Source organism: Falco peregrinus, chromosome 6 (assembly GCF_023634155.1).
Source record: "Falco peregrinus isolate bFalPer1 chromosome 6, bFalPer1.pri, whole genome shotgun sequence".
Lineage (NCBI taxonomy): Eukaryota > Metazoa > Chordata > Aves > Falconiformes > Falconidae > Falco > Falco peregrinus.
Window position 1 is genome coordinate 35,871,545 of NC_073726.1, and position 239,701 is coordinate 36,111,245.

Below are 239,701 nucleotides of genomic sequence, written 5' to 3' on the forward strand. Positions count from 1 at the left end.
CAGTCCTCATTTGCCATTTGGCTTAGCTGGTTGCCAAAAAAACTATGATTTCTCCCCTCCAAGCTGATATGACCTCCTCCAGAAAAACTGGTAACTTCTTTCTTCTTTGTGTTTCATGGGTCAAGCTCCATAGCTAGACTGTTTCCCAAGAACCACTGCAGGAAAAAAACACCTCTTATGCATGGCCTTATCTAAATACAAGAAGACAATGAGGCCTTAATGGCCCTGCAACTGCAGTTCTCACAAATTCAGTGCTTTCAGGGTTGTTTTTTTCTGAAATGTATTTAATGAGATGTCTGAATCGGTGTTTTGTTTAAAGCTCTGCGGTAACAACCTCTCAGCTTTCTGAACCGCACCTTATACGACAAGTTGAAAACAAGCAAGAACCCTTTGGCTGCCAAAGAGTTACTTACTCACACAGCATCTAAGTTCTCAGCTTTTCTAGGAAAAAAAAATAATAATGTTTTTGAAACAACAAGGCTTACAAGGAGCTGAAATATTGTAACCAAAGCATAATGGCAATCTAAGAATAGATGGGAAGCTGTGGCACAGAACATAATTGCAATACTCACGCTATTTATGTATTTTATTAAGTTGGACTAAAGAGGAAAGGAAAAACCCCATCAGATATTCTGTTTGCACATGAGGGCCTGGGGAGGTGCACCCATGAAATGTGTAGTGCTTTCACAAAAAGAACCTATTTCAGCAAAAGAGATGGAAGATACCTAGTACACTTGGCCAGGGCACTGTCTGGTGAAGTAGAAGGATTTGGATCAAATCCCTGATGAAGCTGCAAACCAGAGGGATTTTGACCATGACCCTCACATCCTGCCCAACATTCCAAGACTATCCTGTTTTCTGTCCTAATTTCCTTGTGTTTTTCTGCTCCAGACCCATGAACCTTGGTAAATCTGGACCTGAATTTGTATTTCCATCAATTTCCTGCACCCTCCACAGCCCTGGAAGCCCTCTGAATATGAGAAATCGTCAAGCTCTCCAAGAACAAATAAAAGTAGGATAACAGAGCAGAATTATCCCTTTCCTTGCAATGTGATCCACAGTCAGAAAATGCATTGTCTCCCACTCCCCCTTATGCCTGTTTATTGAATCCCTTCCACTTTACTAGATAGTTTTATATAGATAAAATTATACCTGAGTAGGGAAACCACAAATGGCTTCCTTGGAAAAAAAACCCCAGTGTTTATTTGATTTTTAGCCTTCTTAACTGCAGGTGAGGATAAATACCTGCATCACAAACCACAGAGTTTTGTAAGTCTCTGGTGAATGCTTTCTGGCCTTCAAAATCTCCGAATTTAGCATTCGTTTCTCAGCAATGAAGTGTAACCAAGGAGACACACATTCCCAGACAGAATATCTTTAACTAGCATAGGCTCCCAGACATGGATAAGAAGAATACAGAATTGCTTGCTTGTAACCTATGAATTAATGTTACTGTGAATATGTGTTCTTAGAAACAAACATACTGCAGACAAAACCTAGATGTGGCTGGCAAAGGCACCCATCCGTCCGAATCTGAAAACTATCTGGTCATATATTTAAAGACAGTCGTCTTAGCTTCATCCTAAAGAAGCTCAATGAAATCTTTGATTTTCTTTGAGAAACTGCATGACAGGAATTTCAATTCACTTAAGAGACTTGATGCTACAGGCTAGTTAAAAGGCTTTGATTTTTGTCTTTCTCCTAGTTGCTCCTAGCAAAATGAAGAATCAATCTCCCATAGTACTTGGCACTTTGTAGTGTAAAAGACCATCCATGAAATGTTCTGATACAGTGTCAAGAATGATGTGAAGTTTCTGAACAAAATAAGAACAGATGACAAGCTGAGGTAAGTAGTAATGACTCCTGAGTTTAGCTGATATATACACTTGGCAGTCACATACGGGTTTTAAGTTTTTGTGCCTTTTTTTGGTTTTGTTGTGTTTTTTTTTTACTTCAGTCATCTAACAGGAAAACAGCTTGATCTTTTGAAACTAAATTAGACAAGCTGTTAATGAAGACTAATTGCTTTGCATAATTTAAAATATGTAGCAAGAGCTCCCTTGATCTGTGCAAGCTGTACTTGGGTTAGCACTGGGGCTGGAGACAAAAGATATCTCCAAGCTATTCGCCATCCTCCTAATCTGTAACCAGACTGAGAGCCAAGATGCCCCTAAGAAAGTTACAGGAACCCAGAAATATGCATTACTGCTCTTTTATTGTGCCCTGTCATATAGCTTAGCTGTGCTTTCATGTTTTAGTCAGGAGGGAATGTGAAGGTCCTTCTCACCCAGCACAAGGTTCTCACTTCATTGACAGAGACCCTTTCCATGCTGTGCTGGAGAAAAATCTTGTTACCTCATGAGAGCCAGGAGCCTGAATCTGCCCTTGGAAGTTTTACACTTCAGGAGATGTGTTTGGGGGATGGGGGCAGAGATTGCAGGAAGACGAGCACGGGTGGAACTCGCACTGCCCAGCGCAGGCGATGTAAGGCACCTACTTAGAGAAGTGGGTCCCCCAGAGGCATGAGAAAACCCATCAGGGTGACTGGGGTCTTGCCTGTTATCATCCTGGTGGCACGTTCCCACGTTTCCCCCTGCACCAACCCTGTGGCTGAATATCAGATCTCTTCAGGGAGCTTATCCAAAATTAAAACCTGATCTGATTTTTTTCCTCTGGATTAGATTTTTGGCTGAGCCAGCTCACCACCTACCAGACACATGGGAGAAAGAGCAGGAACGTACAGCTGGAGGTGGAGGTGGGGTTTGCCACACCACTGACTTAGATCAACTTAAAATGCTGTTGAATTGCACTCTTGAGGGCGATTCACAGCCTAGTTTCTCTGTATAAAAGTAAAAGAGTCACTGGAGAGCAGTAGACTCTGCATAAGGCGAGTCAGAGCACCTAAGCTAACTGCCTCGAGTCAGCAGTGTGGCCTCCCATGTTGACCATGCTGTTATGCATTAATGATGCTCTGGACACACTTGGGTGACTGGTAGGTTGGATTTCCCCTCCACCCCCACCCTGAATGTTTATTGATTTAGCAAACACAAAGAAAGGAGCGCCAAATCTGGCAGTTATTAGTTGACCCCATGCTGTAGCCTGCTTGTGAACATACGATGTTCTGAAATATTTTCTAAAGAGCCTAGTTTAACACAGCCTGATTTAACTCAGTTATCCTCTTCACAGATTATTATCTTTTAGGAACTCCTCTGCCTCTTCTTCCAGTCTGTTTTCTTGCTAGTAGCATAATTGCCAAGTTAAAATACATGGATACAACACTGTCCGGTATGTCTATGAGCACTCACACTGCCAAATTTTAATGATGTAATTTTAGGTGCTCAGGTAAGGAAAGCCACCTCTCCATGAGCTGCTGAGGTACTCACTGGAAAAAGGGAAGCTCTTCCAGAAGCATGTGATGTGTGCTTTTTTTCTGAACCACTGCTGGAGACTCAGTTGCTCTGTAGTGATCATTTCTTGGGCTTAGGGAGCCTAAGAAAACTAACTTACAATTTAGATAAATGAAGTGCCCAAGATGAAGTGTCCAAGTGCACTTGGACAAAAGTGTCATCAAAATATTTTCAATTTTCTTTACCTGCAAAGCGAAAAAATGTTAAGTACACATGCAGCCAGACAATGTGAGATCCACCCATTTCTAAAGGACGTATCTGAGAAAGTATGGTTAGGTAAAAGATTGAAAAATGGCAGAATTCTTCCATGGCCATGAACCAGGACCACTATTCAGCTTGGAGAGAAGTTATTGTGGGTTTACATTGAGATAAGTGAGAGGAAAATCAGACAGTACAAGTGAAGTAAGGCATTTAGAGGAAAATTTTTCCTGAACTATGGAAGTTTTGTAGACGAGCTCAGTTTCTGAAATTACGAGTTGCTGCACTACTTGGTTAAAGACCCGCTATATTTACAGCCAGAAAAAAGTGCTCACACATTTCTTTCTGGAGAACAGTGACATCTAGTGAGCGTCCCGGCCGACACTGAGCATCCCCTGGGGTCGCCTTTAAGACTGAGCCTGCTACTTGGGCTTAGTTTGTTTTTTCTGCTGTTTGAACTCTACAGTTCCTTGAATCTCAGCTGCAGGTGCTGCTCATCTCTGACAGGGTCTAATGAATATAAATGGCAAAGTAGCTCTGAGCCGGAATGGCGAGGGCGTGGAGTGACTTCACAGAGGGGACTTCAGCATGATAAAGAAGTGTAGCTACGTGCCCTGGGACAGATTTGCTGTAGCAGAGGAATTATGGTGGTAGCAGAGCTGCTAGAAGACAAGCATCAAGCTGTCAAACGGTCAGGAGCTGCATCAGCCAGGAAACCACAAAGTCTAAGTGTTTCTTTAGTTCAGCACTTTTCTAGTAGATTTTCTGTTTCTGGGCCCCTGGGAAGCTCCTGGCAGAATTCACAGCTGCCTTCTCCTGCTGGACATCCCAGGGCATGTAGCCATACTCACTTCCACTTACAGCCAGGGGGACTTCCCCAGATACTGAAGTCCCAGTCTGAATTCCTCCATCAGGTGCAGCCTGCACTTTTCTTCCCTATTGGGGTTCAGCCCAGGACTGTGAGAGTGTGTGGATACATCCCTCTAAGAGTATAGATGTTCGAGCTTCAAGATAAAATGCTTTTGGAACAAAAAATACTATTCGTTTTACATTGCAGGTCTGTGAATAAGCAATGACTGAGATGATCCTCCTAGGACCCCTGGGCAGCAGAAGGGTTGAAAGAAAGAACTGGAAATATCTCTGTGAAGGAACAATTCTGAAAGATCGCAGTGAATGATGCAATGGACTTGGGGATTACAAATGGTTCTGAGGTACACACACACCAAACTGCAAGTCTTCAGCACTCCATCAGCATCCACAGCTGGACACCTCATTAGTGCTTGGTCTTTAAAAAACTGAAGAGGTGATCTTTCAGCTGGGTCATAAATGACCATTATATCCAATCCCATCTGTCCAGGCTGTAATCATGCATTTTATTATATAAATGACATATATATTTTGTTAGTATTCAGAGAGATACAGGGCCAGATTCAGCAGTGTTTTGTAAAGCAATTTAAGTCTAAGGAAACAGTTTTTCTACATCTGTGCCACTTTAAAAAGTCACAATCCAATCCTTTTACACCTAGACTATCGTACACCACTTTCATCTGCCAGCATTTGAAGAAACTCAAAAATTGTGATGAGAAGGCCTAGACTGGTGGAAAACCAAAGGTAATTAAATCTTTATGTTATGTGCTATGTAGTTCCTAAAACTGGAGGATGTTTACATAAATGCCTTATCATAAGCTACTTGAATGGACGAAATCCTCACTGTAATGTGAGGTTTTGATCGTTTCCAGTGTCGTGGCATTTACACTGTTGGGTTTTTTTTGTTTTCTCTCGTTTTTCTTCTTCCCACTGCAAATGCTGGAAGTGTGCACACATTTGAGGAAAATTTGTGCAAATACCTCAAATGTCAGGAACAGAATCTGAAAACTATCCCACTGTATTAAACCTCTTCTTGGTTTATTACAAAAAGAAAAAAAAGTGGGAAAGCGTAGTATGTGGCTATCTATCTTAATGGATATGCACAACAGGACCAAAGTAAACTTTTCTAGGCAAACAACCTTAATGTTTCCCATCTTCTGCATATTTGACTTTGCTACCGTAACATTTCTGTAACACTGTGATAGAGTCAAACGACCCTCCAGAATCTTTTATCATATTTACAAGGCAGATACATAGAATTTTATGGAAGGTAGTCGTTGAGTCTAGAAAAAGAGCTTGACTTGTTCTTAGGAAAGTACTGCTGACTGTCATAACCATGCTGCCACCAACACAGACACTGTGTCTCAAGTCTTTACTGATCCCTCTTGGAACAAGGGCTTTTCTGCGGAGATCTACTGAAGAGTTTGCTATAATGAAGGAAAGAGCTGCAACTTATCAGTGGAAACATGACAGAGGAGCTAGACTGTGTGGCAACCAGACTCTGGGGGCCAGCCATAGCCAGGTGATAGAAAGTGTTTCTAGGAGAGAGGGAGCAGAATTGATTTTCCACTTTACACCACCAACAATCTGACAATGGCACTGCAGAAGGACTTAGATTAGGTGTGGAGAAAATTTATCTTATGTTGAGGTCTTTGAAAATCTGACTGCTTTAAGAGTAAAGCTTCAGCAGTTAAGACATTTTGTCAGTAGGCATGTGCTTTGCTGTTTCCTTCCTTGCTCCTTAGACATCTAATTTAGCTCCTCAGAGACTACATTTTATACAAAGAAATGGATGGGAAATGTTTAATGTTAATGTTAAAAGTTCAAGAGAGTGCTCTTCAACACAAATTTGGGAATCCAGTGCAGCTTCCTGTCAGATTACAAAGTCAGATTAGAGGTCTGACCTAGGATCGCATCCAAAAAAGACAGAGCCAGAACAGTGAGACTGTTATTTAGCCATTCTCAGCTGATTTAAAAGTATGTAAGACTTAGTAACAGAGTCTAAACAATGAGGTATTTGGCTTGGCTGTGCAAGCGTAAACAATGTTTCAATTGAAACCTTCCATATCAGATTATTTTCTCTCCAATTTGCATTTTAGAAATAACTTGGAATTGTACAGATTCCCAAGAATCAACAGCAAGTTGAAATCATTACACAGACAATGTCCTCTACAACCTGAGCCACTTCAAGCATTAGAGGCTATTTTTGCTCTCAGGGTACCAGCTGCTGGAGGATGAGTGATGCGCTTTGCCTGTGGCTTAGTTACTGTTTTCTGGTATCAAAATGTACAGAAAAATTACAGTATTGATTCACAGTTGGTTATTAGTAAATTTGTAATGTTAAATCATTCCTATCTTGTCAGGGTATTTTTCTCAGTTTGGAAAGGTATTTGTAATTATTTTCCTACCAGTGATGACTGGAGAACATAAAAATATGTATTTATGGGTTAGGTTTTAGGGGAATTACTTTCTGCTAGGAAGTGCTCTGGATAAATAAAGGAATTCCTCATCCTTTGTTAGTTAAGGATCAGTTTTAAAGTGTTAAAAGATAAAATACATTATCTGTAAACCGCTAAACATACTTTTTAAAGACTCAAGACCAAAATTTACAATTCTTCAGTTTTTAACACTGTTTCCTTTTATGCTGCAAGTTGGAAAGTGTACAAAAATCTTTGTGCTTTGTAGAAATTTGATTATAATTTGGAAGTGGTTTACATACTAATAAAGTATAAAATCAACTGTAAGTGGAAAAGTAACTGAGGCAGAGTTAGATCACCATTGTATGTGACTGGAAAGAACAAGACCTGTCTTGGAAGGCTGAAATAACTTTATTTTCAAGAAAATAAACCTTATGACATAGTTGAGTATCAGAAAGGTTCTAGACTAAAAAAAAAATTATTCTCTTTAGAAACAAAAGTAGTGACATATTAGAAGCAAAGGTGGACATAGCTTTGATTTGATGCCCCATGATGCAAACATGTCAAGAGTGGATTAGGGGTGGATGAAGACAATGAGTCTGTAGACAGTAAGAAGCCCATACTTCTGATCCGATGGGCTCCTCCTTTTCTGAAGTTATAGAAAAATGAGATTATAAAGCAAGTAGCAAAAGAAAGCATTTATCCTATTCTCAAGTTCACTGCAATTTTTGTAGTTTGTCCATTGGCTTATATAAATGAAGAAATAGCCAGATAAATGAAAATGAACGGTGAAACAAAAATGCTGCAATACACTGCTTGGCAATAGTGATTTTTCTTTTCATGAACGTTTCTGTAATATGATGACAAGACTGCATTGTCCTGTGAAAGAAAAAGTGGTAAAACATTGCCAAGAAATTAGATTGATATATCTATTTTGAAGTTCTTACCAGGACATTGATTGAAATCTATTTAAATTAAAATATTAGTCGGAATAGAGAATGTTAGAAAGACTTTTTATTTTTTATAAATAAGACTACTGAGATATATTTATATGGTTACTATTTTTTACAGCTCTCCAAATGAATTATTTTTATAAAACCACTTTTCAGACTTTGTAAGATTAAAAATTTTTATCCATTGCTCCTCTATAACCCTACAGGTTAGGTTGTCTGTGATAAACTATGTGGGCCTGCTCAGTCCTTAGCTGGAATGGCTGATCCACCTATAGACTAACTTTGTTATTTACAGTATGTTATGGTAAGACTTGCTGCTACTTGGAAGAAGTAGATATTCTGAACTCCATATGGCTAGACCACACTCAGTGATGCAGTCTTTGTTAAAGCCTTTCCACAAAAAGGATAAATAAAAAGAATTAAAATGAAATAGTTATTCCTTTTGTTTGTGCTCTCTTTTTAATTTTTGTTTTCCTTTTTTATCAATTAAAAAGTCGTGGTTAATAAGCACAATTATTTTCCTTGTCTTTAATTATTGTGTCCCCTAGGTGTTGGTGAGGGCATCCATGTGACTAGTAGAGCAGGACTGCAATCCCTAAATTGGCATTAAGAGAAACAATGACTAAATGCTGGCCTCTCATTTTTATTTCTCCAGATTATAAATTGCAGCGGGAAGTTTTGTTTATTTCTTTGTTTGGATAAAATTACTTGCTGCTCAGCAAATTAAAATGTTTTTTTCAACCCACAAAAAAATCTGGCATTCTTTTCCAAACTATAGTGTTTACTTAACTATCCACAGGCCTTCATGCTTCTATTGCCATCTCCTGTTTCCCTGACCACTTTTTGTATTGTCTTTTATATTTTCCCCCATGCACTACTGTACTTCAGTTTTTCCTTTTGCAATCACATGGCATTAGAGTATTAATGCCTGTGCTGTCTCACGTTGCTAATATTTTCCTTTCCTGTTTCAATATTCCCCTCTGAGCATCTCCTTCACACTTGCAGAAGCAGGTACAGAAAGAAGTTCCCTATATTCCATTCTGCCACCCTATGACTTCCTGTGGCTAAGAATTGTAGTTACAAAAGTCCTCCTACCTTGGCAACGAAGCATGCACTTTTGTTCAGATGGAATGGCCCACAAGCATTCTACCCAGCAACCAGAACTGAAGCATATTCAGGGCAGATAGAATTTTGGGAGAATTTTGCTTCCAGCTGAAAACAGTCACCACCTCCAGAAACTCTCATGCACACACACTGAAAACGTTAGTTCTTATAGCTCTGTCAAATCTGGGACAAGATTTTATGGTAACAGCAATAGATACATCCTGATATCAGAATAGCTTTTAGTTTGGATCAAAAGCTTGGTTAGCGATATCTTTTTAATGAGCACCTCTTAAAATTTTCAAGTAGAGGTAAATTGGTTGGAAAAAAATTCAAGAAAGCTCTTTGAAAGAGATATGGAAAATTTCAGACCAAATCTTGAAGAAATTATAGGTCTTAGAAGCAACCAGAAAAGAAAAGCACCCTCCAGTAGAGGATGCCACGAAACCTTAGAGATTTAAAAACTGCAGATGTTCTGAAATTTTTATTTAACTGTTCTCTGACTCTCCCCTAAAGAATAAATTCTGGTTTATTTGTGAATCACAATAACACTTACAACTCTCAATACAACTATGTATACTTCAGTATCTAGGCTGGCTAGCAAATTGTCATACTATCTTCATAATTCCTAAAAATACTTCCAAGCCTGTAGAGGAATTATAGAGGAATGAAGGCAGGTTAGTTAACAGTAATAATATGCTGCTGTGGGCTGGCTTCAGGGGCGATGGGTTGGCTGATGTGGATGATGTGCAGCTGTGGCTGGTTCCTGCTAAAGTAGTTAAATAGCTCTGAGGGGTATGGAAGAGGAGCCCTGGATGAAGAGAGACCTGGAAGAAGTGGAGAGAGAGGGGGAGTTTATTTTTAAAATGTGTGCACTAGACTTTTTATCTTTTTGATAATTCCTTTATTGCCCTGTTTACAATTAGATCTAATGTTAAACATTATTTAAATGTTATATTATATATCTTTAATATATTTGTACATATATTGTTTAAGCAAGATATGAATTTATTATAGGCTGCTGCTTTCCAGTTTATATTCTAAAGCAAGCAAACAAAACATCTGAAAGGTAATATTTCTAATAAAATGTGTGACTTCAGATTTAAGAGTGTACTGCAAGCTCCTCAAACTGCACACAGGCCCATACTGTTCCAATTTATACCAATCTGTTGCTGTGAGACTGGTCTTCCTACCAAAATTGTATTAAGCAATATAACTATCATCTGCCTGATGTTGTTTATTCTTTTCTCCATCTTCTTCCCCAGAGGAAAACTGTTTGAGACAGATTTTAGAACAAATTATTATGTGTATTATGCTGTGGGTTTATGCTGCATAAAGGAAGGTTGATTTAACTTGGAATGAAAGTAAATAAGCTTTTGCTGTGGCTACCTGTGAAGTTTCATTCCATGGTCTTGACTGTTGGCTGAAGAAAAATTGTTTAGGCCATCCGTGAACTTCAGTAGGACTGTCTGTATGTATAATTAGCAGTGTGAGTAGAAAGGTGAAGATTTGATCCTTTAAAGCTGCCACTGAACTTAAAAAAAAAAAAAACCAAAAACAAAACCCACAAAAAACCCCATACCTCCCAAACCTAGAGATAGATAAACATAGGGTTTATCCAGAGATTTTATTGGGCCCAACCTGTGAAGTCTTGGGGTGACTGGGTACCTTCTCTCTCAGCAAATGCATGTTTAACTTCAGCCTGACACGAAGAGATAACAGAGTCCTACCAATTATCTAAACTTTCTGGCTAGGGCAAGTACATTAAGATCTTTATGTTTACAGTATATCATGTGTCTAATCAAAAATTAATCCAATGATGCCCTAAAGCAAAATAATTGATGAAAAAATTCTTCTACCCACTGAATCTCTGAATAGTGCCAGGCTGAATATTAATTATACAAGATGTTTACTTGTTATTTGTTGAGGACAACTGCTCTGACTCCCATCCCCTAATGTTCCATGAATGTCAAGTCAATATTGACAGATGACAGTTTCCAGTTCATGTTCTTGTCATCCCGCCTAAGGTGCTGCAGTTCTTGATGCACTGGCACCTCCTCCTAGTTGCAAGTACATTTCAGAAACATGGTTTGAAAAGCCAATGGGCAGCCAAGTCAGGCAAATTCAAATTAATGAAAATCAAGTTTAGCTCTTATACAAGAAAACAGTGAATGTTAAACTAATCTCAGAAAGATGACTGGCAATTTGGTCTTGTTTACTTGTGTCATGGTCTAACCCCGGCTGGTAATTAATTACCACACAGCTGCTGGCTCACTCCCCCCTCACCCAGAGGGATGGGGAGGAGAGTTGGACAAGAATGTAAAACTCGAGGGTTAAGATAAGAACAATTTAATAGTTGAAATAGAATAAAAATGAAAGAACAATAATAACAATTATAATGAAACGGGGAAGGGAAAGATTAAAATCCAGAAGGAAAGGAAGAAACGAACACATGGTGCACAGTGTAACTGCTCACCACCTGCCAACTGATGCCCAGCCAGTCCCTGAGCAGTGACCTGCCCACCCCAGCCAGCCCCCCAGGCTCTTTGACTAGTTCGGGTCAGCTGACCTGGCTGTGTCCCTTACCAATTCCTTGTGGCCCTCCAGCCTTTTTGCAAGCGAGGCCTGAGGAACTGAAAAGTCTCACCAAAAAGTCAAAGTCAAAGCACAGCACTTCACTAGCTCCTAAGAAGATAATTAACTCCATCCCAGCTGAAACCAGGACAACTTGGGCTAGGAGAAGAAAGTCAACTTTGCACAAAACTGCATATTCAATTAATAAGATTTTGACTGGTTTTTATTTTCTATTTCAAGGAGTGGCGAGCTTCTTGAAATATAACATCAAAGTAAACAGTCTGAGGCTAACACTGCAAATAGAGAAATGTCCAGATTCCCTCATCCTATCTGAACCTGAACTTACCCTAACGCTGTCATCTATGAATTAGATCAGAGTTTTGTATCAGAGATGCCTGAAGATTGATTCACTTGAGACAGAAGATTATTATTACTACTATTATTGTTATTATTATTATCATTTATTATTATCTCTACACAAATTTAGTTACTTCTGTGTTGAGAGGTTTGAATCTAGTGCATACGTTGTACTGTGCAACTTACTTTAAATCTCAAGCATAGCTGCAACATTTAGAGATGTGCTGTGTTGTTACTTGTAACCATGAGTAACTTGCCTTCCATATTTAAATGTATATTGGTATACACACACGTATTTGTGGGTTTTTTTACCAGTATTTAATAAGAGCATTTAATGAGTATTTAATATCATACTAAATTACTTTGACATAAAATAACTGACTATACAAATAAGTATAATTCAAGAGGTATATACCTAGCCTTGAGTAAAGGTCTTCTAAGGATAGTCTGAAACTTCTTTTTACATCTTTTTCTGTCTGTGTTGTAATTTAAAGTACCTGACTTTAGAAATCTTGACACTCCTGGTAGAACACTGGAGGGTGGTATCTTTACTACCCTCTGGTACGAATAGCATAAAAGAGACAAGAACTTGAAATCAGAGAAAATGTTGACATGGTACCTGGGCTGAATGAAATCAGAGTTGCCACTTGCTGTTGCAGATACTTGCTATGAATGGACCTGGACAGAGAGCCAAATCAGTGTGGCTAAATGCATTTGCAAGTACCCGTGTCTTGCCCTCAGTACTGATCAGGGCCACACCAGCCTTTTACAGGTCTCATTCAGTACTTTAGGTGCTCTCACTGGGGATTAACAGTTGTCTGTCTTGTCTCTTTTAAACAGGCAGCTTTTGGTCAGGTATCCCTTAATCCATTTGAACCCTTCCAAACAGCCTCACCAAATAGGAGTGAATTGTTTCCACTTGAGCTATAGTCAACTTCTTTAGAAAAAAAAAAATTAAAATTATATAAACATTATAACATGGTCTTGCCAAAATCTGCATAATAGTCTTGAAGTCTCAGATCTACACACATAGTCACAAATTACTTGGCTCAGAGAGTAAAATACCCTTGCATCTTCTTTCTCTTTTGCTATGAAAGTTTTTGCTGTGTCTCAGCTAAGTCAGTGACAGTTTTTCATGTCTGTATTGGAGATTCTGCCAAAAATACACTGGAAAGTCTCAGACCACTTTAGAAGGCTGTAATCCTATAATGACAATACTCATTGAGGAATATGATATATTTTCATTGGTACTATAATGATTTTGCCCACAGGCAATTTCTCAGGACACAAGCTCCTTCCTGACACTTCTCCTGTAGCAGTTACCTTTCCGCACTGTGTTAAAAGCACCCCTCTTCCCATCCTAGCAATATAATTTAGCGTGAGATCTAATCGTACATATCATGAGCTTTCCTCTGCTGAGATCACTTTATACACACACATGCACACACCAAAAAGTAGTTATTTTTCTGATTTGCATTCATCTTTCCAAAGAATCCTTTGATCTATGCATATAACCTCCTCTTCACCCCTCCTCCTCCTCCAACCTGCTTTCATTTATTACTACACAGTGCTTCAGTCTTCCCTTGTCAAGGGACAACAGATATGAGCATCCATATTATTAGTCTCAGACAAAAGTGTGATTCTCTCTTCTTCAGGTATATTCTGTGCTTACCAATCTATGCTAATTGCTGCCCTGTTAAACTGAAGACTGGTTTTCAATTTGGCTTTCATTGTTTTAGCTTCCTCTTAAAGCAATTTGTCAATGGAAGTAGAGTGCTAAATGATTCCCAGACAAGGAAGATGTCCTAGTCAGCATGACAGAGCAGGGAAACAGCAAGAACTCCCAACACTTGGACTAGTCTCTGTTAACTGTAACCGATATTGAGTGACTTCTCAGCAGCACACTCAGTCTGTCACATCGTAAGAGAAGAAGGTACTATGGAAAAAACATTGAAAAGAATTAGCAATATCCCATACTATTTACCTCACAAATATTGGTAACACTCAGCATTCAGCTGAACACTTAATTCAGCTCTCAACATAATACACTATATTAGAGTAAGTCACACACCAGTGATCTCCACTGTGTTAATATTATGTTCTATATTTGGAAATAAAAAAATAGATAAAAAATCAGTGATGCTAGAGAATTCAAGCTGATGCAACATGTGTTAGCTCGCTTTCTGTGTAACAGCTTCCCACTCCACAGTAATGCTTCCATTTTGCATTGACAAGACTGCCTTTGAAAAGGATGCATTGATATAAAATTCAGCGAATTATTTAGCCTTAGCTTCCCATTGAATTCATCTTAAGTATGAGTTGGAAGCCTAAAAGTTTTCTTGGATGTGGGCTCAAAACCGTATCTCAAGACATTTTCCGAGTGGAAAACAATTTTCTTACCAGAGTAGTGGTGAGTCATTTGGTCTTTGCGCCTTAGGGCTCTGCAAGTGAGGTGAGTAGCTATTGCTACAGTGCTCAATCATATGAAACCACAGCTGCCTCATCTGTAACCACATGGGCACAAATCAATACCATTAGCTTCAGTGGAGTTATCCTATTGACATATTTGACCCTAAATCCTTACCTAGAACACACAAAGGTGATGACTTGTTGACAGTAACAAAACATCAGAGGACTGTAAGTAAATTTTTCTTTTGTCTTTCTCCAGAAGTTGGCTAAATCGTAATTTGCACTGCACCACTCACTGAGGGAAGTAAGTACAGTGCCCTACTTGTTTTTCCTATATGTCCTGGGCACATTGGAACTGTAGTTGTGGGGACACAAGTGGGGTGCATCGCATGGATAGACTTCTTTTAGCTTTCATTTCTAGTAGTCAGAACTAATAAGATTAAACTGGAACAGGATGTGCTGCAATTTGTGTATACCCACAGCAAATTATCATCTCGGTAGAGGAAGCAGCAGAAATCTCACTACTTAGCAGGGCATCTGAGGCACAATACCTACAAGAGATATTACTGAGATGACAGGGCTCAAATACCACTCCTTGTTCAAAAATCCCCTTGATCATTTTAATTCCCCATATTGGGCAGAGCTCAAGATCAAGTGCTGTCTTCCAGCCTAAGCCTTTTTTCATTTATGCTGCTGTCAAGCGAACGACCTGGCTGTATGTATGTGAACAGCCGTGTGGGGGCTGGCAAAGGAAGCTCATTTGCATACATACAGTCACACATGCAGTTGCATCTAGATATCAGGCCCAGTGCAGCCCTTCCCATCTTTATGTGAAGATTTCCACAAAGGTTCATTCAAAGCCAGTTAGAAGCATGCAAGCTCTGTTAATCTCCTTTGTTATTTTCTACTTAGGATGCATCATTTCAGCTGCAGGCCTGATGGTGCGTGTACGCTGCTTGCCACATCCTGCAATAGGCTGTAGATGGATCACTTGCCGGGTGACCCATCTGCTGCTTCCCCTCAAGGTTAGCCTCCAGTGACCCTTTTGATCAATTAAGCTCAACTTTAGAAAACGATCTTGTTACAGTTCTGTTTCACATCTGGCCTCTTTATGTGGGTCGCTGATACCCATGCAATCCAATTGCTAAGTGTCTCCCGAGTACGTGTTGCATCAGCCTGGTCTGAACCACTTGCCAGAGTTCAGCAGGTCTCAAGCAAACGTTACTTTACTCCTGTATCAGCCATGACTTCCATCACACAATTTCCGCTAACTGCTTATTTTACAACACAAGGCGTTTCGCAGTATATCGAAGGGGAGGATCGGCTCCACTGCACACACAAAACCACACCTCGCCGTGGCCCTCCCAGACATGCCACATCTACCGGGACGAGCCTCACCAGCGCTGCGGTACCGGGGAACCGCAAACCCCACCGCTCCGCGGCCCGGCGAGCCCCGACCGCTGCTTCAGCAGGGCGCTGAGGGAGAAGCCGCCCCCCTCGCTGCCGCCTCCTGCCCGTAGTGCGGCTGGAACGGGAGGTCTCTCCCTTCCACAAACCCGTCTCCCGGCGGCGAGCGGGCGATCTTCCACCCACCCCCAGCCGTCGCCGCTTCCCGCCGCCCCGACTCGCCCCTCGCCTCAGGCGGCGCCGCGGCGGCAGGTCAGGGCAGCCGCCCGCCCGTGCGGCGCTGCGCATGCGCAGCCCGCTCCCAGGCATGCTCACTGGCGGGGGCGGGGGGAGCGGGACGCGGCGGCGCGGCGCTGCCCGGCTCGGCTCGGCTCGGCTCGGCTCGGCTCGGCTCGGCTCCCCTCAGCGCGGCTCGCACCATGCGGCGGGCGGCCGCGTGCCTCCGGGCGCTGTGCCTCCTGCTCCACCTCCGCGCCGCAGGTGAGGGGGGCGGCCGGGGCCGGGCGGCGGGGCGGGGCGGGCCGGGCGGCGGGCACCCGCCGGCGCACCTGTTGTGGCTGTGGCGGGGGGGCGGCCCCGCGGGGGCTCGGCGCGCGCCGGGGTGACGGCCGCCGGCCCCGGCCGGGCAGCGGCGGGCGGCGCGAGCGCCTTTCAGCACCGCGGACAGCGGGCGGCGGCGGGGCGGGCGGCGGGCGAGCCCCGCGCCCCGCGGAGCGGCCCCCCCACCCCGGCCCCGGATCGCGGCGACCCGGCCGGCGGCTGGGGCAGCGCGAGCAAATCCCGCCTCTCGGTCCCTCTTTCTCCTGCTTAACATTTGGTGGCTTTTTAAACCGCCGGGCGGGCGGAGGGCTCGCGGCAGCAGGGTTTCGCAGGGGGAATTGCGGCTGCGGCGGCGGGCGCTGGGCTGCGCGGTGCGGTGCGGCGGGGGGCACGCACCCGCTGCTTGGCTGGCAGCGCGCGTGCTGCCTCACAGGTGCGGGGGGCCGCCAGCGCCAAGTTCCGCCGCCGGTTGCATTCTGATAGTCGTGGCTTGTATTTCTGGCGTAAACCTTGGGCACGTCATGAAAAACGGGGTGTTTGTTCAGGGTCTCTCTCTCTCTCCCCTGTGTGGACTTAAGCATATATACTCTTGGGAAGGAAATAAATCTCGGGTGACCGTATAATCGAGTTAAGTTCTCAATCGGTAGAGCCGAAGAGTTTCTTTGTTTCATCATTTACGGCAAGCTGCTTCTGAAGTAGCAAATGGCTGTTGCACCCTGCTTGTAACTTCACTGAAGTTTAATTGAGAGCAACAACTAAATGCACAGGTAATAATTCTTCCGCTCCCGGGAATGTTGTTTTCAGGAGAGATTTTTAAGAGACAACTAATTTGCATCATCTTACTGCAGAATCATTGAAAGTAAGAATTGGACTTCGTGTTTCTCTTAATATGGAAGCAGCGCACAGACATGTATTCCATCCCCGCATCCCCCACCCCCCCAAATAAGCTGTGTTATGAAAATAGTTGTTTGTACATCAGGAAGTGGGCGCTGCATTCTGTTGTCAGGAGAAGTGGTTTGCCTCTGTTATATTTTATTGCCCTGGAATATTAAGCTACTCTTCATAAAATCTCAGGAGCCTCTTTCCTTTATAACTGTAGTTAGGAAGCTCACGCTGTTATGCCTTATACTTGTATGTGCAAGGGGTTATCGACTGAAAGCTAGGGAGCATTCCGTGATCCATTTTAACAAAAGCCTTAAGCTGCTTTTAGATAGTTCTTTTACAACATGTATTAAAACGATCACCTGTGCAAAATTAGTGTACATGCCTTCTAATCTCAATATATCATCTATTAATAGTGCACTTCACATTAGTTTCGATGCTTCGTCCTTCCACCCTACTAATGGGAACTGGGTCTATACCCTGCCAGTAAGCCATTTACTTTCCTTACCAAGTTTTTCATTAATGTGCTGGGAATGCTTGCAAACAAAGCTTGCCCTTTATTATGAAAGTGTCTCTAATAATGAGAAAAAGGGAGGAAAATATATGTTTATATGGTGTTACTTTGTTCCCTGGGCAATCTTGGAAAATAATTGTTTCAGTGAAGGCAGCACAGGATGGACAGGGGCTGAATTCACCCTTTGTGTATTGGGCACAGCTCCAGTTGGGTGCAACAACTGTGCTTCCTCTAAGGCAGGGCTGGACATAACTTGCTCTGTTGGAAGTCATTGAAGATGTCACAATAATGAAATAAAACAGCAAGCTTAAACTGTTAAGATTTCTGTATTTCATCTGATGCAAGTAGAGAATTTCATCTTACACAGGCTACCACTATGGACATCTTTTATGTATAGCCTAAACTTATGAATTATGTGAATTATTGACAGTGATTTTGCAGCCTTGGTTCATGTGGAATCACAAAATGCATTCCACTTGCCACTAGTGCTACGTCACAAATGATATCCCAAATGTAATTTTTTTTTGTAATGTGGTGGAAACTGCTTGGCTTTTTTGTTCTGAGGCTGAATTTATATGAGACATGTTTCTCGGGAATGCTACAGACACTGTCAGCAGACATTAACAAAATCTCCCTTGATATCAGTTGGTGATAATAGATTTTAGAGAAAACATAAGTCTGCATTGACTTGAGCTAATGCCACAGCAAAAAGGATTCATTCTCTAATGTATTTAAATAGTGCTTTGTAATGAAAAGGCAATGAATGTCATATAGGAAATCTGGTTTCCTATGGAAGGATGATTCTACTACTATTGTGTTACAATAGCCACATATGTATTCACACAAAAAATGGAAAATATTCTTGTCAAAAATATGATCAGAAATATTCCTGTGCTTAAAAAGGTACTGCCTACTAAGTTGATTCAGATACTGATTCCCATAAAGCACGACAGCTGTGTAAACAGAAAATTAAATCTAGTTGTGCTGTTGGTATACCCTTATATTGTTTTCTGAAATCGAAGACACTTGTGTGTGCATCTCTGAAAACAGAATTCGTCCCTTCTGCTGAGTGCAGCAGGTGAAGTAATCAACCTGTATAGAGCTTGCTGTTGGATGAAGACCTAAACCTCTAGTGACTGATTACAGGTCAACATGAACTTTCAACTTACGTTATGCATTGCATGAAAGAGTGCATGACAGCCAGTTTATACTCTTTTTTTTTAGTTAGTATGATCTAATACATGTTCTTGAATTAAAACCTAATGTCTCCCAAGATGACTAGGGAAGCATTGTTTCCTTGTAAAAGAATGGCAGGTGGTAGCAAAAACACAAAGTGATGCATTAGACTAACTTGTAATTAGAGAGCTATTTGAGTCATCCAGATTACTCAACTAATTAACTATTTCACCTCATTTTCTTCTTTACCACATTTCATGAACAGAATTAAAATATATGATTAATTAAATATCCAGTCACAGGAAAGAAGCTTGGAAAATCAACTAAGCTAGAAAAAACCTTAGTTAATAATCACCGTATCAACCCACCACCTGCCTTGTATTAAAAATCGCTAACAGAACATTTTTGTAGAATTTGCTTTTAAGATGAACAAAGCGTGGTCCTGGAAAAGCAAGAAGTTGACAACTGAAGGTTTGGTTAGGTCATTAAGCCATGGTTTCTTGAGCAAAGGCCTTACACTAGCTTGCTATGGGCTTCTATTACCTCATGTTATTATTTTCATCAGTAAAGAGGTACATCAACAACCTTAAGTCAGTATAGACCAATAGCTCCCTACTAGCCTTTTCAGAGAGGAAGCATGTAGATCCTTGTCTCACCCTCAACCCCCAAGCCCGTCAGCGGAATCAGGTAAATAGTAGGTAGGAAATAGCGGCACTTTATCTTCTTGGGGCAATGCTGGAGTAACATGAGGATTGCTTATATCAAGACGGAAATTCTTTGACCATGAACTAAAACTCCTTTGGGTAGAATTCACTAGGTGTAGAAACATATGTTATGAAAATATGTGTGTGTATATATATATATATGTATGTTGTGTGTACATATATGACATACATATTTATATGTTTATGTATTTATATTTATGACTGGTTCTCAGTTAATTGTTACCAAAGTCCCCAGGTGAATGTACTAAGTTCTGCTGAGCAGAGACTAGTACTTCAGCATTCCTGGTCAAACATACACTGTGTGGTATTCTCAAGGTTGGAAATTACTTGAGTGGACTGTGGTTTCTACTTAAGTGTTGGGGGGCCTGTTCCCTATAAAATGCACAAGCTCTGTCGCAAAAATAAGAAAATCTGGGGACTGTATTTCTGGGGTTGAGGTGAGATCTGCACAAAATGCATTTGCAATCAGATCCATTTCAGTAACCTCATACTAATGAGTGAATAATGCTACCTTCTAAATACATTTAGAGTGAATGTGAAGGAGATATTGATTTTAAAAATGTATTGGAATTCTGCTTCATTACACTAACATAACCTAAATGAAGCTGGTACTTATAATTGCCTTCTTTAGAAACATATTGCTGGCCATGAGTGGGTGTTTTTACTAGAATAGACATTTGTGCCTTTTATTAGTAGACTCATGGATAATCAGAGGGTAGTCATCTGCCTCTTTAAAGGTTCTGTTGGGGAGAAATAGTTTTATAATTCAGTATCTGACTTCATATTTTTAAGGAAGTATTTAGTTGGAATAGAGACTCTTGTCATGTTTTTACATGTGGAAATTCTTGCTATTCATAATTATGAAAGACATCGTCTTCTATGATAGGTTCATGTTCAGTGCATCCGTTAGGAAATTACTGAGATTTGTGATCTTGAAATCCCTCCCTAATTTCATTTGTTGTATTACGAGAAGACTGAAACATCTTAGACAGCAAAGGCTGGTTCCAGCATCTCTGGAGAGTGAAGCAGGAAACTTGTTGAAAAAATATGAATTGGGCTCTTGGAGGAGTGTGTCGCTCTAGAAGGAGGCTAATGAGATAGCAGTGGGTGGTCATGTTTGGTGGTGGTCCCCTGCCACAGGGATGTTGTGAGGCTTGATGTGGGGAACTAGAAGGAGGGGTAGGGCTCTTACTCCATGAAGCAGTCATTGTTCTGTGGGATTTTCGGCATGCCTTTGGGATAAGTACTTGGAGAAGCTTAATAAGATCTGTTCAGAAATCCTCAGTGTGATTTCCTAGAGCAGTGTTACTGCAAAAAAACACCCAGCCAAAAATTTGAGACTGAACTTGACTCCCCTTCATACCAGCTACTGATTCCCATGGAGATATTATGTATTTCATAGAGTTACTATATATTTACATCCGTGTTATGCATAGCAGAAATTAGCCTCAACCTTCACTTGGAAAATGACAGTAATCATAAAATTAGCAAATTGATGCAGCACTTTCTCACACCTTCTGAGAAAAAAAAGTCTGATGTGAGACTATACATTAGTATAGATGGATTTGGTACATTAGTGCCAGGGCATAAGTATGGCAGAATACTTAAGTGCCTTTGGGACCAATGTCTCATCTCTTAATTCCCATGAGTAGACCTAGTGAAATCAATGGTCTGTGGTATCCAGTTTCATTATTGACATATCTGGCAGCAGGCCCATAAAATGAGATGCAAAGCGTCTTTTTGAAGAAACATACCACTTGTGCTGAATTCAAATTCATGTAACTGTGGATATTTTTGGCCAGGGCATATTTTTTTTTCCCTACTGAAAAGGATAAATTCAGCAAAAATGAATTTGCAGTTGTCTCTATTTTCAGTGGATTGTTTATTAGAAAAGGAAAAAAATTCCTTGCAATCATCACTCCCCCACCCACCTTGTGTGTACTCCCTCCCTCTCTTGGGGGTGCTCTCACATGCTCACATGTGTGTGCATGTGCTTGTTGCTCTCACATGCACAAACACACATAGAAAAATGAACAGTATATACATGCAAACATTTTGTATTAATTGATTTTGTGTCAATTTTTTGTTTTGGTCAAAAGTTCTGAACATTTTGTTTAAGGGGAAATCAAACTATTTTTCCAGTTTTTTACAGTTGTCTTGTTCTATGCTTGCTTAGCTCTGGTGTAGGTTACTTGCTCTGAATTTTGACATGTCATGGGCACTGTGCTGCAAAAGGGCTGGCCTTTTGATGACTGGACCTAGCTAGGAAAGTGTAGAGCCTTTCCACTGGAACAGGCTGCCCAGAGAGGTTGAGTCTCCTTCTCTGGAGACATTCAAACCCTGCCTGGACACGACTGTGCAACCTGCTGTAGGTGAACCTGCTGTAGCAGGGGGTTGGACTAGATGATCTCCAGAGGTCCCTTCCAACCCTGACCATCTTGTGATTCTGTGTGTGATTCTATGAAGGACTGTGACCTTGTAGCCATGTAGTATGGCGCTGCCATTGCCAGTGACAAAGCCATAAGCTTTGTGCCGAGTTTGCAAGGCCTCATGACTGGGGCTTATCAGACCTGCTGTGCCCAGTCTTCCCTTGTCCTGCCTGTTTTACTCGGTTTAGCTCTATCAGCAGTTTCTCTAATTGACCAAGCATCTATAGCTGTTCAAATCTTTTTTATTTTTTCATGGTACAACTCTACTTTATACAGGTAGCAGTAATACAGGTTTGGTAGAACAGCAGAGGCACTGAGTGCAGAGGCATGGGATGCAGCATGGAGTGCAGGTGTGGGGTGTTAAGAGATGGGGCACAGGCTGGGCACTGAAGACCCCGTGCTATAAAAAGCTCAGTAATAGGTAAAAATGCAGACCTGGAGCTTGAGAAAACTGGTTTTAGGGGTTAACAAAGAGAGCAAAGAAATAGTATCTAGCATGCGTACTTCGCACCTTTTATAGTAAATTTAAATGTAACCTGGAGCTGCAGACCAATTGAAGAAAGAAAAAGGTGTAAATGCCTGTTAGCAAACAAATATATATACGTATGGCCCTAAGAGGAAGGAAGAAGAGAGGAGGAAGAAGAATCCACCAGCACAAACATCATATTCCTTCTGGCAAAGGACTCCAGGTGCTGAAAACTCCTAACATTGCCCCATTGCCAACACTAGTGTGAAAACGCTGACCTTAGGACCCAGAGAAGCAGAGTGTGGGTGTGGGTGTGTGAACCTTACATTCAGCGAAAGGGATAGATAATTTTAATTGCATTATTGCTATTATTGTGACTTTTCCTGTATTATTATTCTTTGTTTTCTATAAAAGTTAGATCTAGACTAACAGTGCTGCTTGAATTAGATTAAGATTGTAATTATGCTAACAATAAACTCTCAGCTTTGCTTACATGTGTAAGGTGAGCTTCATCTTTGTTCAAGAGCAAAGCTTTGAATGTAATAGAGCTGAGAAATTCTAGCTGAAGGAGGGTGTGAGAAGCTACGCAGGAGTATGCCTGATGAAAGTTCATTAGGTCTAGCAGCCTACTTTGGGTGAGGAATAGCTTCATTTGTATTGCTCTAACGGGTTTTGTCTGAAGAGGAAGCTGTGTTGTGAAGGAAGGATCTGATCAGGCTTTGTGTTTTGACATTATTCTTTGAATGATGGAAACAGTCACAAGCCTGCAAGTCCCTCTGCTACAAGGGCTGTGGTATGTATGAAAGTATTTTCTCAGATGAATTCTTTTGCCAGTTCCAAAACTTCCAACATGTTGCTTCATGTACGTGCTATCAAACCAGCAAGTGGATTAATATTTTTCACCTTTCGGGTTTGCCTGATTTGCCTCACAAAAGCACTTTTGAAAGTATGTTCTGTTATCCAGCTAATGTTGAAGTCATATTCTAGCCACTGTTTAACTGCATTTTATTGGTAGTGATTTTTGGTCCACCTTGCTAAAGATGAACAGTAGTTTGTGTTTAGCTAAAACTGCATAGCCTATCCTAATGAGATTTAGATTTGATTGATGTACTACTATGCTGACAGTAAGACATATTTTTAACTAGTCAGTACAGATGCAAGGCATATTGCCACCAGAGAGCTTTTCTTTTCATTTGTGCTTTCAACTTCCTGTAAAACATTTTTATTTCCCACCAGATATGTTGATTCCTCTGATGTGTTTTGGTTGGGTTTTTTTTTTTCTTCCAGTAAGACAGATGAAAAAGGTATAAAAGCAATACATTTTGTATCTTTTAAAGTCACAGCGAAAGGAAGATCCTGTTGCTTGCGTCAGAAGGCTGCCCTCACAGCCCAGAGAAGACAGAAATCTTTTACACCTATAGTAGTGTTTATCCTGTGTCTAGTAATTACCAGTAGTGAGCACTTCCCTTAGCATCTTTGTCATCAGGACTCCTGAGAGTTAGAGCCATGCTCAGGAATGGCTAGCATGACATTAAGCATTTTAGCATTCCCCTTTCTCTGGGCCAGCATTTATTTGGCCCTTCTATGGACAAGAGAGAACTTCGAATTCTGCTCTGCAGGGTGTGAGTCTGTTTCCATTTCAATGGACTAAAAAGAGGCAGGCAATGAATCTGTTAGAACATTGGCATTATTGGAGAGGATTGATCAATGGTCTGCATAAGTACATTGACCTGCCTCTCACAGTGACCCTGGGTGCCTGTTCAAGAAGAGGTGAACCACTGTGCAAGAGGTGATAAAGACCACGCCTGGCCAAAGTCTGAGGCTGGTTTACAGGGTGTGAAGAAAGGTTGTATAGGACAAAGAGCATCTTTCAGAATGGTGAGCTGAACAGAAAGGAAAAAAGCATGGGGGACCTGAGGGTATGAAATTTAATTACCAAAGTTTAGCAGGTCTTTTTAGTGAAAATGTGAAATTATTTGGCAACAGCATTAAGTATTGTAACTCAAATGAAATTTGAATTAAATGTATCTTTGAAACCAATCAGTCAAGTTTCAGCATGTTTTTCTCTTATGAAATGACTCTACATTTTCTGTTTTTTTTCCTCCAATTTCCAGCTTGTTAGCGTGAAAATCTCAAGCAGTGTAATATACTAAGATACCTGTAACTATAAACAGACTTCAGTGTTATTATAAAGCTAGTTACAGTATTGAGTTTTAAAGCATATGCACTATGTGTCTATATTCATTTGTGCATTTTACTTACTAATTGGGTCTAGCACAGCAGTTCTGTGGATGGATTTGGGGTGACTGCACTTCTTAGAAGCAGTAAATATACAGTATACCTCTCATTACAGATAATGGGAATGTTCAGGAACTTGCCTTGTTATGAATCTAATTTGTTCAGATTAAAACAAATAACAGACTTAAGACAATGACCTCAAATTGTTTTTCCAGACACACACTAAGACTTTAGACACCATTATCTTGGCCCTATCAGTTTTACAAAAGAATCTTATGTCCCACTGGGACTCTCCTTTTCCAGTCAAATAAGGCTCTGGTCTCTGACTCTAGAGAATGTGAGGTTAAAAAACCCCTGTAAAATGGTAATATTTTTATGTTTTAAAAAAAGAAAACCGTGCTATGTTACTTTCTAATGGATGTTGATTATCTTGAAGTTTTTTATCTATTTGGGAGAAAGTGAAGGTATTTGAGAATTGGGAGTCTTACCAATTTTCTGGCAGGCTGCTTTAAAATAAAATGTCAACTGTCTGAGACTACTCAGGGAGTCAAGACAGTCTAGAAGAACCTTAGGATTTCTCTGTTAAGCAGAGGCCAACTGGGGCAGTCAAAAGTGCCCACAACATCTTTCACATCAGATTTACCATTTATTGTAGACTTTCATTTCTGCATATATAATACAAATTTGTAGTGTAAGACAGGCTCAGTAGCGTGTGCTATCTAACATTCTTGTGATTTACCCATCTATTATCATGAGAAGATTTTGTGCTTCCCATATACTGGGACCATATGGGTATTTCGCATGGACTTCTACTGATCCATTCTCCATCATTCTTCTGTAGATTGGATTATCTTTTTTTTCTTTTTCATTTAGAACAGAAATTGTTTTATCTTGTATGTTTCTGTAGACATCTAAGAAAATCAAGTGAACACAGAAAGCAGAACAGCTGGAACCAGCAGAATGGAGTTTTATTGAAATATTTCCAATTTTCCTTTCAGGATAGATGATGAAGACAAATATGGCAACTGGTGGCAATGGTAGAAATACTGAAATCAGTACAAACAGTGAAGATGTTCAGATGTATAAAGCATGCATTCTACATCACCCTGAATCTTCTTGCTGCACTTTAACAGATGAGGTGTTTCAGTTGGTACAGTTTTTAGAAGCAAAGCTCCAGCGACTGGCTATGCAACTAAAGATAATCTGAAATTTGGAGGAAGGAGAATACTGTTGTATAGGAGAAGCCAAATTAGAGAGGGGGGTTACAGTGAAGGAACATGGAAGCAAGATCAAGACAGGCTTTTTTTGTTAAAAAAAAAAGTTATAAGGAAAAGTAGGAGCAGCGTGTGGAAGGAAGAAGGAAAAGTCAACCAGCAGATAAAGAACAGAGGAAGACCTCTAACAATATTCATCAGGAGCTAAAGCCTAATAAAAAGAGTGATGACCAATCACTACATTGTAAAGACAGAAGAACTGGAAGACAGAATCAACAAATCATACCAGTATAAAGTCACAGTGCAGCATCTGTTACTGAGGGGAACAGGAATGGTTATAAGGTGAGATGATCTACAAGGAGGAAGGGTAGGTGGACTTCCAGGAGCAAAGATACATACAAACCTGCTGCAAAGAGAAGGTCTGATGTGAGTTTGAAAGTAACCATGGATTATTGTTCATTTTGGAAAAAATAATGAAATAATATTTTCCACTGACATAAAAATTGCTATACTTAGCTACAGGTAAAGCTATAGGTGACTTAGAAATAGGTGAAGACTCAGAGTCTTTTTGATTAGAAGAAATAGCGTGGAATCACAGTCTGAACATCTAGTCTATTGTCCTCAATGCCAAGGCAGAATAAACTATAATTCTTTATAAATACATTTGAGGGGAGGGAATTTTAGGAGGTAGAATAAAATTATTTTAGTTAAAGGGTGATATCAGCACTGGGTGAATATTACAAGTCAGTCATGAATAACTACATTTGGCAGTAGAGTTCAGACAGAGTAGTGTGAGCAGAATATCAAAACTCACTTTAGGATCCGGTTTGCTAAGCTTATGGAAGAGATACCTCTAGGAATTCTATTTTTTTGAGCCTTGTCCTAAGCCTCATTTTCTGAATTTCTGCATGTGTTGGGATATCTGAAGCTTAACAGGCACCAAAATCACTTTTTTGCTGTCGTACTTCAGTTCTTCATAGCTTCTCATGGTTTCCCTGGTGACCACAAAGGAGCATTTGCTTTTTCTGTATAGATGTAGAACTTGATACAGGAATCCCAGTTTTCTCTCTCTTAAGGGTTGGAGACTGGCAGTATTTAGAGGTGAAGTGTAGCAGAAGTGCTGGTGTTTCTTAATGACTTGTTTCTCTGAGTGTCTCCTAGGTGCATACTGCTTGTGTTCAGAGCTGAAGTCTGGGGGTCAAGAGAGAATATTTTACCCCTTCATGAGCTTAAGAGAAAGCTTTACGTTCCCCTGTAGTATCAAAGGGGGCCCGCTTGTCAGGGTCACCGGAGGCATCCGTCACAGTCTGGGAGCCAAACTCTGATTGTGTTTGGGGCTTTATCCTATGAGGGCTACTTAGGTCTACTGAGGTCAATGAAGTTTTTCACATGGGGCACCCTAAATGCATGTAACCGACTTAAGCTACTGGGGCTACATGGACTTCTCCAAAACCCAAATTCAGCCTTCTAATTTTCTTGAAATGCATTTGAACCTCTGTGCTGTCAGCTGGTAAAAATAGATTTGTGAGAGTGCAAAAAGTATGTTGTGTAATTAGACTTATTAATTTCTTATTTCTACAGGATGGCTCTTTACCAAAACATATTTTGTTGTCCATCTTGAAAATCTGCTGCATCGGACCATGTATCGAATCCACTGCAGGGATCTGTGTTGCTGGTGTGATTTTTAGCATTCTAATGGAAGCAAGCTTGCTGGGATTTGGTGGGAAATGGTGATAATGCTGTTAAAAAGTAATGAGACTGATGAGCAGGCAAACCTTTCAGCCGCTTCCTTTATTGTTTTATCAAAAATAAGAAAACTATTCATGTTTTTCTGTGTTACTCTGGATTCAGCCAGGATTAACTCTGAGGTCATACTTGGGATTTACCTTAATACTATTCAGTGCACAATTTGGGCTAGTTCTTATTTATATTTTTTTTATGCTTCTTTCAGTAAAAAGAAATGAAATAAAAGGGGAATTTGGAATATTTAAGTGTGTAGGAAGTACAATATAAAGAATTCCAGGAGAATCACAGTGGAGAAACTCCTCAGAAACAAGGATGTAGGAATGAAGGAAGCAAAGAGGAACCACAGTCACCAAATGTGTCTGTAGTTACATTCCTGTATTTATCTATGATCAGAAGACATGAAAAAGAAGTGACTGTGGGAAGTAGGTGGCTATGGGAAGTGCTGATGTTTTCTTGTTTTTATTTTGCCATTCACAACTCTCTACATTGTTAGGTAAGACAAACCCTCAGGATTTTATCAATGAAGCCAACCTCCACGAAGCTTAATGAGATCCCAGCAAGCTGAACAAGCTTTGAAATTCAGCAACCTTTAAGACTATACTCTGCAGTTTCCTTTTTTTTTTTTTTTTCCCTCTTGCTCCCAGTCATCTTCCCAATCAAAACCTGACAACAGATGTACACATGTGACCTAAGTGGTTATCTAGGAAATTACCAGTGTGTGTTTTTACCGCGTAAAAGAGTAGCCTTAGGTTTAGCATTGTACTTTATAGGAGGATTTCTAAGTGTACTGCAAAATGCAGGATTCTGTGTTGTCTTCTTCATATTGCTTTTCTGCTCATGTATGTTACAAATTGCTTTACTGCCTACTGACATGGACCTGCTTATGGCAGAGAATGTGTTTCCCGATGATGCTTGGCAATACTGTAGCATGAATAAGGTATTGTCCTTGATTTTCCTAACTGAAATTTCTCGAGGAAATGAGGTCAACAGAATGTAATTACCTACACTGAAATCTCCTAAGGGCACTGGGTAGAGCTATGCAAATGACTGATTATTTTGATTTGCTTACAGAAGCAAAAAAATCAGAGGCAAAAATCAGTCTGAATAGAGCAAAATGATTTATTGTTCAACCTGAATTGAAACATGTTGTTGGTTCTTAACTGTTCTTCACAGCTCATTATGAGAATTAAAATAACATTTATTTTATATATTTTAAACTAAAAATCAGCACAGAAATTCAACATTGCCATTAACTCCAACAGCTTCTCAAGAGGAAATTCCAGGCTGATCAGAGCAAGCTCTCTGGGTTCACTTCTCTTAGAACACAAAGTCCCTTTTGTAGCACAGTGGGTTTCTCAGAGCGCTCTTCCAGTAGATGACTAATGCAGTTTCAGTTACTTTTTGTCTGTAAAGGAGCTGATCCTTGCCTATTTTACTGCTCAGAGGGACAGCCCGTCTTCCAGACTAGAAGCTGAACTGGGCTGTTATAGCTGCTCTGTTCTTCATAAAGGCATGGAAGATTCACTGTGTTTCAGCCATTAAAAAAAAAAAAAAAAAAAATTAGTTCTGGTTCCTTTTGTAAAGGCATAATTAGAAAGTATTTTGACTATCAAAAGAAAACTTATTTATTACTAATACATAGTTTATTAAAACCATGTAATCTAAGAGTTCTTTGTGCCCAACATCAGGGTATGCAAAGTATGGCTAAATGCACACACCTGTATCTCCTCTGTAGCGAGCCAGGTGCTCTGTTGGCTGGCTAGGCAATGCTTGATGAAGGCTGGGTCATAACAAGGGACTGTAAAGTTTCCTGATTTAAGCAGCTGAACAAGGAATGCAGAGTTATGATTATGGTCTCAGGCATCTGAACTTTACCTTTCTTCTTTTTCTTACGTGTTTAAGTCTGATTTTTGGATTTGGTTCTTGGCCTTTTCTCCTCAAATCCTCATATATAGAAGATGATCACAGCAATTCTCATATTTGCTATTACTGGGTGAATTGGAAAGTGGACTGCACGTGTTTTCCTATTGGAGTTGATACCAATACAAAAGTTGGACTTGGCTCAGCGTGTGCTCTGCTCTTGCACATCATTTTTGAAATGTTGCCCTGGCTGGAAGTATAAATAACATTTTAAAAGACTATGTAAAAAGAAGTTTAAGAATGTGATACACTTCACGTACTTAGTAGACTGTCTGTAGTGTTAAGCTATTGCTATAGAAATTGCATTGTGGGTTTTTAAGGGAATTCTTATATTACACAAATATTCTTTCCAAATCTCGCAGAACCCAAAGATCTCATCACATTTCCAGTGCCGTCTACAGAATATCCAAGAGAGACATTCTAAACTTATTCTTCTCTTTCTACAGGCTGCTTTTCTGGAGACAATGACCACTTTTTGGCAATTCATCAGCGAAAGAGTGGAAAGCCTGTGTTCATTTATCACCATGTGCAGAGTGTGGAGAAAAGTCTGGATACTGACAGCTATAAGAATTCCAAACAAAATTTCCATTCCTCTTCCCACACCAAAATAAGCAGGTTGCACCCTGCAATAATTGTTAAATCAACCTTCCCCAGACCTGCCTACGACCCATCCCTTAATCTGTTAGCTATGACTGGTCAAGATTTGGAAATAGAAAATCTTCCTATTCCTGCAACGAATGTGATTGTTGTGGTAAGTGCCTTTTTCCGGGTTCTGGAGGTGGTTTTTTGGGGTTTTTTTTTGTGAATAAATATGCCTGTAGGTAAATACAGACAGATTGTTATGTGGGGAATCGAAAGTTTGTGTTCCACTGTCTGGCTGGTCATTAAATCTAAATAATGACTGCACAACTCAAATCTCTTCACTTCAGTGGAATTTGCTTTCATATAGGCCCACAGTGATCAACAAGCAATCTGATGAACCCGTGGAAAATATAGCCTCTCTGTAGGTAAAGAACTTACCTTTACCTCAAGTGCATTTAGTCCTCTTGTCTTGATTGATGTTTGCACTGCTTTTGCTGCATGGTTTTTAAACTGATTCTGCATAGGGCACAAGAAAATGTACTTTATGGAACAATTCTACAGAGGCAGGGAGATTTTTAAAAGGCTGACACAAAGGTTTCATTCATTTCTATTTCCCCAGTAAATCCACCATAATGCTTACATAGCTGTTTGAAAATAAGCCTGTTTCTTGCAAAGAATAGGACCTGTGTTTTTGTTGGTGTAAGCCATATGTGCTCCTTCTGTGACCTGTGGGCTGGGACCGTCCTTGTTCAGTTAACTGTATGTGATCTTTCCCATTCTCAAAAAAAGTGATGGCAGTTCTCCCTCCTACAGTGGAGGGCACGTCAGTGGAACTGTATGTTGATGCCACCCTGCTGCATCCTCACGCTTCGTGCCAGTAGAGCCACATACTGTGAGTAGAGCTGTCCTCTGTGGAGTGCACAGCAGAGTCTGTATATGCTCTGCTCAGACACTGCTCTGCCTCACCCTGCTGCATAGGTAGCCCTGCTTGATTATGGAGAAGAGCACTGGGTTCATCCTTCTACTTCCTGGAGGGAAGAATAACCATTCATAATGGCTCACGTACTCATTAGAATGAACTAATAAAGATTAAACTGGAACAATGTGACTAATTACAATCAGCAGCTATTTGCCTAATTCTGTAAATTACTCTGTACAGAAGATGCTAGATTAAAAGAGAATGGCCTTTACAAACAAGGAAAGAAGATAGAGCATACAACATTAAGGCATGTTAGCACACTAAGTCTTTCAGGATCTTGTATGCGTTCCTCACACTGGTGGTACCTCTAGAGATCTGCCCTTGTGAACGCACCAAATACGACAAAGGCTAGTGACACAGAAAAGAATAATCGGGGGAAAAAAGGCTAGTAATTTTATTAGTCTTACATTAAAGTTTTAACAGTTAAAAATACTATCCGGGAATTAGGCTCAAAACCTGTGCTCTGGACTTGTTGCGTCCCACATGAACAAGACCTCCTACTTTGAGATTAGATGGCTAGCATAGTTAGTGGACTAGATTCAGTTGTATGTAAGTGTCCGTATCAGAGCAAAATAAGGTTCTGACGTTCTTACTTCACCGGGGACATGCCAACTGTACACAGAGTCCCCAGTCAGCACTGACTGGTACTGATCAGGAAGAGGAGATGCCAAGCAAGCTGGATACACCTATGCCCCAAGCTAGTGTAAACTAGCAGGGCCAGCCTCATAGTAAAGGTACCTGCTCTCTTTCCATAGCAAGTATTATTTCACCCTCTGTGAAAGTGAAACCTTTCTGTTAGTGCAAGGAACTCAGAATATGCATGGCCCCTCATTTTTTCGTTAAATGATGCTGTTATTTATGGCCTGTTATTTTAGTAGAGCTTTGCACACTTCTGGAGTCAGTTCTCAGTTTGCAATGGAAGAAACCTGCAAAATATGCTGGGGCTACCTTGATTTTAAGTTGACTGGCTCTGTGCCTGCATTAAAAGCTAAATGAGGCAGAGTTTCAATTGGTAGTCACATAAAGAAAAGACCTATTAAATCTACATTAAGTTCTCATTAAGTGACCTCGGTCTGAAGCTTTGCTACTACATTTCTAGGATGGAGCTGCTGCTCTGAAGCCTTCTGTTCTGGCTGAGAACCATATGTGCTTTAAAGGGGGGCATAACAGCATGAGCTAATCACGACATGAAAGCTGTTTGTAGCTTGGGATCTTCAGCTGCCTCTGGATGCGTTGAAGGACAGTGCTTTTGGTTTGCTTTTAATGTCGTCCTTTCCAAAAAAGCCATTGGGGAAGCATATGTTTTAAAGCTGAGGTGCTGAGAGTCAGACAGCTCCTTGGACTAATCCCACCCTAAGAAATTTTGAAGATGTCTTCCTCCAAAGGGCAGCTGTCCCACAGCAGGGTGGCTGCCATAATCCAAGCACAGTCCTGCTCCTTCCAGGTCTCTGCACTTCAACATTTTGTTTCTCGCTCTTGAATGTCACCTGAAGTACGTTGTAATGTTAATGTCATTGCCAGGGGAGTCTTGGTGTTTTGTTTGTTTTTTTTGTTTGTTTGGGGGGTTTTTTTGTTGTTTTGTTTTGTGGTGTTTTTTTTTTTTTTTAAACGCACATATATCACTCCCTCTTTGTTTCAAACTAGCATTTACTGCTTGTTGCTGCTTTTCAGTTTTTATCATACATGGCGAGCAGCAACATTTGTTGTTTTGCCCTGGCTGACCCTTTTTGTTCCAGCCTTTAGCAATGCTGTTGGTTGCTCAACTTGAAAGGGCAATTGCTAGTGTTAATGCTTCCAGTAATCCAGTTACATGACTAGAGCACATTGTGATTTAGTATGAAAGCCAGCAACGGGGGTTATTTTTTTGAAATAAATCAGTGCTGTTGTGTCTCTGCAGAGGGGAGGAAACTGAATTAAATCTAATTTCAGTGTCTTGAGGTCCATTTTCTTCATCATCGAGGTAGAAATGTAGGGTGAAAAGATGCTTAATGTAGAATTATTACAAGGTTACATTTTGTGCTAAGGACTGGACCATCTGATAAGCAAAATGTTGCCAATGCACAGCAGAGTGCTATGAAGCCAGGAATTCTGCAGGTATTGTGTCAAAAAGTGATGTTTTGTGACTATCAATAAAGAATGCATGCTAAGCAGTAATTTTACTGAACCTGGGGAAATTGTAGTGCTTGTTTGCCTAAGGAGCAAGGATTTATTTTCTGGGAGTGAGTTTTAAATAACTAACAGAAGCCTTTCCGTCACATTACCCAGTGTTAAGTTCCTGTTGGTTTGGGGTTTGGTTGTGTTTTTTTGTGTGTGTGTGTCCGTGTGTGTGTGTTCAGTGCACATTGTTTGCTGAGGGAAGTGAGGACAATCCAGAGCTCTTAGAAGCATTTTGACTGTTCTATAAATGCCTTAGCGCTTACCCATATGTTCTGTTTAGCTGTCTCTCTAAATGATGTGTGTCCAACTCGTATTAAAATTGCTTGGTTAACATATGGAATTATATACTTTTTTGTAATACTCAAGAGTTTTCTATTTGTATGGGTTTATTTTGGATCTCAGAAACTACACAATCATCCAAGATATTAGAGAGTTAGTAGTGAAATGATCAAGTTCTCCAAATGTCTATTTGTGTTTATTCCAAGTCTTTCCAATACTGAATGTGAGCACCACCAAGGTCAAGGCAGTACGTGGAAAGTAGAAGTAGTCTGTGGATCCAACTACTTATGATTAAAAATGTTACTGTCTAATGCACTTGTTAAAAAATGCACATACATATGTATATGTAGTTAGGGATGAACTTGAGAGAAAAGCAGAAGGACTTGTAGTGAAGGTTACAGCTCACACTAGGTCTTAATTATCTCCTCATGGAGGTGCTAAAGCATCGTCCCTTGTAGCCTGCCAGTATGGTATGTCCAGAGTCTCTGTTGGGCACACAAATGTGTTGTACTAGGACTGGGCCAAGCTCCTCAGATGCTTTTTTCACTTATATCCCGTGAAGTGTTTCAGAAATGTAAAGGTAATAAATTTGCTCAATATATCAAAATTTTTCCTTTCACACCTTGGTATTACTATATACCTTCTTATATAAATGTGAAAATCTGTCTCTTTTTCTGTTGCTTGGAAACTCTACAGTAGCATTAAATTCAGCACATCAGTTTTGTTTGGTTTACATGAGTTATTGAACTGAGTTGATTTAATTAGAGTTTCTCTCAGCTAATGTCAATAGGATGTAAGATTCACAGACAGCTACAGAGCTTATGTTGCCTTTTGCATAGCATTTTGCATAAGGCTGAATGGCTCAGAACTATACCTCTGCCATACCATTACATCTATTTTGTCACCAGTATTTGAACCGTCTGCCTTCAAGCACACTGAAGAGCACAGTGCTAGTGATACTAGTGCTTGGAGAGAGGGTTCAGTGGAAAAGTCCACAAATGTATGTTTCTATAAATAGATAGATAACCACATGTGAACTAGGTATTCAAGCTTCAGTATAGGCAGTGGAAATCTAGCCTATTGGTAGTCTATTAAGCTATCTAGCACATTTCTAAACAATTTCTGGGTTATCGGGAAATTAGTATAGATCAGGGACCATATCCAAAGTCAATGTGGTCATCCTGTTTTGGAGATGAGTACTGACATGGGCCATTTCCACATCAGTTTTCACACTGCCAGAGAAAAGTATCAGACACATTTCATCTGCTAGTAGAATGTAGCCTTGATGTCTGCTTCAGGGTGAACTATTTCCCTAATCCCAAAGGGTTGTAGTGACAAGATTTCTATTGATGATAGTGGGTGCTTAAGCAGCAACTGCACACTGACTACTTACCTATTTGTATATATTCATACACATACAGAGATATGTATGTTTAGTGCCGTCTTAATCTGGAGCTGATCCCAGCTTAAACAACACATTTTATATTTAAATAATGTGGAAATCCTTTCCAAATCTAGGCACAGTTCAAGTAAGTGTCTTCTGGGTGGCTTTGGGTAGCTGAAAACCATGAGACTGTGAAACCACAGCAGAACTGCTTTTACGCTTACGTCAAATTTATCCCATAAATAATGCTGTATCCTCTGTCTAGTTTTGCTCATACTACATACTCAGAGAAGATGCATCTTTTACTTGCTTACTGACATGGCCTTACACGTCTAAGTTCCCCATTTCCTGATGCAGCGGGTTTAATTACAAATGTCAAGGCCCAGAATTTTCTTTTCCCTATATCTTATTTCATTATTCCCACATCTTTTTTTTTTTCTGCTGGAAATGTCTGTTTTTCTAATTCTTTGTACTTTCTATGAAACCATGGTTTCCATGTGGAATGTCATCCCTAAGGCCCTGTAGTAACAGACAGCATGTCCTGATCTCTCTTCCTTTATGTATCCACTCAAGACTTTTGATGCAAGACTTGCTTCTTCCTTTTAAAGATCAGCCAAAGAAAGGGAACCAGACTACAAAATAACCCTACTTTCTGAACATTGAAATTGCCTCTACTGATGGGCGTTGTTGGAGTACCATAAGAACAACTGTATGAAGAGAGCTTGATAAAAAGGTGGGGGCATCCAATCCCTCCAATCATTTCCATTTTTTTTTTAAAAAATCTTATAGGTACATTTTTTTGGAGACACTTAATATAGTTTTCTACTCATAAAAATGGAACAACGTCTATGGAATTTGCTTTTTACTTTTCTTCAGATGAAAAAAGCATGTTTCTTCTCAGTGGTATTTTGGTAATATAAGATGCCCTCTTTTTCAAGGCTAAGTCACGAAGTTTTACTGAATGAGAGGAGTAGGACACAGAGGGCCCTCTGAGTCACAGCACCAAGCTGTGTGTGATCTTTCTGTGTACCAGAAGGTAAATGACCTGAGAATCCCAAGAAGAGAAGATGCTCTGATAGGTTATTAGTGAAAAAACATTATTTCAGATTTCCCCAGCTGTCCGCTCCACTGACTGTTTTTTCATAATCTCTTACTGTTTTTTTTTTCACTGATATTGGATACCTTGCCTTGAAATAAGATAAAGTATCTTCCTTTTTTTTCAGTTGTTCTTGTTAGGAGCTCTTCTCTCTTTCAAATACTGTGGCAGCCTTTGCTGGCACAGCATCCACCCAGTTAACTGGCCCAGTAAGGCCATGGCAAACAATCCGCAAAGTTACATTCAAATGATTCTGTCTCAGTCTGATAAAAACGCATATAAGCCTGTGAGAATCTTTGATAGCTGAGAGTGATCCATTAGACCAGAAATTTAGGACTGCTTTTAAGAGACCACAGACCAAAAGTCATTCTTTGTTTGGGAGGGAGAGGAGGGAAGAGGAATGGATAAGGCAGAGGATGTTCTTACAACAGTTCTGCAGCAAGTGGCTTGTTGTTGCTCATGAATTGTTTGCCTTCCATCATCTGTTGCGTGATACGTTGTACTACAGTTAGTTTGGAAGTTATTTGAAATGGTAATTTTATCTTCCTATTACACCCTGTACAGTAATGTCCTAATTTTCACTGGGATAGATGTAGATGTATGTATATATAGTTCTATCTGTGGCTAGATGTAGTTATACTATATTATAATAATAGAAGTGACTAAGGAGCTTCTTTCTGAATACTGGATGAACCTGGGGTCTCAGCCTTGAGTCTGCCAGATTCTGACTCCAAAGGCCATTTAGCTTCTGGTGTGCAGAAAGACCACACACAGCTTAGCGCTGGGACTCAGAGGGCTCTCTGTATCCTACTTCTCCCATTCGGTAAAACTACCCTAAGCTCACTCCCTCTGTAGACCCTGTGAGGAGGTGATCAAAATACTTTTGAAAGTATATTAAGCTACAAAATGAGGTGAGAATAAGGCAAAAAATTATGAGTGAGGAGAACAAGTAGTCCATAAAGTGGCAGGTCAACCAGTGCTGGGGCAGACAGCCAAGCTAGCTGTCTATGAAACATAACACAAAGTCAGATGTCACTTTTTGTGACTTTAATGTCTGTTACTGCCAGCCTGAGAGAGGGATTGGCACTGGACCAGGCAGAGGAGGCATAAAGAGAAAATCATGCCTCTGCAGTGACTTCTCAAAGGAGCCTCCTGAGGAGTAAGATCTCAACATCCAGTAAGGTATCAACTATGTCCCTCTCCATTTCCAGGTCATGTGTTTGTCTGATGCTTGGAACAACAGAGGATAAGCCCCATACTAATAGACAGTGAAGTTTTAAGACCTTATTATAAATACAGTGCTGAATGGCTACAAGCTCTAAATGTTAGTCACACATTACAACAGTGGGCAGTATCAATCAGTACCCATAGTGAGATTGTTATAATCACTATTGTGTTCCTTTGCACTTTATATCATGACCCCAAACATCAGGTCTTCCCAGTATTTGGCATCTAGACTCACATCCACCTTCTAATGAGAATGATGCTCACCGTTATCTCAGTCCTTTCTTAAGTAATTTTACTAGACATAACATATTTGCAGCAAGGCTTGCAAATAGACCTGGTAGCCTGCAGCTCTGTCATTCTGGATTTTGTTTGCACAATGAGATCTAGAGAGTCTGCATTAGTTGGCCTCATTTGCTTGCTGCTTCCTTCTGTGCACTTCAGCAGGGATAATTGCATGCTGAACCATTATCATGGTATTGTGTTTGCTGTCAGTCTTTGTGAAAAACAGGAAAGATTGCATTAGGTTGTAACATGCACTAAAATCTCCTTAAGGCACTTGTTATATGACTTGCAAAATGTTAAAAAAATGGTGGGATATTCAGCAACCCAGTGTTTTAATCGATTATCTTACTGCTAGCAACTTTGGGATTATTTTTCTGTAACATTCAGTGGGATGATAAACTTGCACAGAAGTTAGTCATATCTTTCACAAATTGTCCAGATCTTTATTGGTCACAAAGTTTTCTTTTCTCTGCATTTTTTAATTAAGGGAACATGTTTCTTGAAGTCATTTAATTTTTTTCATAAGCTGCACAGTTAAATGAAAAATGGATTTCAGGAGCAGGCATGTTACATGTTTTTAAGCTGAAGCCTAAAGTTTCATTGGCAGCATTGGCAGTTAGCATTGTGCAATTTATCTGTGAAAAAGCGTCAGCTGTTCCATACTTCTTCTTTCAGCTGCATATTCCTATCACTGGCCCATCCCAGCTATAAAGTAGACACTTACATGTAGCAGAACAGAATCTACCTATGTTTTTCCATTCTTCAAATTATTGGGTTTTGTCCTCCAGGAAATTCCTTATTGATTTTTTAATTTTTTTTTTGGGGGGGGTGTGTTTGATTATTTTTTTTTGGTGGCAAAACAAGAGATTTTCCATGAAATTGGATAGAATTCAGCCACAGTTGCAGCCAAATCAAAGACCTTCACTTTTGCTTAAGCGTTTTCAAGATACCTCAGTTGTTCAGAGGAACTCACATGTGGAGAAAGACTGTTTACCCAAATGTGGGAGTCCTGCCTCAAAGCGTTGCTCTAAAGGAGGTAGAGGCAAAACCTGAACCTGAGTCTTTCTCATTTCACTGAACTAAGGGGTACAGGGTACCACTTACCTCATATTCACAGGTGAAAGTATTTGTTTGAACCAAAACACATAGTTTCAGCAAACTGAATATTCAGAGAAGTGTTTATCTTGGGCTGATCCAGTACAAATTTCTTGTACGTGTTTTGAATTGGTTTCTGAAATAGGGAAAAACCCCACAAACAAGCCCCCCCTGCTGCCTCATTATTGCTTACATGACTGCATTTATTCCTCTGATTGAAGTAGGCTAATGTATCATTTCTGTGCCATGCTATACTGAATTCCACGAGAAAAGACCCAGAAATTTTGACATCAGTGGATTTTCCATCCTTGCTCTTTGTTTGACCTTTTTTATGACAGTGCCCAAACTGCATTTTGGGTGTTTCAGCATTCAGCTTTGGAGGTAGCCTTGCACTCCTCGCCAGTTGTAACCGCACTGACTCCATTACCCTGAACAGTACAGCAGAAATTCAGGAGATTTCTATACTGCTATCAATGTTCTGTGTTCCTTTTACAAGTGGGCTGAAACCTATTACTGCCTAAATATGACTAAGGAAAGGGGAGGTTTCCTGGCACACGGGTTCTCGGTGGAATCACACATGCTTGACATTCAAAACCATACGAACAAAATGGCTGTGCTGGGGTCATGACACATGACACATAAACAATTCAGTCACTACTTCCCGCAATAAATATATGCGTTGTGTTGATAATGTTCAGGAATAAAGACTGAAGAAGAACTTTTTCTTCTTTTTTTTTTTTTTTTAATCCCTTAGTGCCCTCAGAGAGCTATCTTTATGAAAACCGAAGTCCCCTACAGTGACATTTAAAAGGCAGATAAAGGGCACTCAGATAAAAAGACAGCATGTGTTTCCTTATCTGTCAATGTTTTGTTGGATCTGGCAGTTCAGCTTCTGGAATAATCCTTTTGGTTCTTCATTTCTGACATTGTTAGGAAAAGTGACAGCTTCTGTAAAGTTCCTCAATACATGGTTAATAATGTGTTCTTGTATGTAACCCTTTAAATATTAAACCTTATAAAAATTGCCTTTGAATAAGAAAAATAATAATTCTTTGTACCATCGCCACATTAATTTGTGATGTTTTTAAAACACAGTGAAACAGACAAACACTATTAGGCAGTAGAAGATGGTCTTTTGAACACACTTTTTATAATGCTTCATAGATCAAGAATTACTGCACTTCAGCATCTCTTTTGCAAAAAATAAATATTGAATTCTGAAATGAAATGCACAAGCTGGGAGGATATTGGAGTTTGAAAGGATTGCATAGCTGTCAACTGAATGATGTTTTTTCAGTCACCTCATTATTAAAACAGTTCATGGAAAGCGGAATAAGCCAGGGAGGTAAGCAGAGAGGTACAGAGCCTTTGTCTGTCTTTGTTGTGGTTGCTAAAAGCATTTAAGTAATGTTTTGCTGTCCTTCCTTTGAAGGTCAGTCATGACTGACAGTTTGTAATGGAGATAATTCGTATTTGGCTCTGCACAACAATAAACCAGCAGAAAATTCTTTTAGTGGATACAGTGCTCTGAATCGAGTATATAGTAGGAGCATCATGAAAAGTGTTGAGGGTATATAACCAGACTGCTAATACAATGGCGTTGAATAGTGTAGGAAAGTGGTTGACTGCATATGTTTTATCTGTGTTTATTTAAACATAAATTGAAACAGATTTACATTTCAGCATTTATTAGCTGTTGGAGAATAATAGTGGAATGTCTGCTTTGTACAGACTGGCTGAGGACACACATTCTCCTTGGGAATGGTCATTCTGTAATAAACTGTAGCACAGAAATCAATGACAATATAAATCAAGATTTTTAGATTTACGATATGCTAAAGTAAATTTTGCTTGATTTACACAATGCCATTGATTGAATTTAACTTCATGGGTTCTGCCCATTTTCCTGTTGGTGTTTTTAGAATAAGAGGTTATCTTTTTGCTGATACTAATTGTAGTAGTAATCTTGTTTTCTTTTTGAAAACATACTGAGAGAAATAAGGGTCATTTCTGTTACAGTCCTGTGGTGGTCTGGCAACACTTACAGCTTTCTGCACTGTTTAGCCAAATTGTTGCTGATATGCTTTCTTTGTGCAACGTGTAATGTATTGTCTAATTAAGAACACAGCTCTGGAGGCTAACCTTTACAAATAGAGATATTTCAATTTCATGTAATAAAAATTATTTCATGTTATAACATTTTAATTTCAGGTACTGTACCATGCAGCTCTATAGTAGTGCAGTCTTCTGAGTTTACAGGTCATTAAAACACAAATGTTTTAGGTTAGTGGAAGAATGACCTTAAAGACTGCACTGTTAGAGCTTTTGCATTCTTCAGGCAAAGTAAAGCTAAACCAGCATAGAAATTATATTCCTTGTCCTAAGGTGATGATGAAAAATAAGCATGAAGCAGATGCTGTTGCCAAAACCTTTCTCATAGGCTTTCTCTGGAATGGTGCTACAGGATGCTGTGGCTTTGCCTAATTAGCCACAGAGAAAGTGTATACAGGCAATAGACATTAACTTGAAAATTACAAATACTCGCTCCCTTTCTTCCACTATTTTCTGTTTAAACTATAGCTACACTATGTAAAGGCCTCTCCCCTTTGGCCATTGCCTACTATGACATAAACTTAGTTTTAAGCGTTTCTAGATTGACCATGGTAGAAAGACTCTGTTAAAGGATGGATGGGATGGGAGGAGGAAGGTGATTATTAGCTGTAGGAACACCTCTCTGGCATGCTGTATACATACTTTTATGGTTGGAACAAGAGACTATTGACTGGAGTTGGGAGAATAAGGAAACATAAACTGAAATTTTAAAAGACCACCCAGATAATGAGATAGCAAGAAAGCTATTGAATGTTGTTCAAGAAAACTGTAAAAAAAACCCCACAAACAAAAGAACAAGCAAACAAAAAAAAAACCCACCCAAACCCACTGACCCCTCTAGAAATAGGTAATAGGACAATAATTAAATAGATAATTTGAAATCCATACGCTAAATAAAAAAAATGATTGTAGCTTTAATTTCTAAATATGCTTCTTAAGAATCTGCCTGAAAATTGATATAACCTTTAATGAGATAACTGTAATGTGAGTCTTTCACTAATGAATGAATTAGAAACCATATGAAAGCATTAAGTAGAATAATAAATGTACCATACACAAAAGTAGGACATCCATAAATCATGTATGATGTCCCTTCTCATCAGTTCTTGGCTCTTTGAGTCTTATTGAGTCTAATTGAAAGCCAGGGTAGCTGGATATTAGAAAAACTAGATTTGTTAGTCAGATAATAGACAACTTTCATTAAAGCATTAATTAATTTTAGAAGGCTGAGGGCCTGATACATTAAAAATACTTGCAGAGCGGTGCTACTTTAGTCATATTTTTTTCTATTGTAATTACTGTCTTCCTCTGGTCAATGAAAGTTATTCGTGTTCTACTTTAACTTGCTCAGCAAGCATGGTAGGATAGTATTGTGTTTATCAGATTAAGACTTGTCTTGCCCAAACAATTCCAAAGGCTTCAAATGGCTTCATGATCCAGGAACAAAAGATGGCTGTTCTTACAGTAAATGTGAGTGAGCTTTCTTCCTCTTTCAAAGGCATAGATTTAGAGTACCTGTGTTAAGTAGTTCATTCTATGCACAGTCCTTCATGCCAGCAGAGACAAGGGAACACCATAGAAAATACCTTTTTTCCTCCCCCCTTCCCCCCTTCACTTGTATTTAAACATGTTAATTTAAACTCTCTTTTTATCACCTTTAATGGTTTCCTTCCTGGAATCAAATCTCATTAAGATGATGGCCAAAATAAACATTTTGCATCACTTATGAAATGAGAGTACAGCATACATGCTGAAATTAATGTGAGACTCAAACAACAAGCTTGCTCTGCCAAAGTAATACATGTCTATGCCAAAATGACCAGAGTTGCTTTAATAAAATACTTTAGGAATTTTTTTCACAGATAAATGGATTTACAATATTGGTTCTAAAAAGTTAAAAGATCCAGTCTGACAATAATATTATTCAGTACAAATAGCACATCTTTGTGGTGGTGAAAAATATGCTAAGAAAAAGTAAAGATAAGGAGCTTATTTACAAGGATCCTATTTATTTCTGTCCAGGTGTTGAGTAGGATATTTTTATAATTATTTTTTCATTATTCAAAGTGAGGGACTAAGGGATGTTGTAGATAATGAAATAAACCTTGGTAATGTAATGTAACAATATAACAATTTAACATAGTAAGATCATGATGTAGATGTACTGGGCACAGAGTTAGCTCACATCTATCAGGACCTAACATCAAGATGCTAGCCAAGGCCTAGCGTCAGTGCACAGAGCTGGCCATCTCTAACAAAAAGTCCCTTGGAGTCCCAGTGCCAGGGAATGTGTTGCAGAACATGAGAAGCATCAATATCAGCACTGAGTTATGGCATCCTCCTGACTGAGCTACCACTGCTTAATGGCAGCTTTGGTGTCTCTGCATTTGTGTGTCATTAAACTGAAATCCAAGGGCAACTCAGCACTGACTGTATCTTTAGGCCAGGGAATGTATTTCTAGGCCAGACTCAGATGTTTCCAGCTGTCCTACCCACAATCAAACCCTTTGTTTTGTTCTCATGTAACTGATCTTTCTTCTGTAACTCTACCAGTTTGGTTGGTTGGCCAACAAGGTGTGTTCAGTCCTTGGCAATGCTTCCTCTTCACCCACATCAAATTCACTTTTGCTTTCTACTGTTATCTTTCAGTGGACTGTAAATTTGGCTTGTCTTACAGCTGTAGGCTTTCCTGGGAGCTAGCCAAAATTTCCCTGGTGTGCCCTGTTTGACTCATGGGTTGCCAGTGCATCAGTCCTCATTTGTTACGAGCACAGTCCTATAAATTCTTTTCATTAAAGGTAAGAGACTTTAAAGGAAGAATCCAGTGCATCTGGCATGCTGCTTATTCATCTCTTGATCAATCACTGAAGAAACTAAATACTTCAGAAATACGTATCTGCTACTTGAAAGGACTGTTGAACCACTGTGGCCTCATTAATGTCTTGTGTGTTGCCGGTCCCAGTGGTCCCTGCCTTTGCCAAACGCAGTTGTGTAAGTTTGGCAGAGGCTGCTGGCTTTTCTTTGTCTTGATGTTTTTATAACCCTTTCCATCCATTGCTCTAGTGCTATTGATCTTTGCTCTCTTGGCCATGTTACTGCTATCATTGTTTCTCCAGTTGTAATAGAAAGGCCTTGACTATAACCTTTGACTCCAATACACAGTAATTTATTTTCTTGGCTGGTCTACTTTAACATATAAGCTACATCTTTGATTTCTTACATCTTATTCTGACTGGAGGCCGACTGACTGCCTCTAAGTTTGGCTTTCTTTTTCTTTCCCTTGTCTTTCATTGTGGACTTCTCTCAAAATTACTTTGAGGCCAATGCAATGCAAAATTGATATCACATCAGCTGCTCTCTAATTGCTTATTAGTTATGGTGTGGATCACCTATTCCTTGTAGCAATTGAGCTGTACATGAGGCTGATCAAGAACCACTGAAATGAAGTCTGAGTCAAAAACTCAAGGCAGAGATATCCCCAAAACAAAGTTCCATTTTTAAAGAATTTCGAGGTTTGATGTAAAAAGCCCCAACCAACCAAAAACAAACAAACAAAAAACCTGCAATAAAAAGGAATTATATAGACCTTTTGATTGGGAGGTAGGGAGGAAATGAAAGTAATGTATCACAAAATGGCCAAGATCCCAGAGCTCAAGGCATAGAGCTACAATGGGCACTCAGGTTCCAGCACCTCTTTTGCCACATCTGGGTGGGAGCCAAGAGGCACAAGGAGAGTTTTAGTTAAATCATCCAAATCAGGTTATTTAGTGTCTTTGTTTACGTTTTAGGATAGACCTGAGACAGGCTTATGCAGGGGGTGTTTTCAGTGTACTTGAGATTGGTCTTGCTTTCAATATATGGGAGTTACAGAAAGCCAAGTCTCTTTTACATACTGGAATGTTTTGCTCTACTTTCCAGATCAATTCTCATTTAATTATTTGGACTGAGTGTACTCTGTGGTGTTGGAGGAATAAGATTTGTCTGGAAGTCTAGTTATTCAATTAATCATGTGGCATATGGAGGACGAAGCAATAATTCTTTATCCTCAAGCATATACAGATTAGGGACTGGAGCTGAGGTCTCCCATAGGCAGTATAAAGCTCTAACCACAGATCTGTTGCTTGTTCCAAAGTAAATCAGTCTCCAGGTCTTCAGCAGGTTGGCCATTAGTGAGATTATCAGCAATATATTATTTTTCAGCAGTATAAGACTCACAATTTTGAGAAGAAATTCTGGGGACAGGAGCTGGAGAAGGAACCTATCCTTAATTGTTCTTTTGCTAACAGCCTGTGCAAAATCAGGAGGCAGTGTATTGGCATGAGACTCAACACAGATTATCCTGGTAAAGTTTCACTGAGTTCCTCATGCAACCTAGATAGCCAGGAGTTTTTGCATCCTTGCAAAAAAAAAAAATAAATAAAATTTAAAGGAAACAGTATAAAATAAAAACACAGGCAAGTATTTCTGAACAGGGAGACAAGACCACATGCAGTCCATGTGCTTTATCTGGTAAAGTGGGAAGGCAGAAGTTGGTTTTCACAGGCAATACCAGAAAGGTTACATAAAGAGAAAGGAATGAATAAAAACGCAGTGTGGTGCATCTAGCACACTCCATTATTCCCTGTTAGGAAAGATCGTTTATTATCCATGGAAGCCTTTTAAAAATTCTCTATGTATAATCAGGAGCCATTTAATTTTAAAATCATAATGTCAACTAGACAATTATTTCAGGTAAACTTGCACTGTATTACTTATGCATTGTTCATTCTTCCTTAAATTATATTTCCTTCTGGTACTTACAATTTAATACTACTGATGTGAATTGATGTGAAACTTATAAGAGTTCTAACTGATACATTTTATGTTGCCCAGTATAATTTCTCTCCATCTAATCAGGCATGTAATGTATTCAAAAATATTAATTCACAAGGACGTTGCTGCAGTTTTCCTATGTCCTTTTCCCCGCCCCCCCCCCCCCATCTTTTCCTGTTTTGGCTAACCATGTGCAGTATTCTGTACCCTTTTTTATTCTTATCTTTCATTCCTGTAATAAGTTTGCTGGAGTTCATGACTCCAAAATACCTAGTCTGTGATGCCTAGTTAAGACATTTGTCTCATCATCCATTCAAACAGTCCCTCTCATCTACTCCTTCTCTGACTCTGCTGTGTGCAAGTCATATAAATCCTTTAATCCTTTCCTCATCAAACCCTTGTCACATCTTGTTTTTAACATGTGTTTGGGTTTCAGACTATGATTGGGCAAATATCTAATCTTACATAATAAATTTGAAATTGGAAAAATACTTTAAATAGCGTATTCATCTTGCTTGATCATGCCCTCATATACCTGCTGGAAGTGAAGCTCGGCTTCCCTCCTTGGAGTGCCTCATTGTTCTTCTGCACACTTCTGCCCATGCACTCATCCCTTCTTCTCACATCTTCTCATTCTTCTCATGCTCTGCTTTTGCATCTCTTCAGTACTACCTTGGGCTCAGTAAGCCCCAGGCTACTACCAAGGTCTTGGTTTGCCTTTGTTTTTTAGTCACCTTCATCTTAGCCTTTCTTTTCCCTTTTGTCTTCTGCTCCTTGTAGCCTCAAACCATTTTACTGATCTCTATTTCCTCTCCATTTTTACATATTTTTTTAGCCCACACTTCTTTTTGGTTCCCTGGATAAGTCTTCCCCTCTGCTGTGCACATTTGTTTTTTGCCGAGGGCCCTTCTGTTACCAGCTCTCTGACAATGCTGTGAATATGCAGACATTTTCTTGAACCGTGATGTGCATCTTCTCAATATATATTGTGACAGTATGGCAGTTGTTCTCAACACTGCTTTTAGTGAGAAGGTTTTGTCTGTTTTTATTTTAATTATTATTATTATTTAATTTATCATGGCATTTAACTGCTGCGGTTCACTCTGAGTGAACCTATTTACTTATTTGCTTGTGATAAGCTAGGAAAAAAAAGCTGGAGAATATTCCTACTGTTGGTATAGGGTTGCCTTGCTTTTGCAGTCCTCCACGGTCTTCTGGATTGAAGGTGGGGATTATTGTGAAGCATGTACGTACACCCATATGCTTGCAGACCTGGAATTAAATGATGATATAAGTGATTTCTGAAAATCCCATTTAAACTCAGAACCAAAATATGCTTTGAAGTTCAAGATGCAGTTTTGCTATTTTTGATAAAGAGTTACAGAAAAGATATTTCTTAACTTTGAAAAGGTTCACATTTGCCACATGAGTGGTGACTAAAAGAAACCAAATTAGTGTCTGCTCAAACACAATAAAAATTATCTCAGCTGAAATAAACGCTCATTTAAGATTAATTTATTGTAAGCTGTACATGTCAAAGTCACTTAGCAATATAGAAATATGCATTATTTCTTAAGCGTAGGCCATTGAATAGATTGAATTTGTACTCTGTGGAGTTTTGGAGGAAAATATCTAATGAAATTAAGTAAAATAGTATCAAATCACAGTACCGTCCACCAGATGTCCCTGTACTCATAGGTGGTAATGAACAATATTCGTTCAGCTGTCTAATTGCTTTTATTAAAGGCATTTTACATACTGTGTATATATTTCCCAAGTCTCTGTTAACCACTGTGTATTAAGATCATGAAGAAATGGCAATTCATCAACAGTATTTGAGAGCTGTAGTTATGAAAATAAATTACAGGAGTTCACTGTGAAGTTTCCACTTGCCATCTCAGTTTTGTGTGCTTTTCCTTCTGTTGGGAAGCAACCTATCTTTATCAGGCATTGCACGGCAAAAGTGATAAGTATCGATCTCTTGTAATTTATATAGATTTATATATGTAAATTTGATTAGTCATATAAATGTTACCAATCAATATGTTCTCATCTACCTATCTATCTATAAAAGACTTTACGTTACTAGAACTGACAGAACTAATGAGTTGAAGGCATGTGGCTTTTGTGGAGATTTAACTTTGGTAGTTGTTGGAGCAGACTCTAGTCATGGTACCTGCATTCACACAGGGTGTTTTGGTTCAGTCAGCTGCTCCCTTAGCTCGCCATGCAGCATGCTGGGCCATCCATTGTCTGTGCAAGTTTGGGGGGCTACAGCAGGACTGTGAAATATCTCTTCTCGAGCGGGTACTTAGGTTACTGCCCTCAAATTTGTAGATAACCGTATACCTGCCCATACCCCCAGTGGGAACTGGGCATGTCTGCCAGCATGTGTGCCCTTAAGCATCATGGCCAATTTGAAGGCACAGCCTGACCTTTTAGTGATGCTATGACAGAGGAAGGGCACCTTGTCCTCCTCTGGCCTGAGATGACTAAGCTGCCAGAAGAGCACCTGAATCCCTGCTGGGAGCAAGGCTCTAGCCTGAATGAGAGATCCCACCCCAGGCATTCACTCTGGCAGGTCTACGTTGGTGGCTATCCTTGGACAGCAAGCTGGAAAACCGTGGTGGCAGGTCACTTGGCACAGGAGCCATGTGAAAGCCTTCCTTTCGTTTTCTGTGCCAGTGCCGCCATGGCATAGCCCAGGTTGGGGATGTGCAGTCCTGGCAAGCTCTGCGGACCTTCCCTACCTGTGTGCTGCTGTGTGTCTTGGCAGCTACTACACGTGGCCAGAGCCCAGCTAACCACAGGGGCTGCTTGGCCTCCTACCCCATCTCTGCAGAGGGGCTATCGCTGCCAACAGCTGGCGTGCTGAGGTAGGGCCACCCATAGGCAGGGAGCAGCGCCTGGGCTTGGAGTGACCTCCTTTAGGTACAAAGGAGGCACATCTCTTGGGAAAGGCCACGTGCCTAGAGTACTGATGGCTGCCGTGGGTCATTCTTTCCTCTCCTTTTTGCTATGAGGATCTGATGGATGATGACAGGAATCAAAGAGGGCTTCTTGGGTAGGACTATGTGGGAAGGGCACAGGTGTTTGTGTTAGCAGGATCTGGGACAGACGCTTGGTGACCCAAGCACTCCCTGCAGTGTTGACATACCTAAGCCGATCTAAGGTGCCTTGGGGGCTGTCGTGTAGACCTTGCTTTGGGCCTGAGGTAATCTTGCCAGTATCCAGACAAATGAACATGGACAAACTACAAGTTTACAGAGCGAAATCTCATGTAGCTGCTAAACAATACAGCTGTGGAAATCCCATCTCAAACAGGAGACATCTATTTATTCTCCAGAGTAGTCCCATTTTATGCAGTTATGCTGGTGCTGAGGCATATTTACAAGAATGCACCCTGTATTTAGTCCTGGTAAGTTAACATACAACTGTGGGCAGAATTATAATTTTATACTTGTAGTTGTGACTCTCCAGATGTTTCTATGTTTGGCAATGTATTACTTGATTAAAATGTTTGGTGTTAATAGCTGTTTTATAAACAATCTGCTGCTTTTTAATCATGATTACAAAGTTTTGCAAGGTGCATAGCCTTGAAGTTTTCTATGGAATGTTTATGAATTTATTGATGGGCGTTTCTGTTGTCTTCTGCCTTTTTAAAAAATTAAAGGGTATCTAAAGAATTCTTATTAAAACCAGATAAACATTTATTTTCCATTAATAGTGCTTTCTGGTAATGATGGTAGAGCAAATGAAACAGTTTTTGTTATTTTTCAATGTGTTTGTGACTTTTAGTATACACACGTGACTTCCCTGATTGGTGAAGCAGTTATGCAAGTTTTCATGCTAGATACATAGATTGATTCATCAGTAGGAATTCTGTCTTAATAACGATGACTGTCTTCTAGTGTCCAAGCACTGTAAGCTTGATTAAGTAAGGGGAAATCAGTGGGAGCCAAAGGAGGCAGGAAGGGAATCAGAAAGAACAAATGAATTTGGAGAAAATAAGCCACTTTTGAAAGCAGCAGACATCCTTATCTTGGTGGATGGGCTAAGGGTTTGCCTTTCCTAAATTATCAACGAACACTTTGTATTTATTACCTAAAAGTATATCTTGTATTTATGTATATTTGTGTGTATGTATTTCAAAATGGCATATTGCATGGAAAGTTAAGTGTTTTCTTTTGACTTTTTGGTTGCAAAGTTTTCCATTTCCACAAGGCATTATTGTCTCTCACGAACAGCTATCAAACAAAATCATAACAAAGAATGTTTACTGCCATAGCCCAGTAAACAAGGCATGAAAGATTATTCCAAGTCTAAGTATTAGAAAATGCTACTCAGATTTTCAAATCTATAAACCAATACAAAAGTAAATTATTTTCAGAATATTTGTTCCTCCTAAATATATTTATTTTTATTAAAGTATTTTCAGTTTGTTATATACCATGATATTGATGTAAAGAAGCTTTCAAGAAGAAGGTTTAGTGGAAATAAAAGGTTTTATGTGCATTTTAGCACAACAGAGTGAACTAAATTTATTTCACTCCACTGAGCTAACTATAAAACTTAATCCTGTTATGTTATTTGCAGTTTCCTGGATTATCTCTAGCTCTTTAATCTCATAAAGTACCATGTTTATTAAACTGCTTGCTTCTGTTGGGGAAAGGCATTGGCTGAAAAAGAAACAGAGACCACAAAATTTCTTGCACAACTTTCTTAATTTGAATGTAGGAACGTATACCAGCTACTGTAAAGGCAGTAATGAAGTCTGATTATGTAAGTACTTGGATTTTTTTAAAATAGATTTTGTACTTAAACCTAGAAATAATGGTATAAAATAGACAAAGGTATAATCAAGTTGTGACTTAGCTCTATTTTAGCAGTGTGTTGTTAATGCTACTGTAGTTACTTGAAAATGCTTGTTACAACTTGTGTTTTCAATGAGCTGAATTTTGGTTTACAGACCAATCTAGCACTGATTAGTTCTACAGCGATGGTAGTTATGAAATATCACAATGCTTGTGCTAATAGTCTATAAAGTGTATATCGTACAAACATGGATAAGTTTTGGTCAGCAGTGGCCTTTTTTTTTATAAAATTGCTTCCGTAACCCTCTTTTTAGAGGAGTTAAAATCCTCTTTCTGTGACTTCTTAGAATTGTCTTTACTGACAGGGAGTGTAACACCTGTCTGTAATCTGGCAGTGCTTTATGAGGAGAGTTGACAGTGCGTTTTTGAATGACAGAAAAATATAATCAGTAGAGGAATTGTTTTAAATAACTATTTAATCATATACATTTATTTAATAGTAATTTACATGCTATTTTAACATCAAAACATGGCTAGAAAAAATGTGGGACAGTTTAGCAGCTCTTGAGTATTATCTATATGATGCTGTACGATGGGAAACAGGTCTTCGATAATATATAATTTTTTAATTCCTTTCTTTCATGCTTAGTGTACCTCCATGCCTGTATGTTTTTCTATTGCCTTGGTGTGGATTACAATATGTAGGTGTATGGAAAATAGCTGTGCATACTTTGGGCAGGTAAGTGTTTCTGTCCCAAGTTCTAGCCACGTCTAGTCTGTGTCTCTGGGGATCCATTCAAACAGTGGATCATCTCTTTGCCTGTGTTCGCTGAGGGGAGGGAGCCAAAGGTCCCGTCCCATGGACACTTGCTCAGACTGAACGTGCCTTAGATAAATAGCTGCACAGGACATGGTACTGTGCTCATTTCTACTTTGTTGATAAAAGAAAAGGCTCTAGTTCACTGGTAGTTTCTGCCTAGACAGCACTGAGATCTCAATGCATAGGAAAATGAAAGCTAAGGACCAACAGCGAGTGTAATACTGCAGCACAGCAGATGAATGAGGAACGTAGAAGGGATGGAGCGAGCTCTGTCTCCTTATATGTTGTCATTTTGAGTCTTATGAATATGACCACGACTATGTCACCTTGAAGCTCTCGGATTTCGGTGAGCATGGACAGCTACATTTTTTTGTTTTGAATAGCTGTCAGGATTGTATCTGTAGGTACAAAATACCTTTTTGACAGCTACAGTGCTTCTACAGTACTTGCTGTTGGTCAGTGCGATGCTGAGCTCTTCCTGAGAGCTCCCTGCCAGAGTCTCCAGACCGCTAGAGCGGCCCAGAATGCAACTATCCTTCATTTCTTGTTTTGTCCTTTCTTTCTTCCCATAAGGGCTAATAGCACTCATGATGTGCTTTTTTGAGGACAAACCTAATGCCTGATGTTCAGTGAACTAATCTGTTTACATTTGGCTTGGCTCCATCAATGACAAACAATATTAAATCTATTAAATAGCATCCTGGTATTTTAGAGCATTTGTGCATGAGTTTTGCAAAACAGTGCTTGAAGGTTTACACAATGAAAAAGGCAATTCTCCTAACTTAGTGTATTAGTTATTTCTCATAACATTTGGATCGTGGTCCAGGATAGATGTGATATTCACAGAGGCAGAGATCCAGGAAAAGCTTTTCCTTCAGCACAGCAGCTGAAATGAACAAAATGTTCCTGGTTCTTTAATTGCTTTTCTTTCTATGACTTGTCATGTCACATAATAACATGAAATAAAACAAAAGTGCATCTGTCTAATCCTGTAGCACTCATTCAAGCTGAACTCCTACATACATCAATTTTAGCCTTTTCCTTTTAGTTGTGCTCCTTTTGTTACAACAATAGAGGTGAAATACCTGTGACAGAAGTGGTACCAGAAAGGGTGGCACATAGAAGAACAGTAGTTTACTTGGATATCCATGGCCTTGTCAAACAGCTTGCTTGATTCAGTTCTGGGAAGGAGGTTGGGAGAAGAATGATCTTCTGAGACAGTCAGAGCTCTGCCCTAGATCCTACTGCCTTTGGAGCAGGGTAGCTTCCCAACACCATTTCTTCTGACTACAACTGTAAATCTGTCAAGGTGTGCTCATGTTTAAGAAACTACTGCACTCACAGATATTTTAGCCAAGCACCTCCATGTTTTCAGCCTCTATAAAGATCATTTTCATGAGCACCTGCTTGCTGGCTTGATCACATAGCCCCCTTAAAAGCCGGAGTAGCTAATAAGGGCACAATTACGGTGTGTATTGCAAATAGCTAGCTGTAAATGAGACAGATGAGGTATTGGAAGCAGTGTGGCCATCGTCACATAGTAGCCATAGCTGTGGTTAACTTCTAAGTTTCAGGAAGCTGTTTGGGTTTTTATTCACTGCACCTCAAAATGCTGACTCAGCAGGTGGCACCTGCGGGTATTGGATGCACAGGAAGGGACCATGTGGCCATAAAACCTCTTTTCTTCTGGTCCTTCAGCACAAGTGTGAATGTTGCTACTGAATGTCCTCTGAGATGCAAGATCATAAAATAGTTAGCAACATAAGGCCTTTATCATAAACAGGATATCAAATTTCGTGCATATTATATATATATATATGCATAATAGTATATGTTTATTAATCATGAATAAGAAGAAAATTAATTCTTAATTCTCTGAAATGTATTAAACATTAAAAGATGGAATGGAATTAGTTTCAGGAACTTCTGCTTAAAATGAGATGAGGTACTCATTAGAAGATATTGCTTTATTGCTTGTAATTTAAAAATTATTACTATTTGTATGTGTTTGGTTATTATTTTCTAAGAAAGAATTGCTAATTGTTAGTAACTATGTAAAAAATACCAAATACTGGTATGATTAAATATTTACTGGATAAAAACCAGGGAACAGAGTCCAGGACTTGCCTCCTTCTGTGCCTAAAGCAGTCACTAAATTGCAGAGTTACAGTCACTTTTGTTCTCTATCTCTTCTCTCAAATATCTGGACTTCTTGTATATACTCTGAAATGGCTTCAAAGGGATGGATGGGGAATGCTGGAAATCCAAAAACTGAAGGCCTGTTACACAAGACTCATTCTTGGGGAAATGTGGTTTGAAGTCTCCTTGTAAAAGGGAGAGTATTAAAGCCGCATCTTTCTCACTTTGGATTGCATCCCTAATCCCTAAATTACTAGAAGGAGGGAATAAAGGGTACAATAACTCCCATACTGTATTGGGTGTAGAAACGGGCTAAGTGTAAACAAGCAAGCAAAGTCCTTCCCCAGCGCTCTGGGAGTAAGTCCTTCTGATGTGAAATGGGATTTAAACCATGTCACTGTCCACAGTGATCTCAGTTTGGTCACCATCACCAGCTCAGATTTTATGCATGACCTGGCTGTTTATGCCTCAGTTTCCCCCTCCACTGAGACATGATATTATTTAATTTTGCCACATACAGAGGCAGTTGCAAATATACATTAACTGTTTATGAATTTCTCAAATATAATAGTAATGACTTAAGAAAGGAAAAACCCTTCAAAAAACTAAAAACAGTATGCAAATATGTCTGAAAAGGTGCTTCCTAAGTGAATTTTCTCACACTAACAGCAAGAAAAATCTGTAGTCCCTGAGATTCGTGGAGAAAAGGTATTGATTATATTGCCTAGTTTTCTGGGTTCTTCTTATAGTTTCAGTTTACAGTGAGTTTATATGACATGGTTGAGTTCAATAGCAAGAAACTTGATCCAGAAATATGGTAGGCATTTTCCTAATTCTGTTATCTGAAATCAGAGAATTCTTAGTCCACAGCTAAAAGCATAGGCTGGTTTTCACTACAAACATTTAGAAATCAATTGTATGTTTAAATCTGAGCAAAATTGCACAGGGTTTGCATTAGAATCAAAGTTTTAGGAAACTCATTTCTTTTAATACTAGGTACTGTGAAAGATCCAAAGAATAGATATTTTATATTAAAGCTGTAACACTTAAAATGAAAATCACAATAACAGGCTTGTTGGCATTATGTCACAGATAACACATTCAGTAGGTTTGGTCTGACTTTACCTAATGAAGATGGATAATTTGTTATGAATCCATCTCTTACAAAAACATTGGCATTAAATATAACTCTAAAAAATCTGATGTGATAAGATATGCCTCTAGTAGAAACAAGTCTACATTTGCTTCTATGACAATTTAAGGAAAGCATTTTAGTGAAACTATTGGTAAAACTGTGAATCAGACTATAAATATGTTTATTATTTTTTTGAGTGAAAGGCTTAATTTGCAGAGGAGGTGCTGCATGCGTATGTTGCAGGTAGGGCAAAAGCAGGGCATGAAATTACAGGCTGCCATCTGTTTTAACAAATTAATTTTTCAGTTCTGCCAATCAAAATCTAAAATTCATAATTAATGCATGGTGCTCAGTTTGAAGGTGTTGGAATAACAGACTGTTCAGCACTGAATTCTACTACAGCTAACACGGCAGATCAGGGAGGTCAAAGCATATTTGTTTTAGGCTTACAGAGGCAAGGAAATCCTTCTCCTCATCCTTAGTATCTTTATATCAGAAAGCTCACAACATCTCCAATATGTTTTCTTGGAAAAGAGATGGCTATGTGAAAGAGCTGATTGGTAAGACTCTATTCATGTTATTACTTGTCTTTCAGTATTTTGCAGAGATTGGTGATTAACGCTGCACATAATCATCCTAAACCAGAGAAACTCTGTAAGCAGTAGTGATTATAAATTTTAACAGTTCTCTTGCAAAATATATTAATTATAAAGGTAATGGGACATGCTTTTAAACTCCTATGTATCTTTCTTTTTCTATTTTTTTTGGATTATTTTTTACGGAAAACCTTTGACATTTTTTTCTTCTATTTTTGTCCAGCATTGTGGATATTCTATAGAAAATTATATTTGTTAGATCAAAAGTTACTTTAACTTACTTTTAACACACACACGCACACAGACCCACACACCAATTTTACCATTCTTTTGAATTTCTCTTTTGCTGTTATGTCATTCAGTAGAATTAATTGTACCTGTGCTTTTTTCAGGATTGTGTTTTATTAATCTTTTTTGCCTTTTACATTCTGTAATTAATTACTTAAGTCTTAAGTCTTAAAAACTTGAAAAGATTTGGATAAGTTAAGCAATAACAAAAAAATGCAAAGCACAAATTAAAAAATAGGAAAACTGGAAAGGGAATGAAAATAAATAGCAAAGCTTGAAATAATTTCTTCTATTCCAGTTGATGGCAAAAAACTTGGACTGGAGATGAAGAATTAGAGGGGGAAAAAAGATGTACCACAGTTTTTGTTTTCCAAAACTAAATCAATGTACGAATTCCAGCTGGAGTAAGGTCAAGTTTGCCAATTTGAGGAGGGTTTTTTACTTATAAATTTCACATTAAAAACGTTCAAATGTTGTTTTCTTTAGTATAAAAGTAAGACTAGGTTATTTTTCAGGGAAAACTTTTAGAGAGATATTTCATCCAGCTCTTCTGGGGCTGATGGCTTTTTTGCTGTTGTGGATTACAATCATGATTTGGAAAAGTTTAGGAGCTGTTCCGCTTGCAGCGATCTCAAAAGCATCCCAAAGCTGCCAGGTACCAAGTTGCACTTCTGAGAGGTTACAAATGCCAGTGCCAACAGTCTATTGATCAGCAGCTCCATCACCTAAATCAGCTGAGCAAAAGGAAATTCCGCGTTTCATTTGTACTATTGTGCATTGTTGCTTATTTGTTGTAAGGATATTGTATGGAGATGATCCATAGTTAAGGAAGAAAAATTAAATCTCCATTAGGAAGAAATTATTGTCACTTTCAAATACTAGACATTGTGTGCTTTCTCAAATGAAAGCAAGCAAGCAAGCTACAAGAAAAAACACTTTAGGTTATAGCTCTTGCAGAGTCAGTTGTGGAGAAGCCAGTGAGGTTCTAGGTCTCCCAACTGCTCCTGGAGGTTTCTGCCTTTCCCAAGAACTGTTGATTGTATCTGCCATGCTGTCTTTACATTCTTAAAGTGGCAATACCAAGGTGAAGAAGGACAGTGCAAGCATGAGGTTTTACAGATGACAGGGCAGTGCTCTGCAGTCACAGTCAGAGACTACAGTGTGGCCTCTGAGCAATGTGCGCTGGCAGATCGTGTACTTGGGGAATTGTGCTGCAGGGTGGCTTCACATGAATGATTCAGGTCAATATCCCTTGAGCAAAAAGTTTACAGTGGAGAGACATTTGTGATTTAACATAAAAGTATACCTGTGTTTTTCAGATTAACAGGCCTTCTCATTATTATTTTTGGTTTTTTTCTTACTGGCCTCGTGATCCTGTTTCAAATTTTCTAACCACATAGTAAGAATTTAAAAATTGATTCAATTAAAAATACTTGTATCTTTCAGGGAGAAAAATACTGTTAGAAACAGCGGAAGTCACATTATCTTGTTTAACTCCTGGCCTGGCCTTGCTTACTGGATAAAAGAATTTGAATCAAAGCTAGTCTTCACACAATGTGCTCTCTACTTTAGAGTTTCTCTAGCTTACAAATTATACCAAATGTATTTAAGGCTTTCAAAGCATGCGGTTTCTTTCCAATTCTAACTGTACAAGTGTGTGTGTATCTGATTTACAGCAGTCACTTCAGGATGGAATAGAATAATTAGAAAAAGTCAGTATGTATGAGAAACATGTATCTACCTGCATGCTGGAATTATGAAACTACAATTTACAGCATTCTAGGGAAAAGAGGTGACAATTTAAAACAATACAGCCCATATTTAGTATGCTCTGTCTCTTGTATGCATGCATATGCCTGCGTGTGTGTATCACACATGGTATCATGCAGTGTTATCATCCATTTTGAAACTGTTCTCCAAAGAATTTTCCCATGTGTGTGGTTTGCCAGCACATTTTCCTCAAAGTAGCAGAAAGTCTTCTTGCCCAAAATAGGTGAGAACTGGCCCTGGGACAGCTATCGCAGGAAAGAAGCTATGTGGCAGTGCTGGTAGGAAGTTATGGTGGGGGAGAAAGCAAACCACCAAATTTATCACTTCAGGAACACAAATTTTCTTGTTTGGCTTCTTTACTGAAGATCTAATTAGTTGTTTTTGCATTACACATTGGTGACTGAAGGTCACTTCTTTGTGGTTCTTTTCTATCATTTCCTTCTGAGGTTAAATTTAATTGTTTTTTGTTGTTTGGTTTTGGTTTTTTTTATGCTGCCTCATCTCCCATCTCTTTTCTACTCATTTCATCCCTAGATGGGGAATGAAGGAGGAGGAAAGGGAATAGTGGCTATCTCAAGTAGTATTTCTTCTTGATTTATTCATATGACTCAACTATACTGCTTCCCTAATGATTAATACAAAATTTCTTGACCTTCTACTTCACCACACAGATTGACAACTGAGAGAGACCAGTAGGTGAATGGAGGCTCCCAATCCATCCACATCCTCCTTTTCCAAAGGTCACTCATTAAGTTCCCTCTGTCCTCTCTCCAGAGGACTTTTCTGAGGAAACTTGCTGCTTCCTTCTCTGACACCACAGCAGGCCATGCTAGAGAAATCCAGTCTTCCCCATTTACCCCTGTGAAAAAGCTGCTTAACTATAAAGATTTTAGTTTATATTTCCATTCAAAGACATTCTTCATTTTGGATCTCTTTCAGGCCTTACACTACCATGTTGTACCACCATGTACTGCCTTTCCATTTTTGCCATATATTCCATAGAAAATCACTAGAAGATCTTCCAATATTCTCCCAAGTCATGTCATGATGGCACCGCCTGTCCTTTTCCATCAAATGTTGTGTATCATCCTATCCAAAAGTGTTGTTCTGCACCCATCACTGTGTTATCAGCATCCCTTTTTCACAGCAATTTGGGAAGCAATTATTTCAGTGCTCCCGTGTAAGTATGTGTATATCCTAAAGCTATGTGAAAGCAGACAGTCAGGGAGATCCACATGAAGAATCACCTTGAAACAATTTCTGTGGTTTTCTCTATTCTTCTTCCCACTCAGTTCTCTAGTGAGCTGGAGAAAGTATTTCTGCAAAATGGTTTAATTTTTTATGAAGCTATAGAAAGATGCAAGAGTTATGTTACCTGGTGAGAAAAGAAAGCCCAAGTGGGCATATAATATTATTTGAATCTGTCTGCTTTAGCAGGAAAACATGTATTGCATACATTTAAAAATTTGTCTTAACCTCCCAGCGTGAGCTGAGCTGTTCTCACTTGTTACTAAATTTGGCACAACTGCACAGAAACAGTAAGAAAAAAAAGCAAATAAACCTTGAATCTTCACTTCCATTAATAGTTAATTGTTAACTGCATAATGTCTTATTTACGAGATTATATTAGACATACAGTCTTCTTTATTACAAGTGCTGCAGTATTATTAGAGACAGGGAAAAACAATGGAAAAAAATATCTGCAAATAAATGTGGTCCTCAGAGAAATAAAACCTTCTGAGATTTTTCTTCCTCTTATGAAACACTTAAGCTGGCCATCAGACTGTAACAAGGAGTAGATCTGGGAGAGTAAATCAATGGTAACGTTTCATAAAAAAAAACAAACAAGGAAACAACAAAAAAAAAACCCCAAAAAGGAACTCAGATGCTCTATAAAGGTTTTGTGGTTCCATATTGTTTGTGTTAATGAAGTTCATTCTCTGTAGATGATATAACTACACATGCTAATGCTTCCTGCATTAGTGAATAAATTCCCTTTTCTCTTATGGCAGAGCAAGTCTCTGGTGAGAAACTGAATTCATGATGAGATATAGGTCAATATCTCCCATCTGACTAGGGCAGTCCTCCCACCAGCCTGCAGAGAATGTGGGTGGTAAGGAGAAAGGTGCAGGTATTAGCAGAGATTAAAAGAAATGAAATGAACTCTGCTTGTTAACAAAACTATCAGTTCTAGTCTTGAAGACCTGATGTTTAAATGAGTAATGGGAACATCTCTGATGATACAGAATAAAATGAAAAGTGGAGAAGCAAAAGTCACCAGCTTTTCTGCTTTGGCATATAATACATGCTGTGCCCGAGAGTGTTAGACAGAAAGAAACCTTGCTTTAAGGGAGGATGCCCATGTCCTGGCTTGCTTGTGGCCTTCTGGCTCTCCCAGAACCAACAGCTTCAAAAAGCAGAAGAGAACGCAAAGGAACTAGTGACCATATGTTATGAGTTTGGTTACTGTCAGTAATGGGAAAGGTGATCCCGTGCAGAAGGAAACATCAGGCACTCACTGTAATTATACTATGTTTGAGATGATGGTGAGGAAAAGGTATGTAGATGAGAAACAAGTGGCTGTGACTACCCTTCACACCTTCCAGCTCTGAGAGAGTGGCCTTAAACTGCCACTCCTTCAACAAGCGATTTGAATTTTATTATAACAGTAGTTTCTAAACCCAATTCCTACTGAGAGTATAAAGGAAGGATTTAAGCCTTTCCAAGCACTCTCTAAATTTGCATGAGTCAAGAGCTGTGATAAAACATTTTGAAGGCAAGGAACTTTTAACAGTGATCCCTTCATAACAGTGACAGGATTATTCATATAAACCTGTGAATAGTTTATTTCCTAGGGCTCTTTAGTAAAATAAATAATATGGATAAATGCTCTAACACACATTTCCATTGCCAGCAAAAAACAGTTTCTTCACCAAGCTCTGGAGAGCTATGATGAGATGCTGCAGAGAGATATGTTTACTATTAGAGTGCCTGTCTGCGTGTTCAACAGCAGATAACCTGGATAAACCCATCGGTTAGTTACCTTGCATCCTCTTTAGGATGTGACTTGACTTGCCACAACCCAGCTGTCACTGTGTGTTGCAGTTAGGCTTGATTCCCTTACTTAAAAATGTCTGAGAAGCTAATTGGCACAGAGGTACTTTTGTCTCCCACTTGCAGGGAAAGGTACAGTTATGCAGCAGACAGAGGAGAGGGAATATACAGGGAAACGATGTTTCCCACTGTCATTAGAATACTAGGTAAGTCTGGAAGAGTAGGGATCATTGTAACGAGAGATAAAGAGAGGGAGTAGTTAAGTTTCTCCCTGACAGGGACAGGGTTTTATGTTTCATAAGACAATCCTAAAAATTAAAAATACCCTGTCTGAGTGCTATGATGTGGTATATCAGGTATTTTGGAGACTGTTACTGCCAGTAATATACTTATTTAATTTCACATTTAGGAGAATTGATCTATTATCCTTCTGAAAAAAAAATAATTGAAAGATGTATGGAGGATTCATGGAAAGATTTCACTTCTCATGCTTGTAAATAATTAATTAGTAGGGGAAATTTACTGCTTTATGTTAGAAAGGGTTTAAAAAAATCTACCATTCTATTATTTGCCAACAGAAAGTAAATGCTAGATGAGTGCCAATGTTCATTTTCCAGTCTTATAGCTTTCTATTCAGGACTATAGAGAGAACTATTTTTTCATGCACTGCCGCTACCATCTACTGTCATGAAAAACGCTAAACAGGATTTTTATTGTGTGTACTGAATTAATATCTCTGGGTACTTCAGCGTAGTTGCTATAACAGAAGACACAGCCATTCAGTTACAGTATTTGTTGTTATAGATTTCTGGGTTTGTGACAGAAGAGAGGGAAATAACCAAAAATAGTTTCAGAGCAGATCTTCTGGTTTGCAACTACACCATATGCTTACCACGCACAATATGTCTGATTATTCCAAAAATTGAAGTGTGGATGGTAAAACATGATGAATGAAATATATGGCTGGTATAGCACTACTGACTTCAGAGAAACTACACTAGCAACAAATCTAGCCAAATGACCTAACAGGTACATCTATTTTCAGGCACCTACTTGTAGCTGTATCATTTCAGTACAGTGCAGTGTCAGATCAGTGTAACTGAGAGGTTCTTTTTCACTTCTAGAGAGCTTCCAAACTGATTCTGAAACTAATTGAAAAATCACTCCTCTGTTTATTAAGAAATTGAGCCCATCTGGTATATGTCCCTTTCATAACAGTATCCTTTGTGGGGTTTTAATCAAATCTGCATTCTAGCAAGATGTTCTGAGTTTCTGCTTGCTCTCTTATAAGTAAATGTGTCCTTTTGTTCTCAGGGACACTGTTTTTATTAGCTTACTGTTAAGGGCATTAAAGAAAAGACTCTAGAAATAGTCTCTCACCATCCCTCTAAAAAGTTATATATGTGTTGTACACATTGTATATGAAACTGCTGCACACGTTCCACCCCATTAAGCTGTATGAGGACATGTAGCATAGTATCATCGAGCAGCAGGCTGTTACTTATTCTGTAGTTCATAAACTAATAGACTTCAGAAGACTTATGCAAAAGTGATTTAAATCATGACATTACAGCTGTCAATAAACAATCCCTCCTGACCAGAAGTAGCCCACAGAAGTGGCAGGTTGCAACAGGGGCTTGCATATGAAAAAGGAGGGCTGTCTAAAGCTATTGGGAACAGACCAGAGAGGAGATGCACAGTGAAGAGTTTTGACAGAAATAAATGACACCTTGTGAACAGGTTTTTAGCTTTTTCTCAAATAGAGAAATAGCAGCTTTCCTACTGTTAGGTTTTCTTACTTAGTACAACTCTACCCCAAATCCAGCAACGTAAAAAGAAAGATTGTGACTGAATGCAGGCAGCTTTGGTTCCAGATTTTTAACACGTTTGTTCTTTCTGCTAGCTTTATTTGCCCAATTCTCTTCATCGCTGCTGGAGGAACTCCACAGCTCCTTTGTCCTCCTCTCATAAGCTGAATACTTGACCATAGCAGAGTCTAGTTAGAAAAAAAGGAAGTCTATAGCTTGTGTCTGGTTGTCAGAAAGATTAGCGTGAAGATCAGTTATTCAAGGGCCCGTGTTTGAACTTACCATACTTGTCAGATCTTTCACCTGTTCCTTTAGAACTCTGCCTAGCCTTCTTTTTTTATGTCGTTTATTAAATCAGCACTAATAGATTTGATTACGAAGATGTCTAGAACAAAGAAAAACAAGTGCCTTCACTTACTGACCTTAAGCTAGGTTTTAGAGTCTGGAGGGAGAGAAGCAGCGTGGGGCACTGAGGTGGTCCGTGCTTCAGCACAACCAAAGTGTAATAGATCCCTCTGGAGTGTAAATCAGCAAACTCCACTCAATGGCTCCATGTCCACTTTCACCACCCAAAGATCTGGCAAAACGATATGAGCCAATTAAACAAATCTTGGAGGAAAGTGTCATCTTTGGGTTTGTTCTTTTTCATCTTTCAAACTCAGTATAGCTAAAGTGGTAGATAATGTGTGGCAAGCCAGTGGCAAGGCCAGATTCTGCGTTGCTTCACTATAACAGCAAGCAAACAACTCTGTGGTGGTTCCCCTGGATTTTTTAAGGTTCATTTTTCTTGAATAAAGGTGAAATTATTATCATGGTGCCACCTCTGTTGTTTTCAATGGACATTTCTGTCTAAGGCATTCTGATTTTTACATGGAGAAATTCAAGACTGTTAGAGACTTTTCTGGGAGGTTATGGGTCAGCTAGGGAGAAGAATGGGTTTTGTCATCTAAAATGCATGCAGGAACATGTTTTTATTGGCTTAAGTACATTAGCAAGAAAATTAAAATTTTAGCAGTGCTTAATGATATCGGCAATGACATTTTCAGCTAGTGTCCTAGAAAGATACATGCAGCAGTTCATGCTTCCCAAAGCAATAGTAAAGACTGTTTGCAAAGCTCAGGAAGACAACTCTGCGTGATTTGAAGTTCATTCATGTTTGAGGAAGACTATTCTTGACCTTGTAAGTCCAGAAAGCATATTTTTAAAAACAAAGTCAAAAGTGATGGAATAATTGCAGGAAGTGGTTTTAATGCACAGACAGCTAAGGAAATCTTGGGTTCTTAGCACAGTCACTGTTTTAAGAGATTCTTCTTTGACATTCCCAGAATTTCCCAAGCAAATAATTAAAGTGAGCCAGGCAATTAAAGATAATAGATAAAAGTAGCATGCAAATATAAAGGAACGTTCCTTGCTGAGATAACAACAGGAATAATAAACTGTGAAATCAAGTAACAGTGCAGAAAATATATTCCAGCTACAGGTTTTATTCAGAGACATATTACTTTCATCTTCTGGTTTCACCTGTGGGGAGCATGCAAGTTAGCAGCACTGTCTTGAACTGAAGTAAAGAGTTCATAGGAAAAGTTAGTTTTAAAATACAGATATTTTCTTTTTAATATAAAATTTACTTGTATTCTAGAACAGAGTATTTAAATTAGTGCTTGTTATTCTGGTTTATTTAAGGAAATACAGTCTTCTACCAGTTTCAGAAAGACTCCTCTGGCTGAGGAAGTGATGAGTGGAGAAACAATGATCTGTGCATTCCCAGTTTCTTCCGACCAACTCACTTCACAAGAAAAAATGGTAATGAGAGGATAAATTCTTAGCTACATCGGCATTGCTAAGGCTAGTTTAGATGTCTAGAAATCAGTTTTCTGTTGGACAGATTTGTTTTTAACCCACTTTAACATGAGCCAGAATCAGTAAAGCTGACTCAGATATTTTTGGTAGGTAATAAATTTGTCACAAAAAAGTCATCCCCAAGAGAGTTCACATTCAGGTCTAATTCAGGAAGTAGCTTTGACTGAAAAACTGGTGGGAAAGGCAAAGAAGAGGACACAGAAAATCCCCTGTGCAGCAGCTGAGTCTCTAGAATACACTTCCCAGGGTATGGAAACCTTTTCTCATCTTCAGTGGATTCTGAACTTAGTTTCTGGACTATCTGCTTTTCTGGGGCAGGTGCTTTCATTGTCTTGCCTTGACAAGTTCTTACCTAATGTGAGCTAATGGGAGATTTACTGGAACGGTAGCTGTTGCACTCAAGCACTGTTGGTGTCCTAACCACCAGGCTAGATTCTCTTTCTCTACCATTTGTGGATTGAATGTACTTTATATAAAATGGAGGAGTTTCTGAAAAGGAAATCAGGATTTCCTTCACCAAGAGTGCTAACTGACTCTGTGGGTGTCACTTTCTCCTGGGGGCCCAGAGATGACAATTCAGCTCTCCCAGCTATGATTGCACAGAGTGGTGGACCTTACATCTTGCGTTTCCCTTGGGAGACTTCTGACTGCTTTGTTGTTTCAATGTAGGTGGAAACACTGGCAAAACCTAACTTTTCATTGTCTTTTTTTTTTTTTTTTTCTCTAAGTGCCCAATAGTAGAATGCCAAATGGAAAATATCAGTTAGTAGGAAATGCTTTTTTTGGTTCCTCATTTCAGTGGGAAGTCAAAACATGTAGTTTTGCTTCATTTATGCAGTTTGTCAGATACATGAAAGCACTGAGTATTTCTGCAACCCTGCAGTCAGCGAGGGCTGGAACAGAAATATTGAGCTCCAAAATGCACGCCTCTCCACCTGAGCAGGAAGGATAACTGCTCTCACGGTATCAATAACAGCAGGCATCCATTATTTGGTGGCAGGCAAGCAAAGTGGGGAGATGTGGCAAACATTTTGTCATTTATTACATGTAACGTGTCAGAAAAGAGGGCAGCTCTCAGGCCTGCTGAGCTCTGTCTTGCAGAACTTAAACTGCCTGCCTTTATTGCAGGTCATTATTCACCCTGCCCTTTAGAAAAAGAGGAAGATTCACTGCAAAACATACAGCATGGATCTGTGGGGACAGGGGTGATAGAGCATGTACTCCTGCCCTCGTTACTTGCTCTGTTTCTCCCACTGACAGCTGAATTTCTGTGATAAATGGCAGCACTGTGTATAATTAATACTGTGTATAGTTTGTAAACCAATTTGTAATGTATGTAGACATCCTTTTACATGAAGGGCACTCACCGTTATTGCTGTGAATCAGAGGCTCTTGTCTGGTCAGCAGGCACAGTAAGGCATAAACTTTTTGCCACAGATCACTTTCCTCCCACACCTTGCAGTTATACAAAAACAAGGCATCTCAGGGGTTCCATGTTTCATTTTTATATCATTAAAACAAATCTTTACCTCTCACTCTTCTAATAATTTCCCTTGTCTTTCTTTTCCTCACCCTGCATCAGTCATGTTAATTTAAACAGTGGAAGGTCTGTCCAACTGCTAAAAAAAGAACAGCTCAACTGCTCTCCCTGTCCAATTCCCATTTTATGATTCAATCAACTGCTCAAGGTATTAATTGTTAAAATAAAATAATGGCACCAATGAACATCATATCTGGCTCTTTTAAAAAGTGTACTAAAGTGGTTCAGATATTCATTACATATAGAAAGCTACTAAAAAAAAAGTGATGATACGCCACTAAAGGACATGAATCTTTTAAAGCCTGCTTTGGGTGGGAGAAATATTGTAACACTTTGATTATATTTGGATTAATGTGGTTAATCTCTATGTGCAATTTACGATGTTTTTCCATATAGCAGTTTTGCACCGCATTGGTATGTCAGCCTCAGGGATGGTCAGGAAGCACACGTTTCTAGATTTGCCAGCTGCCTCCCTATTACACAGAGCTTTTGCAACAAGCTGCAGACCCCACTGTGGACATGCTTGGGGGCATCCAAATCCATCAGGTGTAGTCAGGTCTTTAATACGCTCTCCTGATGTGCTATTTGAACACACTTTGGTTATATGCCTGTGTTTGATTTATTCACTAATCATAAAGAATTTTGAATGGTGAATTTTGTCCAGGAGTTATTGATCACTGTTTTTTTTTCCAGGCTTTGCCAGATTTAAATGCTGAAAATAATTGATATGTTATCATGGCTGCCTGTATTTAACCCTCCTGATGGAGAGCAGTGAATAGGACAAACTCCTGTGTTTCAGCTACTGAATTAATTGTCCAGCATCCTACTGCAAACCTGCCTTCCTCCGTGGTTTCTCTTCATGAACCAGAAGTCCATCTTTGCATCATGTGTAACCTGGCTTTCTGCAGAAGAAAGACTGAGCAGACTCTGTGGAGTAGTAACATCATAACTGTACCACTCCACTCCAGCCCACAAATTCCCTGGACCCCATTTTCCAGAGCCCTTCAGTGTCATATGCCTTTTTTTTGAACCTTTTTTTTCCAGAGCCGCAATGTATCTGTTATTGCGGAGTCTTCCAGTGGAAACAACTATACTGTTCAGCTGGTGCTAGTCCAAGTTAGGAACATGGTTACATTTTTAGAACTTAAATTGCTATTTAGCATTGATTGCTTGGATGAGAGCTTTTGAATAATTAATAATGTTTAATTGTTGCCTCAGATTGGAAGCATGTTATTATTTTCTGATACCAGTTTCAGAAGCTTGTCTCTCTGAAACCTTTATTTTCTCCCACCAAGATACTGACAGATGGAAAACCCCACATTTTTTATGGAGAGGAATTGTTAGTTTGTGTTCTGCATACCTTATACAGAGAGTCAGCTGGGCAGTACAAGTTTAGTGATAATAAGTCCGTAACAAAGTTACCTGCTAAAAGTGGAGGGCTGTTATTGTACACAATCAAAACAAAGAGATTTTTATCGCTACTCTCCTCTGTGTGCAACAAGATACTATACATTTTAGCCAGCTTTTTTTGTGATTTTTGCAAAGCTTATGCTATAGCTATGAACAATTTTCTATGGGCTTAAAGCATGAGAGTGATATCCCACTGTAATGGAAGCATTGTTACCCTGATAAATTCCTGCTGAAAAGTCCCCATGTGTCACCATAGGCAAAGTACTCTGTAGGCCTCAGACCTAGTGAATGAAGTAATGTAATGGTCTTATATTTTATTTTATGTCATGTAATGTTTATTTATTCAATACTGAAAAACTGAAAAAACTTTTACCAGGCCCTGATACTGCAAAGACACCATGTTATTTTGGACATAGGGTTGTTGTCATCTTTAACTTTCTTGAAAGAGTTTGCAGTCACATGAAAATGTGGATAACTAAATTGTACATGAAAACTTTGTATCCTTTTCTAAGGGCTTTGTGCATTCAAAGTCAGTGCATAGGTAATCTTCAAATTATTCTGAATATACAGAAATGTACTTTTGAAAGATGTCTTTTTCTTATGCCACTAGAGGCCATGAAGGGTGTGGAGCAGAGGGATAGGCAATATCACAAGCTACAGCTCTGTTACTGTCTCTAGCTGAGATTTTCCGCTCCACTGTGCCATTTCTCAGTCTCTGCAATGGCTGCTAAGTAAATTCTAACAATGTGGTGTTTGACTTGATTAGTTGAATGACTAACGTGAGTGGTTTTCTGGATATCATGTTGTCATATGTTTGAATTGCTCTATTCTTAGCTTGATTTGGTGGCTGGGTTGTTTTTTTTGTATATGTGAAATGATTTGGATGCATTTCACATATAGAAAAATAACAGCTGGTGAGGGGGCAAGGAAGAGTAAGCTGTAGCTATCAAAAAAAAGGGGATAGTTTTTATCATATGCCATTATGTAGAGAGTTCTTGTCTTCAAACCACATCCAATGTGTCTCTTCATCCTTTGTGTAAAAGATCTGTGTGCCTAAATGTGTCCTTTCCAGAAGGCGCAAAAAAAAAAAAAAAAAAATAGTTAGTGTTCTGCCTTGCAATGATAGTAATTCTGCTGAAACAAAGTAAAGTTAATCCTAGTGTAATGATTGAATTAGAACAAGCACCAGCTTAAACAATTGTCTTTAGCATCCTGGGTCTAGGTTCGATCTCATATTCCATGAACTGTAGAGGGAAAGAAATGTGGTGGTCAGAAATGATCAAGCAGAAAGTCTCTTGGAAAACATGTATTTGCCTGGCACCTTTATGTCCCTTCATCAGAAACACTGGGCAGGTGAGAAGGCAGGGAACTTGGCTCAGAAGCTTATCCCAATCTGACAGCTTCTGCAGAGTGCTTTGATCTCTAGCAAGTTCAGAGGGGAAAATTTTTAATATTGATACCAAAAGGAGATAGCCTTCCTGCAGCTTCCCTGTGCTCTCCTGCTATGCTCCTAATGAATGAAGCAAAATCTAGGGTTGAAACCTGTATTACAGAAGCTACTGGGGGCACTGCTACTGAGTTCAGTAACTGCAAACTCACACTTACATAATTTATTTAATTATCACCACTTTCTAAAGAGAAAGAGAGTTTTAAGTGGCTTTCTTCAAGCTCTTTAGAACCTCTTACACCTGACAAAATCTCTGGTTTGAAATAAGCCAGAATTTTGCAACAGTTTATGACAATAGTTAATTCATCAACAAAATGCTTTTATTGTTGAGAAATAATCCTAAAAGAAAGCACAGAGAAAAGAAAATATGCAATATTGCAGTACTAATTAATTGTAAAAGTGTTTTTTTTTGAAACCAGATGAAGAAAACCTGATTGAAACATGACAAAGCATGTAGACCATACAATATCAGAGCATGTTGTGAGGCTTTTGAGGGGAAGTCAGCATTCTGTAGTGGTAAGCACAGGCCAGAGCAGCTCTGTAGCCTAACCTGTGCACTCAGTGCCCCAGCTCACATCATGGGAATGGCTGTGCTGTGAGGTTGCCTCCTCTTTGCATGACAGCTGCATCCATTTCAGAAGGAGTGAGGTTCAGATCAGATGAAGGCAGCGGTTCTCCAGACAGTGAGCAGTAGGTCTTACCTGGTGTTGCTGTGGGTGCAGGATGTTTTTTCAGGTTCACAGAAGGAACTTTGAAGAGCGATCTGCTGGAGGTTATTGTTATGGCAAATTACAGTATGCTCAGAAAATCCTCCAAGCCAGAAGTGGTTTGACACAGGGTTAGTAGCAGGGGAGAGATTTCATATGCTTGCCCTGTCCTTACTTTTCCCTTCAGGTCTACTTACAGCTGTGAATGAGACAGCATTGTGAAAGCTGGACATTTGGTCAGAACCAGTAGGGCTGTGTGCTTCTGTTGTAAAATGTAAGTGCTGGCACAGTATAAATAATGTTTTAATTTTATTTCATGATCTATTGTAAGATTTTATGCCAATTTATGCACAACTAAGCATGAAATAGAATACATATTTCAGAAAATTTCATGCTGTGAAGTGATATGAAGGAAGTGCCTTCCTCCTTGCAGTGTTATACACATAACAGATTAGTAAATAGTGATGGGAGCTGTCCTTGTGTACCATGCACTCACTGTCCACGATCCTATTATAAGTGTTCTATAAAATTCAAAGGCTAATAAGCAGCAAGGCAGAAACATGCTGAAGCATAATGTAGAATATGTGAATAATTTTGTGGAAGTTAATAGGAGCACTCATGTTCCTTGAACAATCATAAGAGCTGCTCTGGAAAATGATTGCAAAATGCCACTTTTGTTCTTGGCAGGTCTGTGCCATGCGTTTGTTCATAAACACAGCTGTTTAATATTAGATACAAAAGTAAGTTTCTCATGTTATTGTTGTCAACCCTGTAGCTTTGGGAAAGTGATCTTGATGAAACACTTAAACAGCAAGCCAGAGAGTTTCTTCCTGAAAGAAATAAACATTTTTTAAACTTTCTTACTTTACTGATTTTACTTTTTTCCCTTTAGAAAATGTCTGTGTCTTTTCCCCTTATAGAATTACTTCCAAATTTTTGTTCTAGGAGAGGAGTTGCTGTAAGTTGGCAATACGAGTACAATGCATAGAACAATACCACTGATTCTGGCTGAACTTTAATGTCATGTTTGATTTCTTATCATAGAATGGTTGAGACTGGAAGGGGCCTCTGGTGGTTGTATAGTCCAAACGCCCTGCCCAAAGCAGGGTCCCTTAGACCTGCAGGTTGCTCAGGACCTTCTCCATTTGGGTTTTGAATATCTTCAAGGATGGAGACTCCACAGCCTCTCTGGGCAATCCGTGTTTGACCACTTTTGTAGTAAAAAAAGTGTTTCCTTATAGATAAATGAAACCTCCTGTTTCTGTTTGTGCCTATTGCCTCCCTGTCACTGGGCAGCACCCAGAAGAGCCTAGCATCATCTTCTGTACTTTCTGCCGTCAGATATTTATACACATTGCCAAGCTTCCTTCCATAGCTTCCATCCTCCTGGCTAAGCGATTGCTTTTCAGGAGTTTGCATCAAGTTCCAGCAACTGCTTTGGAGTCGTTGTCTTCATGGAAGTGAAGTATCATTGACTTTGGTGCTTGTGTGAGCAGCAGTGGGTCCCAGATTGCAGCTGTCTGTGTATTTGGAGTTCATCAGAAATAATAATCCCTTTCATTCACAGCCATAGTCTTTCCAGTGCAGCAGAAGCCTAGAGCCATTGGCTGAATCTAACCTCTGCCACTGCCAGAAGCATCTGCACTTCTTCCCCAGCTTTGGCTTACTTCAGGCTCAACAGAAACCTGGAGCACTTGCTGATTTATAGTAAGGTGTAACACCAGGAACTAACCAGAGAAACTCAGTTTTCCTCATTTTAATGACACAGAAGGCAGTAGAGTCCTCTAGGCACAGACCTGGCTCCTAGGCTTTCTATGTTACATGACCATAGGATTGAAAGGAGAGCTTTTTCCAGCATAGATATTCACTTCAGTGTTCAGGATTATGCACTTACGGACTATTCCTGAAAGCTCTGGACCACGAACTGTGAAGCACTCAGTTGCAGGCAGGTGAAGCAGGATCCAAAGTAAAACAGGGATATTAAAGCCCTGCTTAACCACTGAACACCTTACCCTTTCCAGTGTACATCTGCGTAGATTAGCAAAAAGACTAAATGATGCTCCCAAGGCCTAACTCACTTCTAGTTCATTTCTTTATGCACACTCTGCATCTTTATATTGTTCTGTAGGAAAACACGTTCTGAGAATTCCACAGAGGAGAATGGTTGTTATTAGACTGTTATATCTGTCCGCTTACCCTAAACAGGAGTTATCATTTAATGTGAGGAACTGTTAAGCTTACGCAGCAGAGACACAGCTTAAAAAAAATGTTTCACTTCCATTATATTTGTACTTCAAAATCATCTATCCTTGGCATGTAATTTAGAAAATAGATTTGATGACTGTTGGTAATTGCCTGTATTTTTTGTGATCAGTGTGTGTAGTGTTCAAAATTGATGTTGCTAATTAAATAACAGAAATAGGAACTGAGAGTTAATTGCAGTCTATGCAGGTTGCCCCTCAGGTGTTTTGTGTCACCTGGTAAGTCTCAGCTCATCAGCAGAAGCAAAGTCAATAAGGGTTTACAGAACTGGAGGCAGCTGGAGGGTTACAAAATCACCATGTCCCATAGAAACTGTGTGCATGTGAAGGTGTGTGGTCATGGTCACGGTTGTGCTCCTGATCACCAGCATAAGTGAGATATTAATGAATTGAAAAGTGGTAGAAAATGATAGCCTGCATGTAGTTTTCTCTGTTGATTACCAAGATACAAGATGTAATAACTGAATTTTGCCACCACTCGGACGTTGCTGTACAGCTTCCAGCCAGTTCAGAGAGGGGTTGGGTAGGGATTGTATTCACGTAACCTTAGCCTGCATGTTGTCCTCAGAGTACCTGTTCACTCGGTTATCAGATATGAACTGACCCACTTTCTGAGCCACTCCTTTTAAAAATATATTTATTTGCAGGTGAATTACGTGTGCTTTTCCAAGATTTGTATTGTCTTGATTTTAGCCATGTTAAGTACATGACGTTCAGGTGAACTTCACCTGAACTACCCAGTGCTCTGACCTACCTTATTGTTTATCCTGTGTTCCTTGATTCTGAGTAACCTTCAATCTTTTGTGTTATCTTCAAGCTTCCGTATGACTTCGTGTGGCTCAACAGACTTCTAATAAGGATGTTGACTAGCACAGAGCTAGGAGAAACTTTCTGCAGTCAGTCATCTGTTCCAGCATGTTTGCAGGTTTACCCTTCTACTTGCTCTTTCAGCATCCAATGTGATTACTTTTGGATTGAAATATATACAATATACATCACATTACTATCACCCCTTGATTTCTTACCTCTCAAAAATATCTAGAAGTTGTTACTTCTTTATCATTAGGAAAATTTTGCTGTCTTGATGTGTATCGTGTATCCCTGTTGATATTTAAACAGAAAAGCTTAAGTAGACAAGTCCACAGCCCCTTGGTATCCATTGATAGTTTTTATTCCTTTAGCTATTGCCAGCAGTTCATGTAGGCTTTTTTTCCCCCCATTACAGTATTTACGTGGTTATCTAAAGGGATTAAAACTGGCCTTCTTCACAGAAACATAATTTCTGTTATTCTGTTTCTAGTCTTTTCACAAGCTTTGTATTTTTCTTCATGAGGAAGCACTTTGGATTTTCATAAGTGGGGAACGTCTAGATGTCAGCACTCTCTGGATTTGAAAGCAGTGCAGCAGGTGTTCCTAGAGGGCCAGAGCATATTTGCAACTCACGAAGTATTTTTCTATCTCTCCTGAAGGGGCTTTTTAATTGTGGCCAGCAGAACCATTTACAAGTTGGAGCTGTCATGAGCAGACTATCTTTTCCAGATCTGTGGGATACCTGAGACAAGAGCCTTAGGCCGGAGAGGCACTGCCACTGCCACCGTCACTATTTTCCGAATTCAAAGCAGTCTGCAACTGGGTTTGCTCTGCGGATAGGTGAGCAGTGCCAGCCTGAAGGTCATGTTCATTATGAGGCTCTTTAGGAAATTCTGATTTACAACCTTTTTCTAGAGAGGGAACTCATATCCAGAAGTGTAAATATCACTAACGGTGTGAAATTATCCCTTTCATCAAGTTTATTTAATGAAATTTGAACGTTGGAGGAAAAGATGAGGGGAAGCAAACTGGATTGATAACATTAAATCTGATTCTCTTTCGGCTTTTCTGAGCTTCTAAGCCAGTCTGTTCTTGCTTCCTAGGACCAGCTCTCATCATCTATCTACCTTCCCATTATTTCAGCTCTGAACCAAGAACAGCACTGCTGCTTCTCTTTGCATGCAGATGTAATACCTCTTCAGCCTAAACAACCACATGCCTTGTTAATAATTAAAGCTCTACATGTGTTCTATTGTACTTGAAGGTTGAATACACAGGTATACATAAATCTTATATCCAAATAGCCATCTTCCATAAAGATGTAAAGACTGTCAACTAGCAGCTTCTTTCTTGCACAAAAGTTTTACTAAAAATATCTTTAAATGACAAAAACTGTCAGCTTTCTTATTTAGCTGTATATTCTACTTCCTTTTACTAAATCCTCTCCAAAATATTAAAATTGAAATTAAAAAGGTTTGAGTCACTGAATGAAGATTTGGATTTTTTACTTACATAAATTGCAAAATTCTCATTGTTCAGGTAGAAGATTAAGCCTATTTGGACTCCTATTAAATGGAAATAATTTATTATCTATTCATTTCAGTTTGCAAAATATTTTGGTAAATGCATTTTTCTCATTTGTGAGCTGCTCTATGATCTGTCTAATCTATATACGAACTGTTAGCGAGCAAGACAGAAGGGAAGACACAGAATACAGAATTACAATGAAATTTAAGAAACTCACAGTTGCAAGCTTACAGCTTAGAATCTCTAATCACAGTCTAACTTTAAAAGATTGATGAGTCACGAATATGTTTTCAAATTATATTAGGTAAAAAAAGAAAAAAAGACATCATTTAGCTGCCATGACAAAGTTTCCTTCTTATTCAGGTTATGCAAATAATTTAAATGCTTGTCTTGTATTTTGCATATTAGTCATGTAATATATTATGATGTTGATTAACGGCAAAAATTGTTCATGATAAAACAGAAGAAAATTTAATGAGATATAATACAGGCTTCAAAGAGAAAAGAACATATAACATACACAAAAATAGTTCATGAAAAGAACTTAGATTCAGTGATCTTTGTAAATGATATGTGGGAAGTCCTCTGTTTCTGTACATTAAAATCTATGTAAATCTTAAAGTTTTGGATCTTTGTTAGGGGTAGAACGCTAACATTTTCTGACATTAAGTATAAAAAATAACCCCAAAACCTGGAAAATGAGATAGTGAGGGATGTTGGCCAGAATTCTGTGTTGGGTGACCAAATTGTCATTTTTACTTGTAGTGTTGGCATTGCGTACCTTCTTCATGTTTGTAAGATAAGTACTTTGCCGTGATGCACTGATTTTTCTTCAGACCTAATGAAGGTTCTTAGTCCCCATCGTTGCATCCTTTGGTGTGCACACATGAAAAGAACTACTAGTGTAAGCTGAGAATTATTATTAATTACTAAAGTGTTCTTTGTTCTTGCATCCTTGCTCGCCCTGTCACCCAGCATGATGTAAACCCTCACTATGTGTTTGAAATGGTTTAGGAGGAATACAAATAATTCTGCCTTAACAGAGGTGCCGGATCACATTATACCTGCCTGAGAAAACACACCCGACCCAGGAAACATGATGTATGCAATCATAAGCGAAGAAATGCAGTTACCATATGGATGACCAAAAGACGTTAATACTAACAAAGACAATACTGTCTATTACAAAATCATGCTGCTGGTTAGATTTGCAGCTTTCTAAAACACGTCTCAGGAAATGCATACCAAGTAATCCGGTAGGAGCTGCCTCAGTCTTCATGGGGCTAGCGAGCTCTTGTTGAACAGAGGTCCTGCTCTTTGCCTCATTGGTGTAACAGTTTTATGTACCTGTTCGCACAGGTCTGTCATGACAATGAAGCCATCCTCTTTGTACAGTCCTGTTGTAGTAGGACAGAAGAAGAGCCGCTGCCCACCTGTAGTGTTCTGCCAGGGGAACGCACCTCAGGAGGTCTGGGGCTGCTACCTACCTGCAGGAATAGCTGGCAGTGAATGAATGGGATTTCTTTCCTTTCAGCTGCCTTATAAACATCCCTGATTAAGGCAGATGAAAGTGAGTTGCCTCAAGTTGTGCACATGAATGTGACCCTTGCATCACAGGCTGATCAGCTCTCAGAAAAGGAAAATATACCAGAAAGTTATTGAGAGACAGACATTGCTCTGTTAAATATGGCAGGCTATGAGAGGGTAAAATGGCTTCTGTGTAGACAGACAGAAAAAAATTTTACTGATTAGGTTTTGTCTAACATGGCAAATATGAAGCATATATTTATGGAGTTGATCAAAGAATTCTCCCTCATATATTCCTGTATCCTGTGGCAAGAGGTAGATGAAAAATTGAGGGGTCTCAGCTATGACATTCAGCTTCACCGATCTTATTTCTGTCCTCTCTTGCAGTATCAATTTGGGGAAAAATCACAACTGAAAAAATCATATTTTGAAAACCTTTTTGCTACAACAAAGAATATTTATGAATGTTTACCTTCCTCTTGCTGTTTCCTTTGCTTAAAACACGGAGATTTCTTTAAAAAATGGTAATTTTGATTATTTTTTTAGTTTCTTCTTTTCCCTCCAGTCATTTAATTATGCAGTTTCTGGAAGGTTTTCTGGGAATTTTATATGTAATGGGGAAAAGATCATAGAAACAAGAAGCTGTAAAAGCAGTTTTGTTGATCTTAGGTTCCTTTGTTCATCCCAGCATGGGGTTGTTCCGTTTTATGGTCTATCATCTTTGTTCAGCTTTGTTTCAGCTAGTGAAATGAGCATTCCTCCACTACTATACACAAAATCTAATGATGAAGCTGGTAAGGGAAGTTTGTTGATTATAGTTCAAACTCAGAAAAAAGGCAAAGAAGAGATTAGCTGACAGACTGAGGATGCTCCCTGCCAACCCTAATGACCTTGGCAGTCAGCTACCACATTAGCAGTGACCTACCACATTTTTCATCAAGGTAACACGCTACCCTACTGCTTTAGTCAAGTAGTAATGATGGTATCTTGGTGTCCAGAAATACTCTGAAGTCATATACAGAGAAACTGTATTGCTCTTGTGCAACTGATCCAGCTTGTTCTGGTGAAGCTGAACTTGCTGGTACTGCGTACAGAGCCGTGATAGCAATGTCACGGTAGAAATGGGGCTGAGCCCTTTGCTGTACACCTCTGGTGCTGTGTCACGCCGTCCTGTTGGGTCACCTAGTGGGCCTACACCCTCATGCTGAGTTGTGTGATAGGGTCTCTGCTGTGCAGGGCTGGCAAGAGAGGAGGTGAATGGATATAACGCATACATTCAGACTGCTGCACAACACTGTGGCTTCTCTCTCTTTGGAGGAGTGAGAGATGGGACATGAGAGCAGCCCAAAATACATGATTTACCAGCACAGTGTGAAGGGAAAATACAGCAGGGAAGGGGAAAATGAGGATAATGCAGGAGATACAGCTCTTTCAAGCCCTCTGGTAAATTCACATCTGCATCTTAGAAATTATAGTGCATGTTTAGTCCGGCACTGATGGGATCCGTTGAGTTGCTCCTGTGCAGTGAGCAGTAGCCGTGCAGGCCTGGCACATCTGTGTTTAGCTGGGTGCCGAGCTGCCCCGGGGGCAGCCTGCAGGTCCCCAGGCAGTCATAGGTATTCCAGTGGGATAATGTCAGCAGATTTTCTTCCCAGAAGCATTTTCTGGTTAGGACCCTTTGCGGAATGGGTTGCTGTCTTATCGCAACTAAAAGGAACAAGAGCTTGTAAATGATAGATCATGGAGATATTTTCTCAAAATCAGCTAAAGTCAGTTGCTCCTTTTAGACATTGTGTATAAAAAATAGTCTCCAGTGATATGCCTGTTAAATCATGTTGCTCCACTTTTCCTGAGGCTTTGTAGCTTTTTGTTTTGCTTTTACACTTCTGAACTTTTTTGAGTAGACACACCTCTCCTGATAAACTTAAGCCTTAAGTTTTAGCTGTATACCAACAGCTATATATATATAAGGTAGAAGCCAGACAGCCTTTTGTTAACAGGCATAGATGCTACTGCTGTGTGTCTTTTTTGTGGAATAAGGTAAATGTCCTGGGTTTTTTTAGATGAAGTCTACAAGCCCTCTTGCCATCATTTGCAGGACTTGTGTTTTGATATGACAGGTATAACACAGATACTGCTCTGGATCAGAGCCATAAGCTCAGTTTCTGAGGAGCTGTGCATTTCTTCCCAGGCATCTCTTCCTGCCAGCACAGAGCAGCAGCCACAGAACCACCAGGAATCTCCTGGGTTTCCAGAGTGCAGGAAAGAGGCAGGAAGCGTGCATGGAGGTGCATGCGCTGCATTCGTACAGAGGAGCAGTACCTCTCAAACACAAATGGCTCTGTTTGTGGTCACTTGGGGAAATCTGGACAATTACTTCTTGTATTTTGAAGAATATTGTTAAAAAATAAGAAAGAAAGAAAAAAAAAAAAAAAGGAAAAGGAAGCCTCACCCACCAAATCTGCAATTGCTGTTTCTCACTGAAAGTATTATGAATTACTTTGCTTTTGTGTATGTGTGAGAATGAGAGAACTGCACGCAAACAGTTTTTAATATTCTATTTTAAGGGTGATCAATTCTGAGTATAAAAGGGGAAAAATGCATCTTTCTCATTCTAAACATCTGAAGTGGGCTTTGACAGCAGTGTTGTGTGTTTAAAAAAAAAAACCAACATTGAATGTTTTTCTCATGCTAAACATAAAAAACATAAATTGAAGATCCGTGAGTTGGGCTCTGTGTCCCAGTTATTTTAGAGCAGTAATATCTCATAATACATGGCAGCACAGTTTTTTCATCTTTGACCTCACAAGTGGATTCAACTCTAAAGAAAAGTCACCTAAATTAGCTTGAAAGCATTTTTCTAAAATGTTTTTTCCTTGTGGTTGAGTCAGAAAACTTGTCCTATGTTAGGACATTTGGGACGCAGTGTACATGTCACATTTCCAAAGTCAGAAACCCAAATCTTGAGCTGCTGGTCAAAAATACAAGATTGTTATTAGTATTAATAGGAATTGTTGAAGTAAAACTCTCATTAAATCTTTGAAGATTTGGTGTTAGTGTTTTCCCTTAAGCTGTGCCTTCTATGTTCAGTACTAGACATTAGAGGGAAATCCTTTGTCTGCCCAGATGTTCAGGAGAAGGGGAATTTGTGCCTCATATCCTCTGAAATACATTTGGTATTAGCAGCTCCAGGAGGTCAAAGATCCTGAGACAGTTGCCAAAATCATGAGATTGTCTTTTCTCTGCATTCTTGTTTCTGAGCTTGTAGGACTCACGTGCAATCATTAATAGTTTTCTAAAACTTTGAGACAAAGGGACATATCCAGTCACATGAACCCATGACAGGATAAAACTCAAAGTAATGCCAAACTTTTTCTAAATAAAAATGCAGGTCTCCAAGAGTTTAGCTCGATTTTGCTTAACTTTGTTTCAAGTTCATAATAGTAAAAGGAACGTAAGGCAGAAATTACAAGGGTGCCTTGTATTGTCTGCACTCGGCCTGGTTGGCAGATTTGGAGTGCTAAAGTAGGTAAGAGAAAGTCAGCAATACAAGTTTTATTCCAATAATTTGTGATTATGGTGACGTTAATGGCTATAAACAAACTTCATGGGCTAAATCAGATAAAGACCCAAAACATACTGGTGAATTGTGTCACACTAAAGAGCCCTTGTTGTTAGACATTGTTTCCTGAGAACAGGATCGTGATCTCTCAAGAGCTGAGGTGTAAGAATTGCTTCTTTCTTTAAAAGATTTGGCTGTGTTGGACGAATAATTCATACTATCCTGGGCCACGAGCCGTATTCAGGAATCACACAAGAACAGCCTTTCATGTCAATATCTCAATTCCAGTTGAGCCAAATGTATTTTTAAGACTTTGTTTTTCAGATTTATTTCAAATTTTCTTCTTCATACACCCAGAAACCGTAGAGCACTACAATTATGGGAAAAAAGGGAAAGTGTTTGCCTCTTTCTACAACATTCCCATTGTGCATGTTCAGGCAGATTTTGCTTATCTGAAACTACCAATAAAATTTGTCTCTGAAAATAAATACATGAGAAAGCTGAGATGTCAGCAGTACTGGAGTCTCGCCTTGATTTTCAAAGCAAAGAGAAAGGTTACTAAGGAAAGTAAGTGAAAGATGTGGTAGTTGCTGTATTGTCTTAGGTTTCTAGTTTTCTTCTTCATTGGTTTGTAAGGTCACATACATGTCTGCTACAAACTAGATTGAAAATTCTGAAGGTAAAATGAAAAGGATGAATTTGGGGTTGGTTTTTTGTCTTTCATTTTTCTGGAAGGCATTCTGATGTATTGAGGACCATTTTACAAAGTCCTAACAAGGATTTAAACTTCAGTAACTAAGAATTATTTGAAACATTAAACTAACTGAAATGAAGGTTTCACAAAAGGAGCATGGAGAAACAATACTGGTTTTCTGGCATTTGGAACTCTACCTAGGGATTTAATAATTGGGCAGAAAAACCCAAACGTATTATGAAGTGCTGTGCTGAACAGGCTCAAATGGGTCTGTTGGCTCTGAGGATTACAGCTGGCTTTGGGATGATGAAATAGGATGTGACTAGTACAATCATGCTGTGCATAAAAGTTGTACCGGACATAATAGCACCACGCGTTTCTTTTGTAATGGAGGGAATAACTTTTTTGCTAATATTGAATAAAGACAGATAGGACAGTTTTATGGAGCTCATTATACATGCCTCTCAAAGAACAAAAAGGTTAAAATAGTGTTTGGCTGAGCTCTTCCAGCTCTCCATGTGTTTCCACCTCTGTATTATCTTGTGCTTTTCCATCATCTTGTCCTTTTCAACTGTCTACCTGTAAGGGAGGAGGGCAGGGTGATGTGGATGGAGGAAAAAAAAAGCCTAGAAAACTCTCAGAGCTTTGAAATGAACTTCAGCTGCTATTTTAAGAAAACTTAAATACTTTGTGATGAGGTAAATCCCAATCCTTGAAGAAATGCAGCACCAAATTTAAAAAAAAAAAAAAAAAAAAAAAAAAAAGACAGGCAGTAACTTTTGGGGGCAATGTTAATATTATGTGTGAAAGAAGTTGAGAAGTTCCATCCTTTGTACCTGTCCCCCATCTTCTTACTAAAATATATAAAATCCCATTAAACAGTCAAATACTATTGTCCCCATTTTATATAGATAGGACTGAGGCAGACTTGCTAAAGCCAGAGGCACAGAAAACCTTTGGCCTCTCATCCCTACTGGTAATTAATTTGCACTAATTGTAAATGCTCCCAGCTTAGTACTCTTTCAAACAGATGTAGTTTTGTTGTGATCAGGTTTCGAAAAAAGAGCAATATACTTCCATGTGCAACAGAAAAATGTCTCCTTCTGCCACTAGCTACTTAAATCCCACATGGTGGTGAAGCAGAATGTTCCCTTTGCCCCAAAGAAGCTCTAGAAAATCATCCACAAAGTCCAACAGAACTACTGCAGCCTCCTGCGCCTCTCCTTCCCCCTTCCAAATGGCTCCCACGGTACAGAGACCTTCAGGGACTGCTAGTATTTAATAACAGGGCTGCATCAAACTTCTGTCCCATGGGTAGCAGATAACCTCTCCTTCCCCTCTTTTGTACCCCCTCAGCAACAACGAGGATGCATCCCATGGGCATTTAGGGTATGGGATTCTGCAAAAATCCTATGTACTGGGCTCTATACAAGGTTATCCCTCTACTGAGGTGGGGCTGTGGGATGCTAGTCTCACACAATCTATAGCACATTGGGTGTTTGGAGGCTGTACGTAATTTCAGACTTTGAAATACATAACACATGATTAATGCATTAATGATACCGTAGCAAAGAGTTAAAGGGAAATGAGTATGATGAGCATTGAGAGGACAGTCTAACCACATTCAGACTGTCACCTCACTAACTACATCACGTTGTGGTACGGGAATGACCCATGTGACTCAGAAGCCAGGAGAACAAAATAACCTACCTTTTGTGATTTCCTTCAGAAGAGAGATAGAAGACTATTCCGTGTCTTCTCATTAGATGTGATCAGTAAATTCATGTTAAATGACACTGAAAAGCTGACCCTTACCTTTGCTAGGAGGCCGCAAACCCAGAGGTTAATGCAAAACGTAGGACTGATAGAAATCAAAGTGTGCCTCTTGAAGACAGACATTAACAAACCTTATCCTTAATAGGCTGAATGCATTGTCATATACTTTAATCATCCATGAAGGTCACAGTCTTTCTATAGCTGACTGACTCACTGCCCAAGTGCATGTAAAAGCTCAGAGAGGGAATCCTGGACCAAAGCCAGACCTCACAGATGGAGCGTTTCTCACTCTTGTGTTGGTGCTTCCTACAGAAGTGGTCAAATCAGCCCCAGATAGCTGATCTCATTTGAGAAATTAGTTCTCCTCCCTGCAAAAATAAGTGTAAATCTGTCACATAGCTGAGATAAACCAGTTTAGTCATATCACCCACCTGCCTCCAGAGTAGCTTTGCCAGTCTGAACTGTGGATGCCAGTGGAGTGCACTGGCCTTACCTCAACACCTGGCAGAGCATCTTCAGCCTCTGCCATGCCACAGCCTCTAGGATCACCCTCAGTTGCTACATAGATGTGCAAACAGGACTTGTATGAAATCCAGTGTCTAGCCCAGGATGATGGCCAGCACTCAAATTTTTAAATAGCAGACTGAGAAACTTTTTTTCCAAAAAAAAAAATTTTTATTTCACTAGGGTTCATCTTCATTTCTGATAGTTAGACATTTGGCTTCAACTCTATGACAAGTTTTGTAGTATCTCTTCTGCACAGTTTTGAGGGACATCCGTGACATTCAGCATCCATCTAAGCATCCAGCCCTTTTTCTGCCTCTTGTTCAGTTTTTGGCCTCAGCAACTTCCTGTGGTAAAAAGGTCTGTGGATTAACTGCAGTGTGCGAAAGACTGCTTTCTTCGGTGAATTTTGATTTTGTCATATTTTAATGAACACTCGAAAATCAGTATGGGGGGAGACCATACAGCTGTCTTAACTAATTAGAGTAACCCTACATTTCCCGTTAGTGTTACTTCTGTCTTTGGTTTCTTTCAGAGAGCTCATAATATGCATACATATTTCAATGTATATGCTTTCCATGAAAAATTGATCAAAAGCCAAAATTGTTCTTTAATGTTACATGAGAAATGCATAAATCCATAAATGCTTACCTTAAACAAAGATTTTCCATATAAGATGTGGGGATTTTTTCTCTAGCAAAAATGTGAATGAATGTACAATGTCACACCTTGAAAAGCAGCATCCAAATATAAAAAACTTCCCTGGACTAACCAGGACTGAAGCAATCCAAGCATCCCATTCCTATTACTTTTTCTTTAATGTTTATACAGGACCAGTTTAGAGTTCTTTTTCTCATCACCCAAATACTCTTTGGAGAAGCACACTTAAATTTTCGCAGGCTACATGTGGAATTTGATACTGTTTGGCAGATTTGTGTATTCTGCAGCCTCAGTGTCTCATAAGAAAATTGGTGAATTAAATAGAAGCATGTTTCAGGTCCAGAGCATTTCTCAATACTTCTCACTAGTTCTTGTAAACTCAAACATATGCCTGTAATTTTTCTACTTTCAGGTGATTTTCACTGCACTGTTGTAGAATAGCCAAGACTCCCCCTCACAATTTTTCAGTAATTTCTTCCTGACCTTAGAAGTATTTAAATGTCACAAAAATTATATTTCTAGTCACATCGTCACATTGTGTTTTAGCAGAAATATATTAAGTATGAAAGTTTGAGTAGGTCACTGCAGGCAACTGCTAATACATAGCAACACAAAGCTTCTTTAATTAATCACTAAGAATAATGGATTTTATACTCAGGAGAATTCTATCTTAGTTTACAGACATAATTCAAAGTTTAATGTGAACTTCATAAAAGGGCAGGCTTCTCCTGTTGGAGAAAATAACGTTGCAGAGGGAGAGGTGGATGGGGGAGGAGGGAATGCTGCATCAGACACTGGTTTGGCTTAGGGCAAAGTGCCTTTGGAGTGGTACTTGGCTTGGCAAAATGCTTTGTTCTAGTTGCATAATGCTGGCTGAGGACATGCTGGCTCCCGTGCCATTTGTGGACTACATGAGACACTAAACTTGCTGTGACACATGACACTTCATATGATAAAAGCCAAAATCCTCTGTGGCTGTGTATTAGTCACCTGAGCCAGCCAAAGGGGCTAACCTGATGCCCAGTGCAGCTGCGGCCTCACATTGTTAAACTGCAACAGGAAGGCAAATCTAACGTGTTTAGGGGAAGAAAAGGGAAAATGCAGGTATTTTCACAATTTCTTGCCAGATTTTTTGTAGTCTTGTGCCCAAACATACAGCTGCAACACTTACACCTTCACTCCCAATAAATACATGCTTTTTTGGTTGTACAGCTGAGGCTGTCTGATGAGGGTGCTAAGATGAAACATGGTGACACTAATTAACTGTAGACACTGTCACTGTACAGGCAGCAGGGCAGGGTGCTCAGATGGAGGGACCTGTGGCCTGGCCACAGTCCAGTACCTGCTGTAGTGCAAAAAACCATTTTATAGCATTTTTGGTGACTTTCCTAAAACAGAAATAAATAGGTGGAGTGCAGGCAGATAAGACAACTCTTTTCTGAGTTTTCTCTTTTGTTTGGCCTAAGTAAATAGGGGTGTTAATTTTTATTTTCATTTTTAGAGTTGTCTTTCTTTGGTTTTAACACAAAATAGAACTTACTACCCAATGGCCCTTAAGTATGTAAAATTCCTAGTATCTGTAATTTGCTGATTTACTTGTACTCTTTTTTCATAAAAATATGTGAAGACTTATACTTTAACCTTCAACCTTCTTCATCCTTGATTATTTTTCTTCCTGTATGTTCAGGTTAGCTGATGTTTGAGAAGACACCTGTGGTGGTAGGGTCAAGAGGAGTTTAGAGTGGAGTAACCAGTGTATAGAAAAGGAATGGTATATCTGAGGCTTGTTGCAGAAAGGCTACCACTGATGACAAGGAAAAGATAAGAAAAGGAGATGTATGATTATTTTTTGAGAAGCAGAACTTGACTTGGGAAATTACAATTTATTGTAATATCCTAAAAAATATTATTTCAGAAATTGTGTTATACATTCATCCCTTTCATGCTGTTGGTTTTTGGTTTTGGTGTTGGGTTTTTTTTTGTTATTGTTGTTTGGGGGTTTTGTGTTTTGTTTTGTTTTGTTTTTTAACATGAAAATCTTTACCAAAAAGCCCTTGTAGGATCTAGGTTGTGAATGGTCTTTGATGTTTTTCTGTGCTGAGTTTCCTTTTCTGGAACTCTGTCTTCCCACATTTTCCACTACAAGCAGAAAAGTTCCTCCCTTCTAACTACCTGTTTTGCTTGGATCAGATAAACCTAGAAACTGTCGCTAGCCGGTTGGTAATTGCTCAGGGAAATGAGTCCTCCAGGGTGTTCGCCTCTAAGCTCAACAAGTCGCTATGACCAACAGTGGCTGTGGGTTCAAAACTGTAAACTCCTTGTGGAGTAGGCTGCAATCCATGATAAACACTGCAGATGAGCAAAGGGTAAATGATTCGTGCTGTCTAACTGGGATGCTTCAGCCCTTTCCTTTTGAAAGCAAAAGGAGCAACCAGAGGAACACAGTAAGACACTACTTGTGTATCTGTGCTAACACTTTATTTATTTCTATGGGTTTACTTTACAGGGGTTAATTTCACATTTTCTTGAGGTGGTGACAGAATACATAATGGTTTAATCTATGTAATTATAATCTGTAAATGGCTGGACAGGTTTCCATTCTAGGAGTGATTCTCTTAATGACAGTTTATATTGATCATCTAATGTACAGGTATTGTTGCATTTGTAGTGCATCCATTATCAGTTTTCTATCCTAATCTCTTACTGTTATAGTCAACACAACATCTAGGTATGTCATCAGACTAGCACAATAATATTAAAATATTAAATTTTAATAATGTTTTAGGAATTTTCTACTGATAGGAATAGTTAGGATATTATTTTTTTTCCATTCTCTATCTTCTTTCTCTTTTTCTTTCTCAGACTAACTTTCTTAACAAAAATTGTCATAGTTAAGAATTTGCAGAAAGGCAGTTTTGTACCAGACCCTCAGGTCAGACTGAAGTTTCAGTCACTTCTGGAAGGGCACATGCCAGAGCTGAGAATATAATGCCCCCAAGTGTTGCCTTCATCCCAGATCTTGATAGTGTCAGTATGGGTTATTGTAGGATAGCATTCATGTAATTGAGGAGACCCATTGCCTTTTAGTGCTGAGTAGGCATAAATTAGCCTGGATCTTTTCAGAAGGCACTTGGGAAAAGAGTATAATCTTGCCCTGTTCCTATCATTTTCCATAAGCATCCAGAGTTGGCCACAGGATGCTGAACTTGATGTGTCTCCAGTCTGATCCACTCCTGCTTTATGATTTTTTGAATCCAATACAAACAAGTGGGTAATAGAGAGCACTGACACGTTTGTGATGTGCTGCTCACTCTAAAGCAGGTGCTCTCAGGGTCCCATTGAGCATTTCTATACATTATCTTTCACTGATCGAGTTAGAGATCCCATTCCTAAAGTGTCACATTCTGGATTGCTAACTTTCCTCTTGACAGGAAGAGGCAAATGCACTCTCTTGTGCTGCCTGATAAAAGAAAAAGAGGCCTATGTTGCTCTTATTTAATTTTGACTATAATTACCGTGGAACTAAGCTCCACACTAATGCCAGCAATTAAGAAGCAGATCATTTCAATGAACAGTGAGGCAAGGTTCTTTTAAAAAATATGAGCTTTTTCTTCCTCAGATACTTTTTTGGGGGGGAGAGGGGGTTGGTTGGGTAGTCACAAAAAAAAATAAATATCCTTTCTGCTGCATAAGAAACACTGAGATGAGGCTTAAGAACAGATTTCTTCCCACCCACTTGGGAGGTTTTCTAAAAGGGTCCTGAAATCTGCAGCTGCCAGGCCAGGTGAGCTTTCTAAGCAGGCTGGTGCCAGCCTGACGCAGCGAGTGCTGTGGTCTTCGGGCTTCCCCCAGGACCAGCACAGACAGTGTAGCTGTTACAGTGACACACGCACGCTCTGCGGCCTTTTATGACTATTTGTTATAGGACGCAGTAGACCAAATTCAGACCTCGTAGGAAGAGATGTGACTGTCCTGAAGATAATGGAGGTTCACTACTTTTTATTGTCCCTGGATTTGATGAACCAAAATCCCAGCATAGTGAATCTATAAGAATTTGTTGTCTAACCTTGCAGGCTTTTTAAGATCTTCTATTTCATCTGAAGCCAGACATTTTTCTGGCTGTTTTATTTTGGTGTCTTTGTCAGTGAGCTGTTAACACACTTTAACAACATCTCTATTAATGTGATCTGATCCCTGGCTCAAGTGTGTTTAAGTGAATGTATTTTGATTTTATGTCTGCTAATTTTGCTCAGTAACAACAGCTAGCATTATCCCCATGACTCAAGGTCACTGACTTAGACAAGCGGTTTCGCACTCTTTATACCATCCTGATGGATCTCCAGGGACCCTCCTGACAACCTTCCTATTTCAGCAGCAACTCCCTTTCTCATTTAGCCAGGATCCTCAGACCAGGCTGTCGACTTTCAGCCTAGTGATGGTTTCACAGCTCCAAACCAATTCTCCTCTGCTGTATTGCTCAGGTGTGCCATGGCCAGAGCGAGCCAGTCTGGGGAACAAGAAATGGTGCTCAGATCTGTTAGCTCCCCACATGTCCCCTCTCGAGACATTCCTCTCTTCCAGTGACAAAGCTGGAGTAGTTTTGTAACCGCTCGGGATGTCTGTCTAATTCAAGAAGAAGCAAAGAGAAAAAGATCTTGCATTTTGAAAATGCCAGGGTAGAAAGGGTAATTTAAATCAAAGAATTATAATACTTCCACTTGAATTAAAGCTCAGCTGTGTAGTAAAAGCAGATCTCCTTGATCCATCAAGACCTAACAATCCCATTAGTGTAAAAAATGAGGAAAAGGGGGTGGGGAGAAATTAAAAACACTCAGTACTGATGGAAAAATCAAATTGACACTGGACAAGGAAAGCAAATATTCTGTGGTTTTAGATCATAACTTATAAATACTTACTGATAAATAAAGAACAAGAGTCAAAACGTGTGATGCTGTTTTTCTTCAAGAAAAAAGTTGCCTTTCTTTCTGGACCATAACCATATTCCCAGTGTGATGTCTGACCCATAAATATTTAATTCTCTTCATGCAACTCTGGTTAGAAAGGTAGAATATTTGCTTGGAGCAGGAAGCTGATCTGTTGCTCTGAATAGGATGTTTAAAATAAAAAGTCTTTTTCAACTCAAGTCAACTGGCTCAGTCAGAACTTACTAACTTCCTAAGTCAGAAGTTGCCAGAAACCCTGGAGGCCTTCTGGGACCGTGTGACATACTCTTCCTCCCTCTCTTCTCCACTACATATTGTCTGCAAAGGGGATATCGAAGTGAAAAAAGGGACCACAAAGTACCACATGGGATTATTGGCCACCAGGCATCACGTGAAGAACCCATATCTGGTTCATCTTGGAAACAGAGGATTTGAACCTAAACTATTTCCTGGGTAGAATTCCACTGACTTCACAGGAAAGATTTGAGCTTGAGAAAACATCTAAATTTCACTATGATTCTAAGACAAAGAAAGAAAATGCTTCAGTGATATTGCTGGTATCTGCTGAGAAATATAGTGTTCTCTGACTCACATGAGGAACTTTTAGGAAATGCAGGAATGTGGGATGTATCCAGAATGTTTCTTTTTTGATCTCAGAAACAGCTAATCAAAATTAAAATTGTATAATTTCACTATGTCTGACTCATTCTTCACTTGCAGGTAGAAACACTAAGATAATAAAGCAAACCTTCATTGAGTAAATCCGACATCTCATTCTTTAAAGGTGAATTGATGTTTAATGCTTGACTTTGATTTTTAATGTAGTAATTGTGTTATCTTGTAACTTGTCCAAGGAATTTAGCCAAAAAACCTCTGGAACCTACTTTGAATGTAGTTGAGGAAGGTAGTACTTTGCTAATGAGCAGCATTTAAGATGCTTGAATTTTCCTTTGGGCTTATTTTTGATTGCTATGTAACTAGATGGCACAGATTATTGTTCTGGGAAAAAAAACCCAAAACAACCAAACAACATTACCAAAGAGTCCCAGAGATCAGTCATCTTGAGAACTGAATGTGTTAAGCAAAGAGTTCATTTGAACTTGTTTTGTTTTTCAGACACTGCAAATGGATGTAAACAAGCTGAATATCACATTGCTTCGGATATTTCGACAGGGAGTGGCAGCAGCACTGGGACTGTTACCTCAGCAAATTCATATCAACAGACTTATTGTAAGTACCAAAGGGCTGTCTATAATAAAATGTACCTGGGCATTTTGAATTCTCTTAAACTTATTTTCCTGTCACTATGGAAAAGTACAATAAAATAGGACAGAAAAATACTTTTTTCCAATATTTTAACTGCACTACAGAAAAATAGATCTCCATTACAAAATGATTTAAATTTTCTTTTGAAAGGAAACCATTCTTGGTTATAGTCTAAAAAAAAAATAAGTCAGATAAATCTCTTTTGCGTCCTATTCATAAGCAGATTGCTTATCCCTTAGTTTTCATTCGAATACAGTTCTACATCACATTCATTAAGAAACACTTATTTGCGTTTTGTTTCTCAAAGGTTGAATATTGCTCAAAAAATACATGTGATTCTCCCTTTCAAAGGCATCTTCACAATCAGACTTTCCATTAGTAAATTAAATGCCTTCTCACAATATTAATATTCATGCCTTGCTATTCAGCTATTAACAATATATGCTCACAAATTATCTCATAGACTACAGTATCATATTTGCAAAAGATGACGACAAATTTGCTTCTAGCAACAAAGGCTTTTTAAAAGCAGTTGTCATTGTATGGTTTTCTGATATGGTTAAGGGCATGCATTCTTAATCCTGTTCTCTTTTTATGACAGATTTACCGTGAAGCAAAAATACCCAACATCATGTGTGTATTGCTAGCATTCGGTTCACGTTGCAGAGGGAAGATTTATTTCATTTCATTCTACATGCACATTGAATATTAGGGAAGAAAACTGACAGGTTCAGCACAAAAGTATTTCCTGCCTTGATAGCTTGATAGGATTGTATACATCAAAAAGGATTATAAAACTCCTTCAAATAATGTGTCTGTGAGAAAAGATCACACAAGAAATATAGCGGAAAAGATCAATAGGAGTGCAATGCAGCCCTTTTCATGTTCGCCAGGGATGTCACTCATTCGTGACAAGTGATGCTAAATCTCCTTTGTCCCCTGTATTAACCAGAACGAAAAGCTGAAAGACATATTTAGAGAAAAGCACAATTAAATGAGAAATGTTCCAGACTTTGGGATGTGTATTTCAACATACTAAGTCACTCAGTAGTTTTCTTACTGTGCTCTGTGGAAATTCTGTAACTAAGCAGAAGAAATATGCTGTTTGTTCTACTGACTCCATAGCTTTTCCCTTTCTCCTCTCATTTGTGGTCTAAATGAAGAAGTAATGTCATTTTGCACCTGCATATAGCTCAGAATACAGTAAGTACTGTTAATTAATTAGTCTTCTTGACATCTGTAACAGTCTGCTATGAGTTAATATTTTAGTGATATAAGAAAGACAGCAAACTTTTGCCCTGTTTGCTCTAAAAAATCACATACAGTCAACATTCACAGGGAAGAAAAATATATCTTAGGAGACATCCTCATTTCACATCCTTCTAACATGAGACAGTTCCTCTCATGCAGGGTACTGGCAAGCAAGTAGGGCACATAAAAATTAATCTCACCTTACTTCAGCCTGGTCTGTGCTACTCATTTAGGCTCCTTGTAAAAGCAATATAGAGAAGGATAACTGGAGGAGGAGAGGCACTGAGTTCCTGATTATTTTAGGATGGATTAAATCATTCTCTAGAGATGTCAGTCTCTCTCTGCTGACTTTGGAGGTAGTTTAGATGACTGAAATGAGGTAAGCTGGCTTCCTCCCAAGTGAGCAGCTCTCAGAAGTGATCAGGAGCCTTGCAGTCAGGATGTGGCTGGGTACAGGGAGAGCAGAGGGCCTGCTTGCCTCTTCTATATGACAACACATAGTGTGCCAGGAAATGTTAACTGGGCGTTTCCACTGTCTCCTTAACCTTCCCAGTAAATCCTTCTCCTATAAAAGCCTTTTAATGGGCAGAGGAACTCCTAAACAGAGGAGACATGAAACACTGGGAATGCTGCAACCCAACCAAGCCTTGCGTTGTGCCTGCCACCTGCACCCAAAACCAGCCAGCTACCCATGTCAGAGACTGAGTAGGACTGTGGCCTTGCATCAGTTTCTTCAGCTTGACAAAAGTCTCTGCCTTGAACTGATGGTTCAGACCTGTAGGTATGTTTTCACCCCTTATAACCTTGCTGACCTGAATAGTCCCAGTGAAAAACGCCCAGTCCCACCAGTAGCCAATATCCTTACCAATCTCACTGAGCAGATGGAACAGCGGTGCATGTGAGAGCACAGAGGGCGGATTTAGGGCAAACATGTTTGAAAGCATCCCTTTCTGTGCAGCTCTACTTCTGAATGAAAAACTAGATATTTTAAGAATAGCAAAAGATGTCTTTTTCTTCACTTCAGTGAAGATAATGATGCACATTCAAGGTGATGGGAAGGAGATGGGGGAAATCAGGATTATCCTGGTCCGAACTGTTCTCTCCCATCCCACAAAGACGAACAGCAATTAACCAGACCGGTGAGGTTTTTGCCTGCACCGGCAGCAATGCAGGTAGTAGTTCCATGCTTACCTTGCATGTGTAGGAACCTCCAAAGTCTGGACTCTACATCATGGCTTCAGCTAAGCTGGCCATAGCCCTGGTTCCCACACCCAGTTTGGACACCCGCATTGTTTGGAGTGCCAGTCTCAGGTGCTTTTCTAGTCTATCACAAGCAGAGGAACCCTCTGGCAGTCTCTCCTTTTGCTCCTTGTGACAGAGTGAGCATCGTTGACATCTCTAATACAGCACACCTTGGGCTATCAAGACTGCATCAAAGACACCAGGGCAGGAATTAATAAAGGGGAGAGCAGGCATTCTCAGCTTACCCATTAAATGTAAACAGAACTTTTCTGGTCCTTTCATTTTATTGTGCCATTTTAAGGAGCAGCACTGCAGTCAACCAAAAGGACTTTATACGTTGTTGTGGTATGTGTCTGCAATGTGTTGACATGGGATTAGAAGGCAGTACCAAAACACCACAGCATTATAGTAAGCATTCCCATTGAAGGACCATCTTTAAAACAGGGCTGCATTTCAGCTCAGATCAGATAACTATCTGCTAAAATCCCTGCTGGCACTTTGCCCTTGACTTCATCCCGTGGCTCCTCCCTTCACCATGTTACATCGACCTGTCTTGTTTAATGGTACTAGACTCAGGAAAGGGGTACCTTGTCAACAGTGAATGACACAAAGCACACTTGCCCACATATAGTATTTGCATTTTCGTGCACAGTCAGCTGGGATTTAAGGAGTCAGGGAATAGATATACTGTCCTCACAGAGCAGGTTGCAGTCTTTATACTTCATGCTTTTGTTTTTGTAATTATAGTTACAATCTATAAACAGCAGAGATTATCTCAAACCCTTCCTATGATTCTGCATTTTTTTATTTTCCTAGGGGAAGAAGAACTGTGTGGAACTGTTTGTGTCCCCACTGAACAGAAAGCCAGGAATTTCTGAGGCACTCCCATCTGAAGAAGTGCTACGTTCCCTTAATATCAACATTTTGCATCAGAGTTTATCCCAGTTTGGAATAACAGAGGTCTCCCCTGAGGTTGGTTATCAATTTTCTAACCTGTAGTTTGTTACACATTATGCAGCTGTTATATCCCTGTTAGTTTTCAGGCTGAGGTACTCAAGCGTGAGGCAGGAAATGTATAAGCTAAGATGGCATTACTGCTATAAGGCAGTTATACAGCTAGCCCTGTTAAATTGCTTTAATAGTGCTTCATTAGGCTATTTAAGCATTAATATCCAGGTCCTCTTCACACAGCTGGGCTACCATTGAAATCAGAATTTAGATCCTAAGTGTGCATCAATTGCCTTAAAGGAAGTGGGCCCAAGGACTTTTTGTCTCTTAATGTGGGTTGGCAGGTATAACAATTTCAGTAGAGAGATAAATGAAATGCAGATGTCAGGTGTGAGCATCACTAGCTGTGTAACTTGTGTCTAACATGATTTTGAAAAACTGAATTTGTGCATTGTACCCATGTTTCTTTCAATTCTCGGGAGAAGTGAGAGACTTATTTTGTTTACCTGCTCCAAAGAGAAGGCAAAAATAAAATTTGTAGCTATTATTTGTATGACTACATCCATAGGTTTTTTTGAGAAAATAAAGAATCTATGTCAAAGCAGAGACTGCACTTCTGTCTCCACAGTGTCCCAGACATACCAGTGAGAGGGACATCTAATTCTGGGCTGACCACTTGAGCTATGCACAACAAATGAAAAAGCGAAGGCCTTTAGGAAAGGAAATCACTAAGCTCATGGACATGGTCACATCGCTTTGCATGTTATTTAGTTTCTTAGAAGAACCTTACCTGCATGTAAAGACCCTCAGAATCCAGTGTGAGGTCTGAATAACCTCAAAAATGTTATCAAGAATCAGCATTTTCCTTTGAATCTCCCATTTTCACGGAAGAGATGTTTATATCCAAAAATGCAGGAAAAAAAAGGAGAGGTTCTGATGAGCTGTGTTTCCTCACTCCTATGGTAAAGAGTTCCTGTATTGTTTACATCCAAACCTATGTTGGAGCCATTGCTGAGTTAATACTGGGTGTTATGTTCATCTGTATTTCTACCGATTAGAAATGCTTCGCTTATTTTAAGTATTCTAACTCTGTTCAAGAATCTGGAAGACGTCTTTGGTACAAAAAATGAAATATAAAATCAAGGCCAGTTTAATGCAATTTTACCTGCTCTACTGCAGCAGCCTGCCACTATGAAAATGAAAGAATTCTCAGTTTTTAGCTGTTCTAATACAGAACACTTCAAGCAGTGCTGTCCAAACATCAGATCAGGTCTTTATATCGCCCATCAGTGACCTGAGCTAAGCTTCCTTTAGGTCAGAATTTCCTTTGTTACTGAAGCATATGAGTCTGACGGCTGTGATGGATGCAATTATCTGTTGCAAGTACTCCAGTTACAAATAATGCTTCAGGCAGACATGGGACAAGAACATATATGAATAATAGATGAATGGAGAAACGTCATCAAGCTATGAAGAAATGCTGGAAAAAACCACAGCACTGAACTCAAGATCTCGAGTTAGATACATTTCAATAATTTCAAGTGCTCAGATACTTGAATTTTCTCTCTGGAAAAAATGTAGACAAGCAGATGGAGTAATTTAGAAAAGATTAGAATGAAAGTTGCGCAGACTAACTCCTTTCATACTGTTGGAGGAGCAAGAGATTATTTTAATATTTTAGTTGTTAGCAGCATTTACAGCTGAGGACCTGATCCTGAAAAGATCATGGAACTTTACATTAATAGGCTTTTTTTTTTTAATCTTAATAAATTGTTTACATATGTAAGACTTCACAGAAAACAGCAGCTAAAAGACAACAACATATAATCTTTACTCAGCTACTAGTCAGTTGCTTACTCTTTTGTCAACTTGTTCTAAGAACAAATCATGCCAAAGTAACAGCAAAGAAAATAAAAACAGGCAGTTTAAGGCAGATACAGTTATACAAAGCTTTAAATAGCTTTGACATAATACTTCACCCCTTGTGTGTGCATATTCCTGAGCTATCAATCCTAATTAAATGATGAGCTATAAATTGTACACTCTTCCGCCATTAAGTCTGAATGCTTCACAACCAGTATTGTGTGTGTACTGTCAGTGTATCTGTGCAGTCAAGAAGCATTAATCGCACCTTTTAGTGGCTGACACAGGGGTGTTAGGGCTGGAATTTGTCTCGTTTTTCAGCTGCCTATTTCAGTATGAGCTGCCCTAAGGCTTGAAAGTCTACAGGCTCTCTCTACAGTAACCAGAGAGATACGTTCAGCAGGTGGTTCATTCCATCTCTGAGATACCTCTCCTGAGATTGCTTGGTTGACTCTTTTTAACAAGGCTTATCTTAAATTAGACCTCCAGCTGTAGAGGGTTAATGGTGGGGGGAAATACCCTGTCCTAAGAAACTTTACCAAGATTATGTAGGAAAACCCAAGATCTTTGCTCAAAGTCTCAGCCCATGCAATACCATGAACAGCAGAAGTCTCAGTGGATGTAGGTGGCTGGAACTATATTTCCATTTATCCTGGTAATAACTTGCCAGTTCAAAACTGCTGATGCATTAGTCACTGATTGGTCTATTTTCAATTAAATTGTCTGTCTCAGAATTCATATCCTGGTTTCTTATTCTGCAGTAGCTGAAAGAGCAGATTTCCTATATGCCTTTGCTGCAGGAGCCACTTTGCTGCCTAGTGTGGAACAGGATATGCACCTACGGGAAAGTGAAAATTTAATTTGTTGGTGGTGTTGTCATGTCAGGGATTCAGGGCAATATCTTCCATATGTCCTTTCTCTTCCAAAGGCCTCCTGCAATTGTAGCATTTGCTGGTTTATTATGGTCTAAAGCTTTGTCTGAAATGGGATTTAGGATTGTGTTCTGCTCCATGGCATGTCTCAGGGCCGGGAGCAGACTTCCCCAGAACAACCAGCCTAGCTGGTGCTTGGTGGGACTCAGTTCAATGACTCAGGCAGTCATTACAGTGTGGGAATCCTGACTTCCTCATGTCTTTAAATTGTGCTCAGAGAAAAAAAGAAAATACTACTGGATTTCAGAGCTTAGTAGAGCAGAGGAAAGCTTGAGATGGTTTTGATGCAGTAAGTAAGATACCATCTCTCAAAAACTGTCTTTTGAGAGATATGTTGTCAGCTGGGACATGTGGCACTGAAGGAGAGATTTCCAAAGTTGATGCCAAAATTATGCCATTCCAAAATGTACCATTACAGCCTCCTTGCACAAGGCTTCTGTTGGTTGCCTTTGAAGTGTGTGATATTAACTTCTTAGAGAAGAAATCAAAGGAAGGAATCATGCACTTAAAGCATGCAGAAACCCTGTGTCATTGCAAGGACAAGTGATCAAAACCAACAGCTTAGAAATTACAGCAGCCTAGACCAACAGAGGCACCTGGGAACAAAGCAGAACACAAGGACGTGCTGCTGCAGTCAGGCAAGGCAGACATGGCCTTACGCCTGCGCGGGTGCACCCAGAGCGCCCGGTGGGGACTGGAGCCCTGCAGGCCTGCCGCCTTCGAGGTGAAATCACAACGCTTTATCGCACATGTCTGTAAGGTAGAGTCTTTGGGGAGGCTTTGTCATGGGCCACATGAAGTGCGTATTATCCAGCATCCTGGGAGTCTGAGAGGTCATGCACATTCCTGCATGTTTTCACTGGGAGTGGAAGTGATTTCTTGGCAGATTTTCCTAACCTACTTTAGCTAACATAGTTAAGCTAGCAGAAGAAGCAAAGCAGTTCAGTGTGAACTTCGATGAACCCTTTTTGATCATAAGTTCCATCCCCAGCTCCCTGTAAGCTTTCCTCTGAGCTCAGAACTACAGCTTGCCATGCTTTCATCAGGGTTTCAGCCCAAAGAACTAACTGGGGTTAACTTACCCAGTTTGAAAATTCACCTAATTTCCAGTGAAGACTTACCATTCCTGGCAGCTCCTGATACCTTGGCAGGATCTTTCAGTCACACACTTTACAGTGACTACTGTAAGTCAATGTCTCTCTTGTTATTATCAAAAGCTGGCTGCTCATTTTATTCATTTGTACAAATAGTCCACTAGTTTTCCATAATAAGACCAGAAAGGCCAGAGTGGATTTTTAATGACATTTTTATTAAAAAATAGGTTTATAAAAAGTATTTTCTAAACCCGTTTGGGCCAGTTCAGAGCAAAGCACATATCTGTGCAGGCACTCATCAGTAAGGTTAGTGATAGCATGGGATTGTTAAGAATACATTCTTCCGAACTCAAATTATGCTGAATTTAAACTGTTTAAATTAACCTGGCTGATTCTGCCTGAATGATTCACCTGATTGTGGAGACTCCTTAGGAACGGAGTCAAACACTGGGCTATGATGCTTTTGATGCTATACATAACAATGAGCCTGCCTCCTTGTAGCCAGGTTTGCTCTAGGACCTGATAGTTTCTGAACTACTGGAACGCTCCTGCCACCCCACCTGCTCTGACATTCCCCTGCCTTTATCAGCTGTGGCTTTTCACAGCTTAGTTTGAGTTTATCTTCCTGCCCTCTGATGGCAGGGGTACATTCCCACTCCTCAAAAGCTATCCAAAACTCTTGGTGGATTCTCAGGTAGGGAGATGTTCCTGACTGAGTGTGAGAAATGTGGAGTAACATCAGTCAGCTGAGACACAGCACACCTCCATGTGGGAGGCTCGTTGCCCGTGGTCATGAACAGGAGCCCTCTCTCTTTTTTGCTTTTCCCCTAGCGTCTGGCCACCCTGCAAGATTGTTTCTTGGGCATCAGCAATCTGTAGTGAGCGTGGCAGTTGCTGTCCCTCTTATCAGTTTTCCCAGACTGAGGAACAAAGTTCTGAATGAGCAGTACTGATGTTTCAGAAAGCAATTCCTTATCATGGGTGTGAGATGACTCAGTTACTGGAGGTCACAGCCTCTTCTGTCACTGGGGAGCAGGTTAAGCAATGGTTCTGCTGTCCTACAGTCAGATCTGGGGGAGAGATTTCCTTGGGTAGGTGAAGGTACTACTAAAGTGTTTCAAATTGGTGTGCAAGATGTGTTTAAGTTGTGGCATACATTTTTTACTCTTTTTACAGCATTTGTTAATACTCTTTGAACTTAATTTTTAGAGAGACAAATCAGGGAAAGATGTATCCTGAATATACATACCATTAGATAGACATCATAGAGATTAATTCTCTTAGACTCAGTTATGCATACAAAGTCTATTATAAAATATTTAAAGACTTTTGTGACACTAATGAATTACAGTTCATTTAAGTCTTTCACCCACTGAGTCAAAAAATCCCATTAGTTCTTCATTTACTTTTTAGTGTATTTGTCCTTTAAGTGAAGAGGTACAAACCCACTTCATTTACTCCCTTACAAAAGGTCAGCATGGCCAGTTCTCCTTCAGCTCCTGCTTTTTATCTAGGTTTCCTCCTGAGAAATCTGGAATGCTGGAAACCCATCAGGTAACCCACCCAGGGTCAAACAGTTTATAGCTAATGGGCCAGAGCTACAGCTGCTCCTTTTGCCATGGGATTCCCAAGGAGCTCCACAGGAGCATCCCGAGTGTGGAGCAGCTGCAGATTTGGGCTGTGAGCCAGCAGTGGGACCAGACTCCTGTGCTGTGAGCGCAGTGGAATAACCTTGCTGCGCTGAGGTAGCAGATTGCACGGAGAGCTGCACCCTGCTAGAGTGGCAGTGCTGTTGGAGTATGTCTAGGAACAATTTTTGCAGAAAAGTTTGGCAAGATTTCCAGCTTATCTTTGAAAGCCCTGATTTTTAAGTTGCTCACTAAACACCAGACTGACACTTATAAACCTTGTTAAACTGTCAATACCTGCAATACTTTTAAGCCCAGATCATGAAACACTGTGTGAACAAACACACACAGAGACACAGACACAGACAGACACAGACACAGACGCACACACACACTCTACAAGGTTTGTTTCTGTAGTTTAGCAGCAGAGGATGAAAGATTTCCATTCCGGTCCCTATGGTTATGACTTCCAAAGAAAACTCTTCTTTATTATGCTTTCTGTTCTGAAACAGTCAACTTGTCCTCTCTTCCCCAGGCCACGATCTCCTCCTCCTCCTCAGCAAGCCTTTCTACATGAATTCAGCTTCATGAGGACTTTCTGTGTTTGGGAGGCTGATGGACACAAGGAGTTTGCTTGATATATTGACTGTTCAAAAGAGCAGGCTAATGGGTACTTAAGCAGACTTTGGAGCATGAAGTACCCATGTAAAGTGCTAGACGGTCCCTGCAGTTACACAGGTCCAGTGAGCAGCCAGTCAGCTTTAAACGGAGTAACTCTTTCCTCTATAGAAACTCCCAGTCCTCTTACACAATGTTCCCAAAGGGGAAAAAAGGCCACCTTGAGATGGGAAGGAAAAACTCACTAGTTAAACAAGAAGTTTAATTAAAGCCATAGGGGATTTCAGTGAAAGGGAAATGCCAAGACCAGCGGAAACCAGAATTTAAGAAACTAATTTTTACTCAGCCTTGAGAACTGTCCTGAAAATACACAACTAAGAAAGGAAAACAAATAGCTGAAAATTGGGAAAGCAATGTCTACTGAACTGTGGTCACGGAAACACAAGACAACATACTTTATTCTGAATAATATATTGCAGTTAGACCAAGGATACATGTGCCCTGTTTCTACTACAAATCTCTGTTTGGAAACTTAGTGAAATTCTGGTAATTTAATAGCCCAACCAAGTCCCCACACTGCAACAAAGACCCAAATAAATGATTTTACAATTATTATCACATAATCCCCAGGAGTTCCTCAGGAGTTCTGGAAATTTTGGTGTGCACAGATGTTTTAGAAATGTACTATCAGCAGGGACCCAAAGATAATGAGATCACTTTAAGAACGTTCAGAATTATAGATAGGTAGATAAGGAGATTACTTTCGTCATAATGGTAATTTTTTACGTATGCACGTTTATGTGTGCATGTAATCTAAAGGTGACAGTGTCGGGGCTTCCCAGCTCACAAAGGCAAACCAGGAAATCAACCTGCTCTTTGCTCCTCCTGTGTCAAGTGTCAACATTCCCGATGCTGGTGCGTGGGTGCTGGGGCCGGAGATAAGCACTGGGGAGGAAGAGGCAGGACGGGAGCACTGCCCTTTTACCTGATGAGCCAGGTAGTTTCCAAGAAAGACCACGGGTCTTGTTTGCTTACCTTCAACCAGCCCGTGACTCCTGGTGAAGGATTATCTCAGCTGCCACAGAGAAGGTCTTAGATCATCTCACGTAGCATTAGGACCCCTGGGTCACACGCAGGCACACGGACCCACGGAGTGCAGGCAGGGTGCATGGCTGAGGTGGGTGTGCAAATAGCAGTGTTCAGAGTGCCATATACTGTGCAATGTGAACTGTGACAAAGCTGAGGACTGGGTGATTAATGCCTGACAAGAGCTATTTAATCTGCGCACGCTGCTGTGTAACTTTTTTTCTTTTCCTCTTTCTGTTTTATTGTTTAAAAAAGAAAAATGTTTTGCAAGGCCAGCGTGAAGCAGACAAAATCTGGAGCAAAGAAGGATTTTATGCGGTTGTCATATTTCTCAGCATCTTTGTCATTCTAGTAACTTGTTTAATGGTAAGTTTCCTTTTTACCTTTTTTTGCTGTTCTTTACTCCATGCTTTTCTCAGTCTGAAGGATAGAGTCACACAATCTTTTCATGACAGTTGTTTTCTCAAAGCTACTGAAAACTCAGCTACAAAGTAAGAGTCGTTCAGTCTCATAATGCTGTGAAGCCAAAGTTTGAGGAACCAAATTTCTTGATATATTTTGAGTCCAATTGAAGAATGTAACTAGAAGGAAGCTGAAGAAATAAATAATGAACTCTTAAATCAGCAGAGCAATTGTGTAGTGATGTGAGTAATGGCATCTCAACCTGCTTACTAAGGTCCCAGGATTCCTGAAGCTCTGTTAGCTGCCTATATTTCAATTTTATTAGATAATCAAAACAACACCACATTGATACAATATTGTCAGTGCACAGTGTTAAGAGTGTATGTCAGTCAGTATTCGTGTGTCAAATATAAACATTTTAAAATTTTAAACTGAAATGATTAGTAAGTACATGAAAGAGTGATCACATTTTGGACAGCTTTGCCATTCACGTTGTCTGATTTCAGTGGCCACATTTCTGGGCATTAGACATACTTCTAATACACTGAATATGAGATGTGCAAGGTTTGCACGAAAGATGAACAACACTACACCACCACTGACTTTCATAGGATAATTTCTGGATTTTTTCCAATGTTGTATCTCACATGTTTTCCTTCTCTGAATTGTATGTTTCTTCTGTAGTGCATAAATGAAAGGGTTTACTAAACTCCATGACAATTCTTAACATTTATGAACACATAATATTGGAGTCTTTTGAGATATTTTGCTCTCAAACACATTTAATCTTCTTTAAACTGGATGGATTTCCTGCTTGCAACCTTAAGATGGAAAGAATGTCTAAACTTAAGGTATTAATAAATGGTGACATTTTTAACAAAATCTTGTTTAAGCTTTTAAAATCTCCCAAAGATTTGAAAAGCACTTATTTTTTCACAAACACTGTCGGTTCATGTAATTTCTACTGCCTAGTCATCTCCATTTCTCCATGCCATCTCAGTCAAAAATAGGAGAGTAATTCTAGAAGTACTAATTTTTACTCAAATTCTTTACTTTGGAGGAGCAGATATTTTGGTCATTACTGACTATTTAACTAGAAGGGTATAGAAAATGTTGTTTGTCCTTGTTCTGGAACTACACAATATTTTCATTAATTATTTGGAATGCAGAGATGGTATTTAGAATTGTAAGCATTGTGGAGGACAGTATCAGAACTTTAAATATTCGTAAGGTGCTGGAGAAAAGGTGGGAAGTAACAAGAATGCTGCTTGGCAGGGACAAGAGCTCTAATTGCGTGTATCAATACAACATAAGAAATACATGGCAAAGCAACAGTTCTGTAGGAAAGGTTCCAGCAGTACCACAGAGCAGACACTGAAGTAAATGAGTAACATCACCTTGTTGGAAAAAATATACTTCTTGCCCTGGGGTGTATACAAGAGGATAAGATCTCCAAGATCTGCATTCAGCTTGGCTCTGGTAATAATTTGCTTATTGCTACTCTTTCTCTGTGGTCTCTGTCAAATACCACACTTGTGAAAAATGTTGGGCAGTTGTAGTAGAGAGGAGATACAAGACTGATCAGAAATACAGAAGACATGAAATAATTTTTGTTTATTTATGATAGAGCAAGGAGAAACATGATAGTTCTCAAACATGAAAAGATTTCAAAGGCTGTAGTAAGGAAGATAATACATTCTCCACTGGAGACTGGAAAAGAAGAAAAAATTTTGAAAGGGTGATTTGGCTGACTCCTTAGAAAGAACTTTGTTATCGCATGGGTCACTAGATCCCAGAGTGCATTGCTTGGGGGAAGCTCAGGAGTTTTCACCCATTAAGGTTTTAGCAAGCATCTGTCAGGAATAGTTTGGGTGTAGCTGATCTAGAGTTAGGGCAGAGGTAAATAATAGTAGAGTCCTCGAACTCCCTTCCAGATGGATTTACTATGATGCTGTGGTCTTTCCTGCAGGCATTCCCCTTTCCGTCCCCTCCCAAATCCAACCTGTATCTTTATGTGTGCAACTGTTCAGACTGTGTAAGTGGACATTGTCTCAGATTTTGCCAGGACCTGCTGATACATCGAGTATGTGCAATCTGTAAGGCTAAGAAACAGCTCACAATTGTTTTTCATCCCACTTTGTATGTGTCAGAGTGGCATATTTACGAAAAATAGGAATTCGTTATTTCAGATTCAGCCATTGCAGTCTATCAGACCATTCAGCTTTAGCATAAGGCATTAGGTCTCATCCTAAGTAGCTTTGGCTGTAGCAACCATAGAAGACCACCAAAATACAGCCCCTTTTTTAAAGTGTCAGGGTAGGCACCTGTTTGTCCATAGGTGGTTATTTGTAGTTTAGAGGATCCAAAACCAGAAGCGTAGCCTGCATCTGTAGATGACTTGGGAGGGTTCTTTGCAGTATGGAGTGGGAAGTACTTTGATGATTATGATGATCAACAGTGTTCAGTCTACGGCAGCTGAATTGCCAGTGTTACTGCTTTGTACCATGTAATTTCTACGGAAATTGAAAAGCATGCAGCCTTATCTCTTAACTGGCTTTTACAAATCATGATGCTTCCCTGTGCTGAGAGTGCACTGTGTGTTAACACTTTTTAGGCTTCTTAATGCTTGGCTGGAATTTAACAAATATCTGACCTATATACGTGAAAACCTGCAGTGCAGAGTATTCCTAAACAGTGTAATACAGTAGCACATTTGGATTTGTAAATTGTACCCCTGAGGTTGTTTTATTAATTTACTGAGCTAGTCCTCATTGTTGTGGTATGGGAACCTCTTGCATCTCAGGAGCAATTCATCACATGTGGAAGCCAACGTGTAGCTCATTGCTATCCTCATCATGGGCTGACCATGGGCTCACATCCACTGGGAACGTCGTGCGTCATTTATAAAGTTAGCCAAGCAAAGTGCTAAGTAAGAATAAATATTTTTAGCACTCCTATGTGTAAAACAGGTGTCTTTATTTCTTATTTTACATAGGTGGAAAAATAACTGAGCCATCACTTCATTTACTAAATAACACGGTATTTGACAGTGGATTAAATTATTTGCTATCAGATTTCTTACTAATTGTTCCTGTTTTAATAAACCAGTATGTTTGCATATCCTTTTTTTTTTTTTTTTACAAAAAACTATGTGCATACAAGTATCTGTTTAGTAGTCTGGAAATATCACCTTCAGATTATGAAATATTTGTAGTTAGTTGTAATGAGAGGGGTTTCTAAATGTTTTTCTTTTTCCCAATAAAAAAAATAATCAAAAAGTAGGATTTTTTCATTTAAAATAATGAAAGCCATGAACTTTGAGCAACTTGACTTGTGAAAGATGTCCCTGCTTATGGCAAGGAATTTGGACTTGGTGATCTTTAAAAGTCCATTCCAACCCAAACTATTCTATGAATCTATGATTCCATGAACTTTACCTTGCCAACAAATTGTAAGGATCTATATTTTTATTACTGTCTCCAGTGTTTTATGAGTTATGAACAGTTATTTGATGTTTTAGGGAGATAGTTACTTAAATGATAAATATTTTTTTACCTTCATGATTGTATTTTAGAATTTGTTTAACAAGAAGAACATTGAATAATGAAAAAATCCATTCCCACATCACATTTTCACATGACCTATCTCTTGTTCTTAACCTTGCAAGTTTCAGGATTCCTCAAGTGGTACAGAACTGCTGAAAGCACTTTGATTATAGAATTTATACAGCTAACAAATATGAGTCTCTCAACTTCAACTTTTGGCAGTATAAAGATTTACATCAAAATTAAAAGCATGTATTTTTATCGTACTGCAAGAGTGTTTAAGCCAACTCAAAATTAGGTGGCTTCTGTCTGTAAACTAGTCCTAGATTGTCTGAATTCCGGTATTATTCTTCTACAGAACTTTTTATAGTCTGTTCAAATCATGGTATCCAAATGCCTCCCAGTAATGCCTGAAATAACACGCCTCACATCTGTCACATTTTTGTTCATTCATCCCTTCCCCAGGTTTTGAGGGAAATTTTGTTACCTGATTTTCTTCTCATGTATACATGTGCACAATAGCTCTGCTCATGCAGAGATACACACGTAGGCTCACACACATGTTAATAAGTACTTGTTAGAGAGGACGCTTTTAATTAGAGTGAATTTTCTTATTATCTGTTGTTTCTGGGACATTTTACTATACAGTCCTGGGTACCCTAAATATCTCTAGGCAGATTTTCATATCACTGCTGCACATAACCATTGCCAACATCTTCATTCTGGAGACATAGTTATCTCGCTGGGATTTCCTTCCGATCTCTGAAGATGAATAAAAGCAGTTTCCACTGGTATTTTGAATGGGTAGGTAGGAGGTTCTGGCCCAGCTAGGGTGCAACATGTCAGCTTTCCTTTGCAGAAATCTGAGCAGAGATACAAAGGGTGAATGTCACGCTGCCAGCACCCTGTAATTCTTCCATATAAGCTGAGTCAAAAAGGAGGCAGAAAGAAGAGTTATTTTCCTTTTGGACTGTGACTTTGAACCCTAGGCTTAATACGTGAAAAATTACAAGTGACTCACCTTGTGTGTCCTTGTATGCCTCTTGATTAGCCTCACAATGAATATTCTGAGGTATTGGTAAAATGGCAGTTTTCCTAATTTAGCAGCTTCGTATCTGTTTCCATCCATACTGACAGATGTGTTTAAACAGATTTGAACTATGAGTACAACTAAGTTGTTCCCTCTGCAGAGCTTGGTAATAGGCTTGATCACTGTCTTTTTGGCCATTCTTGTTTGTTTGACTTTCACCTGGCATTCATTAAAAACACAACGGCCCTGACCACACTTTCTGAGGAAAGTATGTTAACTCTTAAATCAAATGTGGTCCTTTAGCTTTTTTTTCAATTTCTGCTGGTGGCAAGCTATCTTTTTTCCTAGTGTCTAATAATAGAGTATTAAAAAAGATATTAAATAATACTCATCCACGTTTTTGGAAATCAAAACCATAATTCCCTGGGTCTCCAAGGGACAAAACTTTGAGGTGTATCAGTGACAAGAAGGTATGGTTAACATTGTCATGACCATGAATGTCAGAGCTGTGTATCTGTGGGTTACCAGAAACAAATGAGACAAAAGCAGTCACTGGAGAAAAAGAAGGTTAAAATATTTCAAGGCCCTGTCTTATCTTTACTGATACCTGTGGCCTTGCTTCACAGTAGGGATGGTTTTTTCTGCAAAATAATGGCAAAGAGCAGCTTATCTTATCCATGCAATTTAATTCTGAACTCTGCTGAATGAACAGATGGATTACGTAGCTAAGTCTTGTTTAATGGGTGTATTGCTAATGTCATTAGGCCAGTTCCTAGCTAAACCTCTAAGGCTAATCCTTGGAAAAACAAACTCATCAGATACATCCAGTCTTCTCTGGAAGGCTATGGAGTGATAGATCTTAATGCAGTGCTAGCGGGGAAACAGCTGTCAAAGAGCTTCTGACTTGCACTGGAAAAATGCTTTGATACAGGCTTTGTCTTTATGGCTTTACAAACCAGGATTCAATCTGAATGTTTTACAGCAACAGATAAAGCACAGTAGAAGGTAGGAGGGTATCTGCAGACACCTTCAAAAAGCTGCGTAAGTGCCTATCACCCACCTCCCAAACAATACTTAGAACAGTAATTCTCATAAGTTTCATAGGTTGCAAGGCACGTTTTGAAAGTGGCACAACTACAGCTCAGAAATCATTTTTTGCATTCCCGTCAAGAGAGGTAAGATGTGTTAAATAGGTGTAACACAGGTTCCTCTGGAGGGACGCGTCCAAGCACACGCTGCCCGCCAGCCCTCACCGAGCTGCTGTGCAGCAATGTGGGTGTGGAGTTCAGGGGAAGAGGATCAGCACAACTACTGAGAAGCTTTTGCTGCAGATATCTGACATCCAAGTTCATAAGCAATAGGTGGAAAGAGAATCCTGGTATACCAGTATGTTCGGACATCAATGTCTCGATAACTGTAAAACACAATTTTTTGAACAGGTGCATAAATAGCTTCATAGGCCACACATTGCTTCAGCTTTATTCCAGAACAGGTTATGTTTCTCTGAGGATATTGAGAATATCTTTGTCCTGAGGAGTATTTCAGAGCAGTAGCAGTCTACCATTACAGAAGTGGCCTAGTAAAGTTACTCTGTTCAACCATCAGCTCCATGCAAAATGAGTAAGAGATTTTAAGAACATCTGTTCTAAAACAAATGGAGGCTGCTATAATTAGAGACTTGTACCTGCATATATCATGAGCATTTATTTTATTTTGGGCCATTGTCTCTCTTGTGTTAAATTCTTACAAATATTTCTGCAATTACTTTATTTATCAGTATTTCCCTCTTCACAGTGTCTTTTGTAACGGTTTTCCATTCCATGTTATTTGCCCCTTTAATAATACGACTACTGGTATTACAAATAATTACTGGCTCACAATGAGAACTGTTAAAATCCCTACTGCCCACATGTACACACTGGTTTATGTAATGGAATATTTATCCTGTTGTGGGAAACACAGTGACACAACTCGTGGCTCACCTTCTAGGAGTGAAAGCCACACTTACCCAGCATTTGTGATACCTTCCTTGCCTTGTTTACCAGGGTATTGAGATGGGGATTTCCTCTTTATTTCTGTAGGTTCTGTACAGATTAAAGGAGAAGATCCAGTTGTCACTGAGACAAGAGAAGGAAAAGAAGCAGGAGATCCACCTCTCACCCCTTCCCTTGCAGACATCTCAGTCTAAGACCACCAACAGCATGGTCCAGCCTCAACAGACTCCAAAGGTTGTCAATGTAGTAGTGGATCCTCAAGGCCAGTGTGTTCCCGAGCTCAAACCTCCCCTGTGTGTCAGTCCGTCTCCTTTCAGAATGAAACCTGTGGGGCTCCAGGAAAGGTAGGATGGTGCCTGGTGCATTCAGGATTTATTCTGTTTTGTTATACTGATGCTGCATGATTTCATGTGTGCATCTTCTGTCAATGAATGGGAGACTTTGCCATGCAGACAGCTGAGAAGTGGGATCATGGTGTCTTAATATCTGTCTCATGGGTATTCTCTCCTTTCCTTTTGTTTTCGTATGAACAAACGTCCAGAAGTTTGGGCTGAGATTGACTGCAGTACTGGAATTCTTTTTGCTAATTTGCTCTTCCCCTTTCCAACAATTACTCCAAAGAAATAATTTTTCATTTCCCATTGATTTGTTGCCTGTTTTGATCCTGGAGATCCTGGCAGAGGGCACAAGGGCTGATTATGTTTTGTCAGCAAAAATCTTTCTCATTGTCAGGGAGTACCTAGCACATGGGAAACTTAGAAAGAAGAAATATTCACACTGAGTGCATTTACCAATCTCATACAGTGTTCCCATTATTACCTTCAGATAATTTTTCTTCTTAAATCCAGCTTTCCATGATGGTTGGGATACAGTCCAAGGTCTACAGGCTTTACAAAAAAGAGGAAGAAGTGATTAGTAATGAAACCGCCCCTTGTGTGCTGCTCGTCAGAAATACTTGGGTACCAAACCTTGCCATTCATTCTACGTTTCAAAAACTGGGCCAGTGCTCTTCTTACAAAACTAGTTATTCTTCCCACGGGAGAATGCACACTGACATCTGTCTCTCCTGTGTTAGAAACCTATATAATTTCTTGCCTGATGGCTGCAGGCTGCTTTCATAAAGCATCAGTGCCCTGAATAACTAATGTAGCATGCAGCCGTGCAACTGAACTCTTCTACCCCGGCACAGATGATACATGAAAGAACAGACGCCATGCAGATATAATGGGGAAATCAGAATGAAAAGGAGACCAAATGCAGCCTTGTCTGTGAGGACAGTCAGAGTCGAGCAGTAGCCCTGATTCAGCTTGAACCATGGGATTTCAATGACAGAGATTTTATCAATGGCTTAATGAGGCACAGACAGAGCTAAGGGAGAGGGATGGTTCTTCCATGAGTAAAAGGTGCTGAAAGGCAGAGCTGTCACAAAATATATAGTGATATCACTGCAGCTACAAAAAATAAGGAATGGAGGAAGCAATTAAATACATTTTGATAGTTTCTTTCATTCCACAGCACGAGGATTGCATATTAGGTTTATAATACCTAGTACCTAACATAGCATATGTAATAGTTGAGAGGGATTGGGGTGAAGGAATTTGTAGAGGGAGTTTGTACTTAAGAATCGGGGAAGAAATTTTTCTGTTGCTCAAACAAAGAAAGCAAAACCTATTGATCTAGGATCTTAATTTCCACCACCACATATAGGAACTCAGCATTTAACACTCCTAAACCAAATTTCATTCTTTACAAAGGCAAAGTTATGAGTCAGATGTGTCAAAATGGAGAGCTGAGATACAAAGAGAAAAGTAAACCTGATGTTTGATCAAATAAAACAGGCATTTCAGCTTATTACTACGGTGAAAAAAAGTTGAAAGAACTGAGCACTTCAGTTTCTACTGTAAAAAAACACTAACAGGTCGTTCTGAAAAAGTGAAAGCAATTGTGATAACATCCCATTCTTCCATTCTTTTTGTCTCGTTTAACACAGTTACACTTTCTGAGCCCAAGTCCACTTCTGAGAACTGGTGGTTTAAGTTTATTTCAAGCTCAATGATACGAATGTCTGGGGATGTGAGGGAGAGAACTTTAGGGAATTGGTTGTCTTCTCTTCCTCTGACATAACCAGCTATTATTATGTATATTCCTTATTTATTTCCTATTTCCTGTATTATGAACAAATTTACACACATTTTGACAAACAGAAGCATAGGAGACAAGAAGTGATAATGCAGCAACACGTACTGGTTCGGTCATCATCTAATGACCAGGTATGTGGACAGTTTAAAACCCCTCTCCACCTTTCTGCCCCACAACAACCTTGCACTAGGCAAGCTTGGGCCATCCTCATTACACATGGGAGCATGGGTCTGCACACTGCAAGCAGCACACTGCACAAGACAGTCTGCTCACAGCCCTTTCTCCATAATATGGAGTGGGGTCAAGCCTGCAGGTCCCCCCCTGCTCATAGCCACAGCCTGGGGCACCCATACAAGAATGTTTGCTACCCTGATTTTGCTTTCTGCCAGGGAAAGAAGCTCTTGGTAGGATAGTGTGGATATGGGGAGTCCTTGACAAACTTATCATTGTGATTCCTTTGGCCGGATGGTTCCTAAGCAGTATTTTCTAACCATCCAAACTCCCTGGTTTGATTCCTTAATTGCGATCCATGGTCATGAAATGCCTAGTAGGGTCCAGACCAAACTGTATCTCTCCAAAGAGAAATCAATGGACCGTGGGCCAAACCAGGGAGGGAGCCAACCACTGTGCCTGGCTATCTAGATGGGAAGTTTGTGACAGAATCTCTGAAGGATGGGGCAGCAAAGTCAATGATGCCTGCCTCAGCCTGTCCCAGCTCTGCACACTAGGTGCTGCTTCAAGGAGCATATCTAAATGCAAAAATATGGTGGACCTGAGTTTTCACAAAGCACCGTATCATCTTCTGGCCCTCTGAGCCTTTCCATTTTTATTGGGAATAGCATTGGCTGTTATGGAGGCAGACAATTTGTTAATGGATAACTGTGCCTAGATCAAAATGTTTCTGGGAGTTTGTCCAGCTTCTTAAAATGCGTTGTGCTTCTGAATACGAGAGCCAAGTCCATGTGCATTTTTTTCTGCATATCTGGAAAGGCTCTTCCTCAGCTATTTCTATAAGACACAGCCTCCCCAGCAGATTATGCAACATTTGCACTATCAAATGTGCAGAATGACATTTTTACGTGACATGTCCATGGTCCATACACCAGTGCTTGGTGCCTTGCTGAAGGACGTTATGAGGGAGTCTGAGCGCGGGGAGGCTGACACCTGCAGCTGTGGGCAGCACTGCCACTTCCCCTGCGCTCACAGTCTACTCAGCTCTGGCATCAGGGTGGCCTGCATTTTTTATTCTTTGGCTGTAGCTCTTGGAGGAGGGACAGTGGTCATATAACCAAGATGGTAACTGACCCTGTGACCTCAGGAGGGGAGTTATTTTCCTGGATGTTGATCATGGATGCATACCCATGTGCAGCATGTGGTTGGGGAAAGGATGGAGTGGTGGTGGCCAGGAGTGGAGGATGGACTGACAGGTGTGGAGGTGAGAAGGATGTTTGAACAAAGAGGCACTGGCCCCTTTCTATTACAGTTAATGATAGATGGGGCAGGCAAGTGAAGGGCTCGCTTCAGAGCTTCCTGGCGTCCTCCAGGTCATTCAGTAGAGTGCTTCAAAGTTGTTCTCTTCTGGTGTTTTCACAACTGCTGCTCTTTTGCAGCAAAGACCTTCTCCATCAGCAACGCACACAGTGCTGTTACTGACCGGAGGAGCAGGAGAGCTAATGTTGTCCTGTGGGTGTCTTTGGTGATGAACTGTCACAACATCATAGTGCCGACACATGAATTTAGGATGTAAATAATCCTTCTCTCTTCCGTTATCACATAAATGAATATTGCACCAGTGTTTATTTTTCTGCTTAGGCTTTTACAGGTTTATATGCATAATATATACTTTTTCCTTCAGCAGAGTAAGGCTTCCTTTAATTCTGCTAGTTGGCCCAGAATTCATCTTGATAAGAATGGTCCCAGCCAAAATCAAAATCTGGTGAAGTGGGTTGTGATATTCTAAATTTCATTCTGACATGTCAGGCATTGAAAATTCTTAGTACAAGCAGCAAGTTGTTAAAACACAAGCATGGTGGAGATATAAATATAAATAAGTTACTACATCAGCATGATATTCACTTGTTCTACAACTAGATTTACTTTTTCTGCAGCCACTGCTGCTGTGAGTTTTAGTTCCAGTATTGTTTGTGCCTAGGACAACTGTATTTCAACTAACTGGTACAGAATGTACTGCTTTGTTCAAATTAGTTACTATCTAGCATGCGAAAGTACATGGAAGAAAAGAAAATGTGGAAAACAGCTCTTCTACTGTGTGTGTTAAAAAAAAAACAAACAGTGCTTTGGAAAGCTTTTGCAAACATTTGCATTCCATCCTAGCCACAAAGACCTAAAACTGTGGCTATTACACCTGAATAACCAGTGGGAAAAATCACAGCACAATGTTTTCTCTGTCTATTGCGTATTCATTGGAAAATTTTTCTGTCTAAAAGCGAGAGCTCCTCATGTTCACAAATCAGGATGCTATGGGCATGCAGGACTCTCATTCAGACCAAGTAATGTTTTACATGTGCTTCATGCTAGTTTTTTTTCTCTTTGCAAATAAATACAAGAGAGTGGATAATATAATAGAAGAAAAGGTTTGGCAAATAGAGCATAAACCTGGCAGATAAGTGAAATAACAAAATATTTTAATTTTTTTAAAATGTGAGATAAAAGCATTCTGTAATGGTATGGAAGCACTGCTGTGACACGGGAAAACAGAAGATAATCTGTGGAAGGGAAGGCAGGCAACGCCAGCATGAGCAAAACTGGAGGAGAGAGGACTGCTCACTGACATCGTTCAACATACACTATGCAAACAGGTCTGCAGCCTCCAGAGAAAATCAGCAGGAATCAGAATAGAGAATAGTAGTAGGGGGAAATCACCTAAATCAGTGCCAGGTGTAACTCCCTACAAATGTAACAGGTAGGACTAAATCTTGGCCTGACCTTGACCATGAGAACCGTGTGTGATGTTACTCTTCCCCACAAAGCAGGGCAATGCTATAAAAACTATGTCACAGTTAACAGGCTGTAAGCAGTTTTTCTTACCATCCTAAAGATGCCTGTAAATTGACAATAGAATTCTTTGTTCCTGTTCTAAAAAGTATTCAGTGGACATACAGTGAGTATAGCTCACTGTAAGTGTAATAAAAGTTAAAATAATGTGCATTATAAAGCTGCTAAATGCTCACCTCTGTCCACTTCCTTATAAGATGAGAAAGAAGGATAGTCTGGTGGAAAAGAAAGGCAATATATTTTTAAATAATTTAAAAAAACTTAATCAGATAACCCATAGTAGTCTGTGGAACTCACTGACAAAAGACAAAGTTTGAATCAGGAATGTGTTAGCAAGAGGTACTTACACATATAGTCGCACAGTAACAGAGAGCAGTTACTGTTCTCGGTCTGCCTTTGGCATCCTTCCTCAGAAACATCTTGTGTTTGACAGCTTTATAGAGAAAATCATGGACAGTTTGGGCTTCAGGTTTGGAGGTGGAAAAAAATTCCCATGTTGATATTGATAACTATTCTCTTTTATTAGTTATTCTGCATAGACAGATTCAACTATTGTTCTGGCCACCTCTACAGTTTCTATGCCCTGTCAATTGCCATCTGGATGCCAAATGCTGTGGGTGACAAACACTAACTGTAATACCTGTTTTCCTGGTGTTAGAAAAGCAGGATCTATTAAAATGAGTCACTATTTTGACAATACTGTATACCAAATAAAACCTCAAAAGAAATGTTGGAACCAAGCTAAAGCACCCGATGTGCTCTTTACCTCATTAATATAATGGCAGCTGCATCTCAGGATGCCACTGTTCAATCCAAACTCCACTCTAATAGATGAGAGAAATTTCCAACGATTCTCTCTGGTTCTGCTCTGCTTTTTAGGTCACAGAGCACAGTTGCTGCAAATATAATTACAGTGTTGCTGATCTGTTATCTTTATACAAAACCATCCATTGTGAGTAATCATTTTGAGTAATGCTTAAGAGGGTAGCACCTTGCAGTTGGACTACTGTAAACATGCCAGGTTTTGTAGTTTATGACACAAGCATGGGAACTTAATATGTTTACAGGAAGGGGCCTTGAATTTCCTGGCTAAAATATACTAGCTTTGCACAGATTTGGAGGGTAAATTTACCCTATTGTGCAGAGCGGAATATGCTTTCTGCATTCTTCATTTGAAACCTGGGGATTGTTTTCAGGAAAATGTCAGTGTATTTGTTCAAAATACAGCTATGCATCAACACAAAAGTACTAGCTGGAGAACAATTTTACAGTGATTTCCTATCAGAAGGAATCTGCAAAGCACCACCGACCAGTAAACTGGAATTTTTGTGCTTCGGTCCATCTCTGCCACCAAGTCATTAAAGCACTTTGGACATGGCACATAAACCTCCTGTAGCCATGCTCCCAACCACTGGATTGAGGGTGGCTGCTTGGCATGTCTGTCTGAAGGGATGTAGTGAAGATGAGAACCTTATCCAGAAGTACAGTAAAAGTCTTGCATGAAACTATTTGTCCACATCATTTCAGAAGAGTGAGAGAATACCAATAAAAATAAAAATCCAAAAACTTTCTGAAGGACCTAAAAATGCACTTTTCTCATTTGTCAGACCTCTCAGCTATATTCTGTCCTGATCTATAAGATGCAGTAATAAATTCCATACACCCAGGAACACTTATTGCACTGAGGCCAGCTGGCTGAGATTAATTTGTGTCCATACTGCCAAGCTCCCAAAAGAGCCAGGGCTGGATGCAGACTGCCTACCAGGAATGGCTTGTGCATGTGCTGGTTCCCAAATGGTGCCAGTGAATTGCTTTGGCATGCTCTCGTTGGCAAAAGCTAAAAACAAACCAGGGCTGCAAGGCTTGCTATGTAGCAGTATCATTTACCAAGTTTCAGTGCCTGGGATTGTTCCCCGGTGCTGTTTAATTTCTTTTTCTAGATGTAGCTTGCACATGCAATGTGCGCAGCTGGTGTGGCAACTCTCATGAGGGGAGCAGTCCTGCTCATGGGCAGCTGCTCACGGGCTGTGCCTTTTAATAACGTTCCTTACGGCGCAGGGTCTCCCCGCAGCCTGGCGTTGTGGCTTCCCTGTTCCTCAGGCCATCTCGGCTGTCTGGACAGCCACACTGCGACTGCTGGCACCTGTTCTCTGGGCGACAGGGTGAGAGCAAGGGCTGAAAACTTGGGCTACCAAGGTGGGATAAACTGGTCTGAGAAACAGGGAACATAAAGTGGGATCCAGCTCCAAGGGTCGCCTGCCCAGTGCCTGAGAAGTCTTGTTTTAGCACATAGATTCATGACTAGAGACAGAGTAACGCATTACCTCCAACTTGCATCCGTGTGACATTTCTGTTAGTGCACGGTCAATCTGAAAACTTTTTGCAAGCACTGGACCTCTGAGTTGCACAAACGCCTGTTCTGTCCAACCCAATACAGACGTCTTTGCTTATCTGCAGGGTAGGAAGAGGGCAGGAATGTGAATTGTCCCCTTGCTTCGGAGGGGAAGTGAACTCGGGCACCAGCCTAACAAAGACGCTTTAAAAACCACGTTTTAACTGTTTGACTCCTGGCTGGTTGGGAAAGTGTTTTGGTTGTGGTTAGAGCTCTTTGAAGCAAAACTCTGTGGGAGTTATGATCTAAATAAATAGATGCGAATAACTATGTAGCATCGCCCAAACTTACACCCACAGTCCGTTTCCCTGTGTCGCTATCACATTTTGCAAATAACTTCAGATTAGCGTGGGTAGATGATACGTTTCTGCTCCTAGCTCCCTCTCTGCTTTAAATTGTCCCACATCCCTTTTTTTCTTTTTGTACAAAGAACTGAAAACTCTTCAAAGCATGTTACATTAATTTCTGGGAGCGGATAATTCAGGCAAATTAGCCCACCCTAGTTCAGGTAAATTCTGGTGCAGCTTCATAGCCATCTTCTCTCAGGTTCCAGGGAGTGCTCCATTTAGCACGCAGCCCATGCCTACCCTTGGTTTTGCTTTTACTGTCTCAGAGGTTTAGTCAAGATTTTTGTAATAATTTTGTTGTATTCCCAGGTCTCTTATCTGGCATTTATTCTTGTTACTCCAGTTGCTACTGGTTTTAGCTTGTACACAGGAAACCGCAGTGCCAATCAGTGTCGTTCCCAAGGTGACAGGAAACCCTATTTGGTCGGATGTTGATTGTGCTTGTCTTTACTGCTCCACCCATAGCATTTTCTTCCTTTTTGGCTTAAGTTAAGACAAATTAATCAGTGGCCGCCATCTGGTAGACAGTTTTGGAGGTTTTGCAGTGATTCGTCCAGCTGATCTTTTGAAAAGTCACACACAGCACAAGAAGCTGAGGGGAAATAGCCATGTGAATATTTAAATGCTTCTTGAGCCCTAGAATGACAGGGGCTGTTGTTGCCCTGGACACCCGAGTAATTGGAGTTGTGTAACTCCCTTGTCTCATCCAGCAGCAAGTTTTGGTTTTTTAAGTGCTGCTTGGTCAGAGGGTTAAACTGTTGCAGCTTTCCTGCAATTGATTTCCTCAGCTCCTCTCTGCCTCTACTCCATTTCTATGGTTGACCATCTCAGGCAGGGTTTCTGTGACTGCTTCACCAGCTGTCCTACTGTGCAGGCAGAGTGGGACATCTGCGAAAGTGAGGAGATGCACATTAGCTGAGCTTGAATGCTCCAAGTATCTCGGCTCAGCCTGTAGCAGGATGTGTCCATCTGTGACTTTTGCAACCAAATATATCACCTTTTCACATGGGTGGGTTGGAAATGTCGTGCTAAGGGACAAAGAGCAGGAGAAGATCACCATTTTCTTTATGAGACTGAGTTGTAAGCAAGATGCGGTACATTGCATCTCATGAGCCCTTGATAGAACGCACAGTTACTGGTTTCAGCAAAACAAAGAACTGCTGTAGAAGGAAGCACCCATATCAGATATACAGTTTTATATTTACAAGGAATGTTGATTTCTCAGATCTGGGGGGCTTTGACAAATGCTAATGCTTCAAATTAAAACACAAATATTCACCTTCCTTTTTGTTTTGGAACTGATCTTGCTGTTCCTTCTGGCCAACTTTTCTGTAGGGCAGCCTAAAGCTGAATTTAGTTCAGTTCCTCTTAATTTAAAATGTTAGGAACTGACACAGAACACAGAGAAAGACAAACAAGAAAAACATCAAAGTGCCTTCAAAACTGCAATATAAAACACCCAAGTGTATCTTTGAATTGGCATGAAGTACATGTACTTCATGCAAGAAGCCATGTACTGGATAGTACTTACAGCTTATATTGTAGCCATCAGTTAATATTCCAGTCCATGACTCTCTTCTTTGAGTACAATCATAATTAATTTTGTTTCTGTGCATTGTCAAGAGGACACTGGAAAATTAAAAGTTGACAAGTTATACTGCTTATTTTTGGAAAAATCCAGTTCTGGAAATTCAGCAGAGATCTCTTACGCAGTCAGAGCTAGTATGTACAGAAAACTTAACATTGCTACCTAGCAGAAGTATCTCTTGTTTGCAGATCTGTGGGTCAGACTATTCCTCAGCTTTTGTGGGAAATTCTCTTTAGCACTTTTATTAATATAGCATCTGAGAGCCTGGGTCATAGACCAGGACCCCTCTGTGCAAGGCTCCATATGCACACAAAAATGAAATGATCCTCTGTCCAAAAAACTTACAATCTAGACATCAGACAAGGTAGTAATGCATACAGTCAGGCAAGCCTCAGGAAAGGAAGAAGTAATAGCATCACGGCAGAGAAGAGGATGCCGGGAGTATGCTATGAGAATGGCTTAGCCCAAGAAACACTGCCCCGAGGCAGTAGCTGATTTCATACGACACTGACATTTCAGCCAGGTTCTTGCTAGAGTTGTTTGTCAGCTTTGATACCACCACATCTGAGATGATGCATCAGTTAGGTTTGACTTTGAACCTTAGCTGAGTACAGCCAAGAGATTACAGGAACTCTTTTTACGATTTGCATACTAAGGCAAGTAAGACATTAACTGGTTAAGTGACTGATCCAAGACGATATTGCAGATCAGGACCCTATCTTCATAAATTATCTGGACTTTTGAACTCTTCGTTCAGTTCTCTAACCAGGGGAGTCTGTAACAAGCTACAGCAGTGATATTTCTTTCTGGGACAGGGACTTCCCTTATGTTCCCTATCAAAGAATATACTTTTGACGCTTAACAAACAGTGTATTGTTGTTACTAATTTATGGTAGCTATAATTATCCCTGTTATGTTAATATTGTGGTTTGATAACAGGAGCAAAACAGAACACGACGACTTCAAATGCCTGCTCAAATATGCGATAGGCATCAGAAGGGGAAGTACTGTATATAACTCCCACACAGAAAAATGTCGTTAAGTACAATGTTTCTCTAGGGAACTCGGTCCCGGTGCTTTGGGGTAACTAGTAGCAGCTCCCTGGAAAGCCACGCTGCCAGCCAGAGATGGGGACAGTGCTGGGCAGGAGGCAGCTGAGCCTGCCCCTCTTCCCCGGGCTGGTGCTTCCGCTTCCCACCATCCCCGGCAGCCGCATCTCCTGTCTTCAAGATGTCTCAAATCCTTCCTGAGCTGTAGTAAATTCCACAGGAGGACTGCTGCATAGTCCAGAGGCTTTCCGTTCCTTTCCCTGGATTTGATAGTGGATGTAACAGTGCGCCCTTACAACAAATGAAGGAAAACAATCAGAACAGCAGGAAAGTACGCAACAGCTAATAAATCCAATTTGCGTGGTCTTGTTTCACTTTAGGCTCTATTTAGCTTGTTTTGCCTCGGTGGTTTTACGGAGGTGTCTGGGAAGAGAATTTGGCCCACAGAGCACAATACTGAATAGGTTTGCGAAAGAAGGACCCATTGTGAAAAGCAGAAAGCTGGTATTGTAATTAATCCCAAAGGTAATCCTCTGGCTACAGGGAATGCATTTGCAGTTTACGGATAAGATCAGAATAAAATACATGTTTTCTGCTTCATCAGAAGGATTTTCCCAAATGCAGATGGCCTAAATACCCCTCTAGTCCCCACATCTATTGTTCACTGTTGTCCTGGGACAGTGTGGAGGTCATAAGGTGGGCTAAGGAAGCTGTCTGAAGGGAAAACCCCAGAAAAGAAGACACCAGACACAAAGATGTGGAAGCAACCTTGGTTCACGACAGTCCTAAACTATGGATTGCCAGAAGCTAGAGGGCATACTAAAAATAAGTAATGGTGTTAATTAAGTAATGGGTGATTCCTGCTTGCTTTGTTCTTGCATTCTTTCCCTAAGCCTCCTCTTGCTGGCCATTGTTGGAAACAGGATATTGGGCAACCTTTGGTCTTACACAGTACACCAAGTTTACGTTCATATTTCTACACCACTCCCTTCAATATATGCTAATCTGACCCGTGTTACATCATCAGCTGTATGGAGCCTTGTGTGTTGGGAATGTTTGTACTGAGATAGATGGGGTGGAAGCTGAGCTGGGAGGGAGTTTGGTTTATCCTTCAGATATGACTTCTCCTTCTTTTTCTTTATTTCATAACGCAATGTGCATTTAGAGTAACAGTGCTTTTATTGGAGTCCTCACATTTCCCTCCTCCATTCAGATTCAAAGAAGTAAATTTAAATAAAGTGATTTAAGTTCCTTAATGTCATGATTCCTTTGCTAATACAGAACTATGAATCTGAAGCAATTATAATTATTTCACTCTGAAATTTCCAGTCTGTACTGACTCATTCATGGTGCATATGAGGAAGAGTGGATCGAGAAAGCCTTCATTCTGGTCTGTGTCTTCATCTCTGGGCACAGGTACAGGTGCATTTCCCTCCCCTAGAGCTCAGCTTATGCACTCCCCTATAGGAACATCTCTGATGAAGGTAGGCAGTGGCCAAGGCCTTGACCTTCAAGGGATCTACTGAGCTCCATAGAAAGGAACTCCAGGTTACTTACCTGTTGGTTCCTCATCAGCTGCTCAGCCCTAAATGGGACTGTACAGCTTGGCAATACCTCTTTTAAAGGTCTATCTAATCTCTGAAGTGCAAGATAAAGTAGGCCTGGGTATGTAGACACTTACAGCTGTCTTCTAATAGCAGTCAAGCATTGCTCCATTTCAAATAGCAAGCCTAAGTGGATTTTCTACACTTCATTTTCAGAGGGAATCCAGGCACTTTGCACATTAATACACTTGTTTGAGCAACCCTTTCTGTAGAAGGCAAGGCTGGAAAGTCAGACTACTAAAATGAATTGGGGGGGGGGGGGGGGGGGGGGACAAAAAGAAAAAAAAAAGCTGGAAGAGAGAAAGTTTTTTGTACCTAGCTTAGGTGTAAGCTCTGGAAACTTCAGAAGCAGCTAAATGGCTGACCTGAGCGCACATAAACTGTTCCTGTCTCTAAAAGCCTAAATCCCATCAACTCGTAGTATAACTTAGCACGTAAGTCACTCCAGAAATGGGACTGTGCCTTCCAAAGTGTGTGAGCTAAAAGGATTTTTGGTCTGTACGGGCAGCTTGAGGTGCTTCATCCGCGGTGTGACTGAGTGGAGCAGTTTTGTGGCTCCCTTCAGAAGTGTCCATAGATGGCGCAGCTTCGTTGAGCGATGGTATGGGTCTGGAGGTTTTACATTCTGCAGGAACTGCTGCTGCTTAGTAATTTCTTCGAAGTGCACTAACAATTAATTTTTCTGCTTAGAAATCTGTGTGACACTTGCAGTAGTTTAAAGATAATGAAGACCAAGTCAAATAAACAAGGAATGTGCTTTTTTATTATCTTAAGGTTGACAGGGTGTAGTAAACGCCTCTTTTCCCAGATGTTCCTTCCTGTCTTTCCCAAACGGCAAAGGCACTAGGAAAGAACTCATTGTACTGATTAGTCTTCAAGTCACAATAAAAGATAATTCTCTCTTACTGATACTGTCGGAAGATACTGCCCATTTACATTAAGAATACTCCTACCCATGTCTTTTTCCAGGTCAGCTGCTTTTGGTTAAAGCCTCAAAAGAGTACTGAAGGACATTAATGTGTGAGTAGGCTATATATTTGCTTTTTCGCATCTAAGGGTTGTAGATTATATTCCTTAAATGAGCAGCAGGTGCAGGACAGAGGTAGAGTTTGTGCATAAGAGATTAATTAGTATAGAACACATGAAGCTAAATAGACCTATTGGTAAGGGGGGTTTTTTTTGGTTGGTTTTTTTTTTTTTGGGGGGGGGGGGTGGCACACATGATGACACAACCCTCAAACACTTTTTTCATCTAAAAGCTGAAAAATCTAAGATCAGTCCATGATTTATTTGTTTACCATAGGGCTGACCAACTAAATAGGGAAAAATCTGTTAAGCACTCTTAAAAAAAACACTTCCTAGAAGCTGTTGCTGTAGCATTGCACCTCTCCATTCTCATTTATTAGATTAGTTCTCTTAGATAGGCTACAGTTCTCTGAATATTGCAGGCAAGCACCCTCCAGGCATGCTGTAGTGCTCAGCAAAGAAGTGAGCCTTGCATGTGCTGGGAAAAGTAATCAGGCTTTGCACCTGGACAAGAGATCTAAATGGGAAATTATGGTGCCTGGCCACAGCTTCTCTAGTGCATCGTGGCAGTACTTATGAACTGAAATCGTAGAGGGGCAATTCGTGCAAGTGTGACAAAAAGTATATTGCAGATTGATTTTTTTTCTCTGATTTTCAAGAAAAAGATACAGCAGACAGGATATGTGGGGATTTTTAACAGCTCTGGTTGCCTTACCTTAAATAAATGCATTAATCTGTGCATTAGTTTAATCTGTGCAATGCTAGAAGCTAACTGTTACTCCTCTCCATCTTCTTTTCCATTTCCCTATTCTTGTAATCCATTTTGTTTATATTCATTGTAGCTTGGTTCAAATTAGCATGTGCATCAATCGGAGAGAGAACAGGTCATCTAGTATGTTTCTGCAGTGAGGCCTCCAGTATGAAATAGAGTAATGCTTCAATGCAAGCAGATAATAGCAATAAACAAGACTGCATTCAATTAAAGCTCTATCCTCTAAAGCAAATTAGCAATAAATTAGTAAACATTTTTCAGCTCTTTGAAAAAAAGCTCAAATAAGCACAACAAATTAGCCTCTTCATTTATTTTTACTTCTGAACATTTAACTCAGTTTTCACTCATGCTGAAAACATGTATATGTGAATATGAATCAGAAATGGAGCTTTATGTTACCATTCAGATTTTATTGGAGAGAAAAGTTTGCGTGACAAAATGCAATTTGATTGTAGAAATAATCTACAGGAAAAGATGGGAGGCTGTATAAGCTTTGCATTTTTGAACAGTCAGTTCCCGTAGCCCAGTGGCGTAGCCTTATCGAGGGCAGAACAGGAGTGAATTGGCAGTACATTAGAAAGCATGATTAAAAGAGGGAAAGTTGAAACTACTCTCATGTCAGCTGTTTTCCTCTACAGGATATTGAACCATTCCTGTCCTAACCAGATACTGATTGCTTAAAACTTAGTCCAGAAATACTTGTCAAAACCATTTCCTCAGTTCATTTTGACATGCTGAGGTGTGAGTAGATCCTGCAAATTGTTTGCAATTTAGTGCTAGAGGTATTGGTCTGCTCTCACTTGTGGCTGTGGGAACAAGATCACACCCTCTGGAGAGAACATGAAGTGCCTCCACTTTCCAGAAAAGCTATTTAAGAGGCTCCTGATCAGTTTCTATGGACTGAGAGAGGACTGGAGGATGCTACCAGGTTCTGCCAGGAACTGGCTAGGAAGCTGCAGAGGATTAGAAGTCTTGCCTTACAGCAGCCATATACCCCTCTTCATCTCCTTCCAGTAGGCACACAGCTTGTTGTCGCACTTCCAGACACATTCCTCAGGGTAAGAGGCAGGAAGCATCAGTTTTTCAAGTGACAAGTAAGTGGGAAAAAATAATAATGCAACACTGGAACAAGTATGAGGAGAACCGTGTGGTAGAGCAAACATGAGCAGAAATGGCAGATGTTCTTTTCAGGAAGATACATAGGATCAGCATGCTTCATCCTATTGCCTCCCTTATAGTCCTGAGCTTAAATATCTTCCATCCATGGCTTTCTGGTGGTAGGACTTAGCTTCGGTGTTAGACCCTGATTACTCCCTCTGCACTGTAGATGAGGTCCTCTAGTTGGGAGATTGGGCTGCCCACAAAAATGGCTTACAGGGTTTGTCTTAGGTGCAGATGATTGTAAGGCAGAGTTGTTAATTGGTTGATTGCAGCTTTCTGATTTTCAGCTTGGCTGTGATGTAAGTTTGGTTTGTTTAAAAGTGTCAATAACCCCAGGTCTGAATGGGTTCCTAAAAGCTACAGCACTTGTTCAAGTGAAAACCAACACCAACCCAGAACTGTCAGCAAGAAAAGCAGAGATCATTTGGGAAACTGAGTCATCATCATAGATCTGCCAAGCATAGTATGTGTGTAACAATGCTTCATAGGGCACCTAGGAGTGTAAAAATAAAAATTACATTATATACAATAAGTACTGTGTGCAAATATTTCTTTATTAAGATGACATTCACATAGTTACATAATTAATTTTTATTCATTATTTTCTCAGACTAATACCGATGATACTGATTGACCTTTGTTGAAAGTAGGAGTAAATAAGAGGATAACTACATGAACGGGTATTGTATATTATCAGAACTGATGGGGTTTTCTATCAGAATACTCTCTGATATGTGCTGCAGCAAAACAGAAAACTCAAACTTATGAGATCTCCATTTCCAATAAAAGAACATAGACCTAGGAAAAAATAAATCTGCTGGTTTTAATTTTGCGTCGTCAATAATGGAGTTTTACCACATGCTTAGAAGACTTGTTTGAGATGATAGTGTGCTGATGGTCAGAAAAAACATGAGAGATTCCCACACTTGTCAATGTAACCATACTCTCATTCAGCCCTACTTTCCCAAGACATCCAGTATCATAAGCAGTACAAGATGATGATATATATTTCAGGCTGGCATGTACAGAGCAAGAATCATATATATGCATTTTTAAAAAACATATAAATCGTTCTTATGCTTGTTAGAAGCAACTATTTAACAATACGTGAATGCTAATTTAAAACTTAACAAATTATGATTCACTTCAAATGAGAGTAATTTCTTAACCTTCTGACTGACTTAATGGATGTTATAAATCTGGATTTGTGAAGAAATATCTCAGTCATATATTAGAAGATCTGTGTTACTGTTTGCCCCAGGCTGAAAGAAAATGGCACTATGTTCAGTCCTTTGCAAAGATTATTTTAACCCCTCTCTTGCTGCTTTTCCACTTACGCTTTTTTCAAAACTGATTTTTCTTGATGAAGTCAATAGGTGTTATGCAGTATGGTACTTTGATTTATTTCATATCAAAATACAGGATTAATAACAATAACATGATGTCTTTTTCTGGTTAACTGTGCTTTTCATTCCCCTCCGCAGCTTTACGTATCATATTTGGTCATCTACATGACCATATTTTCTCTTAGCTATTTTGCTAAAAGCAGCAGGAAAGCTGAGACCCATGGTTTCTTTCCATTCTCCTTTTTTACAAATGCATGGGGGTGTTTCCTTTGAATTACTCCACAGAAACATAAAACCAGATAAGCAGGTGAAGTCTGGCACCAGTAACATAGTAAGTGGTGGAAACCATGTGCCTAACTGTGCTCTCCCAGTGCAACTGCAGCAATGCAAAACCCACCTGAATTCAGTGCATTTGCTGATGAGATGGACCAGCAAGAGAAGAGGATCAGCACCCAAGTCTAAACCTAGTCTGTGAGCACTAGAGAAGTAAAACGCACAGGGGAATCGTGGTGTTTTTCCCATTATCCCTGCAGTAAAACCCAGGGAGAACAGCCCTGCGGCACATCCCCTGGTACAAGTGGGACCTGAGGACGCAAAGCAAACTCCTTCCCCAGCGGCCGCAGCCAGCACCACTCTTGCCACTAATTAATGGCTTCCTTCCACCTGCACGGCTGACACAGCTCCCGCCTCGGCCACACAGGAGCTCGGCAGAGGGACAGAGGACCAAGGGCACAGAAGGAAGCGCCTCCCGCGTCTGCAGTGCTGGGGTCAGAGGGCAATGGCTCTTGGAAGGCAGCAGCCATCACTGCTACTTCCAAAACCACTAGAGAGATTGAAAAGCCCAGGACCGGGAATCTGGGCGTTGCATTTTTCAGGAGTGCTGAATAAACATGGGAATGTGTATTTAAAGAAATTACCCAGCTTAAATAAACAACTGGGAAAACATGTTGTGTAATTGGGTTTTTATAATCACCAGCTATGGCTTAATTTTAGGGTCAGGGAAGACCTGGAAATGACCTCACTAATGATTAATAGGCTTTAGTAACCTGGTGGCCCTCCAAGGTGGACAGGTGGAGCTTCCTTTTGAGTTTTCAAACAAACATTGCATTGATCTTTTTTTTTTTTTTTCTTTATATGGTCTGTAATGAAATCTGCTTCTATAAATGTATTATTAAAAATACTCCAGTGGATTCCCATCAGTGGACTTGTTCCTATTACCCAATTGAAAAGAAGGCTGTAAGTATGTGGTGAGACCCCCCTCTGGGATACTAGACAATACACAGGCACAAGTGGTTTCCTGATTGCATATTATGTGAATATTTGCATATGTGAATATTATTCACATACCCAGTGTTGAGGTGGGTGAAACTTTGGAAGAGTTAGTCTCATGACGATTTTAATGTAATGTTGTCACAAATGTTTAGAATTCCTCACATTCCTCACATGATGCTCTTCCCCATCAAGACATGACCTCAAGGTGATGCCAGGGGAGGTGTACCATAATAAAATCTTCTCTAATTTGGCCCAGACTATTAACATGGGGAACATAAAGTTACACAGAAGGTAAAAAGGGGTTGCAAATATTCAGGAATAGGGGAAACCCCATGTCTATGGCTTCTTTACTTTAATTTGTAATGGTAAGATAACTGTATGTAGTTAGGAGATATATCTCTTTCTCTCTTTCCAAGAAAAATAAGTTGTCTGACTTGAACTGTCACGGGTCTGATGCGATTTCTTTACACAAAACCTATTGGAGACGGGATAGTTAGCAAAAATGGGCTTTGTTATAGATGGTACCTCCTTGTTGCTTTGTGAGCAGCCTTGTGCAGTCTCTCAAGTAAAGTGGTAAAAGGTGGGCTTCACTACCCAGCCTCTTTCCACTTAGTAGTAAAAGAGAAGATTAGTTAATTATTTTCTGCCCTGTATTCAGTTGTTATTCAATGTGTAGCTTTTAATGTGTTAAATATGCACCTAAAAACTATTTCTTCTCTCCAGAATAAGTTATTTGATTCTCAACACCGGTACTCGTCAATATTCCCCATAAATGGTAAAGCTGTAAACTCAAAGTTATAATTAGATCAGGTATATTTTTTGTTGTTGTTAAAAAGGAAATAGCCTTTTTGCCAAGACTGTCCATTATAACAATGCAAAAGCCAAAGAAAATATTAACATTTTCACAGTACTTTGTTACTGAACAATGCAAATACTTTTCCTCTGTATTAGGAAATCTCAGTAGGCTCTCCCAGAAGTATGTCTGGGTCTAAATCACTACCCATTTCTCAACGAAAGTAGCCTAAACAGTTTTGGAGGGGTTCATTGCACACCTCTTCTGTGGATTTCTGGATTGTTTTTGAAAGACTGGATTTGTGATGTGCGCCCTCAGAGCCACCTGTTTGAGGGACTGCCTTTTTCCATGGAACAAATTGCTAGTCGTGGTCAGAAGAGGTGCTTTCGCAGAAGGATTTTTGTGAGAAAGTGGTCTAACAGGATGTTTTCCTTGAGAAGCAGCATGGAGCCGGGAGACTGGCTTCCCCCGCAGCAGGGGCAGTCCCCGGGGAGCAGGGATGTGTACGTGAGCCAGGACCCTAACGACGGGTCTGGCAGAAAGTGGCCACCAGAGCAGGTTCACCTCCCAGGCTGTCACGGCTCTGGATTTGGGTATGAGCACTGGTACCACCGGCTGGGGCTTTGGTGTGATGCAGGTGTGTAGCGAGCCACAGGGCACTACTGGTAGCCTATGCATGTATCTAGTTACTAGTCATTTCTGCTCAGGATGCTACTACACTTCTGCCTACCTCCTAGCAAAATTAGCAGAATCATACCACACATACTTCCCTCTGCCAGCAGAAATTGTCCCCATCTACCCTTGGAGGCGGCCAGCTGCCTGCAGCCGCCTTGGCTCTCCTGCCTCTGCTTCTGTCGCTGACTCACTGTTACCATCCGCGGGCCTGGGCAGCACAGCTCTTGCTCTCACCCACCCATCGCCTAAGCTGAAATAGGATTATGGACACCATGGCACAACGTGAGATTCACTGATTCCACCAGGTGGTCTTGTCTCTGGGCCATTGTTGCTTTGTGTTTTGCTAAGTGACAGGTGAGTGCCTGAATCACAACATTTCTATTCATGAAGACTGACGTGATAGAAATGGTCTGATTTAAAATAAAATTACTGAAGGGTCTGCTGACATGTATAAGAGGAAGGAAAGTGCATGGCAGCTGTGTCAGAACAAAAAATGTTATGTTCACATGGTTACAAACAAAGAAGAAAGTGATAAACTCTAAGAGTACTTATTCTGGTGGCAGAATAAGATCAGAAAACTGAACAGCAACACCAGCACCACGGAAGGAATCACGGTGTCTGAAAAGACAAGTAATTTGCTCAAATACATGTGCATACAAATACCTATGGGCCACCAATAAATAATGAAAGGGCAGTAAAAAGCAAGTACTAACACAAGCGACTTTTGCTGCGGACTAGAGGAAAGCATTCCCCCAATATTAATAGCACTTGCCCCACAGATACTATCCGGTGATGTCTGTGTGATATTTATAAAAATATGTGGTATTACTGTGAAAGGGACAGTTGTATCTTAACAACAACTCAGTGTCCAGAGCGATGTGCAGTCACACTCACCCAGCAGGAGCTCTCCTGCAGATAAGAAATGCACGCAACCACACAGAGTTCCAGCAGGAAAGCTGGAGTCACTGAATAATGGATTAACCAGTAAATGGTTAATCACTGGCATACGTGATTTTAAAAATGGGCAAGGTGTAGAGTTGTATTCTGATCTGGCAGGATGGCTATTAGGAGAGACTTGAGACAGAGATCTTACATTGTGGTTGTATATATCTGAGCGTAGTAGAGCAACTAAGAGCTTAAAGAACTCCCCTGTAGGCATACATTGACAGAGATGATAATGTGTGGAGGTAGGAATGCAACTTGCATTGTCATATATCTATACGTGCATAGCTGCTCGGTAAATGTTAGAGACATTTACATTGAGCTGGGCATAAGTAGCCCAGTTCAGACAGCTGAATCTTACAGTCTTTAGTACTGGTTTCTGATTAGTAAACAGAAAAACTTTGATTAATGCCTACAGATGTGTGTCTAATCATCATAATTCACAGAGCATGGATTTATTGCAATCAATATGCCTAAAGTTAAGGGCTGAGTAGGTAACGTGATCGATGGATTGAAACTGAAAAAAGACAGTTTTGTTAAGTGTTGTTTGAAGAAAGCAACAAAAAGAGTAGCACTCATACCAAGCACACAGAAGTGGGCTTTGTATTTTCATGGTTCAAAGGTGTTGTTGAAATGAGTTTTATTTTCCTGTGGAAATGTGAAACGTTGATGAGCTTGATTGTCCTGCAAGAGATGTTTGGCCTTTCCGAATAACCTCTCTGAGTCTGCGACCATTCCTCCTCCTGGGATGCAGCTCATTTATTGTGATTTATTGCCTCTCCCTTCTTTCCTACTTTACGTGAGACATTGTCCACTGTCTTGGAAGACGCAATGTTTGCACGGCCTTGCAACTTATTTCTGCTGATTTTATCACTTTTCCTCCCTCCATTCTATACATTTAATTTGAGTAGATTCTTATATTAACGTATAGCTGACATAATTGTGAATTTATTTCCAGGTTGCTATATGTATCAGTTAGAAGTATATCCCCCCTTTTTTTCTGTGAAACATTTCTTCTTCTGTTAAAGATATCACTTTCACATTTGACACCCATAACAATTACGTAGCACATAGGGAGCAGTTTCTACTTCTAAGAATAATCCAAATAGTTGCTCCCCAGCATGCTGTTCTTGCAGCACTGGTTGTTAGATTCAAGAGGATAATGGTATATAAAATCTTGGATTTCTGTCCACACACCCAGTGCTGCCAGTAAAACCAGTCTTGAAGTGTTTGCATACCCAGATTTCCCCAGTGACTATACGGAAAGTCAGGGTGCATAAATAACTGAGGATCAGCTGCGTGAGGATGGGACTTAGAGTAATACAGATCTATTTAACTGTTTTAATTATTTTCTAACACAGGCGAGGATCCAATGTCTCACTGACTTTGGATATGAGCTGTTTGGGAAGTGTTGAACCTTTCGTCGCTGTGCCAACCCCACGGGAAAAAGTAGCGATGGAATACCTACAGTCAGCCGGCCGTGTCCTGACACGGCAGCAGCTTCAAGACGCAGTTGCATGTTCTCATTTACTTCAAACGGAATTCATGGTGAGTTTAACAACAAGCTTTAAATGATGTTTTTTGACATAATTGGCACAACAGAAACTGTGGGGAAAATATAACTGGGCCACACTTTAATGTCAAGGTACAAATCATTTCTGAAGGGCAGAGGAGATAGTTTCAAGGTGGCGTTTTACGTTTATGCGGTAAAGACAGATAAGTCAGTCAGTTATATCCATGGATAATACAGATTCCTCTTGGTTGGAAGTCCCATTCATAGATGGGATAAATGTCATATTACAGTTACAGTACAAACAGCCAGGACTGTAATACTGTGACAGTTTCAAAGAGATTATAAAAGACTATGATGACAGAAAACACAGTAATAATTGGAGATTTTGTTTATTCCCATGTAAACATCACGTATGTTTGTAGTTTGAAGCCTACATTTTTAATCACTATAAATGACTTTTTGGAGCAAACAGGGACACCCACAGTCAGCCCAAAATATCTTTAGCAAGCACTGCATACAGCAAGCCTAATATACTCAAGACCAAAACCACTGAAATGTCCTACAAGTGTGTTTAATAAAAAAGGATAAGAATCTAAAATGAACACAGTGGCTAGGTAGAAACAAGGCAGGGCAGAAAAATTCAGTCAGGGAAAACACATTATTACACAGCACTTTAAGAAGACCTGAAAAAGACTGCTATTTGCAAAACAGCCAGATGAGAGAGACTATCAGAAATAAGGAGACACTGTACAAGGGGAATAGAGCAGAGCATAAAATGAAGCTAGTTAAATGTGAAAGCTGAATAAGGCAGGCCAAAAAAAAAAAGGTTTTGAATTTAAAAAAATAATAATAATTATAACTACATTTTAACTAGATCAAAAGCACAAAGCTCACCAAAGAGTACAAGGATCAATAGATGACCAAAATGGTAGAAAAGGGATTTGGAGAAGTTGAAGCAATAGGAGAGAAGTGAATGCATTATTTGCATCTGCTTTGGCCATAGAAGAAGTTACGGAATTTCCTACCTCTGTGGCAGGAATAGATTCAAACAGGTCACTGGAGGATCTGTCTGATATTGAAATATTAATGGAAGAGATTCTAGAACAAATCAATAAAATGAATAAAAGCTACTCACTGGAATATGCTAACATTCACCCAGGAATCCTAAAGGAGTTCATATTGACGTATTAACTGGGCAGGTGTAACCTAGCACTTGGGCCCCAGCAGCTGAGGAATCAGAGAGCCAGAGGGAACAGGAGTTTTTCAGAAGGGCTCCAGGAGAGATCCAGAGAACTGTAGGCCTAGAAATCTGATGTCTAAATCAGAATAATTGTAAGGAATTATGAAAAAGAAACAAGCCCATAGCTACAGGAACAAATGCAATACAGTGGGAAATAACCAACACAGTGTAGATCTGGAAGGATCGGTTGCTTCTCAGAGTAAGAGGAGGTGACCAGTGGAGTCCCAGAGGCATCAATTCTGAGCTTATACTGACCAAGATGCTCTTAAGTCATCTGGAAACGGGAATAAACAGTGAGGTGGAGAAGTCTGATGATGACACTGAATTACTGAGGGTAGTAAAATTTAAAATAGACTTCAAAGTAGTTACAGAAGGATCTCATGATGGTGATGAGGCAGAGAAAATTCAGGGCTGGTAAATAAAATTTTATGCACTTAAGAGAAAGTTCTGTGTACTTTGATGTGTTCTGAAATTCAAAGCTAAGAATCTTGGGAGAAGAACTAGAGAATAGTATAGAAAACATTTTTATGACATTGGAAAAATGTATATTGCATTCACAACCACATGCTGCTCAGACCTCTCCCTCTCAAAGCACATACAGAAGTGGTGAACATGATCATTGACTAGGGCAGCTTCTGTGTCAGGAGCTACTGAATAGACAAGGACACTTCTGCTTAGAAAACAGACTGCGAGAGGCTCTAACAGAAGCCTATAATATCATGATAGCAAGGAGAAGGTGAATATAGAGTGATTGTTCATGTTTTTTGCTAAAAGAACAGTATCAGGTGACAAGGGCAATACAAGGACAAGCTTGTCCCATTCTAGTTTCCCCACGTGCCTTGCTACCAGCTGCTATCAGGGGGTACCAGAGAGGAGGAATGTAACATAGCCAACTACCTCGCTCAGCCTTAGCCCAGCTATTTTAGCTTTTACAACTCGTTAGCAAACTAAACTAAATGAAGAAGACTTTTTAAGACTGGTTTAATAGCTCAAATTTAACAAATAGAGCCACACAGAAATTCATATTCTAACAAGGCATGTAAGAGCAGGAGGACCTGTACAACCCCTTGAGCATACTACAGGTCTAACAAAGACATAGAAACAATTCAGTTCTTATTAAACATGCCAGAGCACGTGATCCCTCGGGTTTCATTTTGTTTTCAATTTGTGCATGCAAGTCAATAGAATAGATGATGAGTGCCATCTTAGTCTAAATAGTTTTTCATTATGAATAATTGCATCCTATGAAGCAGCCCTTTTATTCAGCTTTTAAAAGCCAGGGTTTATAACAGAAGTCATTTGCTTGAGAAAAATAAATCCCTCAGTTGTTTTACCAAAAACTGGTTAGACAGTGTAATTGAAAAAAATTACAAGCATCCAACATACTTTTACCACCAGTTATGCCATCAGTTCTCTGCCATTCTGCTGCGTAGGCAGGGAAGATAGAAGAAATAACTTTATTGTGCTTAAACCCCCCGTTTTAGGAGACCGTTTGTACAGACAGCTTGGCACCTCCATACAATCCTTTTTGCCCAAATGCTCTCACACAGCATCTGTGCACAGCTTTGGGGCAACAGAGTCTCACATTTTATTTGTCCCTCAGGGAGGCATGCCATGACTTTGGCCATTCAGTGTTTCTGCAGAATTTTGTTGAAAAGATCATGACTTCTCCATTCCATTTTTAAACCATTTTAAAAAATGTGTTTTAAGATGAAGCTGTTGGACAGTATCTGTTTAATATCTTCCTTGCTACAGATAATAGCTTTAGTAAGAACTTGAGGCATGCAAAGAACGCAACATATAGCCCTCACTCATTCTGCTCACTCAGCTTGTTTTAACTAGCGGAAGAAATACAATAAGACAGTCTTATTGAGACTAAAATTATTAGTTCCCACAAAAACCTTCCAAGTGTGCAAAAAGTAGAGAAATGGTCAAAGTTTTCAATGGAAAACTGAGACATGAGCAGCTTCAGGTTATTTTTAGTCCTTTAATTAAATCTATTTTTTATTAACAATTAAGGGGGCATTGACTTTATTTTTTTATTGTAAGAAATGGTAAGTTACCATCAAAATATTTTTCCATAATATTTATTAAGAAAAAAGAGCTATTTTCCTTTTTTTTTAATGCTGACAAGAAGATTGGCTACTTTTACTTGGGAGATTTGCAAGGAGGAAGAAGTGTAAATTGCCAAGCATATACTTCTTTAGTAGCCTGAGCTGCTACTGTTCAAAAGACAGAATGTCTGAAGCTGGTGACCCGACAGAAAAATTCGTTATTCCCAAAATACTGGAGTGTCAGAAAATACAGTCCTGGATGGGGAAGTGCCAGTTAAATCTATAAAATTTTGTCCTCATAAAAACAGAGAATTGTATATAATGAATTGTCCTAGATTTTGCCACATTTTCTTGAATGCTTTCAGAGACCCAAATCATATCTCTTTGAGTGTACAAACAGTTGTAGCATTTAAAGGCTAATGTGAGCCAGAATAGCTGTTATTAGAAGAGTATGACCCGGAGAGGTAAAGTAGCCCATGAACAAAGGCATATATGCCTGTGCATCTATAATTGTATGCATGCAACTGAGCGCATGAATGTGTGTAGCTTAGACAGTATTTGTCATTATTTAATTGTATATAATATGTATATATGTTTAATAAAACAAATTGATAAATATTGCCTATGTGGCTACAGACTTTGTACGCTAATTTGCACATCTTCATGTAATTTGCAGTCTGCTGAGCTTATTTTCCCCCATGCTGGCAGCAATGCTATCCTCATAATATCCTGATATTTTTTCTGGAATAGTGGCTTGCTTTGCACAGCCGGTTTCAGAGTAAGTGACTTGTTTGTGGCTGTGAGCCACAGTGTATTGTCAGATTTCTGTCTGTGCCCTTGGCCCCACAAGTACTTACTACTGGGAGGAGCTCACTAACTAGAAAGTGTTTACAGGATGCAAGTGATTAATATTATTAATTGACCTTGTTGGTCCAGAGAAATGTTTCTGCTTTCAACTAGGTTGCATTTCTGCATCTGTCAGTAACTTGCCAACTGATGAACTTCTTCAGAATTTCAGCAGGCATTGTGGGGAGGCAGCCAGGCAGCTGGCAGAGCCCCGCTGACTGCTGTCCCTTCTTGTGCAGGCAGAGGACTCTTCCTCACACATCTTTTCCTGGCCTCTGCGGATGACAGATATAGATCATGTTAATGTACAGCTCTCTCAGCTGATACATAGTTCAGCAGGGAAGCCTTTTAAAGGCCATGCACTGTGGTGGTTGTACTAAACCAGAACTGAACCAGGGAGGCTCTAGGTCAGCCACTAGCCCCTACCAGAGTCCATTAGGAAAATTCAGAGCCCAAGGGTCAAGGGAAAGAATCTCACAGCAGTCACCACTGGGAAGGGGTGAAAGTCAGAGCTGGGCATGAGGACTGTGTGGGACCTCATTTTGTAGGTCCCTGGAGGAGGAAGGGGCATCAGAAGCAGGACAGAGGTGAGATGGTTTGACCTGAAGGAACCGGGGTGAAGTCTACGCAGGAAGGGAGTCATATAAGTGAGAAAATCTTGTGCTTAGCACAGGCATCGTATGGATGGCAGAACAGGGAGCTGAAAAAGGTTTGCGTGAAGTACCTGCAAGGAAGGTGTATCTTAGCAGCAACACTTTGGCTGGCCTGAAATGAGAGGGAAGAAGTCATTCTTTTGAGGAACCAGCTGAATAGCAAGAGTTCGACGAAGAAACTGGGTGAGGGAGGGAAGAAGAATAAAGAAAGTCCACCAAACACATGGGCATAAGGCAGAGAAGGTAGGAAAATAAAAACCAACACAGAAGTTGCAGCCTCATGTAGTAAGATGTCCAGAAGCCAAGTTGGGAAGCAGAAAAGAATTAAAGCAGTACATTATGGCCCATCTCAATTTTACTTAAATTTGCTTTCTCTTTAACTAGAGAAGTGAGAGGGTAACTTCCCCTGCTTGGTGAACCCGTGTAAAGGCCTGCTGGTTGGGTACCTCCTTGGCAAGCTGTTAGAGGTCTCGTCTGTGTTCCTCTAAAAACCACCCGCAGCAGCCAGCCAAGCTGGGCAGCACCAGAGCCTGCGTCTGAGGGACAGCGGCCGTGCAGCTCATCTGTGCCAAAGTCCTGGGCAAGCCTGCGCCTGGGGAGTTAGAAACCAGCTGATTTTGGAGGAAAATCCTTAAGTAAACTTTCCGGTAATGAAGTCAAAGGACCCTCCTCACATTCCTATGTGTCTGTAAGAGACAAATATTTAATATGCCTCTGTCTCTTTGGCTAAATGTCCCAGGCTAGCCATGTTTTCAAATCTCTAGTAATGACTATGCTTTTGAGTAGAAGTATTCATTCACTGAAGATCAAATTCCAGCTTACCCTACAATCATTTAAAGAATGGTGGCCAAAAAAAATTTAGTAAAAAAAAATATTAAGATTTGAGTCAACTGAAGCATTTTTAAATGTGATTTTGCCAGATCGTTTTGAACAGTAAAACATCCCCCACAATCAGGGGGAAAAAAACCCTACATGTTTCATCTTGCCGTTTTCAAAGGGTTGTTCTTATTCAACTGTAAGAACACTTAACAATGTTTCAGGACCTCAAAATCAAAATTATTCTTTCCCCCCTTAGACCAAGTGAAACATTTTGTTCAGTGAAAAACTGGAGGATTTTTACTTTTCATGCTGACAGACAATTTGAAAAACAGTAATTTTGAGTTGTTCAGGAGTTTATCCTTTGTATATTTTTGGAACTTCAAGCGAACTGTCACATTAGTTGCTTGCATATCTGCATATTTGAAGAAGACAACGTGGATCAGTCACTGAAAGATCAAAATGAGAATCAGGAGAAATAGCTTCAGATTTTTATTACACCTTTGAGTCACTGAATGCAAAAGACTAAGGCACTGCATTTCAGTAGTTTCTATAAAAAGCAAGGGAGGTCTTTGACTGACATGGTTAAGGGCTTTGCACAAAATTTAAAAAAAAAAAGGTTGCCATATATTAATATTTAATTATTTTTAAAGTTCCTCCCTCAGTTATGCAAAATGTTGCACTTTTCTGCTCCAGTATTGCACTTTAACTCCAGTTTTCTAGAACTATTGTGGATTTTATCTTCTCTCCTAATCCTGTAAAAACTTTGCTTTTAATACTTAATCGGAAGCGTTCCTTGGAAGTCACCCCTTCAATATGCAGCTCCCTGTGTTTATTAAAGGAAGGGTGTTGACAGGCTTGAGGTGGGAACCACTTTTTTCTTAATAACTTTGATGTCAAAAGACAGTTGTGTAACAGCAGATGGCCTTCTGGTGATAATTTCCTGCATGGCTCCTTTGGAAAGACCAATCTGATTTAATTTATTTTTTATAGGAAATACCAATGAATTTTGTGGATCCCAAAGAAATTGACATCCCGAGTCATGGAACTAAAAACCGCTATAAAACAATTTTGCCAAGTAAGTGAGCTAGCCCATGGTTTCCTACTATGTCATTTAGTCCTGCTTTGAGAACGTATTGCTGTGCAAATCTACCTGTCTTTACCTTTGAACATTGTGTACTACTCCTAAGTGTATTTACAGTCTACACTGAAAGGTCACAAAAGCCCAGTGCTGTAGGACTGGCAAATGCAGAACTCTGACGGGATGCCTTAGTAGGTACACATTTTGGCAGCATCCCAACCATGTACTGAAATGCAGCTCGGGTGCATGCTGGTTTTCTCTGGAGGACAGCTCAGGCAGATGGGCAGAAAGGTCTGCCATGCCTTGCAGTAGCTCTCCTGATTTGCAGGATAAGAGGACCTAGACTGTTGCCCCCATCACAGCCCAAACCATCTTGCAGTCACTGAATTCCCTCTGGTTGGGTCAAGCTGCTTAGGATCTTTTCCAACATAAGTGGCCCAGTCTGAAAAAAAGCAAGTAGACCCTATCCTTTCTTGTAGTGGACTTCCATCTTTAGAAGTCCTCTGGTGGTATGGTTTTTCATTCTCCGTGTGTCAACTGGCTTTGTGGAAATCCATTTACATTAATAAAAAACCCACTCTCACACAGTGCTGACTCTAGTGCTGTAAACGTGTTACTGCTTTGCTATACTGCTTCTGTATTTTCATTGGCCCAAATGTGATATTTCTGAATTGCTTTGTTACAATTAGAGGTGATTGAAAACTTTTCAGTGGAATAGTTTTCCTTCAAAATACACAGTTCTCTGAAACACAAATGTTTGTATAACCATGTGTGTGTGTCTGTGTGTCTGTGTCTGTGTCTGTCTGTCTGTCTCTGTCTCTGTCTCTGTGTGATAATGACCTATTCCATTTCTCTTTTATTAATCATTTTTGTTGGTGTTCAGTTTCAAAATACATCGCAGAAGTAGAGACATGAGTAGTTGAGCTTTTATAAATTTTGACATCACCAGAATGAAAAAGTTCACTGATTCAAAATGATTGAGGACACTCCCATAGAAGAATGTAAATATATCCCTTTGCTTAGGTTTGGAATGAAAAATAATTTAAAAATGACAGCATATCTTATCAACTAGAAATCTGTTTTCTAAACATCTCTATAATGTCCTTGTAGGCCTATGTTATATGTTAAGTCACACAAATTCATGCACTTTAAATAAGTTTTTTCTCAGTGAGCCTGAATGCACTGTAATGTGTTCACATCATACAAAGGCCTTGCTGTCAAATTAATGAAAACCCATGGCATTCAGCCTCTAGACTAGTCTCAGAAATGTGATACGTAGCTGGGAAAGAACCTCGTGTGGAGTCCTCGCTTCTGTTCAGCCCCCAGCAAAATTTCCATTGTCTTTAAGGTTAGTTCATCTATTGCAACCAATAGCTGTGTGCATCTGAGCGCAATCGAGGAATGCTGAAGGGAATTAAAGAAAGTAAATAACTGATGCAAGTTACATACAAAGTAATCAGAAAATTCAGCATCCCTTAGAGTCTGGCCCAGTGTCAACAGGATGTACACGGAGGGTGAAATCCTGACCCCTTTGACGACAGCAGGACTTTTGCCATCAGCTGCAGTGGAGCCAGGATATCGCCAAGCCTCCCTCCGCCTGACAGGCAGATTTTTGGAAGTCCTCCCTTTCCATAGCATCTCGCATCCAAGCTGCCCCAGCCACCATCAGGTTCACCTTTAGCAATGCCTTGCAAATGCGATGAGTCCTGTTTCACTGCGGCATGTGTTTTGAATTGGGACACAACAGCTGGGCCGTGGATGATGCTGATGAGCTTTGAGAACCAGCATGCCTTTCTGTTTTCACCTCCACTAACTCCATGTGCCACTAACTCCGCAGCACATTTTCAGCCCAAGCACACTGCTGGTGCGCACCACAGCTTCTCACTGACAGGCACTTTGTAACTGTCCTTGACAGAAATCAAAAGGTCTGTTGTGTGTTAGCACCAGGCTTTTTCAAAGAAGGTTTTTTTCAGGATTGAGGCACATGCTCACAATAAATACTCGCACACCCCACACCCAGTCTGAGAGGGTTTGGAAATGATTTTGAATGATTAAATAGAACAGCCCTCCTGGTTTCCTGCTCAGATGATATCAACCCACTGCTTCGTATGCGCACATCAACTTTTCCATTCCCAGCGCTGGGTGCGTCTCCTGATTTGGGGCACCTGTGGTGACAAGTGACGTTTGAGCTGATGGATTATCTCCTAAAAATGCCCAGTCCTGCCAGCTCCACCCTCTGGCTGTGGAGGATGTTCTCATTTTCTAAGAGCTAACTCTGTGATGGGGTGCATATGAGGGCAGATTCATGTTAATAGATACTACCCAGCCAGACACACTCATGTGAAATAAAATGAATGCCTAATGAAAATTATTCTGTATGGAAAGACTACAAAGTGCAGGAAATGTTACATTTCTATGAAAGATGTTTCAGTTGCAATATAACATAGGCAATGCTTCTATGCAAACACTGGGATGCCTTTTTAAGTTTTTAAAGTGTTACTTGATTTGTAATAATATGCTAATACAACTAATGAGGGGACAGTGTGGGATCAGAGGCAAGTGGCTAAACAGTTCCTTAAAATCACCGTTTCTCCATCCTTCCTCCTGACTGTGACCCCACCCACTGGTCCTGTTAAACCCTGCTCCGTGTCTCCAGCTGCATTCCCTCTGCCATCCACCTACAGCATCTCCCACTCCCTCTGAGCAGGCTCCCAGTCCCATACACAGTTTTCCCAGTCTCTCACCGCAGTCACATCCTTGTGGCAGGGCATCAGCTCTGCTGCTGCCTCCTCATTCCCTTACTCCACATCTCCGCCTTTGCCTGCTTGTGTTCTGCAGCCCCCGCTATGTGTCCCCGCAGCAGGACCTCAGCTTCAAAGCCTTGTACCTTCTCCACTTCCTACCTCACTTCTCCACCTCAAATCAGAAGCAGTATTCCTGTGGTGCTTCAGGGGATGTGTGGGCTCTTGCTTACAAAGGAGCAAGTGGTGTAATACTGTCCTGTGGGTACCTGCCTGTGTGCAACACATCCGAGGCACCTTTCTGAAGAGTATCCTTAGGGCAAAAGCCTACATGAAAACACTCCAGGCAGAAAAGCAGATTCACAGATTCACAGTAACATGAAGGTAGAAAGCATTTGGCAAGTCAGACCCACAAATCCACAAGCTGTTGCTTGAAGTCCTTGTGCTAAAACTGACTCTGGCACTCCAGCTAAAGACAAGGGGAAAGTTAAATCTCAATCGTATGAACAAAGCACTTTATTATGCAAGCTTGTAGAAAGATGCTGAAAAACTGTTCCCTTGATGTTGAGAATTTTCAAGCTCCCTTGCACTACAGTCTTGACTACAAATGGTCACGTTTACTCCAGTCCTGCTCCGTAATGAAGGCAATAGGATCATAAGCAGGCTTTCAAAGACTGAAGGAAAAGATCATATTTACAAAGCAGAAGGGAAAAAACCCCTGTTTAATCTTAATGGAATTCAACAAGAGTTTATCAAACCATTTTTGCATATCCAGTGAGCTGACAAAATGTGTCCTAGTTGTGGTCACCAGTATCGTAACATCTATAATGTTTGTAAATAGCCAGTATTCTAATTGATCTGTGTTAGACTGCGGAGTTAAAAATGTAAATAGATATTAGGCAGACCTTATTTTTAGTAGGTAAGAAAGACTCCCTTTGCATGAATGAAACTTTATTTTGGAATGCTGAAGCATGTTTTAAAATGCAGAAGCACTCACCATAATAAATCTGTTAAGTTTTCCATTGAGAAATCCTGGATTATATTGAAAGTGGGAAGAAATTATTCAGATGAGATTAAAAAATGATGCATAGTTTGCAGGTGTTTCATACATGAGGTCTTCAGAGGCAGTTATATTATTTGCAAGTCTAATAGCCTATTCGCCACCTGGCAGAGATTGGGAATGCAGTCTGGAATGACTTTTCCACGTTCAGTGGTACAGTGTTTACCAAATAACACCGGTATCCATAATTCGTTTATGGACTGCAAGCAAAATCAGGCAAAACAGAGGTGGATGAATTTCAAAATGTTTCAATATCCAAAAGATTTATGATGTTTTGGGCTGCAAGTGTGAGAGCAGTCTGCCTCACAAAATCTTTGTCTTCCTTTCCTGCTCACAAAACAGAAATACCTTAAGGACAGCCCTTCTCACAGTTTTTCAGTCCTTCTGTTGGAAAGGCAACTAGACCTGGACTAGGAGTAGCGAATCACTTATCCTGAAAATGCTACAAATGTAAACATGCCCATGCCCTAAAGAATTCAGAACACAGTAGCTGTCAAAATGGAAGAAAAAAACCCGACCACAGCACATCATACCCACCATGCAACAAATACAGCCTTTGCAATGGGACAGAGACTGATGTCTTCATGATGGAGTGGTGCTCATGGAGTGGATGAACCTTTAGTATCGATGGCAGTGGAGGAGGCTATCCAGAGGTGCCACTGCATAGCCTCGCTTGTTCGCTGCGCCAGGCACTCTCATGGGAGCAAGCTACAAGCCCCTGTAACACCCTCATATTCCTATTCCTCCAGCCGGGCAAAATCAGGCTAATACTAATTTATGAAAGATAGAGTTAGAGGAAGCTTCTTCTACTTCAATGGGAGAGCTATTCCAGACTTCCTAGATACTTGGAAGAAAACAGTGGCAATTTTGCCTTAGTCAAAATTGCAGGACACATTTTTTGTTAGCAATTATAAGGGATTAACAGTTCTGCTGCATTTCAAGATATTTTACAAACATCACTGAATTCAGCCTTGGAACCATCATCCATGTCTTTCTGCTGTAGCTTCAGACTCTTAGACTTTGCCTCCCTTTAGGAAAAGATGATTCCCTCCAAGGTATTTATCATTCAGGAGGAAGCTAATTACTTCCATTTGTGTTTGACGATTGCTTCGTGGCTCTGGATCTTTGGTGGCACTCAGGTTTTCCTCATTTCAGAGCCGAGTTTACAGCACTTACCTATTTCGTAACTGATCAGGACTGTTAATTTATCAGATTCCCATTCAGAAGCAATGCTTGTTTCATTGATTGGAGTTGGAAGGCGGTCTCAGAAATTGTGAAACTGATTTAGCTGTTCCTCACTAACAGAGGAGCAAGGCACGGTAATTAAACTGGATGTTGAGTCTGCTTGGAAGAGGTTTTTTAAGGTAGGGGTCAAGCTACACCAGAATCAGAGGCATTGTGTGAGCTAGAGGAAGTGGGTGTTTTTTCAAGGCCGCATAGCTTGAGGCATTTGTGGAAATGGCTAATAATCACTCTGTGCTGAAAAGGAATGAGAGGTTTCCTGTCCTCATATTGTTAAGGGGGAAAAAAAAGCTCTAAGTGGAAAAGCTGGGAAAGCTAGTACAAAGAGATTTTTACACAAGCTAACTAGGGTCCACGTAGTGCTATTAATGCAGAGGACAAGACTTCCATGCACAGACTTTGAACTAGAAGTCATGCATTCATTTGCACATTTTAAGAAACATACTTTCAAAACACCAGCCTGGCTTCTCCAAAGGCTCCAGTCCTGTCCAAGAAGCTCCTGTGACCTCCAGTGGGAAAAGGACATAAAGTATGTTTGGGAACATCCTTCTTCCTTTGATTTGCAAAGGTTTTATCTTGTTCTTAGGAACAGAATGAAAAGTCACAAAAGAAATCCAAATGCAACTCTGAAAATACTAGGTTTTGATACAGCATATGTACATCTATTATATATTCCTTGTATAAATAGCAGGGCCACATAATAGTGTTTTCTTAGCACTCTCAGTTCAGCAATCCACATATGTATCTTTGAACACGTTGCCTAGATTACACTCAACAAAGTGGTTATCCAGAGACTATTTCCAAACTAATAGGTGTCTGTATACTGTCAAAAAGCTGCTGATTCTAATTAAAGAAACAAATTGACAGAAGAAAAGGGTTTGGGTTTTTTTCAGTACAGAAATATTTCTATATAACTTTGTTAACCGTAGAATATTTTTTGAGAAAAGATGTGTAGAAGTCAGTGTGCCCCTAGACAGGTACAACGTAGGCACCTCGCTCCCCTTCTCCTTATCCCTTTCTGCAACACTGTGTAATTGAGAATTTACTGGCTTTAATTCCAAAAGGGTGATACATGGTGATCACATCATCACAAATAAGCAAGCAAAAACTTCCTTTGCAGGAGGGATTTAGTAACTTCCAGCTCTGCACTCAACAGAACTGGTCCTCACTCCATTCTAGATCAGCCAAGACAGTGAAGGAAAGAAGAGCATGAAAGGGATTGTTCCTGGATTTTGGCATCCTGTCTCCAGTCTAGTACACATGAATGGTCACAAATTGTGTAAGATGAGAACACAGGACTGAAGGGAGGGATATCAATTACCTAGTTCAGCCCCTTACAGTCAACTTAAATTAGTATAAAAACACATAGCTGATTTCATCCCAGGCAGAGGGAGCTTTTCTTAATTTAAATCCAGCTGGGGTCATTGGAGCAGTACAACTTCAGGCAAAGATATCAAAGTTGAATCCAAAGGACTTGGTGTAATTATGTAGCATGATACTATGATATGGCACAGGTTTCAGAGGCAGTCTGGGCAGATCAGCTTGGTACACAGCTCGGGCAGACTAGACCTTGCTGAACATCGTCTGGACCTGACAGTGTTGCTTCAATGCCCACAGCTTGCTGAGATACTTCTACACAGCCCAGCACTGTGTAATATAGGTGCACCTTAGTTACAAGTGATGATCCTTTGCAGAAGGAAGAATTTGATGCATAATGTTTTAGTGCTTGACAACCCTGAATAATAGTAGATTATTTTCTTCAGCAAGTCTCTGATTCTTTATAGAAATCTTCTAATTACGGGTTTTCTTTTCAATTTCCATCTTCCTTGTGCTCTTAGATCCTCTAAGCAGAGTGTATTTGAAACCAAAAAATCCATCTGACTCCTTGAGTACCTACATAAATGCTAACTACATTAGGGTAAGTAAATGTACACCCTTCATGTGCTTTTGAGACAATATTTGATTTTCCACGTGAATACCTGATTTTGCCAACATGCCACTCATTTTATTCCTACCCATCTTCATTGATAATTCCTAACCTTTTTTTCTACGTAGGTGTGATAGAAATAGTTTCATGAGCTGTTTGTACCAAAGCCCACATAGCCATGAATGTACTAAAATGGTGGCAGCAAGAAAGCAATTTAGCAAATAGTTTATAAAAAAAATTAAGAAACACACGTATTACTCTCTGTTCATTTCAGTATTTACTGTTTAATCTTGTACTGCTGCCTTACAGTAAGGAAAAGAGGGTTATCTTCTCGCAGTGACAGAAATACTGGTATTTTGGTAAAGACAAGATCAGAATCAACAGCGCTATAAGCTGTATGGTTGCTTATTGCAGTCATGTTATCCATAAACAAGTTCAGTGGTGATGGGTTTTTTTAATGCAGAACTATACCAATTGATAGTCTGGAAACCACCAATTAAATAATTTTTTAAATACTGTAACAAGTTTGTGAAAAGGAGCATAAACAGATGTGTTAAAGATGCACATGTGAAGCAGCACACATACTCATTCACATTTTACTCCCTATATTGAATGATTACATGATACAAAGACTTTACCAGCATGAACCCTGTTGGAAAGCATTATTTCTGTGTCAGCTATGTTATAATCCTTGCCGAACCACCCACAGAGAGCCTTGAACTCATGGCACAGTATATGCTGAATAAGCTACTAAGAAACTACTTCAGTCATATTTTAGGAGTGTAGTCCTCTACCTGGAAAATTAAATGCTTTGATTAGTTACATAGCAAATCCTCAGCTGGAATAAATGTAATAGTGCAACTGAAATTTGGCCCTAGACCTCTAGGGTAATGTTGCTTATTTAAATAACAGTGCATGAATACATACATGCACATCCCCATGCCCCTTACCCTGCCTCACTTTACATGCAATGCTTTCAGTGTTCTGTATGGAAGGCATTATCATATAACTAGACAAAGCAGTTATTTTTTGAGAGCAATTCTTCTGTCAGCCAGGCCATGTTTTGAGTCCTCTGAGGTCTCCCATTTCCCTATACCATCACCCTTCAGACCAATGTATGTTGATTTCTCCTGCTACTAACACCAGTTGAACTGTCAGAAACTGCAGAAAAAATACAACCCAGCAATGCAATGCAATTTCACATCCATGTATGCAATATCATTGGGCTTGCTGGGAATCTGACAGACCTGTCTCAGACAAAGCATGCTCAGGCAGATTGCCGAGTAGAAGGAGAACTGTTTATACCAGCTGAGGATCTATCCTATTGGTTTATGCAATGAATAACAGCTGTGAGGGAGAAAGGCATTCAAAAGGAAGACCTACAGCCAAAGGCTCCTGCACCACCTCCAGTTATTCTTGATTCACTCATCCCCTTCAGACACTGCCAGGCTCTCCTGATCTGCATTATTGTTGGGCACCCTGTCACTGCACAAATGCACAAGTTCTCCTTCTCACCTGAAAAATAACATGGTCTTTTGGGTTTTTTCCTATTTTCTTGCTTTTTCCCTTTTCTCTGCTTCCCTGCTGTTTGCCTGACCTTTCTTTGACCTCCTATACATTTGCATTCTCAGAGCTCCCTATACTGATATGCTGTCCCTCCTATAAGGTCCAATAAAGGCGTTTCTCTCTTAGCAAGAATGCATAGTAGTGTCTTTGACTCCACAAGCATTTGAGCATTTTTAAATCATTTTTTGTGTCGCTAATTTTTGAAGAAATGAGGTTTATAGTTGGTGGGGGTTTTTTGTCTTCTGTGGCATGTTGACTGTAAACTACCTTGTAAACGCTGCAGCGATATGAATCATGAATTAAAGTGCAACTGGATAATGGAAAGCCCCAACAACTTGGAGAACAGAGTAAACTAGAAGAAGCCAAGTAAGCATAGAAATTTGAGAGGGATTGATGTATTCTCAGGATCATTTCAGTCCATTGAATCAGTAGTTTCCTGAGGAAAAACTGTTCTACTGAAAACTTTCTGATCTGCTCTACTGTTAGTCATAACTGCTTTCTGTTTAAATAACTTTTTTTTTTTTTTAATTCCAGATTAAGTTTTCTGCTCTTTTAGAACATTCACCTGCAATTTTGGTTTAGCACATGAATTTAAAGTAAATGCTTTTGTGTCTGTTTCTAAACCAGGGGTATGGAGGTAAAGAGAAGGCTTTCATTGCAACCCAGGGACCCATGATCAATACTGTGAATGATTTCTGGCAGATGGTTTGGCAAGAAGACAGCCCTGTTATTGTTATGATCACAAAGCTGAAAGAAAAAAATGAGGTATGACAACTAGTGAAACTAAGAAATTATTTCTGTGGCTGCATACTGCAGAAAAAAACTTAGCAGATAACTGCCTTTTAAACAATCTGGTAATGGGGAACGTGAACAGTAACGTTGGGGCAGCCAAATATACCAACTGCAATTGCAGAGCAATCATGGAATCATAGAATTGTTTAGTTTGGAAAAGACCTTTAAGATCATCAGGTCCAACCGTTAACCTAGCACTGCCAAGTCCACCACTACACCATGTCCCCAGGTGCCACATCTACACATCTTATAAATACTTCCAGGGACGGTGGCTCAACCACTTCCCTGGGCAGCCCGTTACAATAATTGACAGCCATTTTGGTGAAGAATTTTTTTCTAATATTCTATCTAAACCTCCCTGGCATAATATGAGGCTATTTCTTCACATCTTATTGCTTGTAACCTAGGAGAGGAAACTGATCCCCACCTGGCTACAACATGCTTTCGGGTAGTTGTAAAGAGTGACAAGGTGCCCCTGAGCCTCCTTTCCTCTGGGCTAAACCACCCCAGTTCCCCCAGCTGCTCCTTATCAGACTTGTGCTCCGGACCCCTCACCAGCCTCGTTGCCCGTCTCTGGACACGCTCCAGCACCGTAATGTCCTTCTTGCAGTGAGTGGCCCAAAACTGAACCCAGTATTCAAGGTGCAGCCTCACCAGTGCCCAGTACAGGGGGACAATCACTGCCCTCGTCCTGCTGGCCACGCTGTTTTGGATACAAGCCAGGATGCTACTGGCCTTCTTGGCATTCAGGCATCATAAGAGATGTATTAAAAAAAAGACAAAAAGGAACTCCATTTTCTAGATCTGTGCTGTTGGGTTCATAATTTTATTAACTTATTTATCTGTTGGTCACCTCTGTACTTCTTGTTACTTTCTGGTATATAAAGAATGGATGATTAGTGTTATGATTAGAGGTTTTCTGACATGGTTGAAGTTAGCAGTTTTTTAAGCCATTCCAGATACTACAAATCTTCTGGACCATCCCAGAAATACAGTTTGGGCTCCCAGCTGCCAATACCATGGAGGGACCTAGCCAGAATGGAAATGCATGGCCCTTTACCTTAGTACCAAGTAGAGATGACAATTGCTTTTTAATTGCTAATGACCCTCTAACTGCCTGTTATACATTCTGTTACTTTTGGATGGATTCCTAACTACATCTTTAATAGCTTTATTTAGTATTCATGTAAATTGTTGCCAGGCTTTCCTTGATAGCGCCTGAGTCCATACTTGTGATTGCCAGACATTAGGAACAAAAATCACTCTCCTGTGCAGAGGACCAACACAAAGCTCTGTTCTGGAAGGCTGAATGTTAAAGTGGTTTATAGGGCTTGTGGACAAGAGAGAGGCAGACATAAAGGAGGTTTACTTTTTTCTTGAGTCCAAACTGCTAGACTCAGTAAACAATTCCCAGCTCCACATAGGTGCCTCAACCAAGCCTTAGCACCTTGCCATGTAAGCACCAGGGCCATATTGCCTCTGTTCCACTTACACCCCTGATCTCCAAACTCAGGTGCACGTGATTACAGAGAAACACAGTTTACTCAGGCAAAGTTCCCATGCTGGGTGATCAAGGGACCAAGATCCTGAGTGTGTTCCCAGGGCTCAACCTCACTGCTTCATTTAAATATGGACTCGTAGACATACTCTTTCTTCTTCTGCCCTTGACCACTGCTTGGCTCTTTGTCACTCTGAGTTTGGGCTTCTAACATGAACTTAAAATCTAACAGTTTTTAAGAAAGCTGTATGCAAGAAGCAGGTTGGTCCTGTAAAATATCCCAAGATATATTTCCAAACCAGGTGCCATTTTGCACTAGACTGTTCAAGTGAAGCGTCCAGAAGCCTACATTAAAAAAGATTATTCCTGAAAACATAGAGAACTTACCCCAGCCTAACTGGCCAGAAGAACAAGTATTTCACTGAGGAAGTGCTGACTATTTAAACACTCATATCTGACACTGTGTAAGAAGAATGACTTGAAAGAAGTGCCCAGTGGTTTCCATCGCGTCAGGAAACCCTGTGTTTACCTGAGTCAGGCAGGCTGTAGGCATTGGTGTTTGTCTGCATTGTTGTGGCCTGGCAGTGGTGATTTCCTCCAAATAGAAAGGGTGGGGAATCTCAAATCGTTCCCAGGCTATATAGAGAGGCTGTGTTTGCACAAGCTATCCTGCCCTGTCTAGAAACCTTAGGAGCTCTCCCACTGTTAGCAGGTTCCCCCTGAAACCTTGGTTGCTATTGAAAAGAAAACAGCTTAGCTAGTGGCTATGCTCAGCATATTAACTTGACTGTTAAAGTGTTTGCTCTCTATAGAGAAGGCAAGAGCAGATGTTATTTAGCATAATAACACTTGACATTTTTTCTTCTCTGTGGCCTGGTTTATTTCCATCATTTTCAGGGAGGTGCATCTGCAATATGCACGCATATGAATACCTTCATGTTTGACAGTGTATTCATCCACTTGTCCACATCCACCCCTGCACAAATAAACCCTCACACCTGACTCTCACGTATAGGCCCCGTTCCTCAGTTGGTATAATGTCAGTCAAACCTCCATTTGAGCTATAATGTACTGTAATGTATAAAGTAATGTATAATGAGGGAGCGCTCAAAAAACCCCAAACTTTAATCTCAACAACAAATTCATTTATTTAGCCTAGGTAAAATTATTAGGGACATCAGTGTTCTAGTTCAATATACTGATGTGATGAATTTGCAATAACCATGGGAATTGTGTGAAATGATGATGATAAAAAAAGGTTTTTAGAGAGTTACTTCCTTCCATGAGATGAAAAAATGGTTAAGACTTGCTGTGGTAACAGTTTTTGTAAGATGGATGAAGATATAATATGAAAGTAGAGTGCTGAGCAAAATATTAATTTCAGCTGTATTGAAAAAACATGGAGCATTGAATTACTGGATTTTCTTTCTTTTTCATTTTGAAGTCTGATTAAAAAAAGGAGATTGATTTCTAAGCAAGAATAATACTGAAGGAACTATGGATGCTGTGAGTATTTTAAGCAGAATCTGTAAAACCTGTCCTCAATACTACCCAATGTCTGAACACATTGGAAATCTACCTGTGCAAGGAAAGTCCACAGCAAAGGACCTTCTGCCTGAATTGATAATGAGAAACTTAGAATTCTAGGCTATAATAAGGAAAAAAACACATCTCATCTAGTGATTTAGGTACCTCCCTGGTCAACAAACAGCAGTAGTCACCACGCGAGGGTGATCCATGCCACTCTAAGAGAATAACATAATCGCCCACTGAAGATCACTATCTCTAATTCTGTAGTAGCATTTTAGGACATGATCTTACAAACCTTTATCCACAAGGCACATATAAATTTTATATATTACTGAGTTTAGTCAAGACAACTAAGCAGTGGAATTTAGACAAGTATGCAGAGTGTAAGGATTTTATAGACTTCTATATAATTTTATAGAGAAGTTTATAGACCTGTTGTATCAGCTGTTTTTCGTAGTTATCCTATGTACTCCACAGATAATACACATTTAGTTTGCCTTCAAAACTTTCTAAAAACACTACCTGTTAACTAGGAAAAATTATGAGAAGCATAAAGAATACTGTGCAGCATTCTGCAAGAAGAAAGGACTAGTACTGACATATGCACTAAACAGTACATGTTTATTTAACTCAGATAATATAAATCTTGCTGTCAGCAATTATCTAGGACAGTCTTGTTAACTCACTGTTTTTTTCATGTAACATTTTTTCCTTCACTTGGTCTATAGGCACACTTATCTACGCATAGCAAAATACATTTTGGAATTTGAAAATCCTGCCTTTTACAGAATTCACATAAGCCTCTTTGAAAATTACTTATCAGTTGAGTATTGGCATCATAGATATGTCTTAGATTTTGGGAAAACTTGAGATTTGGTCCTAACTGAGAATTTTAGCATATGAAGGGAAATCCTTTTAAAGTATACCTCTCATGCTTGAGCTAGTAGTAACTGTAAATAGAGGCCAGGAGTAAAATGGGATTCTTGAACTGAAGCCTTGTTGTAATTATTCATTACTGTTGTGTGTTGGCCTGGTTATTGGGACATTTAATGTGTAAATTTGTTGACATAGCTATATGGAAAAATGAACAAGTGGAGCTGAAGTAAAGCAACTCCACTAACACTTGAGGGCTGTTAAACCAATCCAAGGGTCCAAATCCAGGGAAAGTAAAGCAGGTAAATAACACTTCAGCTGGGAGAGCCTTCCTCCGTTAGCACAACCGGGGGACCAGGCTGCAACAGGAGCACTTCTGGCAAGTTAAAGCCAACACACAGCAAACAGCAGAGGAGCAGGAGCACAGGCCAACCACAGCAAATAGCAGGTGCCAGCCCCAGTCTGAGGCAGGGCCAGATCGTACTCACTTACAGAGATCCCCCTCAGGAGAGATGGAGAGATCCTTTGAACCCTGGTACCCAGTGGGCATGGGAAGAGGTGTGCAATAAGACAGGACAGGGGATGGAGGGAGTCTAAGCCTGCAGCCCTGTCAGAGGGAAAGACAAAGGCTGAAATCAATTAAAAGTCAAGCAAGATACTGTTTCTTGTATAAACTTCCTGTTCAGGTCTGGGAATGTTGGTTGGTTTTTTTAAAAAAAAAAGAAAAAAAAAAGAAAAAAGTTCAGGCACCAGATCAGAAATAAATTACCATTTATTAGCAAAAAGCTAACCAATGGAAATAAATCCAAGGGGGGATTTGAAAGATGGCAGGAAGATGAGAATTTCCACATGAACGTAAGAAGACTCCCAGACTTTTGGAAGCCGTGCAAGTATTTTTTTTTTTTGGGGGGGGGGGGCTGGTTTATGTGACCTATTTAGAAAATGCTGTAATAGATGAATATGGTGAAAGGAAATTTTGTGGGCTGAAAGAACAGCAAGGAACAGAATCAAGACCAGCACAGATTAGAGGTGGAGGACTATGTGATGATAAGAACAAGTGAATTCTTCCTTTTTTCTGATATATGCTATATGCAATAAGCTTTTACTGATTAGAGATACAAAGCTGGAAAGCAGCCTTCTCAACCACTGTGTTTGTCTTTTGAAGAGGTTCAAATTATACCTACTTGAAAATAGTGGAATTTTCTTTCAGGTTCAAGTAATAGCTTGAGGCAATTTACTTTTTTAGCTGATGTTCCTGGGATTTTCTATACTATTTTCTGTATGCCTGATATCTTTATCCCTCCCATCTTTATCCCTCTTTTACAATTAACTTTCAAAAGCATATTAATTCCTCCACATATCTGTCTTCTTAGAAGTGCATGAACCAGCTGATCTCAGCTCTATCTTCAAGGCTATTTTTTAAAGCAGTAACAAATGGTATTTTTAAAAGATGCACAGAGACTGTGTTAAAAATAATCCATTGTATCTCACTAAATGTAGACAGACTGTTAAATGAAAGTTATTTTAATGAACAGCCCCATTTCATTGTCCATCCAGCGCAAGTTGCCAATTCCAGTTCTGGGAAAGAGTCAAGAAAAACACTCTTCTGGAGTGCCTGCAGGCTTTGTAGTGAGGTCGCATGCTCACATTTATCAAGAAGTCTCAGGGGTTGACTCAACTATTGTTGATTGTCAGGGTACAATTGTGTATTTAAACTTTTCTTTTTCCCATATTAGCACTGAGAACTACAGTCCCAGGGAGGGGCATGAATTGCAAATCTGGCAGATGATAGTAGCTGTATGTGTCACATGGGGGGACTGTACAACTTGTGAATACTTTTTTTCGTACAAATTTCTGAGTATTTTATTGCCATTCTTGATGTCTTCGGGGAGACAGCAAATTTAGGATGTTCGAGTAATTCTGCAAAAGACAGGATTTGAATGAAACCAGTCAGATTGGCCAGCATTATTTCAGAAAATGTGGCTTTCACACACCTTACACTATTAAGGTAATGAGCATCTATTTTTAGAAAAGTATTTCTACAACAGAGATGATTCAGTTCAATCAGCTATTGGGTTATCAAGTAGGATAGAAGCTTAAAGATCACACCTGGTGGTAAAGCCTTGCATCTCACTGATAATTTTTTCTGGATCATTCGTAGCAGGATTTACTGGGAGTTATGCTTTATGGCAATTATGTTAAAGGACTTGTTTTGTATTGGTGCATAATGTAGGCTACTGTCTAAATGTATATCAGTTTCTTCAGCAAAAGTTTGTGAGGAAATACAAACAAGTTCTTCCTGAGGTTCCTATTATTATAGGAACGTCTGTTCTCAGTGTTGTTTTTACCTGTGCATTAGATATAAAAAGAAGGTTTTCTTTAATTGTTGGGGGATGGGGGTGTTTTTTTTATTTAATGAACAAGTCAGATTGGCCAGCATTATTTCAGAAAATGTTGCTTTCAAACACCTTACATTCTTAAGGTAATAAGTATCTATTTTTAGAGAAGTATTTATATAACAGGGATGTTTGCTTTCAGGTGGACTATAGAGATACTTTAATGGAAATGAATATAAAAGTGCAGTTGACTTGAAGATAAGCAAATTATTGCAGGGGAAAAATAAAAGTATTCATCTTGTAAATATTATTTCTTCATCTACTTTATAGTAGATGCTTGTCAGATACATTGCTGAAATAGTAAAATACTACTGATTCATTAAGAATTCAGTATATAGTTTTGTGTAGCTCTTAGCAAGAGTGATGCATTTTATTAACATTCATTTCTAGTAAGTTATATAGTAGACAACTCAGATTCTGCAAAATAACATGCATGTTAAGTTCCGCCGAATTTGGTAAGATCTAAGGGCACATTTACATGCTTTGTTGTATCAGGGCTCAGGAGAGTTAAAGAAGATAAAAAGTCATGTAAGAAGAGGACAAATTCCTAATCTCTTGCTCAGAAGAAAATCCCATTTGGAAAGAGTAAACTTTATTAATTTAATTCGATGAATTAAAGAGTGTTCTAGAAAACAAAGATCTTTGATTTTGAATGTGGAAAATAATTCCTTTAACTGAAGTTCATTGAGCTTTGAAGAATAAAAACATCTGTTCAAAATGTTCAGTGACAGAGATCCCTATTTAAAAAACTCAAGATTCTGAAATTCAGGCCTAAGTCATTCATCAAGAACCCTTTAATATCTTATTTAGGAATGCTTCCGGCAGGAATAACACCCCAGTTGAATTCATCTGAACTTTCCAGACAAATACATTCTCTGTAAACATTAGAGATTAATATGGCTCCAGGATCCAGTTTGTTGACAACACTGATGCTTGCTTTCCAGAAATGTGTGCTTTATTGGCCAGAAAAAAGAGGAATCTATGGGAAGGTTGAAGTCCTTGTTAACGGTGTGCAAGAATGCAAGAACTATACTGTCCGTCAGCTTACAATAAAGGTAATAATGTGCATCTGAGAAGCATTGTTCCTAATGTTTTCTTTTTTTAATGTTAAATGAAGTTAAAGGAGTTTTCTTTAAAGGGCATAATTTTTTACAAGAGGAGTAACTGAGCTATGAAGCTCACAGCTGCAAGGTATGATTGAGACCAAAGTGCTGGAACACTTATCTTATTGCTGCTTTGTATCACTCTGGCAATAAAAAAGGCTTCAAAAAGAGTGCAAGTTTCACTCTCTTGAATTACATTTGCTTTGAGGCCTCTTTAGCATTGCCAATTAGTTAATGAAAGATTTTAGTTAATGAAAGAACTAGCGTAGCATCATTCTGAAAAAGATATGCTGCTAATGTTGTTTGCTGAGTGCATCTGTCGCCCATTTGAGAAGCTAAAAATATAAGAAGTATATAAGGAAAGCTTCATGCTTTCATGGTTCTGATGAAGCATTAACTGTGCAAAGTAAGACAGATGCTCCTCTTCTGAGTTACTCCCTATATTATGCTTACATGCTATTGGATTGATCTGCTGCTCTTGACAGGGCATTACAATAAATAATGAATTGGGAAAATTTTTTGGGGGTTTCAGCCTGGGCAGTGGGAAGTGGGAAGAAGTCACACCTACCAACATAAATTACTCCAGCCATATTTAGCCCCTTTGCTTGTTGAAGTAAGTGGTAGCAGCCTCTGTTGGAAAGAATAACTGGACAAACTGGAATGTTTGATTAATCTACTAGGGCAGTTCTTTTGCACCTTTAACTTAAATATTCTTGTAATTTTGGTATCAGACCCTTATGACAATGTCCTTAAAAGGCAGCAGAAATATATGTAATACTTTAGAGATTCAGAAGCCCAGATCAAGATAATCTCTCTAGATCTTATTGCTGATCTAACAGAGACCTTCAACAATTCCCAGTTGACAGCACAGTCAGCAAGTCAGTAGTCAGATGGACAGAGCAGAACTTACACAGCTGGAAAAACAGCTAAGTTTTTAGGTGCACAAACCCATCTTACAAATGGGTCCCTGGAAACACGCCTGTTCCGTGCAATTGCAACCTCAGAGTGTAATAAAAAAAAAAAAAACCTGTTAAATCTCTCTTAATGTTTTTACTGTCTTTTTACCATAACATTGAGAGAAATAAAAAGAATTGTTCACCACAAGTGTGCATATAAAAACTTCATGTTATTTTCAGCAAGGGGGTCAGTCCCGGAGTGTGAAGCACTACTGGTACACATCCTGGCCAGACCACAAAACCCCTGACAGTGCTCAGCCTCTGCTGCAGCTCATGCTGGATGTAGAAGAGGACAGGGTGGAATCACCAGGCAGAGGACCTGTCATTGTGCACTGCAGGTAATTGGCAATCCTTCTCTTAAATGACCGCCCAAGGCAAGGCTACACCAAATCACATCAAACAGTCCTCCTTCTAAACAAAGAACACATTTTGGGGAAGAGTAAAATATCCTAGATCCACTTCATGCTAACTGGCTTTTTCAGTTCTTATTTGAGGATTTGCATTTTGGAGAGAATTCCTTTGTTGCTAGCAAATCATTTCTGAACTGTTCTCCGTTTCTGCTAATGAACTCTTTCTTTGAAAGACCAGCTGGAAAAATTATTTTGCTTCTGTTTCTTATTCATTATTTTCTTTCTTTTTAGTCTTGTTGCAAAATTACATACCTAAGTAAGATGTAATGCCCTGTCACTGGTTGGCTAAAATGTTGTAAAGCAAGTCAAATTTTAACAGCAGGCAACAGGTCCAAATTTGGAGACCCAAACAGATTAGTACAAAATTTGTGAACACTTTCATGAAGGCAGTTGGTTTGATACTCAAGAGCAAAGTGTTATTCAGTACTCAAGAGCAGAGTGTTATTCACACAAATTGTAATGAACCAGAGAATGTCCTCTAGTAGTTCTAATTTAATTCCATTTTATTGCTTTATGTTTATTCATGGCCCCATGTAACAATTTAAGTAGTAGGAAGTAGTATTGGATTTGTTATATTGGTGGAAAGAAGGAGATGAAGCAAAACAGGAAAAAAAATATTAAATCAGCATTTCCTTACTTGTTTTGTCTAGTATCTGTGACAATATAGCTCTTACAGTTGGGATAGTACCTTTTCTTTTTTCCCCCTAGAAGTACATCAAAACAAAACTTTTCACTTTGATCCACTCATTTTCAACTCCATACTTAGGAGATTTAGGGAAATGAAAGCCAGATTTGGACCACTTAGCATTTTTCAAAACCAGAATGTGGTGTATAAGGAACTTCCCCAAATTCTATGCACCTATTTTTATCAGGAATTGTAGTTTCCCTAAACAATCCACAAATCTGTAGATGGCTATTGAAAGTTCTTCTAGTAAAGATCTTCAGTAATGAAGGTCTTCAGAAGAACAAGGTGTCTTTCTGAGATGAGTGATATGACAGTAAGGTCTGTAATCATGAGCAGGAATTTATTCATGATTAAAGACCTAGATATCACCTCAGTTGTGATTAACATTAATAGTTCTTCAGTGACAACTCAGCTATCTATACACTTACTTCACTATGGTCTACAAAATGGGTAAACTCACTCATGCTCCATTTTTAGTCAGATATCTTCCCTTTTGATATGAAGTTGCAGTTGAGGTCATCCAGGTCTTATAGAGCCTGTGCGTGTACTTTTAAACTTAGACCTCAGATAGAACTGCACAATTCTCAGTTACTTCCAGGGGACAATTACAGTGCATACTCAAAAAATGATCTTCAATCTGAAGCAGAAATGCTTCAGAATATTGGGAATTATGGCACTAGTGCAAAAAACAAAGGGTTTTCTATGTGACTTCTTGTAACCTATCAGCCTAGAGTGCTGTCTCACACACTCAGTGATGAGCCCATTCAGGGTATAAGAAGGATTTGACTTGTTTTTAGCAAAGTAGTTCGTATTCTGCAAAAGAATAGGAAAAAGAATAAACATTTGTTTTGGTCCTTGAAATCAGCAGATCTGATCACACACACCCCAAGAACACAGATTTCCAAAGGGGAAAAAAAAAAAAAAGTTTTAATTTCTTCCTAACCTTTATACATTCAAAACCTGCCTGGACATTATCCTGTGCAACCTGCTGTAGGTGAAACTGCTTTAGCAGGGGACTGGCCTAGATGATCTCCAGAGGTCACCTACAACCCCAGCCATTCTGTGATACCATGTTTTGGTGCTTGAATATACTTCAAATTAAGTAGCTCTCTGTATTTTTTGGATATACCAGGAAAGAAATGTGTAGGCAAGTGAAGAACAATGTCATTTTTATCTTGCACTGTCTGAAATAAAACTATGTAGTAAGATAGGACTGGCACGCCCGAGCTGAGGAAGAAAATACATTAGAAACCCCTAGTGTTTGTTTAATATATATTAAGAACTTGTCCAAGAACACTTAATCCACCCAAAAAAAAAAAAAAAAAAAAAAAAAGAGAAAAAAAGAACCCTTCATTATAGCTAACTTAATTGCATCTGGATTGTTTACACGTGTTAGCCCTGCTTTCAAGGATTTCAAAATACTTGAGGAAGAGAATGGGAGTATGCATTAGATTGCTTTCTCGAAATCCCTCTTTATAAACTATGGCCTTCACCTTTTGGGTACATTTTCCCCATAGATATCGATGTCCAAAGAGACAGGCTGTCAACTCAGGATCTCATTTCACTCGATCCTTTCTTACACTGCCAGTTTTACATCTTATCATCCCCTCATGGCTAGCTTAGACTATCCTCATATATTTACTATTTCTGAGTCCTCTTGGAAGTTTTCGTTTCCAGATGGGAGGGCTCTTGAGTCTCTAAAGCACTCCTATCTTTCATTCTGTGCTGAGTAGATTGCGATTTGTTTCAGCTACAGCAAATGCACATACTCCTGGTAACAATTTGCACTCAGATATATGAAGCTTCCATCTGAGACACTCAATGTATTCTTCCTGGCATTAATTTAAATAACTCTTGCAGGGCTCATATTAGGCAGGTAGCATTCATACCCATTGCAGAGATAAAGAAGTAAGGCACCCAATGGTTAAGTATTTATTATAAAGCCAGGCATGGAGCTCTTGACCTCTGACTATGTTTTAACTATTTTCCTCACATTTTCCTGCCATGTGGCGTGACAGGGATGAGCTGCACTGAATTCCACATTACTTAAGCAAGAAACAGAGTGGGGCAGAGACTCTCAAAAGTGTTGGAGGCCACAGAGTAAAAATAATGCCAAAATGGCTGTTTCCAAGCAGGCATCAAGAAAACCTGGAGAGTTACAGCACCAAATCCTTCTCCCTCCTGCAGAGTCACAGGAGAGGGAGCTAACTTCATCAGCATGGTCCTATGTCCTTTTTACCTTCACTGTTAGAGTTACAGTTAGCAGAACAAACCCCTGTATACTTTGGGGGCTTCAAACATAAAGCCCCGCTGATTTTGCCTTTGGGTGGACTTTTCCCCCACCTCAGTGCATATCTCCATCATTTGCTTGGACTGCACCAGAGTACATTTGGACTTTGTGGTGCTAATGGAGATTGGGTTTTGTACCACACACTTGTGTGCAAACTGGAAACATGTAAGCCTCATAAACTACCCACATGAACTGGACTGCTGGAACAGTGCACCCTTTCACTTTTCTCTAAGAAAGTGAGCTGAGAGGTTACCCTTGCTAGCCATGCACCCAGGAACTGTGGGTTCTAGCAATTCCTTGTTTTGTATTTTTAGTGTTTTCAAATATATTTAGTGTTTTCTATTTAACTCCTTTGATCTGTGGACTCTATTCCCCTATTAAAATTTGCCTTCTTTTCAGTGCTGGTATAGGAAGAACTGGATGTTTTATTGCCACAACCATTGGTTGTCAGCAGTTGAAGGAAGAGGGAGTTGTAGATGCATTGAGTATTGTCTGCCAGCTACGAGTGGATCGGTGAGTTCCAAAAGAACCATAAATCAGTCAATGATTCTGAAATTATTCTCAAATCATTACTGAAATGATTCAGTAATGATCAGTGATAATTCAGTAATGATTCTGAAAACCTTTTCACAGTTGAATGTTGCATTACATGAAATGGCTGCCATCACTTTTGTTGACTTTTATGACAGCGTTAGCCCAATATTAAAGGTGACATTTGTATTTAGATCCTAAATAAGGAATATTGTTTTCTGTGAGACACCACTGAATGAAATTCTCCTGAGATGGCAACCCTGCAGTTGCAGGGCACTTGGCACTCCTCTTTTCCCCTCCTGGAGCTTTTTGCTGTCTGCAGCATCCCACTGGAATACAGGAGACATGGGGCAATCTGGAAGCAAGGGATTGTCTTTGAGCCTGGATTGACAGGGACATCCAGGCTCACTCAGTGTGTAGTTTCTTTGGACAGCGGAGAGCTCCAGATCTGGTGCTGTTGCTATTCTCTCAGCAGTGCTGGGGGTCCTTTCGAATTGGGCTGGCAAACTTACCCAGCTTAACAAAATAGCAAAGCATTTGTTGCAGAATTTTCTGAAGGCAGATCAATTCCCTGATTGAATTCACAGCTTGGGAGCAGGAACACTGTAAGCCAGCATTGTTGCAAACCGCTTTGTTTTGTGAAACCATGGCTGAAGAGAGATTTGTGTTGGAAAGGAGGATGTGGGTATTGTGCACAATGGAACTGTTGGTTTGGTTGTACTTTTCTTTCTTAGTCTGCTTGGGAAAACAGGATTTTCTATAAAGTAAACAGGGTTGCACCAAGAATAGAGAAGTCTTTTTCCTCTCCTGCTGTAGATACCAGGTCATATAATATCCATGCAAGTATTTTACCTGCTTCTGGCATGCATTTCTTCTTTAAATGGAAACAACCCACAAGGGTGCAAATGCTGAAAAAGAGCTTAGGTCAAAGGGACAGTACGGGATTTTTTTGTTCTGAAGAGCTCTGAAAGGTACTGGAACCACAAATTGCAGAAGGACCAGAATCCATATATTTGACCATGTTTATGGATCATCTCCTCTGCCTTCTCCTCAGTGCCTTCATCATACTAGAGATTGTAATGTGATCCTTACAGGGCAACATGAGTCACTTGGAGTGTAAAATTCTCCAGGGGGAGTTACTGACCTAAAAATCTCAGCAACAAAAAAGATGGAAGAGCTGAGGGAAAAATGCTTACTCTGTTTTAAATTATCAACTCCAAATTTCCAACACTCCATTCTGATTATCTGTTCATCTTATTGAAGAAGGTTTGTAGTGTTCTCCCCCATTTTAATATTTCTATTATAAGATAACTTTTTTATTGCTTGTACAATCCATCCTAGAGAAGTGGAAGCAAACTGAGGTCTCAGCTACATCATTTTTTATGTCATTATTTCAGCCACAGAAAAAAATAATTTTCAGCATTTAATTGATAACACAATTTCATCAAGTGTATCTGACTAATGAAATTTCTTATATGTATTAGTAGCCCAGATAAACTTGGAAAGAGAGTGGAAATCTGACCCAAATATAAACATTCATACCAGCAATCTCAGTGACACAAAGCTCATTATAAGAATTGTTAAATCTTGTGATTTGCACATTTTGTATTTTTTTGAGATTCAGATTATATAAGTAGACTCCAGAGATCTTGCTTAAGGTGCCTCAGCTCTTCATATTATCAGGCATTGCCGGAGACAAAAAGTATATCTTTTTATATGTGTTTTAATTTTTAAAGACATTTTTCTGGGCAAAACTCAGAAACCAAAACCTCTTTTACTTCTCTTTTTTCCAGCTGGCCATATGGTAGAATGGCCTTCACTCACCTGGCAGTCAGTTTATAACAAGGATTGCTAACAGAACTTAGCAGCCCCTAAGACTAGAGTAGCCACAGCTAGCCCAGCCAGACTGTGGGTCCATAAATTGGCCAAGTATCACTGTTACAGGGACAAAGCTCAATGACACCAGCTTCCCCTGCTGACCCAGTCCTGACATGGTGTTTATTGGCAGGTGGTCTGTGAGATATGGTCATTACGTGTGGTATGAAGTTGGCAAAATGAACTTAACATTTCACTAGGCTTGGCTGCAAGAGCTGCCTCTGGACATAGCTGTGTTGCGCTTCAGTTACCAGCGTGGCCAACGTTAGCAATGGGCTACAGCCAGGAGCAGAGCAGGACAGTGATGAGGCTGTCTCCCTTATGATGGTGGCTAGCAGCTGAGTTCCAATTTATTCTTTGTGCATCAAATTGCCCTCACAAAACAGAAAACAAGAGAGTTCAGCAGAAAAGGATGGTCTTTTCTGACCACCTGGGAGCCAGAAACCTGCCTAAGGTGTACACTGAATATTTCTTCCCTGATGCCTCATCTCTCCTGGGTTCCCAGCCAGGCTTGCTCATGCTCAGAGCTGCACCATCCAGGCACAGACCTACTGATGGAATGAACACACTCCATGGTATCCACTTGTGTGTGAACTTTTTGTCACATGGGTCCGTGGCCACTTCTCTCCCGAAGTGAATCAAGCAACAGGATAAAAGAGCTGCGCTTGAGGGACTCACAGTGATGCTGTAGGAATGTACCAGAACATTCTCATTGCCCAGCACACTCAGTGAGATCCAAACAAGCATCCAGGCAAACTGCAGATTGTGGCAAAAAGTTAAGCTTAAAAATAGTTCAATTAACTGCCTATGTACCCCCTCTGGAAACCAAGTCTAAAATAGAGCTCCAACAGGGAATGAGGCAGGAGAGAACTGTTCCTAGGTAAAGTATGTACAGGTGCCGCTTTCTTCTCAGCTGTTCAGTGTAAATTAAGGGGTGAATGGATCTGGCAGTAATCATCTGTATTGAGCTAATATGAGGAAATGGACCACCCACTCAAAATCTTGACCCAGGATGGAAATACAGCCACACTCTGTGTGGATTCGTAGAAAGACAGACCCACAGGTCTGCTCAGCTTATTTTCCCCCCCTGTTCATTTTTTGTTTTGCAACAGAAACAGGAAATATTTGATGTGAGGCATCTTCAAGACTTTCTGTGATATTGAGAAACTTTGCGCATTCTTAACCTTAAAGGCACATTCTTGGAATGACGTCCAATAACTTTGCTCTTGGCTCCTCAGACAGGATGAAAAGAGTTTCCAGTGTGCGTCAATTCATTGTTCAAGTGTTTTGAGTAATCACCTCAGGTTAAAAAAAAAAAAAAAATCCCAACCCCTGCATCACATTCATTCTGGAGCAGACTGCATGCAGCTGCACTAGCAGCAAGCCAGAGGGCAGGGTAAACGACCCAGCCCTGCCCCATGGCTGGCCAGGCAGAGCTGGTCACTGTCCCCAAGCCCTCAGGATACCAGGAGCAGGTTTTTCTGAGCGTCACCCCAGAAAGTCCCAAAGAAGCAAAGAGCCCAGCAGCTCACAGAGGAGCTGGCAGTGCGGGCTAGCGGAGGACGAAGGCTGCACTCCCAGAGGTGCTGTAGCTGTGGGTACATCCCTTTTGGGCACTAGGGACACGGGAGAGGAAGCCTCCCTCCTTGAGCAGATTTCCTTCTGAAACGCTCTTCCACACAGCCTTTTGCACAATCTGATGTCTTAGGGTCACAGATAATTCCTTACTATTAAATGTGAGCCTTGCACAAGAACAAAGAGGAGAAGGACTTGAGGGTATTGGTAGCTTAAAAACTGGACATGAGCCAGCAACTCAACAATGAGCTTGCAGCCCAGAAAACCCATTGTATCCTGGGCTGCACAAGAAGAATGTGGCCAGCAGGTCAAGGGAGGTAGTTGTGCCCCTCTACTCTGCTCTTGTGAGACCCTGCCTGGAGTGTTACATCCAGCCCTGGGGTCCCCAGTCCAAAAAAGACATGGAACAGCTAGAGCGGGTCCAGAGGAGGGCCATGAAAATGGTCAGAGGGCTGGAACACCTCTCCTATGAAGGCAGTCAGAGAGCTGGGCTTGTTCTGCCTGGAGGAGAGAAGGCTCCAGGGACTGTTTTCTGCAGCCTTTCAATATATAAAGGGGCTTATAAGAAAGACGGACAAAGCCCTTTTACCAGGGCCTGTAGTGACAAAAGTGGTAATGGTTTTAAACTAAAAAACAGTAGATTTAGATTAGATGCAAGGAAAAAATGCTTTACTGTGAGGGTGGTGAGACACTGGAACAGGTTGCCCAGAGAAGCTGTGGCTGCCCCATCCCTGGAAGTGTTCAAGGCCAGGCTGGATGGGGCTTTGAGCGACCTGATCTAGTGAAAGATGTCTCTGCCCATGGCAGGGGGGTTGGACTAGATCAAAAGTCCCTTCCAACCCAAACCATTCTATGATGGTATGGTCCTAACCGACAAGGCCAAGTTGTCTGAACCTCTGTATAGGACTCAGGTGCCCCTAGGCTGACAGAAATGTGCATGGGTTTGCCCATACAGAGTTCAGAAGCATCATAACATCCCAGCTGTGCTTGCTGACACAAGGCAAATATGGTAGTGCTGGGTTCAGTCCCAGCAGTCTTATATATGCCTTCGTGAGGATTTTTGATGTTACTTCAGCACTGAAAAGAGAGGAGCAAGGATCACTCACAGAAACAGCCTAGTGCAGCCAAACCTGTTTTAACCTGCCCTTCCTGCCAAGTCCTTCTCCCTGGACATGTTCTTTTCTTTCACCCCTTCCACACAACGAATCTAACCTGGGAAACCCACTCCCTTAGAGAACATCTTGGGGGAACATTGATGGGGGAGACAGGGAAGGAAGCTGGCTGGAAAGGGGTTGCGTGGGCAGGGCAGGATGCAAGCAGAGAGGAGGAAGGAAGGAGGCTAGGCAGCACAGAGGACCACAGCAAAGCCCTCCCATCACCTTTAGACTCTCACTGGATCTCCAGGCAGGGGACAGGCACAGAGGAGAGCAGCTGAAGGCAGCAGGCAGCCAAGAGTTATGAATTTGTGGATGTCTTTGTTGGCAAAGCTAAAAGGCTGCTGCTTTTTGCACTGACAGGGACCATTTAAGGGTCCGTGATTTAACCCCTAGGTATAGCATATCATAATAGACCTGCAGCTGAGTAAAAAGTGTTCTACAGTTGCTTGAGCTCACTGGAGGAGCACAGACAGGTAGCTGCTTGCTTAAAGAAGTAGGTGTTATTCTGTGTTTTTCCTGCTACAGCCATTTCACCATCCAGTAGCACTGAAGAAAATAAAAGGACCTTGTGGCTGTAGATAATATTTTCTAATACTAAAGGACAATATTCGTTGAGGCAGTTTTACTATTTTTTGTATAGCTTTGTATATCAGTAGACCTTTTTGTTGCTAGGCTGTCTGAAGGGATCACATGAGGGTTTCTCAGATCTTCTCCTGTAAAATGCCTGGCTTCGACATGGCTCTGGATCCAAATCCCGCACAAACCTGATTGTTTCAATGAAGATCTAGCTGAAGCCAAATACAATACACATCTTAATGTCTTCCTTCCTGCTAAGGTCATTTAGTCTTTCATCGCCCCAGAGGTAACTAGCTGTTCCAGGATATGCTGAGGATGAACTGGCCGTTTGGTTCTTGAGGCAGAGTTGGTAGCTTTGAGTACCCTGGCAGATGAGAAAATAGAAGTGGAATTAAGTAAACTTGAGGCTTTACTCCATGAGAAGTGAGACCTGGAAGACCTTAGCGCTGTCAGAAAGAGGGTCAGTTTAATGTGAGAATGGAATAATAGCAGTCTTACTAAATAATGGAACCACTCTTATCTGCCTCCTGTGGGACATCATCCCCTCCCCACTACCGTGCAATTGGCTTTGGAGATGTGGGACTTGATCCTCATACTTAGACCTGAAAAAGGGATTGTTATCAGGTGAATGTATTAAATGCAGGCGTCTAATCCAGGCTGGCTGTAACTAGTCCTTTTTATGGTCAAGTTAAACTCTTTTGTCTTGTTGGTGCTGAAATGAGTCACTACTGTAAAATGTCTTAGGTGGCTGCTGTTCAGACAGGATGCATTGTAGGCGTTAGAAAGAGGACAGGAAGAGGTGTTCTCTGCACAGGCAATCTGAGGGTCACCAGAGGTTACAGTTTTAGTAAAGGACAAAAATGAAAGGCCAGATTCTGACTACTCCCTGGCTTCATCAGTACTATTGCTGTGTCCATGTATCTGGCCTTCCTTGCCTAAGTGACTGAGCAAAATTCTCTTTGAATGTGTTGAATTTGAAATGTAGGTTTTAACAATGTAGACGCCAGGTGTTTTCCTGTCTAGTCCCTCCCCTGACAGAATCAGGAATCATGCTGGGCATGTGCTGGATGGCATAAGTTATCAAGAAAGTACTTCTGCTCAGGCAAATCTCCCACTTACTCAAGCAAACTCTTAAGTCAAAATTTGAGAGAAAGGCTTGTATTATCTGGTGGTCATGGGGTTGGCAGGGGCTGGAGGTTGTTGCATTCTTAAGAAATAAGTTCTCATTCCAATGTGTTTCCTTTTCAGGGGTGGAATGGTTCAGACCAGTGAACAATATGAATTTGTGCACCATGCACTGAGTCTGTATGAAAGCAGACTTTCTGCAGAAGCTGTCCAGTGAAGCCAAGGAAGGTAAAACCGAATGTCAGTCTCTTGAGGTAATTTGTTTCATTACCTACCAGCAGCTTCTTCAAGGAGTTTACTGCAGTGGGAAGAGTGGCTTTGAGGCCAACTTCTGAAAGGACTGTGGGCTGTTTGGCAAAGTTATAGAGATTGCTGGACCCTTACCATATATGAATGTACTGTGAGCTTCCCAAAAACGATTTATAAAGAAGGTACCGTACTGAAACTACACATGGATTTCGCGTATATATCTAAAGGTGGGTTTAATTCTGTAATACTGGTATCTGCCATATGGAATGTATGTATGTGCTACTGCTGCAGTCAGATGGACATTGGAACTTCTACAGAAGAAATGTTTATCAAGTGTATAAATGCTTTAACGTTTGCAAACTGTCTTGTGAATGGACTGTCAACTGTACTGTAAAGTGCTATTACTGATTATGTGGTGAGCTTGTTTCTTGGCCACATAATATTCTTGCTGCTAAAATTGCAAGTGTTCAATTATGAATTAAGAAAAAAGAAGAAGATGAGATAATAAAAAAATTAAAAGTTGTTTTTGAAAATATTCAAAAGCAGTTAATATTTTATATGGAAATATATGTTCTTCATACTATTAACTATTAAATGTGTATTTACTGTAGGTCTTACAGAGCAGTTGCAGAGCACAATGTCTGTTATTCAGTGTGTATGTATTTACTCTATACTGTTAATTGTCTTAGAACATGCTTCTGCTACAGACCCAAATCCAGTGTATTTGTAAATTGTGTAAGTCATTTTACTTTTAAAAGGAACTTTGTAGCATATATTGAATGGTAAGGATTTTAAATATTTGTCTGTCTTTTATTAATACGGAATTTTTTGCTTATGTTGTTTATCTGCTCTATCCCTTTCAGTAAGGGATAGATGCCTTTAGTGATATGGACTGTTCCACAACAGGTTATACAAGAAAGAAAATGCTGCTATGACTGTTTCCTTTACTGTTCAGTAAGAGTTTGTTTTTAAGAGAAATGCAAAGTTGGCATTATGACCTACGGCACTGGGAGGTCTGTTTACAGGGTATAATGAGTTTTTAATGCAGTGATGTTGACTTTGCTTCATACTGCTAATAAATTACACTTGATATAAAATATTAGCTGAAGTCTCTATTCTTGCCTAGAGCAGTTAATGCACCACACACTCTTGTACCCCCATAAACAGGCACAGCCCAGAACAATTTGGTTAGCCTCCACCATGGCTTCAGACCACTGGAGAACCAATCCAGAGGACCCAGCCAATTTCCCACTGACATGGAGCAAGGAAGATCACCTGACAGGAAGGCAAAACCAGCATCACTTGATCCCTCGAGGGGCGTTTGTGTAAGACCCAGTGCAGACCTCAGAGCTTTCCCTCCTCCTCTTCCCCTTCCCCACCCCCACCCCCCACCCCCCTACACTAGGCTTTTAGAACTTGTGGAGTTAGAAGTATCAATATTGAGATTTTGCTTGATTATATATAGTAACAAAAAAATGTGTGTTCCCTGGATAACACAGTGTATACTTACTCAGCACCATCCAGATCACCTGCAGATTTGTAGTATTTCACAGACAGCAAACTACACAAAAGTATAATCCCTTTTCTTTCAGTCTAAAGAGATTCAATATCATCTCTTTTAGTTTTCCAGGTGTTTGAAAACCTCTCTGTCTCTCTTGCTTGTACTTTTCCTAAATAAAGCAACTAGTAAACTCTGAAGAATCGTATGAAAGGACAAAGTGGTGTAAAATTCCCAAAAACAATTGAATAGAAGGAAGTGCTCGTCACTGACTTTTTCCCCCTGTGAAGGCACATTTCCTTCCTAGCCTTCGCTTCACTTATCTGAGGTGGTTTTTTTAAGAGAAGCATGGGGAGTTGCTAGAGGGAAAATGGACTCTTTATTTCACGTCCTGGTTTCTACCTGTCTTGCCTTGACATTCTCAGGTAAGTGTCTCTCCCCACTTCACCTCCACGGTATTGCTCTTTCTGCCACCGAGCAGAGCCCTCCGGCACAGCTGGTGACTTACAAAAACCAAGTCATTTCTTCGCCGGGGGTTCATACAAGAGGAATGGGGGGCAGGGCCAACATAGCCTGTTCTGTTTAGATTTCTTTCTAAAGGAAAATAAACTGTCTCCTTCTATGTTGGAGATACCTCTTCTTTTTTTAAGAAGATCTCCTGCTAGACAACCCAGGAGCTGAGCTTTGGGACAGTCTCTTTGAGGGAGAGATTCCTCTTTTTTTATTCCTCCTTTGTGAAACTTCCAGAGCTAGGAGATTTCTGTGATGCTTAGTCAGAAAATACGCAGGTCTGTAAAAACAGGGGGATGACAAACCTCAACCAAGGGAAATAAATACACATTAGGTTTAGCACTTTGTAACTAATGAGGCTAGAAATGTTTGAGTAACTGAAAGTTAAAAAAAAAGGAAAAATCCTAAACAAGTCATGGCAGGGGGGCTGCATTTGAAATCACCAGTTTTGTGTTCTGTAACAAATAACAGATTTTGCATTGGTAACTTTGAGCTTTTTTGATGAATGCATTGTAGTTCTCTTCATTTAAGTGTTTGGTGTTGCTCTTTAAGTGTGGTAGCACAAATTGCTAATCCAATATGAATTAGGATGATTACAAAACTAACAGCTAGAGACATTGGAGTAAATCCAGTAAAATAGATGTACTTCCTATCAGTAAAGAGCCTCCATTCCTGTAACGGCACGGGCACTGGGAGGCACACAGATTTGGGAATGCCCTCTTATATGTTTTCTTCAGAAATGCCATGAGTTTTACCAAAACAATTCACAGGCAGTAAATTATATTGTGAAAAGACTGTGTTGTAAAACTGAAAAGCAGACTGAGGGTTTGTGTAGATCTCTGTATGCTTTTAAGCAGAGGAAGTTGGGTATTTAGAAATGGTATTTAAAGTTAATAGTCCAAGGATTTTTTTATATCCAGTTTAACTTTTTCTTCATTTTTGTGTATAATGAAGGTCAAGGTAACCTTTGTTACAATAGTTTGCTTTTTTCATTCTCGATCTTTACATTTACCAGCACTTGCATCATGTGGGTTGTGCATCTGGGTTTTTTTAAGGTAGGTTCAACATACGTAAAGTTCATTAACAGTTCAACACATAGAAAGTGGGAAGAGAGATTTATTCAGTAATGTATTTTAAATCATCAAGAATTTGCTTTTTGTTAAATAACCACGTGTAATCTGTTGTATTTTTCTGGAATTTTCTTCTTCCAGAAGGGTTTCTGATTATCCATGTCCAGAAACAGCAATGTCTTTCAGAAAAGAGAGGAGTCATTATGGAAAAGTGCAATATGACCAACCTCAACCAGAGGTGGCAGTGGATGGCAGATGACAGGCTCCTCCATGTGAAATCTGCCCGGTGCCTGAGCATCTCCACACGCTCTGCCCTGTCGTCTCGCAGCATCACTGTTGACTGTTCCCAGGCAGTCAGGTGGACTTGCCAGGAGGAGGATGGGCTCCTGAAGGTGGCCAACAGCTCTCTCTTTCTCACAAAGCAAGGTCAGAAGGTAATGGCCAAGCAGAGTAAGAAATACCTTCACACATGGATGCAGCTAGAAGCCAGCGAGACGGGAAAACCTGTTTATGTAAATCTGTGCTCAAAGCAAGGTGAGCTACTCCTTCAAGGAAGTACCCTGAAAGTTCTGGTAACAAAAACGTCTCTTCTGTGCTAACTCAAATGTTAAAAATGATGATATTTTATTCATACAGAAAAACATTTTTAATAGTTGAAAAGAGTTGAGAGAACTATAAAAAGAACAGCTGAGATGACTGCTGTCTTTCTCACAACTGGTGGGCTTTTTAAGCTGTTTTATATTTCCAGGATGTCTCTCCTTTTCTCTACTCCCAGTCTTTGGATCAAAGTGCTTATGTTAAGCTCATCTTTCTATTCTTGTGTCATTTCCTTTTTCACTTTTAAACAGAATTGTGGGTGCTAATTCCTAGTACTTTAAAAAAATATGGATGTATAAGTCCTCCTCCTCCCCATTCATTTTATCATACAAGTCCAGATTCAATCTGTCAAGAGCAAGAAGACATCTGAAAATCAAACATATGCACAATTATTTCTCTGATTAACCCAAATGCATGATTAGAACAGACATGGCTTACACGTTCACATGTTTACACAGTGTCACTTTGCTAGTTGCAATATATATGAGAACACTCAAAATCCTGAAAATAATGAACTGAATCAAAAATCTCAGAAATTCTTGAGGTAGCACTTTGAGCTGCATGGGTCTGTGCACAGACTTACAGATGTGTTGCTATACCTGTGTGGTTATATGTTTCCATATCCATAGCAAAAGGGAAGGCAGAATGGTTTGAATACTGCTTAATAACACTTTGAATACTGCTTAATAACACTTTCCTTGATGTCTTGTTGTCAGTCCTTCCTGACAATCCTGTTGACGTTGTTGTGCACTATTAAGCAGTTCTTCATGATAAATAAGAACAGCCTGTAGAGTTGAGCCTTTGATTGGGGAACACACATTAATTCTTGTCTTCACAGGATTTTAAAAAGTGGTTTATGACCCAATATTTTTGCATATGACCAAGTTTTCTGAATGTTTAAACCAAATCCTTGTTCTTTCTAACCTTTCTAACCTCCCATTCATTGTAAGGCAGGGTACCAATTTTTTCAGCGAATTTGCATGTGCAGAACTCTACTCACAGCAGCAGGACCACTCACCTGAGTGGAGGTCTGAAAGGACAGCTTGCAGAATCAGAGAATGGAAAACTGGCTAAGACGCCATTCCAGCCCTCCCATATACTTTAGAGATTAAAAAGGGAAAATTATTTGAAGACCTGTGCATAGGGTGAGTATGGCTTGCCTATTCAAAGACACCATGAAAAGCTAAGATGAGGTATGCAGGCATTGTTATTTTCTTTAGATAACTGGATGAAGTGTGGTCTAACAGAGTTAAAAGTAACTTTACATCCTTTTCTTAATCATCTTCAAAGCAGAAGCAATTTAAGACCAATGAGTACTAAGACAATTGTCGTGGGGTCGTAAAGCACCTTCTCATCTATTTGCTGTGCTCAGTCCTGTAATGAATTTACCTTAATTTTGTGAAATTCTCTACATAGACAGGTCTGTAAGTCCCCTTTAAGGGTCTCACTGTGTCAGTTATGTCTTTTTTGACAACTCTGGGAAGCTCTGCTGAGAAATCAATGTACATTATGATCCTCAATATGTAACTAAGAATTCCAGGTATATGAGAAACTCATAAAGAGTTGAAGTAGTGCAAAGAGAGTGATTTTTCTAATAATAATAATAACTAGTACAGGAACAAAATCTAATGCCCACAGTGCTGGTCTTGACATCCATATACGTGTCAAAATTTTCACTGTTGAATGTGTAAAATTAGTCTTCCAAGATCATCTGTCTGCTTTCTGTGAAAGCAGCAGTGGATCAGCCTAGAATAACATATTCAGTCTATATTTAGCTAAGATAGTAAAAACTGAGCAAAGTCTTTGGAGCTGAAACAGCTGTAAGTTTTTCTACTCCTGCCTAACACCATATTTTGATATAATTTACCCTTTGTTTTCATAGTACTCATAAAAACAGTTTTATTTTGGCAAAGGAATAACTCACTGAATTGCATCCCAAACATCTTATCAGCCTAGATATAGTACAAGCTCCAAACCCAACAGCTGCAACTACCTTTTATTCTGGACCTAACTCAAATGCCAAGCATGATTTTTCTGAGCGTGGGGAAAGTTTGAGCTTGGATTTTGATTTCAAATCAGCCATCTGAGATGTGTTTGAATATCCATTTTTTGCTACAATCCTGACCTGACTTTATGTGGGAATCAGGATCAGTTTAAATATGTATCCCATCTCTGTTCAGCCAGAGATGACTTTAACAACAGACAATCCTTCTCAGGCAAACACGTGGTTGAATGTGGTCTCTGGCTGAAACAGCTAATGTGAAGAAGCTCCACGAGGTGTCAGTCTCCCTTGAGGTGGTGATACTTCAGTTCTCACCAAATTCATAAGGAGATTCTGGGCAGAGCGAGGAATACTCTGTTGGGCCAAGGCCTTCTTTTCACTAGCCGGCTGTTGGGATCAGAGCTTCTCTAACCCCAGGATCCAAAAGGGACAGGAATGGAAACAAGGAGGAGGAAAACATGGCGGAGGTGAAGGAGTAGAAGGCAGGATGACTGAGAAGAGCAAAAATTGTTGCATGTAAATAATTGTGTAACAAACCCCATCTCCTCTTGTACGTCTGGATAGCACCCAGAGCACCACTAATGCTGACACACTAACACCCATGCCACTTCTGCTTTGTGTAAGCAGTTCTTACAAGCTTCTTTCGTTCTGGGTAGCTTAGTTTCAATAAAATTAGCAACACTATGTGGCACCTCAAATATTACCAACAAAACCACTACAGACCAAAAATTATTCACTAAGTGGAGAATGACTTCAAATAGGGAGACACAAGTCCAGGCTGTAAGCTGCAGTTATTCACTGAGATCTAGAGACTGTCACACAGCCTGTAGAGCCATCTGGATGCAGAAGGTGACATTAACTGTTTTGTAATATGACGCTCCGCATTGAATTTCTCTTCTACCATATCATACATAGTAGGGGCATCTCCTGAAGGAATTGTAGCTGCAAAGCTCTAGAACTGTGGATATCAAGACAAAGCTCCATTCAAAAGAGTTTTGTCGAGGATAATGGTTTTATTACTTACTGATATGTGCCAAGAACTTAAGAACCATAATGGGATCTACAAAGATACAAAGCAAGTTGGACAAGGAATTCAATACTGAATACAGCATCTTCTTATCTCTTGTTTTGTTTGCAGTCTAAAATAGACAAAATATTGGACACTACGTATGAGCCAAAGCCCAACGTGCCATCTGATGTTCAAACTGTTACCACCACAGTCCTTCCTCCTTTTTTGCCCCAGTTTCTCACCCTGTATCTTCTGTTTCATGTGGGCTTTTCCCTTTAACCCCTTTTCAGTTTGCCTGCTTCATATCAGAACCTGAGTTTACTGAGCTCACATCACACTGCTGATGCTTCAGTGGATGAGATGGAGGGTAGAAGAGACCAGAGCAGTGCACACTCAGAGCACGCTCTGAACCACTGGAGCAACAGTAGCAACTGCAGAACTTGGTAAGGGAAGACACATGTATCTTCTTGGCACTCTTGGGAAAGCAGGCCACCACCAAAGAAAGGTGGCAGAAGCACAGAAAAGGCAACAACTCTTACCCATTTTTGTGATCATGTTAATATCTTTGGGCTTTAATTTTTTCACACCTTTAGTGTTTGTAATACCTGCAACAATCCATCTCTAGGTTCACAACAGCTTGGATTGTTGTGTCTGTAACCTTTACAGATTTCTCCAGGATAAATTATAACAGTGAGAAACAATATTTTCATTCAACCTTCAAGCTGACTCAAAATTTCTTCCTCAAAAACATTCACTCAAACCCATGTTTTTCTCCCTGCATTATTATTTTATAGGATTTTGTAAGTACAAGAGTTTGCTAACATGGATGTGAACCTGTGAAATACCAAAAATTACTTGAATCTTCTTTCTTTGTTCAAAGCAATACGTGGTTGACCACTTTTGCTCAGCTCCACCTGGAAAAAGCAAGGAATCAATGTCAGATCCTTGGACATAATTACAAGACCTTGTACACAATCCAACAGTATACTGGGAGAAGCTCAAAGACAAATGTGTTTTTACATTTTGTAAAAAGAAATGGAGAGATCTGCAGCTCAGCCTAGGTTTTGGGTTTTCATAAGTTTTCAGTCTCAGTGAGCCACAGCACAGACAGTATAGAACAAAATCAGCTCAGCTACTTTCATAGGGAAAAAATGGAACGATACAAACAGCTTCCCAGAGCAACCAGGAGGATGGCAAGTCCTGCTTTACTATTTCATCTTCTGCTGCAAGTGCTAACAAAAATGCCAGTTTCAGAAAATTATACTGGTAATTTTCATGATGATGTTATCTCCCTTTGTGTGGAACTCTGTGTAGTAGCTGGAGTGGGTTTCAGCCTCTAGGTGTCTAAATGTATGTGTCTGATGGAAGGGCTTATTTCAGTTGTCTCAATGTAGGTGCTTTCAATCATTTGAGATGCTCCAGGATATCCCACCTGATCTCTGATTGCCTACTCAGAAAGGGACAGGTCTCCCATAGGTGCTATAAGAGCCCTGAGCAGATGTCTCAGATGCCCTAGGGCAGCTCAGATTGCACCAGGCAACTATATTTAGGCAACTGAACCATGTCCTAGGTGTCTTCATAGTAGCTACCTTTCTAAGCTTTCTTCAGCAGAGCTCCATCCATGGAGTTAATGGAGTCTAGATACATTTCTGTGACCAAAAATCCACTTCAGAGTGAGCTGGGACTATCCAGAGTGCCAGAAATAGGGCTGATAGAGCTATGGTATTATGACCATAGTTATCTGGGATGTTCTGCTACCACCAGTGATGAAAGAGCTTTTAAGTGGCTACTTCAGCATTTTAAAAACAATCAAGTAAAATAGCAGCTCAGGATGAGAGTGGAGTTTGGAGACATTTGACCACTCTGACATGAGATGTAAACATTGCTAACTCTACAACATTTCAGATAAAGAAGGTAAATTTTTTTCAAGTAACATAGACTTTGCAGTTTTTAAAAGGTCTACACTGAATGGGAAAGGATGGACATTTAGTGGATTTTGTTCTTCTGTCACACTCCTACATATAAGAGAAATCTGAAGTATGTTTTTTAAAGAGTCTTCATTTTTGCAGTCTATTTACAAGTAATTAGACAACTGAAAGGATAATTCATTTTGTCCTGCACATACAGAGATCTTAAAACAACCCCTTCTAGCTTCAAGTCTTGCTGTCAGCAAGTCAGATGCAGTCTCACAGACTATTTTTTTCTTGTACAGTAGAGATCTGATTCATTTATGTTTCACTAGCAGTTCAGCCTTAGTTTTGTGAAACCATACTTAGGGTAGGCAGATTTCAGAAAGCTGCACCATGCTCACTCGTCTGAGTCTGGAGACACCACTGTCAGGTTCTCAGTACTTGACAACTAATCAGCGCTCGTGCTCATCATACATGTAAAACATATAGATTTCCTTTGTTTGCAAGCGGCCTGCTGCTGTACAGATGGAGGCAGTCTGCAGTACACCCCATGGATGAAATATGCGCTTAGTCAGAATGTCATAATTTCTCCTGGGTGTGCTACTGATGATTACAATGGTATGTTCACACACTGTATATCATTCAGCCACTAGTCAGTGTCAGTGCTGGAGCTCTGTTCCCATGAACAGTTTTATGACTGATTTCCAAAGAGACTGCTAGAACAATGCTAAACACTTCTGAAAGACCCTACTGTTGAGAATTCTGTGTACTTTACTGATGTCCAGATGGGAGGTGAGTTTTTTCTAGTTTAAAAATTTGTAACTCAAGTTGTGTTTGTGTAGAAATCTGTTTGCTTGGGTCTTATAAATATGCAGTTTCCTTTTATAAGTGCCTCCTATTGAAGAAGGGCTGTGAGGGTCCTTATGCTAGGACCCTAGTGGCTTTCCTTAGAAAAAGAATATAATTCTTGAAGTGAGGGCAGATATGAACCCTATTAGTCAGTCTGATGTTGGACACATGGAAAGTGCTGGGATGTATATCTGAAGTTTCAGGGTGGCACCGTGCTATGCAGAAGCCATTTCCATCCACAGGTTACAGATAACAGACTGTTAGTCTTTGCTGGGAAAGATCTTTCAGCTGGAAACCCAGGGTAGCCCTGAGCCTAACAAGGAATCAGGTTGTATAGTGACCAAGTGCTTGTTCATGGTACCTCCTCAGGATGTTGGAACATTTCTGAGGACCAAACATTTCACTTCCAGGAGGGTCGAGCTCTCCCTTTGGCTCCTGCACTAGGAATGCCGGTTATCCTCTGGCTGCTGTGTCCCATAAATGTCACTGGCAGCACCAGCTTCCCTTTTATGGAGCAGCAGCTTTCCTAAAGCACAATTGTACTGGAATGCAAACATCTTCCTGTTGGAATTGCTGCTATTTGTCTGTAAATTAAGCCAAGATATTTTTTTTAATGTGTTTTTAAGTTGGGTGTGTAAACCTATATTTAGTAACCCAGCTGAGTGGCCTTTTTTTTCTAAGTGGCTGTTGATCACTCAGATACACTTTTTTTTAGACGTCTTTCTATCAACAAGTCCTACTCCCTTCTGAACTTGGAGATATCTGAGAGGCACAGAGCCAGCAGGCCTAATTCTTTCCAGGTCTTTAGGGCTAGCATTTCTAGTTGCTTACTGCAGACTTTCAAAGACCCCTGATTAATAGGAGGTCTCCAGAAACAATGACTGATACGGAATGTAGACCAAGTCAGGACTTGTGTCAGCTAATGGTTTTGTTGTGGCAGCTGATGACAGCTTGAGCACAGGGCTGCTCCTGCCAGACTTTTCCCTGTCCTTTTGGTGAGGGCCATGAAGATATGTGATGTAGGACCAGAGCAGACTCTACACCATAGGCACTCTGTAGAGGATTCTGCAAATGCAGCAGTGTGAGGATGATCATGCAGTGTTGGACCAGACCTGAGGGTTCAATGAAACCCTTTGTGTGGGTATAAGAGAGAGCAGAATTAGATCTGTAGTATTGTTCTCAGTGCCTTGATTTGGAAAAAAATATTTGATCAACATTTGTTGTAATTAAATGGAGACTTGGAGATTTTTATTCCCAGAGAAGCACAGTTAGATAAAAGGAGGGGAAATATTTAATCTGGTTATCAACCCATTCCAGAAAACTAATCCTTTTCAGGAGGATCCAAAACTGTGTACCAGTTGAACATACTGTGCTGTCAAGCACAGGAAAACACTTGCATGAAGGTGTCTATTAGGAGGGCTTACAATCTCACTTTGATTTCTGAATGCAAATGAAAGTGCTGCAAGTTTCTTTATATAAACATGTTAACATATATGTTTACACATGTACAGAAAAAAACCTATCACATTGACTTCATGGAAGCTGACCCACTGATCCTTTGGGTAAGAGGTAACCACACATTGGCCTGCTAAGATATCATAATTGCACGCCAAGTAATTACATTTGGAAGCTTCTGCTGCAATTTAACCCAGTCATTACATTTTTTTTTGAGGGTTTGTGAACTAAAATTGTTATAAATGGCAACCAGCCCAGTGGCTCAGCAGCAAAACAAGGTTCTGTCATGCTGGAGACACCAGTTCAAGGACAGACAAAGTGTCTTGGGCATTGAGCCAATGCACACTAGCTGTGCTACAGCAGTGGCAGGACAGCTTTTTGTGAGGAGAAGGGGCCAGTGAGTAATTCCAATCACTTAGCTGAAATGTGATGCTACCAGATGTAGAGGCCACCACAGCTTGAACCCTGCCCTCACAGCCACAAAGAAAGGATATTAAATACATACCAATGGGGAGGAAGAGCCATGAAAATGTGGAGGAAAAATGTGTAGTAAAATCTTTCCTGCACTCTAATTGCAACTTTGGCATTCTCCGAAGGATACGTGACTAAAAAAGCAAATCCACCATTATATTTGTAGGCACTTCAGTTAACTGATACAAATGTTAGCTGAATCTTGGGAAGAAAGCAGCCAGGGGTTAGCATGGTATCTGCATGGGAGTGATTTAAAGGAGCAAGAAGAATGTCCCATATGGGCACAAGGAACCTATCTTGAATTAATATCTTGAACAAAAAAAAAATATTGAACAAATTATCCTGAAAAATTATCTTGAACAAGCCATATTTTAAACTTACACCAACAAAAGACAGATGAGAATCTGGCCCATGTACTTACAAAGGGCAGGGTTTGACAATATAAAGCTGAAACTGTGTGCTGTTTGGTAAGACTCAAGCAAGTGAAAAAGCTACAAGTGTAAACGTGCTATTAATGACAAAGTACAACCTTTCTCTTCAGAATCATTGATGGACTGTATTTAAAATGAATGGTATGAACATTCAGGGAAATTGATTTTCTTCTGCCTTTGTTTTGCACAGACTTTGGTATTGATGCAAAATATATGTTTGCACTGAAAACAAAAAACTGTGGAACTGACAGATGCACTTGAACTTCCTAGAAGTCATATCAGCCACATATATTGGCATCCAAAGAATTGTTTATAAAAATGTAGAGCTGATTTTAATTATTTTCCTTTATTTGTCTTAGGTCTCCCTGATGCAGACATTTCTGTATGGAGTACTAGAACTACATCTCCCCCTTTAAACACTGTTACATCTAAGCCTGAAAATCTGCTAAAGAGTAGCACAGAGATGTTCATCAGAAATGTGACTGAACATGTCAGTAAAAATCTTACTGAAAACCTCTACTTCGACTTGAAATCTGCAGTAACAGAGAAAGCCTGGATTCCAACAACTACTCTTCAATACTCTAGCACCACAGAAGAGGTAAGGCAGAAGAATTAATGATTTTTATTAAGCCTGCTCCACTCTGTGGAGCCTGATAGCTATTACAGGTCGATGTTTCATGAACTAAAAAAGCAGCTACAGTGCTAAGCTTTGTTCTTGATTTTGATGGGATGGTTTGTTCATGCTGATAGGGCCCTTTGCTAGAAGCACAGCTGCAGAAAAAATCTGCCTCTTCTGTACAGCACAATCCTGTTGTGCACAGTCATTGGGAAAATCTCTGAGCTCAAGGGAAATGCTGAGGATATGTGAGGAGTGATGGAAAGGTCACAGATGTGGCAGGAGCCACAGGAACCCAGGTATCTGCTGTCAGTGACTTGGGCTCTGCCATTGGTTTGTTGCACAACATGAGTGTCTAGCTCTAATTACGCTCTAAGAATCACACTGTGTTTTATGAACTTATTTAGGATAAATGAGTCCTAAAATTACATACATGATTTACAGGTCAAAACAAGTGAAAACTGAATGCTGTAACTTGCCTTACAAGAACCCTGGCCTTCATCCTGGTCAGCATATCTACTGACCAGCAGAGTGGAGATGCACAGCCATTTCTTGATCTCTTGCCTCTCCCACCACAAACAGCCCTGGCAGAGGAGAAGAATGGGGAATGCCAGCCCCATCCATAGGAGCTAATGGTGGGCATTCGGTACCTCCACATCAGTTTCTAGTCTTCCCTTTCTGCAAGGCACACTTAAGTAACCTGAGAGCAAATCTGGAATCACCATTGGCAAGATGTGCATGGGCAGTTAGAGCTAAAGCATACGGGACATTGTTGGTCACTGTATGGCTATCAACACATAGCGGTTTAGACTGAAAATCCCTAAATTCCCTGTGGTGGCTTCTCCAGGAGATCACACTGCACTCAGTGTACTGGGGCAGGCAAACATGTTGTTTCAGCTACTACTTTGGGTGTCCATGTTACTGTGGGTAAGACTAAGAAATGTGTTTGGTATTTGGGAAGGCTGTGGACAGAGCAATCTGTGCAATCTGGTATGAACAACATCACTAGAGACAGGGAGAAAGGAGAAGTAGTGTCACCCAGGACTATGTTGACCCAAATGTTTACGGACCCTGACACTGCTGTTTTAGTGCTGATGAGGGGAAGGGACTGAGCCGATGATGGATGCGCTGCACTCTGTTCCATAGATGGTGGAGATGGTTGTTTTAAAATACGATTATTCTGGCTTTGTGCAGGCAGGCTGAGCTTATTTCCCCATGCCCTCTAGCCACATGCATACCTCCTGCCCAGAATACTAGTCTCCTCCAAACAGAAACGTCCTGTATAATCTGATATTACCCAAGATGCCTCCAGCACTCCTACTAAAGAATCCCACCGATGCTAGAGAAACGGCACCGTTTGAACTGAAGGTACTGCCTCCTGTGTTCCTACCCTGGTTCACTTTCTGATTCACGTGCTTTGCACTGAGCAAGTTGCGTAGGTCAAAGCTTTCAAGCCAGAATCCTGAGGATAAGCACTCTAAGTATATCTGTGAAAAAAAAAAAAAAAGTAATATTCATGAATAACTGTCCCTTAGAGCCTTCAGCCAGGTCTGGACTTTTGAATTTAGACACACAAACTTTAAATCTTTGGTCTCTGTCTCCCTGTCTTCAGAGCAGAGTTTAAAACATTTTTGTCAAACTATCAGGGACGTTTAAAGGATTAACTGGATTTAACATGATACTTTGAAAACACATAGACTAAGTAAGCCTGAGTGGTGGTGTTAGGAAGACAATACCTTCTACGAACTGCATTTGCCCAGGCTAGGTCCTCTTGTTTGTAGAAGCAAAGCCTTGATGTTATTTGTCTGTGAGCATACCCATTTTGGGGGAAGGACACAATGGTGACACTTCAATCGAACAAAATGTTTGGTTTAGAGCAGCCTTGGATTTCAAGTAAAACTGCAGCTTGCACTTTCAAACCATGACAAAAGCTGTGCAAAGCCCATTTCCTCTTGATTAGAAAGACATAGAGAGGTTGGTGTTAAAAAAAAAAAAAAAAAAAAAAAAAAGAAAAAAGTCAGGAAACCTTGGGAAAGTGTCTGAAAGGGACTTTGGAGCCTGCTATTAGAGACACGTCCGGCCACTCCCAAAACTCACTTCCAGTTCTTTTTTCTTTTTTCTTTTTTAATTAGTTTCTTGGCTTGCCACACAGATCAGTAAGTGTTAAAGGCTGTGTGACTGCTGATTTGCTAAAAGCCCATTTATTCAATACCAGTCTGGAAATAATTACTTGTATTGTGTTGGCTATTCTATATAAATATATTGCCACCAGTGAATGATGGACCCCTCCTGTTTTATTCCAGTTCTGGCATAGACATCTGTGTCAGACCTCACCCTTACAGCAGCTTTGTGCTGCGTAACATACAGAAGTCTCAAAAGTAAACCAGTACTTTCCTGAATATACAAAAAGGTAGTTTTAAAGATTTTGTGATAGCAAGAGTAAGAGTAATAAAGTAGGAAATTCTAAATTATGGGCAACGCTGAGCAGCAAGCAGCAACATCCCTTTTCTCCACACTTTAACTTAAGTTGGCTGGAAGAACAGACAGAGCTTTCCAGGAATCTTTAAATTTTACTTGTGGTAGGTTCAATTTCTTTCCTGAATCTTACAAGTTGCACTGCTGTGGATTTTTTTCCCTTTCACATATTACATCTACTTAACTAACTTACATATGCATATCTGAATTGTATCTTCCCTGCAAATTCAGATTATGGATGTTTTCAAAAACCCTTACAATGTGAGCTCCACTTTCCAAGAAAAAGCAGGTTACTCTGAATATTGTCATTTTCAGAGAGGGGTGTGAAGTAATCCAAACATCCTGATAAGCCTTCAGATTTGTTCTTCTCCAGTGCTGGAAAAATATTGGCATGGTTTATGCCATTAGGTACAAAAAGCATGATCATTTAAAGATGAATTTACACTGTAAAACTCTCTCACCTTGAACTGATTAAAAGACACCTATGTCATTTTAGTCCCAGTTCAGGTCTAATATACACACCTTGTGTTTTCCATCAATGGTTTGTTTATCACTGTGCTAGCTCTTTGGGGCATGGTCCCTCCTTTTGTCTTAAGTACATAAAACATCTCTTCCAAGGGAGATCTTGCTCTGCGAATGGCATAATAAAAACACATATTTCTGTCATCACTTAAGGTGACGATCATAAAGTTATGAATCATCCCAAGCTTTGCAGAGTAAAGCCCAACACCTTTAGTGCCATGTCCCTAGGACCCGGCATGGAGCTCCACTGGGACAGATGAAGTTTTCCACAGGTGCAGGTGACACCCCTGAGTGCTCAAACATTCGGTTTCTGAACAGAAGAATGAGAGCTAAAGTTTTTCAGACATTTGTACCTTGTTTGACAGGCTGATGCCCAGGAAGATCCTGCAGCAGCATCTTCCAGAAAATGCAGACTAATGTTTGTAAACCCTAGCACCTTTTTCTCCCTAAAATGGGGAAAAGTGAGACAGAGGTGATGTTGAATTTGCTCGAGGTGTGGCTTTTAGAAGTTGAAATCTCACATATATCACACAGTACAGGAAGATGCAGAAAAGTGCCATTCCCATTGAAGAAAGTAAATGTCAAATTCCTCCCTCTTTATGCAATCTCAAATTTACCCCATGGCTGCTGGAGTATTGTTTGAGTATCTGAAGGTCTAAACCACTTCTGGCTATATTATTTCTTCTCCCTTACCCCACCCCACATACACATATACATGAGTTTTAAGAGGCTGAAATGTAAACAATAAGGAAGTGGGCACAAATGACAAACAGAGAGCTGTGCCATGGTTCCAGCCAATTCGGAGTTGCGCTCAGCTGGTTTGGTGCAGCCTGAAAAGAGAGAGACTTTCTTGCTTTCTGTGGTGTGTGTAATTTTAGCTTGGGAGTTATTCCTGGGATGTGGGAAGGAATTGTTTCAAGGACACAAGTCAATGCAGAACAAAACAAAAAGCTGAGATAACTTGGCTGCTGACAGACGGGCTTCTCCTCTACTGGTGTGTGGGGCTGCGGGCAGCAGCTCGGCATCGGGCTCTGCCAGGACTCTCCTTGCCACAGTGCCTCTGGTCACCATGTCACAAAGCCAGGGAAAAGAAATAAGGCCTCAGCTAACCCCTAAAAACGTCAAAGTTTGGGACACAGGAGCTGGAATGGCAGTTGAGTGATGGCTGAGTCCAAAAGGAGGGTGGGCCAGGTGTGAGGGGCGGCGGGCGTGAGGAGAGACAGCCGTGAGGGGTGGCAGGCGTAAAGAGAAGGGGGCACACGAGACATGGTGGCCATGAGGTGAGGCAGCCACGAGGCGAGGCAAGCACGAGGTGAGGCAGCTGCGAGGCAAGGTGGGCTGCAGGTGAGGCCGATGAGGTTGTGAGGAGAGGCAGCCATGAGGGACGGCAAGGCGGCGTGCAGTGAGGCACAGCCGGCGTGAGGCGGCTGCCGCCCCCACCAGCGGCGGCACGGCCTGAGGGGCCCCGTGAGCCCGGCGGAGCGCGGCGAGAGAAGCCCCGGGGGAGAGCTGCCATAGGGAGGATGCGGCGAGGAAGGAAGGAAGATGGGGTGGGAGAGGAGCCGGGAGGAAGGTGGGACCCACAGAGAGCGAGGGGCGGCACCCCGGGGCCAGCCGCCCGGGTCGGGGGGCGCAGAGGGCGGCGGCGGGCGGCAGGTCCCGGGTCGCCGCGCTTCGCCCCCCGCAGCGAGACGCGAGGAAATAGCCTCTTGATTGCGGAAGTCGGCGGGAAGGGCTCCGGCAGTCAGCCCGGGTCAGAATGGCAGCGTGGGAAGCGGCGGCCGCCTCCCCCGCCTCCTCCGCTCCTCCTCAGCCGCGGGCGGGCGGGCGGGCGGCGGGCAGCCCCCCCACCCCACCCCACCCCGGTGGCAGGGAGGCGGCGAGGCGGCCGGGGCAGCCCCGAGCGCATGCAGCAAGCGGGCGGCCCGGCAGAGGGCTCGGCGGCCGCCGCGCGGAGCCCGGCGGGGAGCGGGGGGCCCCCGCGGCCCGCCGCCGCCGCCGCCACTCGGCTTCGTAGCCCCCACACCCCGCACCCACCCCCGCCGCCTCCCTGCCCCTCCTCCCCTCCCCGCGAGGGTCTTCGGGGTTAAAAACTGTCGGCGATGCTCAGCTATGGGGCGGGATTCGCCCTGTGGACGGCGCTGGCCCTGACCAAGGTGAGCGGCTGGGGGGGTTGGTGGGGTCGCCCTTGGCGAGCGCGGCGGGGCGCGGGCGGGTTGGCAGCGCGGACGGGGTCGGCGGGTGAGCCCGGGGGCGGGCAGCGGCGGCTGGCGGAGGCCGGCGGGTTTCTGAGCGCTCTCCTCGCTGTCCGCAGGCCGCGCCGGGGGAGGCGGCGGGATGCAGCGCCAACCTGACGGAGCGGCGCGTCGCCGGGCAGAGCGTCCGGCTGCGGTGGGGCGCCGCGGGCCGCGCCTGCAACTTCAGCCTGAGCGGGCGCTCGGAGGACGGGGCGGCGGCCGGCTGCCAGCCCGCCCCCGCGGGCAACGGCTCCTACGGCTGCACCCTGCGCGGCCTGCAGGCCGGGACCCGGTACCACCTCCGCATCGAGCCGCTCGCCGACGGGGAAGCTGTCAACATCTCCCTGCGGACAGGTACGGGCGGAGGGCGCGGCAGGTGCTCGGGGAGGGACGCCGCGATTTTCCTTCCCGGCCCCTTGCTTCGGCCGGCTGCAAGGGGAGGGTGGCGATGCACTGGCAGCTGCTGCAAACCTACGGTGTTTGCTGGACGTGGCTGTGCTGCGCCTGGGGTCTCTTTACCCCACCGCCAGAAATAAACGCTGCTAGAAGTTAAGGAGAAGGTGCTGTGAGGAGACTGGGTCAGGGCTGGGGGTGCTCCCAGCAGCTCCTTTAAGCTGCCGTCCAGCAGAATGCTTTAAGAAGTGGTAGCCCCTAACACTCTTCGTGCTCACGCAAACTATTAGCTTCATACTTCCTTAGGTTCCAACTTATTTACTGTGCTTAAAAGTACAATCTATTTCATAGCAGGTAAATCCTGTTCAAGGGTAACTTACTATTTCAGCCCATTTCTATACTTTTATTCAGTCTAACCATAGTCTACAAGTCAGCAAGTAAAGCTGAAGCTTCTTGGCGATAGGTTTTTCTTGAATACCACCGGTGAGGTGTTATGATGTACAGTTGTGTGCAGAGCTCTAGCACTGTCATATCCATGACTAGCTGTAAAAAATTGCCAGCAGCCTGCCAGAGTGCTGCCAGGGAAAGCCCCCTTTCTGCATGTGTGTTTGTGTATGCATGTGAACTCCGCTGTGAAGCTATGAATGACACAGGGCCACCAGCTGCAGTGACAGAATTGGAGTCTTTCTACCTGTGTTAGTGGGGTTTTTTTAAAGATGATGAAATACGGTATAGTCCAGCGTCTTAGGGGTATTAACACAAGACTCAAAACAGACATGTCTTAAATGAGGTCCATCATTAGATGCCTCCCTGATTTGCTCCTAAAGTGTTAGTTTCAGAGAGGTACTTTGCAGTGTTACTATTGAAGATTATGGCAGCCAAATATTTAATTAGAAGTTCAGAGACATCATTTACTGTCAGACCCTTTTCCCAGCATTAACCATACAAATGCACTAAATAGCCTCCATTAATTTGCTTTGGTAAGTCAAGTTTAAAAAAGTCCAGTGACAAGTCTGCTGGTGTGATAGCTATACATTAAGCACATGTCACTTGGTAAAAATGAATAATAGTTTCTATGCAGGCAGTGATTTAAATCCATGTCATGCATCATGCCAACTGGTTTTAATATTGATGACTTGTAGAAAGAATAGATCAACTGTTACCAGAGTGACAGGTATAAATCACCATCATTACTGGCCAGTAGAGATCTAGTATTGAACACTTGCATAGAAGTAGAGAAAAAGATACCACTTTAGACTGTGTTTTGATTAATGCAAAAGCATTTAGACAATAGCGTGTTCGTGTCATTTATGACTTTTATCAGTAAATAGATTTTGCAAAGGCTGTAAGATACAAGTGATTAGGGAAGCAACTGCTGATTATAATCATAGCATGTAGCTGACATCAGAGTGAAAAAACTGATTAAAGTTTAAGCTGAAACACTGCACATCAGTGGACCGTAGTCGAAGTGAAGTTTATGTTTGGATATTGGGCAGCAGAGATCAGTCAAAAGCATAAAATAAGAACAGAGGAACTGTGGAGGTTTCCTGCAAAAACAGCTACTCAGATTGCTTCTTGGTTCCTTTCTTCCCTTGATTGAATCACATCAGTTGTATCGCTTGATGGTGTTTGAAACACACAATTAGCTCCAAAATTTGTCAATGTGTTCTATTTCTCAAGAATATATAGTGTTTGTTATGCCCGTCAACAACCCACATTGTATTGTCAATATTATGCATTTCAGTGGAGAATGAGGGAGAATTATTCCTCTGTATGTTTCCATGGGGGGAAGCATTGTAAACCAGTTTCCTGGAAGCTGTTTTTCACCTGTTCCTTTGTAGCCTGTGTCAGTAGTTATGGTTTACAATCTGCTCAGCCTGAATGTCCATAGACGTGTTCCTGGAAACTATTCTGTGAATATGGAAGCATGAGGCACGTTGTCAGGTATATGGTAAACATAATTCCCACTGATTTGAATGCTAGTGGACTAAGCTATCATGGACCGTCTAAAAATATGATGTCTGACCTTGGTGCTCAGTGAGGTTCCTTTCCTGAGCTCTTTGAGAAAGGTGGGCTAAGATGTCCTTTGGAGGTGCCCAGCTTTCTATGCTGACTATAAAAGGAGCCTAGGTTAAACCGGACCAAGTTTAGATGGTTGAAGTAAGAGGAATCCCATCTCATGTGCTTACTTTTGCAAAATGAGGTTTTGAACATCTGTATCATCTTGATACAATAAATGTACACAGAGACAGTTGCAGATTTTTTAATTTGTTTTGATACCTAGTACAGAAACTTTAACTTTTTGCTCCTATTCAATCCTGTTAAAATTTTCATGTGCTTATTCCTGTTACGAGTTCAGTTTTCATTGTATTTCTTGTATAAAGTACTGGAGTAGCTAAGCCCATAACATCTAAAATAAATTGTTAAATGTTGAGTGTAATCTGTTCTAACTAAGGTCTTAAGGTGAAAGTGACGAATAATGCATACTATAGTTGCAGCTGTAATGTGAAGGCTTGGAGACAACCAAATCCCTAACTTAATTTGGCCTTTTAATGTGAAGTACTTAACTCATTGTCATAGCTATGATTTTAAGTCTATTTTGTTAGTGAGTTTGGTATTCCAATAGAGTAAGTGCACAGCTCACCAAGACTGCATAAAATCTCGAGTAACACCAGACCCTTCGTGAATCTTTGGGTGGAGAAGCAGCTTCTGTTTCACTTGGGGAGGCATAGGTCTCAAATCTGATAATGTATAGCATACTGGTACAATAATCCGTATTAGTCCACCAAGGTGGAGTCTCTTTTACTCAAGAAATTTTGGTCTATGGGCTATCAATTTAAAAGGGCAAGTATTTAATCCTCTAGAGCAGAACTAAAATAGTTCGCTCAAAACAATGGAAAATAAAATCACATATGCACTATATAAGCCAGGTATACCCAGGCATACACACACACATACAATATTAGCACTTCAGCTATTTTGGTAGAACAGGAAACGAAGAAAAAGCTGATAACACCATTTATCAGCTCTGAGCTACAAGTAAATTTTCCACTGCAAAGCTGAGATTACAGATATTAGTAGGCGCAAATCTGTATATTTATTTCACAGTAATATTTACCATTTGTTACATTTTTTTAATATATATACATTAAACAGCACCTAAAACCATACACTAGTCAGCATGCTTGACACTGTAAAGTTAGGACACGCACCTGTTGATCCTTTCATGTTATCTTCTTTATTGGTCTCAGTAAAACTATTTCTGTGACTGAGAGCTATTATATGAAAAAATGTGGTGTTTTTCTTGTTTTCAGATAAAATACTTAAGTTCTCAATTCTCCAAATATCTGTGGACCAGAATAACTGTGTATTTCAGTAGCATATTTTCGGTGAATCACTGCATCTTTAAATAGAATTCTAGTTAAAAACAATAGTACATGAACAGATCCTGCTAAATTACAGTTAAATTTATGATTTTCAGTTCTTAATTGAAATTCAGATTTGGAATACTGGTCTTGAGAGCCATGAAAAATGACTTGGCAATTCCCCTGCTTTTGAATATGTCTTCTATGATAGGCTTATAAATGCCATTTTCAACACTGTTTTCTACAAAAATATTGCAGTAGTATCTTAAGTTACTGCCTAATCCAAGCTACCTGTACTGAGACAACTGACAGGTAAATAAATTTTTTGTCAGAAAAACTGCTAAATATTTGAATGGAAAGAGGTTAAAAATTCTACCTTCTAAGACATATACTGGTAGAGTATTTTTCCATTGTGATATGTAACTCTGTAAATGCCAGAAGCATGTAAATTTCAAATTATTTGGGACAAATCTGATTTATTAGCCATCTGTAGGAACAACTACCGTGACATGGCTCTGACTATAGGCTGTATAATCCTACCATCCATAATCACGTAATGGTTATGACCATAGTCTCAAAAGGCAGAGTACAAGAAGAAAATAAATAACTGTGTTTTAAGGAGTTTCTAGGTTGCATATCATCCCAAAGAATTGAATATTTGTACTTAATAAGGACCATGAAATCAACCCTCTTTACTTAATCTTCACAAAAGTCCTTGTGAAGTAGGTTATTGTTTTATGAATAGGGAAAACTAGGAAAAAAGTTGATAGTTTGGTAGGAAGATGGCTGAGACTGGCAGGAATTCCCTGTTACTCATTCCTGGGCTCATATCTCTCAGTTATTTTTTTTCTCCTGCATAAGATAGGGCTGTTTCTGTGCTTACGGACTGTGTTTGGGAGTCGTGTCATTGGGACTGGACATGATGATATCTATGATTTCTATAAAATGTATCTGTAGCAGCTGTGCACACAAAGCGTATCGTCTTCCCAAAAATTGAAAATGGAGGTGCAATATAATCCAAACAATATTTAAGTCTTCTGGAAGATTCCTTTGTAGACCAGGAGACATTAATTTATATAGTGGCAAATGGTATAAAAATATCTTTGTGAAAATACTGTGTTTCTGTGATATATCAGGGTTGTATCGTTGCCAGCAGAGACTTGTATAACAATGTAAATGGCTTTTTAAGTGTTTGTTTCCATCCAGGGCTCTTTCAGGCCAGGCACTTCCCAATCTCATTGTTTCTTTGTTCTAGCGGATGTACAAAGCACTGAGTGTTTTGTTTTCTGGACCAGAGAGATTAGATAAAGTCTGAATTTCTGAACTTCACCTTCTAGGCACGCAACTCTTTTCTTTGCTAATGCACCTTAGAAGACAGATTACCCAGGACAGTATAAGCGCTTTTAAAAATGTGTATGTCTTCTTTTGTAGAATTTGGCAAATAATGCAGATTACAATGTTGATTACTTTTGCAGGACTAAAGAGCAGTCAACCTTATCCTAACTTTGTCAGAGAGAGAGTTAAACTTCTTGCCATGACTGTTCTCTTGATATCAGTCAAATTAAAACTTTTTCAGCTGGCTGTGCATCTGACCATATATAGCGCTGGAATTTATTTCTGACTCGCAAAGTTTGACCTTTCTGATTAGAACAATTGCCTTCAAGGAACAAGATTATACCCCCACTATTCATTCTTGCCAACATAATAGTCTTTAGTGGCTTAGTATATATTATAGGTGGAGTTGGTGGTCAAGCCTATTGTTAACATTTCCTGACACTTTTCATTAAAACCTCCTGTTGCAGTTGCTGTAATTGGGTGAAATTTTAACTATTTGGCTTGAAGTTTGATGTGCTTGGTCTTTGACTTGAGTTTTAATCCCACCCCCCCACCCCCCCACCCCAGCCCCGATTTAAACAGACTTAGTTTGGCCTTTAAGAAAGAGGTCAAAAAAAAAAGGTATTTATTTTTCTTTATTGATTTTGTTGATATAAATTTCATCTTTCTTTCTGAAGAGCACTAGCATCTCTGTAGTCCAAAGCAAGAATCTGAATTTAAGCAGGGACCTGGGTTCAAGGGGATGCACTATTTTTCACAGAGTCATAGAATGATTGAGGTTGGAAGGGACCTCTGGAGGTCATCTGGTCCAAGCCCCCCTGCTCAGTCAGGGCCACCTAGACCTGGTTGCCCAGGACCATGTCCGGACAGCTTTTGAATGTCTCTAAGGAAGGACATTCTCCCTTAAAATTCCTAATATACTTGGTTGACAGAGCATATCAGCAGAACGTGGCAGCAGTGTGTTCTCAGCAGAGCTCTGCAATAAGCTGTTAAACCCTCTGCACCATCCAGGGTTTGAAGAAAAAGAAGCTTAAAGGCTACTAGCCCCATGATACTCTTACTGCTGTATTTGTAGGGCAGGGTAGGGGTAGGTTTGACTTTGTCCTTTTAGCCTTTACAGTGCAGTTTGTAATTATGTCATCTCACATTCTTTCTCCTGCCTTGTTCAGGAAACCAGACAGCAGTGACAGCACTGGAAATACAGCCTTATTCTGTGTTTAAGGCAGTGTTTATAGGGAGACGTTAATTCTCTACCTGGATGCACCCTGTCTGACGCTAGGCAAGAGTAGCACAGAGTGTACTCACGTGAAAGCCAAATGTAGTTGTTAAATTGTTGGGAAACCTTTATTCTTTAACTCCCCGACATGTGAATGTTTGATTTGGCTGCTTTGGGTTGTTTTATGATACCTTTTTAATATGCAATTGCCTAACCTTATTGGGATATATAAATGTCAATACTTTAGTACATCAACTTGTAACACATTTCTTTTGATTTACATGAAGTCTTGTGAATGATGAAATACACCTGGAGAATACAAGCAACCAGAGTGAGTTGTTTTGGTCAATGTTTGCCATCCCTTTAGTGTATTGTATTTTACAGGTGATTTTACTTGAGAGCTCCTTAATAAACACCATAATGAATGTTGAGAGTTTCTCAGAGAAATAGTCCCAATTAAATATAGTTCCTAAAAGTTTATCCAACGTACTATTTGGGTTTTTTTTTTTTAAGTTGTATGAACAATACTACAGCAGAGCAGAAGCGTATTCTATCAGAATCTGTTTGAAGTGGTTGAAGTTAATACTAAAAGCAAAGGATTGTTGCCCCTAAAATTGTCTAAATGCTCATGCCCATTAGTGATAAAGTCTTTAGCATGAGTGCTAGGAAATGAAAGCCACTGGTACCATTGTATCTATAAAGCAACTTTACACTGAGGCATGGAGTGTGATTTGCTGGGTTTGCATGTTTGCTGTTTCTTATTAAAGTTGTTACAGTTTTACTATCAGCAGATTTCTGAGCTTGTTACATACATCTACAACTAGAAGTATTTTCCTACATGTGTGTGGTGTTTGTGTGTGTGAGAGTGAGTGTGTACACATATGCACAAGTAACATTTCTGAATTCTGCAGGACTCTGGACATGTTTCAGTGATACGATGTTTATAAATAGAAAGACAAAGGCTTTTCGAAAAGTATTGAGCATGATGATGATAAAGGAGAGTTCAGAAGGTTTTTTGTGCTGCTGTCTAAAACATCAGACAGTCCCGGTGCAAAAATCACTAGTTTATGTTTTCTGTTGGTTTTTTTTGTTGTTGTCTTTTTTTTTTTTTTTTTTTTTTTTTTTTAACTACAGATCCTTTACCACCACCTCGAGTTGAAATTAATAAGGAAAAAGCTACACTTACAAGCTTGCAGGTTCAGTGGGATCCTTCCCCAGGAAAGGTGGACTTGTATAACCTAGTATTATTTGATCATGAAAATAAAAAGATACAAGAAGTCTCTGTACCAGGAAGTATTTCAAAAACAGAATACACATTTTCTAGTCTCATCCCTGGGAATAAATACAATGTTGTCCTCAGCGCAGCTGCTGGAAATAAGACTACCCCAGAACTTCACACAAGTGGATCTACTGGTAGGAGTTCTTTTACTGTAGTTCATCTAAATAAAACCATTTAACAGTGTTTTGCGGTTCTGCATTTTGAAATTAACAAATATATCTAACTCTTCTACCTGGCGAGATATATATATATATATTATATGTAAGTATGTATTGATTATAAGTAGAAATAAACAAAGCATGAATCTCTGACTAACATAAAAGAGAGTTTTTTGCTAAGGATGGAATTTTTTTTAATGTTTTTATGAAGTATTTGGACATAAATTTGGTGTTGGGTTTTCACTAACCCTAAAGAAACTCAACATATTTCAAAAGTAAATCTGTTTAAAATTGCTGAAATTGTGGCGATAACCATTAGGCCTTAAGCATGTGGGTTTTGTTCCAACAGTGCCATCCCCTGTGAAAAATATTCAGGTCACTGTCAAGACAGACACTATCCATGCTTCATGGTCTCCTGGCTCTGGCCACGTGGATTCTTACAGGCTGGTGTTAACGGATAATCATGTCCCAGTTCATGAGATTCACCAAGAAGATCCTCTGACTTCCTACAGTTTTTCAGGACTTACAGCAGGCCACCTGTATAACCTCTCTATCATAACCCAGGCTGCAGGACTGGAGAGCAGCAGTTCTCAAACAGTCAGGACAGGTATGATTTCAGAATTTGTCACAACAGAACAAGAAGCTAAGGCCATAATCTAATAATATTACAGTCGATTTTTCAGAATAATAAATGATTCATGTTCCAAGTGTATGTTCCCAGACTTCAGTGGCTGAATTACCCTTGGCAGGTGTTTCTCTCCAAAGGCTATAGAGGGAGTTAGAGACACCATACGCTTATTCAGCTCCTGAAGTTAGCACTGCAGCAAAGTTAGTGGCTAAATCAGCTTGTAGGGTGTCTGCAGCGAGCTTAGCTGCACTGCTTAATGTAGGCAGCTCCATTAAACGTGAAGTTAGGTATTAACAATCTGAGCCTAGGTGCCCTGGTATCATCTTCCATCTGTGGAACAGGTTCATCTAGCTCCTGTACAAACTTCTTCAGTGAACAGAGGCAGTGTGTAGTCTGCTTATTTTACAGTACTGAAGACAGTTTATCTCCATGATTCTTACTTAGCTGAATGGGAGATGTAGAGCTTGTGAGTTTTGCAAAAAAATATTTTCTGTGATTTTTTTTTTTTTTTGATTGCAAAATAGCTCCAGTTCTGAAAAGGAAGTGGGGAAAAAAAATGTAGAGCAGGTTAAGAACTTTAAAATTGAATGGGTTTTTGGGGTTCTTTTTTTTGTTTGTTTGTTTTTATTTTTTACAGAGAAATACTGATTCACAGAAACAGAGTTTTAGAAATTATTTTGGGGGGAGGGAGGTTCTTCAGGGTAGAGTTCTGTGGTCATACAGAGGAAGATAAGATGACATCCTACTAGACTTCAATGGTTAAAACACTCATGTAAACAAAACCAGGGTCATGCAGTTGCTTTCCTAATTTCTAGGAAACATGAGGTACAGTTTCTGCTACAGAAATCTCACCATGTAAACATAATTTAATATCAAGTGAACAATATTGTGGTGTCTAGGGCACATAGATGACTGCTGTTGTCACCTGGCACTGGTTGTTCTGGGGATTATATTCTTGCTTAATTTTATTTCTTCAGAATTTTTTATTTCTTCTTGTTGTGGGGTGTAAGAACTTTAAATCTCACAGGTTTTCTCAGGGTGCAGAAGCACTTCATCTAGCTTGCAGTGAGGTCCTCCATTTCAGTACCCAGCATGCCCAGAGCCTGAGAAATTATGCTTTTCTTTTGGTAGAGCATTTGAATAAAGGAGTTGGATTCCAATCCCTTCTACACTGGTGTAAATCAGGCATAGCTTCAATGATGCTGTAGGATTTACCAAAATGCACGCAGACGTCTCTGTTCTTAGGAGCATGTACCTGGTCTGTTTTATAGTGAGCATGACTAGTGTGAATGCAGACATAGCTAACAAATTTTGTATTCTGTGAAACAAGAGTGGGCATTGTGAGAGGTGTCACTCTCAGCAGTAGAATATCTTAAACAGGGCTGGGTTCGGTTTCACTGTAACCAGAATTTGCCCTTTCACTGTTCAGGCACAATCATTCATACTCCATCTGACATAACTATTCAAAAGCAGAACTTAAGTATTGTAGTTTGGAGGCAGCAGGTCGTACACATTCTCTGCTGGAAATATTTTATTCTTTTTCTTATTTTCTATTTTTAGCCCCAGCCGAAGTCTTAGATTTGACGGTGACTAACGATGACAGCTTAGATGCTTTAAAAGTTCAGTGGAGAAGACCTTCAGGAAACCTCAATTTCTATAATATCACTCTGTCTCATCTTGGATCAGTTAAAGAAGTCAAAACTCTACAGCCACCGGTTACAGAGACTCACTTTGACAAGCTAACTCCAGGACGTCTTTATCAGGTTACTGCCCGCACAATCAGTGGTGAATTGTTTACTGATCGGATGGCAACTGGCAGAACATGTAAGTCTTTTGCTTCAGTAAGAACATTGTAACCAATGCTATTTTTGCCTACACTGGCCTTGTAGAAAATCATTGTAGGAGACAAAATTATTTGGATTTCAGGGAAAATAAGATAAAGAGCACAATACTGTTCCAGGAGTACCCTTTCCTGACTCTCTGGCAACAGTTAATCTGGCAGCCAAACCCACCTTCAGCATAGCTTGGGAGCAGGAAACAATAACGCATTTTGGACCTTATAGTTGTGTGAATCTCTTACAAAACTGTTCCACACCACTACACTTCTGACCAACTTTGTTATCTTGAATTCAACTCAGCATAGTATATAAAATGTATTATATCATGGGGAAGTCTGCTTGTATCAAATTGTTAACAGATTTTTAAGTAATTTTGAAAGGTCTAATATTACCTCTTGCTCCAAATACAAATCTACAAATAGGAAAAGATTAGGTCTCGGCTTTCTTTAGTACCAACAGCATGGATTAAGGAAGGCATGTGGCAGCCTGGGTAGAGCTGGGTTATGATTTTTTTAATCTTCTTTTAGAAGTATAATTTTCTTTCACATATCTCTTGTATGAGTTCTGAACCTGAAAAATGCTGTCATGATACTCCCACAGCGTTGCTGGTCACAGAGCCATGTCATCTTCTCCACACCAGCCTAGCCCAGGCAGAATTTAGATAGGAAAAAATATGTAAGTGGGTGAAGAATACATATATAAATTGCTAGTAGACTCAAAGCCAAGAAATATAAAATGTGTGTGTGTGAGAGAGAGCAGAGTATCTATTTTAGAGAATATTTATCATCTACAACTAAACTTGTGAAAGGCACATCCTTGACATATCTAGCTGCTACCCCGTTCTCATGCAGACTGGAAGAGACCTGAGAAGCCTTTCAGGTCCAAGAAGGACAAAGCTGGACTGGTTATATGCATGTCTTTTTTGTTTGTCTAGCCTACCATTAAAGATCTTAAAAGATTCCCATTTCTGTCTGAAGGGAGAGCTTCAGGCCCTCACTCAAACCACTGACCCTCAGATCTGTGACCTAGACCCAGTACTTTCAAAGCTGAGGATGTAGAAGTCCCGTTTCCAAGGATGCTGATCATGTGCAGTTCCTTCCCTTGACTTTTCCATAGGTACCAAGAGTTTTGAAAACAGAGTCACTTCAGCAGAAGCTTTGTGGCCTAAAGATCCATTTGTAGGTCCAGGCAGTCAGGTCTACAGGTACTGAAGGGGTTAAATTCTTAGGATTCCTCTGTAACTCACAGAGAGAGCTGGGTGCCAAGACTATAATCCACATCACTCTGTGCTGAGAGGGTGCCAAACCAGCAGCAGAAGCTGCTGAGAAGTGTTATGGTAAGGAATATGGACATTTCAGGGACTGAAACTTATGCCATAAGGGTGTAATGATGTCCAGCCAGGCTGACAAGGCTGAACGTTATCTGTTGTGATGTAAGTACACCCATGCTTCCTAAGAAAACAGCGCTTAGATCCACTCGCTCAGCAATTCAAACGTATCTCCCATATTCACTGGCATGTGGGAGATCTAGGTTTGACACCCAGCTATGTCTGTGGGAAGTGACACTGGCAATTATTTTGTGGTGCTAGTAGAAATCTCTCAGTCCTTTACTGAGCAATTAAGCTAAGCCAGAGAAAACACGAGAGCATGATTCTAGCCTTGCAGTTTACAGCTAATACTTGTTGATGGTCTCAGGGCTCCAATGCTGATCTCTGAGGATCTTAACACTAAGTTATAGGTATCCTAACCTAAGTATCTGCATCTGTCTTCCAGTCTCCGTTTGTTATGGTTAATATTTAATTATTCCATGAAAATCACAAGAGCTTCAGTGGTCCAGTGTGACTTGCAGCAGTAGGGCAGGAAGGCTGAGCATGTAAATTCGGGACCCTTGAAGCGGAGGACAGGACAGAGTGGAGGGTTTAACGGACCTCTGAAACTTGGTGCCTTACAGCTCAGAGGGACTAGGATATGCAAGGTCTTTACACAAGAAGCCATCAGACTTTGCATTTCTGCTGCTGAGAACAGAATTTGGCTCATAGCAAAGGAAGCTTTGGCCATAGCTTTGAATAATTGATTGACAGTTTCTAGATGAACTTAAGTCCAGGAAAAAACTGGGAAGCTAACTGAAAACTGCAAGATGATCTGAGAAGTCCATGGTGGAGATTTTTCCTGCACCAAGAAGGGTTCCCCATTTCTGGTGTCAGAAACCGACAGTGAGTGATTTGAGTGGGGAAGAGTAAAAATTGTCTTTAAAATGAATGCCAACCTTTGTAACAAGATACGCCACGTTCCTCTAACTGATCCAAGTATTTCTAGAAAAAGCTATGCTGCGAGACAGGTTTTGCCAGTGCTCAGTTGCACCTTACCAGAAATAACCCACTTGAGAATTACTCCCTCAATCTATTTCAGTTCCCCACAAAGTTTCTGAGCTGAGAGCCGGTGGTGGTGGCTGGCTGCGGTCCCTGCGAGTGAACTGGCTGCCCCCTGCGGGAGACTGGGAGAGGTACCACCTGCTCCTGTGGAACCGCTCGGCCCTGGTGCTCAACACCACCCTCGAGAAGGACACCACGGAGTACCTCATCCACGACGTGGGCCTCATCCCGGGGAGGCAGTACAGCGTGGATGTCATTGTGGAGAGTGGGGATTTGCAGAGCAAGACTAGCTGCACAGGGAGAACAGGTCAGTGTGCTGATCTGGGAAGTGTGAAAGTGCAAAATGCTCTGCGGGGCTTTGTGGACAATAAAAAAGAATACTTGAGAATCCACAGGTGAACTTCATTATTAACACAGTAAAAAGGAGCTCCCTTGTAAACAACAGAAATAATTATTTTTAGTGGTTTCTGTGAACACTTTCAGGGTTATTTTTGTGGTAAATGTTTTGTTAGTGAAAGTTTTGGAAATTATATCACCACTCTTCATGACTGAGACATTACACTACATGTACAACGTTTCACTGTTATGTTTTGTAATAGATTGTAGATCCTCGATACAGTTCTTCAAAAGAGCAATATAGATCTTCCTGTATTCATCAGTATTTTTGGTGGCAAACTGGTTTCCTTGCCAACCTGTATAAAGAATATCAATGATGTTAACCAAAACTGGCTGAGGTATATGTTAGTGTGGCTGTTCCATAACATCCCAGTTCTTGTTCTTGTGCTCCAGAAAGAAAATGGGATTAGTCTGTTCAAGTCAGCCTTTCCAAAGGAAATCCATATACGCTGCAGGGACATGAGTAGAATTCTTCTGCAGCGTGTTAGTCAAAGCCACGTCTGATTGCTTCAAGCTTAAAAAATAATTGCAACATAACTGTTAATGTTTCTGCTCCATAAATGCAAAATAAGTGCAATTCAGAGGAAAGGAAGACTTGGATGAGGAGTATCAGGCAAGGCTCCAGCCTGAGCCTTATCTCACTGAAAAATGTGAGAGAAGATAGGGCTACTCCTCACCTTTTCTTGTGCTCACCTTTCCTGCTACACACTTACCTGTCATTCCTGTAGGGCTTGATTTTAATAATTTTGTGCAATGACAAGACCAGTAGAAGCTACAGAACTGAAACTTTCTCTAACTTCTAGCCAACTTGATCAGAGCGAGTCACATTCTCTTCTTGCTTACTTTGATATACATTACAAATAGGTTAGTTTCTTATGGTGTTGCTTTTAATTGACACAACTACGCAATTAGAACATGGTCCAATAAATAATATCCAGCAGTGGGTGTTTCACAACTGTGTTTGACCCACAGTCAGGTACATAATGTACCTGTTAAGAAGCATAGGTATTAGGCCCTATTCTGACTTAATTTTCTCTTACTTAAACCCACAATCTTCGAAAGTGAGTTGTGTTTCAATGTAATAGGGACAAAATCGGATCAGGGCACTACATCAGGTAACAGATGCCCTCCGTGTGCATACATGCGCACACACACACACAGGCACACACACAGAAATTCACTGATCAGATTCTTTCTTTTATACCACTGTAAGTTCAGATTGTCTCCCAACTTGACTGAGATACGAACCAGTGCAAAATCAATGTCACTGATCCTGTAATTTGCATTCTTGTTTGTTATAGCTAAATTGGCGTAGGTCTGGTTTATGGTACAAATGTTTTATATCCCTGTCTAGCACCCACAGTTCAAGAGGAAGCTCACTGTCTTTGCAGCATTTCCATTCGTACTAAAATATAAATCCTGACATAAGTTTAAACATAAGCATTACAGCCATAATGTATTGCTGAAGTCTGCTGCTACAGCCCTTTACTGAAAGAGTAGTACAAATACTAGATATTAATAATATAGATAATAATAGTATTATCTATAATATATAATATTATAGATAATACTAATAGTACAAATACCAGAAGACTGGCTTCTTAGAGATAGGTAAAGAATCTCCTCTTGATTACAAATAGTCTGTTGCTGTCCCATTTCTGTCTTATGGAACATATTCTTTACAGCAGCTTGAGCTATAGCATGTGTGTTCGCTACAAAGTCCTGTTCTCATGATATTTGTGTACTTTTACAGCTCCAGAGCCTGTTCTCCATCTCCGTGTGAAGCATGCTAATGAATCTTCACTTAGTGTCATGTGGATGACACCTGTTGCAGAATGGGACAGCTATGTGGTTTCACTGGGAGACAGGGATCTTACTGTCATAAAAAAAGGACTTGCAAAAGAAGCTAAGGAATTCACTTTCACTGACTTGGTACCTGGAAGAAAATACACAGCTACCATCACTACCATTAGTGGGATTTTAAGTAACTGGACTTCAGTGGAAGGAAGAACAGGTATCATCTTATCAGACTATTTTAATCTTTACTTCTGTTAACCTTTAACAACCTTCTTTGCGTTTTAGTGACCTGAATGAACTCAGTTTCTAAATCTCAAAAGTTTTGAATTTACGTTTGTTTCCTCAATAGAAATGTTACGTTTCTAAGTCTCTTATTTCTGCCTGTCAGTTATCTTGCAATATTTATTTAAGGTTTTGGGGAAATGGGTATGTAATTCCTGGCAAAACGGTTTCCTGAAATATTATGTCAGGTCTGATCAATCTACGTTAGCACGATATTCCACATAAGAAGAAAAATTTTCACTGGGTATCTTTAGGGAGGTCATTTCCTTCATTCAAAGCATTCATCATCTGGAGGAAAAAAACCCACCATCATACAGGAAAACATTGCTTTAGGGGGAACATTCCAAGGTTGACAGACACAAAACATATGTGACCTTGAAAATGCGTTTTCAATCTCTCCGCTCTTCTGATTCCAGAATCTATCTGTCACTTAGGATGACTGTGACACAAGGAAGGTCCCATTCCCACCCCCTGCAGGGTGCTAATTTTGTGCATGTGTGCAAGTTTTAAACCATATGTGTTGCTTTACTCTGTTTGGATTATGCATTCTCCAGTGCAAGCAAAGTCCTGAAATGTAGCTCTGGTCTGGCACAGCACAGGGAAAAACAAGCTGCTGGTGTCTGAATCTAGTCATGGCTATGGCTTGATAGTGGTCTGTCCTTACATGTTGTGACTCCTTCCACAGGAAAAATTTGACTTACACTTTCATTTCTCTGCTATGTGATTAGATAGCTGGGATTTCATTTCTTTCTGCCTTATGCCCCTTTAGAAGGCCTATTCAGGTATAAAGTTTGCAGTGTCCCACTTCGCTAGTATGAACCAATACTTGAAAATACATCAGGCAGGGATAGTGTGTTAACATGACATTCAGTGATGAAGACTGAATATCAGTTAAATTGAATGTAGGTCTTAATAAGCATTCCAAACCCCTGAATCTTCTTTGCAGTAGGACGGCTTACTAGGCTTGTAAAATACTGTTGTAATATGACAGAAGTAGGTCTTAGATGCATCCCAGGTTGGTCATCTTTAGCACAGAAATGTGGCACTTCATTGTCTTGTTGGAGCTTACTGTGTCATGACAGCATTATAAAACATGTGGGATTTTTGATTCAGTTTTTTATCAACATAACATTTTTTCAGCTATGTGCCTAATTTTCTACCTTTCTTAAATGATTGCAAATTCAGTACTATGTGTGCAAAAAGGCCGATATAAAATGAGATGGAACTTGCAGTTGCATTTGATAAAGTTAGTGTTCTTTATTTCAGTTGTGCTTGGTCGTGTAAGCAGAAATACTTAGAAAGAAGTAACTGTATTTCCTTACTTTGACCAAATGCTGTCAAATTAAAGAAAAAAATATTTTGGGTAAAATTTGTGCTAGATATTACGTGCCTTTTTGTTCTTTCTTTTTCCTTTTTAATCTGGCAAGTTCACCAGCTTATACTTAGAGAAATGTTCCGTTTGCTTAACAATTAATTCATCTTTTGATGCTAGAAAAGTTAGTATCCTGCAGATCTTCTGACATAAAATTAAAACCAAAACCATCCATCTCAGTTACCCCCAAAATTAAAGGGTCTGACACTTTGCTGATGTGTAATGACTATGCCTGAGGTATTCATCAAACTAGTTTGCCATTCAATAGGAATGAGAGACAATGAATAGGAGAGGAAAGGGAGAAAGTCACAGACTCTATTTGAAATAGTCATCAAAAAAACCGACTGATTTCCTAAATTGATGGCTCTTGTTTAATGATATTTATGAAATGCTATCTCCTCCAGTTCCCTGATCTTGAACCATTTTAGCCTGAGAAAAGCTGTACTAAAGCCTGAACGACCTTTCTGTGCCTTAGATAGTTTCCCATAGACCACATCCCATCAGACAGGAAGCAGTCCACAGTTAGATTATTTTTAGCCCTGTTGAGTCTGGCTGCAAATTGGAATGTTCTTTTGATGCACTTCCTCAGTGTGACTAAACTTGGGTTATTTGGGGGATTTTGTTTTGGTTTATTTTGTTTCTCCTCAGTAACATTATGACAATTTTCTTTGCAGTGCCAGCCCAAGTGACTGGTCTGACCGTGGCAAGTCAGGGATCAACCAACAGCTTGTTCACCAACTGGACAAGAGCACTGGGAGATGTAGACTCATACCAAGTGCTACTGATTCACGAGAATGTTGTCATTAAAAATGAGACTGTTCCCAGTGAAACCAACAGATACCACTTCTATCCCCTGAAACCTGGAGGACTCTATTCAGTTGTTGTCACCACTGTCAGTGGTGGGATATCTTCAAGGCAAACGATCGCAGAGGGGAGGACAGGTAAAAAGGAAAATACTCCATCATGTCTTTTGTCAGTTCCTAAAAAGCTGAATTTGTTAAAGGGAATGGTCTTATGATTAAGCCACTGCACTGAGAATTCAGAAACACAGGAATTTCAGCCATACAATTCCTGTGTATGACCACAGACATACTGTGGATCCAGATTCATATTAATGTATCTTTGGGGAGCTAACAGCTCTGCCTACAGGAGGAACTCTGTAGAGCAGGATCACTCTGAGTGAAGACAAAAATATGCCCTGAGAGGGCTGTACAGCTGTGGTGGGTGAATCACTCCTTTGGAAGGGACTTTCTAGTTCCATTGACTAGATGGCAGCCTAGGGTGATTGGGTGCAAATTAGCTGCCTAAAGGTGGTGGGATGAATTTGTGTCTCAGTCTCTCATGACACATTCTTTTTTCCAATCCAATATTAAAGGATGTCCACCAGTGCTAATTACTTACTATGAAGCCCTTCTATACTGCATAGGACAGGATGTACTATTGTGTCAAAATCTGTAAGTTTAATGACTCATGAAATGTAATACCAGTCCTTTGGATATTTAGATAGGTGAAACTGCCCTGTGCTGTCAATTTTTCCCTCTTTTATGTGAATCTGGCAAAGGCTGGGCATTCTGCAGTTGGCTCCAATGTTCTTCTTGAAAACAACTCCTCTCAGTTTAAAAAAAAAAACAACAAACAATTGGAGAAGAATAACGTTAAAAGGCTTAAAGTACATAAACATATTTTGTAAAATCTAGGGGGTTTGACTCTGACAGCTGCTGGCCAGCCCCTCTTCTGAGGTAAATCAGTTTAGTTTATCAGAGTCCGGTGAAAATGTGGCAGCTCATTATGATTAAGGTAATCATGATAATTCTGATGATAGTTTTGTACTTGAGTGATGATGGTTCTGGCAATGTGAAACCTTTGAGCTCACTTTGCTGGCCTGAAAAAAAACTTGCATTCATGTTTTGGCCACTAGGCGTCAGAGAACTCATTGTAAATGAAACATATTCTGCTATGGGCCTGAACTTCATACAAGCCTCAGTAGTTTTTGCTATTACTGATGAATGGCAATTTGAGAGGGTAACTCATCTTCTGGGATTTTAGAAGTGCTGGGGTCAGGTCACCAAAGACAATTTCCTTCACTGTATCCAAAAGAGCAGATGAGTACTGCTGAGTGGGAGTCAGTGCAGAGCTTCTCAGGACTCCCAGACTGCTTATTTTGCGGAGTGGCATTCCAGGCATTCTCACAACAGGAATTGGCTAGTTAAAGCTCTTCTGGTTTTTCCTTTTTGTTGCACAGTTCCTTCCAGCGTGACTGGAGTAACAGTAAATAACTCAGGTCGCAGTGACTACCTCAGTGTTTCTTGGCTGCCAGCTTCTGGAGATGTAGACAGTTATTTGGTAACGCTCTCTCACGATGACCAGATTGTTCAGACTCTCACCATTTCCAAATCCTTCAGTGAATGCTCCTTCAGCAGCCTCACTCCTGGGACGCTTTACAATGTGATGATAACCACAAAGAGTGGGAAGTATGAAAATTATTCCTTCAGCCAGGAACGAACAGGTAAAGAGAGCCTCTGAGTAAATCCAGTCCCCATAACTACTTGCTATAGCTGTTATCAATGATCTATCTACATCTGACTAAACTAGGATGGAGTAAGGGTTGGAGGGTCAAACCATAAAATTACAGCTTTACAGGCTTAGTTTTATTCTTATGCCCCTACTGCTGCTTTATGTCATACAAAGTTACTTTAGCATGAGTAAAAGTCATGTATCAGTCCTTGTAAGTGAGCAGAAATCATGTATCAGTTTTGGCTCAAATGCATTTTCCCCTCTACTTAACCCCTCTGCTTGGGTCTTCAAGTATATCCCACAGAGCATCCCCAAAAAAGTTATTCAAACACTGAAAGAATGGGATAGGATAGGCTAACTACTAAAATATTAGTAAGGTGTGACATAGATTAGTAACACCCATGTCTATTGGTTTTTGTCACATAACACACATCTGTGGTTTTGGTTGTGCAATATTCAAGGAGATTTTTACAGGAATAGAGAAATTTCAGAGAAGCGTGACAGTAACGATGGAAAACTTTTTAGAACTTCCTCGAAAATTGAAAAGGCTGAGACTTTTCACTTGGTAAACCAGTAGAATAAAAGAATGACAGTAATGGGTGTTAAAACGACAAAGAGTATCAAATTAGTGCAGTTTTAGTCTTCTCTTTATGTTTAAGTGAAAATCCAAGGGACAGGCATTTGTATGAGGAGAAGCAAAATCAGGATTAATGTGAACCTTTGGAATTCACTGCTGTAAGCAAAACTGACCAAGTTCCAAAAGACCAAAAATTGGAAAGACAAACCATTGTCATATGATGTAAAGCAGCGTGGAAACTGCAGTTACTATTTTAGAGGGTAGAGTATTGCTTAAATCCACATTGTGGTCTTTTTGCAACTTCCTCAGAAAAGTCTGGTAATTACCACAAGTATAGTCTACTGCCACAGCTCCTGTTACTTCAGGAAGTTGCCGCTTTCTGAATCTTTAATTGTATTTTTTCTTTCAGTCCCTTCCAGTGTTCAGGGACTTACTGTCAGCAATTCAGCCAGAAGTGACTACTTGAAGGTGTCCTGGTTACACGCCTCTGGATATTTTGATAATTATGAAGTGATCATCAAGAACAACAATGATTTCATCCAAACAAAAAGTGTCCCAAAGGATGAAAATGAATGTGTGTTCACTAATCTGGTCCCAGGGAGGCAGTACAGTGTCACGGTCAGCACAAAGAGTGGGAAATACGAAACTAGTGAAAGGATCTATGGAAGAACAAGTAAGTAAACACCCTGGAAACATCCTGAGACACTCCAGGATTTTTTTCTATTTACCATACTTAGGCTCAAAGATCTCATATGATTTTAACATAGAATACTTAGTGTGAATCTTTGAATGTTTGTCGTTCCAAATATGGAAAGCAGAATTTGTTTATGACCAGTGTTTAAGTTACAGATGTATAGAAATTAAAAGAAGAGACTTGTGCTGTGAAATTGGAAAGCAAATCCTGAAACTTGGAAAACTGAAAAACAGATTTCCCCATAAGCTTAGTATTAATGCTTAAACTGTGCCCGAATGTACAAGATAGTTTTTTCTGGTCGTGGAAATGTATAAGAAAGAAGATAGACTAGACCTCACTCTACTCAAATTACCCAAAGAATCGGAGTTGGAGAACATGGGGCAAAGATGGTAAGGTGGCTAGTTGTGAGCCAGCAGGAATTTGGATGCAATCCGCCTGTCTTCACCTGTCACTACATGTAAGTTAATGAGTCATGCTAAGAAACAAGAGTTTTTTAACACAGATGTAGCACTGGACAAAAATAACTGACCTGTGTCTGGCAGGAGTTGGGAACTGCGCATGTGATGTTGCATCATGTAGATTGCCTCAGGTCTCCCATAGTTCAGGTCTGTTTGCACTTCATTTGTTGGTACATGCAGATCCTGCTCAATTTTTGTTGGCTATGCAAACTCCTTGCAAGCTCTGTTGTTGTTTGTTCATTATTTTTATGCTGATAAATTGTGGACTTTCTGTTTTGAAATGGGACCTTCCAGTGTTAGATATGGTACAAACCACAAACAGCAACCCTTGCAAATAAGTGCAGTCTACTGCTTTTCCTAGGGAACTGAATGAAAAGTTTTAGCTCAGGAGCATGGCTTCAGAGCTATTATCTTCTTGCTGTGACCTGGTAATAAGTACTGAGAAGTTTCCTGTCTGTCTTCTCATCTCTTCAGTGCCAGAGTCAGTGAAGGAACTGACTCTTAGTAATAGGAGCACAGAAGATCTGCAGGTAACTTGGTTAAAGGCTGAAGGGGATGTTGATAAATATGAGATTCAGCTCCTCTTCAATGATATGAAGATCTTCCCACCCATTTTCCTTGGGAACACCGTTGAGGAGTATTGGTTCACAGCTCTGACTCCAGGACGTCTATACAAAATTCTTGTCTTGACCATCAGTGGAGATGCACAACGTGCTACTTTCATAGAAGGCCTGACAAGTAAGAAATAATGTGGTATTTAAAATGTGTTGAGGCTTCTCTAGAGGAAAGAATGAGTCACAGAAAGTCAAGGGTGAGCCACAATCTTATTTGAGCTCCTGTAACACTGACAGGACATAAAGACAGCAGATCTCATTGAAAATCACACTGGTACTTCAGCCAACTTGATCTGCACTTAATAAACAAATGTCACAGTTACCAATATCTGATTGTTGGCCGATAATCTGATTTGTTGCATAGGAATGGTAATGAAATGTTAGCGTTTGGGTTTTTGTTATTCCCATTGTCGTGGTTTAGCCCCATCCAGCAACTATACCATGCAGCTGCTCTTTTACTCCCTACCCCCTCATCACGCCCAAGAGATGGGGAAGACAGTCATGAAAAAGGTGAAACTCAAGAGTTGAGATAAGAACAACTTAATAATTGAAATTAAATAATAATAATAACAACAACAACAGTTGTAATGAAAAGGAGGGAGAAGGAGAGAGGAATAAAATCCAAAGAGAAGGAGGGAAAAAATAATCCAAGTGATGCACAATACAATTGCTCACTAGCCACTGACTGATCAATGTCCAGACAGTCCCCAGGCAGTGGTTGGCTGGCCATGGCAAACTCCCCCCAGTTTATATACTTAGAATAATGTTCTATGGTAGGGAATCTCTCTTTGGCCAGTTCAGGTCAGCTGTCCTGGTTGTGTCCCCTCCCCATTTCTTGTGCCCCTCCAGCCCTCTCGTGGCAGGGCCTGAGAAACTGAAAAGTCCTTGACTTAGTATAAACATCACCCAGCAACAACTTCAAACATCATTGCATTATTAACACTTTTCTCTCGCCAAACCCAAAACACAGCACTGCACCAGCTACTAAGAGGAAAATAAACTCTATCCCAGCTGAAACCAGGACACCTACGTATGCCAGTTGTTTGTTTAGTATCTCTAGGTAAATCACTTAAGCTATTTTACACCTCTACCCACCTGACATGAATGGGTGAGATTATAACTGCAAAACAGCTAACTAATTTAAGTCTAAATAAAGAGATTTGATTTTCTGAGATGTTTCTAAAGTATTATTTGGAGAAGAAGGAGGTTTTCCAGATAAACGAACATATAAATTTTTTCCATTTTATTTATATTTTCCTTACTGTTGTTCCTGTAAACATAGACTTGCTTTTCTAAAATGGCACAATCCTACACAAATGTCTTCAGCTTTACTTGTGTTTACCCATGACTGAAATTACTTGTACCTGTAAATGCTCTTTGCCCTTTGAATTGTTTGCTGTGGCTATAAAAAAGTAGGAATTGAAAAAGTCTGAATCAAACAGGAAACTTGTGAGCAGGTGCCTTTGTGTTCCCTTTTTTGCAGTTCCAAGTGTGGTCAGAAACATTCATGTGTCACCTAATGGCATGACAAACAGCCTGAAAGTGAGCTGGACTCCTGGAGGTGGAGATGTTGATTCCTACACAGTGACTATATTTCAGCAAAACCATCAGCTTGATTCCCAGAGTGTCTCTAAACATGTCTCTGAGCACACGTTTCACAAGTTGGAAGCTGGGGAGCAGTACCAGGTGGTGGTGCAATCTAACAGTGGCACCTTGCACAACAGCTTAGCAGCTTTTGGGAGAACAAGTACGTTTCTTTTGAGACAAGGAGCAAGTTGCATTATGTATTCCCAGAAGCTGACCCTTATGTAATGTTTATGAACACACCATTGGGTATGGGGACACCCAGGCGCACGAGAAGGTTTCATCTCAAAGAGCATTTGAGTCCTTACTCTTGCAGACACTTAGTCATGGGTCTGTTAATACCAGCGAGATCTGGCACGTCAGTAGCTCTGCCTGGGTGAATGTGTGTCAAATTCAAGTCCCCAGCCCAAAATGTGCCTTCACAGGATGCATGCAGTTCCATTCCTCCCCAGTCCTATGCCTGTACCCATCTGACAAATACATCTGCAGGGTTCCCTGTAGTCAGATACTGTGTTCTAGCAGAACCCATTGCATGGTCAAGGCTTGTTTAACAATGTATTGCCCCAATATACTGTGTGTGGGAACACACAAAACAGTGGAACACCTGGTTTTTAATCCATTCTCTCTCTTTAGCACCTGCATGCATTTGCTCTGGCCTTGACTTTTGTGCAACAGCTGCTGGCTAACATTTTATGTTCTGTGCCACTATTTTGCACCAATTTACCACTTCTTTATTTTTCAGTTCTTTTTCACATGCCTGCCTTAACCGTTTCAGTCAGTTCATCTCACTCTTTTCTCTCTTCATGGTAATTTGTATGTATCTATTGCTTCTCCATGCCCAGTTCAGATATTCGTGATGCTCTGTAACCTCACCTGATTGTATTTATATCTAGGAATCATTTGCCTGAGTAAATATATGCACAGACATTCCTTTTCCCACAGTAAACATGCAAATGTATGAAGATATTTTCTATTAATTACTCTGTTCACAGTTGTGTATTGAATGGTCCATATTTCTCCTGGTAATGTCTTGCCTTTAATTGTTGTTTCCAGTTCCAGCCTCTGTCCAGGAGTTATTAGCACGTCATGCTTACAGCAGTCATTCCTTGTTAGTAACCTGGCAGAAAGCTCCTGGTGTAGCTGAAAGATACGACATTCTGCTCTTGAATGAGCAAGGAATCCTCCTGAGCAACAAATCAGAGCCAGCTACTGCCAAACAGCACAAATTTGAAGATTTATTGGCTGGCAAGAAGTATAAAATACAAGTTTTCACAGTCAGTGGTGGGCTCTTCAGTAAGCGAGCAGAAACTGTTGGCCGAACAGGTAATTAGAACGTAAAATCATAGAATAGTTTAGGTTGGAAAAGACCTCTAAGATCATTGAGTCCAACCATTAACCCAGGAATGCCAAGTCCACCACTAAACCATCTCAGTTTATTTATAGTTCCCTTAGATATCATTAAATACATGTCTCATCTGTATATCTTGATTCTGGAAATATCCTAGTAGGAACACATTCCAGATGTGTTTTATCTGATATGTGCTTGGTATGTGAATCTGAAATTTTTTAGCATAATAATGTGGCCATGGTTCATAGTAAGGATATTAAACCAAAGTGCTGAATGCTTTCCTCAGTCTGTTATAGAATTACCTGAATGCTTTATTGTCATCAAGTTTTTAATTCACAGTCTCAAGGCTCTTAGCACAGGATTTGATGTGAATGCACACCCCTAAACCTAAAGCCAAGCCTTGCAGTCTTTACTCAGTTAAAGCTTCTTGTAGAAGCTAATGGAGAGTTTTGTGTGAGCACAGGCTGGAGAACCAGGCCTGCTGGGAAATACGAACATTGTATTGAAGAGACTCAGAAGCACTTGATAAATTCGTTCCCCTTGCTTCTGAAAGTTGCTGTTGACAGTACTTAGCTACTTGTGGCTTAATTGAATGTGTTCCAGCCATGGGTTGTTACTTTATTAAAAGTTCAGCTTAGTAGCTAGACACTTTGATATTTACTCTTGCATTTATCCTTCTTTTCAGTTCCAGCAGCTGTTACAAATCTGAAGGTCACAGAGAACACTCCTGACCGACTGTCCTTCAGCTGGACCACCTCGCAAGGGGAGCTTGATTCATATGACATCTTCCTATACAACCCAGACAAGTCCCTTCATGACAGGATTTCAGGAGAGCAGCACCTCCAGCAGTGTTCATTCCAGAACTTGCGGCAAGGCAGGATGTATCGAATGGTGATTGTTACCCACAGCGGAGACCTCACTAATGAGTCGTCTGTCTTTGGGAGAACAGGCAAGAACACATAAGAAAACCACCTGTCTCCTCTGTGTTGCTTATGGTGCTCGTGGGAGACACCAGTGATCTGGTCTGAGCAACTATTAGAAATATCAAAATTGGCTCTTACACAGAAAAAGAATTAAGCAAATAAGAAGGTAAATTCTGAATGATGTCTTTACAACAGAGGAAGTGAAGCAAAGACCTTTACAATAGTTCCCAGGTACTCAGGTCAGGAGAAGGATGTCCAAATACATGCTGCTTAAGCCTTAAAGGAAAACAGCTGTCTCCCACCGTAAAAGCAATATTGGTCTATGAGTGGAAAAGACAAAAAAGCAAAGCAGGTAGGGTTAATTGGTAGACAATCTACCAACGAAATAAAACTTGTTTCCCTTGGAGAGCTTTGCCTGCAGCTCTATGTTTGTTCAGCCACATGTGGGAAGCAGTTTCCTAAGCAGCTCTAGCAGCCCCAACATTGTGAAAATTTATCCTTTAGGCACCATTTATAATTTATAAACATAGACTTGCTTTTCTAAAATGGCACAATCCTACAATGGCTTGTTCTTATGTTGTAAGACTGCCTCTGGACAGCAGTGCACTTTCTTCAGCTACCTCAGAAATTGGATGTTTCCAGACACTGACCAGGAAAAAGCTGCTTAACATTTGGAAAACTATTATAAACGTTTCAGCCTCTTTTTGGGGACAGTGACAGTTCAAAATAAGAAAGGAAACTGTTGAGATATACTTCCTGATACCTCCTGGCTTTTTGGCCACCTGTGATAGCTGTTTAGTTTATTACACAGCTTTCATTAACAGGATAAGGTTCAGGTCAGCTTGATTTTGTTGCTTCTCCTCACCCTAAGGATGTTCTACATAAAGTAATAGTCGTCGTCTTTTTTCAGTACCAGCCCCAGTTGTTGGCCTCAAGGCATCCAACCGAAACATGACAGACAGTCTGTGGTTCACCTGGAGTCCAGCAGCAGGAGATGTTGACTTCTATGAGCTGAATCTTTACAACCCAAATGGGTCACAGAAAGAAACATGGCACAGGAAAGACCTGAAAGAATGGCATTTCCAGGGGCTAGTTCCGGGCAGAAAGTACACGCTGCTTGTGGTGACTCACAGTGGTGATCTGACCAACACAGCAAATGCTGAAGGAAGAACAGGTAAAAGACGCGAAAGCTTTGGGATTTTCATTTAGTCCCATGTGTCAAAATTCATATTAGTTCCCAACAGACTTACTCTGAGTGAGGATTTATTGTAAGAGTCACTGAAAGTGTAAAGATAAAGGATATTCTTAAGCATGTTAAACCATTGCAGTGGGATTTTGTTCAGCACTGGTTTTCTTTCAAAGACTCAGGAATACGTCTGTGAAAGTCACCACCATCAGCACAGATGCAGTAATTGGCTCTGTACATGGGATAATATAAAGCACTTCGTAATGCATGAAGAAATTAATGCATGTTTCATCTTACTTGTTTTTTGTAAAAATTTGTTAATAATATCTTTTTTTTTTTTTTCCCTGTCCCCTCACCCTTTCTGTGCAGCACCCAGCCCTCCTAACACTGTATCGTTTACTGATGTTACCAACACTTCTTTATCAATCACTTGGCTGGGTCCTCCAGACTGGACAGATTATGATGATTTTGAGTTGCAGTGGCTTCCGAAAGATCACCTCACAGTATTCAATCCCTACAGCAGCAGCAAATCTAAAGTACGCATCATCTATGGCCTGCGACCAGGAAGACTCTATGAGTTCAATGTTAGAACTGTCAGTGGTGACAGCTGGAAGACATACAGTCAGTCACAGTCTGCAAGTGTGAGAACGAGTAAGTAAGATTTCCATTGCCCACTAACACTTAGCTGGAGAAGATGCAAAACTGTTAAATCTTATCAATTCCTTTCACAGTCAGTAATTTTCATTAATAAATTCATGAATTAAAGCAATAAATTCAGCTAGATTCTAAGTTCTTTCTGTATGCAAGGTCAACTGTTTAAAGATTGAAAATGGACTGACATTTACAATCTTCACATCCAGTGTGGGGCAGTTTGGTTGCAGAGCCTAAATCAGTTTCAGGGGTAAAATTAGGCTGAACATCCACACTTCTTTGACAGTAGGATACTGAAATAATCAAAATGTTTCTGAATCATCAGACAGGAAGGATGAATGAAACCCTGCTGTACTAGATTTGAAACTGTAATCAGAGTGTTTCACTTCTCTGCGTTTCTGTCCATGTCTGTGGATCCACATCATCTCTAGCTGTCTCTAGCAACCTCAGTTAGCAGGCTGATTTGAAAAAGTGACCTGGAACTGTAAAAATAACTGAGCCTCAGCAAACCCTCATGTCACTTGGGGTAGGATTCAGCTCCAAATCGACATATGTGTTTAATAAGCTGAATAGCTCTTTAGTCTTCATTCAGCGTACTGATTAAAATGAGAGCATATCTACCTCTTTCACCTGTATTTTTTCACTTAAGTGTAGATGTCGCCAACTGAAAGTGAAATCCTATCTCTGTTATGTGTCACGCATTATAAATGGTGCTCCAGTATTACATGGATAGAGCATACTTCTGTAGTATGTTTTAGTAATATGGGCCCACCACATGCTACCCAGGAAACCAGATCAATCATGAGATGACAGATACTGTTGACCACATGTAACTTCCAAATAAGTTGTAACAGTTCTAGAAATCCATTGCTGTGCATTGTTGTTTTTGTTAAGACTTCAGCAAGTAGTTTTGTTTGTTTTCATGATTAATTACCGAAGCTTCACAGCCCTGCTGAAGCTGATGTCACTATCAGGTGGGTAAAATGAGTTAGACAGCGTTGCCTAATAATCAGGCAGCGCACACTTGCAGGAGAAGTGGGAATTCTGGCTCCCAGCCAGATGCAGAATCTAGGGGCTGTAGGGTGAGCAGAGTGTGTGATGCCTGTCCCTTTTCCCACTGAGCTTCAACTTCTCAACGTTCCTCTAGAACCAGACAAGATACAAAGTCTTCATTGTCGGCCCCAGACCTCTACTGCCATTGCATGTTCCTGGACTCCTCCTGATTCTGACTTTGATGGGTATAGCGTCGAATGCAAAAAAATGGACACTCGCGAAGTGGAATTTTCTAAAAGGATAGAAAAAGACAAATCACTGCTTAATATCATGACACTCGTTCCCCACAAGCGATACCTGGTGTCCATCAAGGTGCATTCTGCAGACATGACGAGTGAAGTAGTTGAAGACAGCACCATCACAATGATTGACCGTAAGTGGAATACAGAGTTGCTGCAAAGGGAGGCAGTAAGCAGCAATAAGCAATTGCTTGTGTTGGTTAGACAGCAAAAGGAGTTCTGAACTCCACAGTTGCCAATGTGTGGCACTCATAATCTGGTGGCCAAAAGAGTGAACCTGTCCTTTGGTCCCTGTTGTGACACACAATGCAGGATCTTAACTATATTGCCTCTCGTTACTTTGCCAGCTTATTTGGCTCATTCATGAAGTATGGCCTGAGAATCATGAAAAATTATCCTGTCACTCTGATATTCAGCACCAAAGATGCCCTCATCATCACACACCTTTAATTGTCTTCAAGGTTGCTGCTTGGCTTCCTGTGCCTGCCTCTTTTCCCTCACAGATGGTAGCCATCCTCAGCACAAATATCCATCAGTAAGGACATTGGGTTGTGGTACTGTATCCTCTTTGCACTCTCTGTACACTTTTCTGAGGTGCTACCTGACCAAATCACCTGTAAGAGTTATGCTTGAGAGAGGATCACAGATTCTGTAGCATGTGCTTTGAAACAGCTTGTTCCGTTTCTCCACCCAAAGGCTGCTGGATAGAGGGTAGGAGTAGCATCTGCTGGTGCCTCTGCACTGCCAGGCATCACCATGGTTAACAGCCTCGCATTGCTGTCCCTAGAGCTGCTCCAGTTTGTCCAGCACTGCTGGATCAGTGGTGCAGCCCAGCACAGAGACCTGAACCATTCCAGGGCTAAACTTCTCAAAAATGGCAGGATGGCCAGGAGGCCTGTATTCAGGGATGCCTCTATGGCTGCTTATAAAAAGCCACATTTGTGTGAAATGCTAGATCATAAAAATTATATTTGGTTTGGAAGATAGTGAGCTAAGCTGCAGAGTTCAGTCATTAATGCACCTTCTCCCTGCCCCCATCAATTGCCTTTTAATTGCAACCATGTCATCTCCTTCCTCTACCACAAAGGATGCTACAAATTCAGATGTAGTAAGAGCTAGCTACTCGTGCCACAAGAAGTGAGACTGAGTCCTATTTGAAGGTTAGCTGTTTCACATTTGTTCTTACTGGTTTTGAACTCTGCTGGTCTCTCTGGCTCTGGTTAACACTGGGGGCCCTACCTCAAGGGAACAGAAAAAGTTGCAGCTAGGCTTTGTGGATCTAAGAGGTTCAGCTAAACAACATATAAATGTGTGAATTATTGGTTCTTTTTGCATAATCTAAAACCTTTGAAGTTTAGCCACCTGCTTACTATGTTTCCCATACATGCAATAATAGTTTCAATAATACCGACTTAAAAGATTCAGCGATGTAGATTAAAATCCCCACTTTTGCTGCACTGGTCCTCTGAAGGTTTTTCTGTATGTACTTTGCTTTCCAGTGTACTTCTGCTGTGTCACTGTTCAAGGTATAGCTTTCTATCATATGAAGAATATTTCCTATGGAAATTCTGCAGTCAGTCTGGAAAGTGGTACTCTGTAGTTGAATGCTGTGTCTGGCTGACTCAGAGCTGTTCCTCTGGAAAAGGAAGCAGAAATTTACATTCTTAAAATAGGTAACTTTCTGTAGTGAGTGTGCTAAGTGACCTCCAATTACCTGGCTTAAACTTGTGTCATTTTTAGCAGCTACAATTTCTGATTTCATAGATTTAGCAAGACTTTAATGCGTTTCAGTGTGGGCTTCTGCAGGAGTTCCTACTGAGAAGCTGCCACTGTTATTATGGTTAACTCGGTGCTGGCTTGTTTCATGCTTTGGCAGTTTCCCTGGGGGAGGTGAAGACACTTTCTTGACTGCAAAGAGAATAGAATCAGAGACTTGGTCCAGTCAGCTGAGCTTTATTATGAATTGCATTTCCCTTTCTAGGTCTAGCTTACAGCAAATACAGAGATAATGCTTTCTCTCTCTTTTCATTTTTTATTTTTTTTTTTTTTTTAATTACTCAGGTCCCCCTCAGCCACCTCCAGACATACGAGTGAACAAAAAGGAGGTCCTGATTACCAAATCCTCCATCAACTTTACTTTTAACTGCAGCTGGTTTAGTGATACTAATGGAGCTGTGAAGTACTTTACTGTGGTTGTTAGAGAGGCTGATGGTAAGTGTCGTCATGTAACACCATTCTCTCTATAGGAGTTACATGGGGAGGTACGCTGCTGTCACTACACATCAAAGGAGGTTCTTCTCATCTAGCGGCTGAGTTTCGTAGATGTTTTGGATCTATACCTGTTCCCTAGCCTGGGGACTTAGGAACTCAGTCTTCTCCTCAGAAATTCAGTAGAAATTGCAGAGCTCAGCCAGAAGCAGCAGTTAGCTTCTGTACTCTAGGTTATGCTGTCATGCATGTTCAGGAAATTTCCACAGTAGGAGACATGTTGTATGCCATTGGAAGTGAACACAGAAGAAACTTCCTTGCTGTGCACAGATCTCAAAAGGCAGTTTAAATGTTTGCTGGGAACACTAAGGCAGCATTTTTGGAGAGCCTCAGTAAGCCATGCTGAGAAGGCAAAGGTAGCATCTCCCAGGTGGTGGCTGCTTACTGAAGAAAATGACTTTGTGCAGCACCGTAAAACAGAACAGAAATTGCCCTTGCAGCATGCATGTAAACCTCCCTTTCTGCAGTTGACCTATATGTGACAAAACAGATGGATGTCTCAATTAATACCTTGGTTTTGGAAGTGGCTCCATTTACTGGCATGCCAGGATGTATTTTGTGACCCTTGAGAAAGTTTCTTAATCTCTCTGTCCATCAGCCCTTAGGAAAAAAAGCAGAGATAGTATTTCCACTATTTACTCTGTCGTATTTGTGCAGACTATGAAGCTGTTTGAGAAAGGGACTATTCATTGCCGTGGCTTTGCCTACCTGAGTCTTTTACACAGTATGGTGAGTTTCCATTCAGGGAACTCCTGTCATTTCCTATTGCAGCTTTTCTCTCTATACAGTAGACTTGTCAGTGTATGGATTTTTTTTACTTGCTTTTTTGAAATAGCTGGTGCTAGGATCCAGGAATCTGGATCACAGATTCCCACCAACAGCACTAACAGGAAAAAAAGTCATAGCACTGAATTCAACCTGTGCACGGCTATTGCATGTATCCATATATTCCAGATACATTACATGTATCTGGAAAAGATACGTTGAGGTCTTTTGAGGTGTTGTCTTCCTGTCTGAAGTTCCCCAGAAAAATAATAGTAAGCTTGGTACTAGAAACAGGGTACCCTAACCACTGTAGCTTCGTATTCGCAAGGTAGCCTGTGCAGCCTCCAAGAAATGCTATAAAGCTGGATAAGAATATGTCTGTCAACAGCTTGAGCCTATAAACTGCATCACATTAATGGCTGCAGTACATAAACCTTCTGTCTTTATTTGCACATGATGTAGGTAGTGAAGGACCAAAGCCTGATGAGCAGCACCCATTACCTTCCTACCTGGAGTACAAACAGAACGACTCTATACGCATCTACCAGACAAACTATTTTGCCAGTAGATGTGCTGAAAACCCTGACAGTGACTATAAAAGCTTTGACATTAAGCTTGGAGGAGAAATGGAAAATCTGGGTGGAAGGTGTGATCCAGATCAGCAAAAATTCTGCGATGGACCTCTAAAGCCTCGGACTGCTTATAGGTTAGATTTATGTTGGTAGCTGTCCTCTGTCACGTTATTAGGCATAGTGCTGTCTGAATGTCTGATACACTTGACCTTCTGTAGATTAATAACTTGTTCATAGAGGAACTGTTGTACGATGTTCTTCGTGTTTCACTCTGAATTTATAAAAGCTTTATACATGCCCCCATTCCATAGTCTTTCACTAGCATGGGAATGAACAATTAATTTTACACAAAACTCTTTGCAGTGAATAGGTGTATGTATTTCCCTCAACTTGATGGGGAGCTCTATAGCTGCTAATTCTTTCTTTGGAAAGACTTAAGACGATCAGCTAAGTCAGAAGGGTACTTAACAGAGGGCAAGGATGCTTCACTCTGGTACCAGTACCCCATGCCAGTCCTTTGGAACAAGCTAGAAAAACCTGGAGGTTATGCTAACCTGTGGCACCATCCCCTGGCTCCAGAGCTAGGCCTGGGTTAGCTGTAGGGTGTAGAAGAGGACAACTGCCAAGACCAAGCTCAGCAGTTATGCAGTCTGTGAGGCCAAACCTGAGCTCTAGTGCAGCTCAGTCACAGCCCTCCCGCGGGCAAACGCTCTCCCAAGAGATCTGCAAGCTGCTCGCCAAACAGCCACATGGACAGAAGGGTGCCAGGCAGTGCACATGATGCCTCTCAACTGCTTCACTATCATTGAGACAGTGCTGCTGTACCACCGTCTGTTCTCATTAGGGCCCATTTCCCCAAAATTCAGCCTGGGAAATAACGCACGTTACCAAGAGGACTAACATTCTCCGACAGCACAGCCCCACCCAGCCAGGCGAAGGGAAAACGTGTCCTACGCTACCGACAGGCATTTCTGAGTCCTCTCCCCACTGCAGCTTCTGCTGGTCCTGCCTTCAGGCACTGTCAGGCTGTGTGTGCCAGCAGCCGGAGATGCATCTGTTCCCCCTGCCAGGGTACCTCAGAGCCTTCCACCTGCACTAGCTGTATTCTCCCAACTAAAGCAAATAACTCAGGTGCCTGCATTAAGAACTGCCTGTGGTCAGTAGAAAGGCTTTAGTTTTCTCTAAGAGGCAAATGAATTCTTACTTTGCTGCTGTTGGTTCTGAACATCTGATGAGCTCTAACTATAATGGTACTGTTTTTTTAGGATCAGCATACGGGCTTTTACCCAGCTCTTCAGTGAAGACCCAAAGGAACTCCCTAAACCACTCTTTGCAGACACCTTCTTCTCTTTACCGATCACTACAGAAGCAGGTTAGTTTCAGGCTGGTTTTTCAGTGACTGTAGCATGTGATTATATATTGTGCCTCAGAACACTGGTGTCTATAACTATTTGGAAGGAGTGGAACAAAACCCGATTGTTTTGCGCATACTGAAGGCGGCTCTGAAACGAGGCTGGAGCCATGGCTTATCCAGCCTTAGTTTGAAAATTCAGAGGACTGCTTGATGGAACTGCTGACAGTAGAAGAAAGGGTGAATGCTCAGTGAAGCTATCACCAAGAAAGCTTCGAAGTGCAAGAGAACCAAACTCCTCTACAATGGGGCTGTGTTTTACTGTAGTTGGGAGTGAAAGATTTTGTGTAATATCTGGAAAAAATAAGGACAGAACATCAAGGCTAGGTTTTAGCTGAGTGTTTCAGTGCCGAAATTTCCTTGTATTTAACCATTTTCCTAGCTGATAATAACATTTTCATAGCTGATGATAGCATAACCCCTGAAAGTTATTGATTCTTCATGTCTTTTCCTCAAGATACATAAATACACTGTTCTGTTTCTAGAGCCTCTGTTTGGAGTTATTGAAGGTGTGAGTGCTGGCTTGTTTCTGATTGTGATGTTGGTGGCTGTTACTGCTTTATTTGTCTGCAGACAAAAAGTGAGGTAAGTTGAGTCCCTATATCAGTCTCTGTTATTGAAGTCAGGTCAAATTGTATTCATTTAAGCAATACAACATTTAAAATGTAACTGTAAAACTGAAGGAATGCACTGGACTATTCAACAGAAAATTAATGTCCTCCAACATCTGTACAAAGTACAGAACTAATGACTCGCATATTAGACATCTATATATTCTTGATTTAAATACCTACTGATGTTAGTCAGAATTCTCTCATAGAGGGACCTTGTAACTTCTGGTTTTCAGTAGAGTCTGAATATTTCTGAAAAACTGGTTTATCATTCAAATAGAATGCCTTTTGTCAAAAAATAAATGTTTCAATTTCATTTGGATTGTTGATGGAAAGCTCTTGAAACGGTTCATTTAGGCTTTATAACTTCAGTTCAAAAATCTTTAAGTTGTGGCATTACCTTAGTGTCCAAAAGATTAGTTCAAACTTTACTTCTCATTTTTTTGTCAATTATAGTTGTATTATTCACTTTATAGATGAATCTTAAATAGTAAATTTTAAATATGTTTTTAAAAAGTTAAATACTTTATCTCAACTTTGTTAAAAGCTTTATCAATTTAAACCATTTTGCATGACTGAGATATGATATTATTGTTGTGAAATTCCATGTCATTTCTGAAATTAAAAAAAATCGATATTTACAACCTTTACAAGGGTAACTTTGAAAATCTGAAATTCCATTCTTTTACTGATACAAGATTAGATCTATTTTGTTGTGAATTTGCTTTTCGGATACCAGAATTTCACATTGAAAAAAACCTGTCATACATAGCTTTTAGCCAGAATGGATTTAACCTTTAGCAATGCTGTTCTTAGACTCTGTGAAGAAATTCGGTGTATTCCTCTATATGCCATCCAAAAAAAAAAGAGGCATAAATCATTAGCAATAGTAAATAAAGTCTGCTTTTGCATGTATAGACTTGGGCACTCCTAACCATCTCAGTGCATAGTGTCATATAGAGCAAGAATAGAGTGCAGGTTGATGTGTTTTCCACCTGCACATCTCATTGCATTGTTTTAGTGTAGATAAACTTCAGATAGTGTGGTTTCATGTTGTGAGTTATATAGCCAGCAGGACTGCAAGTATACTGGTATGGTTTTCCGACATCATATATAAAGAGAAAGTGTTCTCTGAGGGAGGTGTGTTGAAGGAGGAGATGGCAGTGAAAGGAAGAAGGGCAACACTAACTGTATGAAGTCAGTACCACTTCTGTGGCTTTCCCAAAGCCTACTGTGGCACTGCCACTTACCCCTGCTATGAACCTAGGCATCTCGTAGAGGCCTGGTCTGAAGGGGGTATGTGCTGGAATCTGCATACCTTTTACAGCTTTGAAAATCTACCTACACGTTCCTCTCTGCATGTAGAGAATCAACTGATTTGGGGCCGGTCTTTGCATAGGACACTCTCCTTAGTGATAGGTTGGGCTGTGAGTGTTTCAGAGCAAGAATTCTTATTTCCTATGCACATGCATACACTCCAGATCACTATTACCAAACTAAAATACAAGAAAACTCTGTGCCACAGCTAAAAGCAATGTCACATGATCAGAGTCACAAATCAAAACAGACTTTCTTAAATTCCTTTTTTCCAACTTACCAACTTTTTTCAAACATAAACTGTGTTATTGGCAGCCCTTACCAGTATTAGAGCGTAATGATAAAACAGAATACCTTCCTTTTTATTCCAGCAGTGGCCATGAGAGACCTACAGCAAGGCTGAGCATTCGCAGGGACAGGCCACTGTCAGTCCATCTGAACCTGGGGCAGAAAGGGTAACATCAAAAGTTTTGTTTCTAAGAGCAATATTTTAACATGACAGTATGGATGGACAGTGCCATCTGGTCACTCACTGATGAAGTGTTTCTTTTTCTTTTGAAATCATTTCTAGGAACCGGAAAACTTCCAGGTAAAAAGAAAAAAATTAATACCTAAACAAGCTTCTTGATAACCAAGTAACTCATGACTCTGATTCATCCTGTGATTTTCTTCTTCCTGTTGAACATTTTAGTCCAATCAAAGTCAGTCATTTTGAAGCACACTTCACCAAACTTCAAGCAGACTCCAACTACCTCCTGTCCAAGGAGTATGAGGTGGGATCTTAATCTAGGCAAAGGACTTATTTTATGAAGGGGCGGGATGGCTGAATTAATGGGTTAACACAACAGAAAGACCTGCATTTGTTTGTCTTATTCACACAAATCCAAGTAAGTTTGAACTCCACTTGTGCTGGTACAGAACCCAGCTCTTCATTTAGCATAGCATCTTCTGGTTGGCTGCCTCTGCCCGATACCTATCTGACTGAGGGCAGGAGCATTCATTTGTGTGGCGTATCTGTGTGATAAAGCATGGAAAGCACCTGCCAGCCATGTGCTTGCTTTAAAACAATATGGTCAGCTATTTAATTTCAGTTTGTTTTTTTTAAAAAAACACCCATTCTCTGTCCATGGCCTTTGAAAGCAGATAAGCACTATGTCCCCCTGTGTTGTCACGTCCTTTAATTATTTTCACCTCACATTTTATTTCTACTTTTTTTCGCAGGACTTGAAAGATGTGGGTCGAAACCAGACATGTGACATAGCACTTCTGCCAGAGAACAGAGGGAAAAATCGATACAATAATATATTGCCCTGTGAGTTTTAGGTTTCGTTGTGTAATATTACATCACACCAGCTATTTTTCACTTTTTTCAGCAACCCTAGTGGAAAAGAGAGTGCAGCCAATCCCTTCCCTCCTTCCTGTCAGAGATGAAATACCTCTGCCAGCTCAGGTTCTGGTGCTTGGAGGCAGATGATATATGGCCCTGAATGGCTTCACAAAGGCCAGTAATTTCATTTCGCACTAGAGATGTAATGACTAGCATTCAGTTTACAGAGAAGCAGCTCCAGCTATTAGGGGCATTCAGTCACTGCTGATAACAAGGATAGTAGAAATAACATTAGGATTGTTTACATACAGGGTATCATCCATTCAGTGCTTTTTGACAGTCTTGTCAAATCTTTCTTCTTCAGAGGACACAAAAAACCTACCATACAGGTAGAGCTAGTGTGGTTCTGCATGGTAAGACACACTTGTGAAGTCAGCCCTGTTCTCCTGAGGCAAATCTGACATTGAGAGTTCCCCCCTTTAATCTCCTATCTAGCAGTTTTGGAGCTAACACGTGCTGTGCATCAGGGAGGAACACCACATGTCTTGCTGCTCCACATGCTGCCTTGCTGCTGGATGTGGTATGTGCTTGGAACACAGCCTCACAGCATCTCCCGTGTTCTGCCTGCCATGCCGTGCTGGGGAGCATGCCTGCTATGTACAAGAAACAGCACCTGACGGAGATCCAGCGTGGAATTCAGTGACCTAGTAGCTTAGAGGCTCTGTACCTCTCTACAGAGGGTTCTCTACCTAGGGAAGACGTTTGGCCTGCTTACACATTAGCTCCCGAGCTGTGCAGACCACTGAAGCACTACTGCTCTTTCAGGGCAGCACTGGGTACTGCTCTCCAGTACAGCACACTGCTGTCAGGATCAAAGGATAATGCTGTTGTGGCTCTTTCGTTGCCATAACAAATCCTATGCAACTCAGCAGAGGAATTTTGGGATATTCACTGCTTCCTTCTTACCCATCCGTCTCCTAGTCTTTGGAACGTGCTACAACACTCATGGATGAGAGAGGCAGTACAAATTTAAAGTTATTCCTCTAAATTAGCCCTCCATATAAAATCCTTGTAATAATGCTGCCAGTCCTTTTGCAAATGCATTTCTGTAAATGGGAGAGAGACTGAAAATCAAGACATAGCCATAAGCCTCTTGTAATCAATTTCTTTCTAGATGATACATCAAGAGTGAAGCTTTCCAATGTGGATGATGACCCTTGCTCAGACTACATTAATGCAAGCTACATACCAGTAAGTGACTCAAGGATAGTATTTTACAGTCCTCCCTCCAGTGGTAATTTGTCCTTCATCTAAAACTAAATATAAAGCAGGATGCTTAAGGCTCCCTTCCCCCTTCATTTATTCACTTGAGCTAAAAGTCTTAAGAACTTATTTTGTGGGTGTGCTAAAAGGTTGTGTCTCACTGCCATTAAGTTAACTGTGAGTGATTTACCCAGCATTTAAGGATGATTTCTTGGATTGCTGTAGTTATGTAAGATAGCAGGTCTGATTGGCCAAGGACACATTCGTAAAGGTCACTGGCTTTATACAGTGTCCACAACAACCATAGCTTTCACTGCAGGTGGCGTCCTCATTGTGGAGCTGTAGCTCATCCTGACAGTGTTGGCACCTTGCAGCATGGCGGAACTGGCTGAGATTAAAATGATACCATTTGCCAGAGAGTTGTGATTGATAACAGCGGTGGCTTTAGCAATCCAGATTTCAAGCCAGAGCTCAGCTAATTTATTGAAAACAGTAAATAAAACAAAACCCCCTGGTAGTTCCAAAATTGCTTGAGACTGTGCTGAACACAATAGAACAATGAAAAGCTTTAACTGCCACAAAAGGAACAGTATTTAGATACAAGGCCACAGTCTCTTCCTTCTCTCTGCTCCAACCAGCCTTCTGCTTCCAGGTCCAACACAACAGCTTCACTCTCAAAACTGTTGTCCCAGCAAGGGCACTGTTGCTGCAGAGCCCTGGCTGTAACCCCATGGCTTGTTCAGTTGCTAGAAATTCTTTTTTTCTGCCTTTATGGAAACTAATGGAGTCCTCTTTACTTGCAGGGCAATAATTTCCGCAGGGAATACATAGCAACTCAGGGCCCTTTGCCTGGCACCAAAGATGAGTTCTGGAAGATGGCTTGGGAGCAAAATGTTCACAATGTTGTCATGGTAACCCAGTGTGTTGAGAAGGGCCGGGTGAGCAGTGACTCTTCTTTATTATTAATGACTGTTCTAACATCTGTTAAAAGTTCACGCTTATTGTTTGCATCACACTAATGCCAAAGGCCTCAGTCAAGGAGATGTACAGTAAGAGATAAGAGGTATAATCTAAAGACTGTAGACAGATTAAGACTATGAAGTGAGGATGCAGTGACGACCATCCCAAGATTATGCGACACATCAAGGCTAGAGTTATGAGCAGAGCTCAGTGCTTCTGGTCTTTAATCCGGGACTTGGCTCACTATTACTAATATTATCCCCTTAAGCATGCAGAAAGGACAACCACCAGCAAAAAATGTCTGTTTATCACATCAACGACTACTTTAAGCTCTAGAGAGCAAATGCTGATCATTAAAGACATGGAATTCTCTCTGATACATAAGCCCCAATGTTGTAAGCAAAGAGATCACTCACACACTTAACAGTCTTACTGAGTGCAAGTGTAGGTAGGTTATTTAGCTGTTTCAGCAATCTAGCTCCCCATGTATGACCACATCCTGCACCCGTTGTAAGACAGGGACCAGATCTGTACAAAGGTTAAAGAGATGAAGTAGCGATCATCTAGTGGCACATATGGGGATGTTTCCTTTCGGTTTACCGTTGTTTCTTGAGGAGATGGCAAAAGCAGATGCAGGACAGGATGCCTCCTGTCTCCTTCTGCACCTCACTGGCTCTAAGTGGGACCCACTGTCATGTCTCAGCAAGAGGTGGGCAAGAGGGCACTGGAAGGCTAGCTCTCATCCAAGCAGATGTGTGAGAAGAGTAGGTGCAGAAAATATGGCATCATGAAGAGGGCATCAGTGAAGTGCTTCCCTGTAGAAGAATGGCTGCAGAAGCATGGCCTTAGAATCTCTGAAGATCTGCACAATCCAGGCCTGGTATTAGAATAGGCCTGTAATCAGAATTGTACTGAAGTTGCTGTGCTGAAGTTAACAAGAAAGGTAGCCTTGAGCTGTTCTTGAATCCTGAGACCGAGTAATTATGCTGTGCCAACAGGCCGTGGCTGAAACAAGCTACAGCTGCTGGGAAAGCAGGTGCAGGGCCAAGAAAGATGGGGACTGGTATGGGAAAATAGGGAGTAACAAACTACGAGGCTGAAGCACAGCAACACAATTAGCTACATGGATAGAACGCTTACTTTAGTCATGATAATTAGGGGTGTGAGAACCGCGCGCGTTTAGAGACTACTGACCAATTATGTTTCTGCTTTACGGATATGCATGTGTATCGGTTCTATATAAGTAGTGTTAGAAACTAATAAAGTGGAGCAAGATGCATAACTCATTGAGTGTCGTCTTGACTCCGGCAAACCCTTCTTCCAACACTTCCCGTTGTTGTCCCCCCCGCCCCCACCACAAACATCTATGATGCAAACTTCCACTTCCTAGCCCCATCCTAGCCTGTTCCCATCCAAGGCCCTGTTTGTTGAGCTGACATGGCAGGGAGTGGCGTCTCTTTCTGAATTCAGCTGCTGCGTTTCTGTCTTTGTCCTCAGGCACAGAAGGTCTTAAGTGTGCTTCTGCCAGTGCTGGATGGAGGCATTGTTTATAGCTGTTACTCACACTATATCTGTCTTTTTCTGTGTGTCTGCAGGTGAAGTGTGACCACTACTGGCCCCTTGACCAGGATTCCTTGTACTATGGAGACCTGATTGTTGAGATGCTGTCTGAATCGGTGCTCCCAGAGTGGACAATACGAGAGTTTAAAATCTGCAGTGTATGTTTGTGTTCATGGTTTGTTTGTTGTTTGATTTTTTTAAATAATAATTTGCTTCAAAACACCTGTAAGGCTAAATTTGGAAGGTTTCTTCCACCGTAGCATAGTTGCACCATGCCCAGCTCATCTCTGGTGGTAGCAGTAGCATTTGTTCTGAGGGTGCATGTTGTATGTGTCCCCTCCTCTCGCCTGTTCTGATGACCCACACTTTTGTTAACAGGAAGAGCAGCTTGACTCAACGAGGCTTATTCGTCACTTCCACTACACTGTCTGGCCAGATCATGGTGTGCCGGAGACCACCCAGTCCCTGATCCTGTTTGTCAGAACTGTAAGGGATTATATCAACAGGACCCCAGACACAGGACCAACTATTGTGCACTGCAGGTATGTGCAGCAGCAAAAGGTCAGTGGCACAGAGCCTTTGTGCATACCCTTGGGAAGATCCCAAATGTTCATCCCTGTTAGGCAGCCACAGAACCTGAGAGACAGCTGATGGGATTAAGTCTCCAGATACATCACAGGAGTGTTCCCAAGGCACATGCAGTTGCTCACAACCTCACCCTGGAGATGCCCCAAAAATTATTTAAGGGGAACCACTGTGTCTTTCTGGGACTGCAGGAGAGCACTAAAGTTGTCCGCAGTGGCCACTGCTCATAAGCTTTTGCATTCTTGAAACTACCTGTGTACTGCTGTTGCAGCCCAACATCTGAATCACGAAGGGGTGTTCTGAAAAGGTAAGATATACCCAGGGGTGAATCAGACTATGTATGGATGTTGAGACTAGCTGGTGGATCCATCCTTTCCCCATTCTGACTGAGACTCCCTCTCCTTCTGCTTTCTCATGCTCTCCTGCTGTTGTGCCATCTCTGGCAGCCATAGGGCTGCAGTTTTTCCTCTGTTCCATGATTCACCCCTACACACATATACAAAACAGGCAAAACTGGACTGCCTGCTCCATGATCCACTGGCCAGCTGCAGCAGAATATAGGATTGCAAAGTGAGAGTGCAGTGTAGTGCTGTATCTCTCACTGCTACTGGTTAAATGTTGCATCTGACCCCTCCACCCATTATATGGGCCGAGGCATGTATCTCATATTACCCTGCCTGTGTCTGCCTGTACATCATTGCAGTGGGTTGACCTTGACTGGATACCAGCTGCCCACCAAGCTGCTCTATCGCTCTCTTTCTCAGCAGAACAGTGGGGGAGAAAAGAAGATTAAAAAAAACTTGTGGGTCAAGATAAAGGCGGCTTAATAAAGCAAAAGCAAAAGTTGTGCACACAGAAGTGAAGCAAAACAAAAGATGTTATTCTCTACTTCCAATCAGTGGGTGATGTTTGGCCGCTTTCTGGGAAGCAGGGCTTCAGTATGCATAGCAGTTGCTCTGGAAGACAAACACTGTAAATAACAAATGCTCCCCTTCCCACTCCTTTCTCCTAGCTTTTATATCTGAGCAGATGTCATATGGTATGGAATATCCCATTGGTCACTTTGGGTCAGCTGTCCTGGCTATGTCCCCTCCCAAGGTCTTGCCCACCCCCAGCCTACCAGGCTGGGGTGTGAGGGGGGTGTGAGGGAGGTTGGAGAGACAGCCTTGATGCTGTGCCAGCGCTGCTCAGCAGTACTCATAACACTGCTGAGTTATCACCACCTTCCTAGCTATCAGTACAAAGCACAGCACTATGAGGGCTGCTATGGGGCTCAGCCAGACCCAATGCAATCATGTGCTGCAATGTATCAGATGTCTACTACATCACTACTATTGGCCACCTATCTCCAAACCTAACCTCCCAGCATTTCAGCTACTGGGGATTCTGGGATACTTTGCCTTGCTTTGTCCTTCCACGAGGCACAAGCCAACTGATCTTTTATGATCCAGTCTACTGGTTCATGCCTGCAGAGAAGAGGTTTAAAAGTTACAGTCAGGTGCAGTCTCCCAGTGTATCTCAATGACTGAGTTAATGCAAAGCAGAAAGCAGTACAGGCAGTAGCAGAGATACCTCTACCCTCGCTATCCTTTCCTCCTTCCTAAACAAATGCCACTATGAAGTGTTTGAAGTCCCAGAGATGCCATTTGAAAAGTGAGCTTCTCACCCTGGAGATCTGAACTTTACAAAAGCGTCACATGAAAATCTTGATTGCTATGATCCATCTCCTCTTAAATCTTTCGGGTTGTTTTCTTTTCCAGTGCTGGTGTTGGCAGGACTGGCACATTCATTGCACTGGACAGAATTCTGCAGCAGCTGGATTCAAAGGACACTGTTGATATTTATGCAGCAGTGCATGATCTAAGACTTCACCGGGTTCACATGGTTCAGACAGAGGTAAGTTTTGCATAGCCTACAATACAGCAACACCAGCTGCACTATATAATAATCACTCTCTCATCTTAAAAGCTCTCAAAGCACTTCACAGTTACCCCACTGTGAAATACTAATTAGTTATGTTTTAGCTCTGTGAGTTTTTCTAGTTCAGGATTGTTTCCATTGTCTCTCATTCAGTGGACCCAAACCATAACAAGGGATAGCTATGCTTCCTATAGATTTCTCCTATTGGCAGTGGCCCACAACCACCCCAGCAGTGTTATGCAGCAGACACTTAACAGCACGTTGTTGTGTTAGTGCAGTGTCCAGTAAATGAGCTTTGAGCACAGATAGGTCCTTCAGGAATTCTTTGGAAGACAAATCTAAACCAGACAGATCGACATAATAGGGAAAAGGAATGGAGGGCAGAGAAAATTAGATGTACATAATTTTAAAACTCTAAGCACTGTGACCTTGTGGCTTTGCAGTTCATTTTTTATTGAGCTGCTCTGTCATTTTCATTAATGGTATTGGAAAGTTGATCAGCATTCTCCTAAGATACTATGCAAAAGCAAGTACATTTATTCTTGAAGTGCATAAAAAGTACATGTTTGGGATTTCTTTCTGCACTTTTAAAGCTGCAAGAAAATCACATTACACTAATAGCAGCTAGACACTTAGGAGCTGATTTAATAAAGGCGAGTTGTGGAGGCAGTATTTACATTTTCCCTGTGAACTGTTAATAGAGGAATCAGAACAAGTTTGATGAGTATGCCTGTAGCTTGATACTAATGGAGCTCTTTGTTGCAACTTGGAAATTAAAATATCGGTGACAGCACTTTCTGATAGATGTAAAAGTTACACATGGGTATAAAGAGAGGCTCAACTGGGAATGCAAAATAAAGATTTTCTGGAACTATCTTAATCACAGAACACCTTCTGTTGGAGGGGAGACAGATTCTCAGCCTGGTCTGGGCATCCTCAGAGACAGGTCTGTCTCGCCTTCTACATTCCCATCAGCCATAGTCAGCAAAGGCAGACAGGTATCTTGGGAGGGTGGCTTTTTTCCCCTAGCTGGAAAAAAGAGGCAACTACTTCAAAAGCCTAAATGTGACACCATGCTTATAGACAACTGAAGTTGTGTGATACAAAGTCCACCTTTAGCATGAGCTTGACATGACATCTAAGTCAAAAGGCAGCCAGATCCGAGCAAAACATCTACAGCAATGGTAAGGAACACCCCACCTTCCCACTACCAGCACTACATGCATTTCTGCCCCAAACCCGCAGTGGGTCAACTCTTACCCAGATCTCCACTGTAACCAGTCCCACTACTGGAAGAATTCACAGTCAGCATCCCAGAGACAGGTTTTGCAGCTCACACATACTCACTCGCCCCACTGGAGCTGTAATGTGCTTGTAGACTGACCATGTGGCTGTGTCAGTGGACAGCCACTGAGCTGATGTATTCTCAACAAGTCTTATTAATCTGGACTGTCAGTTGCATCTGTATATGGTTTCTGATTTGGAACAGCCTTTCATCAAGGTAGCTTGGAGCACAAGCAATACTATCTCTCATGCTCCTGCAAGAAAATGAAGCAAATATATCCTGGAGTTTTATGATGATTCAAAGTTTGCAATGAGCGGTGAATTATGAAGTAATTCTTACACATCTTTTAAGAAGAAGTAAAGGAGGTGGGGAGAGGGGGAAGAAAAGATCTGCTCCACAAACTCCATTTGGTATGTGTGAAGACCCTAGTTCCTGGTGTTATTGTTCATGTCTTGGCTTCCACAGTCTGTCTGGGGGTTGAGATAACAGCTAGGTCCCCATCTGTTGATGTGATGGAAGCCAAATCCCACTGGAGAGCACAGGCCAGCAGATAGGACTGTTTGCAATGAGGTGCTCCAGCCAGAGGTCATAGCACAATCCTGCTTGACATCATGCAGTCACAGTAAAACAGCAGCAACAGAACACTGCCTCTGCTTTAGACTTGGCTGAAAGCTGTTAAAGACGGAAAACTCTGTCCATCAGCTCAAAAGGCAGTAGGCTCAGCACAGCAGCTGTAACACAGGTAGAGAAGCTGTCTACCATTTCAGTCCCAAATGGTCTCTACCAAAGGGGTTCTCCGTGCCTTGGCCAACTTTCCACTGAATTGGTGGGTGGGGTGCAGGATTCTGCTCTGCAGAGACAGCAGCCATATGTGCATAACAGCAGCCATCCTCACTTTCCCAGAGCCAGAGCACTGAGAAAAATGCACAGAGTAATAGCTGAATTTCTTCTGAAAAATAGGTAAAGAAGATGGGGGGGTGGGGGAGAATATGCATATGCTTATTGGGGGAATTATGTCTTTCAGATAAAGTAATATTAAAAATGTACACCTTGATATATAAAAATGCTTAGCCTAATTTTCGGGTGCCATGGTAGAAAACTCAGCTTCATCAAAGTTATATGAAGTAGTTATATATTATGGTAACATTCCATGGAAAAGATTTCTTTTCAGAACAAAACATGTTTCTCTCTTGTATGTGCTTCCCTGCACATATTAATTCTGTTACACAGACTTTATACCAGAGCATTCAGAAGCAGTAGCTATCCAACACAACATCATGACAAATTATACCTTACAGTTGATAGAGCTTTCACTCATGACACGGTCTGTCAAAATATATTATGTTCATTTATGTTTTACTGGTAGCATTTCTAAGAACAGGTGATCACAAAAGTTTACTGTATTACTAGTGTGAAAAGGGGATTAATTCTAGAAGTGTATTTTCATTTTTAACACCACCCTTGACTTTGCATGAGGGAATTAGCCTGTAATGATTTCTCGCAATGCAGAAAATGAAATCACAAAATATCCCAGATTGACTAAAAAAATATTACTTTGCAGTGTCAATATGTGTATCTACATCAATGTGTGAGAGATGTGTTAAGAGCTAGAAAACTTCGCAGCGAGCAGGAAAATCCCTTGTTTCCAATATATGAAAATGTGAATCCAGAATATCACAGAGGTAAGTGCAAGTTTATCTAAAAGTGAAATGTTCCAAATGTAATAGCTCATTGACAATGTAATTGAGGGGGGAAATTGTGCTGTCCCCTGCCATTGATATTTGTTCTCTTCCTGGACCTTCATATCTTCAATACTCCTTAAAATCGCATCTTTATTTCCTCTGTTAGTAGTCATTGTAATATCTCTTCCTGCTTCTGCCTTACCTTCATGCTCTCCCTTCACGATTCCTGTGCTGTTGGGGGAAGTGAACCCCTTCCCTCTCATGATATTGGCTTCTTCCTTTACTTCACTAGTGTTTACACCATCCGCTTTTAAGCACGCTGAGGCCACTGGCTGGGCTCACTGGGCTCTCCTGTCATTCATGGAGTTCGATTTCTGTCCTGACTCACCCTTGGCTGCTGCTGACTATACAGGTGGCCTTAGAGTTGCCATCTGCCTTTGACCGAATAATGCAGGTGTCCAAGGCTGTGCTGTTTCTCTTTCCCTCAACTCTCCATCCCTGAGGCTTTTTTTTCCTAGCCTGCATCCAGTCCCTTGGTGATATGAATTGCAGGAGTAACAAACCTGGCACTAGCACTGCCCTTCACCTCCTGTTCTCATGGCTAGAGGACCGGTCTGGAGAAGCTGTAAGCAGAGGTGGCCTGTGTATCCTGGTAGAGCTGATTCCTGAGGGGTGTACAAGTTTTCAGAGTCAGGCAGCAGGATCTTGGTAGCTCCTCAAATTTGGACATTAGGAATTGAGATTAAATGATGAGAAATCAAAATAATTGTCTTGATCTAGCCTGTAGAAGTCAGAGTTGTCATCGACAGGTAGAGCAGGCTTGGGAGGAGGTCAAAGACTGAAATAGCCAGGGCTCCACAGGCTGGGAGTGCTAACAAAAGCAGAGGTAGGAGCTGTTCTTCAGCTGTCACATCAGTCACCAGCCAGCATTGCTGCCACACAGCTACCTTTCAGAGCACTGTAGTCAGCTGGCAATGCTGAACATGAAGCCACCTGGGTTGTTTTATTTTTTCTAATCTCAATTTTCCTTGCTTTCAGATGCTGTTTATTCAAGGCACTAAGGATGTTACAGACATCTGCTTTCATGACCACATTTTTTAACTAGGGGGTTTGTTTGGGGTTTTTTATGTATTTCATGCAACAGAAAGGTGCCAGATTTTTCTGTTGAGACTGTGTATAATTTATTGGTCTGGTGATTTTTTTAAAGGATATATAATTTAAGTGTAATAGATATTAATGTATATAATTGTATTTTGGCATTATGTAAATATGTATTTTTCTATATTGTTTATATTAATATTAAGCTTCAGATAATACTATTTTTTTCTCATCACAGTTTTTATGAACTGTTCTACATAAACTATTTTAAATTGTATGGCTACCAGGACTGCTGCATTTAGGACAGTATTGGCATATAACACACAGGAAAATCCTATAAGGAGAACCTCATTTTTTTTAACTAGTTCAATGTTTGTGAGATGAGATAAGCTACTATTAAGCAAGGGAACAGTAGTCCTGTGTAGGAGTTACAATGCTACTCTACACTTTAAACTTACTGCTTTTTTGATCTGAAAAAATGGGTATAACCCATAACACAGTGACATACTTTTTACAGAACTCATTAACATCTGAGCAAAACAGGGTCCACCTCACTAGAAGCAACTGTTTCAGTCTAATGTGACATAGTAGAAAAATACCAAACACCATATGCTGCCATGAAGCCTAGCAGGCCTTTTTCCCCCTGTATGATTTGAGGGGAGACGGGTCACATTCTGATTTCTTTACACTAGTTTAAGAGAGCAGAATCAGACCACAGCCTGTGTCTGTGCATTTTCACATGCATATAATTATAATACGAAAAGTGTTCAAGGAAACACCTCAGACATTCATGTTAACAGACCTTTAAGGGTGTGAAGTCTGGCAACTTCCACAGCTCACTAAAAACAATGCTGTACCATGACAGCTAAGAAAGCAGAGAGATTATAAACGTATTGAAATAAAGACAGATAATGGTATATTTCCTACAGTTTAAACTGGCTTCGGCCTTAAGCTGCTTGCAGCATAGCTGCCTTGGCCCAAGTGTTGGTCTTTGAATGCCACGTGCTTTCACAAAGGGAGAGCATGGCCCCACCATGTCCTCATAGAAAGACTCCTCCGCTTCAGTAGATGTTGCCTGATGTCACCACCACAGGGGCAGCTGGAACAGAGAAAGGCTCATCACTAAACCAGAGGATGTAGGCTGGCAGGACTGTGCTAATCATCAGATGACTCAAAGCATTTAGTGATAAGTAACAAGTACAATCGGAGAGCACTCACCAGGTGTTCTGCCCAGCCAAGCGAATTAAGACACATCCCCTCTCCTCTGCAAAGAGGCTTCTCATTCAAAGGACTGAACACTGTTCAGCTTTTCTTTGTCTCTATAAAACACTATTCAAACAGAGAAAAGGCAGTACACAGTTTTTCTCCATCACAAAAAGAAGGAAGGGCTTGATAGTTCTCCTTTCATATATCTGCCCCTACTTTACCTAGAGAAAACAGCCTGCTGCTGAAGTCAAGTGCCTAAATTCCACGTTTATTTTGGAGAGAAATAAATATTTCTGAAGGTCTTCTGAGAATTAGCCAATACACCTAAGTGCCTAACTGAGGAACTGCTGTGACCCTGAGCCAAGACTACTTGTGACTACAAGATACCATGACTTACTGAAGCTGTACTCTTCTTGTGGTAGGAACGCCAGCCTGCTGATGGCTAAAGAAATCAGCTAGGCAGCTCTGACATAGTTTTCTTAAATGGTTCCAAACCACCAGGACTATGAACATCCATGTCACACTGGCTTTCCTAGAGAGAAGGCAACAGCCTGATAGTTACTCTTCCTTCCTACTGCATCCGGAGTCTCAGCCTTTCTTGACCTATTATCTTTGCATGCCTCAGAAGCCACCTTTCACAGAATCACAGATTGGTTGGGGTTGTAAGTGATGTCTGGAGATCATCTAGTCCAACCCCCTGCTAAAGCAGGCTCCCCTAGGGCAGGTTGCACAGGATCATGTCCAGGCAGGTTTTGAATGTCTCCAGAGAAGGAGACTCCACAGCCTCTCTGGGCAGCCTGTTCCAGTGCTCTGTCACCCTCAAAGTAACGAAGTTTTTCCTTATATTCAGATGGAACTTCCTGCATTGCGGTTTGTGCCCGTTGCTCCTTGTTCTGTCGCTGGGCTCCACTGAAAAGAGCCTGGCCCCATCCTCTTGACACCTGCCCTTGAGATATCTGTATGTATTGATAAGATCCCCTCTCAGTCTTCTCCAGACTAAACAGGCCCAGCTCTCTCAGCCTTCCCTCATAAGGGAGATACTCCCATCCCCCCATCATCTTTGCAGCCTCCACTGGGCCCTCTCCAGTAGTTCCCTGTCTCTCTTGAACTGGACCCAGCACTCCAGACACGGCCTCACCAGGGCAGAGCAGAGGGGCAGGATCACCTCCCTCCACCTGCCGGCCACGCTCCCCCTAATGCCCCCCAGGATCCCGCTGGCCTTCGTGGCCACACGGGCACACTGCTGGCTCGTGGGCGGCTTGCCGTCCACCAGGGCTCCCAGGGCCTTCTCCGCAGAGCTGCCTCCCAGCAGGTCAGCCCCCAGCCTGTGCTGGTGCCTGGGGCTGTCCCTCCCCAGGTGCAGGACCCTACACTTGCCTTTGTTGAACTTTATCAGGTTCCCCTCCGCCCAGCTCTCCAGCCTGCCCAGGTCTCGCTGAATGGCAGCGCAGCCTTCGGGTGTATCAGCCGCTTCTCCCAGTTCTGTGTCATCAGCAAACTTGCTGGGGGTACACTCCATCCCTTCATCCAGGTCACTGATGAGTAAGTTGAACAGGACTGGACCCAGTACTGACCCCAGGGGAACGCCGCTGGCTACAGGCCCCCAGGTAGACTCTGTGCCGCTGATCCCAACCCCCTGAGCTCTGCCGTTCGGCCAGTTCTCAATCCACCTCACTGTCCACTCATCTAACTCACGCTTCCTGAGCCTACCTACGAGGGTGTTATGGGAGACAGTGTCAGAAGCCTTGCTGGGGTCAAGGTACACAGCATCCACTGCTCTCTCCTTGTCCACCTACCCACTCATTCCATCACAGAAGGCTATCAGGTTGGTCAGGCATGATTTCCCCTTGGTGAATCCAAGCTGACTATGCCTGGTAACCTTCTTTTCCTCCACATGCTTGGAGATGAGCTCTAGGATGAGCTGTTCCATCACCTTTGCAGGGGTGGAGGTGAGGCTGACTGGCCTGTCATTTCCCCGGTCCCCCTTCTTGCCCTTTTTGAAGACTGGAGTGCCCTTGGCTTTCCTCCAGTCCTCGGGCACCTCTCCTCCATGACCTTTCAAAGACAATGGAGAGTGGCTTAGCAATAACATCTGCCAGCTCTTTCAGTGTTTGGGGCTGCATCCCATCGGGGCCCATGGATTTGTGCGTCAGGTTTGCCTGAATGATCTGTAACCCAATCCTCCTCAACCAAGGGACAGTCTTACTTTCTCCACAGTTTCTCTCTTGCTTCCAGGGTCTGGGATACCTGAGGGCTGGCCTTGGCAGTAAAGGCTGAAGCAAAGAAGGCATTCAGTAACTCCGCTTTCTCTGTGTCCTTCTTCACCAGCTTTCACAGCTGCTCAGAACATGTAAGATTGGTTAACCTTTTACTTGTCTCTGTATGAAAATACTGCTCTTTCCTCTTGTACATCCTCTTTGGCTCCACACAAACCTCAAGATTCACCACCCTTCGTGGCAACTGAAGAAGGGAATTAGCATTATAGTGGAAGCCGTTTTCACAGAGGCAAACCTAAGCAAAACCGTGAGGAAACATGCAAATTTTCTGCAGGCCTCTTTTTTTTCTCTGTTTTGTTTGCTAGATAGACTGTAGGTTACCGAGCAAGGACAAACAAGCATGGCCGCTTTAGATTGATTGTTGACCCTGCTAATAACAGATGAACTTACAGCATCATTAAAATTGCTGTTTTGTTACGTGCACTGCATTTAGTCCTTTCTTTTTGCAGTGGTAGCTGAGGAACGAAGATCACCATGTTTGTTACCAGCAGTACAATTACACTGTGAAGACATACCAAATGTACCTTAAATTATTTCACATTATATATCACTGTGTCATTTATACTGAGGGAAATGGAAATGGCTCAACAATATATGGTCAAAAGTCTGATTGTATACTATGTATGCATGTTGTTTCATTTTCAGAAAGACACACATCATTCTGCTCTTTTATTTTAACGTTGTTTCTCAGCTCCCCTCTCTGCACCTACAGAGTTCACAAATATGCACCCAAAATGATGATGCAATAGCAGACAGCTATTTTCATCTTTTCTCTCAGCTAATAATGGATACAGTTCATAAGCTTCTTCCTCCTCATCACTTAAATAACATGACAGATGACCTTAAACACTCCGGCACAATGCTCTTGAGCAGCTTTACACTCTGTCTAGATAGGTCACGTGTGAGACTGTACACACATTACTGCTCTGGTTCTGCTTTCTAGCCAATTCTGCTCATGTAAAACCAGTGTAGATCCACTAAGAATAAGTAAAAAGTATCTATGTAGCATTTTGTTAATATAAGACACCTGCTATCAGTATAATTAATTATATTTACTGTGCCTCTAAGCTGAATAACAGGACTGATGGGAAATCATTAATGTAACAAGAATGGACTTGAAGGAGCCTGTGTACTGAACAAAGACAGCTCTTAAGGAGAAGGACATCCTCCACTGAAGAGGATGTTTCTCTTTTGAATGTCCATGAATGATGTTCAGAATTCCCTTCTTGATGTTTCCCCATAATAATGTTATAAAGCAAGGCTGGTGTTGTCACTGATCCATAAGCTAAGATTTGCACACTTGGAGCCCAGTCCTTTGAATCTCTGCATTATCCATAAAGCTACCTGAGTACTTTCATGGAAGTCAGCTGGTATGCTTGCCTGAAGAATACCATTCCACTTCTGAAGCACTTGCAGGGTTGGGCTTTTAGGTTAATTCAAATTTTTGTATTGAAAGTTATTTAATAATGAAAAAAATGTAATAAATGTTTTGTTTGTTTTTTTTTTTTTAATCTGTGCAATACAATTACAAGATCCACTACCGATTGTAGGGAAAAAAATTTTGCATAGCTGGAGTTGATAAATGATATTTTTGTTACTAGTGGAACACAAAAGTGGGTGAGAGAAATAGGCATACTGTGAAGATGTCATAAAAGTGCAACTTTATACATTTTTCTCTGCTGCTAGAGTTATTTATACAGCTTATATGCGTGCCTAAAATTGCCAGAAATATTGTTTTATGCCATAATATACTATGAGTTTCCTTTCATTTGTAGAACAGAGAAAAGAAAATGTGTGAGCTTTGAGTTTATATTATGTATTGCATACAGTTATTTACGCTTTGACTTTGAAAACAAAAAGTTAAATACTAGGCAGATAGGAGTACATGAGCACTTAGCTGTGCTCCTCAGCCTGGATGTTAATGTATGGGCTAGAGGGCTGAGAACAGTAACCATCTAATCACTGTATTAGCATCTCCTCCCAGGGCCACAGATCAGAGAAACTTGTCTGACATCCCAGAGATCCAGCCTACTGCAGCCACAGCTTCGCTACCAAGGAGTGGCGTAGCAGATGCTTACATTTATTCAGATTTCTTTCAGTGTATCAGATACACAGTTTGTGTGAATAAAACAACATATCGAATGACTACCACTCCCCTGATGGCCCTGTCATCAGCTCTGGAGCTGTGAGCTCTGCGATTTGTAGTCCCAGGAGGCTGCAACTTGGGATAGAAGATGAGTGTGCACCCCAGTGCTTAGGCAGCTCGCTGTGGACCTCGTGCCCTCGACTGTCCCTTTCAGGACGACAAAGTCAAACTCCTGACTTGTTGGTACTGCCACTATGGCCAAAGCAAACTGGTCTGTTGTCAGTAGCCTTGCAGCTCAACAGCTAGTTCAGACCAGGATTTGGTTTCTAAGACTGGCAGGACATACTGGAAACTGGGGACTAGCTAAATTTAGCAAATACTGTGGAATTTAGGCACGTGCAGGGTCAACGATGCTGGTAGATTGATACGCATGATGATTTAGTGGTTTCTTGGTGTATTTGAAAGCTAAGGAAATACTGTAAGTAACATCAGGTAGCTAAACGTGTATTGCTCTACAGCAGGGTAGTATGTTATAGTGAAAAAACCCACAATTTTGAAATGTGGCTAGCCGTAAATTCTTTGCCAGTGCCTGGAGTAAAGTGTCTGAAAAACATCTTCAGGACACATTCCATTCTCATATGCTATATAATTACTTATATTTGTGTTCCTAACAAACACTGGGTGAACACAGAATTGTGCTACTATTGTCAATTTAATTTATGCATTTGTTAAGTATATTTTTGTATTTTTAGCTACAGTCAACAAATCAAATATATTTGAATGTATTTTACACATTTTTATAAATAGTTCATGAATAAAACATTCATTTACAAAAAATCACGTCCTTGTCTTCTGTGTGACTGCCTTTGCATTATAGATTTTGTTGTCCTGCTGCTCAGAGAAAAGGTCGTAAGTGAGTTTGATTTCAAGTGAGACGGTCTTCAGAGAACATTAAGTTCATCAGAAGACTCAGCCTCTTGGGGGAACGGGGGCTCTGCTGTTGCCCGCTGGCTGGATTAGTGCCCATGCGGAAAGATACCGTAGTTCCCTTTGCCTCCCCGGTTTCTCTGCTCTCCCCCTTTAATAAACCAAATACTGTCTGCGTTATGCAATGGGTATTTGAAACAACAGTGCATTTTGAACTTGAGTGCCTGTTATTTTAGAGACATTTCGCCAGGCAGTTGTACCAATTAACACCGCATTGGAGCTCCATCACTGCCTACCACCCGAGGATCTAAACCATGCTTTTTAACAAATGTATTTCTTCCCCTCCCTCTCTCCACAATGCTTAAAAACCATTAGCATTCTTGTGGGCTCAGGGTGCTTGGCAGTAGCATGCTTATTGCCAGCGCTTTGTGTCTCAGTTATTCCTTATTTGTCATCAGAAGTGTTTAGGACAAGTTAATTCTGTTTATTTAAAAGAAGGAATGATTTATTAGCTTATATTTTGTACTGTGAGCTATTTGTTGAGGGGATGTGTACTGAAGGCTGAGGGAATTGCTAGATTTTCTCTTTGTGACATAAAAGCTTATCTCTGAGCTGTACCCTGTCCTGAAGCCAATGTAAACGCAAAAGAGCAGTAATAAAGATAAAATAATGTACCACTAATATTTCAACACAGGAGAAACATAGCCAGCATTGCAGACAAGAATAAATGCAAATGTTTTTATATACTACAGCAAGGAAGCTGAAACACAACGGGTCTCTTCTAGTTTAGCAAGAACATGATGGTTCATTCCTGTTAAAATATTGCCAGAATCTAGTTGTTATTTTTATAAAATGGACCTGATTTGTACCTAGTTTTCATACCTGTGAGCTGGCTGTTTTGTCTGGTAAGTAACTTCCTATACCACAATCGCCGTTTTCTGCCAGTCCCGATCTTCACTACCTGCTGGTTTCCCAAACCCTGGAAATAGCTACTGCTGTCCATGTCTCATGGCAGACACAATGTGGCTATATTGATGTGTCAGCAAATACCACAAGTGAAAATTTCGAGTGTTACTAACCAAGCATTTGCACATTACTTAGGGTCAATACCAATCCCAGCCTTTGGGAAAAAAACAAACAAACAAACAAACAAACAAACAAAAAAAAACCAGCAGCAAAAGTAGAAAAGGAGAAAAAAACCAGCATTCCAATTAATTTGTGGAAAATGTCGCATTTTGGAGACGTTGCAAAAGCCAGACCCACTTTTCCTTGCTCTCAGGGTCAGTGACATGTGGGGCTGGGGGGATGCACAGTGGCTGTCATAAATAAACATAAATATATTGTGCGCGGCCACCTGAGCCCTGGGTGGGGGTGGCAGTGATGCCACGGTCACTGCTGCAGTGGCTGGGCTGTATTGATCACCGAGTTGCCAGTGGCTGTCCCTTTGAATTGATCTGCTGGTTTTTATCACACAACGGCTGTGGGCACTATCTCCAGGGTGCTGGGTGGTCTTCAGGCACAAACAGCCCTGGGGCCCTCGCTGGTGCTTCTATCTGCAAGAACAGGCACGTGTGCCTCATGCTTTTTGGTATCTGGCTCCTGCAGGTGCCTGACATCCTCTTCATACCCACGTTAGGTGCTAACTGTCATTTGCATCATGCGAAACCTCAACAAGCAGCCCTGATTGGGATGAGGGGTGGCCCCTGCTCCTAAAGGCATGGAGTAGTCAGCAGCACTGAGCAGGCATTCAGGTACCAAGGCCCAAGAGGGCAAAGATTTCTGTAGACCTCAAAGTCTCTAAGTCTCCAGGCAAAACATAACCTTAGCACCTACGGCTCTGCTGTTGCAGAGGTTCTGGGGTCCCCAAAGGAGGCTAAAGTGCCCCTAAAGGATGTCACTGACCAAACAGGGTCATCAGCACCATCAGCATGGGGAGGGTTCACACCAAGCCCAGCTACAGGCTTCCCTCCCCACCTCTCCTGACCCAAGTTCCTGGCAGGAAAGGGTGTCCTAGCACATCTTAGCCCACAGAGGTGCTCCAGGTGGGTGCACACAGCTTCAGGGGTAAAAGAGAGAGGAAACAATGAGGACACTTGGCTGGGGCTCCGCACTTGGCTCGGTTCCTCCTTCCCTGCTGAGGCCTTCCATCCCCGAGCCATGGCATGTGGGGGTGCCTGCAGAGGCGCGACAGGGACACACTGGCTCTGCTGGCCGGCAGCGTCTGTGACTGCTGCATGCCGTCCCGCGGGGGCACACCACCCCCCCAGCTGCCCCTGTCCCCAGGCTCGAGGGGACCTGCACGCTTCAGAGGGCCAAGAGCACAAGACGTGGCCAAGAGCTGGGCGGAAGGCATGGCAACGTGGCCTTGTGCACAGCCGGATGCTGGCTGGCCAGCATTGCTGGCAAGTGCTGCAGCAGCTGGGCCAGATATTTTTGTACATGGCCTTCCCCGCACTCATGCCAAAATCCCTGCCAAACTACATGCCGTGTCCTTGCTTGTCTTTGGTGTTTAGGCACCCAGGCCTGCCTATGTGCCAAATCAATAGCGGAGAGCAGCTGGAGCAGCCACCTCTTACTGAGGATAAAGGCAGAGGTTTCCTGCTCTCCCTACAGCAGTGAGGCCACACACCCTTGTCCTCAGGTGCCACCTGAGACCTGCAATCTGACTCTTCTCAGCACAGGAAAGGGCCCCAAACCAGGTATTTCTGCCCCTACAAATCTTCACCCATTGCTCAAGGGGAAGAACTGTTCTCTCTAAAAGGTGGGGCACAGGCACAAAGCAGTGAGCTGAGTGAGCTGAGCGAGCCCCTCCTGGGGTTACGTGTCTCCCAGCAGCCCTGATTCACAGCACGGCTCTCACGGATGCTTTTTGGATGTATTTGTCTCAGCTGGGTTGGTCTGCACCAGGCCTTAAAACTAGACATGTTTCGCTGAGCGATGCTCAAGTGCACCCTTCTGCATAGGTCCAACACCTGGGTAGAAGAAAGCCGATGATCAGGCTAATATAAAACCTTCATTAAAATCCTTTGGTGGGTTACCAGGAGTATAAATTTGGCTTTCGTCTGGTCCTTCCTTGTGAAGAACAACATACATTCATTAAGTCCTTGTCACTTCTAGTGGAGCTGTAGCCTTCCCATCAGCTCAGAAAAAATAACTTTGTCCCTCGGATGTGGGAGCCAGGCACCTAGATAGTATTGAGTTCTATGTGCCCTGCATAGGCTTCACTCAAGAGGCGCTGACCAAGCCAATGACTCACCTTGGCTCCTTCCATCTCCCCAAACCTGTTGTGGCAATCAGCTCTGGAATCTCAGGTCCGAAGTACCTTCTGGAGAAGGTCATTGACTGTGGAGAAAGAATGAATACCAGGGGTGTTTCCATCTGACCACAGAGAAACATTTCCAGCAGAGGGATGTCTACCTATCCAGGGTAATCATCCCAAAATGCCAATATGACTGCTTAACCCCAGGCAGCCGAAGGGGTTTGGAAGACCCATACCCCAGAGGAATGCCTCTCTTGAAAGACACAGAAAGTGGTTAGATTGACAAAGCAGTCATCTTAGTAGACTTCTACAGCGCCCAGTGTAGACATCCATGGGCTTAAATGAACTGGTTACTATCCCTGTATCCCGGTCACATTTGAGGATGGACTAGGAGCTAAGCATCTTCACCCTGCTCAGTGGAGGTGGTCCTGGGGCCTCATGGGGGTTTCAGACCCTTGCAGCTCTGTAGGAGTTGCTCCACATTTTCAGAATAAAGCTTAATTTCAGCAATGACCTCTGGAGTCACACTCAGAGGTCTGTCACTAAAGTAAAACCTTAGCCCAGTTTTCACACTAGTTCAGCTTCTTCCCCAGGACTGCTACTGGTGATCCCCAGAGATCTGCGGCTGAAATGTCTCCACTAATCATCAGAGTAGCAAGGTGCTGGGGGAAAATAGTGCCAGCACTAGCACTAGATCCCTGCATCAGTCTGAAAGCATGAAGGAATTGACAGAGGATACGTACTCCTTTAGAAATTTTCTGTCCTTGGCATAGATACGCACATATATGTCAATAGGTATGGCGGTGCGTTTCAAATCAATCTGTTTGCATTACCACATGATGCAAAGTTAGGAAAATAATTTTACTTGGCAAACTTAATATTAGAAGTTTTTTAAATTAGCTGTTCCCACTATAATCACTAGGTCTTTCCCGGTACTATTGGATACACAGGGCAAATGCATGTGGTTTTCGCCTAGACCAAGTTTGATGTCGTAGCACAGCCAGCACATAAAGAAGGCCCTTCAGTTCTGCTTTCCATCCCACAGACAGTAAAGAATCTTGAAATTAAAAAAAAGACCAGTGGCATTATGGATAAGAAAGCCCAAACTTCCTGGAGAATCAAACACAGACCAGATGGCGTGTAGTAAAGCTACTCAAATAAATTTGGTATGAGCCTAGCTACACTGTAAAAACACGGAGTAAAAATAATTGGGTGCAGAAAGCAAAGTGAAGGTGGTCAGAATGCTTCATGCAGCTTGGCTAGGGAAGAAAATGTTATGCAAATAAAGGACAGCTACAGAAAGGTCTCTGTGTTAATTGGGGGCATTTCTCTCGCTTGTCAATGCCTAAAGTAGCATTAATGAAACCGCTAGGAGAAAAAGATGGATACTTGCAAAGGCAATAAAGAGATATATATGTCCAAAGTATCAAACAGATCAGAAAATACATGCTCAAGACACCACACATGATAAATGCCAGCATCCTGTTATCACTGGATCCAAAAGATACCTGGAGCTGAATTATTTGTGAGAATCTAACTTTGAGAGAAAGAACTGGCAGACAACTGGAATTAATTAATGCCCTACAGATCTGTGCTAGAAAGGTTGTAGAGCACTAAAAATATCCAAGGAGCCTGTTTCTTTCCACATCATGCCAATTAGATCTGGTCAAGATGTGACAAATTTTCTGTAAACATTCTGGTGAACAAGCAGCTCCCCCAGTCCCCTCTGACAGCTCCCAGGGTGGCTGAGACCTTGCCTTTAAGATGCCAGAAATTTCAATGCAAAAATGAAGGAGGGAAAAAACAAAAGGAAGAGCTTGTGTAAAGTATGTTGTGGTTAATGAACCAATGCAGGTAGGAAAATTTCAGTTCTTTGACTTGACAATGTTTTTCAGCTTGGATTCCTGTTTGCTTTGGTGGGATTAGACCTAAACATCTTGTTGCACTGACTCCATTAGAGGAAAAGGAGAACACACAGAAAATATGGTGAGTGAACTTCTGCTGCTTTTATCTAGGGTCCATTTCAGTGGACAAAAGTGCACATGCTGGGATGGAGAGACAGCTAGAAAGAAGGATAAAGCCACCAAAGACCACCACCAGCTCTATGGTGACATGTTCTTTTTAAAAAATCCCTTCTCTATCTGAATCACCATCAGAGACCAGGTAAAAGAAAAGCCTGTGAAGGACCGTACAGTATGATTGCAGGGGCTGGACCCTGTCATGCTCTGAGTTGGGGGCTGAGTTGCTGAGATCACATGGTGTGGGTGGGAGAACATGCACATGACCCAGTAGGTCCTCCTACCAAAGTGAGACCCACTCCTGCCTCACTCAGCCTTGCCAGGGAAAACCACACTTGAATTTTCTGTGTGAGCTGCAGCTGCCCCCAGGGAAGTGTCTCTGCCCAGCCTCCTCCCTTCCAGCCCCTGTGCCACCCACTTGTTCCTGCATCCCTCTGCTTGCTGCCACTCAGTGCAACAGACTAGGGAAGTGATCTGTGTTAAAATTACCTTGTCATCAACAAAAACAAATGGCTAGTTTTAATCTTTCTGGTCTGTCCCAGGAGAGACCATTTGAGGTTTTTATGTAGCCGTGGGCTGGCAGGACACAGGTTGTCAGACATCGCTGGTTTTGTTTCTTGGACCTTTTCTTGCTCCCTTAGCCCAGCTGCTCTGGCAGAGCATGACTTACCCCCAGAAAATGAGACTCCCACCCAGCTCAGTCCCCAGCTGGCCACCTGCCCCTGTGAAGAACAATGCGTTTGAAAAAAAGTGAGTCTAGCACTGACTTTTCCATAGATGTAAGTATGATCGATGGCTGGGAACC

The 239,701-nt window shown here is 40.8% G+C and overlaps 2 protein-coding genes across 7 annotated transcripts; both read left to right on the forward strand.

Annotated features, from left to right (window-relative positions):
- The first annotated feature begins 15,652 nt into the window (after positions 1-15,652).
- Positions 15,653-163,674, forward strand: PTPRR (protein tyrosine phosphatase receptor type R). Of its 3 annotated transcripts, XM_055809016.1 has the most exons (14): positions 16,018-16,170; positions 29,987-30,291; positions 88,314-88,427; positions 91,773-91,928; positions 99,381-99,491; positions 106,184-106,440; positions 127,579-127,765; positions 134,333-134,417; positions 141,302-141,381; positions 143,584-143,721; positions 150,990-151,100; positions 152,285-152,442; positions 155,889-156,002; positions 162,452-163,674. In XM_055809016.1, exons 1-14 carry the CDS (start codon positions 16,110-16,112, stop codon positions 162,543-162,545), a joined length of 1,971 nt encoding a protein of 656 aa, XP_055664991.1. In that variant the 5' UTR covers positions 16,018-16,109; the 3' UTR covers positions 162,546-163,674. The 3 variants fall into 3 exon arrangements, with proteins under 3 accessions (XP_055664992.1, XP_055664991.1, XP_027649247.1); XM_055809017.1 differs by lacking the exon at positions 152,285-152,442 and having other exon boundaries at positions 15,653-16,170; XM_027793446.1 differs by lacking the exons at positions 16,018-16,170; positions 29,987-30,291 and adding an exon at positions 50,216-50,327.
- A 689-nt stretch (positions 163,675-164,363) lies between these two features.
- On the forward strand, positions 164,364-233,532 carry PTPRB (protein tyrosine phosphatase receptor type B). 4 transcript variants are annotated; one of them, XM_055807464.1, is made up of 34 exons: positions 164,365-164,500; positions 165,797-166,189; positions 174,739-174,977; positions 180,307-180,583; positions 187,673-187,951; positions 188,325-188,582; positions 190,164-190,427; positions 192,850-193,119; positions 194,962-195,222; positions 197,334-197,600; positions 198,902-199,165; positions 200,160-200,423; positions 201,377-201,640; positions 203,000-203,263; positions 204,154-204,423; positions 205,134-205,397; positions 206,282-206,545; positions 206,927-207,208; positions 208,356-208,634; positions 210,562-210,711; positions 211,996-212,239; positions 213,371-213,477; positions 214,002-214,101; positions 215,816-215,899; positions 216,016-216,033; positions 216,136-216,217; positions 216,666-216,756; positions 217,946-218,022; positions 218,838-218,972; positions 220,590-220,712; positions 220,933-221,096; positions 222,900-223,035; positions 225,906-226,026; positions 227,065-233,532. In XM_055807464.1, the coding sequence occupies exons 1-34, from the start codon at positions 164,446-164,448 to the stop codon at positions 227,085-227,087; spliced, it is 6,633 nt and encodes a 2,210-aa protein (XP_055663439.1). In that variant the 5' UTR covers positions 164,365-164,445; the 3' UTR covers positions 227,088-233,532. The 4 variants fall into 4 exon arrangements, with proteins under 4 accessions (XP_055663441.1, XP_055663439.1, XP_055663440.1 ...); XM_055807465.1 differs by having other exon boundaries at positions 215,819-215,899; XM_055807466.1 differs by lacking the exon at positions 208,356-208,634 and having other exon boundaries at positions 164,364-164,500.
- The last annotated feature ends 6,169 nt before the right edge of the window (positions 233,533-239,701 follow it).

Excerpts from the sequence above, each read along its gene's own strand:
- PTPRB (XM_055807464.1), top strand. The coding sequence starts at position 164,446 with ATGGACTCTTTATTTCACGTCCTGGTTTCTACCTGTCTTGCCTTGACA. Across the intron at positions 205,398-206,281 it reads GTCTGTCTTTGGGAGAACAG|TACCAGCCCCAGTTGTTGGC; the intron begins GCAAGAACACAT and ends GTCTTTTTTCAG. Across the intron at positions 216,218-216,665 it reads TCCTGTCCAAGGAGTATGAG|GACTTGAAAGATGTGGGTCG; the intron begins GTGGGATCTTAA and ends TTTTTTTCGCAG.
- PTPRR (XM_055809016.1), top strand. The coding sequence starts at position 16,110 with ATGCGGCGGGCGGCCGCGTGCCTCCGGGCGCTGTGCCTCCTGCTCCAC. Across the intron at positions 30,292-88,313 it reads CAACGAATGTGATTGTTGTG|ACACTGCAAATGGATGTAAA; the intron begins GTAAGTGCCTTT and ends TTTGTTTTTCAG. Across the intron at positions 91,929-99,380 it reads TAACAGAGGTCTCCCCTGAG|AAAAATGTTTTGCAAGGCCA; the intron begins GTTGGTTATCAA and ends TGTTTAAAAAAG.